Source organism: Bos taurus, chromosome 8, assembly GCF_002263795.3.
Source record: "Bos taurus isolate L1 Dominette 01449 registration number 42190680 breed Hereford chromosome 8, ARS-UCD2.0, whole genome shotgun sequence".
In the NCBI taxonomy this organism is placed as follows: Eukaryota; Metazoa; Chordata; class Mammalia; order Artiodactyla; family Bovidae; genus Bos; species Bos taurus.
This window is the reverse complement of record NC_037335.1, coordinates 103,538,964-103,782,134: the sequence shown is the minus strand read 5'-3', so window position 1 is coordinate 103,782,134 and position 243,171 is coordinate 103,538,964. Positions and strand designations below refer to the sequence as shown.

General features: G+C 49.0%; 3 protein-coding genes and 1 non-coding gene across 6 annotated transcripts; 3 read left to right on the top strand and 1 right to left on the bottom strand.

The window, feature by feature from the left end:
• Positions 1-69,139: 69,139 nt before the first annotated feature.
• Positions 69,140-161,130, top strand: WHRN (whirlin). 2 transcript variants are annotated; one of them, XM_005210575.5, is made up of 13 exons: positions 69,140-70,579; positions 96,481-96,699; positions 104,498-104,623; positions 136,670-136,872; positions 138,007-138,043; positions 139,161-139,373; positions 140,380-140,589; positions 143,628-143,660; positions 155,315-155,386; positions 156,824-157,361; positions 159,190-159,371; positions 159,875-159,997; positions 160,254-161,130. In XM_005210575.5, exons 1-13 carry the CDS (start codon positions 69,962-69,964, stop codon positions 160,434-160,436), a joined length of 2,757 nt encoding a protein of 918 aa, XP_005210632.1. In that variant the 5' UTR covers positions 69,140-69,961; the 3' UTR covers positions 160,437-161,130. The 2 variants fall into 2 exon arrangements, with proteins under 2 accessions (XP_005210632.1, XP_003586488.1); XM_003586440.6 differs by lacking the exon at positions 143,628-143,660.
• On the top strand, positions 111,464-111,597 carry LOC112447922 (small nucleolar RNA SNORA43). Its single transcript, XR_003036187.1, has one exon. It is a non-coding gene; the product is annotated as a small nucleolar RNA SNORA43 (small nucleolar RNA).
• Positions 161,131-166,721: 5,591 nt separating the features above from the next.
• Positions 166,722-225,589, top strand: AKNA (AT-hook transcription factor). 2 transcript variants are annotated; one of them, XM_024996348.2, is made up of 22 exons: positions 166,722-166,754; positions 183,766-184,152; positions 187,636-188,702; positions 190,595-190,669; positions 197,626-197,782; positions 198,514-198,671; positions 201,211-201,270; positions 203,813-203,940; positions 204,399-204,606; positions 206,320-206,474; positions 206,574-206,753; positions 207,591-207,837; positions 209,263-209,369; positions 209,986-210,197; positions 211,672-211,834; positions 215,109-215,285; positions 215,924-216,039; positions 216,700-216,846; positions 219,125-219,220; positions 220,171-220,287; positions 220,565-220,757; positions 224,428-225,589. In XM_024996348.2, the coding sequence occupies exons 2-22, from the start codon at positions 183,879-183,881 to the stop codon at positions 224,687-224,689; spliced, it is 4,299 nt and encodes a 1,432-aa protein (XP_024852116.1). In that variant the 5' UTR covers positions 166,722-166,754; positions 183,766-183,878; the 3' UTR covers positions 224,690-225,589. The 2 variants fall into 2 exon arrangements, with proteins under 2 accessions (XP_024852116.1, XP_024852115.1); XM_024996347.2 differs by lacking the exon at positions 166,722-166,754 and adding an exon at positions 177,648-177,770.
• A 2,141-nt stretch (positions 225,590-227,730) lies between these two features.
• On the bottom strand, positions 227,731-231,201 carry ORM1 (orosomucoid 1). Its single transcript, NM_001040502.2, is given in 6 exon segments — positions 227,731-227,901; positions 229,050-229,153; positions 229,296-229,403; positions 230,178-230,248; positions 230,523-230,665; positions 231,050-231,201. Coding segments are annotated over 6 exon segments (609 nt in total). The 5' UTR covers positions 231,167-231,201; the 3' UTR covers positions 227,731-227,835.
• Positions 231,202-243,171: the final 11,970 nt, after the last annotated feature.

Here is a 243,171-nt window from a genome sequence, read left to right as displayed (position 1 = left end):
AAATCCCAGGGCTGATCTCGTTTAGAATGGACTGGTTGGATCCCCTTGCAGTCCAAGGGACTCTCAAGAGTCTTCTCCAACACCACAGTTCAAAATCATCAATTCTTTGGTGCTCAGCTTTCTTCTGCCTCTTGAGAAACCTGTATGCAGGTCAGGAAGCAACAGTTAGAACTGGACATGGAACAACAGACTGGTTCCAAATAGGAAAAGGAGTACGTCAAGGCTGTATATTGTCACCCTGCTTATTTAACTTATATGCAGAGTACATCATGAGAAATGCTGGGCTGGAAAAAGCACGAGCTGGAATCAAGATTGCCGGGAGAAATATCAATAACCTCAGATATGCAGATGACACCACCCTTATGGCAGAATGTGAAGAGGAACTAAAAAGCCTCTTGATGAAGGTGAAAGAGGAGAGTGAAAAAGTTGGCTTAAAACTCAACATTCAGAAAATGAAGATCATGGCATCTGGTCCCATCACTTCATGGGAAATAGATGGGGAAACAGTGGAAACAGTGTCAGACTTTATTTTTTTTGGACTCCAAAATCACTGCAGATGGTGACTGCAGCCATGAAATTAAAAGACGCTTACTCCTTGGAAGAGAAGTTATGACCTACCTAGATAGCATATTGAAAAGCAAAGACATTACTTTGCCAACAAAGGTTCATCTAGTCAAGGCTATGGTTTTTCCAGTGGTCATGTATGAATGTGAAAGTTGAACTGTGAAGAAGTAGTGTTATTAACCCCATTTTGTTATTGACCAACCAGCAGTTCAGAGAGGTTAAGTAACTTGCCCAAAGGCAACCCCTGTTAACTGTCAGGTAGGGTGTTTGAGGGTTATCCCAGTTGCCACTAATGGTAAAGAATCCACCTGCCAATGCAGGAGATGTAAGAGATGTGGGTTCGATTCTTGGGTGGAGAAGATCCCTTGGAGAAGGAAATGGTAACCCATTCCAGTATTCTTGCCAATAAAATCCCATGAAAAAAGGAGCCTGGTGGGCTACAGTCTATGGGGTCTCAAAGAGTCAGACACGACTGAGGACAAGGGTGTTTGAATCTACCAGGTCTACCAAGTGGAACATCTGACCCATTGTGCCCTTCTATGAGAATCTTATGGGCTGTAGGAAAGACCAGGTGATGCACCAAGAACATAAGACTTATGTCAGAACTTTTAGATAAAAGTATCTCTCTACTTCAGAAGGAGCTGAATTCCTACCTCATAACAGTTTCATGTGATAAGTTTCAGTTCAGTCACTCAGTTGTGTCTGACTCTTTGAGACCCCATGGACTGCAGAACACCAGGCTTCCCTGTCCATCACCAACTCCCAGAGCCTACACAAACTCATATCCATCAAGTCAATGATGCCATCAAACCATCTCATCCTCTGTCATCCCCTTCTCCCGCCTTCAATCTTTCCCAGCATCAGGGTCTTTTCCAATGAGTCAGTTCTTCACATCAGGTGGCCAAAGTATTGGAGCTTCAGCTTCAGCATCAGTCCTTCCAATGAATATTCAGGACTGATCTCCTTTAGGATGAGCTGGTTGGATCTCCTTGCAGTCCAAGGGACTCTCAAGAGTCTTCTCCAGCACCACAGTTCAAAAGCATCAATTCTTCAGTGCTCAGCTTTCTTTATGGTCCAACTCTCACATCCATACATGACTACTGGAAAAAACACAACTTTGACTAGACGGACTTTTGTTGGCAAAGTAATGTCCCTGCTTTTTAATATGCTGTCTAGGTTGGTCATAGCTTTTCTTCCAAGGAGCAAGCGTCTTTTAATTTCATGACTGCAATCACCATCTTCAGTGACTTTGGAGCAGTGATAAGTTTAGAAGGGTAGAATTAAGAGACCTGGAGATATATATCAGTTCAGTTGCTCAGTCGTATGTATATATATCCCAAACAATAATGCAGAAAGGTTCATGCACTCTAATGTCTATAGCAGCATTATTTACCATTGCCACATGTGGAAACAACCTAAATGCCCACCAGCAGATGAATGGATAAAGAAGATGTCTTTTATGTACACAATGAAATACTACTCAGCCATAAAAAAGAATGAAATCTTGCTGTTGGCAGTAACTTGGGTGGACGTGGAAAGCATTGTGCTTTAGTGAAATAAATCAAAGGGGAAAAAACAAATCCTGTATGGTATTGTATGTGGAATCTAGAATATACAACAAACTAGTAAAAGTAACAAAAAAGAAAGAAAAAAACTCTCAGATATAGAGAACAGACTAGTAGTTACCATTAGGGGGAAGGGAAGAAGGAGGGGCAAGGTAGGGGTAGGGAATGAAGAGGCACAAACTACAATGTATAAAATAAATAATTATAAGGATATATTATACCACATAGGGAATATAGCTAATACCTTATAATAACTGTAAATCTAGTATAACCTTTAAACATTGTTGAATCACTCTGTTGTATAACTGAAACTTATATAATATTGTATATGAACTGTATCTCAATTAAAAATTAATATAAATATAAATAAGAGATAATAGTAGCCCCAAAGTGGAAACAACTCCAATGCCCGTCATCTGATGATTGGATAACAGAATATGTCATTTCTTTACAATGAGTATTATTTGGTCATTAAAAGGAATGTGGTAATTGTACATGGTATAGGATGAGTGGACCTTGGTAACATCATGCTAAGTGATAGAAACTAGGCACAGAATACCACATATTGTACAGTTCCATTTATATGAAATGTTCAGATTAGACAAATCTATAGAGATAGTAGTTTGTGGTGTTGCAGATGCAGAAAATTTCCTCTACCCTTTCAGGTTCTTCTGAGAATTAAATTGACATGAGAGAAATTAACAGGAGAAAATCAAACAAAGCTTAATACACATAAAATAGAGAGATACAAAGAAACAGTAATTCACCAAAGTGTTTGAAATCTTCCCTTAAACACTATCTTCAGCTGAAAACAATAGAGAATATTACTAGGAGGGGTTTGGGGCTTTCAAGGAGGAAGGCAATTAACATAAGATGGAAGAGCAAATGTTTGGTGAATAAATGTTTGCTGGGCCATGCAGCGTCAATGGGACGTAGAGTGGACTCCAGTCTCTTAAGAATCTCCCCATCACACTTAGCCCGTATTCTTCGCAGACAACTCTGGGGATAGCTCTACTACTATAACAGGCCTCTGTCTAAATTCTTCAGGCACTTAAGGGAAAGTTCAGAGTTTCCTCCTGTGTCTTTTTTTGGCCTTGACTATTTTCAGTTCAAAATAGTCTGCATGCTAAAGAGACATTTTGGGGTGGCAAGTTTTGCCTCCCTACATTACCACCCTTGAAGCCTCTTTTAAGAAGTTTCACAGTCCAGGACTTCCCTAGCAGTCCAGTGGTTAAGGATCTGCGCTTCCACTGCAGGGAGCGCAGGTTCAATCCCAGGTCTGGGAACTAAGACCCCACATGCCGTGTGCTGTGGCAAAAAAAGAAAAGTTTCGCAGTCCAGAAGCTGAGTTGGTAGAAATTGTTCCATCTCATCAAACCAGTTCCTTTAGTCTTGACACTAGGTCAGTGCAGTTAAGTTCGTTTCATGAGGTAATGATGCAGGTGGGTTATCAAAGTTAGGTTGATAAAGTGTAAGCAATGCATTTCTATGGATACAAAAGAAAAATAAAGATAAATGATAGGAGCAAATTATAAACCTATTGTCTTTGTCCTGAGAAATGCCAGTCAAGAAGACTTCTAGATGTCAGGGTCTAAGCATCTTTTGCAGTTTGAAATCTCACTTATGATGTCATCAGCTGTTCCAGTAAACTGAGTGTCTCACACAGCAACAGGCACGAAGATCATCTAAATATGAGCTGCTGGATATGATTATAATTTTATCACTTTTTGTTTGAAATATTTTTCTCCCTACCTAATCTCCTAGAATTTGGGGGAACTCTTGCTTGCTCCTTGGAAGAAAAGCTATGACCAACCTAGACAGCATATTAAAAAGCAGAGACATTACTTTGCCAGCAAAGGTCTGTCTAGTCAAAGCTATGTTTTTTCCAGTAGTCAGGTATGGAGTGAGAGTTGGACTATAAAGAAAACTGAGCACTGAAGAATTGATGCTTCTGAACTGTGGTGCTGGAGAAGACTCTTGAGAGTCCCTTGGACTGCAAGGAGATCCAACCAGCTCATCCTAAAGGAGATCAGTCCTGAATATTCATTGGAAGGATTGATGCTGAAGCTGAAACTCCAATACTTAGGCTGCCTGATGCGAAGAACTGACTCATTGGAAAAGACCCTCATGCTGGGAAAGGTTGAAGGCAGGAGGAGAAGGGGACGACAGAGGATGAGATGCTTTGATGGCATCATCGACTCGATGGACATGAGTTTGAGTAAACTCTGGGAATTGCTGATGGACAGGAAAGCCTGGCATGCTGCAGTCTATGGGATTGCAAAGAGTCAGACACAACTGAGTGACTGAACTGAACTGAGGGAATATTCTTATTTTCAGGCGATATTGTTATTTGCATAAATTCACTAAGAATCTGTTCTTAGAATACAATTACAAACATTGGTTATATTACCAGGGCTTTTCCTGGAATGTCATATTTGGGAAAGACATGCATAGACTCATATATGACCAGACAGCTTAATGGAAAGAATCCCTTAATGTTCCTCTCAGCTTTTAATTATCTGGTTAATAAATTTAACTTTTTTTTTACTAGCATCTGTAAGACCCATCGGACTCCATAAGGCTTCCCAAACTGTTATTGTTGTTATGCTTAAGGTTAGCTGTTATATTGTATCAACCTTTAAATTTGAATTTTTTACAGGTTCCAACGAGACAGCTTTTTATGGTGAGAACTGTCTAAAAACCTTGCCAGTTTTTCAATTTAAAGGATCCATCTTCTGGCCACTGACAAATAGTATCTTAAGAGGAACACAGTTAAGTTGCAAGAGGCATCTGCACAAGAGAAGGCAAAGGATGCTGTCCTCACAAGGTCCAGAAAGGTCCAAAAACAGTCTTTAAAAGTGAAGACCTGTATTGATCAGTGATAAAGCAAGAAAGGTTCAGACGGCAAAGGCCCCTTAGGGACTGGGACCCCTTATGACAAACTTCCCCGAGAGCTGGCACGGCTTGACGAAGGGACTGCAAGGAATCCCAGTCTATTTGACTGGCTGCCAAACGCACACCAGTGTGTATGCCTTCCAGATGGCAGAGACCAGAGAGAGTCTTCCAACGGGTTTGCAAGCCAAGCTCTCAAAACACAGAGCAAGGCAAAAGGAAAACCTAATCAGACCACTGGGTTTCCTCCTTTTATAACAAAGAACACAAAAGACAGACACAAAGAGAAACAGGGATCATCTCTGGGAAGAAAAGAAGAAACAAACCGAGAGTACTCCATCGAATTTCAAGAGTTGTTGAGTCCAAGGAACCCTACAAATATTTCCTCCTGATGACCTAATTTTAGAAAAGAGAAAAACTCTTGCCATTCTTGTTTCCAGCAGATCCTGATGGCAGAGACCCAGGAGACTGACAGGCTCGGGAAGGATTCTCACCTTCTGCCAGGTTGTGTTAGCTTTCCCAGGATCTCTTCACTGCAGCAGCTTTGGGGTGAATCGTGTCCAGTCGCTAAAACTGCATGCATCCTCACTGCCAACTGTTAAGGAGGAAGAAAATTTCCTCTCCCCTTCTAGATTCTTATGGCTGGTCTAAGAATGCAATTAACATGAGATAAATTAGCAAGAGAAAATCAAGCAAAACTTAATAACATGTGCGCATGGAGAGACCCAGGAACACCAACTCACCAAAATAGCTGAAACTTTCACCTTAAATACCATCTTCAGTTGAAGCAAAAGACAATGTTGTGGGTAGAGGTTTAGGACTTCAAAGGGGGAGGAAGGCAATTGACATAGAGATGGAAAAGCAAATGTTTGGTAAGAAAATGTTTGCTGGGCCATGAAGGGTCAGTGGGACACAGAGTGGACCCTGGTCTTTTAAGAATTTCTCCTGATACCTATGCCATATTATTTGTAGGCCCTCTCTTTAGATTCTTCAGGCAGTTAGGAGGAAGGTCACAATTTCTGAGTCTTTTGGGTCTTCATTATTTTCAGTTCAAAATAATCTGCGTGCTAAAGAGACATTTTGGGGTGGCAAGTTTTGCTCCCCTACAATGACTGACGCGGCTGGGAGAAGATGGAATTAAGAGTGCTGACTGGTGTGGGTTTTCTTTTGGGGATGATGGAAATGTTCTGAAATTAGGTGGGGTGATGGTTGCACACTCTTGTGAATATACTTAAAACACCAAAGTGTGTATTTTAAAAGGGCGAATGGTACAGTATGTGAATTATGTCACAATAAAGTTATGAAAAGAGATGGTAGATGTGAAAATTTGTACAGTTTCTAGTCTATAGAAAGTGCCAGAAAAAACAGAAGCTGTTGTTTTTAGCTGGCTAGGGGTAATTGTTTGAATTACAAATCCGGTTCTCCACTTAACAAAAGCCTTCACATCGGGGGGTTTCTCAAACAGCCAGCTTCCTCAAAGCATCTAAATATCTACAAATTCCAGAATTTTTTTTTCCCTCACAGCATTTCAAAAGTTTATTGTGTAAAAAGAGAAACAGCAGACAATCTGTCTTCTGAAGTGCTCAGCGGGGTTTGGTTTTTCTGGTTATCTGAGTGGGTGTTTGTTGTCAGAACTCGGGTACCCTGAGGAGACGTCCCTCAGTAACTAGGAAATGAGGGTGAAGCAATTGCCCTCCAAAGGGAGCCTCCAAGTCTTGAGCCAGCAGGCCGGAGAAAGATTAGCAAAGTCGTCTGAAGGGTACAGTGTGGGTTCCAGGCCTTGTTTCCCTGATGAGGGAATGTGATAGCCAGTCGAGGAAAAGAATGTGCCCATTCTAAACTTGAGAATTTATATCCCACTAATGTGAAAATTGTGTAAATCTTAATTATGTCGAATGTGTTCATAATGCTGGTCATAGCAAACACCCTCTTCCAACAACACAAGAGAAGACTCTACACATGGACATCACCAGATGGTCAACACTGAAATCAGACTGATTATATTCTTTGCAGCCAAAGATGGAGAAGCTCTATACAGTCAACAAAAACAAGACCAGGAACTGACTGTGGCTCAGATCATGAACTCCTTATTACCAAATTCAGACTTAAATTGAAGAAAGTAGGGAAAACCACTAGACCAGTCAAAACCACTAGACCTAAATCAAATCCCTTATGATTATACAGTGGAAGTGAGAAATAGATTTAAGGGCCTAGATCTGATAGATAGAGTGCCTGATGAACTACGGAATGAGGTTCGTGACATTGTACAGGAGACAGGGATCAAGACCATCCCCATGGAAAAGAAATGCAAAAAAGCAAAATGGCTGTCTGGGGAGGTCTTACAAATAGCTGTGAAAAGAAGGGAAGCAAAAAGCAAAGGAGAAAAGGAAAGACATAAACATCTGAATGCAGATTTCCAAAGAACAGCAAGAAGAGATAAGAAAGCCTTCTTCAATGATCAATGCAAAGAAATAGAGGAAAACAACAGAATGGGAAAGACTAGAGATCTCTTCAAGAAAATTAGAGATACCAAGGGAACATTTCATGCAAAGATGGGCTCGATAAAGGACAGAAATGGTAGGGACCTAACAGAAGCAGAAGATATTAAGAAGAGGTGGCAAGAATACACAGAAGAACTGTACAAAAAAGATCTTCACGACCAAGATAATCACGATGGTGTGATCACTCACTGAGAGCCAGACATCCTGGAATGTGAAGTCAAGTGGGCCTTAGAAAGCACCACTACAACAAAGCTAGTGGAGGTGATGGAATTCCAGTGGAGCTATTCCAAATCCTGAAAGATGATGCTGTGAAAGTGCTGCACTCAATATGCCAGCAAACTTGGAAAACTCAGCAGTGGCCACAGGACTGGAACAGGTCAGTTTTCATTCCAATCCCAAAGAAAGGCAATGCCAAAGAATGCTCTAACTACCGCACAATTGCACTCATCTCACATGCTAGTAAAGTAATGCTCAAAATTCTTCAAGCCAGGCTTCAGCAATACATGAACCATGAACTTCCAGATGTTCAAGCTGGTTTTAGAAAAGGCAGAGGAACCAGAGATCAAATTGCCAACATCCGCTGGATCATGGAAAAAGCAAGAGAGTTCCAGAAAAACGTCTATTTCTGCTTTATTGACTATGCCAAAGCCTTTGACTGTGTGGATCACAAGAAACTGGAAAATTCTGAAAGAGATGGGAATACCAGATGACCTGATCTGCCTCTTGAGAAACCTAAATGCAGGTCAGGAAGCAACAGTTAGAACTGAACATGGAACAACAGACTGGTTCCAAATAGGAAAAGGAGTACGTCAAGGCTGTATATTGTCACCCTGTTTATTTACCTTATATGCAGAGTACATCATGAGAAATGCTGGACTGGAAGAAACACAAGCTGGAACCAAGATTGCCGGGAGAAATATCAATAACCTCAGATATGCAGATGACACCACCCTTATGGCAGAATGTGAAGAGGAACTAAAAAGCCTCTTGATGAAAGTGAAAGTGGAGAGTGAAAAAGTTGGCTTAAAGCTCAACATTCAGAAAATGAAGATCATGGCATCTGGTCCCATCACTTCACGGGAAATAGATGGGGAAACAGTGGAAACAGTGTCAGACTTTATTTTTTGGGGCTCCAAGATCACTGCAAATAGTGATTGCAGCCATGAAATTAAAAGACGCTTACTCCTTGGAAGGAAAGTTATGACCAACCTAGATAGCATATTCAAAAGCAGAGACATTACTTTGCCAACAAAGGTCCGTCTAGTCAAGGCTATGGTTTTTCCTGTGGTCATGTATGGATGTGAGAGTTGGACTGTGAAGAAGGCTGATCACCAAAGAATTGATGCTTTTGAACTGTGGTGTTGGAGAAGACTCTGGAGAGTCCCTTGGACTGCAAGGAGATCCAACCAGTCCATTCTGAAGAAGATCAGCCCTGGGATTTCTTTGGAGGGAATGATGCTGAAGCTGAAACTCCAGTACTTTGGCTACCTCATGCGAAGAGTTGACTCATTGGAAAAGACTCTGATGCTGGGAGGAATTGGGGGCAGGAGGAGAAGGGGATGACAGAGGATGAGATGGCTGGATGGCATCACTGATTTGATGGACGTGAGTCTGGGTAAACCCTGGGAGTTGGTGATGGACAGGGAGGCCTGGCGTGCTGCGACTCATGGGGTAGCGAAGAGTCGGACATGACTGAGTGACTGAACTGAACTGATATTCTTCTACTTCTCTGTACATTCATCCTATTAATTTCTGAGAGTCTGATATTGAAACTCCAACTAAAAATCTTAATTTATCTACATAAAACAAATAATTGTAAAATATAGTGGAACTATATGTACCTTTGTTCTATATTTTCCAAGTCTCCTGTAAATGTGTTGTCATATTTTCACAACTTAAAAAATAAAAATGAAAGTTTAAAAAGAAAAAAGAACGTGCCTATTCTGAGGTGGGGCTGTTCAGACACAAGCCTGAAGCTAGGTAAAGGAATAACGCCGAACTTTCCAGGCCCTGGTTCAACAATGACTAAGGGAAATAGGGTCTCTCAATGGTTGAGCTAAGGAAACTGACCAAGGTTCAAATTCCAGCCCTGTCATTTACTTGCTGGGTGACCTTCAGTAAAATTATTGAACTTCTGTGAGCCTCAGTTTGGTCATATGACATTAATAATAGTATAATAGGGTTATAATGAGGATTCAATTAGTTAATACATGTAATTAATTTAGAATGTACTCACTACTCATAAGAATGTAGCTTTCTGTTCTGATTATACATGAAAGCATGGAAGATACAGTTGTTTAATACTTTTTACATATTCTAGAAAAAGCTGGCTTAAAATTCAACATTCCAAAAACTAAGATCATGGCATCCAGTCCCATCACTTCATGGCAAATAGAAGGGGAAAAGTAAAAACAGTGACATTTTTTTTCTTGGGTTCCAAAATCACTGTAAATGATAACTGCAGTTTCAAGATTAAAATAAGCTCGCTCCTTGGAAGAGAAGTTATGACAAACCTAGACAGCATATTAAAAAGCAGTGACATCACTTTGCCAACAAAGGTCCATGTAGTCAAAGCTACGGTTTTTCCAGTAATCATGTACAGATGTGAGAGTTGGACCATAAAGAAGGCTGAGTGCCAAAGAATTGATGCTTTTGAACTGTGGTGTTGGAGAAGACTCTTGAGAGTCCCTTGGACTGCAAGGAGATCCAACCAGTCCATCCTAAAGGAAATCAGTCCTAAAGATTCATTGGAAGGACTGATGCTGAAGCTGAAGCTCCAATATTTTGGCCACCTGATGCAAAGAACTGACTCATTGGAAAAGACCCTGATGCTAGGAAAGACTGAAGGCAGGAGGAGAAGGGGATGACAGAGGATGAGATGGTTGGATGGCATCATTGACTCAATGGACATGAGTTTGAGCAAACTCAGGGAGATGGTAAAGAGCAGGGAAGCCTGGCACGTTGCAGTCCATGGATTCACAAAGAGTCAGACACGACTTAGTGACTGAACAACAGCAACATATTTAGAAGACATTCAAATGAAGGTAAGTAGTTTCAAATTGATTGTTAAACTTCTTGTAGTTGAGGATTTTTAACAAAGAAACCCGATCTGACTGTCAAGGAGGAGGTAAATAGCCAAGCTTGAGGTGTCAGTGCTAGCTTGTGGTTGAAGGCAGGGGTGTGAAGAGCTTTGGAGGAAAAGAGCACACCTTGAGCGAGAAGAACTCTACAGCAAGAGAGAGCATGGAATATTCCAGAAAGAGCAGCGAGGCTGGAGTGTACGGGCTCAGGGTGGCAGGTAGGGGGTATATAGTGAGGCCAGATCCGTGGGGCCTGGAGGCCTTGCTAAGGACTTGACCTTCATCTTAAAAGCTTTTGTTCCAAGGAGCAAGTGTCTTTTTATTTCATAGCTGTAGACACCATCTGCAGTGATTTGGATAAACGCTTCCTAACCAGCTGGTTGAGACTTCTGATTGAGGAACAATTTCAACTCTACATCACGCCCCCTGTGACTTACCTACTTCTTCCTATAAAAGTCTAAGGTAAAGCCCCTCTGCCGAGATGATTTTCCTGACCCAGAGATCGAACCTGTGTCTCCTGTATTGCCAGGTGGATGCAAACTACAATATACAGAATGAATGAACAACAAGGGCCTGCTGTATAGCATGGGCTTCTGTAGTGGCTCAGACAGTAAAGAATTCAACTGCAATGCAGGAGACTTGGGTTCAGTCTCTGGGTCAGGAAGATCCCCGGGAGAAGGAAATGGCACCCCACTCCAGTATTCTTGCCTGGAGAATTCCTTGGACAGAGGAGCCTGGCGGGCTACAGACCATAGGGTCACAAAGAGCCAGACACGAATGAGCAACTAACACACTGTGGAGCACAGAGAACTAGACTCAATATCCTGTGATTCAACCATAAGGGAAAGAATACAAAAATAGAATGCATATAGTATATAACTGAGTCACTTGCTGTAACAGCAGAGATTGGCACAATAGTGTCAATTACAATAAAAAATATATTATTGTCTCTGTTATCTTAGCCTCAGTTTTCTCATCTGTAAAATGAAAATAACAGTGCTACCCTGCAGGAATTTGAGAGGAATGGGTTCATGCATGAAATGTTAGCCTGCTATTATTACAGAGTATGTTGGAAAAACAGTTTGGTCTTCTCAAAGGAGTGGGAGGCCACTGTTTACTGCTGCTGCTGCTGCTAAGTCGCTTCCGTTGTGTCCAACTCTGTGCGACCCCATAGACGGCAGCCCACTAGGCTCCTCCATCCCCAGGATTCTCCAGGCAAGAATACTGGACTGGGTTGCCATTTCCTTCTCCAATGCATTAAAGTAAAAAGTGAAAGGGAAGTTGCTCAGTCGTGTCCGACTCTTAGCGACCCCATGGACTGCAGCCCACAGGCTCCTCCGTCCATGGGATTTTCCAGGCAAGAGTACTGGAGTGGGGTGCCATTGCCTTCTCCAATGCATTAAAGTAAAAAGTTAAAGGGAAGTTGCTCAGTCGTGTCCGACTCTTAGCGACCCCATGGACTGCAGCCCACAGGCTCCTCTGTCCATGGGATTTTCCAGGCAAGAGTACTGGAGTGGGGTGCCATTGCCTTCTCCGACTGTCTATGAGAAGCATCTAAATCATGCTCAGTGTCTGCCACTCTCTTTGTTCTCTTCTGAACCAAGTGTCCAGAGGCAGAGCCTTGCAAAAAGTTCGCCATGCTTCTGCTTCTGTGTCCCTGCCACTGTGGTGTAGCAGAAGCTCTTGTTGTCCTTCCCAATTCCCCGGGGTCTTTTTTTTTTCTTTCTTAAATTTTTGGCCATACCCTATGGCTTGCAGGACCTTAGTTCCTCTACCAAGTATCAAAGTCATGCCCCTGCATTGGAAGGTGAAAACTTAACCACTGGACTACCAGGGAAGTGCCCCTGTAGCCTTTTAATGGACTCCAGTGCATTTCCAGCTGCCAGTATCTGCTTTTCTCAGCCTAAAGGCTTCCCCCACGCCCCAGAATTGAGGAAGGTTGTTCTTTCCAGGTACAGATCTAGCTGAAAATGACCAGTGGCACTCCCCAAGGAGCAGCCCTCAACAGGTGACACAGAGAGCTGGTGTATAAATAACTCAGTTCCCCTGACTTCAGGTGAAGAAAATCTGAGGCATATATTTTGTGCTAGGTTTTTCTCAGGGAATTAACTCTACTCTTTCCTGGTTTAATGACACGCCACCCCTTTCTTGGGTCCCTTCTGTGTTGGGGGCCAGAGTGAGGCACTCCACCTGTGGCAAAGGTCATGAGGAAGGAGGCTTGACATACGCAAAGGTGGGATCGAGCCTCAGGAGTCCCCCTGGAAATCCTCAAGCATCTACCCCCATAACCAGAGCCTGCCTGCTTTACTACTTTGTGCTCCCACCTACACCTCTGACTTTACGGGGGGCTGTCCCCCACCACCTCTTTCGGAGAAAGAGTTAACTTAGAGCTCCAGTTAATAAAAACTCCTGGGCGTGACAAGAGTGTTTTAACCTACAAACTCCTCTGAAGTTTCTCTAGCCTGCCTGACAGGCTTGTCCGGCCACATGTGATTGCTCACAGCCTCCCAACTGTGAGAGGCATGAGATGCTTTAAACCTTCTAAAAACAGGTTCCTTAGAAAAGTTAGAAAACTATTAGTATAAGTATAGTGGGCTAATTAGAAATTGTATTGGTGAAGGGTTTTTCATGTGTTGAGCCAATGTTTGTTGCTACGTCTCCACATCTCCTGCCCTTACACACATTAATGAATATATAGAAGAAATAAGTATTAACCTTTGATATTAATCACGTTAGACCTTAGGCTAAGTAAATTCTTTCCTTAACTAAAACCCACTACACCCTCACCCTATAGGAATGTAACTTTATTTGGGTGGCGTCTGTTTTAAGAATAATCACCCCTGGAGAAATAAGTGTCCTGGTTGACTGACCACTGTCACAAGGAGAGGGTCATAAATTGTCAGCAGGCCCCCTGGCCAGAAGATGATGTAACACCCCTAAGACCGCTGTATACATTTGTATGAAGCACCTGACTTTGATAAAAGTCAGGACTGCTGACCCCGCGTGACTTTTGCATAACATCTCAGTGTATAAAAGTAGACCATGGAAAATAAAGAATTGGAATCAGTTTCTCAAAATACTGGTCTCCCCATGTCGCTCTCTCTCTCACTCTGGCTGAGTCTCCATCTGGAGCGCGGAACCCGCCGTGCTTACTAATTATGCCTGGGCTTCTAAGATCCGACCAGGGGGGCCTCAGTGTCTCCTCTCCTTTGGGAGAACGGAAGGACGCCTGCGGCCTACGTAAGTGGTGCAAGCTTCTTGTCTTGAAGTTTTATTGGTCTCCCGCGTAAACCAAGCTACTCAGCCTCTTTTCTCCACTGAATTTTCCTACTGAGCTATCCTCATTCTATTACTCTTTATATCTCTAATTAATATCTAACTGAAGCTATTGTATCCTGATCCTCGCCAACGCCATCCCCGCTTCGAACTCCCTGGATCAGCCGGGGCTGGACCCCGGCACTTCTGTACTCTCCTACCACTCTGCCCTGCACCTTCCACATAAACTCTTGTGCTTAAGTGCATGCTTCAGGGTCTGCGTCCCAGAGAACCTGCACTCACCACCAGGCTCAACTGGTTAGACAAGGACTGAACCTTGATCTAGGACAGCCACCCTTGGAGGGCCAGAACTCCACTCTGTGTGTAATTATGATTAAGCGAAGCAAGCTGATTCTTTTTCTCATGGAGCAGAGAAGAAAGAAACTAAAGTAGGAAAAAGGAGACCAACAAAAGATGGGCTGGATCCTGGCACCCGCCCTGGTGTGCTTCCTTGGGCGTGTGTGTGTGTCTGTGTGGTTTTGTTTGTTTATTTTTGGGTTTTTTGCACCATGTGGCTTGTAGGATCTCCAGTTCCCCGACCAGATTTTCAACTGTAGTCCACGGCAGTAAAAGCCCAGAATCCTAACCACAAGGCCACCAGGAAACTCCTTCTGTGCAGTTTTATAACAGCTTCCACCAGTGAGTGAACCTAAGCACAGTTTTAAAAAGTTCAACTCGCAGAGGCTTCAGGGCCAGACAGGCTTGAGTTCAGATCAGGTCTGTGTGGTGTTGTTTAGTTGCCAAGTCGTGTCCAACTCTTTGTGACCCCGTGAACGGCAGCATGCCAGGCTTCTCTGTCCCTCACCATCTCCCAGAGTTTGCCCAAGTTCATGTCCAGGGAATCAGTGATGCCATCCAACCATCTGAGGTCTGTGTGGTCTTTAGCAAATATAGCTTGGCACCTCTGAGTCTCCGCTTCCTCCATTCTAAATGGTAAAAGACAAGCCACCTCATAGGAATTTTAAGGATGAAATATAGGAATATATGTTAGGCAACCTGGGGCATAGTTTGTGATCAGTAAATGTAGCTCTGTCCCATACCTGAGATTATCTACAGGTACCGGCATCTACAAATAGATCCTGTCTTTTGGTCACCATGGCGACCCTAGACAAGCTCATAAATTTCCTCTAATGAAGCTGAGATATTTTCATTTTTCCCTGCTGTGCTTGTCTGTGTCTTGCATAGATTAAAAACTCCCAGAGGAGTCACATTTTAGAGTATGTGGTCTGACCATTTGTAATCCACATCACCTACTCTAATATGGGCAAAAATAATCAAACAGGAAAAATCAAAAAGGTTCAATTCAATCTTCCCTGAGCCCTAAGGTGCCTCTATATATATATTGGGCAGCTTAGGGACCAGCTTAGGGAACTGAGAGGGGAATACTGAGAACAGCTGTTGGTTGACTTTGGGAGGTCAAGAGTAGCCTCCAGTCAGTTGGTGTAATTTGAGAGACCACCAAGTAAGACCTCCTGCTTCACTGACTCTCACTCCACCTTCACTTCAGGTTTGTAATTCATTTTGATTCCTCCTGAGGACTTGATCTTACCAGGTCCTAAGCTAAGCTTGAGAGTCTCAGATAACAATCTGGCCCAGGATCTGCCCTGAGGAACTTAACTGTCAGCAACCTCCTTTTGCTTCTTTGTGAAATGAAGGCATTGGAGGCAGTGATTTTTAAAATCCCTTCTTATGTTGAAATGGTAAGATTTTTCAGAACGTGAAGTCAACTCTATGAGCAAACCCTGAGAAGAAAGGCTTTGCTTGGAGATAAAGATAAGGATGGGAGATGATTGAAATGTCATGGATTTTTGCAAACACTTCACAGTGTTATCAAAACATGAATCCAGCATCTTTCATTCCATGGATCTAAAAGGACTATGATGTAACTGGGGACCTGCCATGTGGATAAGCTGTGTCTACGGTTGAGATTCAGGCTGTCTGGACCAAGACATCTACAGTCACTTCTGCTTTAACACTTGTTTTGAAGATGGAATTTGTTCCAACACAATTGATATGTGTTGAGCATAATGCAAATTTTTATTTCATCCACAAGAAACTTTAGGTGAAAGCAGAAAACTGCCACCTTCTGACCCAAATTCGTGGTGAGGAATAAAAAACAAGTCTAGACTGAAGCAAGGAGGGACTTCATTTGAATGGTTTATTGCAAGGAGAGGATGGGGGCAAGCTACAGTTGTAGCGTGGAGAAACACCCACCATGAGGTCTGAGGTTTAGCAAGAAGCTTTCTTCAGTGTGTATTAGTCACTCAGTTGTGTCCAATTCACTGTGACCCCGGACTCCCGCCAGGCTCCTCTGTCCATGGGATTCTCCAGGCAAGAATACTGGAATGGGTTGCCATTTCCTTTTCCAGGGATCGAACCCTGGTCTCCTGCATTGCAGGCAGATTCTTTACCATCTGAGCCATCAGGGAAGCTCCTCTATGGATCAAAGTAATCAAGGCCAGAAGGAACTGGCTGTGGAGAGAAGGATGAAACAGACAGAGTAACTTGGAGAATGTCAGCAGACTCAGGAGGTTGCTAAGGAGGGCTGGATGCTGGTTCAGGTCCACGGTGGGCCAGGTTCAGGGGCCTCAGGGAAGGAGAGAGCCTTAAACCAAAGTTTGGCTGACAAGAATTTTGTTCTGATTGTGTTAAGTTGCTTGAATCATGTTTAGCTTTTTGCAACCCTATGGAATGTAGCCCGCCAGGCTCCTCTGTCCATGGAATTCTCCAGGCAAGAATACTGGAGTCGGTTGCCATTTCCTCCTCCAGGGGATCTTCCTGACCCAGAAATCTAACTTACTTCTCTTATGTCTCCTGCATTGGCAGGCGGGTTCTTCCACCACTTGGGAAGCCCTTTGTTCTGATTGGGACAAAACAATTCAGCTACTCCTTTACAAGGCCAGGAATGGGAATTTGGAGGGTCTGTGTACGGCCTTGTCTTGGGTTAATAAGGACGGTCATCCAGGACCTTGCGTAACCTCAGTTATGCAAGAAGAATGGCTTTAGGCGTGTTTCCTGAACACAGAAAGGTGAGGGGGTTTCTTTAGCCATCGCTGTTTTCCAGGATGGTAAGACTCCAGTTAAATTCACCATTGTCACTGGATATATGCAAACACGCACACACACACGCAGGTGTTTCAGACAGCCATGGCTTCCTCGCTTCTCTAAGTGTGTTAAGAGGCACACCTACCCCCATCTGGTGTCGTAGCTATCTCAGATTTCAGATAACCCTCTCCCACCACACCACACAGCCCTCCCTGACTTCCACAAGCAAACTTCAGTTCTCTCTCAAGGAAAGATGCCATATTTATCGTGGTACTTATATGTTTCTTAGCTTCCCAGGTGGCTCAGTGGTAAAGAATCCGCCTGCCAATGCAGGAAATGCACGTTCAGTCTCTGGGTTGGGGAGATCCCCTGAAGGAGGAAATGGCAACCCACTCCAGTATTCTTGCCTGGGAAATCCCATGGATGGAGGAGCCTGGTGGGCTATAATCCATGGGTTGAAAAGAGTCAGACACGACCTAGTGAACATACATGTCTGTGTTTCTTAACCATTTAATATGCGCAAGAATATGGCACTATCTTTATTAGGTTCCTACCTTTAAAAAAAAAAAAAAAAAAGAGTCCCTGAAAATATTTTCCAGGGTTGTGCCCTTAGCCATTTTCCCCATTACAACCCCTGTGGTTTGTAATTGCATGGTTGACATAGCACGGTGATTCTCGGGAGCTCATAATATAATCATGTGATAGCAGAGCTGACTGTACTGGCGATGAGGAGCCTCTTTGGAGAGAAAGTACGTGAGCAATGGCCTTGCACCAGCCCAGGATCACTGGTCTCTGCGGTGTGTATTCTGCATGTCTGTGCTCCATGTCTAGCACAGGGCGGTGTGTCCAGCACAGGGCTACCCAGCAGAGGTAGGAAGCAGGGCTTAGATCCAGAGCTTGCTCTGTTTGCCAAACACTCGTGGCTCTGTCTGCTCAAAGGGAGCTCCTGTACTTGCACAGGAAAGAGGAGGACGGGAGTTTTAATTGCATTTGGAATTGGAGTGAGTTAATTAAATGAACAATATTGTGTCTTACACCCCAAAATGAGATTCTACTAATAACCTAAAAAGTCCTTCCAAAGTCTCTAGAAACAGACACTGTGTATTGAATACTCATGGCCCAAGGCCCTGGCCAGGAGCTCTGATTGCCCCGAGCCCCCTCCAGGCTGCTCTGAGGGCTCAAAGGATCCAACATGCCTGCACTTTCAGAGTCTGGTGTGCCGTGCAGAGCTTTGACTCAAAGTGGGTTACTGGGTTGGCTAAAATGTTCATTTAGTTTTTTTCCATAGGCTGTTACAGAAAAGCCCAAATGAGCTTTTTGGCCAACCCAATAAAATGAAGAGTTCCAAAGAATAGCAAGAAGAGATAAGAAAGCCTTCCTCAATGATCAAAGCAAAGAAATAGAGGAAAACAACAGAATGGGGAAAGGCTAGAGATCTCTTCAAGAAAATTAGAGATACCAAGGGAACATTTCATGCAAAGATGGGCTTGATAAAGGACAGAAATGGTATGGACCTAACAGAAGCAGAAGATATTAAGAAGAGGTGGCAAGAATACACAGAAGAACTGTACAAAAAAGATCTTCACAACCAAGATAATCACAATGGTGTGATCACTCACCTAGAGCCAGACATCCTGGAATGTGAAGTCAAGTGGGCCTTAGAAAGCATCACTACGAACAAAGCCAGTGGAGGTGATGGAATTCCAGTTGAGCTATTCCAAATCCTAAAAGATGATGCTGTGAAAGTGCTGCACTCAATATGCCAGCAAATTTGGAAAACTCAGCAGTGGCCACAGGACTGGAACAGGTCAGTTTTCATTCCAATCCCAAAGAAAGGCAATGCCAAAGAATGCTCAAACTACCACACAATTGCACTCATCTCACATGCTAGTAAAGTAATGCTCAAAATTCTCCAAGCCAGGCTTCAGCAATACATGAACCATGAACTTCCAGATGTTCAAGCTGGTTTTAGAAAAGGCAGAGGAACCAGAGATCAAATTGCCAACATCCTCTGGTTCATGGTAAAAGCAAGAGAGTTCCAGAAAAACATCTATTTCTGCTTTATTGATTATGCCAAAGCCTTTGACTGTGTGGATCACAATAAACTGTGGAAAATTCTGAAAGAGATGGGAATACCAGACCACCTGATCTGCCTTTTGAGAAACCTATATGCAGGTCAGGAAGCAATAGTTAGAACTGGACATGGAACAACAGACTAGTTCCAAATAGGAAAAGGAGTATGTCAAGGCTATATATAGTCACCCTGCTTATTTAACTTCTATGCAGAGTAAGTACATCATGAGAAATGCTGGGCTTGAAGAAGCACAAGCTGGAATCAGGATTGCCGGGAGATATATCAATATAACCTCAGATATGCAGATGTTGGTGCTGCTGCTGCTAAGTTGATTCAGTCGTGTCCGACTCTGTGTGACCCCATATACGGCAGCCCACTAGGCTCCTCTGTCCCTGGGATTCTCCAAGCAAGAATACTAGAGTGGGTTGCCATTTCCTTCTCCAATGCATGAAAGTGAAAAGTGAAAGTGAAGTCGCTCAGTTGTGCCTGACTCTTAGCGACCCCATTGACTGCAGCCTACCAGGCTCCTCCATCCATGGGATTTTCCAGGCAAGAGTACTGGAGTGGGGTGCCATTGCCTCTCCATATGCAGATGACACCACCCTTATGGCAGAAAATGAAGAGGAACTAAAAAGCTTCTTGATAAAAGTGAAAGAGGAGAGTGAAAAAGTTGGCTTAAAGCTCAACATTCAGAAAACGAAGATCATGGCATCTGGTCCCATCACTTCATGGGAAATAGATGGGGAAACAGTGGAAACAGTGTCAGACCTTATTTTTTTGGGCTCCAAGATCACTGCAAATGGTGATTGCAGCCATGAAATTAAAAGACTCTTACTCCTTGGAAGGAAAGTTATGACCAACCTAGATAGCATATTCAAAAGCAGAGACATTACTTTGCCAACAAAGGTCCGTCTAGTCAAGGCTATGGTTTTTCCAGTAGTCATGTATGGATGTGAGAATTGGACTGTGAAGAAAGCTGAGCACTGAAGAATTGATGCTTTTGAACTGTGGTGTTGGAGAAGACTCTTGAGAGTCCCTTGGACTGCAAGGAGATCCAACCAGTCCATTCTAAAAGAGATCAGTACTGGGTATTGTTTGGAAGAAATGATGCTAAAGCTGAAACTCCAGTACTTTAGCCACCTCATGCGAAGAGTCGACTCATTGGTTTTCCAATGACTCTGATGCTGGGAGGGATTGGGGGCAGGAGGAGAAGGGGACAACAAATGATGAGATGGCTGGATGGCATCACCGACTCGATGGACATGAGTTTGAGTGAACTCTGGGAGTTGGTGATGGACAGGGAGGCCTGACGGGTTGCAATTCATGGCGTCACAAAGAGTCAGACACGACTGAGCAACTGAATTGAATAAAATGAAAGGTTCTCACCACAACGGTTTAATGGGACCACTATTCAGTAGAAGCTTCCCCCTGATAGCTCAGTGGGTAAAGAATCCTCCTGCAAAGCAGGAGACACAGGAGATGTGGATTCGATTCCTGAGTTGGGAAGATCCCCTGGAGGAGGAAAAGGCTACCCACTCCAGTGTTCTTGCCTGGAGCATTCCATGGACAGAGAAACCTGGCAGACTACAGTCCAAAGGGTAGCAAAGAGTCGGAGATGACTGAGCAACTGAAGATCAAAAACAAAGCTCAATAGAAAAAGGGCAGGGGAAGAAGAGGTAGGTGCTAGCAGAAGCATCTACCAGGGAATGAAAGCTATTTCTGTACTAAGGTAACCACACACCCCAATGTACCCAGGACAGTCTTGGTTAATGTGCCCTGTGCCCCCTTTATTTTCAAAAGGGGGCATCCTTTTGAATATGAGCATCCTGCTCATCCTATTTATATTCTAAAAGTTGAGACTCCTTAATAAATAGTTGGTTAAACAACCTGTGGTATAATAAAAAATATGTATTTGGTCTCTGTCCCTGGTTCCCGACACCATGTTCCTAGGTTCTAAAACCCTCGGAATTTCCTAAGATATAGGAATGTCTTTTATTATTCGTAATGAGCTTATGAGTTTACGCTAATGAGGTTCCTCTTGCTGGGCCCTTAGATAACTTAGGATGGAGACTGGTTCTCAGAGGAACCAACCCTGTGACTACAGGACTGGAATTTTCAGCCTCACTTCATTTCAGGGGAAGGGAGAGGGGCTGCCAGTTGAGTTCAATCACCAATGGACAATGATTTATCAATCATGCCTACACAATGAAACATCCATTAAAACCCAAAACAGGGGGTTTGGGGGATCTTCTCAGTTGGTGAACATATCTATGTGCTAAAAGCGTGGCTCATCCCGTCTCCATGGGGACAAAGGCAACTGCACTCTGGACGCTTCTCCTCTCTTATCCACCTTTTCATCTGTCACTAGTCATTTCAACCTCATCCAAAAAAAGAAAAAGAAGAAGCAATCCTTTTTGACTTGACCCAAAGCTGCCACCTGCTTCGAGTCTCCCTTAATCCCCTCCTTCACCTCCAACTAGAGTAGATCACTTCCTTCTCTGAGCCCTGGTGGTTGACAAGGTTCATACTCCTACTGAAGACCCCGACTGTTCCCTGGCATCAGGAATGTTTTCTGTTAAAACTCATCCAGTAGTACCTTAAATTAAATACACACTTATTATCTCGTTTCATAAGAAGACTCAGAATCTGAGGATCCAGGGCCAGTCGGAGGCCCAGTGAGATCCTTCAGGAGCCCAGTCTCTTCTTGCCTTTTTGTTCCTCCTTCCTAAACTGTAAGTTTTTTTCATTTTCACTCTTGTCGTCTTGAAGTCACAAGATGGTCATAGCAATTAGGCAGAAATCCTCATACCAACCTCCCAAAGCAATTTTAAAAAATTCAATGTGTATTTTTTAATGAAAATATAGTTTATTTATAATGTACAGAAATGTGGATCAGTTTTATACACACACACACACACACACACACACACAGGTCTCTTTGACCAGTACTGGGGCCAAGAATACTCACATAGAGGGATGGGATTTCCAGGGCTGCCTAAGACAAACATGACTCTTCCTAGGGTTGGAAGAGGGATCTCTGCCCTTACAACATCCCAGGGGAAGGGATGGAGGGTGGAGAATGGAGAATGGCTTCTGGGCTTTGAAGCCAGCCAACTCTGACCATCTGTTTCCCCTTGGCCATCACTTCTTCAGTGCCTCTGCATCTCCAAGACCTTGGCCCTTCTTGCAAACACTGCAAGGGACAGGCCCTCTCCCCTAGTCCCAGGAATGCTCAAAGTCCCCCCAAGGAGCTGGAGAGCACTTGATAAGTGTTTTATGAATAAATGACAACAAAAAAGAAGAAAAGGTTTGGTTTTATGAAGCAGAAGGAAGGGAGAATTTGGAAGAAATGTGTTTCATAGACTTAATGAACATTAAAGTCTGTAGAAAAGGAATTCTTTGCTAGAGCCCATGACTGAGTGTCTGGGATTCCATGAGTCCCTGAAACTCTAGGGAATGTTTGAATAAATGTGTATATGAATCTTGGGTATGGAGTGTTCTGTGGTTTATATCGCATCCTGAAAGTTCCTGAAACCCCTCAAAGGCTCAGAAGCTCCACCTCGAATGGCCTGAAACAACTCTTCAATTACCAGAGGGCAAACCAGAAGCTAGCGTCCTATGGTGAATTATAACCTAACTGATCAAGTGCCTAGGGCACTGGATTCCTAGGACTTATCCCTAGATGATTGCCTTCTCCATCTGTTCTATTCTTAGGAAGCCGGAGCAAAGGTGTCATTATTCTACCTCCCAGCCAGCCTGGAAAGTCTCTCCTGCTGACTCACTACCATCCTCCTCTGAACAATGGTCTATGGGCTCCATCACTCATGCTTGCTGACACACTGGCCTGGAAAGAGCCAATTCTAAGTGGTGGTGTGGCTTTATGGAGTACTAGGGGTAGCAGCTTCGGAGAAGGCAATGGCACCCCACTCCAGTACTCTTGCCTGGAAAATCCCACGGATGGAGGAGCCTCGTGGGCTGCACTCCATGGGGTCACTGAGGGTTGGACACCACTGAGCGACTTCACTTTCACTTTTCAGTTTCATGCATTGGAGAAGGAAATGGCAACCCACTCCAGTGTTCTTGCCTGGAGAATCCCAGGGATGGGGGAGCCTGGTGGGCTGCCGTCTATGGGGTCACACAGAGTCGGACATGACTGAAGCGACTTAGCAGCAGCAGCAGCAGCAGCAGCAGGAGTAGCAGCTTAAGAAAGGAGGAGGGATGGAGGTAGAGGGGCATATCCACCATACAGAGCCACCCCACGCTGGAAGAGGAAAGGAAAGTTTACTTATAGATGCTGGTGAGATGCATGTTAAATTCCAAGCAACTTCTGCAGAGCCCAAAGCTTGTGCTTGGGAGTGAGGAACTGAGAGAAGCCCCTCTCTATCCCTGCCTCAGTGGGCAGCTTCCCCTCTCTTATGAGGATGGAGAAAAAGGCTGCTGAGTCTGCACTGGAGGCTGAGTGTGGTAATCAGAGGATAGCATATCTGTGTGCTCAGTTGCTCAGTGCTGTCCAAATCTTTGTGACTCCATGGACTGTAACCCGCCAGGTTCCTCTGTCCATGGGATTATCCTGGCAAGAATACTGAAGTGAGTTGCCATTTCTTCCTCCAGGGGATCTTCCAGACCCAGGGATCAAACCCACATCTCCTGCATCTCCTGCATTGGCAGGTGGATTCTTTAACCTCTGAAACACCTGGGAAGCCCAATCAGGGGATATCACCCCCACCCATAATTCAGCGTGGGAAACCAGGCCCAGGAGAGCTTTCTATGTTTAGCCTCCCTGGTTTGTACCCTGGTTAATCTGTAGACTTGCTGTGTGATCTTTGGAAATTCATTTGGCCTTTCTGGTTCTTATTTGGAAGTTACAGGGTTTCACTACATCAATGGTCTCTACTATTGCTCCCTACACCATCTGATCTCACAAAAGTTACTCTGGGAGGGTTCCCACGAGGGACCTTAAAGGCTGGAAGAAGAGGGCCCCCCCAAAGAGGAAACAGAGGAACGCTGGCCTCTGGACATCTCATACCTATGATTCTGCATCAAGGCTGCCCTTTAGAATCAGACACCTTGATAAATATCAGGTTAGCTCCCAGACCTACTGATTAAGAATCTTGCAGGGAATGGGGACTGGAAGAGGCACTTTCAGAAAGCTCCCCAGGAAATTCTGAAGCAGCAGGTGTAGAGATCCAAGATCTGAGCCAACCCATCATCTTGCTTGATATTTGTGTGTGTGTGTGTGTGTGTGTGTGTGTGTGTGTGTGCGCGCGCACGCGCGCGCTTAGTCGCTCAGTTGTGTTGGACTCTTTGTGACCATTTGGACTGTAGCCCATCAGGCTCTTCAGTCCATGGTATTTTTCGGGCAAGAATACTGGATTTCTTTATTTATTGGCTACACCAGGTCTTAGTTGCAGCATGTGGGATCTCCCATCTTTGTTCAGGCATGTAAATTCTTAGTTGTGGCACATGGGACCTTAGTTCCCTGATCAGGGATTGAACCTGGGCCCTCTGCATTGGGATGGTGGAGTCTTAGCCACTGGGCTACCAGGGAAGTCCCCCATTGCACTGCTAACCACTTCCTTCCCAGCTGCGTACTGCCCACATGGGAGACACCAATTTCAGGAGGCAGCCCCCATTTCAAAGGGAAAGAAAAAGCCTTCTGAAGCCAGGAATCTCTGAAAATATTAGGGTCCAGACCTCAGCGAATCTGAGGGCAGCGAATCTCGGGCAGCCAGCTGCTCGGCTGGGTGGGGCTGGGGGCATTCTGCTCACACACATCTGTTGCACTGCCAATCTCTCTCTGAGAAACATTATTTTCAGAGCCACGAGTCTACTAAGATCCTAAGTGGAAATATCACTATCATTCAGCTGGTGACAGACACAATACCAAGAACAGTGTACTTATCATCACTGGAGAAAAACATTGAATGGGTTTTTGAATAACCACCAAATGGCTCACAGAGTGCATGGGAATTCATTATCAGACTTGGCCCCGCTCCTCTCCCTTGTGCCCTTGGCACCATTCATTTCTGAAATTTGCATTCCTAGATGGAAGATGGGGATGTAGATAGCTGGTGGCTGAGATGGGGTGGGGAAAGGAAGCATTCAGACGTGTGCCGGGTGGTGGCTGCCTAGGGAAAAAACCGATAGTGGCTGGAATTGTTTAGTTACAATGACAGATTCTATGTGGTTTAAGAAAAAAGGAAACTTATTATCATCTACGGAAGAGCCCAGAGTTATATCTGATTCAGTGTCATAAGGAACCTTTCTTTAGCTTCTGGTTCTGCTTTCGTCTTATGGGGGCTTAAGTCCTGGCCAGATCTTCCCATTGTGGTGGCAGAGATGGCCCCAGTGGCTCCAGGCCACCAGCTTATCCACAGCAGGGAAAGAATTCCTCTTTGTCTGAAAGCTGCAGCCAAAGTCTGAGGGTAGAATTTCATTGGCAGGCGTGTCATCTGGATTCCCAGAGCAGAGCAAAGCACAGTAGCCAAGCCTGGAGACAAAAGGCAAGGTCAGCAACCGCCCCCGCCACCCCAAACCATGCGAACTGACAGGATGACAATGGCATTTTAAGGGGAAATTAGGGTGCTGCTGTTGGAAGAAGGGGGACCAGATGCTGGGGAGGAACCCAGGAGCTCTTTCTAGTCACCACGTGCACACTGAATCCACTCAGTCCTGTCCCCACAGCAGGAAGGAAAAGTGCTCGCGCTGCCTATGTTGTTCTCACCTACCATAGGTTTTCCTAGGTGGTTATTTCCTTACCTGCTCGTATGCTTTAAGGTTACAGCCATGATCCTTATCATCTGGACACTAGCATTTTAAAGCCTACTATATCAGATCAGATCAGATCAGATCAGTCGCTCAGTCATGTCCGACTCTGCGACCCCATGAATCTCAGCACGCCAGGCCTCCCTGTCCATCATCAACTCCCCGAGTTCACTCAAACTCACATCCATCGAGTCAGTGATGTCATCCAGCCATCTCATCCTCTGTCGTCCCCTTCTCCTCCCGCCCCCAATCCCTCCCAGCATCAGAGTCTTTTCCAATGAGTCAACTCTTCGCATGAGGTGGCCAAAGTACTGGAGTTTCAGCTTTAGCACCATTCCTTCCAAAGAAATCTCAGGGCTGATCTCCTTCAGAATGGACTGGTTGGATCTCCTTGCAGTCCAAGGGACTCTCAAGAGTCTTCTCCAACACCACAGTTCAAAAGCATCAGTTCTTTGGCGCTCAGCCTTCTTCACAGTCCAACTCTCACATCCATACATGACCACAGGAAAAACCATAGCCTTGACTACACGGACCTCTATTGGCAAAGTAATGTCTCTGCTTTTGAATATGCTATCTAGGTTGGTCATAACTTTCCTTCCAAGGAGTAAGTGTCTTTTAATTTCATGCCTGCAGTCACCATCTGTAGTGATTTTGGAGCCCAGAAAAATAAAGTCTGACACTGTTTCCACTGTTGCCCCATCTATTTCCCATGAAGTGGTGGGACCGGATGCCATGATCTTCGTTTTCTGAATGTTGAGCTTTAAGCCAACTTTTTCACTCTCCACTTTCACTTTCATCAAGAGGCTTTTGAGTTCCTCTTCACTTTCTGCCATAAGGGTGGTGTCATCTGCATATCTGAGGTTATTGGTATTTCTCCTGGCAATCTTGATTCCAGCTTGTGTTTCTTCCAGTCCAGCATTTCTCATGATGTACTCTGCATATAAGGTAAATAAACAGGGTGACAATATACAGCCTTGACGTACTCCTTTTCCTATTTGGAACTAGTCTGCTGTTCCATGTCCAGTTCTAACTGTTGTTTCCTGACCTGATTTAGGTTTCTCAAGAGGTAGGTCAGGTGGTCTGGTATTCCCATCTTTTTCAGAATTTTCCACAGTTTATTGTGATCCACATAGTCAAAGGCTTTGGCATAGTCAATAAAGCAGAAATAGGTGTTTTTCTGGAACTCTCTTGCTTTTTCCATGATCCAGCTGATGCTGGCAATTTGACCTCTGGTTCCTCTGCCTTTTCTAAAACCAGCTTGAACATCAGGAAGTTCACAGTTCACATATTGCTGAAGCCTGGCTTGGAGAATTTTGAGCATTACTTTACTAGCGTGTGAGATGACTGCAATTGTGTGGTAGTCTGAGCATTCTTTGGCATTGCCTTTCTTTGGGGTTGGAATGAAAACTGACCTTTTCCAGTCCTGTGGCCACTGCTGAGTTTTCCAAATTTGCTGGCATATTGAGTGCAGCACTTTCACAGCATCATCTTTCAGGATTTGGAATAGCTCAACTGGAATTCTATCACCTCCACTAGCTTTGTTTGTAGTGGTGCTTTCTAAGGCCCACTTGACTTCACATTCCAGGATGTCTGGCTCTAGGTCAGTGATCACACCATCGTGATTATCTGGGTCATGAAGATCTTGTTTGTACAGTTCTTCTGTGTATTCTTGCCACCTCTTCTTAATATCTTCTGCTTCTGTTAGGTCCATACCATTTCTGTCCTTTATCAAGCCCATCTTTGCATGAAATATTCCCTTGGTATCTCTGATTTTCTTGAAGAGATCTCTAGTCTTTCCCATTCTGTTGTTTTCCTCTATTTCTTTGCATTGATCGCTGAAGAAGGCTTTCTTATCTCTTCTTGCTATTCTTTGGAACTCTGCATTCAGATGTTTATATCTTTCCTTTTCTCCTTTGCTTTTCGCTTCTCTTCTTTTCACAGCTAATTATAAGTCCTCCCCAGACAGCCATCTTGCTTTTTTGCATTTCTTTTCCATGGGGATGGTCTTGATCCCTGTCTCCTGTACAATGTCACGAGCCTCATTCCATAGTTCATCAGGCACTCTATCAGATCTAGGTCCTTAAATCTATTTCTCACTTCCACTGTATAATCATAAGGGATTTGATTTAGGTCATACCTGAATGGTCTAGTGGTTTTCCCTACTTTCTTCAATTTAAGTCTGAATTTGGCAATAAGGAGTTCATGGTCTGAGCCACAGTCAGCTCCTGGTCTTATTTTTGCTGACTGTATAGAGCTTTTCCATCTTTGGCTGCAAAGAATATAATCAATCTGATTTCGGTGTTGACCATCTGGTGATGTTCATGTATAGAGTCTTCTCTTGTGTTGTTGGAAGAGGGTGTTTGCTATGACCAGTGCATTTTCTTGGCAAAACTCTATTAGTCTTTGCCCTGCTTCATTCCGTATTCCAAGGCCAAATTTGCCTGTTACTCCAGGTGTTTCTTGACTTCCTACTTTTGCATTCCAGTCCCCTATAATGAAAAGGACATCTTTTTTGGGTGTTAGTTCTAAAAGGTCTTGTAGGTCTTCATAGAACCGTTCAACTTCAGCTTCTTCAGCGTTACTGGTTGGGGCATAGACTTGGATTACTGTGATATTGAATGGTTTGCCTTGGAAACGAACAGAGATCATTCTGTCGTTTTTGAGATTGCATCCAAGTACTGCATTTCGGACTCTTTTGTTGACCATGATGGCTATTCCATTTCTTCTCAGGGATTCCTGCCCCCAGTAGTAGATATAATGGCCATCTGAGTTAAATTCACCCATTACAGTCCATTTCAGTTCGCTGATTCCTAGAATGTTGACATTCACTCTTGCCATCTCTTGTTTGACCACTTCCAATTTGCCTTGATTCATGGACCTGACATTCCAGGTTCCTATGCAATATTGCTCTTTACAGCATCAGACCTTGCTTCTATCATCAGTCACATCCACAGCTGGGTATTCTTTTTGCTTTGGCTCCATCCCTTCCTTCTTTCTGGAGTTATTTCTCCACTGATCTCCAGTAGCATATTCGGCACCTACTGACCTGGGGAGTTCCTCTTTCAGTATCCTATCATTTTGCCTTTTCATATTGTTCATGGGGTTCTCAAGGCAAGAATACTGAAGTGGTTTGCCATTCTCTTCTCCAGTGGACCACATTCTGTCAGATCTCTCCACCATGACCCGCCCATCTTGGGTTGCCCCACAGGCATGGCTTAGTTTCATTGAGTTAGACAAGGCTGTGGTCCTAGTGTGATTAGATTGACTAGTTTTCTGTGAGTATGGTTTCAGTGTGTTTGCCCTCTGATGCCCTCTTGCAACACCTACCATCTTACTTAGGTTTCTCTTACCTTGGGCGTGAGGTATCTCTTCACGGCTGCTCCAGCAAAGCGCAGCCATTGCTCCTTACCTTGGACGAGGGGTATCTCCTCACCGCCACCCTTCTATATAGTAGGTGCTTATTAAATCTGAGTGGAATGATGTAACTAGCAAAGAAGTGGGATCAGAGAATCCTGAGTTTTGGTCTTGATTTCTGTCCCTAACCTATATGTTAACTTTGAGCAGTGCCTTCTTCCCTTTGGGCCTCTTTCTAATATACCACATGAGGGGTCTGCAAACTTTGTCCATTTAGGGCCAGACAGTAAACACTTTAGGCTTCTAGAGCCGTGGGTCTCTGTCACGATTACTCAGCTCTGCAGCGGCAGCATGAAAGCAGACAGATAATCTGTGAACCAAGTGGGCATTGCTGTGTTTCAATAACATTTTATTTACAAAAACAAGTGGTGCTACAAGGTAGCTAGAATAGTCAAATTCATAGAGTCAGAAATTACACTGATAGATGCCAGGGGCTGGGTGGGGGAGGGGGAGTGTGGGGGATGAGGGGTTAGTATTTAATGGGGACTGAGTTTCAGTTTAGGAAGGTGAAAAATTCAGGAGATGGATGATGGTGAGAGTTGCAGGACCATGTGAATGTACTTTGTACCACTGAACTGTACAGTTAACTACAGTTAAAGCAGTCTGTCTTATATTATGTGACTTAAAAAATGCATGACGGCCCAAATTTGTCAGTGTAGACAGTGTTTGCCACTCCTCTAGTAGATGATCATTCCTTTATCTATTGCTGTGTGACAGGTCACTCTCAGAACTGTAGCAGCCTAAAACCACAGGAAGCAGTTGTTTTACCTGGGAATCTGCAATTTAAGAGACTTGTCAAATATGGCTTATCTCTGCTGCAGGCAATGTCAGCGGGGGAAGCATAACTGAGATGGGATGATCTACTTTCAAGATATTTCACTCACCTGGTGGGCAAGCTTGTGCTCACGATCAGCTGGGAACTCCTCTGGGGCTGCCAGCAAGAGGCTTAATCCTTTTTCCCCCCAGGTTTATTGACATATAATTGACCTATTCAGTTCAGTTCAGTTGAGTCGCTCAGTCGTGTCCGACTCTTTGCGACCCCATGAATCGCAGCACGCCAGGCCTCCCTGTCTATCACCAACTCCCGGAGTTCACTCAGACTCACGTCCATCGAGTCAGTGATGCCATCCAGCCATCTCATCTTCTGTCGTCCCCTTCTCCTAACGCCCCCAATCCCTCCCAGCATCAGAGTCTTTTCCAATGAGTCAACTCTTTGCGTGAGGTGGCCAAAGTACTGGAGTTTCAGCTTTAGCATCATTCCTTCCAAAGAAATCCCAGGGCTGATTTCCTTCAGAATGGACTGGTTGGATCTCCTTGCAGTCCAAGGGACTCTCAAGAGTCTTCTCCAACACCACAGTTCAAAAGCATCAGTTCTTCGGTGCTCAGCTTTCTTCACAGTCCAATTCTCACATCCATACATGACCACAGGAAAAACCATAGCCTTGACTAGACGGACCTTTGTTGACAAAGTAATGTCTCTGCTTTTGAATATGCTATCTAGGTTAGTCATAACTTTTCTTCCAAGGAGTAAGTGTCTTTTAATTTCATGGCTGCAGTCACCATCTGCAGTGATTTATAGCCTTGCATAAATTTAAGGTGTAGAGCATAATGGTTGAGTTATAGATGTCCTGTAGAGAAGGAAATGGCAACCCACTCCAGTATTCTTGCCTGGGAAATACCATGGACAGAGGAGCCTGAAGGGCTATAGTCCATGGGGTCTCAAAGGGTCAGACATGACTTAGAGACTTAACAAAAAAACAACATAGATATCATGAAATGATTACTGCAATAAGATTAATTATTATAACATCTGTCATCTCATACAGATATCTTTTAAAAAAAGAAAAGAAGAGGAAAAAAAAAAAAAAGATACGTCTTTATGTGGACTTTTGCACAGGGCTGCTTGTGCTTCCTCACAGTATGGTAGCTGTGTTCTAAGAGCATTCCAACAGATGAAAAGTGGAAATGGCCAGTGTCTCAAGGTCTGAGTCTAAAAATTGGGACAAGGCAACTTCCACCCTCTGCTATTACTGGTCAAGCAGTCACAGAGCCCACTCAGATCCAAGCAGAGGAGACAAAGTTTCCACCTCGCAATAGAAGGAACATCAAAGAGTTTGCAGCCACATACAGTCTATCACAATGACCTCCAAGGGCTCTGCTAGTTCAGATGTCTCTTGGTTCAAAAACTCAACAGTCTGGCCTTGGATTCCAGGAGCAATTGTCTAATTCCTTAAACTGACCCTGTAAGAGAACCTCAGGTAACCTGTACCTGAATCCCTCAGGTCCCTCGACCTGTCCTACAATTTCTCCCATTCTCCGTGCCCACCACCACCGTGTAGAGCGGCCTGAATGTCACAGTGCCCTCTTACCCAGTCTCTTGGCTCCCATTCTATCCACATATGCTTCCAAAGTCATCCTCCTAAACACCTCTCTTATGCTCCCTAGGCAAAATCGTCAGTGACTTCCCACTGCCAGATTGGCTCCACTTTCTTTCTGACTTTGTTTTTTTTCCTTTTTCTTTCTGACTTTGGAATACTTCTTTCAGGCTGAAAAGGAACATCGTATGAAATGTTTAATTATCTCTCCTATCTCTCTTAAGAGGAACTCAAAAGCCTCTTGATAAAAGTGAAAGTGGAGAGTGAAAAAGTTGGCTTAAAGCTCAGCATTCAGAAAACGAAGATCATGGCATCCGGTCCCACCACTTCATGGGAAATAGATGGGGAAACAGTGGAAACAGTGTCAGACTTTATTTTTCTGGTCTCCAGAATCACTACAGATGGTGACTGCAGCCATGAAATTAAAAGATGCTTACTCCTTGGAAGGAAAGTTATGACCAACCTAGATAGCATATTCAAAAGCAGAGACATTACTTTGCCAACAAAGGTCTGTCTAGTCAAGGCTATGGTTTTTCCTGTGGTCATGTATGGATGTGAGAGTTGGACTGTGAAGAAGGCTGAGCACCGAAGAACTGATGCTTTTGAACTGTGGTATTGGAGAAGACTCTTGAGAGTCCCTTGGACTGCAAGGAGATCCAACCAGTCCATTCTGAAGGAGATCAGCCCTGGGATTTCTTTGGAAGGAATGATGCTAAAGCTGAAACTCCAGTACTTTGGCCACCTCACGCAAAGAGTTGACTCATTGGAAAAGACTCTGATGCTGGGAGGGATTGGGGGCAAGAGGAGAAGGGGATGACAGAGGATGAGATGGCTGGATGGCATCACTGACTCGATGGACGTGAGTCTGAGTGAACTCCGGGAGTTGGTGATGGACAGGGAGGCCTGGCGTGCTGCAATTCATGGGGTCGAAAAGAGTCGGACACGACTGAGCGACTGATCTGATCTAATCTGATCTGATCTCTCTTACAATGAAATGTAACCAAGGCATTTAGGGCCAGCCTCCAAAAGCCCCTTGATGCTTTTCCTAATTCTTAGACTCTCAGTTCAGTTCCGTTCAGTCACTCAGTCGTGTCCGACTCTTTGTGACCCCATGGACTGCAGCACGCCAGGCCTCCCTGTCCATCAGCAACTCCAAGAGTTTACTCAAACTCATGTCCATTGAGTCGATGATGCCATCCAACCAGCTCATCCTCTGTCGTCTCCTTCTCTTCCCGCTTCAATCTTTCCCAGCATCAGGGTCTTTTCAAATGACTCAGTTCTTAGCATCAGGTGGCTTAGACTCTAATTGTATGGCTTTTATTACCTGGTGGGAAGCTTAGGCCAACTTAGATCTTCTCCTATGTGCTTTACTTATCCCTGGACTATATACAGGGATCATAATTTTATTTTTTATTTTATTATTGGAGTATCATTGCTTTATGATGTTGTGTTAGTTTCTGCTGTAAACAAAGTGAATCAGCTGTGTGTATACATATACCCCTTCCCTCTTGACCTCCTTTCCTGCCCCACATCCCACCCCCCCAGGTCATCACAGAGCATGAAACTGAGCTCCCTGTGCTATACAGCAGCTTCCCATAGCTCCTGATTTCACACATGATAGTGTATATGGCAGTGCCGCTCTCCCAGTTCATCCCACCTGCCTTTCCCACCCTGTGTCCACATGTCCCTTCTTGTCTCTATTCCTGCCTTCAAGGACCATAACTTATGGTCCCTCCATGGCTTGATCTCTTGGCTTCCAAGAGAGTGCTTGGAAAGAGCCTGGTGAATGGAAACCAACAGAAATATGAACTTCCACCTCCTTCTCACCCCTCTGTCTTGCTTCCACAGTATGAGCAATCCCAGGAACTAGGACTGCAACTTCCCTGGCTTAGGAGTCTTCCTCTTGTGTCTCTTGATTCTGATGTTAGGCTATTAGCAAAAGCAGCTAATCTTTCCAGGAAAGGCTTATGCATGTAAACAGGGTCCAACTTCAGCTTATCCCAGAGGAAATTGAAGAATTGTCTGCCCCATTAGAAATCAAGTTTCCTTCTTGACTTGGTTTGCTTCCCCAGCTAACTGGATTTTTGCTTCTGGTCTGTGCCTTAACATTTGTACATAACTCTGACCTGGTCCCTTCCCAGCCCAGAACGCTTCAGTGGCAACCCATGTTCCTTGGAATCACATTTAAGCTTCTCGCCCTGATGCCCAGGGAACTTCATAATCTGGCTCTTGCATACTTGCCCAGCTTCACTGCTGTCAAATCTGTCTCCATAAATGAGCATTCCCTTATCCCATTGTATCATGTCACTCTGAAGCACTTGAAATCTCTGAAAAGATCAAACCTCTTCAATGTCCTGGGCCCTTTGTCTGTGCTCTTTCCTCTTCCTGGAATGTCCTCTTTGCTGTGTCTAATTGAGTCTAGGCTCTAATGTCACCACCTCCATGAAGCCTTCCCTCATTCCCTTCCTCCTCTCCCAACTGGGTTAGAATGCCCTTACTCTGCTCCTGTGGAATCTAGTGCTTCTCTTGGCCACAGCAACCATTACACTGGGCTGATGGCACTTAAACAAAAATGTCTGTCCCCCTCTAGACTATGATCTTTTAGAGGGCAGAGATTTGAGCTTTTTTTCTCTTATAACACCAATGCCTGGCACAGAAAATGTTTATTGGATGGATAAATGGCTTGCTCATGACTTTGTAGACAATTTTGAAAAGTAGAATAATAAATCTTAAAAGTCAAATAACACACTGGGGAAAAACAGTTGTTTTGCATATGATAAATAGTTAATATATCTATATTACAAAGATCTTTTATGAACGAATAAGGAAAACTTAACCTCCAAAGAGCATGAGGCTAAAAACATGAACATAAAATAAACACAAATGGCCAATAAACATTTGGGAAAAAAAAGTCCAATAAAGCCTTATACATTAAGCATTATAGCATTTCATATTCCATATTGGTAAATGTGAAAAATGGCAAGACTTGGTTTTAATGAGGCTGAAAGAAAATGAAGACTCTCTTCCACTGCTGGCAGAATATTCCCAAGCTCATTTTTTTTTTTTTTAATGTGCCATGTGTTCAGGCATGTCTGACTCTTTGCAACCCCATGGACTGTAGCCTGCCAGGTTCCTCTGTCCATGGAATTTTCCAGGCAAGAATATTAGAGTAGGTTTATAAAGTCTTTATTAAATTTGTTACAATATTGCTTCTGTTTTATGTTGTAGTTTTTTGGCCTTGGAGGCATGTGGGGTCTTAGCTTCTTGCCCAGGGATCAAACCCATATCCCCTGCATTGGGAGGAGAGAAGTCTTGACCACTGGATAAGCAGCGAAGTCCCTCCTGAGCTCGTATTTTGACAATATGTTCTAAAATCTTCTAAATGTGCAGGCTCTGTTAACCAACTATTCCACTTCTAGAATTTTTATTCCGAGGAATTAAACAGTAATACACACACATCTTCACATAGAGCTCCCATTAGTTTCTCACGACTCTTTGATTGATCACTCTACCTCTAAGAACAGACCAGTACTACAAGCATGGAGCTGATAGTGTCTAACCACTAATTTAGGGACAAGAGCAGAAAAATCCTCTAGTTGGGTAGTGGTTTGATTATTAGTTACTAGCCGGTGGGAAGCCTTTAGTAAGTTGCTGTAATAACACCGATCAGGATTTATACAGGGTCCACAAATTCATCACCTGCTGTTCTTGTTGAAAGACGTCCAACGATTACTTGAAAGATCAGTTTGGGAGGGGAATTCTGGGGTTGGTAACTGGAAAGGAAAGTATTTACTGAGCACCTTCTGCGTGCCAAAAAGTTACTTCTATGACCTCATTTTATCTCTTGATGGGTAGCCAGCATTATCTCTAGTTTACTCATGGAAAAAACTAAAATACAGTGTAAGGAGGAAAATAACAATACATACCAGGTATGCCCCACTCTAAAACCCATCGATTTTCCACTGGAGCATGGTAGATGAGTTCTTTATGACTTAGCACTTGGACGTGCCACTGGTTTTTTAAGCAAAGAAGACCAAACACATTTATTCTGGTTGTTCTTCATTAAACTGCATTGAGTGAAATATTGTACAACACCCACATTCAGTAGCTTCAAATCTTTTATTGGGTACATAATAACAACCTATCATTCAAATGGAAGGAAAATAATCTGATTCTGAGCAGGGCAGAGTGGAATGGGCTCCTGAATGGATTCTCACTCAGGGCAATTTTCTTTCAGTGAGTACTCAATCAGGGTACCCAGACATGTTGGAATAATTGACTTGGAACAGAGTGCCCTGTCCTGGCAGCATGGAAGTTCCTCTAAAAGGAAATGATCCTTTTTTTTTTTTTTACACATTCCATAAAATCGGCAGATAAGCCTCATTGCATTTGCATCACATCGTAAGAAAAGAATGATTATCCTGATAATGCCTCTGTACCTTCCCAGAGCTGCATGTATTGGTGTCTTGGGCCTGGACCGGGCTCTATGACACAGGTTCGGCAGCAACAGGAAAGACCAAAAGTACATCAGACCACTTAGAGGTGACTCACTAGGTCTTGTTAGTTTTATTGTTGTTATTGTTTGGGGGAGATTGGTTCAGTTCTAAACTTTTTAAAAAAAATATGTATTTTTAAAACTTCTATTTGTTTTATCTTTGATTGCACTGTCTTTGCTGCTGCACATGGACTTTTTCCTGGTTGTGGCTTCTCGTTGCAGTGGCTTCCCCTGCTGTGGGGCACAGGCTCTAGGGCGAAGGCTTCAGTACTTGTGGCTCATGGGCTCAGTAGTTGCAGCTCGCCGGCTCTAGAGCACCAGCTCAGTACTTGTGGCTCGTGGCTTGGTTGCTCGGTAGAACGTGGGATCTTCCCAAATCAGAGACTGAACCCATGTCCCCTGCATTGGCAGGCAGATTCATATCCACTGTACCACCAGGGAAGTCCTCAAATTTTTTTTAGAAATTGGATTTGGTTTGTTAGAGATTCAACAAACACATGCAATTCATTTGGTTTTTATTTGTTTGGATTTGTTTTTGCTTGCTTTAAGTTCAAATACCTGCTTTGAAGGTAGGGTGAAATATGAAATTATACAGGGACATGAACACAGCAATATGGCCAAGGAGTATAACTTTAACCATCCATAATAAAAATTAAATTATACACTCATATCAGCTGCTTCATTTTATCCTCTTGTATTCTTGTCTATCATCATTCTACAGATGAGTTTATCGTAAAAAGTAGTTAATTGACTTCTGGTTTGTCCAATATCATATCCAGTGGTTCTCAGTCTTCTTGAGTGAGAAGATTCCTTTGAATACCAGAGTTTGGAGCAGGTCACTTGGCAGGATTATAAGACATACTAAGATAAAGCGGTGGCGGCGGCGGGGGTGGGGGGGGCTTCCCAGGTGGTACTAGTTTTAAAGAACCCCCCTGTCAATGCAGGAGACGAGAGTCACGGGTTTGATCCCTGCATTGGGAAGATCCCCTAGAGGAGGGCATGGCAACCCACTCCAGTGTTCTTGCCTGGTGAATCCCCACAGAGAATCCTGGTGTGCTACAGTCCCTAGCACTCATCACCGCACAGAGTAGGACACGACTGAAGTGACTTAGCATGCACACACGCACACATGCAAGATAAAGGGAGCAGTAATCATGGTACAATGGCAGCCAGAGTCAGAGAACGTTTTAGAGCATCATTAAGGGAGGCAGGTCGGAGAAGGCAATGGCACCCCACTCCAGTACTCTTGCCTGGAAAATCCCATGGATGGAGGAGCCTGGTAGGCTGCTGTCCATGAGGTTGCTAAGAGTTGGACACGACTGAGTGACTTCACTTTGACTTTTCACTTTCATGCATTGGAGAAGGAAATGGCAACCCACTCCAGTATTCTTGCCTGGAGAATCCCAGGGACGGGGGAGCCTGGTGGGCTGCCGTCTATGCGGTCGCACAGAGTCGGACACGGCTGAAGTGACTTAGCAGCAGTAGCAGCAAGGGAGGCAGGTACCATGCTGTATTCTGAAAGGAACCATACCCACAACTAGTCCCCTCACCAAGTAAACTTCTTTAGAGCTCCGACCCCACCCCTCACATATTCTAGCCCAATACAGTAGTCATCGTTCACGCGTGACTACTGAGCGTCTGAAATGTGGTCGTTCTGAACTGAGATGCACTGTCATTGTAAAATATACACATGATGTGAAAATTTAGTATGAAAGAGAGAATGTAAAATATGTCAAAATTAATTTTTTCTATTGACTCCATGTTAAGATAACAATCTGGGAATATTGGGTTAAATAAAAATCATTAAAATTAATTTCATCTGTTTGTCTTAAGGTCTTTTAATGTGGCCACTAGAAAAGTTAAAATTATGTATGCAGTTAGCATTGTCTTTCCATTGGACCAAGCTGCTCTGGAGACCAAGTTCCCTCATGTTCCAGAAAATGTACACCACCACGTCAGAGCCGACTTGGTGTTGCTTCTCACTTTTTAACAGGACAGGGCAAGGAACATAGTTCCTGAAAGCGACACCTGACTGAAGACAGATCCTGGTCAAGGGAAGTGCTCAGAATCTTTACCTGCCAAAAAGGTACAGCCATGAATCAATAGCATAGACCCAGGATATATCATCCCAACCTCTTTCCAGTTTGAAAATCACTCTTTACATGATGAACTTTTTTTTTTTTCCGATTTAGAGGATTTGCATTATTTCCAATTTTGCCCACAGAATGAAAGCTTAATTACACATTTTACATTACGACATTTGTAGTTCATAAAATTTGAATGTACACGAGATGTGTCCTTGGAGGGGTGATGCTTGCCCTGCTCTGCCCTGCCTCTTGTAACTACTCAACATTACATCCAACAGACAGTACGCAATGGTATCTTTTCTTAGTTATTACAAATAGTTTTAATGTAATGATTAAAGCTTTGCATTACACATGCAGAGACAGTCTGGTGTTGAGAAATGCTGAATGAGTCAGGAACCGGGAAGAGGATAGAAGACAGGCAGACATTTTTCTTTAACCCCTAATCTCGTATATAAACAGTACTAGTGTTTTAAGTGGGCTTCCCTGGTGGCTCAGAGGTTAAAGCGTCTGCCTCCAACGCAGACGGGGAGACCCGGGTTCGATCCCTGGGTCGGGAAGATCCCCTGGAGAAGGAAATGGTAACCCACTCCAGTATTCTTACCTGGAGAATCCCATGGACAGAGAAGCCTGGTGGGCTACAGTCCATGGGGTCACAAAGAAAGTGTGAGCTTAGCACCCTTGTTATCAGAGACCACCAGCTAAGGAAGGGACCTCAGAAGTTTTCAGGACTGGACCCACTCTGTGCAGGGGTCTCCTTAGTATACTTCTTGATAGGAGCCATACATTGGAAATCCCCACTTGGAATAGAAAGCTCTCTCCCACTCCAAGAGCTTCTCTGGTGACATGGCAGGTAAAGAATCCGCCTTCCAATGCAGGAGACACAAGAGATACGGATTTGGTCCTTGGATCGAGAAGATCCCCTTGAGAAGGAAATGGCAACCCACTCCAGTAGTCTTGCCTGGAAAATTCCCATGGACAGAGGAGCCTGGCGGGCAGTCCATGGGGTCACAGAGTCGGACACAACTGAGGGCACACACACGCACTCCAGGAACCAGGTGGTTAGAGGTTTCCTTTTTTCTGTTTTGTTTTATTTCTTTTCGTTTTTAATGCTGACTATATAAGCTGCATGCCTACACTGAAAAAAGTGGTCAGGATGTCCACTCTGGTCTGACCTAAATAAGATTTAAGATTTAAAGCAAACTTCCTCCCATAACAAGGATGAATTTCAGGGCAAACTTAGCTACTTATGTTTTTCTATGCCTTATAACCAATTTTACCATCCATTGCCTCATTTTGAAAAAAAGAAAAGGGGAGTGAGAAAACAGAGCTTACTGAGCTGTTGTAAAGACACGAGAGAGGAGAAAAGATTCTCTTGATGCTAAGTGCTGCATACATGCTGGTCTATTTGTCTCGATTCAGAGTGCCTATTTCTTTAAAACAGGCAGGGGCTGCTTTCCAAGTGCCCAGCAAGCTCTTGCTTTCACAAAGATGCATTGGCAATTACTCAGAGTCTGTTCTCTTCTAGGCATTTACAAATTGATTTGTTCCCATGTTTCCAGGTGGAGAAGGTAAGCAGCTGAGTAATGATCCACGGGTGAGGACTAGGAGTCCATGGGGGGGCTTTGTATCTGCAGGAAGAGGCATAGAGTGAGGAGGAGGTGACCCAGAGTCTCAGGGGAGCGCAGAGGCTGTGTGTATGGTGTCTACAGACGTCAAACAGCAGAAACAGAGGATGGGACACAGAGAGCACTGATTTGGGCTAAAACAGACAGAGGGCTGACTTTCAGCTCAGTTACCAGCTGTGTGACCCTGGAGAAGTCATATCATTTCTGAGTCTTACTCTTTCATCTATAAAATGGGAATAATATTATCTACCTTGAGGTATAAAGTAGTGTTTAAGTGTTTAGCATCTGGAGCCAGACTGCAATTTATTAGCTGTATGGCCTTTGTAAACCTGTTTTGTAAAATAGATTTATGAAGGCATGATTGACATAAAATAAACTGCATATGTTCAAAGCATGCAATTTTACGTTTCAACACATGTGAACACGTGTGAAACCATCACCACCACCAAGACAGTGAACATATCCTCCACCTCTGGACGTTCCCTCCTGCCCTACCCACCCTCCCAGTCACCCTCATTCCCAGAAAACCACTGACCTGATTTCTGTCATAAAAGATTGATTTGCATTTTCTCTGTTTACTTTTGGATAGTTTCTACTGCTATTCTTTAAGTTCACTAATTTTGGGTCAGGTTTAATTGATTTTTCTCCCTATTTTACTGCTTTTGCGTGTGTGCGTGCTAAGTCACTTCAGTCATGTCTGACTCTTTGAGACCCTATCAAGAGACCCGACTCTTGAGATTGTAGCCCACCAGGCTCCACTGTCCATGGGATTCTCCAGGCAAGAATACTGGAGTGGGTTGCCATGCCCTCCTCCAGGGAATCTTCCCGACCCAGGGATCAAACTCCCATTTCTTACGTCTCCTGCATTTGCAGATAGGTTATTTACCACTACCTCCCCCTGAGTAGCCCACCTCGTCACTTTTTATTGAATGCCAGACATTGTAAATTTTGCCATGTTGGGTACTGGACATTGTTTTATTAAACAAGCAAATTTGAATCGTGACCATTTTAATTTACTACACTTGAAATCAGAAATGAAAAAATGTATTACTTTTAAACTTTGTACACATTTAGCCCATCCACTTAGCATTTTATCTGGCCAGGTCACAGTCACTTATTTCTATAAAATACTTTGAGCTGTTTTTCTGAGATGTGTTTCAGTTACTTGGCAGCAGTTTCATCCTTTCATGGCTTTACTCTATATTTTATTAAACGTGAACAGAGAAATATTTAGTCTAGTGTTAATTTTCTTTACTAATGAGGCAATCCCCTTTTCAGTCTTCTTGCTGATGCTTCATGTATTATGAGAGTTTTCCGCTCTGGCTGCTCCCAATGCTGTGTGAACGCTCAGCGATATACCCTTTAGTTCTCTCAGGTTTTCTTTCCTCAGTCTTGGTGATTTCCACACACACAGGCAGGTGTCAGTAAATGGGATACTTGTGAGTGACCCCCTGCTGACAGCCAGAGCTCTCTCTGTTCAGCTTTCTTCCCTCTGGTACTCTGCCCTACAAATGCAAGCCACCTTGACTTTCTCAAACTCCCAGGTCTGTATCCTCAACTCAAGGAGCCTACTTGGCTTGACCTGATTCTCCCATCAACACTATAGACTGGAAACTTTCTCCAGGTGGAAAGCTGGAGCGTGGGTGAGACACTTCATTCATTTCCCATCTCTCAGGGATTACTGTCCTTTGTTGAAAGTGAAAGTATTAGTTGCTCTGCTGCTGCTGCTGCTGAGTCGCTTCACTCGTGTCCGACCCTGTGGGACCCCATAGATGGCAGCCCACCAGGCTCCCCTGTCCCTGGGATTCTCCAGGCAAGAACACTGGAGCGGGTTGCCATTTCCTTCTCCAATACATGAAAGTGAAAAGTGAAAGTGAAGTCTCTCAGTCGTGTCCGACTCCTAGCAACCCCATGGACTGCAGCCCACCAGGCTCCTCCGTCCATGGGATTTTCCAGGCAAGAGTACTGGAGTGGGGTGCCATTAGTTGCTCAGTTGTGTCTAACTCTGCGAGCCCATGGACTATAGCCTGCCAGACTCCTCTGTGCATGGAATTCTCCAGGCAAGAACACTGGAGTGGAAAGCCATTCCCTTCTCCAGGGGATCTTCCTGACCCAGGAATCAATCCAGAGTCTCCTGCACTGCAGGTGGATTCTTTACCATCTGAGCCACCAGGGAAGCCCCTTTACTGAGAATGTTGTTTGGTTTCTCAGTTATTCAAGGAGGAAAGTACATCTGATACCTGTTTCTCCAGCTTGGCCGGAAGCAGAAGCCAGGAAAAATTTTTAAACTCGCTAAGACTCCATTTCCTTACCTATAAAATGCAAATAAAAATAGTGGCAATGTCACAGAGCTTTGCAACATTTAATTGTTGCAACAATTAAATGCTTTAATACTTGAATCTAACACCTGTTAATTGCTCAATAAGTGGAAGTTATCATTTTTGTTTTAATTGTTATTGCTGTTGTACTGTTATTATTATCCATGGATGGGTTTCTAGGATCTGTAAACCTCCTGAATTTTCAATTCCAAACACAGTCCTTGACACTTCCAAGGTATTAAATATTTGTACCTTTACTGCTCTATCCCAGACCTCTGCAGTAGATAGCTACTGAGCCTCCTACTTTGGAGCAGGCTAAGAATGACCTTTGAGATCTTTAACAGCCATCATTTCTATGCCTCAGAGATCTAATTGATATTCTCATGGAGCAAATTAGCATTTGCAGCAAACATATTTCACTCCAGATTTATTATGCCCCCTAAGTTAATGTACAAGGGTATTCAGAAGAGCAAACCAGAGTTTAATTCATATGAGTCTGGAGGTCAGTCTCTGAGTTAGCAAGAGGAATTCAGGGCAGGAAAGAAAAAGCTTATTCCAATCCTTCCCAGGCTAGTCGTATGGGCAAATAAGATAGAGAACTCGGCTCTTTAAAAAAGAGAGAAGGACTTCCCTGGTGGTCCACTGGCTGAGCCTCTGTGCTCCTAATGCAGGGGGCCTGGGTTCAATCCCTGATCAGGGAATTATATCCCACATTCTGCAATGAAGATGGAAGATCCCACATGCCACGACTAAGACCCAGCGCAGCTAAATAAATATTTAAAACAAAGGAAAAAAAGAGAAACCTATTTGGGATATGCAGCGGAAATGAAGGAAATAGTGGCTCAGCTCCTCAGTCTCCTTATTTCCAGCTTCTAACCTTCAGACATCTTCCATCAGTGTTGATGCGGGTGCTGTCAAATGCAATATTTATAACTCTTTATGGACCAGACATCTGCCTGCATCCTTCAGGAGGCCTGAGGAAAGCCAGTTCTGAGGCAAGACACAAATGTGTCACCTGAACAAGTAGGATGTATTCTATGACAGCCTCAGACAGCCCTCATTTCAGTCTTCCTGTAAGACTCTTCCCACCTGGTTCAGTCATCAGAAATAGGGTCTGTTCCCCATGTCTCATCCTGCCCTAGTGGTACAGAGACTTATGCTTCAGGGGCTTATAATGCCCCACACAATTTCTTAAGAAGCAGGAGCCCTTGTCCTGCTTTATATTGTTTCAGAAAAGTCATTTTGTCATTAAGAACTAAAATTCTTATGCTCAAATCAGCAGTGACCACTAGTACAATGGTTTTGCATAATGGTACCTGCAGTTCATTAATAAAAAGTCATTTTGCCTATTTTCATCTCTGAAAGCAACATAACCACAAACAGAATTTTCACAATTATCTGTGAAAAAGGGTTAAGTTTGGTCCCAAGGGCTGTTTTAGGGTTGATGGGGTACAAAAGAATCCGTGATGTTCAGGGAGCATGTCTGCACTTAAACTTGGGCCTTCACTGGGAACCTGTTTTGATTCCTTTACTCAACAGTTAGAAAGAAAAGGTCTAAGATAACCTCATAGTCTCAGATGGCTGTAGTTCAATAGGAATATAAAACAAGGACGAAAATTACTGAAACTCACTGTAGAAAATACTTCATGTTAAAAAGTTGGATGGCATAGTGGTTACGATTTTGAACTTTAGAGTCAGACTTGTTTTGACCTTTACTGACTATGTGTCTTTGGGCAAGTCATTTGATTACCTGAGTCATTTTATTCCTCGTTTGTTTTCTGTTTTTTAAAATGGAGAGAGAGCAGTTGTGTGACTTAAACAAGGTAAGTAACGTACTTAGTACATCACTCCAAGTCAGCTATTACTATTCATTGGGTTTGTTTTTTTTTTCCAGTCCAGAGGAAAGGATCTTAGATGGTTCCCCATAAGCAGCAGCAGCTACTTGGTGGCTCCCTGGACCTGGGAGACGCTGGAAGCTGTAGCATTCTACTTCTGCTCCCTGTTGGCCCAAGGTTTCAAAAAACCTCAAATATTTCTGCTCGTCATTGGCCCAAGGGTTCAAAAAAACCTCAAATTATTTTAAAATACTTTAAAAATAATTTTATTTCCTCTATTTTTGGCTGCACTGGGTCTTTGTCGCTACACATGGGCTTTCCTTGCAGTGAGTGGGGGCTACTCTTTGCTCCAGTTTTCAGACTTCTCACCGGTGGTGGCTTCTCTTGGTTGTGGAGCGCAGGCTCTAGGCACTTGGGCCTAGTTGCCCGGCAGCATGTGGAATCTTCCCAGGCCAGGGATCGAACCTGTGTCCCCTGCATTGGCAGGCAGATTCTCATCCACTGAGCCACCAGGGAAGTCTTCCTCCACTGCTTTTCCTAGCTTGTGTTCCTTGACAATCACATAAGCCCCAGGAGTTTGAACTCCCACCCAAGATGCTAAGATTTTGCATTTCTGGACAATGTAGTTTGTCTCAGATGAAATATTCCGCTCTCTGTGGTTGTGAACTTGTTTATAAATGACATCATCCTCTCAGGGATTGAAGCCAAAAACCTTATTGACCTCCTTGGTATTTCCTTTTCTTCGTTTCCTTTACCTTGTATCATCTACCATTCTGCCCATCCCCTCATTCCAATCTTGTACAACCAAGTCTTATCTGCTGTTTCCTGAATTCAACCACAGCCATGACCCCATGTAGATCACTGTCAGCTTTCGCCTGATGGGCTGCAGCAACGCCACTTCACACCCTCCACCTGCCCCTGCTCCACCTCCACCCTGAGCCCCCTGCTTCTGCCTTGTCCGTTGTCAACTCAATCTCTGCTCTGCAGAGAGGATGATTGACATCCAGCTACAACCAGGTTCTGGCATGTTCTGGTCCAAAAGATGTAAGCAGAAGTCTATGGAGTGGCGTTTCTAGAGAATCTGTGATTTTCTTGATCAAAAAGAGATGGCTTCAAGTGGTACACATCACCTTTCTCTCTTCCCTGTTTTTGTCTGACACACAGATTGATGACTGGAGAAGAAGGAATCATCTTGACCCCAGGGGGAATGAATGTTATGAATCAATTTGGTGAAGCAGGAAGCTACGAAAGCCTGTTTTCTTGATGACTTCTTGGAGCAGGAGTGGTAACCTAGGACCATCAAGCTCCAGACTTCCATTCCTACACAAGGAAGATAAATCTCTATTAGGTTAAGTAATTGAATCTTGGTTTCAGTTACTGAAGTCAGATTCAGTCTTAACTGATAGACTCTCCCATCAACTACAGAAGCAGTTTGTAAACTTCAGTAAGTGTACACCCCAAACCAGTGGGGTGCTTGACAGAAATTCACAGTGGGGACTTCGCCCCGATGGACTCTCTCCTAAGTAGATCTGCAGTGGGGCCCAGGGACCAGTATTATATAAAAGAATCCTAGAAGCTCCCAGGAGCTCCTATTATAGATATTCCGTGTAAGAGAATTAGAGGAACACCAAATTCTAAAAATTACAATTGGTTAAGGAAGCATGCAAACTCTGAATTTATGAGGGATTTTGTGAGTTGGCCTCTGCTGCTTCTCCAGTGTCATCTCTGGCCACTCTCACTACCGTTACTTACTATTTGGTGACTTGACTTGTGCTGTTTGCATTTCTATGAAGCTCTTCCCACCTTTCTGGACCTGGATCCTTCCCAGCCCCCAAGATGCAGCTCAGTCATCCTCTCAACCTGGAAAGCTTCCATGAACCCTCAGACTGTGCTTGTTGTCAGTCATTGAGGAGCCCTTGAAAAGTTCTGAATGGAGATACATTTCTAGAAGATGGGGGCAGGGAAGGAGGAACAAAATGTATGTATGGGCAGATCTGCCCACCCACCTGTTCCCACTTCTTTGGTTTGAACAGAGGTGGGAGGATAGGGAAGAATATTTGGGAGGAATTTTTAATTTTTTTGGTTTTAGTTTCAGTTCTCTTTTTATGGGTTTCCCTGGTGGCTCAGATGGGAAAAATCTGCCTGCAATGCAGGAGACCCAGGTTCAGTCCCGGGTTGGGAAGATCTCCTGGAGGAGGGAATGGCTACCCACTCCAGTACTCTTGCCTGGAGAATTCCATGGACAGAGGAGCCTGGCAGGCTATAGTCCATAGAGTCGCAAAGAGTCAGACATGATTGAGCAACTAACCCTTTTACTTTCCTCCTTTTATAATAATTTCTAGAGTCTGGGATCTGAGGCCAGAGTTGAAAGTCCACCCCAGAACTTCATTAATTTTAGTGGGCTGTTTTCCCTTTTCACTTTTCATTTACATTTCAAGAGTTAGCATCAACACCATGCATAATAGAAACAATCAAACAGGCCCCATGGAAACCAGGAACATCTAATTAAATCTCTACATTTTCAGGTCTAGTTCTCAAGGGACAAAAATAACATTGTCTAGTTGGATATTTACGGAGTTCATTCAGTCATTCAACCAAGTGTTCATCCACTTATTCACTTCCTTGCTCTGCACTGGCAAGATTCTCTTGGTTACAAGTAAAAGAAACACAACTCAAGCTGTCTTAAGCCAGAGAAAAGGAATTCATTGGCTCACGTACCTGGAAAGTCCAAGAGTTCAACTGGCTTCCCACACTGGGGACTTAAATTATGTCCCCAAGTGTCTGTCTTCTTCCTCCTCTTTCTCTCCTTTCCTTTTCACCTTCTCCCACCTCTCACCTTCCCCTCCTTTAGTCGGGTCCTCTCCTTACAGAAAGTAAAAGAGGCTCCAGGAGCCCTAAGTAAACATCTTAGCAGCTTAGCAATCCAGGGAAGAGACTGTCTATTGCTCACCCCAGCTGAAAAATCCCAAGGAAAACTCCGATGTGGCTCCTGTTACATGTGCTTGCCTAAAACCAATTTTTGTAGCTGGAGGTTTGGAATAGTCTGATTAGTTTGGCCTGGAACACAGGGCCATGTTGGAGAGTATGAGGGGTCAAGTTCAGCCCCATCTAATCACAAGGAATGTGTACAGTATATTGAAGAGACATAGTAAACAGATCCTACCATTTAACCCTTCCATGCATCCACCCATCCATCTACCCTTCCATCAGCTATCCATCATCTATCTACTTTTCTATCTAACAAGCATTTAGTTAAAGCTTTTTCTGTGCTTGGCACTCTGCAGGCACTCACGTATAGATCACCTAGCATATAGCTAAAAGGCAGGATCAGGGCTTGGTCCAAACTAGGTACTGAATACGTGTTTGAGTGAATTAATAGATGAACCCTCAGTCTTAAGTCTGGGTCAATAGAACAATGAGGATGTCCCTGACAAAAAGTGAGAGTGTGGATAGGAAATGGGGTTCTAGAGTGAAGGGGCTGTGCTGGGCAGATGTCTTGAGTGTCTCATGTTGCCCCAGAGCTGTTGGTGCCACAATTGATCCCCTGGCAGCAAGATAGCCAGGTAAAGATGGGAATTATGTGCCGCTTTGCACTGCCAGTCTCAGAGGCTGGGGACTCAGGCAACTATTCTGAGCCATCAGATGAATAAATATTTAGGAATGAGAGTCATCAGGGAGACGTGATGGCATTTAAACAGTGACACATATACTGGGCTGCTTTGGGGAGGCCTAGTAATGAGCAGGATGGAGAAACTGGGAGAACAAGAGGCCAGCATCCAGGACACTAATCAGCCAGTGACTACATTCCTTGTTCCCTTCCTCTCCCTCAGGGGAATCTCCCAGGGAAAGGAAGGACACCCTAACCCGCTCTCTTTGGGGCTGTTATGTCCACAGCATTTGGATCATGTCACTGGGCCCTCTGTACTTCCACCAGTGACGGGAAATGTCCTGGTCTTCGCTGTAAAAATGTCCACCCCCCACCCCCATGCTTGCCACTCAGCTTTAAATAGACACTAGCTCCATGCAGTCCACAGGCTGAGTCAGGTAGGAGCTCAGAGGTGGTTGAAGGACAGGATTTTTATGAGCATTCTCAACTTACAGTGCATTCATTCATTTGCTCAAGTGTTAATTCACTCATAAATGATCTCCTTTCATTCATTCATTCTACAAACATAGGCAAGCCATGTGGTTAATTACCTGCCCAGATCCCTTCTTACTGTTCTGTGCCCATTCCCTCTCCTTAGCTGTGCGTTCTCTTCCAACAGCAAACATCTGTGGCTTTTTGGGGGAATTTACATCCTGGAAACCCCTAGGGTGACTTTACCAATGACTGTGGAGTGCAGGATTCAGAAAGTCCCAGACTGCTGGCCTCTAATCAGGAAAAGTGAAAGCGGCTCAGTGGTGTCCATATAGTCGTGTCTACTATACAGTCCATGGAATTCTCCAGGTCAGAATACTGGAGGGGTAGCCTTCCCCTTCTCCAGGGGATCTTCCCAACCCAGTGATCGAATCCAGATCTCCCACAGTGCAGGTGGATTCTTTACCAGCTGAACCACAAGGGAAACCTCTAATCAGGAAAACTGAGGTGCAATTTACACTCTAGGGTCCCCCAGAGGATCAGGCTGAAGCTGCCCTCTGAGGGATTTTGTCTGAAATTGCATTTGGGCCCAGAGGGCTGGGACTAGGGTGAGGCAGGTGAGGCAATGGGCTGCAAAATTTACAGGGACATTTATTCCCAGGTTCGTGCACAAACCTCCATGTGTCTTGTACCCTGGGGCCTCACTCGGCTCCCCCAGCCCTGCAGCCTGCTTGCTGGCTTTCCTCCTCTTTCCTATCTCCTTCCCCTACTCTTTTACAGGGTTCTCCTGGCAGTTCTTCCAGAACTACCCACGTGCCCACAAATCTTCATCTCAAGGTCTGTTTATGGGAGATCTGATCGACATCAACTGAGTAAGTGCCTCGTGTCGGAAACTGTCTTGTGAACGCAGAAAGGATTAAGACATATCCTCTATCTTTTGAGAGCTTACAGTCTGGTGGGACTACATAGTTCTGGGCCCTCTCTCTGCAAATAACCATGCTCCCTCATAGCTTGGGCAACAGAGCAGCTACCCAAGTGCTCAACTGACCTGCCGGAACTGCCTTGTTCCTCAAAGCTGCCCAAGACTGCCACTTCGAGGAGAATCCACAACACATGGAAAATTAAGAGGAGTTTTAAAAATAATTGGCTTTGCAGACATTACTTTGCTGACAAAGGTCTGTCTAGTCAAAGCTATGATTTTCCCAGTAGTCATGTATGCATGCGAGAGTTGGACTATAAAAAAAGCTGAGCACCGAAGCATTGACACTTTTGAACTGTGGTTTGGAGGAGACTCTTGAGAGTCCCTTGAACTGCAAGGAGATCCAACCAGTCCATCCTAAAGGAAATCAGTCCTGAATATTCACTGGGAGGACTGATGCTGAAGCTGAAACCCCAATACTTTGGCCACCAGATGTGAAGAACTGACTCGTTGGAAAAAACCCTGATGCTGGGAAAGTTTGAAGACAGGAGAAGGGGGTGACAGAGGATGAGATGGTTTGATGGCATCACCAACTTGATGGACATGAGTTTGAGCAAGCTCCGGCAGTTAGTGATGGACAGGGAGGCCTAGGGTGTGGCAGTCATAGGGTCACGCAGAGATGGACTCGACTGAGCAACAGAACTGAACAGTCAATTGCAGAAGACATCCATGGATTTGCATGCTGTAAAGACAAAGAGATTTGTTCTTAATTATCTTACAGTATTTGCATCTGAGGTTTAGTACAATCTCACCTGCAGGAAAGACATTTGTCCCTTGTCACCACAGGGCCTCGCTGTAGGTGAGGTATGAGGCCAGGGTGCCCTGAAGCATTCCGAAAAGAAATCATGCAGCCCACAGAGGGATTTTACACTTGGAGTATGTCCCAGAGAACTGCTCCTGCAGCACACATGTATGTTAAATAGATTCCCCCTAAATCCATGTCTACCTGGAACCTCAGAACGTGACTTTACATGGAAATAGTTCCTTTAAAAAGTTATTTATTTATGGCTGCACTGGGTCTTCGTTGTTTTGTGCGGGCTTTCTTGAATCGCCATGAGCAGTGGCTGCTCTTCCCTGCAGTGTGCAGGCTGTTCGTTGCGGTGGCTTCTCTTGTGGAGCAGGGGCTCTAGGCACGCACGCGGGCCTTCAGTAGTGGACACATAGTCTGAGCAAGAAACACACACACACACATTTGTGCTGTGACCCAGCAAGTTTCCTGAGGTTAGTTTTTTGGATGGGGCACAATCTAACTTATCTTGATTAATACAGAAGCCATAAAGGCTCACTGTCTTCCAGCTGGAACTATGTCCAGAGGATTGTTGCACCGTGCTGTGGGCAGAGAGCTGCACCCAGAGCCAGACACATCCTCTAGCTGCTTTACAAATACTCCAGAGTCTGGATAGATCTTCCAGTGTTTCAAATTGGGTAAAAAAGAAAAACCTGTGATTTATGTATGTATTTATGCATGTGATTAATATTTTAATTGTATAAATAAAATGGTTTCATAGTTCTATAAAAACAGTTTTATAGATAAGAAAAAGACAAACATCTTTGTAGAAAAATGACCTAAGGTATACATGAAAAAATGCTCAATTTTACCAGTAATTAAAAAACAGCAACCCAACACATAATTTTGTATGTGATGAAGGAGAGATAAATTAGATAAATTAGGATTAATATACACACACTACTATATATAAAATAGGTAACCAACAAGGACTTATTGCATAGCACAGGGAGATATACTGAATATCTTAGAAAGAATCTGAAAGATTCATTTATATGTGTGTACACGTATGTGTGTGTCTGTTTCATCGAATCCCTTTGCTGTACTCTTGAAACTAACGCAGCATTCTAAATTAACTACACTTCAATTTAAAAAAAGAAATCATGTAAAATGAAAAACCGGAAAGTCTTAACCCCTAGTATTCAGAATGTGATCTTATTTGGAAATAAGGTCTTTGCAGTTGCGGGCAGTTAAGTTGAGGTCACAATGGAGCAGGGAGGTTCCTAATCCAATATGATGGGTGTCCTTACAGTAAGATGGCCTTTCAAAGACAGAGGCAGAGGGAGAAAGCCGCTTGATGATGAGGGCAGAGACTGGAGTTAGGCAGTACAGTCAAGGAACACCAGAGATTACCAGCAAACCACCAGAAGCCAGGAAAAGCAGGAAGGGTTCCCCTGCAGTTTTCAGAAGGGGCGTGGTCCTGCCAACACCTTGATTTTGGACATTAGCCTCCAGAACCGTAAGACAATAAGCTTCTGGTATTTTCAGTCACGTGGTTTGTGGTAAGAACAACCCTAGGAAACTAAGAAAACCACTTTTCACTTCTCACACTGGAGAAGAGAAAGTTCCCCAGGGTTTACTAGACTGTTCCCGAGGGGTGAGGAATATGCACTCTTCTGCACTGCTGATGAGAGACTGTGCTTGGGCAGTTTTTTTTGATGAATGAATTGGTAAAGGGTATCAATTTAACAGCCTTAAAATACACATATACCTTTTGATCCAGCAGGTATATTTCTACAAATTTATCTGGAGAACTAAGAAAATAAAAAGATGATTACAGCTACACTGATAATAGGGGAAGTTATAAAATAATCTATATGTACAAAATAAGGTATTGCTTAAATAAATCATAGCCTATTCTTTGCATTCATTAAAATAATATAATATATTGCCCCAGAAAAGGCTTTATAACATATTGTAGGAATGCTAGAGAAATTTAAATGATGAAGTACATATACAGATGATAGTGTTTTCTGTAGGGAAAGACATATATATTTACACACATACATGTGCAAAGAAAAATGACTCCAGGGTTTAGTAAAGTACTTGGCAGTTAGTTAGTGTGGTGCGTGCCAAGTCACTTCAGTCATGTCTGACTCTGTGCGACGCTATGGACTGTAGCCTGCCAGGTTCCTCTGTCCACAGGATTCTCCAGGCGAGAATACTGAACTGGGTTGCCCCTTCCTTCTCCAGGGGATCTTCCCAACCCAGGGATTGAACCCACATCTCTTACATGCCCTGCATTGGCAGGTGGGTTCTTTATCACTAGCGCCACCTGGGAAGCCCTTGGCAATTAGTAGATACCCAATAAACATTTACTGAATAAATTAATGAATCATGAATAAGAGTTATAAACTAAAAAAAAAAAGACTAAAAAAATGAATTATAAACTAAAACTAGTTTTCTGTAGGTGGTGAAACTATGGGTGATCTTTTTTTAAATGCGCTTTTATTGTTTTTAACATATCTATTTTCTCATTTCTACATAATAAGCATGTGTTACATCTATACTAAGAGGAAAAGAAAGAAAAAAAAAACAAACCCTTGGGTGTCTATTTCCATTCTGCTATCAACTTATTTTTTAAAATCATAACTTCCCTCTTCCCTTCACCCTGCCTCTGTTCCCAGCAAGAAGTGAGGGTTGGTTCGATGACCTCCACCCCCTTTGGGTGGTCTGGTGGAGGAGTCGGGTGTGGAAGGCTCTGTAGAAGAGGGAACAGGAATGAAACAGAACTGGGAACAGAAAGATTCCTCAGGAGCTCAGTGAAAGCATGTTGGTGAGGGAACCTGTGACTGTAAACCCTGCTCGGGCCTCAGAGACCAACACGAGGCACGTCAGAGCTGCCCAAACACTGTCAGCTTAACTGGGCCTGAAGCCACATCACACCTGAATCCTGGTTTGTAAAAAGCCAGCAGAGAAGCCAAACAAACAAGAATAGGAACTAAAAGTTATACCAACAGAGGTTGGCTTAGGAGAACCCAAAGGACTGACTCTCGAGAGCTATAGATCTCTGTAAGGCTTACTGCAGCCACTCTGGAAAAACAAACAAACAAAAAAACCCTAGTAGCTCTTCAAATGATTAAACGTGGAGCTTCTATAACACCCAGGAGCTCTACTCCTAAGAGAAATGAAAATGTATATTCACACAAAAACCTGTACATGAATGTGCCAAACAGCACCATTTGTAATAGCCAAAAGGTAGAAACAATCCAAATGTACGTCAACGGCTGTGTGGATAAACAGAACATAGTCTGTCCTTACGATGTGATGACCTAGAGCAGTGGGATGGGCTTGGGGTGAGAGGGAGTTTCCAGAGAGGGGGATAGATGTATACTTGGGGCTGACTCACACTGTCGAATGGCAGAAACCAACACAACATCGTAAAGCAATTATCCTCTAATTAAAAAATAAATATATAAAATGAATAGCCAACAAGGACCTACTGTATAATAGAGCACAGGGAACTCTGCTCAATGTTATTTGGCAGCCTGGATAGGAGGGGTGTTTTGGGGAGAATGGATACAAATATATACATGGCTGAGTCACTTTGCTGCCCTCCTGAAATTATCACAAAATTGTTAATTGACTATACCCCACTATAAAATAAAAAGTTTTAAACAAAATTTTAAAAAGGAATGCAGTACTACTACATGCTATCACATGGAGGAGCCCTGAAAACTTTGTGCTAAGTGAAAGAAGCCAGTCACAAAGTGCCACATGTGGTTTGGTGGTATTTATGTGAACTGTCGAGAATAAGCAAATCTCTAGAGAAAGCAGATTGGTGGTTGCCTAGGGATCAGGGGGATAGTGTACTGGAAGGTCTGAGAGCCAAAGGGCATGGAGCTTCGTTTTAGGGTGATTGAATATGTTCTAAAATTGATTATGGTGATGCTTTCACAATTCTGGGAATATATTCTAAACTATTGAATTGTTTAAATGGGTATATTGTATGGTACATGAATAATACTTTAATAAAGCTGTTGCTAAAGTAAGAAAGAAAAAGAATAAAACCTCTAAGGCTGCCTTTCCCCAAATTAGTTCAGTTCAGTTCAGTCGCTCAGTCGTGTCCGACTCTTTGCAACCCCATGAGCTGCAGCATGCCAGGCCTCCCTGTCCAATACCAACTCCCGGAGCCCACCCAAACTCATGTCCATTGAGTCGGTGATGACATCCAACCATCTCATCTGCAGCCATCCCCTTCTCCCCCTGCCCTCAATCTTTCCCATCATCAGGGTCTTTTCAAATGAGTCAGCTCTTCGCATCAGGTGGCCAAAGTACTGGAGTTTCAGCTTCAACATCAGACCTTCCAGTGAACACCCAGGACTGATCTCCTTTAGGATGGACTGGTTGGATCTCCTTGCAGTCCAAGGGACTCTCAAAAGTCTTCCCCAAACTAGTTCATCAGTTTATCCTTTAGGCAAGTGTGATGACAGCTCCCATTTCTTAAGGACACCCCTGTACCAGGCAAAGGTGTTAATCATGCATGGAGCTGGAGGACAAGAGACATGTTGCCCAGTCACTCCTTTTACCCCAGCCAACAGGCAGCAGGTACGTGAGCGAAGCCACCCTAGTTCCTCCAGCTGCCAGTCCTGCTAATGACAGAGCCCAGCAGAGATCAGTTAAGCAACCATACCAGAAGAACTGCCCAGCTGACCCACAGAAGTATGAGCTAAATAAATGATTGCTGTCTAAGGGTAGTTTGTTATGCAGCAGAAACTAACCGATACACTTTTCATACAGAAGTCCGAGAGTTCCTTCAGAGAATGTATCAAGCTGTGGAGCTGCTGGGTTACAGCTTGGGCATGTCTTCAAGCCTATTAGAGATTGCCAAGTAGTTTTCCACAGTCGTTGCGCCAATTTACACTCCCACCAGCCCTGTAGGTGGTACCTCTTGTACCATCCTCTTGCTAATACTCAATAATGTCAGATATTTTGATTTTTGCCAATCTGATAGGTGTGAAATAATGTCTTATTGTTGTTTTAATCTGCAATTTCCTGCTCACAAATGAGCTGGAACATCTTCCCTGACATTTATTGGTTGGATGGGGTTTCTGCATTTTTCCACCTGTTATGGAAAAGATCCCCACTCATTCCTTAAGACGCTCGAAGAAGTAAGGCTTCAATTCCGGAGTACCCTCTCCAACCAACTCTCTTCCACTCCCTTCTCCCTTAAGATTCAGCTCAGGCACTGTCTCTCTAGGAAGCCTTTCCTGACTTCCAGCCCCTCCGTTTGATCAGGCCCTTCTGTGCCAGGCTCGGCTCCTTGCCTCTAAGCACCCACCTCACTGCTGTGTGACTAACTCCCCTCCTTCAGCAGAGGTCAGAGAACCAGGGAATCAGTGTTCTTTCCAGGACCTGCCCTCTCAGCTCAGCGCGGAGCCCTGGGCGGGCTCTGTCCCAAACAGCTCTCCATGGGGAGGGTTCAAAAGGGCAAATTTGAATGAACCTCACAAACCCTGAGACCATATCTTAACCTTTGTTTGTTGTCTTGATGGTTTATAGAGGGGTTGCAAGTTCATCTCACTTTGACTTAGCAATAATAATACTGCTGAATAAATTAATTGTTATTATGTTTATGGCATTTAATGAAGACTAGCCATGTGAGGGGCACTGTGCTTAGCATATTACACTCATTTTATGACTGAATTCTCAGAGACCACACAAGGAAGACAGGTACAATGTTTATGTCCATTTTATAGGCCCAGAAAATGAGACTCTCAGAGGTCGCTGAATCTGGGTTTAATCCAAGATCAGTCTGACTCTACAGCCTGTGTTTTGCTCTTAGTCATGCAGCCGTATTGCATCTATGAACCTGAGATCAAGACGCACAAAAAAGGGAAGTTAGCCCTGCAAACCTTCCATGAGTTTCCACTGCTCAGCCTTCATCGTCCCCTCGTCTCGTTTAAGCTGAGGGAGGTGGGATTGATCACCCTTAGTTCACTCCCACTGTGAAAAGCGGAGTGATTCAGTCACTCGCCCCTGGTTGCACGCTGAAGTGATGCGGAAGCTAGGACTCGAGACCGGAATCCTGAATCTGGATCTTCAGTGCTTGGGACCTGTCGGCCACTACCTCTTTGCAAATGGTCCAGGTGCAGACCTGGGTGAGGGTCCAGGCACCACAGCACTGGAATCGCCCGGAGCCCGTGAGAAGCTCAGAGCGCCGGGTCCCATCTCAGATCTCCATCTGGGGTCTACATTGTAACAGGAACCTGGGAGATTCCTGTGCCTGTGTGTGAGAAGCCCTGCCCAACCAGGCTGCTTGAATTTGAGTCCCTCCGCCACCCGTCTGAGGGAAGGACCCTGAGCAAGTCATCATACTCTTTCAACTTCGGAGGCCCATCCCTAAACTGGGGAGAGTCAAATACTGTAACGCTTGAAACACAGCAACTTTAAACAATTGTTACTAACCACGGGTATCCGTTTCCCAGGCCTGCTGTAACAGAAGACCGCAATGACAATGACAGATGAGTGGCTTAAGAGGACATAAATGTATTCTTTCCCAGTCTGGAGGCCAGAAGCCCCAAATCAAGCCACTGACTGGGTGGGCTCCTGCTAGATGCTCTGAGAGAGGATCCATTCCATCCCGTCTTCCGGCTCTGGTGGCTGCTGGCGACCCACGGTATCCTTGGCCGCTGGCAGCTTACATTCAGCCTCTGCTTTAGCCCTCATCGGGTCTCCTTTCATGTCCCTGTGAGTCAAGTCTCCCTCTTTTCTCTCTTATTAGGACGCCAGTCATTGGGTTTAGGGCTCGCCTTCAGGTTGATCTCATCTCAGGATCTTTAACTTAATTGTGTGTTAGTTGCTCAGTCGTGTCTGACTCTCTGCAGCCCTGTGGACTGTATAGCCCACCAGGCACCTCTGTCCATGGGATTTTCCAGGCAAGAGTATTGGAGTGGGTGGCCATCTCCTTCTCCAGGGGATCTTCCTGACCCAGGGCTTAAACTTGCGTCTTTTGTGTCTCCTGCTTTGGCAGGTGGATTCTCACACTGGAAAGTGAAAGTGAAGTCGCTTAGTTGTGTCCAACTCTTTGTGATCCCATGGATTGTAACCTATCAGGCTCCTCCGACCGTGGGATTCTCTAGGCGGAAATGCTGGAGTGGGCTGCCATTTCCTTCAAAGACCCTTATTCCAAATAAGGTCGTATTCTGAAGTTCTGGGTACACATGAATTTGTGGATGGGGGACACCATTCAACCCACTGCAGCTTGTTATGTGTAGATGAATTGTCAAAAGAGTCCCAATTGTTCCCATCCATAGACAGGCCTTGTGACTTGCTTTGCCGACAGAATGTGGTGGAAATGTGGTTCCGTTCTCTCTCTCTTGGATTGCTGTTTCCAACATAAGAGTCGGGTCAAGTTAGCTGACTGGAGGATGAGCAGTCCACATGGTGCAGAGAAGAGGCCTCTTGGCTGAGGTCAGTACAGCCAGCCAGACTCTAGCTGATTTGCCAGCTGGCCAGAGATGCATATGCGAGCCTAGCCAAAAGCGGCCAAGCAGGCTCAGATCAGCAGAACACTCAGCCCACCCCCCATGAGTACTTATTATTGTATGCCACTGAAACTTTGTGGTTGTTTGTTATGCAATATTATCGTGGCAATTGATAACTGTTATATGACATCATATAAATTTTACAAGTAAAATAGTATAACAGCAAGTTTCAGTCCAGTAGTTGTAATCTCAATAGATTATTCAAATCTCCCTACTATGCAAATTTCAGGAGAACTAAGACTTTTTCTATTTTATTTTCCACTACATCTCCTCTTCTTGGAATAATGCATGGTACTTAGTATTCGTTGCACGGATGGACAAAATCCAGGCTCTGCCTCTTGAAGGTTTAGATTTCTGGCCTCAGTTTTCTTGTCTATTAAACAGGGATAATGCAGAAAGATGGGAGAGCTGACTTGAGTTTTAAATGAAGAAAGCACCATAACGTACCTGATACAGAGTAAGCTCTAAAGAGAAGGAAGTGTTATTTGGAATGCATGCATGCATTCATGCGTGCTCAGTTGCTCAGTTGTGTCTGACTCCTGTGACTCCATGGACTGTGTCCCACCAGGCTCCTCTGTCCATGGAATTCTCCAGGCAAGAATACTGGAGTGAGTTGCCATTTCCTACTCCAGGGGATGTTTCTGACCCAAGGATACAACTTGAGTCTCCTTTGTCTCCTGCATTGGCAGGCAATTTCTTTACCACTGAGCCACCCAGGAAGCCCATTATTTGGAATAGGGAGGTCTTAATCTTTGGGGGTCATGGACAGCAGAATTTAGAGAAACAAAACATTAATACACACACATGGAAAAATATGTGCACAGTTCCAAGGATTTAACAGATGCACTGAAGCACCAGCCCGAGGTTAACAGACCATAGTTTAGAGGTATTTATAAATTATTTGGCTTCCCTGGTGTCTCAGCTGGTAAAGAATCTGCCTGCAACGCGGAAGACTTGAGTTCAATCCCTGGGTTGGGAAGATCCCCTGGAGAAGCGAAAGGCTACCACTCCAGTATTCTGGCCTGGAGAATTCCATGGACTGTATAGTCCATGGGGTCACAAAGAGTCAGACACGACTGAGTGACTTTCAGAAATTATCGGTTGTCTTTTTTATTATGTCCACTATCAGTTCAGTTCAGTCACTCAGTCGTGTCCAACTCTTTGCGACCCCATAAATTGCAGCACGCCAGGCCTCCCTGTCCCTCACCAACTCCCAGGGTTTACCCAGACTCACGTCCATCGAGTCAGTAATGCCATCCAGCCATCTCATCCTCTGTCGTCCCCTTCTCCTCCTGCCCCCAATTCCTCCCAGCATCAGAGTCTTTTCCAATGAGTCAACTCTTCGCATGAGGTGGCCAAAGTACTGGAGTTTCAGCTTTAGCATCAGTCCTTCCAATGAACACCCAGGACTCATCTCCTTTAGGATGGACTTGTTGGATCTCCTTGCAGTCCAAGGGACTCTCAAGAGTCTTCTCCAACACCACAGTTCAAAAGCATCAATTCTTCGGAGCTCAGCCTTCCTCACAGTCCAACTCTCACATCCATACATGACCACAGGAAAAATCATAGCCTTGACTAAATGGACCTTTGTTGGCAAAGTAATGTCTCTGCTTTTGAATATGCTATCTAGGTTGGTCATAACTTTCCTTCCAAGGAGTACCTAATAAATGCTCCATCAGGAGGTGCTGCTGAATGAGTTAGTATTAAAAATGGATCAACTCTCCTGAAATTTTTTAGTCAACGACCATCTCAGCCCATGAGAAGGTCTTCCAGGCCCATCACCTGTAAGGAATGAGGAATGACCTTGGCTTACTCTAACAAGCAAAAATAATAGCACAAGGCCTTCTCCATGAGACCAGCAGAGCCACCGCCCACCATAGTCTCCCTTGGCCACCCTGCCCAACCTCCTTACAATTCAGTAAAAAACTCCTTCCCTCCAACTCCCAAATCAGGACATGATTCTGAGATGTAACTGCAGTCTCCTTGCTACACTGCCTTTTAATTAGGCATCAAAAAGCCCTGGAGATCATACTGCTCCCTTGTAATGGTGTGTTCCAGAAAATGACTGCCATCGAGTTAAATTAAAGAAAGGTTATTCAACTGATTCGTTAGGCATATCCCAGTGGTGGTGGGATAGCATCACCGACTGTCTGGCTATTACTATCATTTACAGAGTGAGGCATGAACACACGTCCTTCTGAAAGATTATTGATGAGACAAACTAATTCTCATGGAATAGTTAGGAGAGGCTGAGAAATCATGTCTGAAATTGGAAGATAAGGGTTTTCACCAATCAGAGGTAGAGGAAGAAGTAGCTAACATGAATTGAGAGTATACTCTTGTGCGCTGAAATGTGTACCCCCAAATTCATACACTGATGTCTTAACCCCAGGAGGTAACATAACTTCAGAATACGACTATGTTTGGAGACAAGGTCATTGAAAAAGTGAATAAGAGGAGATCTTTAGGGTAATCCTGAATCTAATATGCTTTGTGCCCTTACAAGAAGAGGAAATCAACCTTGAATATTCATTGGAAAGACTAGATGCTAAAGCTGAAGCTCCAATACTTTGGCCACCTGATGTGAAGAGCCAACTCACTGGAGAAGACATTGATGCTGATAAAGACTGAAGGCAAAAGGAGAAGGGGGCGGCAGAGGATGAAACGGTTACAGTTAGATAGCACACCAACTCAATGGACACAAATTTGAGCAAACTCTGGGAGATGGTGAAGGACAGGGAAGCCTGGCGTACTGCAGTTCATGGAGTTGCAAAGAATCTGACATGGCTTCGCAACCGAACAACAGGAAGAGGAAATTTGAATAGAGACATGCCAATAGACACAGAGGGAAGACACTGTGAAGATATAGGGAGAAAATAGCTATCTACAAGCCACGGAGAGAGACCACAGAAGAAGCAATGCTGCTGACACCTTGATTTCAGACGTCTAACCTCTAGAATTGTAAGAAAAGAAAGTTCTGCTGTTTAAGCTGCTCAGCCTGTGGCATTCTGTTATGGCAACCCCAGCAAACTAATATATGTGTCATATGGCAGATGAGTGCCTGGCAAATATGATTACATTGAATCCTCATTGCATTCTTTACTATCGGCATTGAATGGACAAGGAAACAGACCAGAGCGGTTAGTCACTTGCTCAAGGTCTTCTCAGCAGGTGAGAGGCAGAACCAGGATTTGAATCCAGCCCAGTCCGACTTCGCTGCCTGCCACCCACTGCTGCATCAAATTTTGAGATGAGGAGACAAGGCAGTCACTAGCCTGCATGAATTTTAAAAGTCCCTTCCAAGGTAAACAGTCTATGGTTTTGTGCACAGACATATTTTTAGCCAGCTCCACTGTCTATCATGCTCTTGAAAGAGTGCCACCTTTGCTGAGAATTCTTTATGAAGTACAAGTGTTGCTATAAATCTTCCAGAGCTGCTGGAGAAGATACGGGATGCTCCTCTAGGAAGATTCAGAATCCGCACCTGCAAATTGATGGCTCTCTATTGCTTTTAGGATATTGTCAAACTCGCCAAACTTAGCTTTCCCTGTTTGTCATGATTCGCCCTTGCCCACCCTGTCTCCAGCCAAATCTCTGGCCACATGCTTGCTGAACCCAACTATACAGAACTTCCTTGTTGTTTCCTGAACAGTCTGCACTCTTTCCTGCCTCCATGTCTTTTTTCATGCTGTTCCTTCTTAGAGTCTCCTTCGCAGCATGCCTACCTGGTGACCCCTGACTCATTCTCCCAGTGTCGCCCGTCACATCTCCCCTCTTTCAGGAAGCCTTCGTGACTTCACCTGGAAGAATCAGGGCTTCCTCCTCTGGGCACTTGCTACACTTTGCCCATTTTCTTTGTGACGGACACCTCCTAAGGTGACTCCCACAGTGAGTCACGCCCTTTTACGTTCCTCACCCCATCACTGTGCTCAGAAACACTGACTGGCTTTTCTAAGCAACAATATATGGTGAAACTGACAGTGAACCATTCCCTTGATTAGGTTACCTTTTATGACAAAGATAATGGTTTGGCAGTCCTGAGATTACCTGACACTGTAAAAGCCTTGATTTTAGTCTAGGCTCTAGCCTAGTCTTAGTGGACTAGAGACAGAGATTTCTCTGCTAGCTTTGCAGATGTCAGCTGCCCTAGTGGGCCACGTGCAAAGGAGCTGTGACTGACGTCTAGAATCAGAGAGAAATCCCCAGCCAACAGTTAGCAAAAAGGTGGGGCCTTTTGACCCTAGCAAAAAGGCACGGTCACAAAAGATAAACTCTGTCATCAGCTGATTGAGTTTGGAAGTGGATCCTTCCCTAATCAAGCCTTCGAATGAGAACACAGCCCTGACGACACCTTGGTTGCAGTCTTTCGAGATACTGAGCAGAGGAACCAGCTAAACCAGACTCCTGATCCCTGGAAACTATGAGATAATAAATGTGTATTGTTTAAACTCCCAGGTTTGTTATAATTTGCTACATGTTGCTAAGTCACTTCAGTCCTGTCCGACTCTGTGCAACCCCGTAGACGGCAGCCCACCAGGCTCCTCCGTCCCTGAGATTCTCCAGGCAAGAACACTGGAGTGGGTTGCCATTTCCCTCTGCAGTGTATGCATGCATACTAAGTTGCTTCAGTCGAGCAATAGATAATAACTAGGACACTGTTACAACACATGGCCAGTATTATTCTTTATGTATTATTCCCAAGTAGATGGGAGCCATGCAAGCAAGAATTAGAGCTCAGGTCTTTCAGCCCCACTCGGTGCTTGGCACATAGTAGGTACCTGATATATGTTTGTTGAATGAATGAATAAGTGTGATCTTTAAGGATCCACTTTATTTTTAAAACATCACTATAATTCTGGGATGTTGGAATTCCATGTACTGTTACCTTCATAGAAGGTCAATAAGAATATCAAATTTCCAAAGAACAAAGAAGAATGCAGACAGCAAGCATTCTTCTGTAACAGTTACAGATTCTCTGACACAATTTGCCAAGCAGTTGGGCGCACTGGGCCCTGTAAATGTAATAACAATGTCTGTCAAGTGTCTTTGAAGATGGTCAAAGTCAAGGGCAAAAAATCACAGAACTTGCTGAAAGGCAGCTAAGACCATTAGCTGCTATTTGAAACCTGGAGGCAAGGTGACGTTATGAGCCTCAAACCAGTCAGAGGAAGAGTCATCAGTCAGTCATGGAGACAGAATTCTAAATCTAAATCTGCTCAGATCCTCCAGAAAACTCTTCAAGTCTCCCCCTTGTCCTTGTCTCCCCCTCCCTTTCTCTTCTTCTGCCCTAGAAAGAAAAACTCAATTCTTAGAACTAGAAAAGCCGGCTGATCCCTACCTCCAGGCTCCTCATTGTACAGATGGAAAGACTGAGGCACGGAGAGAAAGGATTTGATCAACAACGTACAGAGGGTCCTAAGAACAGTGTTCTGTTTCAGAATTTGCAGAAGACTGTGGAGTTAAAAATAGAAACACAGGAAACAAAAAGTTTCCTTGAGAAACAGTGAGGAACTGAGTCAGTTAACCGGAAATTCAAAGCACCTAGCTTTTAAAAACAAAAAGCTTTAGGAGATCGATACAGGTAAGGCACGCTAAGGAGTTACTTTCTCAAAGCAATTCTTATAGCAGCCCCAAACTGCCCTAGTCCCAGGCACCAAGCTACCTGCTTTACATGCATGAAAAGGCATGGAAAGTTGGAAAGTTGAAAAGGCATCACCAGCCTTCCAACTATTCCTTTTTTTTTTTTAAGCTGTTTTTATAGCTGTTTCTTTATTTTTTAATAAATGAAGAAACTGAGGCTCCTAGAGGTGACCTGATTCCTCCAGGGTTACACAGCAGGAATAACTGAACTCAGCCTGTCTGTAGTACTGATCCTTTGCTGTAATGCCAAAGGAAGCTACAGAGAAGGGGCTGCCAGCTGGGGAGTCTGGTCTGGGACCCTCATGCCAGGGCTCATCACGCTCCGCCTCCAGCCACCTAATAGTACACTTAATGCATGAAACACAACAGCTCTCGACTGCTCCAGGAGGGCAGGAACCATGGTGATCTTGTTCCTACTGGGTCTCCCAGAACAGTTCCCTGGCAGAACAGAGGACGAGCTAAGAACAGTTGTTTGAATGATGAATGATGGACAGAGTGAAGGCATGAACTGGATGTTCCAGTTAACACGAGACGTGTGCATAGAGAAGATGTTTTCGCTGGGGGCTCCTCCAATCTGAACCAAGCTGATGTTTGGAGTGAGTGTCCCTGTGTTAACCAATATATAATCCTCTGATTAAAGAAGCTCTTCCAGACCTCATAGCAATCGGATTACACACAGCACTCCTGATAAGGTCACTTCCACTCTTTTGCCTCTTTCCAGCCGACAGATCAGCTCCCTGCCGTTTATTATTGCCATCACAGTTCTCTGTTTCCCCAAAGCTGTGTGAGAAAAGTGAGTCTCAATTTCATCTATCTTAATACGAGGTACAGTGAGAGTAGGTAGTGAGCTGACATGGTGGGTGGCTAACTGCCCAGACCTTGGAGAAACCACTTCATAGCTCAGACACTCAGTTTTCCTCATCTGTTAAGTGGGGACAATAATATCCGTTTCACAGAATCCGTCATGAGGATTGAAAGAAATGCCTGTAAAGGGCTGAGCTCTCTGGAAGCACTCAGTAAATTTTCCTTTTAGTTACAGATGAGAAAGCCTGGGACAGACGGCTCTAGCTGCCACTGGGACTGTGGACAAGACAATGACCTCCTCTGACCTTGGTTGTCCTATCCATAACCAACGGCGGCAGAGGGAGAGAACTAAGGATGCAGTCAACAGTGATCACTGAGCACCTGCTGTGTGCTTGTCCTTTAGCTGAGCACTGCACACAGAGGTAAACCAGCTCTGGTCCTATTCTTGAGCACCTCCTGTGCGGTAAGAGCTTTACCCAAGATGCATGCCAAGCCTTGTGGGAGTGCCTATTACATGCCAGGCAGGGTGGTAAGTACTTTGCATACCTGAGTTCCATCGATATTCATTGTAACACTGATGCCAGTGTCACTGATCCCATTTTACAGGAAAGGGCACCCAGGCACAAAAGCCCTCCAGTGACTTGCCCAAGGTCACACAGGTAACAACTATCAGAGACGGGCTTTGAACCTGGAGATCAGCGCTGTGCTCTAATGCCTTTCCAGCGCAAACATCACATGATTCTCTGTTACCATGAGACAGACTCTGGAGATTATATCCAGGCTAAGATAAAGACTTATATCTCTTTTCTTTTCCTGATGCTTTGTTCTTTCTCTTTTTCTCACCTCTCTCTTATCTCCTGGCACTTCCACCAACATTGTCTGTATTATCTACCAGTCACAGAGGTGAACGTGTCCCTTTTCTCTGCTGATTTCATACTCACTGCAGGGAAGAGACAGGCTGAGGTCTTGGAGCAGAAGTCATGACTTGGCTTGCTACTCTCCTTTTTTTTACGGATCCCAGAGCTGGGAGAGGCTCCCTAGGATGCCCTGAACTGAATGGCTTTGAATATCTTCCTCCTGTGTCCAGGCTGAGAGCCCCGGGGGTCCTCCAAACCTCTCCATCTCCATCTCTCTGAATGATACTTTTAAAAACTATTTATTTATTTATTTCTGGCTGTATTGGGTCTTCGTTGCTTTGCATGGGCTTTCTCTAGATGCGGCAGGCAAGCAGGGGTTACTTTGCATCGCAGTGCCCAGAATTCTCATTGCATAGCTTCTCCTGTTGCAGAGCACTGGCCCTAGAGTGCAGGCTCAGTAGTTGTGGCACAGAGGTTCAGTTGCTCCGAGGCATGTGGAATCCTCCCGAACCAGAGATCGAACCCATGTCCCCTGCGTTGGCAGGTGGATTCTTATCTGCTGCGCCACCAGGGAAGTCCTCTCAAGGATATCTTTTTATCATCCCCCCACTTATTCTCTCCACCACAAACTGTCAGCTTACCAACCAAGAATCATTAGGATGTGCCTTATTTTTAAACTTCTGACATTCCCAGCCCTACTTTCAAGAAGATGAGGTCTTTATGCCATTCCCATTGGGGGCCTTTTAGCATCTTTGAACCAGACAGGTGACAGGCTGCATGGCACAGTGATTGAGTAAGAACCCTAGAGTCAAATAGCCTGGGTTCAAATCCCAACTCTTTCATTAGCTACCTCTGTAACCTTGGGGATAGATAGCCATGTCCCTACGTCTCAGTTTTCTGTCTTTTTTACAAGGATGATGGTGGTATCTTTTTTTTTTTTTTTTACAGAATAATTGGGAGATTCAGTGAGTTAAAATGTTTACAAGTATTTAAAACAGTGCCTGGCACTCAATAAACATTTGCTCTATTTTTTTATATGTCCCATGGGAAATGCATCTCAAATGAAATGAATCTCTATTGACTTCTAAGGATATGTTTCAGTAGATAAGAGGGAAGGGCGGGGGGAAGCGCCAAATGACTATAAAATAGAAAAAGAATTTAAAAATTGTTATTGAAAAGAGGAGAAACTGACAACGGCAGGCCTCCTTGTGCACTGCGTCACGTTTTCACTTACCGCACAGGATGTGGTATTTACAGCTGTCCTCAGGAGAGACAGGGAAGGCTTAGAAACTTCATTTTGCAATTGAGCAGGGAAGCCATTTGCCATGGGTCACTCAACTAGTAAAGGGACATTATGAAGTTGAAACCACGTTTTCTGCCCAATATTTAGGGTGCAATTTAATATGTTGTCTCTTGGTTAAAACAAACGCATGAGAAATAAACAACCAAAAATTCAGTTCCACACAAACAACTTGTCAGTTGAAGACAAGTCAGTCTTCTTCCCTCTGCCTTTTCAACCACACCAGTGTGTCTGAGTTTCCCGGAACATCCACAGGAGAAGGGCAGTGATTTGCCAGAGTTAGGGAATGACAGTGGACTATACAAAAAGGCGCTTTGGTGAAGACAGCCAAAGGAAGCCTGCAGCGGATACCGGAAAATTTTATTTTCCTTCTGAAGAGGGCAGTATGCAACCAAGGCCAGGTCTGCTCAAGTACTCAGGATTTCCTTCCAGGTCTTCAAGGCCGGAGGCTGGGCAGCCCTCAGGAGCCCAGGCATCTTGGGTTTCCAAGAGCTTATTTCTGAACAACAAACACATCTTCAGACATGAAATAGGATTCTTGAGGTTTGAGCACAGTTACACACTGCCTTGTATCCAAGAGTACACAGGGCAAACTGATACGAAGGAGGTTTTGCAAGATGGATGGAAGAAGACCCAGTGAGTTCTTTTTCCATGTCCTTGAACTTGTCTGCCCCCCCTAATCAGCCTCTATGACTAAGCAATAGCCCAGCATCCCAGATGGGTTTCTGATGTTTGCAGAAGAAGGTGTTGCTTTTCCTACTCAAACGTGTGTGCAACAGTAGTTTCTGCTGCCTAAAGCAAAGTACCTTCTTGCAAATATCCTTTGCACAGAAATAAAATGTGGGGAATGGGGATCTTAGCTCCTGGAATGCATTTATCAAGCCAATCACAGTAATTATAATTAGAACACAAACTAAGTGAAAGCCTAGCATGAAATACATTTGCAGAAAACCTGAACTGCATACAATTAAGCCCTGGTTGGTGGCATTTTGAGGTTTGCCATTAATATATTTTAGGGGTGAGCGAGATTGATTTTTTAAAAACTATCTTTGGCTAGTTATATCAAAGCCTTCAATGAGAAAGAAGAATGCACATTATGAACTGCTCTAACAGAGCTGCCAGATGGATGTCCAAGGTAGCTTAACTGGCTGTTTAGACACCCTGTCTGGCTTCCCTGGTGGCTTGGTGGTAAAGAATCTGCCTGCCAATGCAGGGGACATGGGTTCGATCCCTGGTGTAGGAAGATCCCACATGCGGCAGAGCAATTAAACCTGTGTGCCACAACTACTGAGTCAGAACTCTAGAGCCCATGAGCGGAAACTGCTGAAGACCGCATACCTAGAGCCTGTGATCTGCAACAAGAGAAACCACTGCCCTGAGAAGACTGCGCACCACGACTGGAGAGTAGCCCCTGCCCCGAAGAAGGACTCGCGCAGCAACAAAGACCCAGCACAGCCAGACACAAAAGAAACACATAAATCTTTAAACAGACACCCTTTCACATATGTTCTTTGGGCATTAATTTAATCGAGGCCTGTTTTAGGGAAATGAAGACAATTGGCAATTTGAGGGGGATAATGTATAAAGAAAGCTGAATGCCGAAGAATTGACACTTTTGAACTGTGGTGTTGGAGAAGACTCTTAAGAGTCCCTTGGACTGCAAGGAGATCCAACCAGTCCATCCTAAAGGAGATCAGTCCTGGATGTTCATTGGAAGGACTGATGCTGAAACTCCAATACTATGGACACCTGATGCGAACTGACTCATTGGAAAAGACCCCGATGCTGGGAAAGATTGAAGGCGAGAGGAGAAGGGGACAACAGAGGATGAGGTTGTTGGATGACATCACCAACTCGATGGACATGAGTTTGAGTAAGCTCTGGAAGTTGGTGATGGACAGGGAAGCCTGGCATGCTGCAATCCATGGGTCTTCGAAGAGTCAGACATGACTGAGCGACTGAACTGAACTGAACTGAATATAGCTTCAGTTCCCAGCCTTGGTTTCAGAAATGCTCTAAACCTACAGAGCTGAAAAATCCCTCCATGGTTCCCCGTGGTCCAGAAAAGAAAATCCGTTCCCTTCATTCAGGTGTCAGCTCTTTGACTGATAAAGTCCTGGCCATTTTCTCTTCCCCTAAACCTGGGCTCTCTCAGCCGTTGCAACAACTTATCATTCTGATTTTTAACTTTATTTATGTGGGCTTTCTCCCCTACTAGACGATAACCTCCTTGAGGTAATAGATTTCATCTTTTTAACTAGAGTCTCCAGCACTCAGCACAAGAGTCAGGACAGAATGAGTGCCCTTAGATTATATTTGAGGGAGGGGGTACCTTGGAGAATCTTCCCATTTGTCTTGGGATGGAAAGGAACGGAATAGTTTTTCCCCAACACTCTTAAAACACATTTTTTAAAGTGTTTGAGATAACTGTAGATTCACACACAGTTGTAAGGAATAATACACAGACGTCCCATGCGCCCTTCCCCTAGTGTCCCCTAATGCTGACAAGATCACAGCTCTGATCTTGACACTGATAAAATCCACCCACCTTATTTGGAACTTGAAATATTTTGTGTAAAACTTTAATATTTTATGTTTTATACTTTTATATTTCATATGCCCATGTGTGTGTGTGTTGTCCACTTTATATTTGTGAAAACGTTTTTCCTACCTACTGAATATAGGGCAGGGGTCCAGTCTGATCTAGCCTTGCATTGGAGTTTGACCCCACAGATACCGAATATGCTTGAATAGACAGATCTCTTGCACACAGTAGGTGCTCAACAATCGTCCGTATAAACACATGAACTTGAATGTTAGTGCGTGCAAGAAGGGACCTCAAGGCTTTAAGGTAGAAAACTGAGCCTGAGGCATTTAACATTTTAGGGGCAAGATGTTGGTTATTTTCCCAGAGTTGTGAATTAGCTTACTGGCCAGTTGCTCCAAAGCGATCCAGATGACCATGCCTCGATCGTGGAAGAGAACAGTTTTTGAGGTACACCCTTCCCCCCCGGCCACCTGCTGGAGAAGTGGGGGTAACTCTCATCAACCCTGGAGCTCCTCCCACCCCTAACCCCCACTTTCACCCCTTTCTTCCCTGGGGCTAGACTGTTTCACCCCGTCTCCAGGCAACCGCCAGGCGCGAGGCGGGACGTCATTTCCTGAAGAGCCCGCGCGGGGCGGGGGGGAGGGTAGAGAGGGGGAGGGGCAAGGGGCGGGGCCTAGACTGGGCTGGCGACGGCGACGGCGACGGCGTCGGAACTCACTGGAAGATCGGCCCCGGGCGGCTCAACAGTTCTCAAAGTCCCGGCTCGCGGCCGCGCGGCTCCGTCTGCGCGCGGGCGGTGCAGGGGCGCAGGTGTCCCCGGGCTGTTTGCATCCCGGGGCTGCCTTGGACATGCCTCGCACCCCCTGCCGGACGTCCGCGCGGCTCCACCGGCTGCGATCCTAGAGACTCCGGGTCTAGAGCGCCCCCACCCCAATTTATGACTTCGGGGTCCCCCAGCCCGAGAGGAACAGGCGTCCCGGCTGGGGGAGCCCCGGGTATGGTGTGACGGGGCGGTCGGCTTTGCTGCACCCCTCCTCCCGGCTCTGGCCACTCGTGGTCTCTGTGCCCCTCAGAATGTAGCTGCTCTCTCCTCGTCCCCTCGGACTCCAGCCGCAGTCTCCGCGACCTCCGGGCTCCAGCCGCCAACTCCTTGTCCCTGGGGACCCCGCCGCCGTCTCCGCCTTGCCGGGACTCCAGCCGCTGTCTCCGCGTCCTCTGGACTCCAGTTTCGCGACCCCCTCGGTCTTCGCGCGCCTGGGAATCTAGCATTGGTCTCCGCGATCCCGCCCCGGGATTAAGGCACCGTTTCCGTGCCCTCCAAACCTAGACTCCAGCCTTCTCCAGGTCTTCCCGGATCCAGCCCCTGTCTCGGCAATCCCCCGGCGCCCCCCCACCCCGCCATCCTCAGCTCCCAGACCCAGACTCCAGCCGCGATCTCCGCGCTCCCGGGATCCAGCTGTCGCGCCAGTGCCGGCGAGTGCCGCGGGTGTCCCACCGCGCGCCCCGATTCCGCCCGGGCCTCGGCGGGGAGATGAACGCGCAGCTGGACGGCCTGTCGGTGGGCTCGTCCTCCACCGGCTCGCTGGGCTCGGCGGCTGGGGCGGGCGGCAGCGGGGGCGCGGGGCTGCGACTGCTGTCTGCCAACGTGCGCCAGCTGCACCAGGCGCTGACCGCGCTGCTGAGCGAGGCGGAGCGGGAGCAGTTCACGCACTGCTTGAACGCCTACCACGCGCGCCGCAACGTCTTCGACCTGGTGCGCACCCTGCGCGTGCTGCTGGACAGCCCGGTCAAGCGGCGCCTGCTGCCGATGCTGCGGCTGGTCATCCCGCGCTCCGACCAGCTGCTCTTCGACCAGTATACGGCGGAGGGCCTCTACCTGCCCGCCACCACCCCCTACAGGCAACCCGTCTGGGGCGGCCCCGACGGCGCGGGGCCCGGGGAGGTGCGCCTGGTGAGCCTGCGGCGCGCCAAGGCCCACGAGGGCTTAGGCTTCAGCATCCGCGGGGGCTCGGAGCATGGCGTGGGCATCTATGTGTCGCTGGTGGAGCCGGGCTCTCTGGCCGAGAAGGAGGGGCTGAGAGTCGGGGACCAGATTCTGCGTGTCAACGACAAATCCCTGGCCCGAGTGACCCACGCTGAAGCCGTCAAGGTAGGGCTCTGATTTGGGATTGACTTCGGGGCAGAGTGGCGAAGCACCTCATATTAGTAGTAACTCCATGCTGTGTGTCCTTAGCCAAATCGCTTGACCTTTCTGGGCCCCGTTTTTCTTAAAAGTATTTCCTTAAAACACGAACATCTAGGGTTTTTTGAGCAAATAGATACCAGGCACTTGGGACATAGTGATGGGCGAAAAGACAGGGACCCTGCCTTCATGGGGCATAAAGGTTAGTGTGCGGGAGACAGGCGTTATCAAACGCTCCTGCAAAGGTATGATTCCCACAAAGTGGGAAAAGGATTCTTATGAGCTTTAAAAGAGGTACTGTGTCTGCTCGGCATATGGTTAGTAATCAGTGGGCGAGCTCCCCTTCTGCTGTTGTTATTCTCATTATTCTGGAGGCTTTTGCTCCTGAAAGTTTTGTGAACTCCAGAGTGGTCCAAGGAGGCTGTGCTGGTGAGCCACTGAGGTCTGGCCTGACCTTCTGTTTACGGACCAGGCTGTGTATCCTGGGACAGGTCCCTCAGAACCTCTGGTTCTCCATTTGGACCGTAAGTGTCCCTAGCCTTGATGGGGTGTTTGCCTGAATGCCAAGAATGAATCTCCCACCCCCTGGAGAGTGGTTGTGCTTTTTGTGTCTGTTAATTGAGAAAAATAACCTCATGGCAACTAACTCTTAGGAATTTAACATGCTCTTTAAAGGACTGTGTGTGTTTGCTAATCTCACGCCCAGGGCTGTTGAAAATCAGTTGAAGTATGGGACAGTGTTTGGTTTATGTGTGGATTCAGCGATGCTTTGCAGGTGCATGCCCTGCGCATGCGCGCGAACACACACACACACACACACACACACACACACACACACACACACACACACACACACACACACACACACACACACACACACACCCACCCCCCCCCCACCCACCCACCCACCCACCTTTGTGTCAAGAAGTGAAGAGTTTTGGGGAAAAGGAACAGTGGCACAGTTTGCTTCTGCAAGGAAAATGCTTCCCAGGGGATTGGGCAGGCTTCTGACCCAGCTTCTCACCACCCATCCCTCATCCAAGTCTCTGGTCCCCTCCATGCAGGTGTTTGGACTCCAGTGGAGGGACCGCAGGCTGCTGGGAAACACTCAGGCAGCAGAGGTCCCTGGGCTGTTTCCCGTGTCTGTTAATGACCTGTGACCAGGTGCCTCTAGAGCTCATTTCCTGACTGTTCACCCCGGGCACAACCATCCTCTGACCTTGGCTTCCCTCTGCTTCCTGACCTATCTGCCCCTCAGGGAGGCCCCTGAGGATTTTAGAAACTTCCCTGCTGCTCCCAGAAAAAAGGCTGACGAGTTCACACTGCTTGGGGGTACTGAGGATAAAGCTCCCTCTGGGTTTCCAGCAAACATCCTCCTCTCTGTCTCCTCCCCACCCCCCAACAGTTCATCTCTTCCCATTATCTGACATTCCACGTATTTTAAAAAAAGAAATAGTCCATTAGCCTTTGATCCTGAAAGGTCTGGAGTTCCCAGATGACAAATTTTTACTTGAAAGATATTTGATCCAATGGTCATTTATAAACGTGGATTCAATTTTAGTGGCAGTTTAAAAGGACTCGGGTAGCTTAATCGTCAGGAGGTGATAGACTTGGGAAAGGCCTCAGGAAACCTGGGCGTTAAGAACACCAAGTGCCCCTTCAGTTCCCACCCCAGACTCAGCCACGCCTCTGGCCTCTGAGGCTGGAGACGCTCCAGAGTTTCCGTTCTGCCCTCCCCATCTGTCGATGGCGCCCTGCATCTTCTCCCCAACCTCCCTCCACTACACCAAAGTGCTGCTGCCCCCGGGCACCAGGCCTTCGCTAGTGTGTTTATTCTTGTTGCCTCCGGAGTCAGACCTAAACTCACTGGGCATAGCTTTTGAAGCTCCAGAACTCTCCTTGAGGAAGGGAGGGGTTGATCAGAGCGGAACAGCCCTTGGACAGGTGGGAGCCAGTGGGAGCCAGGCAGTTCCTTGTCCCTGAAACTTTCCCTGCACAGGCTGGGGAACACCATCCTCTTAGGTGACCCGCTTCCTCCCGGCCAACGCCAGACGTGTAACCTGCCTGGAACACACCCCTTTGGACCCTTCAGAAGCAACAGACAAATGAGCAGCTCTGTGTCACCTTAACTCCAGGGACGAGAGGGGGACGGACTTTCCATGGGTGGAATTTAAAACGGAGGAGGCGGAACCTCATCTTGGAGGCCTCAGGAGCCCTAGGCATGCGGGATGGGCGGGGATTTCAGGGACAGTTTAGAACACGTGCAGCTATTGACACATTTCCGCAAAATTCAGGGTGCAGAGTCCCCTTAACTGAAAGTCCCCCAGCTTCTCTAAACTGGGAGGCCCCAGTTTGCTGCCCTTAATCAGGATTTCTGCACTGCCAGCCCCTCTTTAAAAGCTATGGTGTAGGGATTTTTTAACTTCGGGTTTTATTCAAATGGCATCAGTGTTTCTGCTTCTGTCCTTTTCCTGTTCCAGGATACCACATTGCCTTTAGTAGGAGATATGTTTTCCTTTGTCCTCTTCAACTGTATTCATTTATTTTTTGCTTCCTCCCACAGTTTTATTGAAGTGTAACTAACTGGCAAGTAAAAACTGTATATATTTAAGGTGTGTTGTTGCATGCTAAGTTGCTTCAGTCATGTCCTGACTCTTTGCGACCCTATGGACTGTAGCCTGCCCCGCTCCTCTGTCAATGGGATTCTCCAGGCAAGAATACTGGAGTAGGTTATTTAAGGTATACAATGGAATATGGGATATTTGATCACCTTTATATTGCAAAATGATGACCACAATTAAGCTAATTCACATATCCATCACTTTACATGTTATTTTATTTCTGTGGTAAGAACACTTAAGATGTAAACACTTAGAAAATTTTAAGAATACAATTTAGAATTATTATTAATAAATGTGGTCACCTTGCTGTGCATGAGATCCCCAGAAGCTACTCATAACTGGAAGTTTCTACCAATATCTCCCGTTTTCCACCAACCCTAAACCCTGGTAACCACCATCCTCCTCTCTGCTTTCGTGAGCTCAACGTTTTTATATTCCATTTATAATTGAAATCATACAATATTTTTCTGTGTCTGGCTTGTTTTACTTAGTATGTCCTCCATGTTCATCTGTGTTGTCACAAATGGCAAGATTTCCTTTTTTAGTGGCTGAATAATATTCCATTGTGTGTAAATATATGCCACCTTTACCTTCTCTGTTCACTGTCAGTAGACACTTGCCTATTGAGGCAATATGGCTTCAGTCTTAAATCTTTATTTTTCTTCTGCAGGTAGAAAGGGGGAAAAGATCCTCTGAGCTTCTCAAAGGAGAGATTGTGCGCGTGCACACCTGTGTGTGTGTGTGTGTGTGTGTGTGTCAAAAGAAAATTAAATTTTAGAAATCAGGTTACTTAATAGTTTATGAATCAGAGAGGGTCACCTCCTCTCAGTGAACAGAGGAGATTGAATATACAAAGGTTCTTCCACTTCTCTGTCAGACAAATCAAGTATCCACCATTACAGCGAATTTAAGGAGGACTTTATCCTCTGTCTGCTGAAGCTCCCAGCCCTCTCTTGAAGCCTATTTGCTAAATCAGCAGTGACAGGCGCAGATAAGGCAAGCCATTTACTATTTGCAATTATGTTGAAACGTTGGATTTTTGAGAAGTCTATCTTGAACGAACAGGAGCCAAGCCAATACTAACAAAAAAGAAGACCTTTCAAAGATTTTCAGCCAAAAATGCTTGATAAATTGGCCATGAAGTCCCCAGGCCAAGGATGCTGTATTGGACTCTGCGGCACATTTGCTGTGTGACCTTGGGCCAGTCACGGACCCTCTCTGGGTCCTGGGTGGATGAGCCAGGGACTGCCCAAGGTCCCTTCCAGCTCAGACAATCTGTGGTTTGCTTCATATGTACCACCCAGAAGGCATTTAGGAGTCTAATTCGGCGGGGGTTTCTTTGTTTTTTTGGAATTGCTTTCGTTTAAGGCAGAGTAAAGGAAGTTGGCTAAGGATTGGGAGACAAGAATCTTGGCACTCTTGGGTAGCCTGCTACGAAATTAAAAAAATGGTGGGTTACACATTGTGCTGATAGGAACTTGACCGCTCTCCTCAGCCCAGGAACACTAGCCCTTGTGACATTCCAGGGTACATGAGAAAGCGACAGTTAGATTGTGGCACACACAGCACCACCCTGCGAGTATTCAAAATCAAATTCACTCGCCCGCTTGGCTTGCTTTCTGAGTCCCTGATTCATCGGGTAGTAGAAAGGGAGGGGTATCTATGTGTTACTGGGATGTGTGTATGAATGCCTGTGTTTCATCTCGATAAAAATTAAACAGCTTTATTACAGTCTCTGAATTTCCACCCCCCACCACCGCTGGGTACATCCAAGGAGCATATTAGAATTTGAAATGTTCCAGAAGTTTAAAGCAGGGGCTGGCCCTTTCATTTAATTAGAGTTATCCCACCCCCCCTTCCTTTGCATAATAACCCAGGGAGAATCTGCCCACCCTCCCTTCCTTTGCATAATAACCCAGGGAGAATCTGCCCATAATAATATGTTATTGTATTTGGTCCGGCACATTCTCAACGACACATTTGTCATTTTCACATTGTACACGGTTAGCTGAAGCCATGACAAATTATTGCTGCTTCCAACTTGGTGTCTGAAACGCAGCTCCTCCTTCCCTATCTCATTCCTGTCTTCCAGTTTGGAAAACCCTGGCTAATGTGTTCATGGGGACACACAGACTTTCCTTTGGCCCTGCATTCATTCTTGGGTCCTCTGAGTCCTGCCAGCCATGACATGTTGAAAGCTCACTATTAATAAAACCTTTATTGAATAGATGTTTGCTTGCTGGATCCAGAGTGTGATGCAGTACCTTGAGAGAGTCCATTTCTTTAATTTAACCTTATGTATTTATTTGGCTTAAGTAGATCCTGAAGGCTTTAGAAAATGATGGTGCCTTTCAACTGGTTATTTACTGTTCAAATCAAAGAAACATTTTGCATAGTAGAAGAGAACACTTTTTTTTTCAGAATTGTTATTTTTATAGTAGACGATTCCTGCCTCCTGACTTAAGCTGGACAGGAAAGAGATATAGTAATCACTCCAGCGCCAGCTTCTTGTTTCTCTGTCACCCCACCCCCTCCCGACCAACGGCAATGTTTATTACCTGCCACAGATTCATCGTGTGGATGGAGCTGCAAAGATAAGTATGATCCTTTAACCCTCGACCAATTGGATTCTGTCCGTGTTCTTGCCTCCCACCTCTGCCTGCCTCCAGCCACACGGCACACAGCCTGTATGCACCTGTCAAACGCTCGCAGCCCCTCGCCTGCCTGTCTGCTCGTGCTCACCGCACACAAGCTTCTCCGAGCCGTAATCCCCCCGCCGTCCTTCAGAGGGCTTTGCACTGAAGCAGTCATCCATGGGGATTAGGCTCCAACTGGCTTTCCCGCAAGGTTCTTTGATGACCTGGAAGGACAGCGTCTGGTCTCCACCGTTTAGGGACTCCAGACCAGAGGCTCTGATGGGAAGAATGGCATTTCATGGCCAGAGGTAGCTGGAGGCTGCAATACAGATCTTTCAAAGCCAATTCTTTTTCTTTCTGTTTCTTTAAAAACCCCCAAGCAAGAAACTGATGTTAACGTAGAGCTCACAAGGACTTCTAATTGCGCCCCCCAGGGTGGGGGCCACCTTTTCAAGATTCCTGGGCTGCAGACGTTGTCATTTTACTTTTCCAGCAGGGCGGATGGAAAGGGCGCAAAGAGCAGGAAACAGACTCTGCATTCCACTCCCGTGCACTCCTGGCGTCACTGCAGGAGGCAGCCCCCTGGGGCTTGTATTTTAACTTTGCATCACCGGAACTCTGTCGGGAAGAGAAGAGGCTTAGTGTGTGCCTACACTGCTTCATGCTTTCTGCCTCCCAGGGGAGGCAGGGAAGTCGGGAGCCTGGTGCTCAAGGAGGTAAAACTGACTAGGCTGGAGTCACCAATGGGATCAGGACTTCAGTGGCCCTTTTTCCTTACCTCCCTACCCTGGAACTCAGCCCTAGGGTTAAACAGCCATCCGCATAGAAGGCAGTGCCAGCCCCCTGCTGGAAGGCAGGCAAAAGGCACATTTTGTGCCTGACATTCAGGGTGTCTTTCAAAGGCTTCATTCGACCAAGTGGGGAGTCTGATGCTCACACGTCCAGAGAAAGCAGCGTGTTTTAGTCCTCCTGTCTTCAGGCACAGTCTTTTGTCCACAGGCGCTCTGAACAGCACTTACTGCACCCAGGCTGGTACTTGGAAATCAGAGATGAATGTATACAGCCTGTGCCCTCAGGGAGTCATGAGGGAGACTTGGAACTACTCGTAGGCACAGGACACCAAGTGTTTTAAGAGCTGTGATGCCGGCCTGCCTCTGCCTCCCTGCCACCCTCTCCAAAGGCATCGCCCGCTCCCACACTCCCCCGCATCCATCCTCATAACCTGCTTCAGTTTCCTTCAGCACACTTGTCACTACTAGAAGGACATTTTAACTGTTTATCATCTGCTTTCCCCCCTGTGCGTAAGCTCTGTGAGAACCGAAATTTGATCTGCATTGCTCACTCGCATACCCCAATACCTCCACGGTGACCGGTGCAGAGTAGGTGTTTTAATACATAAATAAATATTTGCTGAATGAATGGAATGCTCTTACTACTAATGCCATGCTGGAGAGTTCAGGACACCTTGGTTCTTGAGTGTAATAGCTTAAGAAAGTCTGGGGGTTGCAATGTAGTGGGTGCTGAATAGAAAACTCAAGGAAAGCCATCAACTCTAGTGTCGTGTGCCAGGAAATCAGCTGTGTGGCTGCAGGCAGGTCATGTGACTCTCTGAACCTCAGCTTTGCAACTGTGAAATGGGCATAGCTACCGCAAAAGAGTTGGACATACCTTAGCCACTAAACAACAACAGCAATCTCCCACCTGCCTCCTTCCCAGGGCTGTAGGGATCAAATGACTGAACAAGTGTGAAAACATTGGTAAGTAGGAAACTGTTTCAATGAAAAGTCTTTAAAATAGTGTAGTCTGACTTGGTGGGCAATAGTCTTTCCCATCCTCTACCCTCCCAAGTCTACCCTATGAGACCCCTTTGGTTATTTAATTTGTCATTTTGCTCTTAATTTTAAAATCACATTCCCCAAAGTAGGTTATTTTCACAGCCTGACTGTGTGAGCTTCCAAAATAGAACCATTTATGCATTCTGAAGCAATCAATGAACCAATTTTGGGTGATGAGATATATCTTCTGTATCTTCTGGTTTTTTGTTATTAAAAAGAAAAAAAGAAACACCGTTCTGGCGGGTTTCAAGAAACCTCAGCATTTTAGGTGAAGGGCAAGTTTCTGTTAATCACATGTGTGTTTCAAAGCTGCTTTATCTGAGAATGCATAATTTCTTTTTTTTCCCCTTCTTCTTTTCCAGTCCCTGCCCCTTTGCCTCCTTCCCCTTTGAGAATTTGTGTTCCTGCTGCTAAATTGGCTGTGGCTTTGCTTCAGCTGGCAGCCAGTTTCATAGTTATTTTTCGTCTCTACCTGAGTTTTCATAATATCAGCATCCTCTCAACTTTGAGTGCAAAGCAAATACATCAGCCTCCCATAAACAGGTCCCAAGATGTCCTCTTTACAGGACTTTAAAGATGCAGGCTACAGGGAAGAAGAGAGTACAGTGACATCAAAGGGTGTTTTCAAACACCCAGGAGTTGGGGCCTTAGAAGAGGTGATTCACAAATTAACAAGCCCCCATTGTTTAGTTGCTAATTCGTGTCTGACTTTTTTGCGACCCCATAGACTGTAGCCCCACCGAGCTCCTCTGTCCTTGGAATTCTCCAAGCAAGTATACTGGAGTGAGTTGCCATTTCCTTCTCCAGGGGAGCTTCCCTGGCCAGGGATGGAACCCATATCTTCTGCACTGGCAGACAGATTCTTTACCACTGAGCCACCAGGGAAGCCCAGCAAGCCCCCTAGGTAATTCTTAACCACTCTGAAGTTTGGAAAGCCTGTCTTTCTTTTGGATTCCATCCCTCCTCCCCTCCCTACCCCCATTTATCCACACAAAGATTTGATCAGAGACGTGGATCCACCCTGTCCCCATCTTTAACTATTTCAGAGCACAATCCCAGATGCGCAAGGTCAGCTGATAAATTGGAAAATCAAGGGAAGGGAGGTCTGTACCCAAGAGGCAGCTTTTGGAGATGGACCTGGGTTCATCTGAGAGTGTACTTGGCTGTGACCTTGGGCAGCTAACTCCCTTTGCCTCTCTGTGACTCAGACTCCCCCACCGGTGAGCCCGGCTCACTGCCCTCACGAACAGCTTACTGACACTGTTGCACATCAAAAGTTTGAGAAATAAGGCCATGGAGGTCCCATTGCAAGAAGTGAAATGAAAAATGTTATCGACTGAATTTGCTTGGCTTTGACAGTTTTTTGTTGTGCCTGTTTTGTTTTTTTTTTTAAAGCAAAAATATACTTGGCAGAAAATATTGGAACTTGAGGCTCTCGTGTTCCATTGTAACTGTTTGAATTGCAGGGTCATTTACTAAATGTAATCAATGTTCCCACGTAGACAGAGTTTCTTTAAAAATGTATTTGCTCCTATCTGGATGTCAGCATCTGCGTTTTCATTTTGCAGCAGTCATCAGGCCCAGGTGTTGAGTGGAATTGTGTGTCTCGACCTCCCTTAAAAATGTGGGGAGGCAAGATAGATGCGTGGCCCAGAGGCCAGTGTGTGACACCCCCCCGGTCAGCTGCGTCCCCAGCCTTGTTCCCCAGCATCCTTCCCTGATGGGCTCCCCAGGGGCCCTGATGAGGAGGTGGAGGAGATAAAGCTGTTTGCAGAACCCATTTAAGCAGTTAATACAGGTGAAAGTGGTAATTTGACAACAAGGGCATCCACTCTTAAACAATAAAAAAAAAACCCTCTGCAGTTGATTTGAACCACTTCTGAAATGGTGTTCTAGGCTTCACTAAGAGGTTTCTGATTAATAAGAGAATAGAAAAGTGATCCAGCTATCAGAAACTTTGCTCGTAAGTCCCTGGGGATGGGTTTTCCTTCTTCCATTTCTGTCCTCCCAGACCCAGATAGAGGGTGTGGGGTCCTTTGGTGTGTCTGGACCCAGCATCATCTTTATCCTTTTCTTCTTCTCTCTTCTTCCTCCTTCCTGTTTCTCCTTGGGTTCCCCAGCCCTCTCCCAGATTTTTTTCCCAACTCTCCTGAAGCATCTCCCCCTTCCAAGAGTTCCTCCAAATCCTGAGATTTTTTAAGTCAACGGGGCATGTCAGAATGTCCAGGTCACCCACAGATTCCTTCCTCTTTCTCCCCAAATGTCTGTCTCTTCACCCATCTTCTACCTGTGTCGTCTCTGAACAGGATCTGTTCCTCCCTTTAGTGTATTTATTTTTACTTATGTTTTCAGCTCTTCTGTATTATTGGCCTGGAAGCCCTGGCTTATCTCTGACCCTCTGATGGCACCTCTCTGCTGTTGTTCAGTCGCTCAATCGTGCCCGACTCTTTGCGACCCCATGGACTGCAGCACGCCAGGCTTCCCTGTCCTTCACCATCTCCAGGAGCTTGCTCAAACTCATGTCCACCAAGTCGGTGATGCCATCCAACCATCTCATCCTGTTATCTCCTTCTCCTCCTGCCCTCAGTCTTTCCCAGCCTCAGGGTCTTTTCCAATGAGTTGGCTCTTTGCATCAGGTGGCCAAAGTATTGGAGCTTCAGCTTCAGCATCAGTCCTTCCAATGAATATTCAGGGTTGATTTCCTTTAGGATGGACTAATCTGATCTCCTTGCAGTCTCAAGCATCTTCTCCAACACCACAGTTCGAAAACTTCTCCACGATCCCTGTTGGGGATTGCACCTGCTCGTGGTGAGTTCGACTCTCCGGCCTGACCTCTCTCCAGCAGGTCTCAGACCACTCCCCCCGACCCCTATCACCACTGCCAAACGGCAGAGGCCTCCCTGCTGTCCGCCTGTCTGTCTCCCATCTTGCTCATCTACTCGCCAGTCCATTCCGTGTCCTGGAGGCAAAGTGAACTTTAGAAACTTGGGTCTGCCTAGCGCTTCACAGTGGAGCTGGGAACCTGTGGGGCAGAGGCCGAGCTCCTGACCCTGACGTTCGTGCTGCTCATGAGCCGATCCTTTCTTACCCACAGACAGTCCTTTTCCCCAGCTGTGCCAGAGTGTAGTTCACACTTGGTCAGACAAGCAGCAAGGGTCCGTTTCTCTCCACCCATGGTCTTATGGCCCCTGTGCCTCCCCCTAGCAGACCTGCTGCCCACAGGCAGCTACTCCATCTATGGGAAACCTTCTCTTCTCCCCTCTGCTTCCTCTGGGTGGTGGCCTCCTTTTCTCTCATCATTACAGAGTATGTATTTCCTAGTGTTGCTCTGTGAACAATAATAACCTTTGTACATATAAAATTCATTGACCATCACGACAGCCTTATTAATAGGCACCATGTTTTTCACTTAATTTTGCAAAACTGCCAAGAATTTGTCACTTGCCTGTTGTCACCAAGATGGAAAGTGGCAAAGCCAGGATTTAAGCCCAGGTTTTGTCCATTTGAGGGACTGTGACCATCACCCCAACACCAGAGAGAGGGAGCAGCCTACTGTGCTTGAATCTGGGCTCTGGAGTCAGACATTCTGGGTTCCAAGCTCAACTCTGCCACTTTGGACCTGTAGGGTCTTGAGCAAACTTCTTAACCTTTCTGATTTTCAAATTCCTCTTCCATAAAATTGTGATGGAAAGAGTAGTCAGATGGCAGACAAGTTACTAAGCTTCTGTGTTCCTTCTCTGTTCAATTTCCTCCATATTGACGGCCTTACAGGTAACATATTGAAGCACCGCGCATATCTATTCATTCGAACACTGAATGATTACCCAGTGTGTTGGGGTCTGTTTTCCTGCCAAATGATGTTCTACTTGGTATAAAATATGTAACACAAGATGCTTACAAGCTTGCAGTACCGAGCACACTAATACGTATGGCCACATGGAGGGTCTTCTGTGTGGCTCCAGGAACTCTGCCGGGGCTTCGCATACTGACTTTTCACAGTCCCCAGGGAGAGGAAACAGCATCTGGAATAGGAAGTGATCGGCCGCCTGCATACAGATGGGAGGTGGCAGGCCTAAGATTTGAACCCAGGTCTTTCTGCCTCCAAAGCATTGCTCACAGCCACTGCCCTCGACAGCTTCTATTAATAACTGAGAAGCGGGGTGCATGAGCCGTGGTGCTGGTCAGAGCTGGGTCAGTACATGTACGTCTTTCCCCCAGTTTTTTCCACTTAGCAAGAAAAGCCACAAGGAGCCAGACAACCCAGGCTGTGGCTGCCCTGCCCTTCCCAGGAAGTCTTTACGCGTGTCCTTTGCTGGATGGCAGGCACGGAGGGGGCACGGCCACCTGCCCCTCCTTGTCCCTCCTCGCATCCCTCTCACTATGCCCTGGTCTTTGACAGGATTTTATTTTGTGCATTGTCTGTGGAAATTCCTTAAATAGATAACTGTGACCTCAACTGCACCCCCATTAGGATAAACCCGTAACTTATGAAATCATCTCGCTGACTGGTGGAGGCTTGAATCTGTCTTGCTGTCTGCCCTCTGGGCAGGATGAGGACAGAGTCTGCCGGGCCTTGCGTAGAAGACTGGTGGCTGTCAGCCCCATCACGGACTGGGCGCATCAAAGGCCGTTTTCTTTAGCTCATAGGAAACATGAGGAGCAGAGGAGTCTGTTTGAGCTTTTAAAATACCAATGTGTGTGTGTGTGCACAAGTGTGTGGGTTTTAATGACCTAAGAGAGATAGGTTCCATTTAGAAAACTTAGAAACCCAGAAAAACACAAAGGAAGAAACCCCAAATCTTGATAATCCTCCCTTAAACCATCGCTGTAGACAATTGATTCCTGTCTCTCCAGTCCCCCGTGTGTCTGTGCCTGTAAATTTGCCCTGGGAACCTCCTAGAAAACTGCCATTCTGAACATAGTCACGTAACCTGCCTCTTTCACCAGACAATGTATCACAACTGTTTTTTTTCCCACCTTGATAAATATTTCTTAAAAATGATTTTTAATGCTTGCATAATATATCACAACAAAGAGAGACATGATTTATTTAACCAATTTCTTCTTGTTGGACTGTTTTTTTTTTTAAAGCATTATCTTTATTTCTGCTTTAAACATCCTTGTACATTAATATTGAAGCGCATCTCTAATAATTCTTTGGACTGTCTTTCTAGAGGTGGCATTGGCTCCGGGAATAGGCAGATTTTTCAGGCTTGGTAACTGTTGCCAAAGTGCTCTTGGGGAAGAGTTTGTTTTTTTACAGTCCCTCCTCCAACATTAGCAGTGTATGAGATGCCTCATTTTTCTCCAGCCTTGCCAACACTGGATATCATATTCCTTTTTCATTTTTGCCAATCTGATAGACAAAATGAATCCTACTCTAATTTATATAATATCCTACTCTAATTTATATAATGAAGTTGAACCCCTTTGCATATTTAGTGTTTGTATAGCTGTATATACATATATAGGGGTTTCCAAAGTGGTTCAGTGGTAAAGAATCTGCCTGCCAATGCAGGAGATGTGGGTTCCATCCTTGGGTCGGGAAGATCCCCTTGAGAAGGAAATGGCAACCCACTCCAGTATTCTTTCCTGAAAAATTTTGTGGACAGAGGAGCCTGGTGGGCTACAGTCTGTGGAGTCGCAGAGTCAAATGCTACTGAGCCACTGAGCACACACACGTACATATAAATGGTATATAGAATATATCATATATTAAATGCATATATACATACATAATTGCTATTTGTTTAGTCGCTAAGTCTTGTTGGACTCTTTGTGACCCCATGGACTGTAGTCCGCCAGGCTCCTCTGTCCGTGGGATTTCCCAGGCAAGAATATTGGAGTAGTTGGCCATTTCTTCCTCCAGGGGAATATTCCAGACCCAGGGATTGAACCTGCATCTCCTGCATTGTCAGGAGGATTCTTTACCACTCCCCATCTGTGTATCCACTTGTACACCAAGAAAACGATATTGATAGAAACTGATTTTCCTGATGGATGGATGTGCTCTGCACATTGATTCTGGACAGCAAACAGTCCATTGCAAACCCATCGAGGTGCATCTCATGATTTTATCTATGACTCCTAGAATCTTGTTAGTTCCTCCTTAAAGGAAAAAAAGAAAAGAATAAAGAGACAAAATTTAAGAGAACATTTGTAAAGCAATTCACTTAAATTATAAGAGACTAAAAGCCAGGCTTAGTGGATAATTGAAGAATTGCATTAAAAAGGAATCAATATCTTTCTGGAATTGGCTCTGTCCTCATCTTGTGAGATGTTTTGCAAAGGTAGGGTCACTCTGTCACTATCTTCTTGTAAATTTCTCATGGCATTATCCCCAAAGACAGCACTTTTTTCCCTCTCTTTGATCCTCCGTGTTTTTCCTTTTTGCCCAGCCTTAGCTCACCCAGACATTTAGGAGCAAAGACGCTGGAGAGCAGGGGCTTTGAAATGTCAGGTGTCCGTTCCAGCCTTTGGGATCCTGGCATTCTCAGCACTGGAGCAAAGATTTGCTTCTGTATCTTCACACTGGAGCCTTTGGAGAAGGTCAAACTTATAAAGAAAAGAGAAGGAGGGGGGATGCACAGTTGATTTTGGAAAATCTACTTAGGTTCCAAGGCAAATCTAAACATCATTAAGAAAACTGCAAAGGGGGAAAGAAGATGTCAGCTAGTCATCATTTCTCTACACCTCCCCTGGCCTGTATCTCTATGCATTCACATTTTCCCAATGGTTTAATTACCTTCCTCCTTTCATGTTTGCTTCCTACGTATGTTGTCATGGCGCCTCCTGACCTTTATGTGGAGCTGCGTTTCTGGGAGGTCATTTGGTTGGGCTCACGCAGCTGCTCTGCAGTTCAATTGCTTTTCCCTGGATGCAGCAGCTCAAGGTGGTGAAGTGGCCTCAAAGAGCCAGAACGGATGGGCCATGTCAGGGCTCGTCTTGGTCTCGATCTAGCCCCCAGTGGGCATGCAGACCTCAGGTACATGACAACGAAGCTGACCTTCTTGGAGACCAAGTGAATTCTCACCACGCTGCCACCCAACTGATGTCAACATTCCACAAGAATTTAGACTGACGATGTTTGGACTTCTGTTTGTAAATGACGTGCATTCTTAGACCAAAGTCAGCAGCAGCAAAGGATTTCTGAGAGGTGGAGGGAGATATAGAGGTTGGATGAGAAAGCCCAGTTACTGCCCAAGTGTCTGTGAAAAGTATCTCTGCTTCCAACTGCATGTGGAGGAGATCTAATCGTCGAGATGGCCTTTAGCCTTCATTCATCCGCTTCGCAGTTGTTTTATTGAGCACCTCCTATGTGATTGGTGTGATTGAACATCCTCTTTATTTATTTTAAACTTTTTATTTTGTATCGGGGTACAGCCAGTTAACAACATTGTGATAGTTTCAAGTGACCAGTGAAGGGACTCAGCCAGACAGATGCACGTATCCATTCTCCTCCAAACTCCCTGTTTGTTTATTTTTAAAAATCGAGAGAATCTATTATCTTCATGAAAGAATAATAGAAGATGAATTCCCAGGAGTGAGGTTGGGGATGCAAGAAGTAGAAGTGAGCAAAGAAATGGTTAACACTTTCTTTTAACTCTTTGAATCCCATTTGTGTGCGTGTGTGCACTCAGTCATGTCTGACTCCTTGAGACTCCATGAACTGTAGTCCGCCACGCTCCTCTGTCCAGGGGATTTTCCAGGCAAGAATACTGGAGTGGGTTCCATTCCCTGACCCAGGGATCGAAACCGCGTCTCCTACATTGGCAGGAGGGTTCTTGACTGCTGAGCCACGTGGGAAGCCATGTATCCCATTTACTTATTTGTTAATATATTTGTAATTAATATTACGTCCTGTTTCAAAAATAACTGAGTGAATTAACCTAAAAAGCTTATCGTGAAAGAGGCAGAGAGATCAGAAACAATATTGGAAAGTGTATTGTGTGTGTGTGTGTTAACACACATAGGCATGTGCAAGGTGTTGCCTTTATAGGATTGATATTACATATTCAAATGGAATTCTGAAATTCCTAGTAAAACCAAGGCAAAAAGAGAAATTAATACATTCTTTCAGATTCTATAGAAAACTCACTGGTACCTCAGCAGAGGTAAAAACTCCTCATTGGCACTCAATTTCCAGAGGAAGGAGGTCAATTTCAGGAGGAAGGCAATTTTAGTTGTTTTTTTTCAGTGTCTCTCATTTTACGTGGGATCACCCACAGTCTCCTATCTTTCATATTTACTGGTTTACATATTTACTGATACATCTGGTCACTGATACATTTGGTCACATCTATGACCAAACCAGAATCTCCTGTCTTCTCTGTTGTGAAAGATGTTGATAAAATAATCACTTATATGTAAGGTGAGTATGTTGAGGTAGGGCTTCACCAGTGGCTCAGCAGTAAAGAATCTGCCTGCAGTGCAGGAGATGCAGGAGACCCGGGTTCAATCCCTGGGTCAGGAAGATCCCCTGGGTAGTGCATGGCAACCCACTCCAGTATTCTTGCCTGGAGAATCCCATGGACAGAAGAGTCTAGTGGGCTATAGTCCATAGGGTCGCAAAGAGTCAGACATGACTGAATCGATGGAGCATGCATGCACGTTGAGATATGAATGTTCAGGGACAGGGAGCAGAACATGTAAGTAGCTTGGAGCTCTTGATACTATAAAAAGGCCAGGCGGCAGGGCAGGAGAGGAGGCCGGCTGGGCAGCAGAGTTGGCTGTGCAGGCTGGAGAGGCACTGGGAGGGTTTGGGGCAGGGCAGGGACAGGGCCCACTTCATTTTAAAAGGATGTCCAGATTGCCCTGCAGAGACTAATTTTGGAGGCTGGGAGAGGAGGCTGGAAAGCTGTTGCAGTTAGTGGTCCCTGTAAGAGGTGATAATTAACACAGATAAAACGTGGTGCAGAGGAAGGAGCTCTGAAGACAGAGTGTTAATTAGGGCTTTACTTTCTCATGACATTAAAATATGCCACAGAGAGAGGGAGTCCACGCGCCAGTTTCCGCCCTCCCTCCCAGTGGGGCTGAGCGGAGAGGGTCTTTCCAGTGTCTGTGCTGCGCCTGGGACCAGCTCAGGGTTCCAGAGGCCAAGGTGTCTCATTTACTTGCAACCTGTAAGTCCAAGCCCCCTTTTCAGGCCCTCTCCTTGTCCATCTTATGTGGCTTTGACATATGGTTGGCCTTGTGTTATCTGAACTTACTTAAAAAAAAATTTTATCTGGCTGTGCTGGGTCTTAATTGCAGCAAGCAGAATCTTTTAGTTGTGGAATGTGGGATCTACTTCCCTGACCAGGGATCGAACCTGGGCCCTCTGCACTGGGAGCCTGCAGTCTTAACCACTGGACCACCAGGGAAGTCCCTATTTGAACCCTCTTGAACTACTGGTAAAAGATACATGAGTTTGAAGAATCCAAGATTCAAGTTCAAGCCTTGCCTCTCTTCCTCTTTCTGACCTTACATAAGACACTTGACCACCCAGACAGTCTTTCTTCATAGGTGCAGTGGGAAGAATATAACCCATAGTCATCACTGTAATTTGCTGTGATCAATAATGTTAACCATTGTTTACTGGGCACTTGCTATGCACCATGCCCAGTGCAAGATGTCTTGTGTCCAGTATCTTGTCTGTCCTCCTTTTGTCCACTCAACTCCATGATGGTAGGCATGAATAACCCCATTTAACAAGTGAGAGGCCTTCCCTCGTGGCTCAGCAGTGAAAGAATTTGCCTGTGATGCCAGAGATGCGTGCAGGAGATGTGTGTTCGAACCCTGGTTCAGGAAGGTGCTCTGGAGAAGGAAATGGCAACCCACTCTAGTATTCTTGCCTGGGAAATCCCATGGACAGAGGAGCCCAGCTACAGTACGTGGGGTCACAGAAGAGTTGCACACGACTTAGTGACTAAACAGCAACCACAAAACAGGTGAGAAGGGTGCAGCCCGGAGGGCTTAAGGAACTGGCCCGAAGTCTTGCAGCTAGGACGACGTGGTCCTCTGTCTGGGAATAGTTTTCTAGTGAGCACATCTATGACTTTAAAACTCTTGAGGGGTCTTCCCCCTAAGCCACCTTTTTATTTTGGTGTTTTGCAATACAGTACTTCGTCTCTAGGAGAAATTGGAAGATAGAGCAAAGATTTGCATGCACTAGGAGATTTCTGGATCCTATGGAAGAAGGCACATAGTAGGCTGGATCCCTGCATCAGAGTGAACTCTGCTTCAGGAAGAAATCACTGGAAAGCCCTGACTCAGTCCCATCCGCAGTGCCCATGCTGCTCCTGCTGCTAAGTCGCTTCAGTCGTGTCCGACTCTGTGTGACCCCATAAACGGCAGCCCACCAGGCTCCCCCGTCCCTGGGATTCTCCAGGCAAGAACACTGGAGTGGGTTGCCATTTCCTTCTCCAATGTATGAAAGTGAAAAGTGAAAGTGAAGTTGCTCAGTTGTGTCCGACTCTTAGCGACCCCTTGGACTGCAGCCTACCAGGCTCCTCTGTCCATAGGATTTTTCAGGCAAGAGTACTGGAGTGGGGTGCCATTGTTAGGGGGAATTCATGCCTTTTACAGACTAAGGTGTCATAGTGCTGCCCCCTGCAGGTAGTTAGAGGAACTACACAGAGAGGGACAGGTTTGCATATGAAAAAACACAGTCTCTGGGATTCCACTTTTCTTTGGTGTAGAAAATTGGATGCAAGTATAAATATGTTATCGCAGCATTGTTCGTGCTGGCAAAAACTTAGAAGCAACATAAATTTCCAGCAATAGGGGAGCTGGAATTCAGTGGTGGTGCATCTCAGCCAGGGAATGCCGTGTATTATGGGAAGAGATGATCTTTTTAAGGAAAGATCCTCAAAATACGTTTTTTTAGCTGAAAAAAGATGTCAATGAAATGTTAAGCATGAGTCATCCTATGCAAACCTCAGACAACAATAGTTTTGTGTGTGAACATCCGTGTGTTTGTAAAATATACAGAACAAACCGAGATGGACAGACACCAGAATGTAGCCGTGGTTGCTGTGGATGGTGGGTTGTGACTTCTGCTCTGGGCTCTCCATAGTAATAACAACCCTCACCCTTCTGTACCTCTTACCTATCTTCCAGACACTAAACACTTTATGCATATTAACTAATTTAATCGTCCCCCCGGCCCTGTGAGATAATACTACTATTATCCCATCTCATGCCTGGGAAACTGGAACACAGGCTGGCTAGGTAACTTGCCTGGGGTTGCCGCTGGTGAATGGCAGAGCCAGGAACGGAATCCTTGAAGTCTTGTTTCAGAGCTGTGGCTCTAAAGCACTACCCCTTCTGCTTCTCTGAATTCCACGTGTGTCTGAGACATGCTCACATGAGTGTGAACAAGCATGGGATGGTGATCCAGGGCATTTGGGCCCCAGGCCAGTGCACTGCTCTTTCTGTGGCCTCTTTTAACAGATTCCTGGGGCTGCCTAGCATCTTCAAAGCCCAACGGATATCTTGAATGAATGAGCACATGAATGAAATGAATGAAGGGGTAGTGAGTGGAGGAGAAGGAGCAGGGAGAGGGGATAAAGAAAACAGAATAGGCAGTGTGCCTCAAGGAGCTGCTCTTGCAGTCTTAGAGACAGAATGCATGAAGGTGATACAGAAGCTGTAGTATAGATGGCAACAAAAACATACAAGTGTGCCGGCTGCTCTCGGAAAAGGAAAGTCAGTCACTGTCTAAGAAGGCTTCCTGGAGGTGGTGAGAAAGGGGCTGAGTGTCAGTCAGGGCCGATATGAGGACGTATCAATCAAAAGAGAGGACGTTTCTGAAGAGGAGGCAAGTTGGGAGGGAGAGGCTAGAGTTGCTCGGGTATTGGTGTCCATGCAGATGAGAGTTTTAGAGGTTTTCTAGGGCTTCTGTTTAGAGAAGGAGCTGGCAGGCCCAGGAAAGGAGTTCACGTGCCTTTAGTACCTACTCTGTGCCGCGTACTATGTTGTTCCTCAGTCGCTCTGTACTGTCCCACTCCTTGCAACCCAGTGGACTATAGCCTGCCAGGCTCCTCTGTCCAGGGGATTTCTCAGACAAAAATAATGGAGTGGGTTGCCACTTCCTCCTCCAGGGGATCTTCCCGACCCAGGAATCGAACCCTTGTCTCCTGAATTGCCAGGCGGATTCTTTACTGCTGTGTGGCTATATATACTGTATAGGTAGTTTATATTATCTTGATCATCCTTAAAACAGTGGCATTTTGAATGCAGACACAGGTACAGAGAGCTTAAGTCATTTGCTCTGTGTCACACAGTAAGTCAACAGCAGAGCCAGGATGGGAGCCCAGAGACTCGGAACCCAAAACCCAGCTAGGCAAGGTAGAATCAGGAAGAGCAGGCCAGCACGATCCTTCCCTCTCTTCCCCGTCACTAACCTGGGTCTTAGACCAGCCCTCCCTCCTGAGTTTCTGTTCTGAGTGATCTGTTCCCCAGAAGAGAAGACCTTGCCCTGAAATAAGCTGGATGACTCACCATGATGTGTCCTCACTCAAGACTTTTCCGGAACGCTTCTTTCGCACCTGCCTCTCCAGGCAGTAGTCTCATGGTCTTGTGACCTTATGCTTGCACTTTGGTGCATGTTTTTAAACACGGGAACATGTGTGCACCTGCTTGTTAACACAGTTCCTCCCCACTCCCCAGTCTCTTCGTACTGTAACTATCTCCAGTCTATTTCTCAGTCTTCTGCTGAGCAGAGAATTCTGTCGCCTGGTCTGTGATTTTGGGGTGTTAGAGTCAGCTCTGAAGAGCTGAGTGAGGCAGATGTGCCTCCTGAGAGCATTAATCCAACTAGCCAGTTATTAAGTTTGAAGACATCCACATATAATTTACATTCCCGCAATCATAGCATGCTGCCTGCGTCATCATCTGGTGATGGGTAATGTCTCAGCCGTGCCATCTGCCTGGGCAGATCGAGATTCCTCTGTGATATGACCTGGTGGCATGCTGGCAAACCCCCCGGTGGAGTTTCACCAGTAAACATGTGATAGCAAGCAAGGGAGCAGGGGGCTCTGATGACGGCTCTTGCTTGCAGTGGACTCTTCCCAGATCTCATGGGATTTGTTTAGCCTTAGCTCATTGAATTCTTAAGTACGAGGCACTATGCTAATAGGCTTCTTCTACCTAGAGACTGGGGAAAACAGATCTTAATTTTCCAGGAGGGAAGCAGATGAACAGAGGTTTGGTCACTTGCGTGAGGTGGCACAACTTATAAGCATTTGATTCAAGAGACTGGCTCGTTCTGCCGGCTGCTGCAGCAGGAGAGGGGTGTGGTCGCCAGTCGCCAGCAGGCACTGGTACACTGCTTTTAGGTAGCTTTTGGAGGTTGTCTACCACACACAGGCTGCTGTCTGTGAAGAACAAAGACGCGTGGTTGCGGTCCCATTGGAGGCTGTCTCCCCAGCCATCGGGTCCCTTTGAAGGTCCCTGCTGCTGTGATAATGCCGAGTTGGGGTGCATATCCTGCCACACCTGAGATGCTCCATCTGCCCTTCTGGTGTTTTCTTAAACCCTTTTGGTCCCTCCCAACTGATGTGGAACCTCAGAGCCCCGAGATTCAAGATCTGGTTCAAGGACCTGGTAGCAGCGTCATTTCTCCTAAATATAGCAATAAACCAGAGGACATTCAAATTTAACTTGGGGCAGGACCTTAGCAATCAGAGATTCCCTTCTGCTCATTGCTGCTGCTAAGTCACTTTGGTCGTGCCTGACTCTTTGTGACCGCATGGACTGTAGCCCGCCCGGCTCCTCTGTCCATGGGATTCTCCAGGTAAGAATACTGGAGTGGGTTGCCATGCCCTCCTCCAGGGGATCTTCCTTACCCAGGATGGAACCCGCGTCTCTTCTGTTTCCTGCATTGGCAGGTGGTTTCTTTACCAATAGCGCCACCTAGGAACCTGCTCATTGCCAGCTGGCAAAACTGAGGCCAGCAAGAGGAGGGCATAGCCCTCGACCACGCAGCAGAACACAATGGAGATATGCCTGAGTGTCTGTTTCACAACCAGAGTCCTTTCTAGTTTGCCTTGCTGTATAAGGCTGCTTGCTACTGAGGCATGCCAGTGAGAGAAGCCACCAGTTCTGGGCACCTAACCGGGAACGAGAACCACATTATCCTCCAGATGGCCTGAGCCTCAGGGATCAAGGTGGCAATGGTGAGTGTGTGAGGTAGGCAGGTGGAAGGGCTTTCGGGGCAAGAAAGCGCCAGCCAGCTCTCTTTATGAATTAATCCTTCCATTCAGTCAGTTCATTTGCTCAGTTGTGTCCAACTCTTTGTGACCCCATGGACTGCAGCATGCCAGGCTTCCCTGTCCTTCACCAGCTCCCGGAGTTTGCTCAGACTCATGTCCATCAAATCAGTGATGCCATCCAACCATCTCATCCTCTGTTGTCCCCTTCGCCTCCTGCCAGGGACACCTTTTAAAAATAAGCAAATGGTTGTTTTAAAAAAAAAAAAAAAAGAGAGAGAGAGAGAGATAAGACAGCCAGGAAAAAGCAGAAACTGCACTCCTAGACCTTCCCCTCCTCCCGCCTTCCCTGCATAACACACACAGTTTGGTCAAAGCGCCATGGATGGAGCCCTCCTCACTGCATTCTAATGGCCCCGGCACCAGGACCGTGTTCGCAGAGCCTGTTTAGGTGTGGAAAGTGCTGTCTCAGGAGTCCTGTTTTTCTGCAGTTTTCCCAGAAAAATAAAGCAGCAGTGGATGATGATATTCAAGCTCTCCAAGACCCAGTGAAAGCCCACATGTACCCCCTGCCCCTAAAGAGCCAACATCAGAGGTTCTGGAATGGTCCAGGCTGGAGTGGCCTTCAGATTTTCTGGCCCCACAGGCTGGTGACGGGGAGACCGAGGTGCACAGGGGAAGCCGCTTGCCCAGGGCTGGCTTCCTGTGTCCGGGCTGTACTTCTGTGTCCCTTCCCTTCTCGGGTTGCCAGGGTCCCTTTCTGCAGCACGCTGGGGGCTGGCGGTGCATGGGAGACTCAGTGACCTGCCAGGCCCTCTCCGGTGCCAGCCTTCCCTCTTGTTCTCATCAAAGGCATTAACCTCCTCTCCATTCTCAAGGTTGCTGCTCGCCTATTTATAGAACTGACCAAGAAAATGCCACTATTGCCAGTGATACAGAATACAAATCGTGCACTGTGCGTTGATTTTCATTCTCTCAGACACCTTCTTTTTTTTCCACTCCTTGGATAATGCTTTTCTACACCTGGTTTGCCTTCTCAATGCGGAGTCACTGCTAGGAGAGGGGAGTGGGCTCCGCCACGTGCTGACCCCCCACTGTGTGCAGACGCCCACCCTCTATGTGTTCCGTTTTACCCACAGGATTCTGAGAGGTGGGCATTGTCCGCGCCTCTCCCCCACCAACTTGTGCTGCTTTAAGAGCAGAAGCAGCCGGCCTCAGTGACCCCGGACTCACAAGTGACACAGACGACTTAAATCCAGTTCTGCCCAGATCCACAAGGTCCCGTTCTTTCCACTTGCCTTCCCCTGTCCCAAATTCCAGCGCAGCCTTCCAGATCCGACGAGGAAGGTGGCTGCGGGGTGATGCCTGTGCGTGTTATGGTTCATTTGGAGGCCAAAAATCTGCTTTTTCACCCAGTCAGGGCAAACAGGTTTTTCTGAGGACCTACTCTGGGCCTGGGCTTCCCCAGTGGCTCTGCAGGTAAAGAATCCACCTGCAACATGGGAGTCACAGGAGATTTGAGTTCGATCCCTGGGTCAGGAGGATCCCTTGGAGGAGGACATGCAACCCACTCCAGTATTCTTGCCTGGAGAATCCCATGGACAGGGGAGCCTGGGGGGCTACAGTTCACAGAGTCACAAAGAGTCAGACACGGCTGAAGCGGCTTCGCGGGCAGGCACGCACTCTGGGCCCAGCGAAGCCTTGTCTCTCTTCAGGCCGCAGGTGCCCTGAAGATATGCTCACATTTCTCTCTCCAGGCCCGGCACACAGTAGGCTCTTGGCCAGCCCTTGTGGAATGAGTGAGGGCTCAGACTCACCGTCTGTCCCAGGGAGGAAGCAGAGAAGAGGCAAGCCCATCGAAGCAGCATCAGAGCTTCAGCAACGCCTTCATGGAGGAGGGAGCCAGAGGCGGGGCAGAGGGGTTAGGAAGACCCCTCAAAGGCCACAGTGGCTTCTGCGGATGCTGTGCACTAAATTCCAGCAACAGCTTACTTGGTTTCAGGCTTCCTCCATCCTGCATCTTAAACTTCACAGAAATTTTATTTTCCCAATTGTGCTGTCAGGGGAGTCCCGGGGAATGGGAAAAGAACACTGTAAATCTTTCTTTGCTCATCTTCTCAGAAATGTTTTTTACAAGCAGAATTTTGGAGAGCTGCCATCTGCTCGTTATCGCACTGCCCTGGGACTGGCATTTAATTGTGGGATCGAGGGGCCCTCCCAGCCCGACCTTCCTCCTCTGGAAGAGGTTCAGGTGTCAGAGTGTCCAGGCCTGTGGTCCAGTGTCCTTGTCCGGAAACTCTACCCAAGTAGGGCTCTCCACTGTCTCTGAAAGCCACGCCCTTGACCCCTTTTGTCCATGGAGAGAACTGGGGGTCAGTATTACACAGTGCTCTGCAGGTTCAGAGAGTTAAGTGCCACCCTCCCCTTTTATGCATATTGCTATTTTCTGATATTGAAAGCACTACACCTTCCTTCTGGAACATTTGGAAAATATAGAGAAACAGGAAGAACAAAATAATAACCACCCATAATCCTGCCCCCCAGAGAGAAGGACTGCTGGCATCTTGGCACATTACTCCTCGGTTTCAATTTTTTTTCCCTGTGTAATTTTTCTCTTAACTGAGATCACACTGTGAGACAGGATTTATATCCTCTGACCCCACTTAACATTAAAATCTATCACATTAAAATGCTTTGTAATGATTGTAAGATCTATCACATTAAAATGCTTTGTAATGATTGTAAATGTGATTTTAATACACATGAGCTTACCCATGTGTAGGTACTGTCACTGATACAAAATCCCAGGTTCTGGGGTGTGTTTGCTTGTTAATCCCAGTGCTGAGTGACCACCTCCCAGAATAAAGTGCTTCATGTCAGTAGAGGTGCATCATGGGAAAGCAGTATGGCTGCTCCCAGGGGCAGAGTTTGGGTTCACCTCTCCCTGTGGTCCTTCCATCCCCGGACTAGAAAGTGTCAAGTCAAGGTGGTACCTACACTCAACATTAGTTGCTGTGGGAAAGAAATCCGTTACTAGCTGTGTGGGCAGGTCATTTCTCCTCCTTTACTTCAACTGAGTCATGGAATCCCTCCTCACCAAGATTGGATTCCATAAGGATTTCAGGAGATAAAGCACGTCAGGTACACAGCAGAATGTCTCACACATACAGGCCTTTTATCATTGTTAAGCTACCATTGTTGCTGTTGTTCCATTACTAAGTCATGTGTGACTCTGCAGCTCCATGGACTGTAGCACACCAGGCTTCCCTGTCCTTCACTATCTCCCTGAGCTTGCTCAAACTCATGTCCATTGTGTCAATGATGCCATCCAACCATCTCATCCTCTATTGCCCCCTTCTCCTCTTGCCCTCAATCTTTCCCAGCATCAGGGTCTTTTCCAGTGAATCAACTCTTCACATCAGGTGGCCAAAGTATTGGAGCTTCAGCTTCAGCATCAGTCCTAATGAACATTCAGGGTTGATTTCCTTTAGGGTTGACTGGTTTGATCTCTTTGGTGTCCAAGGGACTCTCAAGCGTCTTCTTCCACATGACAGTTTGAAAGCATCAATTCTTCGGCGCTCAGCCTTCTTTATGGTCCAACTCTTACATCCAAACATGACTACTGGGAAAACCGTAACTCTTGACTATATGCACCTTTGTTAGCAAAGTGATGTCTCTGCTTTTGAACACTCTGTCTAGGTTTGTCATAGCTTTTCTTCCAAGGAGCAAGTGTCTTTTAATTTCATGGCTGCAATTACCATCCACAGTGATTTTGGAGCCCAAGAAAATAAAATCTGCCACTGTTTCCATTTTTTCCCCTTCTATTTGCCATAAAGTGATGGCCATTATTATCAGTATTTTTATCTCTTAACTCTCTATTGGGGTCGTCGAGATCTTCCCTAGTTTCCGTGAGGGCTCGTGGGTTCAGCATATGGCTGTGCTAGTGGCTAAGATTTGTTACAGAGAAAGGGTACACAGCACAGTGAGCGTGGAGAACAGCACACGGGGCTGGACGGCAGGAGACCAGGCGTGGCTCCTGAGTCCTCTCCCTGTGCAGTCACACAGGGTGCGCTTGATTCCGCCGGCACTGAGTCGTGTTGATGTGTGAAATGCCTTCCAGGCACGCTCTACAGACTCACACCAGGGGGCTTTGATCTGGGGGCTGGTCCTGTAGGCGCCTCTGCCTGTACCCACCTTCCAGACCACTACGTTGTTTGCACAAATAGTCCCGGCACGGTGAGCCTCCCATATCAAGTAAGGAATGGGGGGAACATTCAGAGTCCATGTTCCCAGAGGGCAGCCCAGCAGGCCTTTCTAAGGATGCAGTTGTAGGCCTGTTCCATCGACTCTTCAGCAAAGATTTGCTGAGAGGTCCTATTTCTTGTGTTTGGACCACTTCAAGGTGAGGGATGGGGTGGGGTGGGACAGATGTCCTCATTTCCCTAAGACAAAACTGAGGGCTGGGAAAGGGAAGAGATGTAGGGGCTGGCTGCCTCCTCTGTGTGCAGGGTCCTAAGAGGAAGCAAGTTTTGGACAATCTCTCACCATCCCCTTTCCTGCTAACAGGTGTCTCTCTCTCTCTAGGCTCTCAAGGGCTCCAAGAAGCTGGTGCTGTCGGTGTACTCAGCGGGGCGCATCCCCGGTGGCTACGTCACCAACCACATCTACACCTGGGTGGACCCCCAGGGCCGCAGCATCTCCCCACCTTCAGGCCTGCCCCAGCCCCACGGCAGCGCCCTGCGGCAGCATGAGGGTGACCGGAGGAGCACCCTACACCTCCTGCAAGGCGGGGATGAGAAAAAGGTGAGCCTCCTGGCCTTGGCCTCGCAGGGCCTCCTGGAGATGGAGGGCTGGTGGGAGTCGGGGTAGGGGAGCTGGCCACTGAGATGCCATTCTCCTTGCCAAACCCAGAACAGGGAAACTTCTTAGAGCCTGGAAGAAAGGCCTTGGTTTTGTAGGGGCTCTGGTCTTCATCTCCCTCAATTCCCGTGTTGTTATTTGTTCAGTTGCTCAGTCATGTCCAGCTCTTTGTGACTCCATGGACTGCATCACGCCAGGTTTCCCCTGTCCTTCACCATCTCCCGGAGTTTGCTCAAATTCATGTCCTTTGAGTCAGTGATGCCATCCCACTATCTCATCCTCTGTTGTCCCCTTCTCCTCCTGCCTTCAATCTTTCCCAGCATCAGGGTCTTTTCTAATGAGTCAGCTGTTCGCATCAAGTGGCCAAAGTATTGGAGTTTCAGCTTCAGCATCAGTCCTTCCAATGTATATTCAGGGTTGATTTCCTTTAGGGTTGACTGGTTTGATCTCCTTGCAGTCCAAGGGACTCTCAAGAGTCCCGAACCACAATTAGAAAGCATCAGTTCTCCATGGCAGAGTATAGGGGACCCTCTAGGCTTGGGGGGCAGCTCTGTTCTCCCTCTGCTGTCTTCTGTGATATTTTGCCCCTTATGGTTGAAGCCTAGTCTTCATGTAGCCCCGAGAGTGGACAGAGGAAGAGAAGATGCTCAGATGATTTACACTCGCGATGATTTAACTCCTCAGTGCCCCAGATCCAGGCGCATGGCCACATGCAGCTGCCAGGACTCCAAGCCTCACGGGGCACCTTTTGCAGTGTGGGTCTCGGGTTGTAAGGAACGGAAACTGGTCCTGGTCACCTTCCACAAAGTCAGAATTGACTGGCAGTGTGTGGGCAAGCCCAGAACTGAAGCTGAGGAACTCAAGATACAGCCCCCAGGAAGAAAGGGGTCCCCACGGTTTCTGTTCTCTGCATCCTTTCGCTCAAGATTCGTGTATCGGGAAGGGAGCACCTGATTGGCTGGCAGGGAGGTGCCTTTGATTGACAGAAACACCAGTACTGTGGCTGGTGGGGGATGGGTTGTAGCCCAAAGCACCATGGGATGCTGTAACCTGAAGAAGAGGGCAGGGGCCTCAATACCCCCTACAGAGCCTTCCTTCCCCAAGACTATGATTGTTTCTTTAATAAAATTGAGAAAGGACTGAGAGATGGTCCCCCCTGATATTTTAAGGTTAACTCGGGGTGCTGTTTGCCTTGCACCCTTTCGTTGCTCCTGGGACCAAGAAAGTCCTTCCTGTAAGCAGCTCTCTGACGTTTTAAGACCTTGACACAGCTTGGGGCTCTGAGCCAAGCGCCTTCCCTCTGGAGACTCTTTCTTAGCTCTCCTTTCCTGTCGATAAGACCATAACATTTATTTAATGTGTTTTGTGTTCTTTGCTCAAATATCAGTATGCTGGATCCAGCAGAGGTGGCGGGGTCTTCTGCCGGCAGAGAGGCAGCGGGGTAGCCAGTTCGTGTGCACCACCGGCACCTACCTGGGCTTCTTCAAGGGGGCCAGGGCTGGTTGGCGGCAGAAAGGGGCTCATGCCTGCCTCCCGCCAGGCGCTGCTGTTCTCTGGCCATCTCGAGAAAGCGGCACAGCCTGTGGCATTGAGTCGTTTTCAAGGCCAGCCTTCCAGGGCTGGGCAGAGAACTTGTATCTTTTTCTCAAGCCTTCCCTCTGGAGGGCATGATCTTAGGGTAGTAATTATGATCAGGGAAGAGCTCACCATGTGCTGGCTTTTGCTTACAGCATCTTCCCATATCCTTGTGGCTGCTCTGTGGGATAGGTGCCCTTAGCAACATTTTGGAGATGCAAAATCCAAGACTCAGGTGCCGCAGCAACTAGGATCCATTGAGTGAGTCAGCCCATGCTTAGTGAGCACCTATGGTATACCTGGTGCTGTCATGGGAGGTGGGAATGGAGAAATGGCCAGAAGACATGAAGCCCTGCTCTGGGGAAGCTACTGGTGAGTTTGGACGTCACAGGAGGAATGAGACGATGGTCCAGAAATGAGCATATTTGAACAAGATAATTAAGATGGTGAGGCTTGATGGAAGGAAATAAAATCAGGAAGGGTGATGGAGAGTGATGGGGAGGGAGCCCCTGCTTCAGATGAGGTGGGCTGGGAGGGTCTCCCTGAGGAGGTGACTTCTGAGCTGAGACCGAGAGGAAGATGGAGCTGCTGTGTATCATTCTGAGCGTTGAAAATACCAGGCAGCTAGGACACCATGTGCAAAGGCCCTGAAGTGGGAATAAATGTGGCATCTTCAAGGCTTAGAGAAAAGGACCCTGGCACTGGAATTGAGTGGGTGGGAAGGTTGGGAGGATGTAAGGTGCCCTGTGGGTGTCTTGGAGTAACTTATATAGGAATGTAGAAGGCAGAAGGGCTTCCCAGGTGGCGCTAGTGGCCAGTGCAGTAGATGTAAGTGTCACGGGTTTGATCCTTGTGTCAGGAAGATCCCCTGGAGGAGGAAATGGCAATCTACTCCAGCATTCTTGTCGAGAGAAGAGGAGCCTGGCAGACTATAGTCCATAGGGTTGCAAAGAGTCGAACACAACTGAAGTGACTGAGCATGCACGAACGCGAGTGTGCAGAAGGCAGAAGCTGAGACAGTCAGGCTCCAGAGGGAACACAGATAGTCCGGGAGGCAGGAAGTGCCCTGACCCACACGAGAGAAGCTTCTCCATCGTCCCCTTCCTCCTCCTGCTGATACAGTCTGTAGCCCCTGTTTTGCCACTGAGGACGGGCATAGGGGAAATGTCTCCGGAGCCCTCACTTTTGGCTCCTTGGCCCGATTCTCTTCTCTCCAGCCGCCTGGTCTCATCCGGTATTCCAAATAGCCACCCCAGACTCTGGACTTCCCGTGCCAAACTTCAAAAAGCCTAACCTCAACCCTCGTGGGGACACACCTTCTAGGCAAATGAGTTCTCAAGGCAAAAGTGATGTAAAAATCCCCGGTAGTGATACTGTCCTTGAAAGCCGCTCCACTGTCCCAAGCTAGTTCTGATTTTGCAGCCCTTGCTAGTAAGGCTCTTCTCTACACTGGAGTGTGAGAACCATCCCAGAGGCTGCAGGACGGAACAGAAGGGAGGAACACAGGTAACTCCTGCGAGAATCAGGCCTGTCTGCTCCCAAGTCACGGTCACATGCTCAGAGGTGAATAGGGTGCAGAGTTGTTCCTCATTCCAGCTTCCCATTCTGCGCTGGCCTGTAGTCTCTATGGTACAGATGTGGTCTCCGTATAAAAAACCTAGGACAGATCTGCTGTGGGGGTTAGACGGGATCTCGTCAGCATGACAGGAAGAGTAAGACACTGGATCCAGACTGCCTGGCTTCAAATCCTCACCCCACCACTTGCCAGCTGTGTGACCTTGGAGAAGTTACATAACCCCTCTGAGCCTCAACCTCCTCTTCTATAAAATGGAGACAAGGGTAGGGCCTCCTCCCCAGCACTGGTGCTGTGCTTTGGTGCACTCACAGGGCCTGAATCAGGGCCTGGCACAGTGCACATGCTTCAGTTCAGTTCAGTTCAGTCACTCAATCGTATTTGACTCTTTGCAACCCCATGAACCAGAGCACACCAGGCCTCCCTGTCCATCACCAACTCCCGGAGTCCACTCAAACCCATGACCATCAAGTTGGTGATGCCATCCAACCACCTCATCCTCTGTTGCCCCCTTCTCCTCCTGCCCTCAATCTTCCCCAGCATCAGGGTCTTTTCAAATGAGTCAGCTCTTCGCATGAGGTGGCCAAAGTATTGGAGTTTCAGCTTCAACATCAGTCCTTCCAATGAACACCCAGGACTGATCTCCTCTAGGATGGACTGGTTAGATCGCCTTGCAGTCCAAGGGACTCTCAAGAGTCTTCTCCAACACTATAGTTCAAAAGCATCAATTCTTCAGTGCTCAGCTTTCTTCACAGTCCAACTCTCACATCCATACATGACCACTGGAAAAACCATAGCCTTGACTAGTCAGAAGTATTAATTGCATGAGTGACTGTTTTAAAATGCAGGACTCAAATGTCCCCTACTGCCCACCCCTGACCAGGGTCACTGAGCAAGTGGGCAAGTCTCAGTGGCTTCTCAGAGCCACGGGCCCAATCTGGGCTAAGCAGGCAGATCCTCTGAAGCAGCAGCTGTTCCCTCCCCCAAGCTCATCCCTTCAGTAACTGCAGAGACAAGGTGGGACCTGCCCCTTTGGTTTAGGCTGGGAACCAGCTGGGTATGGAAGGTGAGGAGGGTTTGGAACTGGGTCTGAAGTCCGTATAAGGAAATCCTACAGTGCTCCTCCTGTGTTTCTCCTTTATCATCACATTCAGGGTGCTCTGACACCAGATGTGTGCAGGTTTTCTCCACCAAGTAATTCTCTGGAACACCAGCTGGGTGTCTTATAATTTAACTCAATTCTGACACGCTCTTCCTGGAGACAGTGTCCAGTCGCACAGGTTAAAGACTCAGTCCAATGGACACCTCCCCCACTGCCACACTCCAGATGCCAGTTTCAAGTTTAGCTTATCACCTGTGCTTCTGACCAATTGGCATAACTCAGAGGTTCCCATGACCCTGTCTCAGCTTGATTAATTTGCTAAAATGACTCATGGGACTCAGGTAGATAGTTTACTTACTGTTTACCAGTTTATCATAAAGGACATGATAAAGGATAGATGAACATCCAGACGGAAGGGGTGCGTAGGGCAGGGTGTGTAGGAGGGTTTCGGAGCTTCCACACCCCTTCCGGATGTACCACACTCCCCATACCTCCACCTGTCCACTGAGCCGGAAGCTCTCTGAACCCCATACAATTGGGATTTTTATGGAGCCTTCATCATATAGGCATGACCAGTTATTAACTCCATTTCTAGCGCTTCTTCCGTCTCTGGAGAGTGGGGAAGGTGGAGTTTCCAGCAGGTCATTGAAGCAGATGGGGGTGGTGTTGAAAATTCCAAGCTTCTGATCATGGCTGGGTCTTTCTGGTGACCAGATGCCTTCCAGGCACCCAGAGTCGCCTTATGAGAACAAAAGATGCCCCTAGTGGTCTTATCACTTAGGAATCTACAAAGTTTCCGGAGCTTATTGCCAGGAAGGAGGACAAAGACAAAAATATGTATTTCTTAGTATAAATCACAGTATCACCCCTGGTTTCAGAATTCCCGGACTGTGTGACCTTGGGTGAGTCACCTGACCTTGGGTGTGTCACTTAAGCTTCCCTAGCCGTGATTTGGGGGTGATCACAGGAGCCACACGGGGCTGTTTCAAGAATCAATAAATCGTGTGCACAGAGGATGGTGCCTGGGACACAGTAATTCATGGCAGCAACAACCATCATTTATCCATCACTGCCTACGTGCTAGGTACCTTTCATATCTTTTTTTTGCCCCCAAATATTTATGGACGTCATCTCCTGGGGCTGTTCACATTGCTTCCTTGGGGTTCTAAGCGGGGGCTGGAAGAAGGATGGCAGTGCCTGCCCCAGCTAGGCTGTGTGGCTCTCATTTCACTGATGGGGAAACTGAAGATCAGAAAAGCATTGGGCCTTGCCCCAGAGTTGCCCAGGAGTAAAGGGCAGAAGCAGGATGTGAACTCAGTCCTCTGGGAGGCAATGCGGCAAGCTGGTTAAACAGCTGGGCTCTGCCAGCTGCCAGCTCTGTGATCTTGGCCAGGCCATTTCACGTCTCCAGCCTCAGTTTCCTTATCTGGAAACTGGGGATAATAAGAGAAACCACAGAAGAGGAAAGAGAACTAAAGGGGGTAAGGCATGTGAAGTGTTGAGTAGGGATTTAGGAAAGATGCAGTACATTCAGTAACCAATTGCTTTAATGAGTTATTATTTTTATATTCTTATTATTAGCCTGAATGGTCTTCTTTTCACTGTGCCAGGATGCCTCTCACATAGTGAGTGCCCTTTCCCTTAGATGAGTTTTGTTTCCTGCCAAGTGCTGGTGGAGTTGCCAGCAGGTGATTGAAGCAGATACCCTGCTGTGGGTAGGTCTGTTATTATAGTCCTGTGATGAAGACTCCATTTTATTCCCATGTAAAGGATTTACGGGGAAGTGACCGGCAAGCCGTGGGGCTTGTTTCATCTTTAGTATTTGAAGGGGACACAGCCATCTGTGTGCTCCCAGGTTCCTTTCTGCTCTCTCCCCCGACAATCTTCGTGGTCAGTTTGGACTTGAGTCTGTCTTCTCCAGGACCTCCCCCTGACCGGTAGGGGACTGGCTACGTGACCCTGGGCAAGTTACTTCCCCCCTGATCTCCAGAGGGGAGGACTGAAGAATGAAGTGAGATAATAGATGTAAGGGGCGCCTGATGGGTGCAGAGCCCCTGATAACTGTCGGGTGAATGACTTTTCAGAAAGAGATAGCTAGTTGAATGGCTTCCTAACTGACTCCATGACATTTGCCCTCCCCAATGCCTGCTGCAACCTCCGCCTCCCCATCTCCTGTGAGCGGTCACACTGTGCTCTGTTTGGGTCCCTTACATGCCACTGGGTCTTAACTTGTTTCGGGGTGTTTTCTGCCCTTTTTTGGGGTAAGTTTTCAGCTGTTCTGCTTCTCCGGTGGCTCAGACAGTAAAGAATCTGCCTGCAATGAGGGAGACCTCGGTTCTATCCCTGGGTCAGGAAGATCCCCTGGAGAAGGGAATAGCAACCCACTCCAGTATTCCTGCCTGGAGCATCCCATGGACAGCGGAGCCTGGCAGGCTACAGTCCATGGGGTTGCAAAGAGTCGGACATGACTGAGCAACTAGCACTTTCAACTGTTTGGCGACTTCTTTTTGTAATTGGCCAAGCACACCAGTCTCCCTCATGGATACTGAGGCTTCTGCGCTAGCCTCTTGACAAACCCCCCTCAGCCTCCCCCACCACCTGCAGCGCTTCCTGCTCCAGCCACCATGCCTCCCTTCTCCAGTTCTTCGTGAAGGATGTCACTTCTCCAGAAAGCTCCCCCCATCCAACCCCCATCTCCAGGCAGGGCCATTGCTCCTTCTCTGCACCCACATGGCCCCCATGTCACCCCATCCGGCTCTGATCACGCGGCACCCTGAAGGTTTGTTTGCTGGTCTCTCTGCCCCTCAGGACTCGGCGCCCTTGGGGGCAGACCTGTGTCTGGGTCATCTCCACATCCCTGGCCTGGCACTGGGTCTGCACTCGGTGGGCACTCCCCGTGTTTGTGAGATGAAGGGCTGCTGAAATGACACTGCCGTGGCCTGGGAGGACGGGTGGCAGAGCAGGATACCCCCAGGGAGGCAGGAGACCAGGCCCCTGGGAGGCGGGGGACGCTGCGGGTGGCCTGCCTGGTGGTGGGCCCTGATCCTGGACTCAGCCTGGATCCTCAGATCAGAGGACGGGAGGTGGGGGAGCTGGGTGGAGGCCTTGGGCCTGACAGGTACTCCTTGACTGAAGGGTGTGAAGTCAAGGGCGGCCAGTGCGGGCTGAGAGAGTCCGGGCCCCCGTGATGTGAGGGAAACATGAAAACCTGGGGTGTCAATACCAGGGGGTCCCTAGAGGTCGCTTCCTCGGGGCCTTCCCTTTACTTCACTTGTGCCTGTGACCCAGGAAGGGAGAGGGACTTCCCCGCATCACTCAGTGAGTCGGGGGCAGAGCTGGGGCAGAAACCAGAATGTTCCAGGACACCTTGCAAGCCCGAGTAGGTGTGCCCTTCAGAGTACGGGAGGGGGCCCTTCAAGCGGCCGCCCCCTGCACCCCGAAGTTCCCGGTGCCCTCCAGGCCCTCCAATACTGTCTCCTCTCCCCCTGCAGGTGAACCTGGTGCTGGGGGACGGCCGGTCCCTGGGCCTCACCATCCGCGGGGGAGCGGAGTACGGCCTGGGCATTTACGTCACCGGCGTGGACCCAGGCTCCGAAGCAGAGAGCAGCGGGCTCAAGGTGAGAGACCCCTGACTCCAGGGAGAGGGATGGGGCGCTGGGCTGCAGGCCTGGGAGAGAGGGAGGGAAGGTTCCTATGTGTGGAACTCTGGGCCGCTGATTGCAATGGGATGTCCAGCAGAGCAGTCAGCACCCCGCCTCAAGGACCTGTCCCAGCCGGGAGCCCTCCCCTGGCTCCACGACTCTCCTTCACAGCTCACAGCTCAGAACACCTCACCCCCCCACTCCCAGGCCTGGAGTTCTCCTAGTCATCCTCCCACAGGGCACCCTCCCACACGCTGAGGGCAGCGGGCCAGCCTGAGCTCTTTGAGGCTGCTGTTTTATAAACACCGGCGATGGCCCTGATTTTGGGGTTTATTGTGACACCTGGAGAGGGAAGAGGAGAGGCAGCTGTGGGCTGGGATGGGGTCGCATTGGGCAGCTTCAGGGCTGGCATTCGATCCAGGGCAACCAGCAGTTAGCGCTCATCTTGAAGAGGGCCAGCTGCGTGCCCGGGATTTGTCCTTAATGTCACACATATCATCTCTCTGAACATTATCCTGCCTTGTGGTGTGAGATGTTCTTACCCCCATTGTCCAGTTGGGGAAACTGAGGCTGTAGAGGTTAAACAGACTTGTCCAAGGTCATGCAGCCGATGGCGAGCAGAGCAGGGTTTGAGCCCAGCAGCCTTAGCTCCAAAGCCCATGGGCTTAACCGTTACACTGTATCCCCCAGTGAGGAGGGCCAGGAACTGCCCCAGGGCTTTGGGGAGGTACAGTGGGTGAGGCGGAGACTGTGTTACACTGGACCCCAGACACAGATTCCTTAGATAAGTAGCAGCATGCTTTGTGGCTAAATCCTATGGCCAAAGGTGCTGTGGCGGCACTGACCCTGGGTACAGGTGGCATTTGAGCCAAGTCCGGTGGACGAGAGGATAAGGGTGAAGGGGCTGGGCTGCAGGGCTTTCTGGCTGAAGGAGCCATGTGGTTTGACCAGGTGTGACCCGATGGGCCACTAGCCACGTGTGAGGCTGGGGAAGAAGGCAGGAGATGAGCTTGCGTCTTCGTAACAAAGGGCCTGAGTGCTCTACTGACCCGGGGAAGCTGGTTCTCCATGTGGATGAGAAGAAGGGTCACGGCGGGTCAGAGTGGGGGTCAGGAGGCTGCCCGCACCTCCTCCTCCGTGACGTGGCTCAGGGGGATCCCCCTAGGAAACACAACACGATGAGGCAAGCTCTGGGTCTGGAGGCCGGATCCCAGCGTTGCTGCTTTTGTTATCGAAGCCTTGTGACCTTGGAGAATCCCTCCACCTCACTGTTCCCCTTCCCCTTCCTAGATAATGATAATATACAGCATCTCTTTCTCAGAAGAAAATGAAGAATACACTCGATGGCATTAATGATAAAGGTTAAAATTATTGTGTGTCTGTGTTACAGACTGAATGTGTTCCTCCCAAATTCATACCTTGAAACTCTTAACTCCCAAAGTGATGATACTAGGAGGTGAGGTCTTTGGAAGGTGATTAGGTTATAAAGGTGTAGCCCCATGAATGGATTTAGAGTAGCATTGACATACATATGCTGCTGCTGCTAAGTCACTTCAGTCGTGTCCGACTCTGTGCAACCCCATAGACGGCAGCCCACCAGGCTCCCCCGTCCCTGGGATTCTCCAGGCAAGAACACTGGAGTGGGTTGCCATTTCCTTCTCATACCTAAAAAGCAGAGACATTACTTTGTTGACAAAGGTCCATCTTGTCAAAGCTATGGTTTTTCGAGTAGTCATGTATGGATGTGAGAGTTGGACCATAAAGAAAGCTGAGCACCGAAGAATTGATGCCTTTGAACTGTGGTGTTGGAGAAGACTAAACTGAACTGATGTGTAAAACAGATAGCTAGTGGGAAGCTGCTGTATAGCACAGGAAACAGCGTGGTGCTTTGTGATGACCTAGAGGGGTGGGAAGCAGGTGGGTGGGAGGGAGGTTCAAGAGGGAGGGATATATGTATACATATAGTTGATTCATGCTGTTGTACAACAGAAACTAACACAATATTAACAAAGCAATTATTTGTTGTTGTTGTTCAGTTGCTAAGTCGTGTCTGACTCTTCGTGACCCCGTGGTCTGCAGCACGCCAGGCTTCCCTGTCCTTCACTATCTCCCAGAGTTTGCTCAAACTCATGTCCATTGAGTCAGTAATGCCTGCCAACCATCTCACCCTCTGTCACCCCCTTCTTCTCCTGCCCTCAGTCTTTCCCAGCATCAGTGTCTTTTCCAGTGAGTCAGCTCTTCACATCAGGTGGCCAAAGTATTGGAGCTTCAGCTTCAGCATCAGTCCTTCCAATGAGTATTCAGGACTGATTTCCTTTAGGATTGACTGGTTTGATCTCCTTGCAGTCCAGGGGACTCTCAAGAGTCTTCTCTAGCACCACAGTTTGAAAGCACCAATTCTTCAGCACTCAGCCTTCTTTATGGTCCAACTCTCACATCCTTTACATGACTACCATAGCTTTGACTAAACAGACCTTTGTCAGCAAAGTGATGTCTCTGCTTTTGAATAAGCCGTCTAGGTTTGTCATAGCTTTTCTTCCATGGAGCAAGCGTACTTTAGTTTGGTGGTTGCAGTCACCATCTCTGGGCCTTGGTTTCCCAGCTTGGGCCGTGAGCAGTTTAACAGTTGGGCAGGCAGATCTCTGGGACTATCTCTGGCCGGGGAGCACCAGCGGGCGCCCAGGCACAGGACCGTGATCTATTCTCCTTCACCTGGAGGCTCCTGTACCCACAGAGAGGTGCCAAAGTAGGTGACCTGCTGGCAGATCGTTTGGCAGGCAGGCAGGAAGTAGGCATTAATGCGGGAAGCGGGGCTCCCTGGCTGCCTCTCCTTCGATTCCTTCCACGTGGTCAGCGCATGTATACTGAGCACTTCTGCATGCCAGACACTGTACTTGCCCTGTGGCTTCTCAGCTGAGAAAGACAGACACAGTCCCTGCCCTCCGAGAGCTTATTTTCTAGTGGGAAGACAAGGGGGAGGGGGAGTAAGTTTCACGACTGTGTATTTAAATGCAATAAATACCAAGATGTGATAAATGGAACTCTCAGTGTCTGGGGGTAGATATCCAGGAAGACTTCCTGGAGAAACATTTCAGTGGAAATTTGAAAGGAAAAAGATGAATTATGTGAAGGAGGAAGGAGAATTTGGGGCAGAAAGGACACCTAACGCTGAGTCCCTGAAGCAGAAAGAAGTGTTCTAGGATGCAAAGGAAGACTGGTGTTGGCTGAATGCAGAAAGCCAGGCGGGGAGAAGGTGCCAGACCATGCTGAGGAGGCAAATAGCTGGATCACACAGATCATATAATGCACACAGGACTCTGCAGCCGTAAAAAGATGATGCTCGAGATCTTCTGTTATTACTACGGAAGGACGTCCGCAGTGTGTTATTCGATGGAAACCAGGCTGCCAAACCACGTGTCTACAGGATCTCATGCATATTGTATACGTATGCAAAAACATATCCAGAGAACCCTCTACAGCAGCACACACCAAGATGTCAATAGTGGGTATCCTGAGGTGGTAAGATTATGGATGATTTTCATTTAATTCTTTATATCCTTAGACAGTGTCTCAATGGAGCAAATGCTACTTTTATAATCATGGAAGCAGCAACAAGAAAGTGATTTCCATTTTGAAACAAGGCAGAAGAAAAATATTCCATAGAAGAAGTTTTTCATTTACTTTAGTCTGCTTCTCAGTTGCAGGCGATCAGAAGCTTTATTTGCTCCTAAAATGCCCCCCTTCAGTAAAGGCCCTTGCATCTTCCATCCCCACCGTAGTAAAACATTTTATCAGTATATTCCCTGCCACTCTTGGACTTTCCCCTCCCAGGGCCCTCGCATATGCTAACACCTGCCTACACTCACTCAGGCGTCCGGGACTGATTCATTCTGTTTTATTGCCAGTGCACTTTCCACGTAATTAAGCATATTGAAATGGAATAAAGGGGCTTGGCTGTGTGGGTGGTGGAGCCAAGAACAAACTTTATTTGTAAATAGGGCTCCTTGCCACCGTGCAGAGCTTTCCTGGGGTGATAGCGCACCTTGTGCCTGGCTTTCAGCCTCTCCCTTCGCTCCTGAGGGGCCCTGTGAGTCCTGGAACACTGCTGGGAAAAGAGCTCAGAGGAGGAGGCCCTGCACTTGCCAGCCTTCACCCAGGGGCAGCTGCCTGGAACTTGGAACTGTCCCGCCCTCCCGGCAGGGGTGACTCCTGCCTCTGCATTTACCTTTAGGCCTCTCTTATGCCTTTACACCTGCCCCCAGCAAACCCCACCAGAGAAGGGGCCATAAAACCTTGTTTGTTCCTTTAAGGACAGCCAGAGTTGACTGGCATTTAATAATAATAATGCTATTTATTAACCAGTTATTATGAACCAGGCATTGTGCTAAACACTTTAGATACACGCTTATTTAATCCTCCCAGTAGCCCTTTGGTGGGCATTAATAGATGGCATTTAGTAAGTGGACACTTCATAGATGCGTCACTGAGGCTCAGAGAGGCGTAGTACCTTGCTTGGGCTCACACAGGGATCCAGCCCTAGCCCTTCAGGCCCTCTAAAAGCTATGGACTTTGTTCCACCACCTCCCTAGGACCCTGTATTGGTCAAATATCAAAAGAATGCAGAAGGAGGAAACAAAGGCCATTTAGTCTTCTTATGAATCACTGAGTTTCTGAAGCCCAGGGTGCTTGTATCTTATCCTGCCAGGCTCCATGGCCTTCACCCTTGAGGTCATCCCAGGGTGGAAGACCTATTTGGTTTCTGCCAGTGGGAGCCAGGCTTCCATCCTGGATGGGGTTTTTGGGGGGCAGGAACTCTGTTCCCATGAATGCCCCACTCTTGGGGTCACCACTGTGCTGCTTGTGGCCTTGGGGCTGGCCATGGAGCATCTGTTGCTGATTTGGTGTCTCGGTGACTATGGGGATGAACCACTATTTCCAGATCTGTCGTGTGTGCTGTGTGTCAACTGGGTTGGGCTGACCTCTCTGTGGACTGGCTTTTACCAAGGTCTGTTCTGCTGACTGGTCCTCTCTGGCCTGAGCCTGGGATGGCATCCTTCATGGAGCACTCACCCAGGAGCTGGTGATCTCCACTTGTCAGCTCTGACCCTCACTGCAGCTCTGTGAGATAGAAACTTATAATCTCATCATAATTTGGGCTTATTTATAATGGCTTCCGTCTAGTCAAGGCTATGGTTTTTCCAATGGTCATGTATGGATGTGAGAGTTGGACTGTGAAGAAAGCTGAGTGCCGAAGAATTGGTGCTTTTGAACTGTGGTGTTGGAGAAGACTCTTGAGAGTCCCTGGGACTGCAAGGAGATCCAACCAGTCCATTCTGAAGGAGATCAGCCCTGGGATTTGTTTGGAAGGAATGATGCTAAAGCTGAAACTCCAGTACTTTGGCCACCTCATGCGAAGAGTTGACTCATTGGAAAAGACTCTGATGCTAGGAGGGATTGGGGGCAGGAGAAAAAGGGGACGACAGAGGATGAGATGGCTGGATGGCATCACCGACTTGATGGACGTGAATCTGAGTGAACTCCGGGAGTTGGTGATAGACAGGGAGGCCTGGCATGCTGCGATTCATGGGGTCGCAAAGAGTCGGACACGACTGAGCGACTGAACTAAACTGATAATGGCTTCCCAGGTGGCTCATGGGTAAAGAATTCGCCTGCCAATGCAGGAGATGCAGAAGACTCGGATTCGATCCCTGGGTCTGGCAGATCCCCTGGAGGAGGAAATGGCAACCCATTCCAGTGTTCTTGCTTGGAAAATTCCATAGACAGAAGAGGCTGGCGGGCTACAGCCCATGGGGTCACACAGTCAGACGTGACGTTAATGACTGTCTCTCCCCTGAGGCCCCAGCAGCGTGGAGCAGAGACTGCATGCTCTCTACACGCTGTGCAGACAGCGCCTGGCCCACGGTGGATGTCCTGAATGAAGGAGGGCGGCTACAGCTGAGGCAGGCCCCAGGCCAGGTCTTTTTGACTCCAAAGCTCCAATCTTGACCACTGCTTCTTGTTCATCCTGTTCTGAACACAGCACAGAGCTGGACTTCTGTTGAGGAATGAATCCTGCTAAGAGGCCTTAGTGGTTTTTATAACCACCTGGGATGGACCTGAGCAATCAGACCCTTTCCTTTAGAGACACGTGCCTTCATGATGAAAAAGCTGAATAGCGCCATGGCCCACAGTGAGGTTTGCTCATCAAAGGTACCGGTGGACATTCAGGACCACCTTCAGCTCTTCCCTGATGGAGGGTAGGTGGTGGCAGGAACCCATCTATATGCATAGATCTCAGCCTCCAAGCTTCCCATTTCCCACCTGGGGAGACTGAAGACCAGAGGGAGGGGAAGGACTGGCTGAGGATCATGGAGAAGTAGGTCCAGGTGTCTGAATCCCCAGCACAGAGCCCTGGACAGAGCCTCTTCATCATCAGGCAGCTCCTTTGCCTGCTGACTCTGTCTCCGTGAGTCCCTGAAATAGTCCTGCTGGGAGAGAATGAGCCTGGCATACTCTCCAAGGATGCAGTCTGCATATTCTCAGTGGGGAAAAAGGGTGTGGCTGCTACATAATACTTGTTTAGTAAAGATATTTTTAAAGTATTTTTATTTGTGATTTGGTGATGGACAGGGAGACCTGGCGTGCTGCGATTCATGGGGTCGCAAAGAGTTGGACACGACTGAGCGACTGATCTGATCTGATCTGATCTCACGACTGATTTTATAGCAGCCCTAATGAAGATGATAAAAATTACCTCTTCATATTTCTAACAATAAGAAAAACCTTAGGTAATAAAGGTGTGTTAACTGCCCTGCAGATGCCGGGTTTGCCGGCACCACGGGTGCGGCCGCCCCGCTGTGCCCGCGCCGTTGGGGCAGAGAGGAAGCGGCTGTTTCTACGCTCAGTGCTCAGAACCGTGGGCACTAAGAATGGTTTGTAGCCGAACATCAGTGGGCACCGCACGAGGGAGGCCCTTGTTCCCACGTGCACAGAAGGCTGGGGAGGACCGAGGGAGCGGACAGGCACACGGCAAGCTTGGGTCCGGTGGGATTGACCAGGAGAGGGTCTGCTGGAAACGATGGTTCTGTGTGGGAGGACATTTAGGCGTCCTTGAGCACCTGTGACGCACCTCCCTGGCTGGGGGCTGCTGAGCTGGTGTCCTGCGCCACCCGGCCTGTGAACGCCTGATGTAAGGAGTCCCTTGAGGGAAGGCCAGAGGATCCGGTTGATAGCGCTGCTGCAGGAAAACAGGGTTTGGGAGGATTCGATGATTAGATTCAAAAAAAAAAAAAAAAGGGTGTGTTACAAGCAACTCTCTGCCTGTAAATTTTACAACTTAAATGAATGAACCAATTTCTTGAAAGATATAAACCACTAACACTCAAGAAAGAAAAATAGATAACCTGAAAATTCTGTGTGTGTCAAAGAAACTGAAATTGTAGTTAAAAACCATCCAAAAAAAGAAAACGAAAGCCCAGTTGCCTTCACTAATGATCTCTTGCAAATAGTTAAGGAAGAACTATTACACAATCTCTCTCTGAAAATAAAAAGTGAGGGAATACTTCCCAACTCATTTTATGAAACCAGTATAATAGAACAGCAAGAACAAACACATTTCAGGAAAAGAAAATTACAGATCACTATTCTTCACGAACTTAGATGTGAAAACCCCCAACGAAATTTAACAACCCCAACAATCTATTAAAATATATATATACCATGACCAAATGAGTTTTATCCAAGGAATGCAAGGCTAGTTCGACATTTGAAAACTAGTGTTACTGAGAAAAACCATATAATCAGAAAAGGCATTTAACAGTATTCAGTATCCACCATGCCCCTGGAGGAGGGCATGGCAACCCACTCCAGTATTCCTGCCTGGGGAATCCCCATGGACAGAGGAGCCTGGCGGGCTACTGTCCATGAGGTCACAAAGAGTCGGACACAACTGAGTGACTAAGCACAGCACAATATCCATTTATGATTTTTAAAAACTCTAATTAAATTAGGAGTCAAAAGGGACTTCCTTAACCTGATGAAGAGCATCTTCACAAAGCAATAGATAATATATTTAATGGTGAAAACTATACAGTTTCTTCTAAGATTGAAATAAGGCAAAAATATCTTCCCTCACCACTCCTATTCAGTATCATACTAGAAGCTGTAGTCAGTGCAAGAAGTCAATAGAAAGAAAGAAAAGGCATACATATCTGAAAAGAAGAAATAAAACTCTATTTACAGAGACTGCTCGTCTGCATAGAAAATTCCAAAGAATCTACAAAAAAAACTCCAAGAAATAATGAGTTTAGCAAGATGGAGGGACACAAAGTTAGCATACACAGTTCAGTTCAGTTCAGTTCAGTTGCTCAGTCGTGTCCGACTCTTTGTGACCCCATGAATTGCAGCACGCCAGGCTTCCCTGTCCATCACCAATTCCCGGAGTTCACTCAAACTCATGTCCATCCAGTTGGTGATGCCATCCAGCCATCTCATCCTCTGTTGTCCCCTTCTCCTCCTGCCCCCAGTCCCTCCCAGCATCAGAGTCTTTTCCAATGAGTCAACTCTTAGCATGAGGTGGCCAAAGTATTGAAGTTTCAGCTTCAACATCAGTCCTTCCAATGAACACCCAGGACTGATCTCCTCTAGGATGGACTGGTTGGACCTCCTTGCAGTCCAAGGGACTCTCAAGAGTCTTCTACAACACCACAGTTCAAAAGCATCAATTCTTCAGAGCTCAGCTTTCTTCACAGTACAACTCTCACATTCATACATGACTACTGGAAAAACCATAGCCTTGACTAGACGGACCTTTGTTGACAAAGTAATGTCTCTGCTTTTGAATATGCTGTCTAGGTTGGGCGTAACTTTCCTTCCAAGGAGTAAGTGTCTTTTAATTTCATGGCTGCAATCACCATCTACAGTGATTTTGGAGCCCCCCAAAATAAAAGTCTGACACTGTTTCCACAAGTCACCTCCATTTCAATATGCTAGCAATGAACAAGTGAAATTCAGCATCAATTTAAAAAAACACAGTTTAGGGTAGAAATAAATAATAAAATATGTACAGTTATTTGTATGCTGAAAACTCTGAAAAAGACCTAAATAAATGGGTATATACTGTGTTCATGGAATACAAAGACTCAGTATTATTACAAAGCCAGGTCTCCCTAGTTTGATCTTGATTCAACGAATCAATTGAATCTTGATTCAATCCCAATTCCAATCCCAGCAGGAATGTTTATAGATATTTACACACTGACTGTAAATTTTGTACTGGAAAGGCAAAGAAACTAGAGGAGCTCAAATAATCCTGAAGCCGAAGAGCAGTTAGAGGACTTAGTACCCCATGTCAAGACTTGCTATAAAACTGCAATGAACAAGACAGTGCAGTGCTCGTGAAAGGACGGACGTGTAGGCCAGTGGGACGGAGCAGAGCGTTCAGAAACAAAGCCCCCTTTGCATACTGAACCGACGCTTGGCAAAAGTGAAGAGGTAAGTCAATGGAGAAAGGAAGGATGATGGTCCTTTCAACATGGTGCTGGAACAGTTGGACATTTACATGCCAACAAATGAGCCTCAACCTCAACCTCACACCTTCTATGAAAATGAACTCAAAATACACCATAGCCCTAAAGGTAAAATAACACCGCACTGCTGCTACAGGAATGCCTAGGAGGAAATCTGTGGGGCCTCGCATTGGGCAAAGAGTTTGCAGATGAGACACCAAAAGCATGGCCCATAAGGGAAAAAAACTGACAAAATGGGCTTTATGAAAGTTAAAAACGTTGCCCTGCAAAAGACACACTCTTAAGAGAATGAAAAGACACACCACAGAGTTGGAGAAGTCAGTGTTTTCTAATTACATTTCTGACAAAGGACTTGCACTGAGAATGCATAAAGAACTCTCAAAATGGGCAGAAGACCTGGGAAATGGTTCTGTATGGAAAGGTGGTTGTATGTAGTGATGGACGCATGAATCTGGGCACTTGTCAACACCCACAGAACTGTACACAGAGGGATGTTGCTATATATAAAATTTTTAAAAACTCAGCCTGGTTGTTGGAGGATAGAGGGAGTGCAGACTGAGACAAATGAAGACAAAGGAATCTAACTGTATTACAAATGATTCATGTAGCCACACTGAAAGGGAGTGGAGAAGGAGGAAGCTGACCTAAGTGATTTTGAGAAACATCGTTTCAACTGATACTATAAGGCAAAGAAAGACAAGAAGAACTGCCCTCAAACTCTGTATTCCAGTTGGCAAATTTCTTTGCCTCGAAGGGGAATGGATTAGGAATTCTGAAACTACTTCATTTGTACAGCTTGAAAAAATAAATACATTTTAGATAGTGAGAGCCAGGTTGTTACTTTCAAAGAAAGTCACAAGGAAGGAAAGGGTTGGGAATAGAATAAACCCCGTGGTGCTGGACTCATCGGAGATGTCAATATGGACTCATTCACAAAAAAGAAAAAAATCTGTACGTATATACACAAATAGATGCAGAAATCAATTCAGCTGTGTATGTATGCATGAGTTAGTACATATACATATAATTCCTTACTCCATCCGTTGATGGGGGTTGTACCCAATAAAAATGGGAACAGCTAGTACTGAGATCTTAGTTTCTAAATACTATTCTCCAAATAAAAGGAACCACGGCTCTTTGTAGGAATCATTGATTCCAGGTCTAGGGCAGAGGACCCTGGGCTATCTTTTAGGACCAGAAGATAAAGATGTACTACCCAATCAATCAATCAGCCTATCATATGTGTACAGTCAGCCATGGCCAAAGGAGAAGTAAATATCCAGGGATCCATACTAACGTAATTACATAAAGAACAGGATAAATAAATCAATGGGGGAGAAGCAACAACTCCTGCTTAAAGAAACATTGCCATGAAAAAGCATAGAAGGAATAAAGGAAGAGAAAATCACAGTTAGAGCATTATATTACATTGCTATAGGCAAGGAGCACCAAAGGATGCTAAATAGCAGAAACAGGATGTTTTGCATAATTTCAAAGTACCTCTATCCATATATTTTGTAATAATAAAGGGGAAAACTGTTAAGTTCACAGTGGAGAATCCTGGCAGGTATCAAGTTAGCCAAGTGTAATAAGTATTAATAAAAAATCTTAACTTGTTTCTAATTGTAAATGTAACGCTTGCTGGTTGTGAAGGAGTCCGATCATGGGCAGGCAGACTCGGGTGTGCAGTGACCGTCCTTCCCCCCTGCACCTGCCAGCCCAGGATGTGACAGCTGTCAGCAGCTGGCACGTCCTTCCAGACCCCTTTCTCCCTGACCTGCTGTGCACACAGTGACTTGGGGGCCCTTGTTCATTCTGTTCCTTTGATGATCCAACCACCAGCTTTTTAGAAAAGTGCTTCCTTTCTCAGTTCAAAACCTTTCGTCTCTGATTAATAAGATTTGGACTAAGTTGTTGCCACCTCAGAGTGTCATAGAAGGCCCTCCTCAAAAGTCGAAGCACAAAATGTAGCAAAAAAAAAAAAATGTCTTAGCCATCTCCTGATCATTTTTTACTGCTACTATTTAGTATCTACAGTGTTCTCCTGCTGCCAGCTAGAGAGAGCCAAAACAAAGGAGAAAGGGCAGGATGTCTCCTGAGCGTGTCTGTTTTCTCACCTTGAGCGGGGTTTTGGAGAGAGGCTTGCTGGCTGAGTGGCAGGGAGGGTGGGCAGCCGTGTCCCTCCCAGGGCACCCCAGGGCCCTCGGAGTCTTTCTTGTGGTGAGAGCGCGGTGGGCATCAGGCACTGGTGATCTGGGGGCCAGAACGAGGTGTGTGCAATGCAGAGCCTGGATCTATGCCCCCTGTGTGGTCTGCATGGAACTCGTGTTGAATTGAGGGGCGGGGGGGCGGGGGCCGTGGGAGTGGGCTACAGAGGGCAGTGAAGACTCCTGGTGCCCCAGGTGATGAGCTGCTGAGCATCGGTAACAGAAATGGTGACAGCGAGTGTCCACTGAGTGATCATTCCAGGCCTGACCTTGCTAAGTGCTTTTTTTATGTTCCACCTTAATGAATCCCTGAACAATTCTTGACATAGACGCTGTACCATTAATTGAAGATGAACAAACCGAGGCTCAGAGAGGTCATCACTTGCTCACGATCACACAGCAAGGAAGTGGTGAAACTGGGTGGAGATTGGCCCTAAGGCCTCCCCTGTTAGCCACAAGATGTTAAACCCCTGAGCTTATGTGATGGAAAAAAACAAACAGCCTGACGATTCTTGGCGGCTGGGCCCTCAGTCTTCCCTGCTTCTGCTCGGGTTCTCTACCGTCAGCACAGTTGTGACACCTGCTGGGGGTTTCTGCACACTCTGCTTTTGAATTTGGGGCCTGGAGGATTCTCCTGGCTGTTCAGAATATGCTTAAGTAAAAGTGTGGTGGAAGTAGCAGAAGGTATGGCAGTGTGAGGGTAGTGATGATAATGATAGGGGAAAATAATAATGGAAATAAGTTAGGGCAGAGGAGTCGTCTACTATTTCTGATTGACAGTAATACTCATAGGAATCATGAGCATCCGGGGAGAGCTCCCTCTGTGTCAACCAGGGTGCTCAGTGAAGGCTGCTCCTGCTCTGAGTCGTTTGATTCTCCCAGCAACCCTGTGAGGAGGGAGCAGAATCATCCTCATTTTAGAGATGGGCACCCAAGACCCAGAGAGATTAAGCAATATGCCCAAGGTCACACAGCTGGGTAGGTGGAGGAGCTGGGGTTGAAAACTCAGGTGGCTCTGGAGCTTAGTCACAGAAATCCGGTTCTCATCGCTTCCTCCCCTCACAACTCCTCCTCTGGCCAGCTCCAGTGGCTCTTTCAAGACTTAGAAGTTCATCCCCTTGCAAAATGGTTCTCACAATGGGGCATCTTGAGCTTACTGTCCCCTGGAGGTGAGTCATTAGTGTGTCTGGTTGCTCGGTTGTATCTGACTCTTGCTACCCCATGGACTGCTGTCTGCCAGGCTCCTCTGTCCATTGGGTTTCCCAGGCAAGAATACTTGAGTGGGTTGCCATGCCCTCCTCCAGGGGATCTTCCCAACCCAGGGATTGAACCTAGGCCTCCTGCCTTGCAGGCGGATTCTTTACCGACTGAGCCTCCAGGGAAGCCCCACAACTTTGGGTTATTTCTCTGTATATGTGGTGTGTGTGCTCATGTCCACACACTCCCAGTGATATTCCCCAAATCTACATAATGGCAAGAGCACAAAAGCCCTAGTAGTAACTGGCCTCTCCCAGCCCAGTCCTGTCTGGAGCCGGGCGGAGGGAGGCGGGGGAGGGGGTGGTGAGAGTCATCTCGTTCTATCCTCATCTCAGCCCCACGCAGAGGTATTGACTGTCATCATCCGTATTTTGTGGATGAAGAGACTAAGGCGCAGTGAGTTTAAACAGCTTGCCCCAAAGTGTGTTCTTAGCTGGCAGAGAGTTGGCAAGTCAAATGCAGGGCTCTCCAAGGTCACATGTTCACCTCGGCTGCCAACTGGATGAATGTCTCCGATTGGTCACGAGGTTTTTAAAATTGTGTGTTGAGAAGGGCTTTGTCCGTGTTTCTGCGCCTCTGCATTCAGTGCTTTTTCCACTCCCAAGGGCAGCAGATAATCTCCATTGTGTATGCCAGCACCACTAACTTAGTGTGGTTGCAAAAGCGCTTGTGCTGTGTGTTAGCAACTGGGCTGTGCCAGAGACGGGACTTAGCTAAGGCTCTCGCAGTAGCATCTGCTGTGGGCGGAAGGGGGCCCTGGGGCCCGGATGATTGGACATGCGCCACCTCCATGTGAGAGCACTGGCCCAGCTCAACTTTTAAGATGATTTAAATAAGAATTTATGACTAAAGCTGTACTCCGGCAAGAAAGCATTATTTGGAGAAAGCTAATAATGATGCCTACCACTCCTCATACCCACTGTGCCAGGCACTGTGAGTTGTTGGCAGGCAGTATCACATGGTGGTTAAATGCACACATTTTGGAGTCAAAATTACCAGCTGTATCTGCCTGGACTCAGTTTCCCCACCTGTAAAACTGGGAAAGTAGTACCTTTAGGAACTTGTGAGGATGTAGCCAGAGAATCTCTATAGAAACACTTAATACAGATAAAGGTATTCAAAATGTGCTGGCTTTTTAAAAAAGTCTGTCTGGTTTCAGTATAAGACTGTTGAATGTAAATAGCATTGATTCTGTATATGGATGAGAAAATGAGAATCAGAAAGTGGGAGTGATTTGCCCAAGGTTGTATGTCCAGAAGGGGCTGGCCAAGGTCACAGGCCTGGCTCTCAGATCTAATGCCCATCCGTGGGGTTTCCACTGTGGGCCCTGTCTCCTGGGTGAAGAGTCAATCTGGTGTTGCCCCTCCAGGATGGAATAAGCTCAGGCAGTTCCTTCGGTTCCTCGTTGACCTGCCAGCCCTGGCCCCGCACGGCCTGCTCACGAGGAATTATGGCAGAGCAGCCCCTGGTTGCTGGAGGTCTTGACAGTCCCCCGCTCTTTCAGCAAAAGGTGGGATCACACTCTCACATCACTGCCGAGCTCCGCCTTAGAAGACTGGCTGTGCCTCCTTTCCAGAGCCCCTCGCTGGAGCAGGGCCTTCCGTGTCCCTGGGGGCTGCCCCTCCCTGGGGTGGAGTGGCCACCTCTCTCCCTGCCCAGGAGTCCATGAGCCATGAACTTCCGAATTGGCATCTTGCTTCCCTTCCAAGGACTGTGGGAGAGGAGTTGTGCTTTCGATAGATTCCAGGTTCTCTAAAAATAATTTTTTTTAAATAATGATACCTGTACCGCCACCACCTGAGCCCTGGGTCCTATATCGTCAGGACACAATGAGCTAGTGCAAGAAAGTCCAGGACCCGGCACAGGAGAAGCCCTCCCCAAACGATGGCTCTGGTTGTGTGAGTGATCGTCAGTATCCACACGAGTGTGTATGCTGGTGGGCAAGACTGGCCCCTGATGCCATCTGAAACTCTCCGGTAGCTGATGAACCTGCCCTGATGATGAACACCTCTCCGAGGAGCCAGAAGATGGTTTCTTTCCTGGGAATCCCAGCACAGGCTGGGCCCGGTTTAAGCGTCTCCCCACCCCACCCATACTTGCCCCGACCCCTGCCGGCTGGACCACATTCTCAGTCCTTCCGTAGTTGTTCTCTTAGCCGAGTTTGTGAACTGGCCTCTGAGTGGAGGTTCAGTAAATTGCAGTGTTCAAGTTGCTTAGTCCTGCTGCTGCTGCTGCATCACTTCAGTCTTGTCCGACTCTGTGTGACCCCAGAGATGGCAGCCCACCAGACTCCCCCGTCCCTGGGATTCTCCAGGCAAGAACACTGGAGTGGGTTGCCATTTCCTTCTCTGCTGAGGGTTGGCCAGTACTTATTGCTACTCAGGTCTGCCTGACTTTTAAAGGGGCCCCTGCCAGGGTAGTAATTGCTGCCAGGCAGGCTACTGCCAAAAAGAGTAACAGTTTCTACAGGGAGGCCACTTGGAGCAGGAGCCCAGCTGTCATTTACCCCGGTCACAGGAAAAGGTGATAGCATTCATCCAGGCTCCCACGGCCCTGTGAACCATGCTGTCCACAGGAGGGAGTGGGTCAGCAAGGGCTGGCTTTCCTTCTCATCCTTCATCCCAAGTGGCCAAGGGAAGAGCCTGAGACGCTGGGTGGCCACTAACCAGCACAGGGGGTCAGCAGTTGCCTCTGGCTCCACCTGTGGCCATGCCAAGTTCAGCGCCTGCATATTGAAGATGTGTGGGCTTCCCTGGTGACTCAGTGGTAGAGAATCTGCTGCCAATGCAGGAGATGCAGGTTCGCTCCCTGGGTCGGGCAGATCACCTGGAGAAGGAAATGGCAACCCACTCCAGTATTCTTGCCTGGGGAATCCCATGGACAGAGGAGCCTGGCAGGCTACAGTCCATGGGGTCACAAAGAGTCAGACGTCACGTCTTAGCAGCTAAACAACAATCCAGGATGTGCATGGGTTGCTGGATCGAAGGTCAGCCTATTCTCCCTTTTTGCAGGGGAAACAGTGATCAATGAGCATTTCAGCAGCATTTCCCAGCTGTAGGATAGGGCACGCACACTTTGAGAGAGGTCAGTAAACATGGCTGGGCAGTGCTTCCGGCCCTTGACCATGCATATGAATGGTCAGGGACCTTGTCAAATGCAGATAATGATTCCGCAAGTGCTATTAATACCATTATTATGGCTGCATGCTGCTAAGTCACTTCAGTCGTGTCTGACTCTGTGCGACGCCATAGACGGCAGCCAACTAGGCTCCCCCGTCCCTGGGATTCTCCAGGCAAGAACACTGGAGTGGGTTGCCATTTCCTTCTCCAATGTATGAAAGTGAAAAGTGAAAGTGAAGTCGCTCAGTCGTGTCCAACTCTTCAAGACTCCATGGACTGCAGCCTACCAGGCTTCTTGGGTCCATGGGATTTTCCAGGCAAGAGTACTGGAGTGGGGTGCCATCACCTTCTCCGATTATGGCTGCATAACAACTCCCAAACCGAGACATATGCAATAGCCCCGGATTCTCCTCTGCCTTGCTGTGGGTCCACTAAGTCAAGAAGTGGACGGGGCAAAGCAGGGCGGCTTGTCTCGGCTCCATGACCCTTCAGGCTGCAGCTGGAGCTGCTGGGAGGCTCGTTTTGTCTCGTGTCTGGAGACTGACATTGGCTGCTGGCTGGGGCCATCTTCTCACAGGGCTAGCTCAGGCTTCTTCTAAGCATGGCAGCTTAGAAGGGGATTCTGAAGTCATGGGTCCCAGAGAGAGGCAGGTAGAGCTGTATTCTTTTTATGACCCAGTCTCAGGAGGAAAAGGGGACAACAGAGGATGAGATGGTTGGGTGGCATCACTAACTCAATGGACATGAGTTTGAGCAAACTCCAGGAGATAATGATGGACAGGGAAGCATGGTGTGCTGCAGTCCCTGGGGGTCACAAAGAGCCAGAAACACTTAGCGATTGAACAACAACAGAAGGTAGGTTCAAGGGAGGGCGAATAACTTACTTCCTGTTTTCATTTCCTAGGGCTGTGGTAGCGAATGATTGTCATAACTTCAGTGGCTTCATCAGTGATTACTGAAAGTCGCTTAGTCGTGTCTGACTCTTTGTGTCCCCATGGACTATACAGTCCTTGGAAGTCTCCAGGCCAGAATACTGGAGTGGGTAGCTTTTTCCTTCTCCAGGGGATCTTCCCAACCCAGGGCTCGAACCCAGGTCTCCCACATTGCAGGCAGATTCTTTTCCAGCTGAGCCACAGCCACAGCCACAGGGGAAGACCAAGAATACTGGAGTGGGTAGCCTATCCCTTCTCCAGCAGATCTTCCTGACCAGCAGATCTTCCTGACCCAGGAACGGAACCTGGGTCTTCTGCATTGCAGGCAGATTCTTTACCAACTGAGCTATGAGGGAAGCCCTGATCATTTAGCGGCTTAAAACAACTCAAATCAAGGTGTCGACAGGGTCATGCTTCTTCTGAAGGCCCTAGGGGAAAATCTCTCCCTGCCTGTGCCAGCTCCTGGTGTCCCTAGCATTCCTTGGCTTATGGCAGCATTGCTCCAGTGTCTCCCTCCGTGCTCACTTGGTCTTCTTCCCTGCATGTCTCCATCTCTCTTCTTTTCTATGGATACCAGTGATCGGATTTAAGCTTTGTAATAAGGGTTTTTGTCCTTGGTCTCAGATTTGAGGCTCAGAGAGGTTAAATGACAGCCAAGGTCACGCAGCCAGGAAGTGGTGGAGCCAGGACTTGAATCCAGACAGGGCTGGTTCAGAATCCTTGCAGTAACCACTGTACCACCCTGCCTGGGCTGGGACCTCTGAAGGGAGCCATCAGCCCAGGGGAGGAGGGTCAGTGTGGCTGCAGAGAAGAAGTTGCTCCCTAAGCTGAGCCTTCACTAGAGATTTGCTACCGGTGTGCGTGTGTGCCTGACCAGGAAGCAGGGACCAAAAGACATGCGCTTTCAGCCCTTGTGTGGTCTGGCTGGGGTGTTGGCTGTGCGCAGTTATACCAGGCATAGAACTTCAGGGCGGGCCGAGCAGAAGCCAGCACACAGAGGCTTGGGCTGGGGGGCACAGGTCTGCAGAGGAGGACCTGGAGGCTGATCAAGAGGAGAGGCAGGGCGAGGGGGCCTGGGCGGGGAAGGATGCCCTGGCTTTTCCCAGACCGCACTGGTGGCTGACAGACCCAGAGGCACACGTAGGCCCTGGACTGATTGCATTAACTCCTGAATCAAGGAGCTCTTTGCTGTCAAGGCAGACAGAGGGAGGCCAAAGCTTTCAGAGGTTGGGGAGTCCAGCGGCCTGGGTGGGGCTGTGCCCTAGGGCTGTTAACTCACACTGTTTGGGGGACTTTTTTCTTTTTATTTTTTTCCAGCTATTAAAGTAATAGATTCAATCCATAATATACACTCAAAAGAACTCAGACATCCTACCTTCCAAAGACAACCTTTGTTAACATCTTTTTTTTTTACATATAATTTATGTATCATAAAATTTGCCCTTTTAAAGTGTACAAATCAGTGAAGTATATTCGTAAGATTGCACAACTGTCATCACCATCTAATTTCAAAACATGTCTTCACACTCCCCCCACCGGCCCCATTCCTATACCCTTTAAACAGCCACCCCCCATTTCTGCCTCTATAGGTTTGCCTGTTTGGGGCACCTCATAGAATCATAGAATATGAGGCTGTGGTGTCTGGCTCACTTCACTTGGCACAATGCTGTGGCGTGTAGCAGTAAATTCCTTTTTATAGTGAAATATTCTGCTGTGTGGCTATACCACATTTTGTCTGTCCACTTGTGAGTTGATAGACGTGTGGGTCGTCTCCATCTGTTAGCACCTTGATGTAGCTTCTTTCATCCCTTCCTCTGTACGCTTTTACACGATTGATATTATACAATATACACTCTTTTGCATCCCCCATTTTCACTTGTGTTTTTCCACATAATTAAAAACTTCTCATAACTGCAGTTTGTAATAGCTGCATGATAATACTCCATCTTCTGGCTGAATTATAATTTACCTAACCATTCCCTTGAAGTCAATGCATTTAGTTGTTTCCAGTTGAAATAATGTTTTAAAAGGAGCATCAATGGAGAAAAACCTCCGAGGATCCCTCCAGAAAGAGCTTAAATCATCTCTCAGCCCATCAGTGCCAGCAAGCTGCTGAGCCCAGTGGGGGACAGGAATGACTTATCCCGAATTACTAAGAGACAAGGATTGGACTGGCTGGTATAAAAAAGATTCTTCTCCAGGGGGCACAGCAGATCTGCCAAGGGCCCAGGCCTGTTCCTCCCCAAGCCGCTGAATGTTGAGCGAGATGTTAGCGTTATATCATGTCTCCCAGCAAATTTTTACATTTCTTTTTAGAATATTTTTTCTTTAGCCTCAACAATATAGTCTTCACATGCAATCCAGAAGGCACAGGAAATTCCTAAAGAGCTTGAAATTAAAATTGCTTGGAATTCACCACGCAGAGGCAGCTCCTGTGAACATTTTGGCATATTCCTTCCCAGTCTCTTTAACACACTGGAAGACATGTGAGATGGGCAATTTTAAGATATCATTTAAAAACTTGAATTTGGAAGTAAAGCATGTCCACCATAGAAAATGCCGGGAGATCCACACTAAGGGGAAAATTCAAGCGACAGCTGTGGTGTCTGTCCTCCCCGAGTGTTATGCTTACAGGTAGCATGCCCTGGTTCTTTCTGGACAGCCGTGACTGCCGCCAGGTTTGGGGCCACCCGTGTGGTAGGCAAAGGTCCCTATAGTCAAGGCGATGGTTTCTCCAGTGGTCATGTATGGATATGAGAGTTGGACTATAAAGAAGGCTGAGTACCGAAGAATTGATGCTTTTGAACTGTGGTGTTGGAGAAGACTCTTGAGAGTCCCTTGGACTGCAAGGAGATCAAATCAACCAATCCTAAAGGAAATCAGTTCTGAATATTCATTGGAAGGACTGATGCTAAAGCTGAAGCTCCAATACTCTGGGTACCTGGTGCAAAGAGCCATCTCATTAGAAAAGACCCTGATGCTGAGAAAGATTGAAGGCAGGAGGAGAAGCGGGTGACAGAGGAGGAGATGGTTGGATGGTATGACCAACTCAATGGACATGAGTTTGAGCAAGCTCCGGGAGGTGGTGAAGGACAGGGAAGCCTGGTGGGCTACAGTCCATGGGGTCACAAAGAGTCAGACACAACTGAGCGACTGAACAACATCTGGTAGGCAGGATGGTGAGTTCCAAAGAGGTCTACATCCTGATCCCCAGGACCTGTGAGTATGTTAGGTTCCATAACAAAGGGGAGTTAAAATTACAGATGGAATTAGGATTGCTAATCAGCTGACTTTTACATGGGGAGATTTCTAGATTATCCGGGGTGGGGGGGCCCAGTGTAATCACAAGAGGCCCTAAAAGTGGGGGAGAGAATCATATGAGAGAACCAGAAAGATGGCTCTATGAGAAGGATTTGGACCAAAGATACTGGCATCTTGACTGATTTAATTTTATTTTTTGAGTAACAAAAACATCAAAACTTTACCAAAAAAGCATACTCAGAGTATTACTTCTCCCTCATATCCCTTCTGCCCACCCCCGCCCCACCACTCCTTGCAAGACAACTAAATGAGCTAGTTTCTGACCTGTTTCTGTTTCTTTTTGTAAAGAATAAGCAAGGACATGGATACATTCTTTTGCCTTTCTTATAGACAAGGTAGATATTCTTTTTCACTTAATTTATAAAGTTTTAGTATCCTGGAAATCACTACGTCAGTGCACAGAAATCTTTGTCATTTTCTTAGACAGCTGCGTAGGACTCCGTTTCTGTGGCTCTGCTGTACTTTAATTCACCCGCTGTCCTCTGAGCACCCAGGCCGCTTTCAGCATCTTACAGTTGCAAACAACGATGCAATGAGTGCCTCTGCGTGTGTATTTTATCACTTTTGGAAGTGTATCTTCAGGGTAAATTTCTAGAAGTGAGATTTCTGTGTCAGCAGGTGAATACATGCATAGTTTGCTCAATATTGCGAAGTCACGTTCACTGCAGAAGTGGATGCAAGTGCTGCTCCCTTCTGAGTTCCCGGCAGACGCGTCCAAGCACGACCGACAGGCGCCGTCCGATTATTGTTTCCAATCTGACAGGTGAGAGTGTATCTTGATGTAGCTTAATCTGCGGTTTTCTTATTATGAGAGAAACGGAACATCTTTTAGTAGGTTTGTGGGCCATTTTATGTCTTTTTGTAACATAAAAATGGTTTTGTGGTTGTGTCTTTTATTATCCTTCTGTTGTCAAGATTTTGGATTTTTCCCCTAAACTTGACAATTCTTTATATATCAGGACTTGCTAGCCCTTTATCAGTGATAAATATTGCAAATGTTTTCTCCTTGATTGTCATTTTCTTTCAACACTGCTTGCTGCTGCTGCTAAGTCGCTTCAGTTGTGTCCGACTCTGTGCGACCCCATAGACGGCAGCCCACCAGGCTATTTTTCAAGTTTTTGATTATCATTTAGTTTGGTTACCAATTCTTCCTTCTATTGAATCTGAGTTCTCCTTAGAAAAACTTTTTTAGATATAGAGCAGTTAGTTTATCCATTTTTTCTTTGAATACTTGTGAATACATTTTTTTCTTTTTAAATCTCTGATCAACATGTTGGCCCCGAACCGAGTGTGGATCTGATTTATTCTTGTGTGCTGTATATGGTATGGATTCAATCTTCTGTCTTTCCAAATGGCTACGTAGTTATCCCAACGCTATGTATTACAAAGCACATCTTTACCACAGTGATTTGTGGTGGCTTCTCTCTCATATACTGCATTTCTGTGTGTCCTGGGACTTATTTCTAGCCTGTTCCCCTGTATGTCCATCTGTTTTCTGATGGGTCGGTCCCCCGTCGTTCACATAAAGGCTTTAGAACAGGATTTAGTATCTAATACTTCTCCCTGCAGCAGTTCGATCTCAGGGTTTTCATAACTATTCTTGCCATTTGATTTTAATTAAAAACTATTATTAAAAAGTTAATAGATTCATTTTAGAGTGATTTTAGGTTCATAAAAAAATCAAGCAGAAAATATAGAGTTCTCATATATCCCTTCTCCCTTCACCCTTTCCACACACAATTTCCTGTTATTATTAACATCTTTCGTTAGTGTTCATAAATTGCATTTACTGCATTGATGAGCCACATAATTATTAACTAAAATCCATAGTTTATATTAGGTCTCACCATGGGTTTTGTACATTCTATGAGTTTGGACAAATGTTAATGAAATGTACCCACCGTTACAGTATCACATGGGATACTTTCATGCTCTGCATTCTGCCCGCTCAGCCCTCCCTCCTTTGCCAAACCCATGGCAACCACTGATCTCTCCACTGTCTCCATAGTTTCACCTTCTCCCGAACGTCATGCAGCTGGAATCATATAATATGTAGTCTTTGCAGATTGGCTTCCTCCACTTAGCAATATACACTGAGGGTTCCTCTATGTGCGGTTTTATTTTTCCACATGAACCTTTGTGTCAGCTTACCTCACAAAAGCCGGTTGGTCTTTTTAAGGGGATAATGTTAAATTTTCAAATAAGAGAGAATTGACATCTTAATGATGCTGAATCCTTTCCAACAACAGGGCATCTTTTTTTTCCTGTTTGTTGAGTCATTTTGAGTGTACTGTTTTCTTCACATATGTGTTGCACATTTCCTATTAAGTTTCTTCCTAAATATCTTCTCTCTTCTGTCACCGTTTTAAATGGGATTTCATCTCCTGATTGGCCACTCTGTGTGTGAAGGCTGTGCTCTTGAACTTGAGAACTCACTGATTCTTACAGGTCTGTGGAGAAGCCCAAAGCAGATGGGGGAGCTAGCCCAGGCCAGCTTTACCCTGATTTACCAGGAAGCCTCCGACTCCTAACATCTTTCCTCTTCCCATCATCCCAGTTTTCACTCTTCCAAAATGAAGGGCTGGATAGATGTGCACTATTTCCCATAGTGAAACTCCAGCCAAAAGTAATTTGCGGCTTGTGTTTTTACTTCTTTGCCTTCCTTGTGATTGAAAAAATTGGACATTCGTTCCCCGCTGCCGTGCACAGAGCTGGGCTGCAGGTACCCAGCCTCCCTACATAGTCTGGCCTTGTCAAACTAGACCTTTACATAAATGGAAAATGTCTCCTGCCCGTCTGCAGAAGCCGGAAGGGGCAAGGGGACTAGCTTTCCTGTTTGTTTATTTGCTTGTCCATTTATTTGATTGTTTATTCACAAGTTCACTGGTGTTGTCAGGCCTTGGATGGTGCCTCCGGCGTGCCATGCAAGGGGAATGCAGTCCTCTGGTCCGCAGCTCAATGTTCACAGTCCAGTGTGCTCTCAAACTGCGATGAGGACTGTGGAGCTGCTATTGCACAAAGTGCTTTTGGGCGGTGCTGGTTTCCAGTGCCTTTGCGTCATCGGAGTTGAAATGTTGCATAGGCAAATACAAGTCTGGGGCTCAGCCTACCAGTTGGACTGGGTTCAAATCCTGCTCTGGATTCAAATCCTGATGGGTGTCCCTGGGGAAGTGACTTCATTACTCTGAGTTTCATGGCCCTGGTTTAGAACAGGCTGTACCCATGCATGCCTCAAGTGGTGCTTTCTAAGTGTTGAGTCAAATTGTACGAGGTAGCTGGCCTAAGCGAGGTGCTCAGGGGGTTTTGGTAGCTGTTCTTTCTCTTGAGTTTGACCTTTGTCATTGCTCTGATGTGTTTATTTGGAAGCCAGACTCTTCTGTGAGAAGGACTCAGGAGTGACTTCTCTGCCCTTGCTCCGACATGGACTCAGAGTGTGACCTTGGGCATGTCCTTTCCCCTCTCTGGGCCTGTTTTTCCATTGATGACCTGGGGTTAGAGCAGGCCTTCCGTGAGGACCGCTCGTGTTCTGAAGGGGAAGCCCAGGTGACGCAGTGGTAAGGGACCCGCTGCCAGTGCAGGGTATGCAAGGGTTGGAAGATCCCATGGCAGGCTGCAGACCATGGGGTCCCAGAGAGCTGGACACGACTGAGCACAGCGCATCTTACATTTCATTTCGTGTCCTGAAAATAATGAGCAAGGACTGACAATGGATGCACCCGGTGAGAAGGAGGAACCACAGGGAGGTGAGGATGCACCACTGCCAATTCCATCCGTGGCGTCTCGAGCAAGTTCTGCCTTGTGAGAGCCCTAACCCTAACCCTGAACCAGAGAGGGTGTGTGCTGAGCTCACCCAAACCCAGCTCTTACCCCCAGCTTGGTTCCTGCAGGCACCTTCTGAGCATTTACCTTGATCTTTTTTATTAAATACAGACAAGGTTTACTGACTTCTGAACTGTTGGGAAAAACTACTGGTGTCTCATTAAAACTGCATTGCTCACTTGTACTGAAAAAAAAAGAAAACAAGCCCATTAAAGTTTCATACCTGATATGGTAGACCATTAAAGATTCATAATTGCAATAAAACTCTCCAGTGGAATTTGAATTTTCACTGCAGTGATGGTACAATCAGCAGAGTCCTCATTGGAAGCCGCAAAATCCAATAAATTTCAATAAAATCTTGGGAAGGTGGGGAAAAAGGGGCTGAAGTCAGCTTCCTTTGGGGCCCTGGCACAGCGAGGGTTCCACTGCTGTGCGTGTCCGGAGAGGGAAGATTCCCGCCCACCCAGCTCAGCACAGGGGTCGAGTTGTTGGCAGGTCTCTCCCCCGACTCCTTCTGATGCAGGAGCATAGCCCCACTGCCATCCTGCCCTGGGTTCTTTGGGCTCATTTGTTCCCTTCACCAAGCATGAACAGAGCACAGACTGTGTGCATGGCAGGATGCCCCAGGGCTGAGGGTCATATCAGAGGTGGAAGGGTAGGCTGGCTTTTCTTCAAGGAGGAGCCAGTACTGGTCAGAGCAGAGGCTTGGCAGGCTGGCAGAACGTCGGCCAAATGCCAGCTCTTCTCACTTCACTTCCTGACCTCAGTCTCCTCATCTGTAAGATGGGGATATGAGTATGTGCCTCATAGGTGTGGTCAGTCCGTGTGAGTGCTGAAATGGAGGGCAGGGCCAGAGAGGGGGCAGGTGGAAAGGCAGGTGGTGTGGCTTTAAGAGAGTCCGAGGAGGCAGAATCGCAACATTTGGTTGGTGAGTGACCAAGGGGTCCCTTAAGGGTAAGCATGGTTTTCAAGAATGCAGCTAACATTTATTGAGCACTTTGTATCCTGGATACTGTGTTACCTGCTTTGTAGTTGTTTGTTCCATGAATATTCACTGAGCACCTTGCATGTGCCAAGTGCTATCTTAGGTGCTGGGGCTACAGTGGAGAGTGCAGGACTTCATTTTTAATCCTCAGACAATGAGGTAGGCACTGATGCTTAACCCGTTTCCCAGAGAAGGTAACTGAGTCACCGAGAGGGTAGGGAAATCACCCAAGGTCACACAGCTAGGAAGTGGCAGCTGGAATTAGACTCGGAGGACAAGACTCCTGAATCTGTGTTCAATAACCACACAGCAGATGGCATCTCATTTAGACGATGTAACACTCTAGTGAGTGGTGGTCTTATTCTTGTTTTGAGGGAAGAAAGACTTGGAGATGTAACAGTATTTTCCCCAGGTCTCTCAGGGAGTAACAGGGAACCCTTTACCAAGGCTGGCTCACTCCCAAGCCTGAGCACTTTCCGCTGCTCCAAGAGCTTCAGACCCAGGGGAAATGAATTCCTGCTTCCTGGTGGTTGGCTGGCCAAGTTCAGGGAAAATCAGTGTCCTGTCCTTGTTAAAGTCCCTTTGCGCTCTCCACGGAGCGTCCTGAACCCGAGCCTGTCACTCGCTGGGCTGTGGATGATGGAGGAGTCTTTGCTCTGCCTTAAAATGAAGGGCACTCCCGTGGTCCGCCCTCCGCTCCTCCGTCACTGGTGATGAATAGGACGCCCGTGGTGACAAATAAAATAAGCCTCCTTTATTCGTTTATCCTTCCACGTCCTCCCCATCGGCGCCCGTCTGCAAGCTGAGCAATATTAGACACTCGATCACACTCTCCCTTCTCTAGCGGGTCGTGTCCTGACAGCTCTGGGTGGGTGCTGTTTCCTTGGTTAATCAGCCTCAGGGTGTGTGGGCTTGGCTGTTGCCTCGCTCTGCGTCCCCTGGACAGGTCCCTGTGCTGCCTGTCCGGGCAGTCTCCCCATCTGTAGGGGACCCTGGAAGGCCTGACAGTCGTTGCCTGTCTTTACCTTTTGCCTTGATTACCACCCCACCCCTCCAGCCCCCCAGCCCCCAGCTGTCTAACTCAGAACTGGCTTTCATGGGAAGGAGAGGAACATTCCAATGACTGAACATATAGAACTCTTAGCTGGGTTTTTTGTTGCCTGGGGCGGCAGTGAGGGGTTGGGTAGGGGAGTGGCTGGAAGGGTGGGCTTTAGGGGAAGCGCTGGGTGAAGACCTTTAAACACTCCACCTGTACTTCACATCGCACAAACCAAAGGAAAAGGGGAAGCGAGTGGAAGTAAGCCTCAGAGAGTAGGGAGGAGGGGTCTCTGCCATCCCTTCCCCATAAACGTCTCCCGTGTGCCAGACACTGCGCGGGGATACAAGTGCCTCGGGGTTGAGGGAGAATACAAGAGAGGCTGGGCCCAAATGCTGGCTCACTGTTCACATGTGACGGTGACCTTGAGCCAGCTGACATGTCGACCTGTCCCTGTGGTTTGGAAAGAAAGCGAATGAAAAGCTCTGGAAAGCCTCTCTCATGTCAGGCCCTGTGCCAAGTGGTCCCACTTGCTTCTCAGTGACCTGGGGATTGCAAGCAGTCTTGTGGGCCTTGTACAGAGCAGGAGACAGACTCGGGGTGTCCTTGAACTGGCCAGGGCCACACAGCCACTGTGTCCTGGCTGCCTGGCTTTAGGACGACAGTTATCTTTCGGCTGCACCGCGAGAACAAGACTGCAGAGCCTGCTGGCCTGGGGCTGCTGGGGTCAACAGGGAGACGCTGGATTTATTTGAAACTTGCTGGTGAACTTTAAATGGCATTGAACATGCAGATGACTCTTCTGACAGGGCTCGCAGGCCTCGGGAAGCTTTCCAACAAGTAGAAGGAATGAAAGAGAGCTGGACACAGAAATGGGAGTCACTCTGACCAACTCAGATGCTGCGAAGGGCTGTCTCCTTGGTTTGGTGACTCAGATGGTAAAGAATCCGCCTGCAATGTTGGAGACCTAGGATCGATCCCTGGGTTGGGAAGATCCCCTGGAAGAGGGCAAGGCACCCCACTCCAGTATTCTGGCCTAGAGAATTCCATGGACTATTCTATGGGGTTGCAAAGAGTCAGACACGACTGAGCGACTTTCACTCACTGAAGAAGAAAGATAGGAGAAGAGAGGAAAGAGATGGGAAGGACAGGCTCATGTACCCCCATTAAATCGGGGTTTTCAGAGAGGAACTGGAGAAGGCAATGGCAACCCACTCCAGTACTCTTGTCTGGAAAATCCCATGGACGGAGGAGCCTGGTAGGCTGCAGTCCATGGGTTCGCGAAGAGTCGGACACGATTGAGCAACTTCACTTTCACTTTTCACTTTCATGCATTGGAGAAGGAGATGGCAACCCACTCCAGTGTTCTTGCCTGGAGAATCCCAGGGACGGCGGAGCCTGGTGGGCTGCCGTCTATGGGGTCGGCACAGAGTCGGACACACCTGAAGTGACTTAGCAGCAGCAGCAGCAGAAAGTGACTCCTGCTTCAAGTCTGTTCCCTGGTGGATCGCACATGATCCCTATGCTGATGCACAGACTGGGTAGGGATTTATTCAACAGGCATGTGATTAGCACAGCAGACCTTCGATTTGCCAGATATTAATTCTTACAAGGAAGCTGCAGTACCTGTCCACTGGTGATTCACAGGACTGAACAAATGACACGTGCCCGGCCCAGGGCAAGGGAAGGTAACTGAAGTTTGGAAACGATAGCGCTAAATAGGCTCACCCCTGCCCACACCCACAAGCATTGCCTCCAGAGGAGACTGATACCCCCAACCCAGCGCTGCCAGTTTTAGCTAATAAAAACAGATGCCACCGTGTAAATCTGAGTTTTGGTTAAACAGCGAATACTTGATTTAGTGTACTTAAGTCCCGTGCAATATCTGGGACAGTCCTCACTGTAAAGGGCCTGGTATCTGTTTGTGGAATTGGGTTGTTTGCCCCCAGGGCCTAGACCCGTAGGGAGGGGCTTGCTCACAAAGGATGCTCCCACTTATCTGGTCTCTCAGATGTTACTTCCTTTAATTAAACTGCTGAGATGAAATAAAGTATGTGGGAAAGATTAAAATTGATTCCCTTAGCTTAACAAAAGCCAGAGCTATTGAGAGGGATACTTAAGCAAACAGAGCACTTCAGCAGATGAAAAGTACAGCCTGGCTCCAGCTCAGAGCCGTGGGGAAGGGGGAAGCTGGGGGCAGAGGGGAGAGGTGCAGCCGCTAAGCAGGGAAATGTGAGGACCCAGAACAGTGGGCTGGAGGGAGCTGGCATCCCAGTCCGCTCTCAGTAAGGCCCTAGTACCTGCCTGCAAAGGTCTTCTTTAACACAGCTTTGCTTCTCAGCATCAGGAAACACCAACTGGGAGAGAAGCACAGAGGGAAGAGGCAAAACCCACACCTCCTGTGCATAAGCACTTATTTAGCACTTACTGTGTGCCGAGCCTCAAATCAGACATTGGGTCTTCCCTTAAGCTCTTTACAAGGAGACCAACTCAGGCTACCTAAGCTTCCCAGGCAGCGCTAGTGGTAAAGAACCCGCCAGCAGGAGGTGTAAGAGGCACCGGTTCAGTCCCTGGGTTGGGAAGATCCCCTGGAGTAGGAAATGACAGCCCCCACAGTATTCTTGCCTGGAGAGTTCCATAGACAGAGGAGCCCGGCATGCTACACTCCATGGGGTTGTAAAGAGTCGCACATGAGTGAAGTGACTTAGGACACACAAGTTCTCAGGGATTTTTCGACTGGGGAGCTCAAAGATATGGAAAGAGAGAAAATTGTGGATATTGCTGGTGGCATTGAAAACCAATGCTGATGACCGATGACGCTGATGACTGTAGAAATTTGGAGGGCAATCCTGGGCTAGGATTCCCTCCCTATGTGCAAGAAAACTAAGCGACAAAAGTTTAATGGATTTTTGTCCCCTGTTCTTAGTAACAGTGGAAAATGTGCTCCTACATGTAATTTGGAAAGTAATTTCCTGAGAAAAATTTAAATAGGCCTCTAAAAGAGCCTGGTGGGCTGCAGTCCATGGGGTCGGGAAGAGTCCAGCATGACTGAGCGACTTCACTTTCACTTTTCACCTTCATGCATTGGAGAAGGAAATGGCAACCCACTCCAGTGTTCTTGCCTGGAGAATCCCAGGGACGGGGGAGCCTGGTGGGCTGCCGTCTATGGGGTCACACAGAGTCGGACACGACTGAAGTGATGCAGCAGCAGCAGCAGCAGCAGTAATATGCTGGTGTAACCCAAACTCCTCTCGAACCTGACCTATAGTTTTCCTTTTTTTTCTGCCTTCATGCAAGGTAATAGATCTTCTGAGGTTTTGCTGTAGATTTATTCCCAAGAAGCAGGACTGACATAGCATGAAATAAAACCCAAAACAATGAATTTTGAAACCAAGCCACTATTTGAAAGCTTTTTTTTTTTCTCTCCTAAAGTAACAGAAAAGTACCTTAATAAAATGAATGTGTTCTTTTAATCGATTAAAAAAAAAGTTTATTGGGGGATTTGCTTGAGTTCATGTGGCATGAAGGTAGCAAAGCCAGAGTGTCTACCCAAGTCTGATGGTCTTTGAAGCCTTTGACCGTAGGGTTATGCCACCAGCTGGGTTATAGGGGCCATTCAGGTTTTTAAGCTAAGGAAACAGGAAACAGTAAAACCCAGTGCCAGGTCTGGGGCCAGTTTAGAATTTAATGCACGGAGGAGAATGCCAGCCCAGGACCCCAGGAGTGAGCAGGTGGGGCCACAGGTTAGGGAACGGATGTAGGGGGAGGAAGGTGAGACTTCCTGGGGAGAGAAAAAGAGACAGAGAGAGAGAGAGAGAGTGTGTGTGTGTGTGTGTGTGTGTGTGTGTGTTAGTTGCTCAGTCATGTCCGTCTCTTTGCAATCCCATGATGAACTGTAGCTTGCCAAGATTCTCAGTCCATGGAATTCTCTAGGCAAGAATACTGGAGTGGGTTGCCATTGGGGATCTTCCCATCCCAGGGATCAAACCCGGGTCTCCGGCATTGGGGGGACAAAGACAGAGTTGATGATGAGGGTGGGTTTTCAGACCTGGATGGTACAGGCAGGGCTAGGGAGGAACAGCAGAAGCCTGACAGCAGCCCAGTAGCAGACAGCGTTAGGACCTTGGAGCCTGACTTGGATTTCCACCCCGCTGTCCTCTTCACTAGCCTCTGTAACCACAAACTGTTTACTTAACCTGTTTGAGTCTCTGTCTTTTCTCTGGTCAGATGCAGAGCAAATGATCCCTACTTGGCAGAACGTGGAGGATATTAGATAGGGAAAAAATAGATATGTAAAGGGACAAACAAGGTTCTTGGCATACAGTCAGCATCTGGTCAGAAGTGGCTCGAAATCTGGGGCTCCAGGCTGGTGTCATGTGTTGGCCCCCCTGAGCTGCAGCAGAAATGGTCCTGGAGCTAGGATTGGGGGGGACTGGTATCTGACTCTGCACTCATTGGATTAATTTTTATTGAATTCCCACTGTGTTCTGGGCCTTGGAGACAAGGTGTGGAGAGGCTGGCAGGAAAACCCACTCATAGCACAAGGTGGAGCCCGCTGAGCAGCCTGAGAGCAGGAGGAGGTCTGTCTTTCTCGGCTCCGTGTCCCAGCGCAGAGCCTGGCACACAGGAGGTATGCGGGACGTATTGGATGGGGTTGTGGAGGCGAAGGGCCTTCTCTGAACACATCAACACTGGAGCAGAGGGGAGACAGAAAGACTGAATTTATAACCACTTTCTATTCTGAAAACTCCCCGGTTGCAGGTGAGGGGTTAAAGAAAAGACAGGAAACTGGGGACCAGGGTTTTGGTTCTCAGGCTCATCACCACATCTTCTTTTCTTCTCTTTTTCTTCCAAAGTCGTGTTTGGCTCACCCTTTCCAAGTTCTGCTTTTAAAAATGCTGGAAAATGCCCCTAGGGGTGACCATGTGCCATCAGCAGACAGGGATGGAGGGAAGAAGGAAGAGGGGCCAGAAATAACTGGTGTTATAGGGCTGCCCTTCAAGACCACGGTGGGCTGTGACCCTGGGTAGCCCCCTCCGGTCACCCATCAATGAAAGTAAAAAAAGCACCAAACCCTCTGAGTTTGAAAGTGCCCCAGCTGACCCTGAAACAGCTTCCTGGACAACCTTTCTGGTCTTGTCACATATTTATGTTTATTGGAAGGCTAGTTTTTTCTTCTTCTATTTTTTCATCCTTTCATTAAAAAATATGTTCTTCCATTGCCAAATAAAACCACCGTCTTGTCCTAAAAATCCAAGCAATATATTATTCCTTTATCAGTAGGCTAGTTTTCTCATTTACTGATTTCTCTTAAGTAAATTTAAATGATGTTTACACTAAGGCAGTGTAAGAATGCATGCTTAAGGTAACAAACTTAATGATGTAGAAGTGTAAAAGGAAAATTACTGGAACAGTACCTTCACATCTCATCTTCCCCCCAATTCCACTTGCATCCAGGCCTCTGAAATGGGTTTTGTTTTCTAGATAAGGAGACTCTCGGGAACTTCAAAGACCCAGTCCTCAAAGCCCTTGTTCGGTTGAGGGAGGTGGTCCTTTCTAGTGACAGGGTCATGGGCTGAGGATCTGGATTGGATGGTTGGTTCTGCCATTGATTTGCTGTGTGACCCTCAGGCATTCACATAACCTCTTTGAGTCTCTTGCTGTGTGACCCTCAAGCATCCACATAGCCTGTCTGAGCCTTGGTGACATCCTTCCTAGGCTACCCAGGAGGAAAATTGCGATCTGGACTCTGAGCCCCTGGCATGAGTCACTATCCTGCAGACAGCCCAGGTGACTGTGTTATGTTGTGGGCTTGGCAGGTTGGGGACCAGATTCTGGAGGTGAATGGGCGGAGCTTTCTCAACATCCTGCATGACGAGGCAGTCAGGCTGCTCAAGTCATCCCAGCATCTCATCCTGACCGTGAAGGACATCGGGAGGCTGCCCCACGCCCGCACCACCGTGGACCAGACCGAGTGGATCGCCAGTTCCCGGATCGGGGACGCTGCCGCCAGCTGCGCAAGGTGCGGCCATGCCGTGCTCTCACTCTGAGACCCAGGATCCCAGGGCCGTTCCTGAAAGCCAGTAACAGCCCCTTCCACCCCTGCACCACGCTCTGGGCCCCGAGCTGTGGGGACTGCCCCGGTTCCTTGAGCCTGAGGTCCCACCCCAGGCTCCCTCCCGTTTGCGGGGCCTGACCATGGGCACATCCCCTTTGCTCTTCTGGCCTCAGTTTTCCTTGGAAAGCTGAAACGCAGCCTCCAGTTCGCTCGCTCTTTACTTGCTGTTTAGCAAATCTCATAACTTCCTTTTTGGCCCTTAGTTGCTTTGTCTGAAAAGTGGGAATCCTAACTGCGGCCCGCATTCCAGGTGTGTGGATAAGGATCCCACGAGTGAGTTGCGTGAAAGGGTCTTGGGAGTCATGACGTGAGAGATAGTTGCCAGGTGGCTGCAGAGCTGCTAATAATGTAAGGTGTCACCTTTGGCTTTCCATTTGAAATCCCGAACTGACTGGCGTCCCCCAAGCCGAACACACCCAGGGCATCTCTCTCTCCCTTTCTTCATCCCCTCCTTCCTGTCTTCCTTTCCTTCCCAGTACAGTAATTTTTAAAAATTAGTTACCAACATTTAAAAAGACATCAGGTTTCCCATGGGTGGGGAGGGGGGGAACACCTGGATTTCTGGCTGCTTCTTGAAAATCAGGGATTCTGGAAGCTTGAGACCACATTTTTTTTCATGGAAACAGACTGGAAGAGAGCGGCACCTGCAGGCTGTTTCTCAGCATTTCCAGGTGCCCCCGTCCTCACCCCCCCTGGGCTGGCCTGACCCCGAGACCACGTGGCACTTATTATTTAGTCTCTCCTCTGCGTGTTACCTGACTTGGCCCTACAGGGCGTGAAACAACTCAGCAGACCACCTTGCCTGGTTTTAGAAGTGCCATCCACATGGTTGGTCAGGAGTTCAGAAACTGCCCGTCTGTCCAGGGCCTGATATTCCCTTGAGAGGGCCCGGTGAGCGCGGCCCGTGGTTCTCCCAAAGTTTCATTCCTCTCGCTGTAAAGCAGTCATCCCCTGGCCCGTGTAAAGCAGTCATCCCCTGGCCCGTGCCTGTTTGAACTGCTCAGACATCAGGCTGAACGTGCTTGTCTTTCTTCGTAGGTTTCCCGGGGATCTCACAGCAGAAGGGACGAACAAGGTACGTTGCTCTCTGTCTGCGGGCATCTTTGGCTTCTTCACTGGTGCCCGAGTGGGGAGCTCTGGGTCCAGCAGGGTGGGCAGCCGGCCGACTGCCTGCGTAGCCTCCTTCCCACACTCATGGGAATGTTCCAGGCCACCAGGTTCCAGGCATCACCCTGGACCCCGGAGTTGGCGGCACGAACAGCACAAATCAGGTCCCCACCCTCGTGGTGGTCACACCCAGTGAAGGAGACACACATCAAAGTGAAGCAAACCTGCATGCGTATCTCATCAGCAAAGATGTTCAGTGCCTTCCAAGAAAGGCGCCAGGTCTTAGGAGAGAGAACGGCAGATGTTTAGGTGCGGGGAGGGCAGAGGGAGAGGGTGAAGGCTCTCTAAGGTGGCAACACAGTGTCTGGGCTGTAAGCTGAACATGAAGTGGTGGTAGTGAAATCAGAGTCTGGGCAGGAGCTGGAGGGGAGGATGCAGTCAGAGGGCACAACACGTGCCAGGGCCCTGGGGCAGGTGCCACGCATGGCTTGTTGGTGGGATCGTCAGATCCCATAGGACTTAGTGAGCCGGGGAAGAGGTTTAGCTGCTAAGCCAAATGGGGTGCCATTGAAAGGCTTCACCAGGGGGGCAACATGAGATCTATGTTTTCACGAGGTCACCTCAGCAGCTCTGTGTAGGCGACAGGGAGAGGTAGAGGGGACAAGCAGGGAGACCGGGTGGCCTCTTAGACACGGCTGATGGTGGTGGAGGCCATGCTGGGAGGCATGCCGTGTGTGCGGGTCTGAGCCACGTTTCAGAAATAACATTACTGTTATCCCCAATGTACCCAGAGAGAGACAGCAACCTAAACAGTAAAATGGGAACCGTAATAATACTGCTTGATCCTGAATGGTCACGGGGCTCTGGTGAGACAACACGTGTAAAAGTGCCCCGTGAGCCAGAAAAGCACTTTGCAGCTACACGCAACCGAGACCCGGTGCCCTGAGGACATCCGGGAATACCTGCGGCTTTACCCGTGGGCGGAGACCTCAGAGGGACCCACCCCACCTGTCTGCAGGGTGGCACCTGGCTGGGCTTCCAGAGCAGACTGGCACCCCCGGGGCCTCTGTCTCGCTGTCTTTCAGCTGGGGTTTTACAAGGGGCCAGCCGGCTCCCAGGTGACCCTGAGCAGCCTGGGGATCCAGACGCGGGTGCTGCTGGAGGAGCAGGCGCGACACCTGCTGACTGAGCAGGAGCGTGCCACCATGGCCTACTACCTGGAGGAGTACCGCGGCGGCAGCGTGTCGGTGGAGGCCCTAGTCATGGCCCTGTTCGAGCTGCTCAACACCCATGCCAAGGTGACCCGCGCCTCCTCGGGCAAGGCAGGGCTGGAGGGGCCTGGCTTCAGCTCCCCTGGGGTTCTACATCCTTCCCTGCCTCCCTCTGAAGCCCACTCCTTTACTGAGAACCCACAAAGAGTCAGACCCAGCCTGAAGCCTGGGCAGAGACTTGTGACCAAGACAGACCCCACCCCCAGCCCCCACCCCTGAACCCCTCAGACTGTCAAGGGAACAGTCCACGTGCCTTGTGTTTGGGGTCCCAATGTAGCAGCTTTTTAGAGTCGTCTGGATTGCTCTTAAAAAGCAATGCCCAGGCCACACCCCAGGCTGGCTAACTCTGCATGTTTCACAAGCCCCCACGTGACCAAACCATGCTACCCTCTTTGAGAACGCTTCTCTAGTGGAGAAGCCTGTTTGAGGTTCAGAAGCTGCACCAAGAAAGAAGTGATTAAATCCACTGGGAGTGGTTACCTTTGGGAAGACTTAACAGAGGGAAGTCAGTTTTAAAAGAAGGAAGGGGAAGGGACAGGCAAGGCCTTCCTGTTCAGGGTCTTGGAGCCGGACATGAAAGGTGAGATGTTAGGGAAGAAGAAGTGAGCAGGGAGAGGGGTCGATGACGCTGGGCCCAGCATCTAGGGGTTTGGAATTTGTCCTAGGACAGTGGTGAGCCATGGAGAGTTAAGGAGGGGAGGGCAGTGACCAAGTTTGCACGAAGGTTGTTTGGGGTAACAGGGGTTTCCCAGGCGGTGCCAGTGGTAAAGAACCCACCTGCCAATGCAGGAGACCCAAGAGATGTGGGTTCGATCCCTGGGTTGAGAAGATCCCCTGGAGGAGGGCATGGCAACCCACTCCAGTGTTCATGCCTGGAGAATCCCATAGACAGAGGAGCCTAGTAGGCCACAGTCCATTGAGTCGGACGTGACTAAAGCGACTTAGCACGCACGCCTGCATTTGGGGTGGCAGAGGGCCGTCATGCCTGCCGGTGGAGCTCCCTGCTGAGTGCTTGGCTTGTCCCGGCCTCCAGTTCTCGCTCCTCTCCGAGGTGAGAGGCACCATCTCCCCCCAAGACCTGGACCGCTTTGACCACCTGGTGCTGAGACGGGAGATTGAGTCCATGAAGGCGCGGCAGCCTCCGGGTCCTGCAGCCGGGGACACCTACTCCACGGTCTCCTACAGCGACACTGGCTCATCCACAGGCAGCCACGGCACCTCCACCACCGTCAGCTCGGCCAGGGTGAGCAGCCCCTGCCCCTTGCCTGACCTCACAGCCAGCAAGGGAGTTAAGACCCATCTGGGTTCGAATCCAGCCCTGGGAGTCTCTGCTGGGATGTGACTCCTGGCCAGCTCTGGGCCTTCCCTTTCAGAGCCTCGGTTTCTTCGCCTGTGAAAACCTCCTGATTGCTGGGTGCCTCCTGTGTGCCAGGCATGGGCTCTCAGACACAACGAAACAAGACGGATTGACCCTGCCTCAGGGGCTCACAGGCTGAGTGGGATGCAGGCGGGTGGGCTGGGGAAGAAAGGCAGAAAATGCAGGTAACGAGACAAATGGCTTCCTCGGTAGCTCAGACAGTAAAGAATTTCCCTTCAAAGTGGGAAACCTAGGTTCAATCCCCTGGAGAAGGGAATGGCATCCCACTGCAGTATTCTTGCCTGGAGAGTTCCATGGACAGAGTAGCCTGCTGGGCTGTAGTCCATGGGGTCAAAAAGAGTCGGACACGACGGAGCAACTAACATTTTTCTTAACGAGACGAACAGAACCAGTAGTGGGAGGATCCCATGAGACATCACGCTGGTGGTCTCATTGATGGTAATGGTCGTGGTGACCGGGATCTTCCCTGAGAGACCCACTCCTGATTCTCTGGAGCCCCTGAACCCAGCCTGACTTTCTCCCAGACTCGCCAGCCCCCAGAAAGGCATCTGGGCCGCCTCAGGGTGTGGCTGTGCCCCCAGGATGCTCAGAGGCAGATGAACCCTGGGAGGCCTTGGGGAGGAAAGGGCAGGGGAAGTGCCTTATTATCCATCTCAGGACACAGCCAGTTACCAAGACCAATGCCGTGGGAAAAGTCGGAGCTGGAGGTCAGGAGAGCCGGCTTGGCTCCGTCCTCTGCTTCCCTGCCTGTCAGTCATTCAGCCCCTCTCTCCTGTGGAAGGGGAGGAGGAAGTCTAGTTCTTTAACCACTGTTACTCCCAGACACTGAACTGGGAGCTCTTACAGGTGGAATCTCTATTAGACAGTGTTGGTTGTCCTGTTGGAGGAGGAGGAGGTCAGAGGATGCGATGATGTCCACTTGCAGATACAGGTGGTCAGCAGGCACAGGTGCACTCACAGCCACCAGGAGACAGCCCCGCAGCATGCCCACTTTGTGGGCTTCAGCTCCCAGTGTGGCTTTTTTTTTTTTTCTTAAAGCTCTGGGGATCTGAGCTTCTGGGGAAACTTCTATTCCTCTACCTCCTGTCCCTACCATCCAGAGTCACCTTCATCCCCCGAGTCCTCATCCTTCCTGGGGTGGCTAGGAAGCTGCCACCCATTCCTCCAGGCTCTGGACACGGCTGCAGACCACTTCTGGGGCAGGGATGAGGCTGTCCCCGACCTGGGGCTGCATGTTTGGCTCTGATGTGGCACACATGGGTGACGAGCTGGCTTCAGGCTGCGGAGCCCTGGCCTGAGGGTTCATTTCTCTCTGCGTCCAGCTGCACTGAGATTGGCTTAAGTATGTCCATGTGGGGATTCAGGAGCCATAAATCACTGCTCTAAAACTTGGGGGGTTGCATACTGTACTTCTGGGATGATCCCTTTAGAAGTGAGGATGAGAGATCCAGTGGGTGGGATGGGGTGTGTTCTAGCCTGGGAGGTAAGGGGCTTAGGTTTAAGCCCAGCTTCTCTGGGCCTTGGTTTCCCTGTGGGTAGAATGACCTGAGGTCCTTGGTGACTCTGGCCACAGCAGCCCAAGGCCCCGAGGGCAGGCCAGGCTGCAGGATGTGGAGGTGTATCCCCAGGAAGGGCTCACGGCAGGGGTTCCAGCCCCAGCTCAGCGCCTGGGTCTCTCCTGTACTTGGAAGGCACTGTCCCTGACCATCTGAGGCCCCGCTGTGGCAGCTGACCCTGCTTTGTCAAAGACACCTTCCCTCCAGATTGGAACACCCTGGGAAAGGCACAGCTCTAAAAGCTACAGGATGATTTTGAGCAGGAAGTTTGTAGGACAGATGGAAAGGGTCTCCCAGCTTCTGAAATGTGAATAACTATGAGTCTGAGTAAACTCCGGGAGTTGGTGATGGACAGGGAGGCCTGGCGTGCTACAGTCCATGGTGTCGCAAAGAGTTGGACACAACTGAGCGACTGAACTGAACTGATGAGTCTGAGACCCCTGGAGAGCACAGGTGCGTCAGATCAGGACTGACCAAGGTCAGGACGAGCTCTGGGATGTGCAGGCAGGAGAGGCGGTGTGGAAAGGCACCCTACTCCGCAGCGCCTGGCTCTCCCTCCTTGCACTGGGGTAGCAATGCTCCTTTACCCAGCTTGTTGGGAGAGTAAAGGACAAGTAACCTCCCAGACATGCTGCCCACACCTGGAGGGCAGAGGAAGCATCTGTTCTTAGCCCGTTTCCCAGCCTGGCTGAGGTAACCACCCTGTATCCGGGGACTTGCAGGCACTTGAGGCCTTCTGGAAAGCATGGGGCTGAGGTTCTGCCATTCCCTCTCCAAATGTCATCCCACACTAGGCATCTTCCACAGGCACAGCCCTGGGCTCCTGTTCATGGCACTGAAGTTCTCTGCCAACATGGGGCCTGGGCTTCCCTGGAATCTGGGTCTTCTCTGATGGAGGCTTCCAAACAAGACACTCCTTCAGGCTCTGCCTTTCAGCCCCAGATGCGACCTTGGACAAGCCACTTCCCTTTGCTTAGCCTAAGTTTTCCCATCTGCCAAGTGGGAATAATGATCCTAGCTTCACCTGCTGGAGACTCCCAGGGTTGCCCTCAGGGGGCATGGCCATCTCCTGACGGCCCTTCTCAAGGACACTGTCCTTTCTTGTTTTCCTTCCAGGAAGCAGTTAGAATGAAGCCATGCTGACTGTCCCTGTGGGGTCTTCCTCATCCCTCCTTTATTCCTGCCCAAAGCAGTCCACGTGAAGAGAAAAGGAGTTTGGGGAATTTTTGTTTGTTTTGCCTTGTGTGTGTATGTGTGTTTGGGAAGGGGGTTTGCTGTGCCCGCTCCATCTCTTGTGTTTATTTGACGTATTTTTCTTTTTGCCTTTTGCCCACCCTTCCTCCCCAGGAGCGGCTGCTGTGGCTTATAGACCTGATGGAGGTACCGTCCTTCTTGCCGAGTGGGGCTCTGGGGATCCTTCAGCTGGGGCAGAGGCAGGGGGCTGTGGCCCTTCCCCTCAGTCCTTTGTGCCTGCACCCAGCCCAGCGGGGAGACCAGGTTCTTCTTGGTGTTCTCTCTCCTGTTTGCCAGTCCATCAGGGTTTTCAGGCTCTGCAGTGGTTCAAATCCCAGCTCTGCCAGTTCCTTGCTGTGTGACCTCAGGAAATGATTTCACTTCCCTGAGCTCAGTTTTATAAAATGATGATGACAGTTCTGTGCTATGGAGCCATCAAGAGACCTCTTCGCCGTTGCCTGTGCCACACAGCCTGTCTGTCTGGAATGTTCTTCCCACTTCATATGGCATGGCTATCTCTTGTGTGTGCTTCAGCCCTTAGCTCACATGCCTCTTCTTCCAAGCAGACTTCCCTGATCCTCTCAAGAGGGGTGACTTTGAGTCTCTGGACCCTTCAGCCCCCTGGGCTTCCTGCTGTTATGGCTCCTGTGTCATTATATTTTAATAATATTTACCAGCCTGGTCAGTTACCCCCCTCAACCATGGGCTGCTTGAGGGTGCAATTGTGTCTGGAGTCAGCGTTGATTCCCTAGTGCTCTGCATAGAGCCTGGTCCACATTGATAATTTGGGCCTTTCTTAATAATAATGGTAGCTGGCATATGTCAAGAGTCTCCATGGCACGGTGATAATGCTTTCCAAGTATATCTTCTTTGATCCTCTCGGTAACTAGCTGTGGCAAGTACTACCATGATTTCCATTTTACAGAGAAGAGAACTGAGGCTCAGGGAGAAGTGACTTGCTCAAGATTGCTCAGCTAGCGAACGGTAGAGTGTGGATTCCAAGCCAGGCCTGCTTACCTCCGAGCTGGTGCTGTTACCACCGCGCTCTCATTGTGATTCTTCCCTGAAGCTCAACCGGATCCTTGTTAAGCATCATCTATCTATCAATCTATCGATCCATCCATCTATTTCTACTCTTCCTCCTTATCTTCCTTTTGTCCCGTTAGCAAATTTCGATTGAGTGATTGCTACCTGCCGTGCACAGTTGCAGTGCTGGGAATACAGTGGTGAACAACAAAGAAATCCTTTCCATTATGCGGTTTAGAGTGGGGCAGGAGTGGCAGACTAAACCGGATAAAGAACTGAAACACGCAGCATGTTAGGTGGTGAAAAGTGCTAAGGAGAAAATAGGAAACAGGAAAGGGGCGTGGTCAGGAAGTGACAGCTCAGTAGGACTGAAAGAGGTAAGGAAGACGGTCCTGCCCACAGCTGGGGGAAGAGCATTTCCAGCAGAGGGAAGAGCAAGTGCAGAGGCTTTGAGGGGGAGCCCGGAGTGTCTGAGCAAAGTCCAGGAAGCCAGAGACTGGAGCAGTAAGTGAGGGGAAGGGCAGTGGCGGGTTAGTGCTGCCGCCTTGGAGTTTGTGTCTGAGCGAGATGGGAGCTGTTGGGAGGTTGGAACAGGGGCCAACTGGTCTGACTGGTCTGCCTTAGTTGTTGAGAGTGGATGAGCGTGGGTTTGAACCCAAAACAGGTTCATTCCCAGGCAGGTGCTGGGGAGGTTGTGCAGCCCAAGCTGCTAAGAGATATGATAACAGGCTTTGCAGGGGCCAGCTCTTCCTGCTGCCTGGTCAACCCTGGCCTCAGTGTCTCTTAGGAACCCCCTCCCTCCAAACACACACAGCAGGTCTCAGGCTAGACGCCCCACGCTGCCTGCACGCGGAGCCACAGGACAGACACCTCTTCCTGGAAGCCCCTCTGTGTGGGAATGCAGGGCACCAGACCCATCCTGGAAGTAGGAGCCCACACCCTTCCTCTGCCCTGTCCCCACCACGCAGTGGCGCCCTCGGGAAAGCCCCTCACCCACCACCGGCCTGTCTTCCCATCTGTACAACCCAGGTAGGCTCCCAAAGCTCCTCCAACCCTGAGAGTCCTCTCTGTCAAGAGATTCTAGAAAATATTCCAGGGGAGGCACCGCAAGGAATGGCTGCCCTGTGTTCCTGCTACTTTCCTGTTTTTGAACAAGGGTTGCATCATTCCTCCTAAGGAACCTCTTCCTAAGGGGTCAAAATGACATTCACTTATTCCCTGCTAAGTGCCCAGCACTAGCCCACAAAACCACCATGTATGAGTGAGCTTTTGCCGCAGAGATGCTGAGTAACAAACAAGCCCCACAATCTAGATGGACATCAACTCAAAACGTTTCTTGCTCATATGCAAAAATTCTTTCGCCCAGGGAACACACGTGTTTTTCATGTCTCCGTTAAAATGCCCACCCCGTTGCTTTAACCTATTGCTGAGTTTTCTTCGGCACACAGGGAGAGCTGGTGGGGTCCACCGGCAGGGACCTCAGCTTTCTCCTGTCTGCGTCCCCAGTGCCAGCCCAGGGCCTGGGACAGGGTGGAGGCCAAGGAAATGCGAAGCAGAAACTGGAGTGAAACCTCATTCCCTGGTCACTCAGGATCATCGTCTCCCTTTCCAGCCTCCTGAACAGTTACCTCCTCTGTCATAGGAAACTGTCCTCTGCTCTGGCGCTCAGACAGGCAGGGTGGCAGGCAGCTGGCTCTCGTGACCCAGATGCCCCAGACGGATGCGCCAGTTGGAGCCGGTTCCCATTTAGCCCAGAATCCCTGGGTCGTGCTGCACAGGTTATCCATCCCAGGTTCAACACGGCTCATTCTGCAGGCGTTTTCTCTCAAACCAGACACAATCGATCAGAGGAAATCAGATGCAGCCTCCCGCTTCAACAAATTGTGTTTAGTTTCCATTTGTCTAATAGAGTCAGCCCTGGCAGTTTTCTGCTGCCTCCAGACAGTATCATCACCCTCCCATAAAGATGTCGGCCAGGAGAGCTTTGCAAAAGAAGAAAGGGCTGCCTGACATTTCTTGAATTCCTCATCTGGTGCAAACAGGCCTGAGGCAGAGGGGCTTAAATGTATAGGCTCTGGAATCTCACACACTAGGGTTGGCTCTCCCAACTGGTAGCCGTGTCACCTTGGGCAGGTGACTTAAGCTTTTGAAGCCTCAGCTTCTGCAGCTGCACAATTAGCTGATAAGATCAGCCATCTGTGTGTTGCTGTGGAGATCAAGTGAGATCTTGGGTGGGCTTACAGGTGTGGAATACTCAGCATTGGTTCTGCTGATACTCTAAAGGCCAGCAGGGACTTCCCTGGTGGCCCAGGGGCTAAGACTCCAAGCTCCCAATGCAGCAGACCTGGGTTTGCCTCCTGGTCGGGGAACTAAATCCCACATTGCTGCAACTAAGAGTTTGCATGCTGCAAGTCAGATTCCACATGCCTCAACTAAGACCCAGCTCAGCGAAAGAAAAGAAGGAAGGAAGGAAGGAAATTAAGGCTGGCAAAGGGCACTGAAGAGGACTGCGGAGGAAAAGGGGTTGAGAGGCCAAGGCCAAGCTTGTGCCCACCGGGTAGATGTCACTCAGGTCGGGGTGCAGTGGAACTTGCCCTGCTGAGGGCCTTAACTAGAGCCCTTCTCCTCCTGGATTTGCCCTCCAGGCCTCTCATGTGTCTAGAATGGGGCTCTCCAGTCTTGTCAAAGGATGCTTGGGATGCGGTCATTGCCTCTAAAGGCCATTGCCATCTCCCCTGCAATAAGGCTAGAAGGGGGTGTGGGCGTGGCTGGCAGCCCTTGGTAGAGCCAGCCTCTTCCCCTTGGCCTCCATGCCTTCCTGCTCATCTGGGGCCAGAGAAGGATGGAGAAGCTCCAGCCTGTTTCAGATGCCTCCTGCTGCAGAGACCCCTGACTGTCAAAGCACCCCTTCCCAGAAAGAGGGAGCAAGTGATGAGAGGTTGACATCCCACCTACTGCATCGGCCTCTGGTCCAGCCTGGTTGGGTTAGCTCCTCTGCTGGGCAGGCCCCTCCTAGTAGGGGAGCAGGAAGGAGCCCATCTATGGAGCCCAGTCACTCTGTGGCTCCTTATTTACATGATAGCAACTTTAAAAATACTCACAGCCTAGAAGTTGAGAGTTGTGTTTTATTTGGTGGACAGAACTGAGGATATAACATCTCAGAAAACTCAAGAGACTGCTCCGAAGAGGCAAGGGCCAGAGGAGCCAGGATATATAGGAGTTTTTGTAACAAAAATCAGGTAGTCAGACCCACAAGAGATTACTGTTCACTAAAGAAAACCAGGTATCTCAAGGAATTTGATGCTTTTCTGTATATGGGAAGATGCAAGAGTCTGGGCTCACTGAAACCATTCCTTGGCTGTGCACCTCAGCTCTCTGGGACCAGTATCCCATATTTTCTCATCCCGAGTTCCCTCGGGGCCCACAGCTCTAACGTGGTGGCTTGATGGCCACTGCCTCCCTTTGTTTACGGCTACGATCGCAATGTCTTCATTCACACAGAGATGCTGTCTATAGCCCCTCTCCAAGGAAGCTCCCCCGTGCACAGACAGGGACACGGTGAAGCTGGAATTAGTCTTTTCCCTTGAGTGGAACATCCCATTCCCTTCTGAGAGGCCTCAGCAATGCCCTTTACCTCCCCAGAACCATAGATTCACCAGAGGATGTTAATAACCTTCTGGGCGGGTGCAGCTTTCCCTGGGCTGGTGTCTGAAATAAGGACCCTTCCTCCAAGCCGGTGCATTGAGGAGAATCCTCCCCTCTGTGTGGGGACTGGGGGTGTGGGAACTGCTTCCAGAAAACAAAACCAAGTCCATGGAGGTCAGAGCCTGCTGGAACATGGCCAGCCCCCGCGCCCCTCGGAGCTTGCGTTTTTCCAGCTACCCCCTAGGAGAGCTAGACTAAACACTGATTTAGGACTGGTGGAGGGGGGTTCACCTTTTCTGTGCCATGGACCCCTCTGGCAGGCTGGCAAAGCCCTGGGGACCTTTCTCAGAGTAAGAGTTTTAAATATTTAAAAAGAAAACATGTAGAATGACAAAGGAAACGTCATAAAATGCTGTTTTCAAAGATGGGAAGAAACATTGAAAGGTGTGCTTTTTTCTTAGCATGCCCCATAACAAGGTCTGATGGCAGGTCGGTAACAGCTGCAATTATGAGGCCGTGATGAGCATAAATGGGACTTTGCGGCATCTGCAGTGTGATATGAAAGAGCTGTGACAGTGTCCCAGGCGCTGCTGATCGCACAAAGCTGTGTTGCTTCCACTCACAATGGAAGGAGATGCTACATTTCAGTTAGAGGTTAATGAAAATAAAGGATGCAGGGTTTTTCACGGGCGTCTGACTCCTTCCTGAAGCCCTGCTTTCCAATGCCTATCCTGAGGACTTTTCTGGGCCTGACCTGGAGATTCTGCCTCATGCCCTCTGCCCGCTGAATGACATCCTTTTCTTAAGAGCGTTGGGAGGGAGATGCAAAGGGGTAGAAGGAAGCCCGGGCTGTGCTGGGACGAGGGACACCCTCATCTCGGGAGGACTTTGTGCGCTCGTTTCCCTGGGCCCTTTCTGCTTCTGTGCTTCGGTGGCCGAACATGGTAGCAGCAGTGGGCCAGCTGCTCCAGGACCCCGTGCTGGTTCCCACAGCCTCAGCCTGGTCTGCGAGCGCGGGCTCCCAGCCCTCTGTGAGTGCGGGGATTGTTCCTCTCCCCGGTCCTGTCTTCCACCCTTCCCTCCAGCATCCAGACTTCCACCCCAGCCGGTGCTCAGAGAGGCTGGGGGCTGCTCGATCGATGGGTCTCCACCAGCACAGCCAGCCCCCCGGGGTCCATCCCTTGATCCTTTTGGATCCCCAGACCTGTCCCCTTCACTCTGGGCAGCCCCACCACCTGCCAAGAACGCCAGGACTCTCCGGCTCCCCCCGGCTGCGGTCACTCCTGCCCGCCCCCTGCCACCGCCCACACCGTGGCTGGGCCAACAAGCTCCTCTTCTCCAGCTCCGGCAGGGCCACCGCCTCTGGCTTTTCCTCCTCGACCTCCCTTTGTCCTCCTCTTCTTGGTCTTTTCTCCCTGGTCTCCTCCCTTCTCTTGTCCCCTCTGATGCTCACTCCCCCTTCTCTAGTTTGTCTCTCTCCTGTGGCCCTCTTCCGCTCAGCAGCCCCCTGATGCGACCTTCCAGAAGCCCGTGTGACTCCCTGCCTCAGTTTTCCAGAGACAGAGAGAGGAGGGCACTCCCAGTCTCAGGCTTCTGGTGCATTTGGCAGGGGTGGGGGCAGAGGTGATGGGGAGCCTGTTGTCCAGACTTCAGAGTAAAGAAGCCAGAAGAACAAAGAGCTGGAAATAGCACCTTTATGTAAGAGCCCTCCCCTTGTAATGAGAGGGCGGGGTTGCAGAGCCCAGGAATGGGCTGGGGGGGAGGGGAGAAAGAAGGGAGGAGGGGGCGGGGAGCAGAGAGCCTTCTTCTGCTGGGGGTGGTACCTGGGCCACCCAAGGCCTTTTGGGCGTCCGTTTCCAGAACCGTGAGTCCATCTGGCAGAGGCCAGCTCGGTGATGGCACCTCGTGACTTCATATTCGCCCCACAGTGCCCCCAAACCAGACCCTGGAATATCTAGAACCCTGATTGGGCCAACTCAGACAAAAAAATAAAAATAACAAATTCTGTCTGAAAGGGAGATTTCCTGAACCGCCACAGATTTGAGGAGGAAGGGGATGAGGGAGCCACCGCCGCAGGTCCTGAGAGCATCCCGGCTCTTGTGGGAAGTCCTCTCTCTGGATGGCAGACTCAGACCTTGAATAGGGCTCAGCTTTCTGCTCTGTCCTTGCTGTGTGACCTTGGGCAAGTGGCCTTCCGTCTCTGAGCCTCAGTCACCTCAGCTGTAGAACTGATGAAAAAGGGTCCCACCTGGCAGGATTGACTGAGCTGCCAGATCTAAACCCTCAGCTAGTCTCTGGCCTCCGTGGGTGCAGGAGGAGCCCCCCACCCCCATCCACTGAGCAGCTGGGGCTGAGAGGGGGATGGGAAGGAGGCCAAGATGCTCTGGCCGGCTCCTGCGTGAGCTCTGACCTTGATCCTCTTCTCGAAGCCTGTCCCGGAAGCGTTTCTGCTGACGCATCCCCCGGGTTCTTAGCCTGCTGTCTGCAGCTATTTCAGACGCACAAGGAACATGGCTCGGGGACTCGGGGCTCCTGAGCGTCTGGATTCGGCAGATGGAGTCTGGCAGGGCTGGGCTCCAACCCGTCTGCCGTTTGCTCCACTTCAGGCCTTCCTCCCAGGGCTGGATGCCTGTCCACACTCCACCCTCACCCTCCCACCCATCCATCCCTGCCTTCCATCTTGGCTCCAGGATGCCATTAATAACAGGGAATGACTGAGGTCAGGGGCCAGCGATGGCCGTGTTCTCTCTTGTTTCAGAGAGGGTCCTCCTCCTGGAGTCCCTTGGTTCCTACAGCATCTAATTCTGGGGTCCTGCTAAGGTTGCATGGGCTTTGGGGTCACCCTGATGTGGGTTAGAAACCTAATCTGCTGTAGAATAGTCCTGTTGCCTTGGACAAGTCACTGCTTTCTCTGAACTTAAGTGTAAAAATTGTGAGCTGGGACAATCAGAGTGCCTACCTTACAGGGTCATAAGGAGAATCAGTGAGACCATGTAAATAAAATGCCCAGCAGGGGCCTAGCATGCAGTAAGGCCTGCCGCAGTTTGGAGTTCTCCCACGCCCTTTCTAAGTCACAGCCGCCCTGTAGTGCTGGGCAAAGACATGCTGGTGTTATCAGACTCTGGGTTCTTTCCTTGCTCCCTCCCTTTGGCCCTATCACAATGCCAGCTTCCATCAGTGATTCCGAACAAGAGTTTGTGGGCAGCTCCTGTGTGCATGGCCCTCTGGTGGGTCTTGGGAACACGGGGACCTGCTCATCTTTTATCCCCATGAGCTTTCCCCATAAGTCAAGGCTGCCTGTTAAATGCTTGTTGATCAACTAAATGAATGTTCAAAGCTCCTGATACCAGAACAGGACAGAATCCCATATCTTTGGCCCAACCATGGACTGTCACCTAAGCCCCCAGGGTGTCTGCAGGCTGAGTTTGGGGGCAGGTGGCAGTAGCTAGCTGCATTGCAGGTGATGGAGGCCCCTCTCGTCCTCGCTATTGACAGCTCCCAGGTCTCTGACCTCCTGGGGGCCTCCTGCTGAGGCCAAGGCGGTGACTGCCCAGTCTTGGGAAGTCTTTGCATGTAGCCTGCCTTGCCATTCACCTTCACCCTAGATGGCTTGTGTTGCCCAGGCGGACTGATTCCTAGGAGCACTGGACACATTGCGGTTTTGGGGGAGGGGCTTATTGGAGGACCACTGTTTCTTTCCATCGATGTGCTCACCTAGGCCAGGGCACCTGCAGCCATTCAGTTCCTGGGGCAGATTTACAAGATCCCAGGATTCTAGTGTGACAGTCACCTCCCTTCAGATACTGTGCCAGGCTCTGTTTGAGCACTTTTCAAGTGTTAATGCATCCACTCCATGAGGGAGGGACTGCTATTTCCCCGTTTTACAGATGAGGAAAGTGAGGCACAGAGCAGTCCAGTGGGTTGTCCGCTGTCACTCAGCTGTGAGTGGCAGAGCTGGGAGTGATCTCAGAGAAGCCACAACTGGTGCCTCTGAGCAAGGTGGGGAGGAGCAGCCCTCCCCTCCTCAAGGGTGCCCCTGTCCTTGTATCACCGGGGCTGTCAGGAACATCTTCCTGCGAAGCGGTATGTGAGAGATCAGGGTGGGGAGGGCAGGAGATGTCAGGATGTTTGCACAAGCCTCAGCTTTGCGGGTGAAAGGCAGTTGACCTGGCGTGACACTGCCCCAGAGGCGTCACAAGACCAGATGAGGCGTCTTGGGTGAGAAAGGCTCATGGTTGGGAGGACAGAGCATCTTATTGGCCAGTGGGTTCCCATGGTGCCTGCCCAGAATACTCAAGGCTTCAGGAGGCTTATTTGAGACGGGGATCAGTATGGAGTGACCTGGCAGCCTCTGCTCTGGGGGTATGGAGTCAGGGGGCTCCTCCCATCCCCCCACACCTTCACTCTCATTATACCTTCACTTTCATTCAAACCATCATCGCTGCTCTCCATGACCTACTGTAGCAGCCTGGCTCAATTCTCTGTCTACTCAGGCCTCCTCCCCATGACAGACAGAGTTATTGATTAATTCATTCACCCATCGATTCATTCATGGGTTAATTAATTTGCTCAGTAAATATTTATCAAGCAGTTACTATCCTGAATACTGAGGATACAGTAGGGACCAGGTGGTCACAAGTCCTGCCTTTGAGGAGTTATCCTAGTAGGAAGACATACAATGAGCAAATCAATAGTATCCCATCAGGTGGTGATAAATCTTACACAGAAAAATGAAGCAGGGTCAAGGGTTAGACAGAGGTGTGGGGGTGGAGGGGGTGCTGTTTGAAACAGGGCTGGTCAAAGAAAGCCTCACCCAGGTCTAAAATGAAGGAATGAACCAGGAGTGCTCTGCAGGCAGAGCAGTGAGTGCAAAGGCCCTGAGTCAGGAACCACCCCGTCCTGCTGCAAGAGTAGCAAGAAAGGGCCCAGAATTCGTTGTGCCCAGTGAATGCAGTTTGGAATTCCCTCCACTTAAAATGGAAGGAGCCTGGAGGGTTATGAGCTGGCGTGAGACATCATCTGACTTGTGTTTCAAGATTACATCCTGGCTGCTGGGTAAGGAACAGTGATCAGTGCAAAGGAAAAAAATAAAGCAGGGCAGGGGTGAAGGTTGTGATTTTAGGTGGGGTTGTCAGAGTAGATCTTTTTGTGGAGGTGATATTTGAGTAAGGTCTTGAAGGAGGTGAACAAACAGAGCTCGCTTTGTGGATAGTTCTGGGGAAGAATGTTCCAGACAGAAGGGCCAGTATAAAAGCCCTGACATGCCTGCACAGCTCTAGTGTGACTCGAAGGGAAGTGAGCAAAGGGGATCTTCTTAGAAGGGAGACCTGACTACATCTCCATGGCAACCCACTGTCCTCAGGCTTAGGTCTAAGCAGCTCTTGACTGCTGTAGAACCGCTGAAGATTCTCAAGCATCCTCTATCCTCCCAGCTTTATGCACACCCCCCACCCTCTGAAACACCCATCATTCTTTACTTTTCCCAGCTTTAACCCATGCTCCTTCCTCCAGGAAGACTTCCTGGATGACTCTTCCTTAGCTGCATTATATAACTGTGTTTCCTCACCCTGTGCAGCCTCCTCCTGGCTTATTTGTGTCGACCCTGCTCTCTCTAGGGCTTCCCAGGTGGGGCAATGGTAAAGAATCTGCCTGCCAATGCAGGAGATACAAGAGACTCGAGTTTGATCCCTGAATTGGGAAGATCCCCTGGAGTAGGAGACAGCAACCCACTGCAGTATTCTTGCCTGGAAAATCCCATGGACAGAGGAGCCTGGCGAGTTACAGTCCCTGGGGTCACAGAGTCATACACGACTGAGCAGCTGAGTGCGCACACTGTCTCTAAGCTACTGAAGGCAGGGGAGGTGTCTCACTTCCTCTAAGTCCCCAGGCCCTCAGTCAGGAGCACTGAGACTGCCCAGTATTAATCCCTGAACTTGAGACTTGAGCTGGGTGATGGTCAGGGAAGTTTGTTTGCAAGCCTGGGTCCTGTGGGGTGGAGAGAAGTGATTGCAGAGCCCTCAGGAGCCCCCTCAGGAGTTTAAAGAAGAGCTCTGCTCAACCTCCTGGTGTGGGGTGTCTAGCCATGGCCTCACGGCAGCTCAGTGTCACTTGAGGAAGCATTAGGCGTCTGGTAAGTTAGGTAGGAAAGTACTTTGGCCACCTTATGCGAAGAGTTAACTCATTGGAAAAGACTCTGATGCTGGGAGGGATTGGGGGCAGGAGGAGAAGGGGACGACAGAGGATGAGATGGCTGGATGGCATCACCGACTCGATGGACGTGAGTTTGAGTGAACTCCAGGAGTTGGTGATGGACAGGGAGGCCTGGCATGCTGCGATTCATGGGGTTGCAAAGAGTTGGACAAAACTGAGCAACTGAACTGAACTGAAGTTAGGAAAAGAAGGAAGAAATGAGCATCTTTGCAAAATAAGCACCACTGAAACCATAACCCTTCCCCCCTCCCCCAGGATACACCATTAAAACCCTTAAAATTAAAAAAGAGAGAGAAGGACTTCCCTGGTGGTCCAGTGGTTAAGAATCCGCCTTCCAGTGTAGGGGACAAGGGTTCAATCCCTGTTCGGGGAATTAGAATGTCACATGCCTGCCAGGGAGCAACTAAGCCCGCCAGCCACAGCTGGAAGGAAGCCTGGGCACAACAGTGAAAGATCCCGCATGCGCAGCCAAGACCCAATGCAGCCAAAATGAACGAGTAACTGATGAACTAAAAAAAGAACTAGAGACCTTCCCCCTCCGCCCCTCACTTGCCATTTTCACACCTCCCTGGGGTTCTGAAGAGAGAACCCTCGGGTTGAGGAGTTGAGCCTGTTGAGCGTGGGCCGAGCTTCGGGGATTGCTAGTTAAGGCCAGAGCCACCCCGCAACGTTTCCACGTAGTTCTGGGGAGGCCTGGAAAGTCTCCAAGAAATTGAACTCCTTGAAATTGATTTCAAAGTGAAAGGCAGGAAAATCAACATTCATTTTACCATGTAAGTTCCCCCGGAGTGGGGCTTGTCAGGAAACACGGAAGCCCCACGAAGGTGTCTTAGGGCCTGCAGAGTTCTGTGTCCTAGAGAGCAAAGTGGTTTTCCCCTCTCAATGTGTATTTGCTCACCAGGCTTTCTTCTCTGTTCTAGAACACTCTGGACCTGGAGGAGACCGGGGAGGCCGTCCAGGGCAATGCGAACACCCTCTCAGACGTTTCCCTGGTGAGACCCCGCTCTGGGAAGACCCTTTCACTGTGTTTTCCCCCTCCTGGGTCTGCCTGAGGCTCCTGGGGGCTGGCTCCCTGGTAAGACCACAGGGAGAGGACTGAGGCCCTCAGCGAAGAGCTGTTAGCGAGTTCCAGGGATTTGAGGCAGGGCTGTCAGGCTGTTTGACTGTTTGCTGAGTTGGTGTTACTTTTGATACGTTATCTGAACATTATCATAGCAAGGACTGAAGCATGAAGTGTGTGACGAGAGCTCTCCTCAAGGAGGCCCTGTGACTGCGCTGGGAAAGGGGGTGAAACGTGACCTCACGCCCATGCGCACTCAGCAGCAGTCCGGGCAGCCTCGCTTTGTGATCTGACTCACGTGGCTTTCGAATGACCTGGGCTCTGAAGCCAGACTGCCAGGTCCAAATCCCACCCTGTGCCGCTGACTGTGTGACTTTGGGCAAGTTTCTCAACTTCTCTGTGCCTTAGTTTTCCCATCTGTAAAATGGGGTGTAATAATAGTGTGAAAGTGAAGTTGCTCAGTCGTGTCTGACTCTTTGCGACCCCATGGACACCAGGCTCCTCTGTCCATGGGATTTTCTAGGCAAGAGTACTGGAGTGGGTTGCCATTTCCTTCTCCAGGGGATCTTCCTGACCCAGGGATCGAACCCAAGTCTCCCACATTGTAGACAGATGCTTTACCATCTGAGCCACCAGGGAAGTCCAATAATACTGTACCACCCCATAAGCCTGTAACAAAGGGCAAATCAGTTATTCTAAGTAAAGCATTGGAAACAGTGCTTGCATGGCCATTAGAGCCTTGCCAGTGTTGGATGCTGGCATGGGGAGGGGGCATAGTGACGACAGAATCTGCCACTCACCAAGCACCTGCTGGATCTCAGGCCCCTTGCTAGTGCAGCACACGCGCTACTTCTCACCTCCCCACGACTCTGCTGAGTAGGTCGTTTCCTCCATGGCCCCGAGGTGAACTCAGAGAAGTGCTGTGCCCTGCCCAGGGCCACACAGCAGCCTGGCCCACCTCTGTCCACCTTCTACCCATCCTCTCCCATCAGTCCTGTCATATCTCTAGGCTCCTAGATAATCCCCTAAAGAGAAAAGCCAAAGAGAGGCCTTTTCTGTTTTCATCTTTGCATCCCACCTCTAATTAAGTCCCGTTCCCTGTGACAAGCCCTGGCCGATGCCAAGATCTTCAGTTCCCGAAGGTAACGATGCCATCCCCAGAGACAAGATCCCGATGCTTATCAGCTGCTCAGATGCTAGGAGAAGTTTTCCACTCGGGTGTTGCATAATTCAGAGCAGCGTGGCCAGGAGCTGATAGAGCGAGGACGGAATTCCAGCCAGGGTCCGGCGCACTGGGGCGCTCAGGTCTCCCCTCTTAATGGCCGCAATGGGCTCTGACTCCTTCTGCTCCTGTTGGGTCTTTTGGCAGGATGATGTCAAGTCCACCTCCAAGGGGCTGCCTAGCTACAAGCCGCCGCCTCCCCCGCCCCCTCTGATCCAAGGCCACGACCACCTCCTCATCCAGCCGAGGAAGCCGGGCAGAGAGGACCTCCAGCCGCCTTCCTCCGCGTCTTCCCACTCGGGCATCGTCTTCTCGGCTCCGCAGAACCGCAGCCCGCCCGCGGGTACCGCTCCTGTGCCGGAGGCCCCCACAGCACAGAACTCACCCTCCTCCCCCATCTATGCCTCCATCTCCCCGGCCAACCTCGGCTCCAAGAGGCCGCTGGACACCCACCTGGCCCTGGTCAACCAGCACCCCATCGGCCCCTTCCCGCGGGTCCAGTCACCGCCACACCTGAAAAGCCCCCCTGCAGAGGCTGCGTTGGCCGGTGGTGGCCTTCCCCCACCCTCCCCCTCCGGCCACCCAGACCAGGCGGGCACGAACCAGCATTTTGTCATGGTGGAGGTGCACCGCCCGGACAGCGAGCCGGATGTAAATGAAGTGAGGGCGCTGCCCCAGACACGCAGTGAGTACCGCAGGCCCCGGTGGGCGGGCTCGGGAGGCCGCTGCGCCGCCTTAGGGGTTCCCCACTGGGGGATTGATCTGCTCATTGACACAGCTCAGGTGGGGCCAGGTGCTCACCCAGTGGGAAGCCTTTGAACCCAGTCCTCCCCCATTAAGGGTCAGGGGAGCCGGGGAACAGGGCCCCGAGCCTGCTCTGAGGGGCTTTGGAGGCAGAGGCTGGAATGTGAGTCCCAGATCTGCCGTGTCTGACTGGACGGCTGCTGGGCCATCCCATGCGGGCTGGAACAGTTCTGTAACTGTTGCTGTAACAGCAACAGTTCTGCCAGCTGGCTGTGAGGGTGGGATTTCTCCTCTAGGATCCCCAGACCTGGTCACCCTGCACCCACCTACCAGTCTCCCCAGGAAGACTGAGCCTGTTCAGGGCAGGGGTGGCTTTTGTGATCTCTGTCCCACAGAGCTGGGGCCGAGGGACAGGTGCACATTGAAATTGTCACCTCTGGATCCCTGGAGGTCTCCTGGCTCGGGGCTGCAGGGTCACAGTGTAGGGTCCACCTTCCAGACACCTGGGAGGCCGGCCCGGGGCTGCAGCCCGGGGTTTTCAGAGGATGTCCAACTGGGGAGGTGGCAGGAAGGGAGCGCTGGTTTCCACCCCGTAAGCCTGAGCCCACTGCGAGGCCAGGGTCCGTTTTGTTGGATTCTGCTGCCATCTCGTGGCTAATGTGACACGTAGGCCCGCCGTGGCCAAGGAGGGTGGGTGGCCAACCAGGTCAGGGGACATTTGCTGAGCGCCTGTGGTATGCAAGTAAGGGTCGGACTAGGATGCAGAAGGCGGGGTCCCTGCATTCAGTAGCTCGTTGAGGGAAGGCTGCTAAGGCAGGATGTGGTGAGGGAAACCCGAGCTGTCCGATAGATGGCTCTGGACCTGGCACTGAGCCGGACACACGTGATGATGAAGCTGACAGGTGACAGCACTCTCCGTAAGCCAAGGACACTGTTCTTTGGAACGTGCCTGTGTTAGTAACTCACCCAGTTCTCTCAGCAGCTCTGTGAGGCTGGTACTGTTATCACCCCCATTTTCCACGCGAAAGAGACTGAGACGCAGTAATCGTGGAGCCAGGCAGGCTAGCGTAAGCCTGTTCACCCCATATGTCCTGTCTATTAGTGTTTATGGGATAGGCATCATTGCCCCTGGGTTGGAATCAGAACACTGGGGTTCAGAGAGGCTGTGTAACTCACCCAGGATTGCACAGCTGGTCAGAGGGGATTCAGACCCCACTGCCAGACCCCAGAGTGTCTCAAACTCAGGGGCCAAGCCATTACATACCTAGTGGAGTGGATTGGGTTTGACTATTGCACCAGAGGGCATGTTTCCTCCCCTTAGCTTAGGCCAGGTGGGGTCAGCAAGGGCACAGACCAGGTATGGCAGACCTTCCTTCCCCCCGCCCCAGACCTTCCTGTTTTCCCCAAGAAGCTTAGAATTCCATTTTAATGTGAAATCTCCTAATTTGAATGTGTTGGTCCATCATTAAATATTGATAACACTAAGAGTTAAAACAAACAAAAAATCCCATATCTGTGGGCTGGATTTGCCTCTTGACTTTTTCTTTTTTTTTCACCATTTTGCCAGAGGCTGTCAAGGCAGACATCCTGGAAGTGGCAGCCTTGGGGCCAGACCCTATTGGAAGGGCAGGTCTCAACAGGTGGAGGGTGGCAGGGAGTCTCTGCCCAGGGAATCCCCCGCCCAGCCTTCTGGCCTGTCCCTCAGCTACTCCGGGAAGCCCTTACTGACCCCAGCTCTACAAATCCCTCTCCTCCTGTTCCCACCCCAGCCGCCTCCACACTCTCCCAGCTCTCAGATAGCGGGCAGACCCTGAGCGAGGATAGTGGCGTGGATGCCGGCGAGGCCGAGGCCAGCGTCCCTGGCCGAGGCAGACAGACGGCGCCCACCAGGAGCAGGAGTGGCAAGGAGACGCCTCGGAATGAGAGGCCCACCGAGGGGGCCACCAAACCTGTAAGTGAGACGGAAGGTGTGCAGAAGGCAGGCGGGGGGAAGTCTGGTTGGGGGTGAGCAACAGGAAGTCCCGACCAGGGTACAGCTTGACAAGTGACTACAAGGGAGGTGCTGTCCGGATGTGGGTGTCCGGAGAGACCTCTGTGTTCAGAGTCTGAAGGCTGCTGCTGTGCCACTGATGCAGACAGGCCAGGCGCTGAAGGTTGTTCTTATGGATCATTAAACTCCCTTCCAGCGTAGGGTGGAGGTGAGGCAGTCAGGCCAGATTCAAGGCCTGTGGCCACCTCTAGCAGCCTTGGGGAAGCTGCTTACCCTCCAGAGCCTCAGAATTAGACAGCTGGGTGCACCAAGCGCTGTGCTCAGTGCTAGCACACGGCAGGCTCCCAGCAAAGGGCTGGAGTCTGTGCCCTGCTGACCCAAGAGCCTGTCGTGGCCAGGCCAGCCCCCAGGCCAGGCCCACCCATCAAGAAGGCTTCCACTACTTTCCTTCCTCATACCTGCAGCCCGGGCTCTTGGAGCCCACGTCCACCCTCATCCGCGTGAAGAAAAGTGCGGCCACCCTGGGCATTGCCATCGAGGGTGGTGCCAACACCCGCCAGCCCCTGCCTAGGATCGTCACGATTCAGGTACATCCCCAGGGACCTGCTTGACCGTCTCTCTCTACCCCTGAGGGTCCCTCTCTCAGCATCCCCAGGGGTTTGCTATGCCCAGAGGAACCCAGCACCACAGGCAGCCTCCGGCTCATAGCACCTTGGCTCATAGCCTCAGTTTTCCTCATCAGGGCCGTGGACACAGACTGTGGTTCCCCTGTTGGCAGTGGGGGGCAGTCCAGGCCAGCCCTGGGGTGTCCGAGGTTACATGCCCTGTGTCTCACTCCTGCAGCGAGGCGGCTCAGCCCACAACTGTGGGCAGCTCAAGGTGGGGCACGTGATCCTGGAAGTGAACGGGGTGACGCTTCGGGGCAAGGAGCACCGGGAAGCCGCGCGCATCATCGCGGAGGCCTTCAAGACCAAGGAGCGTGACTACATCGACTTTCTGGTCACGGAGTTCAATGTGCTGCTCTAGGGGCCGAGGCCCGAGGGCCTCCCGCCTCTGTCCAGCCCCCGGCCCTGGTCCCTCCTCCCTCCTGGCACTACTGAGCTCCGTCGGGGGCTGGAGCTGCATGGCCAGGGTAGCAGGAAGACATCCCTACCCCCATTCCATACTGGCCCTTTGGACCAGAACCGGGAGAAGAGAGCTGGGCGAGGCAAACAGAAGGTCAAGTCAGGGTCTGATGCAATGCCTGGTATACAGTAGGCGCTCAATACAAGCGTGAACCCTCAGGAAGGGGAGAAAGAAAGGGGAAGGGCGGAGCACCTGTGTCTTCACCTGAAGCCTCCCAAGGCCTGTAACTCTGGGTTGAGTGCTCCCTGGCCAGCTAGGACCTGGCCTATCCCCCGATGCAGGAGTCTTTGTCTGGAATGAAGTCGCAGAAGAATTCGTGGACATGTCCCCCAACCCGGGGGGCCTCTTGCGGGACCTTCAGTGCCACAAATAAGCATCGAGCACCCCCATTCACACACCTGTTTCTCCTAGCTCCTCATCCCCCATGGTATTTATTATTTATTTCCATCCCACACCCCTGGGGATCGCAAGACCCCAGCTTCCCACTGCTCCCCCAGCCTATCCCAGAGGCCTTGCAGGTGACCAGCGACGTCAGTGTATTTATATACAGAGCTTATGACTTTAATTTTTCAATAAAGAGATCTGAACAAGGTTAGGATCCAGCGTGCTCTGTGGCCTGCGTGTGTGGCTGGGCTTGCTGTGGAGAGAGGGGTGGGTAGGACAGATGGAGGCACCCAGACATCACATCTTCCCTGGCCTCCCGTGGCTCAACCTGGGTCACACCAAGCGTGTTGCAGGGGCACTGGAGCCACACTCACGTCTTGGAACACCTTCCCTGAAGGTTATAGATAACATCTTTAGATCAAAATGCACAGGTATATATAGGTTTTAATAATGCTGTACCCCTGAAACGTATATAAGAATATTTAAAATACACAGGTATGTTATGAGACGGAATGCACAGTGGGCATGAATGTTATAAAACACAGAGAGGGGGCTCCCCTGGTGGCTCAGTGGTAAAGAATCTGCCCACCAATGCAGGAAGCAAGGGTTCAATCCCCAGTCTAGGAAGTTGCCACACGCCTCAGAGCAACTGAGCCTGTGAGCAACTATCGAGCCTGAGCTCTAGAGCCCAGGAACCACAACTACGGAGCCCTTGCAGCCTATATAGCCCATGCTCCACAATAAGAGAAACCACCACAGTGAGAGCCTGTGCACGGCCTGAAGAGTAGCCACCGCTGGCCGAAACTAGAGAAAAGCCTGTACAGCAATGAAGACCCAGTGTGACCAAAACTAAATAAATAAATAAAATTATAAACACACGGGCACACACAGAGGTGGCCTATCTTAGGGCGGATCCCAGAAACTGGCTCTGAGACGAGGATGTGTGTGCAGGTGATTCACTGAAGCAGCGTGCAGGGAGGCTGGTAAAGCAGTGGGTGAATCAGAAGCGAAGGTGAGGAACGCAAGCAGGATGTGATTTCAGGCGGAGTCCTGGGAGGACAGCTGCAGCCTGGTCCCACGGGGGACACTGGAGTGTAAGTTCCACTTAGAGTTGTCTCCTCTCAGGGCAAGCAGGCAGGGCCTTCAAGTTGTCGGTCTTTAGACAAGGTCTGGGGAGAGGGAAGAGGCAGTGACTTCCCAGTCACTTCCTACCTGTGCACACGAGGCTGGTGCAGGAGCCAAGGGCAGTGGGTATGAGAAGCAAAAACACATGAAGGGGGCAGAGAGGAGAGGGGCCCCACTACCAGCCCCAGTGCCCACTTCCTCCATCCCCAGGCTTTCTCTGGGGAAAGAAGAGTTTGAAAAGTCCTGCTTTGTCCAGCCGTGTCCAGGAATCTACTAGAAATGAGTTGGGGCTGTTGATTCTACAGACTTTTACTGGATCTTGCTCTTAGCTGCTTGTGTCCCCTCCCCAGCTTAAGGAGTCCGAGGCCAGAGTCCTGGCTTCCGCTTGACCTCTGAAGCAGCCAGTAACCCCCAAAACCCCAGCCCTTCCCATGGGACTCTGTATGCCCCTCCCAATGCTGGTACCCCTGCAAGAAATAACCCTCGCCTGGCTGCAAGAGAGCTTTGTCAGGCCCCAGATCTCCTGGCATCAAATTCCACATCCTGTGTGGTCACAGGCAGGTGATTTCACCTTTCCGAACCCAAGTTCCTAGTCTATGGGTGTGGCAGGCTGAGTAACAGCCCCAGAGATACCCGGATTCCTGTTATGCGTGAATGTTACTTTCTGTGGCAAAGAGAGGTGTGCTTATTTAGGGCATTTAAATGGAGAGGTTATCCTCGATCATCTGGGTGGGCCCCATGTAATCACAAGGGTCCTTGTAAGAGGGAGGCAGAGGGAGATTTGACATAGGAGAGGAAAAGGTGTCGTGATAATGGAAGCAGAGGTTGCAGTGATGCAGTTCAAAGATGGAGGAGGGACCATGAGCCGAGGAACACAGGTGGCCATTTAGAAACTGAAAAAAAGGCAAAGAAACAGATTCTCCCTGAGAGCCTGCCCAAGAAACCTGCCTGCCGACCCCCTGACTTTAGCGAGGTGAGGCTGATTTTGCACTTACGACCTCTCTTTGGAAGAACAAGTTAGTGTCTTTTTTTTTTTTTGGCCAAGCAGCATTGCATTCAGGATCTCACTTCACTGGTCAAACCCACACTCCTTGCAGTGGAAGCATGGAATCTCAACCACTGGATCTCCAGGGAAGACCTACTGTTGTCTTAAACCATGAACTGGTGGTAATTTGTTACAACAGCCACAGGAAATAAATACAATGGGGATACTGCCACTCGCTTCTGATGGAGGCTGGGATGCTGTGTGTGGGCTCAGAGTCTGCCCCAGGGAGATGATTGCAGTCAGAATGATGGTGAAGAAGGAGCCCTCTGACCTTATAAACCACATCTTTTCTAGGCCCAAGTCCTTGTGGATCTGTTCTGAATCCAGAGGTTTTTTTCTGTTACCTACTTGCGGTATGAATTTCAGGCCAGTCAGTCCTGGGTGTTCATTGGAAGGACTGATGCTAAAGCTGAAACTCCAGTACCTTGGCCACCTCATGCGAAGAGTTGACTCATTGGAAAAGACTTTGATGCTGGGAGGGACTGGGGGCAGGAGGAGAAGGGGACGACAGAGGATGAGATGGCTGGATGGCATCACTGACTCGATGGACGTGAGTTTGAGTAAACTCTGGGAGTTGGTGATGGACAGGGAGGCCTGGTGTGCTGTGACTCACGGGGTCACAAAGAGTCGGACACGACTGAGTGACTGAACTGAACTGAACTGATTGGCCTGCTCTACGAACTCCAGGACAGGTCATGACTTCTTGTGTCTTGAACTAGCCATCTCCCCACTCAGTCCAACCCCAGGGGTCTGGGAATTCCTGGCAACTGCTGCCTGCCGTCCCAAATTTGTTCTCTGAAAAAGAACAAGAAAGAGTTTCTGGAACTGTTGGTTCTGAAATTCCTGGGTCTGACTCCGGGACTGTAGGCCATTGGCTGTGAGGGTTCCCCTCCCAGTGGAATTTTAAGCTTAAAAACATACCTTTGTAAATGGGCTTAGAAAGACCAAGTTACTTGCTCAAATTTGCATAGCTAGTGAGTGGTAGAGGAAAAATTTGGACCCACGGCTACCTGAGGTTCACCATGTGAAGCTCCAAGATAATAAGCAGATGTCCTATTGCCTTTGAAAGTGAAGTCGCTCAGTCGTGTCCGACTCTTTGCAACCCCATGGACTGTAGCCTATCAGGCTTCTCCATCCATGGGATTTTCCAGGCAAGAGTGCTGGAGTGGATTGCCATTTCCTTCTCCAGGGAAACTTCCCAACCTAGGGATCGAACCCGGGTCTCCCGCATTGCAGGCAGACACTTTACCGTCTGAGCCACCAAGGAAGCCCTTTGAAGGGACCCAAAATAGTGGGCTAAGGCAGCTTGGATATTGGGAGAGTGAGGGGCCAGAGGTCCATCTGGCCACATACATGTCTGTGGCCCTAATGTCTTTACTCATAGTGTCAGGGCTGGGGGAAGCGGGTAGGTACAGCTAGACAAGTTCAGGATCTGCTGCTAGATGAAGGAGAAGGCAGGAAGAGGGCAAGTTTTTGGTTTGAGACTGGGCCTGCCCAAGCAAGTGCCAAGCTGGCCTTTAAATCACTTGGAGCCCTCTCTGCTTGGGAGAAAGCAGGGCGAGGGCTGGAGTAGCCCTCTGTGAGGATCATAAGGACAGAGAACAAGGCACCTCAGACAGTCCAGAGCTCAGAGTCTGACATTTGGACTCAAATTCTATTTCCACCACTTCCTGGCTTTGTGAGCTTGGGCAAATCACTTAACTTCTCTGAGCCTCGTATTTCTTCTTTTTTTTTCCATCGCCATATTTGTTAATTTTTAAATTGAATGTTGTGTTAGTTTCAGGTATATAGCAAAATGTTTCAGTTATGTAAATACAAACACACACACACACACACCATACATATATATATATCCTTTTTCAGATTCTTTGCACTATAAGTTATTACAAGATTTTGAATATAGTTTAGCAGGTCCTTGCTGTTTATCTATTTACGGTAGTGTGTATCTGTTGTGCTTCCCAGGTGGCACTAATGGTAAAGAATCCACCTGCCAATGCAGGAGACATAAGAAACACAGGTTGGATCCCTGGGTTGGGAAGATCCCCTGGAGAAGGATACAGCAACCCACTCCAGTATTCTTGCCTGGAAAATCCCATGGACAGAGGAACCTGGCAGGCTATATAGTCCATGTGGTCTCAAAGAGTTGGACACAACTGAAGCGATTCAGCACTCACACAATGTGTATCTGTTAACCCCAAACTCCTAATTTATCCCTCTCCTGCTTTCCCCTTTGGTAACCTTTGTTTTCAGTGTCCATGAGTCTATTTCTATTTTGTAAATAAGTCCGTTTATATTTACACATAAATTGGTATTATAATTTTCTCATCTTTAAATTGGGAGTATAATACTAACCTAACTTGTGAGCTATTTTAAGTCAGTAAGTCAAGTCGCTCAGTCGTGTCCTACTCTTTGCGACCCCATGGACTGTAACCCACCAGGCTCCTCCATCCATGGAATTTTCTAGGCAAGAGTACTGGAGTGGGTTGCCATTTCCTTCTCCAGGGAAGCTTCCCAACCTCGGGATCGAACCCGGGTCTCCCGCATTGCGAGCAGATGCTTTACCGTCTGAGCCACCAGGGAATAATTTGTGAGCTATTGTAAGGAGTAGCTAAAATGTTTGTTCCTGGGACAGAGTAAAGCTTCAGTGCATAGAAGCTGTTACTATGATTACCATTAGATATGTGTGTAGGGGGTCACCGAACCTGGGGGACTTGGAGGAACTTTCCACCAAAAGGAAAGAGAACTGTGCTGTAACACAGCTGGATACCAGACCTTGGGCAGATCACTTCCTGTCTCGGGGCCTGTTACAAGCCTTTGCCCCTGTGCAATACGATTGGTCGAGGAGCCCTTTAAATTACTGTCGCTGATTTATTTCTTATAGGCCTGGTGCGATGTTTATTCATTTACTCCCTTCAGAAACCCTGTGAGGTGAAAGTTAAGAATCCCGTTTACCTGAAGTTCAGTGGCAGCGAGCGGCAGAACTGGGGCGAGAACCTAGGCCAGTTTGACACCTTACACTGTCATCCTTCCCGGAGCACTCTAACTGAACAATGGATTATTTCTGTCTCGTTCTCACTGCAGGACTTTAGGCAAGTTTCCATCTCTGCCCAGGCCTGCGTTTGCCTGCTTGTCTAAAAGATGGTTTCGAGTAGAATACACTCGAGGGGTAGTGATAATACCTACTTACCTTATAGGCAAGGATCGGACACTGGAAGAGTTTACAACTGTGCCTGACACATAAGGGCTCTAGAAAAGTTTATTATCGTTACTGTCGTGTTTATTATTCGCTTCCGCCATCAGAGTTTATGGATTCTTCTTCACTGCGGTTCTGTGAAACCCTTCACAAACGTCTTAACTCCAGGCGCCTCAGTCTCCCATCTGCGGCTGGGCGGGTTTCAGAAGAACACGCAATCTCCCAGGATTTGAGATTTTCAGTCCTGGAGCCTGGAGCCTACGTCCAAACCTCTTGCGGCGGGACATAGGCTGCCACCTCTCAGCGATTGGTGGAACATCCAGAAACCCCGCCTCCCGGGGCCGTGCCCGGGCCGTCATAGGTCGGTCTCGAGATTATGCAAAACATCGCCGCTCCGCCCCGCGCCCGGATTGGAGGCCTTTGTTTGCCGCTCAACTCCAGGAAACCACCCGCGCGCCGCAGCAGCCGGCAGGTGAGACCCTGGGAGGGGTTCGCGGTGGGTCTAGGGCGGGTCCTGGCCTCTAGCCGGGTCTCAGTTTCTCCATCCGGGAAATGGGGAGGAACAGTGGACAGCGTCGGTGGGCTCCGATCTACAGGGACCGCGCAGCTTTCGGCCTCTCCCACGTGGAAACCCCTGCGCTCGGGAAGGAGACCGATCGCCGCTCCGGGAATGGGAGGGAGCTCTGGATGGGCTATGGGGTTCGAGTCCAAACCCCGCCGGCCTCGGTTCCACCCTCTGACCTCAGTTTCCACCTCCGCGCAATGGGGGCGTTGGCTTTTTCTCTCCCTCTCTCTTCAACTGGGGCTGGTCACAGGGAGGGGAGGGGTCCCCAGGGAATCTGGGGGTGGATCTTGGCTGGGCTTATGGCTGTGTTTGGGTTGGAGGTGTGGCCCGTGTAGCTGTGGTTACCCAGGAGGTGGGACTTATCTGTCTGTCCTGGGATTTGTGTGATATTCGCTCACCCGGCAACAACCTGCGCAGCGTGACAATCCCGAGCCGCGCGCCCTCCCCGGACAACTAACGCAAGTTTCTTTTCCTCTTTTTGGCAGGGGTAGGGAGGTAGAGCAAGGCCCCGCATGAGGGTGGGCCACTGTGACAGTGGTGGGATCTGGAGCGGACTGCAGGCATAAGGCCAGCCTCTCTTGTTACGAAGGTGGGGACACTGAGGCCCAAAGAGGAGCTGAGACTTGCCCAAGGGCGCGCAGCGGGGCGGACGCAGAGCTAGCTTCTCCCCTGTGTGATGGGTCTGGCACTAGTAGAGCCGGAGCCTTCTTACTGCGCCACCTTGGACAAGGCTCTTCCCTGCTCCTTTCCCTGGCTTTCGTTGAAAGAAATGACATGTTGGCACGGATCATTACCTACATTTGGAAAGTGTCTGCTTCAAAGTTAAGAAAGTTGAAAAGGAACATTGCTGATAACTGGGCTGTTTTGGAGCTGAGAAAAGAAGCCGAGATAGGTTGCAGTGATAAGGGGCATTGTTCCTGTCCTCTAGAACACAAGGAGAAGAAATGACTGAAAGTGAAGCATGAAGGACTGGGGTTAGATACTTAGAGGGACTTCCAAAGAGACATTTCCAGGCACCTCCTTTGGAGTTGGTGGGTTTTATTTTTTTGGCTGTTGTTTTGTTTTGTTTTTTCAAAAAACAGAATTGCTACCTATCCATTTGAGGGGCCCTAGTCTGGCTTACTTACCAATGGGGGATGGACCCTGTGGTCTTTGGAGGATTATTTATTCTCAGGGGTGGTCTCTGTTCTTCAGAAAGAGGGAGAAGATGCCCATGTGAGGCCTTTAGGCAAAGGCCCAAAGTCCAGGGGTTTGCATTTGAAACATGTGATTTGGGTTGTTTCTTGCAAGGGGGTTTCATCAGCTCCCATCAGTCCACAGAGTCCACCAGAAGTGCCAGGGTTTCCAGAGAGACTGGGAATGGTCCTGGCACTGTGGCTGGCATGCTGAGAGGGTATTTTGGAAAGTGGTACACACCAAAGACATTTCAGTGTACCCCCATGAAGTAGGAAAGAAAGAGTATTTTTTTGTTTTTTTCAGCATCCGGCTGAGTCACCAGCTGAATTCCAGGCCTTTTTGTGTTTCCTCAGTCCCGGAGGGAGGTGGGACAGATCTGAAGACTGGGAGTTAGAAGACCTTGGATCGAATCCTCAGCCTGGCTTCAGTTCTGAGTGCCTTAGCTTCCCCCTTTGCAAAATGGGAATGGTAATGACATTTTAAGGCTCAAGTGAGGTGGCATCACAGAAAGTTTGGTTCAGGCTACATTCTAAGTTTGGCGATGGGGACACTGAGGTCCACAGAAAGGAAGGCATAACAACAATAAGACCGTTAATAAAACAGAATGCTGTCTTCCAGCTACTGTGCAAACGGTTTTACTGCATCAAGTAAAGTCTGGGAAGGCAGGAGTTTTTGTGCATCTTGTCCCCAGTCACCCTCTCCGTGCCTAGTACAGAGCTCTACCACGTGGTAGGTACCCTGTATATTGTTGTTGATCAACTAGTGTTCACATTGTTGCCATAAGATGAGTGCTGTTGTTTTACATTTTACAAATGAGAAGTTCGTGATTCAGACAGGTTAAGTCACTCACCTGAGGTCACACAGCTCTTCTTTGGAGTTAGTCTGCTGTTATTTTGGGATGTGGCAGGGGTGTGTCATCTGGTGAGAGCTGATTGAATGAATCTCTTCCTAGTGCTGTGTTCAGTGATACTGTGTTGGTAGCGTGAAATTGACCATAGTAAGGGCATTTATATTATAGAAATTAGTAAAGGCCACGGTTAAGGGCTTTTTCTTTTCCTTTCTGTCTTTCTTTCCTTCCTTCTTTCTTTCTTGACTGAGCCATGGGGCATGCAGGATCTTAATTCCCTGACCAGGAATCAAACCCAGGCCCCCTTCGGTAGAAGCATGGAGTCCCGGTCACTGGACTGCCAGGGAATTCCCATCGCCCCCCACCCCTCCTGCCATGCTGTTTTTAAATAAGAGAGCTGCATGTGAAGTGTATTGGGTCATGAAAGACTGGCCTTTGCATGACAGCCAAAGTTGGCCAAGGCCTGCTCCTCACTACTGTTCCCCTGAAGTGCAGAATTTTGGAAAGTAACTTTTATGAGATGAGGCTGCTAGTCTGTGATGCGAGTGGTGCAATGCAACAGCCCTCTGACTTGGGAACGGGTTGTTACAAGCCTGAATTCCAAGCCAAAATGTCTAGCCTTTAACCTGAAAGTGACAGCAGCCACCAATGACCTTTAAACCGGGAAAGGCTTGGTCAGAGTGATGCTCTAAGAAGATTTACCCAGCAGCATGTGCTGAAGGTATTGGAGGGTGAGCTGGGGGCAGGGCAGCTGGGAAGAAGCTCTGGTTGATCAGAGGAGCCAGGAGAAAGCTAACAGGGTCCCTGGTTTTCTTTTCTTTTTTTTTTAATTATATTTGTTTATTTTTACTTGATTGAGGATGATTGGTTTGATTTCTGCTATACATCAACATGAATTAGCCATAGGGATACATATGTCCCCTCCTTCCTGAACCTTGCTCCCACCTCCCACGCTTTCCCACCCCTCTAGGTGGTTACAGTTTGCGTTTCCTGAGTCATACAGCGGATTTCCATTAGCTATTTATTTTACATATGTATATGCTTCCATGCTACTCTCTCCATTCATCTCACCCTTTTAACAGGGCCCCTGGTTTTCTGAGCGCATGTGCTAAGGCTGGCAAACACTATCCTGTAACTTTTGAAGTGAAACTGGGTCTCCACTTCCCAAACCATGTTTCCTCATAAGCAAGGCCCTGAGGACAGTGTTGCCCTCCATCTGTAGATGAGGCTATAGAATATATGTTTGGAAACATATCAGAACCACCAGATTTGGACCCAGGCCTCTCAGCCCCCGCACTCTCACTTTTTTTTTTTTAATTTTATTTTATTTTTAAACTTTACAATATTGTATTGGTTTTGCCAAATATCGAAATGAATCCGCCACGGGTATACATGTGTTCCCCATCCTGAACCCTCCTCCCTCCTCCCTCCCCATACCATCCCTCTGGGTCATCACATTTTTAACCTCTTGGTCCCTCCTCTGTTCCAGCCTGCAGTCCCATCTTAGTCTGATCTTCCTTGCCAAGTGTCGGCCAAACTCCAGCTAGACCGTAGGGAGAGACTGCCTGCCCCCAGAGGTGGTCCTGGACCACGTCCCTAGATCCTCACCAGCATTTCTCACATCCTCCACTCCAAGCTGAGCCTCTTGTGGGGGAGGGACCAGTGATCAAAGCCAGACTTGGGTGCCTAGCTGTGAGTCTTCTTAGAGTCCTGGGACCACAGCCAAGGACCAAGGAGGGGCCTCAGGGGTCAGGAGGTTACTTTCAGCCCCTCTGCCGTCAAATCAGGGATTCATCTGCAGGGTAACACTTTACTTGTGGGTGCAGATCCACTCTGCTCCTATTGTGCTGTGTGACTTTGGGCAAAGGGTATAACCTCTCTGGGTCTTTTCTTGTCTGTTAAATGCGTGATTATGAAGTTCCAATGAGACGACACATGCCGTGTCCTGAGAGGTTTAGACTAAGGCTGAGGCTGGGATTGCTTCCTTTCCTTTTTGTGATCTTCACATAATCCTACATGTTGCATAATGGCTATGTATTATTTATTCATGAGTAAGCCATGTGAAAAAGCACAGGGTCAGAGTCTAAAAAGAGGAAGAGAGGAGGTGTGGGATGGGGATACCGAAGAATGTCAGAGCTGCGAGGGCCCTGGAAGAGCCCAGCCTTCCCCGCTTTCACGGGCAGGGAAACGGAGCAGGGTTCGGACCAAGGTCACATCAGAATGAAGACCTGCGCAGCTGTGCGCCACTGGCTTGTGTTTGTTTTGCTTTGTTTTTTTACCAAATAGTGAAAGTTCATTTTACTCTTAAAATAGCTGTTATTTTTAGAAAATACACATAAGGAAAAAGAGTAAATTTGCCTTAGTTTTCTACCTAGTAATAATTATTGTAAACATTTTGGAGGAATTCTCTTTTTCTTTTCCTGTTTCCCTCCTTCCCTCCATATTTTAGTGTTTTTCTTTAATGGACTCAAATTAGATATTTATTATTTTCTAATTGGCTTCTTCACTTAACATGTGACGGTTTTTTGCATTACATTATATTCTTCTACAATGTGACTGTTCCTCACTGCATAATATTCCTTTGAGTGGAAATACCATCATTTATCTTTTTAATGATCCCATTATTGGACACCGAGGTTGTTTCCCACCCTTCCACCACCTGCAAAGTGATTAAGATGGTAGTGTCTGGTTTCAGACTACTTGATTCAAACCCAGCTTCCTCTCCTGGGACATGGGCATAATAATTCCTGCCTCCTTGGATTGGTATGAGGATTAAATAATGAGTTTCTAATCCATGGAAGGGCCTTTATGTAATAGGTGCACAATAAAATTTTGCTGTTAGCAATGTGTTCCCACACATGCACATTTTTTTGTTGTTGAACTCTTTCCATGGAAGATAAATTTGAGTGTGTATGTGTGAGTGTGTGAGCATGAGTGTGTTTTCCTCAATATGAGCACACTCTCCTACATAACCGGTGTTTTAGTTGGCTGAGGAAGACCTTTATTCTCCTCCTTAATGATTCAGGGTGAGGACACAGTTTCTAGCTGGGTCAGTGATCCCCAGACCAGGTTTGGGGGCCACAGGGAGAAGAATCCTTGGGAGATAGCAGCATTTCTCTCCACTTGATCAGAAGGGCTGGCTGCTGCCTTTTGTGTAAAGGACTCAGAGCTTGATCTGTGGCTAATATTAGGAGAGCCAGGAAAGTTAAACTCGGTCCTGCAGGGAGCAGGCCATAAAGCCATTTCATAGATATGTCCAAAGTCATTTATTCACGAGTTCTGTGCCAACTAGGCATTGGCCATGGTTTTAGGGTATGTAGTCTCATTGACCAAAGATCCTGTAAAGTCCCATTTTATAGATAAGGAATCTGGAGTTCAGAGAAGTTAAGTGACTTGTCTAAGGTCACACAACTTCCAAGAGAGACCCTGGAAGCCTCTGATTATTCACAAAATCCTTGTGCCCTGAACCCCTGCTCCTCACAGCCTCCCATCAGCTTAGTGTTTCTGCCTGTGTGGGCAAGTGGGATCAAAGAACCCAGGAGATTTCATGACAGAAGGCCACTCTGGTAACCTCAGAGAGAATCCCATTCAGCCTCAGAGATCAGAGCCAAGAGAGGGAAAAGCTTTTGTCCAGCATCACTCAGGCTGAAACTAGGTCTCCTCTTCCCAAGCCATGCTTCCATCATTTCTGGGTCCATTCCTGAAAGTCTCTCCTGCCTCCTCACCCCTGTGGATTTTAACGATAGGTGCAAATTCAGCAATCTGGGCAGGAAAGAGTGGGTGACCTCAGGGTGGGTTTTCATTTCTTCCCCAGGGAAGGAGAGAGATCAAGGAGGCACTGAGGATGAAATAACAGCCATGGTTTCCTTCAGGATGGCTGAGAAGCCTGCGGGTCCCCGGTACCCCATGGGCCTCGGGACATCATGTAAAGGAGCGACTGTCCAGGGCTCATCACATCAGCCAGCAACGCCCGTCTGGATCCTGGGCCATGTCCTGTGCTGTGTCCTGGGAGGCACTGGAAGGCTTGAAAAAAGAGATTCACTTTCCAGCCTGATTAACGTGCCAGGCATTTAGGTGGGGCTTAGAATGATTGTGGAGGCGGGGAGTAGGGAGTGTGGGTGAGAAATAGCCATCAGGACATTAGAGCATTGTGACCCAGGGGCTGAGGGAACAAATGGCCAGGGCTCGCTGAGCTCCTGTGTTGAGAACTGGGTCGTGCAGACACAGCCCTCCAGGCGCGCTTCTGATGAAGGTGCTCAAGCCCTGGCTGCTGCTGCTGCTAAGTCGCTGGCGGTAGGGGCCAAAGGTTTGTGTTTGCTCCTTTGCTTCTGACCCATCTCTGGGCCTCTGTTTCCCTGATGCATATGATGAAATCATATCCTTGTCCTGCCCATTTCCCAAGGTGTTTCTCAAGCATCTAATGCTATGAAGGATGAGAAAGCACTTTAGAAAACCGAAAGGCTTTGTGACGAACCAGAGCCTCCTTATAAAGTCAGAACGTTGACTTAGTGAGTGGCAGTTCGCTGGTTACAAGCTCCCATCCTGATTTTCTGGTGCCTGGATTATTAATGATCTCCACAGTATATACAGTGTGAGCACCAAGCATGGCTGTTAAGACTTGGGTCTTTGCGTATCTGAATCGCCAGCCGCACTCACCAGCTTTGTGACTGTGGGCAAGTTGTGACTCTTGGGGCCTCTGTTTCAGTTCAGTTCAGTTCAGTTCAGTCGCTCAGTTGTGTCCGACTCTTTGCGACCCCATGAATCGCAGCACGCTAGGCCTCCCTGTCCATCACCAACTCCCGGAGTTCACCTAGACTCACATCCATCGAGTCAGTGATGCCATCCAGCCATCTCATCCTCTGTCGTCCCCTTCTCCTCTTGCCCCCAATCCCTCCCAGCATCAGAGTCTTTTCCAATGAGTCAACTCTTCACATGAGGTGGCCAAAGTACTGGAGTTTCAGCTTTAGCATCATTCCTTCCAAAGAAATCCTAGGGCTGATCTCCTTCAGAATGGACTGGTTGGATCTCCTTGCAGTCCAAGGGACTCTCAAGAGTCTTCTCCAACACCACAGTTCAAAAGCAGCAATTCTTCGGTGCTCAGCTTTCTTCACAATACAACTCTCACATCCATACATGACCACAGGAAAAACCATAGCCTTGACTAGACGGACCTTTGTTGGCAAAGTAACGTCTCTGCTTTTGAATATGCTATCTAGGTTGGTCATAACTTTCCTTCCAAGGAGTAAGCGTCTTTTAATTTCATGGCTGCAGTCACCATCTGCATTTTGGAGCCCCCAAAAAATAAAGTCTGACACTGTTTCCACTGTTTCCCCATCTATTTCCCATGAAGTGGTGGGCCCGGATGCCATGATCTTTGTTTTCTGAATGTTGAGTTTTAAGCCAACTTTTTCACTCTCCTCTTTCACCTTCATCAAGAGGCTTGTTAGTTCCTCTTCACTTTCTGCCATAAGGGTGGTGTCATCTGAGTATCTGAGGCCTCTGTTTACCTACCCGTAAACTGGGGATGTCACGTCAGCCTCACTGGGTGGCTGTGAGGGCCACAAACAAGGCTGGGACCACAGGCTAGATTCAGAAGATCAGCCAGCAGGCATCCGCTGCGCTTCTCCTGAGTGTCAGGGTCTGTGCTGGGCGCTGGGTAGTGGTGTGCTTCACAGAGCTCCCAGGTGTCAGGCAGACCGTGCTCAGTCACGTCCGACTCTTTGCAACTCTATGGACTGTAGCCTGCCAGGCTCCTCTGATCATGGGATTTTCCAGGCAAGAATCCTGGAGTGGGTTGCCACTTCGTCCTCCAGAGGATCCTCCTGACCCGGCGTCTCTTATGTCTCCTGCATTGGCAGGCAGATTCTTTACCACCATAGGCGCCTGGGAAGCAGACCCAACGTCTAATTCCAATTGGCAAGTCCGCAAAAAGGGCACATGGTTCTGGGATCTGCAGGGTGACTGCAAGTCACCAGGGAGAAGAAGTGGGGTTGAGTGGAGAGGGGGGGCACTGTACGTTTGTCCCAGGGACACCAAGGAGCCCCCCGTGTTCCCCAAGCACGCTGAGGACAGAGAGGCTGGAGTGCAGCCTAGCTGTGGAGTTTCATCTTCTTTCTCAGAATAGTGGGCAGCTTAGCACAATGTTTTAAGCAGAGAAGGGCTGTGTTTGGACACGTCCGTTTTGCGAAGAGCACTTGGAACAGTGTTTGGAAGGGCCTGGAGAGATCCTTGGGCTTTCCAGGAGATGGCTGTTGCAAGAGGCCACGTAGGGATGCAGTGACGGAATGGATTCCAGTGAGATTTAGGAAATAGAATCACTAGCAGTTGATGATGGTTGGTTATGGGGTGTAAGAGGGAAGTACCCAGCGTGGTGGTCGGTTCTGGCCTGCGCACTTGAGTCAAAGATGGGGGCCAAGCTTCGTACAGAAGGGTGGGTTCGAAAAGTGAGTGTTCGTTGCCATTCCCTTCTCCTGGGGATTTTCTCGACCCAGGATCAAACCCAGGTCTCCCACGTTGCAGGCAGATTCTCTACCATCTGAGTCACCAAGGAAGCCCAGGGCAGGTGCCAGGGTGACCATATAATGAATGGGCTTGGTTGGTTAAGTAGGATTTGGCCTGTAGTTGGAGACGGTGTGCTGGCAGAGGGCATCGCACAAGCAAAGGCAGGGAGAAGGGTTGGTAAGCCCGGGGTGTCAAGGAGATGGAACAGGGCACACAGGGGCTGTCTCCCTTGGGGTTCGGCGCCTGCTTCTAAGTTAGGGGTGGCGGGTTATTTAGGGGCTGCACAGCGTGCCTGGAAGCAGCAGCCACCTGGCGTTTTGATGGCAGTGCTGCCTGAATTAATGGCCAGGGAGGGAGAGAGTGAGTGAGTGACGGGGTGTCAGGGGAGCCCGCCCCTCACACAATGGCCCACATGGTCACCAGAACTGGCAAGGAGGAGCCTTATTAGGGATTGGCTCCGTTCCACCTTTGGCTGAGGCTGCGGGTAGACCCCGCCCCCCAGATGTGAGAAAAAGGCAGGGGAGGGGATGGGGTGATTACTGGGATGAGGGCACCAGGTTCTAGCTTTGCCGGATACAAACTGACCTTGGGAGAATTCATTCATTCCTTCTCGCGTGCATGTTCCAAGCACCGGGGCTCTGCACTTTGCAAATGTTACCTCACTGGATCTTGGCAGCAGTCCTGCAGAGTGGCTATTCTTCTTATCCCTGTTTTATAAATGAAGAAACTGAGGCTTGGAAGGCTGAGGTGAAGGCTCAAAGGTCACAGAGTTCTCAAGAAAGAGGTGGGACTGGGATTTGAAGCCAGGTCCGAACCGTCTGTAAAATGCATTTTTCTGTCCTACCTGGGTAGTTTCCAAACCTTGCTGCTCAGCAGCACTAATCAGAGGGCTTTTTGGACAATACAGAGGCCACAGTGTCTTTTTCAGTTTCCTGAATCAGAATCCCTGGATCCTGGGCAGGGCCAGGGCTAAGGAGCCACAGGCTGCAGGGGACGGACACAGGCCACCCCTCTCCACTTTGGCTCACTCTGCTCTGCACACACACTTGCTGTTCCCAGGGAAAGCCCCACTGGTTCCCACCTTGCCCTCTGCACTCACCCTTCCAGAATACTTTACCTTCAGCCCTTCTTGTGGCTTATTCCTGCCCATCTTTTCCTTCTGGTCCCCTGTTTGAATGTCACCTTCTCACAAAGACCCTCCTGGCCATCCCCAAACTCTTTGCCCCAACACATGACCCTCTGACCCACAGATTGGCTACCAGGGCCACACATTCCAGTCACCTGGGACACTTTAAAATCACTGATACCCAAAGACTGATGCTGTTACTCTGGGTGAACCTAGGCATCCGTGTTACTGAAAGCAGCCTGGGGTATGGATCTTCATCTCATGTCACCCTGTCTGTCTCTCTCCGTGATTGTTTACTGTCTATGTCTAGTGGAGCCAGGGCTTAGCCTGTCTTGTGCCCTGCCAGTGAAGTTCAGTTTGATCAGCAATCAGCCAGTTCTCTACCTCCATGATGCCGGGAAAATATCCCTCTTAATTACAGGCCCAGCTTGGGATGAGGACGGTGGGTGGGATGGCAGGAATCATTGCAGCCTCCCTGAGGTGTTGGAAGCCTCCCTGAGGTATTGGCAGACAGGCCAGAGTATCCTAGCTGGATCCCAACCTGATCTCTGATTCTGATCTCAGTGAACTTGGGCAAACGCTGGTGCCTGGAGTGTCCTTATCAGCACATGATGAGTTCATCCCACAGGCTGCAAAGGGCTGAAAGGGTGCCAAGCAAGCATCTGGCTCCCGTTCCCATCCAATCCCAGCCTAGGCTCCCATTGTACAGATGGGCATTGTGCCCTAGTGAGGGGGCTTTGAACAAGGTCATGATCTGGAGAGTAGGGGCTGTGGAGAAAGCTCTTAGAGGGTTGAGGCTGCTGGAGGCCTCCTTCCAGGCTCAGCATGCTGTGTGACCTTGGCCAACTCTCTGACCTTCCCTGGGCTTTTTTGTCCCCATTGTATACTCTGGTGGAGATGGTCCCAAGCTCTGACACTGGAAGTTTCTTCAAGTCCTTTCCTGAACGGTGCCAACCCGCAGAGGGCCTGCAAGGGGTTAAGCTCCCTCTGTTCCCTCTTACTCTGCACACAGACAAACCCCCTCCTTCTGAGAAACACTTGTAGGAAATCAGGCTGGGCGCTTCCTGCCGAGGCAAGGCGGCCTCAGCCACAGCAGGGGCGGGGAGAGGTGGGGAGCGATGCTTGTCTGTGAGCAGCGGCTGGGGCTGGCAGAGCGGCCTGGAGGCGGGCCAGGGTGCCGTGGAGACAGGGGGCTCCCCAGGTTTGGAACAAAGACCTCATATGCAGGTCCCCTGAGCCTGGGCCAGCAGGATGGTGGTGGAGCCTGAGAGAGGTGAGGGAGCGGAGGAGGACGGGGGAGGTGGGGGGGGTCAGAGGAGCCGCCTTCCCCCTGGATGGGCCAGTCACAGGCTCTCTGGGACAGTCCAGGCATCTGGACCAGCCCAGCCAGGAAGTGGCAGCTGTGGCAGCCGTATTACTTCTCTACGGCTTTCGGGAGCCCAGCCCCCAGGGGCAGGGGTGGATTTGGGGGACATTTCCTCAAGCCTCGGAATCCTGGATCCCAGCCTGAGCTCTGGTTCTGATCTCGGTGAACTTGGGCAAGCGCTGGTCCCTCTCTGTGCCTGGGGAGTTCTTTCTTCTCTGCACATGGCGAGTTCGTCCCATGGGCTGCTAAGGGGCTTCAAACATGAGGCATGGGTGGGGAGCAGCCAGGATGCAGTGGGAGGTGGGGTCCCCACTAAAGAGTGGCCCTTCTGCTGCACAAGGACAAGGAGAGAAGCCAGGGAGGGGCCCCCAGACCCAGCCCAGCCCTTCAGACTGGTGGAGCAAGAGTCCACAGCAGCGAGGGGCATCTCTCCTCTTTCTCCTGGGCCTCTACTGCCGCTGGTGGGCAGGGGGCACATCCAGTGTGGAAAGTGGCTGGGGACCTCAGGGAACTAGTTTCTACACAGCTGGCAGGACATCCCCCCCACCCCCACCTTGATAACAGCAGGTCTGTGCCCTGCCGACTAGCCACGGAGGGCAGCTGAGTACAGGGCTGTGAGCTCAAAAGCCCTGTCTTTTTGGAGAGGCCCAGCCACTTGGTAAAGGGCGGAGGGGGGTTCCTTCCCTTTCTCTTACTGCCCACCGAGTCTGATGGACTTGGTTTCAGAGTCACAAGCCCTGGGTTTCAATCACTGGCCACACTTCCGGGCTGTGAGGTCTTGTGAAAGCTGGCCACCTCCCTCCGGCTCGGTTTCTACATCTGGGAGATGTCAGGGACTGGGTGGGTGTGGTGGGGGGCTGCCTCGGAGAGCCCTGGCTGGCCAGTACAGGGCTTTGGAGGGCAGGGTAGGTGGGCAGAGGTGGGCTGTGCAGCTGAAGTTGGCAGAGGAGAACCTGGGGTTGGAGCCGTGAAGGGAAGGGTCTTCACTTTTGGACTGAGGGGACAGAGAAGCCCCGTGGGGGTGGCTGAGCCCCTCAGGAAGTGGATAGACACCACAAGGGACTCACAGACCCTCAGGAGAACCAGGCGTGAGGTGGCGTGTCGGCAGGGAAAGGAAAGTGAAGTCGCTCAGTCATGCCCAACTCTTTGCGACCCCATGGACTGTAGCCCACCAGGCTCCTCCATCCATGGGATTTTCCAGGCAAGAGTACTGGAGTGGGTTGCCACTGCCTTCTCCAGGGGATCTTCCCAACCCAGGGATCGAACCCGGGACTCCCGCGTTGTAGACAGACGCTTTACCCTCTGAGCAGCAGGGAGGCGGCGCACCAAAGACGCGGGGAGTGGCCGGTGCTGCCTTCTGGGGCTAGCTCCCCCAGGGCTGGCAGGGCCCCCTCAAGGACAGCCCAGCTCCCGAGGAGGCTCAGTGCTCCTGGGGCTCTCCCGAGCTCAGCCCCCCAACCCCACCGCCCCTCGGAAGCTGCCATGTGCCCTCAGAAGGCCGACTAGAACCAGCCTGAGGAGTCAGGGGCCCCTGCCGTAGCCTCAGTCAACTTCTGTTCACCCTTTCAGACCTCTGTACCTCTGCCTGTACCATTCCCTCTGCCTGTAACGCCCTTGCTCGTTCTTCTTCCTCCAAATCCTTTGTCTCTCAGGCCCAGTTTCAGGCTCCCTGCAACAGTAGCCCTTCTGTACCCCTCATCTGAAATTTTGGAATGCTTTTACTCATGTCTATTCCTCGTGTATGGTGTAGCGCTTGGCACACAGTAGATCACAGGGCTGGGTTTTTTTTAAAAAAACTTTTGATGTGGACCATTTTTTAAGTCTTTATTGAATTTGTTACAATATTGCTTCTGTTTTATGTTTTGGTGTTTTGGCCTCGAGCCACACGGGATCTTAGCTCCCCAATCAGGGTCCCAACCCACACCCTAGATAGGTGAAATAAATCCCAACCACTGGACAGCTAGGGAAGTCCCAGGGTTTGTTTGTTTGTTTGTTTGTTTTTTTCAAGTTAATTTGCACCCACTGGGCACTCAATATGTATTAATATCTTTGTTACTATGAAGTAGGACCTCGAGGAGGAGGGGGTTGAGAGTTGTGAGTCTGTGGTCTTCAGAAGCCAGCAAGTCAACCAGGAAACTAAGTTCTTACCTCCCAGCCCACCCTCATAGGGTGCCCCTTCCCACGGTTGAAAGGCAGGTGGCGTTTTCTCCATCTTGGTGAGAAAAGCGAAGCCCAGCTGTTCAAGGTGGAGCAGCTGCACCAAGCCCAGAAGCTTGTCTCTGGACCCCTGCCTGCTTCTCTTTCTCGATTGCCTAGTGAAAAACTGTCCTGGCCCAGCATGAAGTCCGCATGTGATTGGCACTCATGTGTGTTTGTTGACTGACTGGCTGACCGACTGGTCCTGGAGCCTGTGGCTTGCGCAAAAGGCAGGGGCGTTGCTCACGAAAGGCTCACAGGTTTGGGGGCCTGGGGAACATATGCAAAATTTCAGCCAGTGACCGCAGCTGCCTCTGACAGGCGGTTACCCCTGGTCACAGTGAGATTTCTGCCATGACTGAGTCATCCCAGGAGACAGGATGTTCCTCTTTGTGCGACCAAGGCCCCTCTGATTGGGCGGGCTGCTCTGTGGCACGACTAGAAAAAAGCCCTTTAAAGCATCAGAAAGCCCCACATGCCTCCCCCACCCCCTTCCTTGGCAGAAGTTTCAAAAAGAGAAAAGCAGCGGCTTTTAGTACCTCCTACACCTGCCATAGCAGCAGGGTCCGGAAGGCCTGCTGCTGCTGCTAAGTCATTTCAGTTGTGTGTGTGACCACATACATGGCAGCCCACCAGGCTCCTCTGTCCCTGGGATTCTCCAGGCAAGAATACTAGTCAAGGGCAAAGATGGGCCTTGCCTGAAGAGCTGTTTAAAATGCAGATTCCTGGGCCCTGTCCCAGGCTCTGGAATCCAGCTCTCTTTGGGTCAACCTAAGGCTCTGCATTCTTAGAGGATTGTTTTTTTTTTCCCTTGAGTTTTTATTACTATTAGGCAAAACAAGTAAATTGTTTTTTTCTTTTTGTCTTTTATTTTTAATTGGAGTATAATTGCTCTACATTGTTATGTTAGTTTCTGCTATACAGCAAAGTGAATCTGCCTCTTGTATGAGCGCTCAAGTTATCAGGAATTTCCAAGAGGGGTACAGGCCCCCCAAGAGAGTATAAGGAGCAAGGATTAGAACTTCCTTTTCAAATATTTGTTTTCTATTGGATCTTTAAAAAATTCAATTATATATATATATATATATTTTAATGTGTTCATGTGAGAAGTCATGTGGATAATGTTATAAGAAATACATATGTACTAGGTATATGAGCAAATATATTTTTAATGGTGTGTGATTTAAAAAAAAAAAAAATTGGCCCCTCACTGGGCCGAAGTCAATTGTTACAAATTCTTTTTTTTTTTTTACTTTGATTTGAGGATAACTGCTTTACAATGTTGTCTTGGTTTCTGCCACACAACAACGTGAATCAGCTGTAAGTAGACACAGGTCCTGTCCTTCCTGAACCTCCTTCCACCGCCCAGCTCTGTCCCGCCCCTCGGGTTGTCCCGGAGCGCCAGGTTGAGCTCCCTGTGTCACACAGCAGCTTCCCACTGGTGGTCTCGTTTGTACATAGTCATATACATGTGTCAGTGCCACGCTCTCAATCCAGCCGCCCTCTCCTTCCCCCACTGTGCCCGCAAGCGACAGTTGCAATCTTGCTGTCACTAACCAGCTGGGTGGTCTCGGCCATGTCACCAATCCATGCTGAGGTCTAGTTTTCTCATTTGAAAACTAGTTTTCTTTTGACCTCCTTACCTGTTTGGGGTGAGAACAGATTGAGAACAGACAGTAAAGCGTCTTGTCTGGGCCGGCACAGAGAGGGTCCAGCCTGTGTGGTAGGGATCACGCAGAGGCTTACAGGGTGATCTGGGTAACTCGAGGAGGAGGGAAGACAATTGGGTCAGGGGAAGAGGGTGAGGACCCTGAGACCAGAGAGGGAACAGTGTTATTCCCCGTTCCTACGCCAGCCCTTGAGTAGGCGGCAGCCTTTCTTGGGCTGAGCTGATCCCTGGGGAACTCTGTCGAGAAATTGTTGCCTGCTGGCTTTTCTCAACGGTAAAAACCAAGGCTCTGACCAGGACCCGACCACTCATGAGGCTGCAGGGACAAACACAGATAAATCTGTCCTGAGAGGCCTGAAGTTATTCTCATTGTCCCCAGGGTATGGAGGGAAGAGCCAGGACCCTAACTACCCTAACTGCAAGGTGACGTCTCATGACAGCCTTATCCTGACCTGTGCACGGCTTCAGGCAAGGCCCCTTCACGCTCTGGTCCTCTGCAGTTTCCCCATCTGCAGAGTGGGTCCTTTGCAGGAGCCCCTGGGGTGGGACCATGCCACTGCTCTGCCAGCTTTGTGTTTCCAGGACTCAGAGGGAGTGTTTGGGGGGTGTTGGCCATAGCAGGAGGGGAGAGGAGATGGGAGGGAAGAAAAGAGGGAAAAGAAGAGAGGAGAGAAGGCAGGTGGTGAGGAGCCCTTCTGCAGCCATCCTTCCCTTGCCATGGCTCGCTCAGTAGCCAGGCTCTCCTTTCTGGTTCATTCTCCCCAAGCAGCCGGAGTGAAACTTGTAACCACACCTCTGGGTGCTCTCCCAAGTCGGGGATATGCTGCAAATTCCTGAACAGGCCCCAGGAGGCCCCTGGGTCTGGTCATCACGTCTCAGGCCCACACTGTCTGTTCTCAGAGCCCCGCCCCTGCCCGCAAACAGCACCGCCATCAGGAAGCCATGTCCACGTGCCCCTCCTGCCTCCGGGCCTTTGTACTTGATGGTCCTCTGCCTGGAATGCTCTTTTTGTTTTTTCCAATTGAGGTGAAATTCACAACACGAATCTAACCCCTCTCCAGTGAACAATTCAGCAGCATTTAGTATATTTATGAAGTTGTGCAACGACTGCTATCTAGTTTCAAAACATTTTCATCACCCCAAAAGGACACCTATGTCCGCTCAGCAGTCACTCCCCTCTGCCCCAGCTAAGAGCACTAGTCTCTTTCTCTGTGGATTCACCTATTGCGGATCTTCCATATGGACAGAATCATACAGTGTGTGGCCTTTTGTGTTGGGCTTCTTTGACTTAGCATCCTGTTTTGGAGGTTCATCCCTGTAGCATGTGTGAGCGCTTCATTCCTTTTTGTGGCCGGACAATATTCCTCCGTGTGGATGGACCACAACTCGGTGGTCCATTTGCCCATGGATGGACGTCTGGGTTGTTTCTACCTTTTGGCGGTTACAAGCAGTGCTGCTAGGAAAGTGTGTGCACATGTATTCATTTGAGTACCTGTTTTCAATTATCTGGGGTACCGGAATGCTGTTTTCACCATTCCCTCACTCCCGAGGGGGCTCAGGAAGTTTCCCAGAGGACACGTTCTCTACATGGGACCTATATCTTGACCTCCTGGGCCAGCTCTGGACCCCCGGGATCCCTCCCTGGGCTTCCCCATCACTCTCACTTGGATTTGTAATTGTGGTTGTTTGTCTGCTACCTCTGGGCTCTCAGTTCTCACGTGAACAGGGCCTGTGCCCCAGCGCCCACATGGGGACCCTGGCCCACGGTCACGGCACACAGAGAACCCTGCCGTTTGCTGACCTCTGGGCTCCTTATCCTGTATCTCAGGGCATTTTACCAAACTCTTTAGAGAAAGAAGAATTATTACCCCAGTTTTACTCATGAAGGAATCCAAGGTGGAATGATCGGGCCAAGGTCATGCAGCTTCAAAGGGCTGGAGCCAGGACTGAACCAGGGCTTCTGATTGCTGATTCCTGCTCCTGAAGACAGGAGGGAGCTCGAGGACTCATGGTCTCCCTTTGTTTGTGTCCCAACAGGCCACAAGCAGGATGGCTGGTGCTGAGAAGGGCCAGTGGGGACTCTGGTGCCCATAGGGGCAGCTCCACCTCCTGAAGATGAAGGGGCCCAGGTGAAACGCAGGCCAGGCCCAATGGCCAGCTCTGGAACAGAGGTCCACTGGGTCGAGCCGGGCCTGGGGAAGGGGCCCCAGCGGCGGCGCTGGGCCTGGGCTGAAAAGGGAAAGGATGCTGATGAGAGTGGCACACGCAGCTCAGAAGAGGAGGGACCCTTTCCCACTGCGAGCAGCCCCGAGCTCCTGGAGGACTTCCGCCAGGCCCAGCAGTGCCTGCAGCCACTCAAGTGGGGCCAAGACTCACAGCCTGCTGGGTGCCAGGATCCCGAATCTGGAGAGTCTTCAGAAGCGGGTGAGGCTGACTCCCCTACAATGCCACAGTGGTACCCTGAACATCTCACCTTCTAGCAGGAGGGAGGTGGGAAGTGAATGTGGAGTTTCAGAATTTTTTAAATTAAAATCTATGAAGTCTATGCTTAAATTTTTTTTAACTTTTAATTTTATGTTGAAGTATAGCTGATTAAAAATGTTGTGATGTCTTCAGGTGGACAGCAAAGGGACTCAGTCATTCATATACATGTATACTTTGTCCCCCAGACTTCCCTCCCATCCATCTGCCACATAACATTGAGCAGAGTTCCCTGTGCTATATAGTAAGACATTGTTTGTTATCCACTTAATGAAGCCTATAATTTAAATTTTTTTAAAGATTTGAATTATATAAACAATATTGTCCATTGCAGAAAAATCAGAAAATACAAACCAAAATAGAAAAAGACTGAAAATTACTCATTATCCAGATAGCTGCCCTTTTTCATATGTGTGAAAATATATATATATGTAATACGAATATAGAACATTCTACAAGCTGTATTGTGGCTTGCTTTTTTGTAACTTAACAGATATGAGCACTTTCCCAGCTTATCAAATATTCTTCCACAAACCATTTCTAATGTCTGCTTAGGAATTCCATGGTGTGGGTATTCTGTAATTTGTTGAGCCAATCCTCTTACTGCTGCGCACTGGGTAATGTCTAGTTTTTTGCTATTACAAATAATGCAGAGATATGGCATTAGTCTATCTTTGCACACCTGCTTTGATGATAACCTTGATCATTTTAATTGCCTGGTTCAGGGGTTATGCCCATTTTTACAATTTTTTAAAATCCCAGTTAGCAACGAGAATGTTGGCTTCCCTTGTTTTCTAAAATAACCGTTCTCTTTGCATCAAAAACAACTGAGACTAAATTGCTAGCTTGGCTCAGCAAGTCCTTTCTCCTCTCTGAAGCTTGATTTTCCCCATCTGTGAAATGGGAGTAATAACACCATCGAGCTTGATTACGTTGTGCCTACTGCATTTGAGTTTGAGTGAGACACCCCCGTCTTAGGATTCTGCAATCAGGTAGGCCCTCATGGATGTCAGAGAAGCCATCAGGCCAACGGCAGATTGTGCAGTGACCCCAGGTTCCTCAGGCAGGGTCTGTGTAAAATGGGGTTTGCCCACAGCTACCCACTCAGGAGCCGTTTCTGAGCTCTCCTCAGGGAATGGCAAATGGGATCTCTCCTTGAGGTCACGTGGGTGCCCCCTGCTGTGATGTAACAGCCGCTGCCACATCCTGTGTCCTTACTCTGTCCCAGGCACAGGGCTGGGCAGGGCACAAACCGTGCCTCCTTCTTTACTCACCGCCTTCTGCCAGTAGGAGAGACTAGCCTCCAGATAAAGACCGCCACAGTGGTCAACTTCTTATTCATGGCGCCCTGTGAGGGATCAGAAAAGCCAGGAATGAACCCACGGCTGCCTGGTTCCAAAGTCCGACCTCTTCATTCCACCACATGTTCCCCATCAGCAGAGATTAACTTGCCTTCATAGCTGGGACCTTGCTTCCAAGTCCAGAACTGCTCTGAGCCACTGCATGAGCAAGTTACTTAATCTGCTGTAAACAAGAGAGGCTTGCTAAAGGAAATTTTAAGGAGTGGAAAGATATAGAAATGCCAAGGCTAGAGGAAAGAGCATGGGGGAGCAAAGAGTGACATAAGGATTATGGCAAAGGTGCATCTGCCAGAGCAGAGAGTCTGTGCTTGGTGGTACCCAGACTGTATCTCCTGAAACTCGGGATCTGTGCCAGAGGCGGACGTGGGGTCTAGGATAGAGTAAGTGCTCAATAAGCACTGACTTCATGGATGATGCATAGATGGATAGATGGATGTATGGATGGATGGGTGGGTGGATAAGCAGATAGGTGGATAAATAGATGGATGAGTGGATGATTGGGTGAGTGGTTGATAGGTGAGTGGGTAGTGGATATGTGAATGGATGGATGGATAGGTAGATGAGTGGGTAAATGGATGGGTAATGAATGGATAGGTAGGTGAGTGGATGAGGGATGGGTGAGTGGGTGGATAGGTGGATGGATGGATTATTGGAAGGATAGATGGTTGGATTAATGGATGCTGCTACTGCTAAGTCGCTTCAGTCGTGTCTGACTCTGTGCGACCCCATAGACGGCAGCCCACCAGGCTCCCCCATCCCTGGGATTCTTCAGGCAAGAACACTGGACTGGGTTGCTATTTCTTTCTCCAGTGCATGAAAGTGATAAGTGAAAGTGAAGTCGCTCAGTCGTGTCCGACTCTTAGCGACCCCATGGACTGCAGCCTACCAGGCTCCTCTGTCCATGGGATGCTCCAGGCAAGAACATTGGAGTGGGGTGCCATTGCCTTCTCCGGATCAATGGATGAGTGGGTGACAAACGGATGAGTGGGAGGGTGGGTGAGTAGGATGGATGAATGAATATTGAGCACCTACAGTATAATAATTCCAACAACTATCCATTTTGGGGGAGTTTTGCATGCATTATTGTCTTTTATCCCTCCCTTCCTTCTTCTTTCTATTCTGTCAACCAATATTGAGCAGTTCCTCTGCAAATACAATAGTAAATAAAAGCAGAGGGTATCTTCGTCCTCATGGAGCTTACAGTACAGTGGGGGAAGAAAATATTAATGAAGCAATCACATAAATAAATAGAAAGCTGCCACTGTAATAAGTATTTCAACGTAGAGGTATTCAGTCATGTGAAAGCCTATAAAAGGGAGATTTTGACCTAAGTTAGGAAGGTTAGAGAAGACTGCCTTGACGAGGTCAAGGTTGAGCTAATGTGTGAAGGACAAATAGGAGTTAACTAGGCAAACAGAGGGCAAGAGGACCCTAGCAGAGAGGTCAGCGTGTAGAGAGGCCCTGTGGCAGGAGAGGGTGTGGCACGGCTAGGCCAGGGAAAGACTGAGAGGGACCGTGGAAAGAGCTGGAACAGAAGACCTCACGGGGGGTGCAGACAGGGACCTTCAGCCCATGTTAAAGGCTCAGCTCTGTCCTGGGAACAAGAGGAAAATACTGGTGAATTTTCAGGTGGAGGATGCGATGATTAAGTGGCTGCTACAGGGGTCCAGGCAAGAGACTTTAGGGCAGTAGGTGAGTTTGAGAGCACCCTAGGAGGTAACCAGGACCGGAGCAGGTGACAGGTTGGATTGTGGGGTTTAGGGGAAGGGAAATAGCAAAGACACCCTGCAGGTTTCTGCCTTGTGCAGTTGGATGGGGTGATGTTTCCATTTGCTGAGACAGGAAACACTAGGGGGACAACCAGGTTTAAGGATTGAGGCTGGAGGACCTTTGAGACCACCAGAGGAGGTATTAGGTAAGTATTTGGCCGTATGGGGGAATTTACTGGGCTTCTTGCCATCACCCCATATTAGGAAAATGAAAGCCCAGGGGTTGAGATGACCTAGGTAATGGGACTCGGTGAGTCCAGGTCTCGTGTATATGAAGCCATGACGTGTCTTTCCAGAGTCTGAAGAAGAGGATGAGGACAGCCCAGAAAGTTCCAACTTGCCTCTCAGCTGGCTCCCCCAGCAGGATCCTCAATCGGACATGACCAAAGAGGATCCAAGTGAGGCTCTGCAAGGTCCTGAGGTCCAGGAAGCTGGAGAGAGCTCCCCGAGGTTGGGGTATGAGACCTATCTCAGCTCAGGGGGCCATGGGAGCACCAGCCCCACCACTCTGGACTGGGGTCAGCCTGCAGGCTGGGTAGCTTCTAGCAAACAAGCCAGTGGAGACAAACTTCCAGAACATTCTGAGGTCAACCCAACTGCTGACTTCAGTTCACCCAGGTCCTGGAGCAGTGGGACTGTGAGCCTAAATCACCCCAGTGACAACCTGGATTCTACCTGGGAAGGAGAGACTGATGTCCCCCAGCCCACTGCCCTGGCAGAAACTTCACCCCAGAGCCCCAGCCACCACCTCCTCAACCCAAATGACAGAACTGAAGGAAGTGTTGCTCTGGCAACGCCCACGGAATTCCAGGGATCCTCAGCACCACTCGCCCAGAGCCTCCAGTGTCCTGCAGATAGATGGAGGGCAGAAAACAGCAGCCTCTCCTGCCCTCAGCCGGGGGGCCAGTCCTGGAAGCAGACGCGGACATCACCTAAGCCACTCCCTTCCCGATTCACCGGCTCCATCAGCCCTCCCAACCCCTCCCCTAGGCCAGCTCGGCAGGACAGGCCACCCCCCAGGCCGGGAGCCACTCTGGCTGGCCACTCATCTTCTGATGCCCCCAAGTACGGCCGGGGGCGGCTGAACTACCCGCTCCCTGATTTCTCCAAGGTGGGACCCCGGGTGAAGTTCCCCAAAGATGAGAGCTACCACCCCCCCAAGGCCAGGAGCCACAGTAGGCTGCCCGAGGGCCCTGCCAAGCCACTGATCTTCAAGTCTCCTGCCGAGATTGTGCGAGAGGTGCTGCTGAGCAGTGGAGACGTCTGCCCTGGAAAGAACCCACCTCCTACCCACCCCATCACCAGGGTGCCCCAAGAATTTCAGACACCCGAGCAAGCCACCAAGCTTGTCCATCAGCTCCAGGTAAGCCTGACTCACTTCCACACCAAGGCGCCTGCTGGTGTGGGTTGGAGGCTGGATAGGATTGGCACGGGGTTGGGGGGGGGTCTGGGGGATCTGGGGGGCCAACCAGGAGCCCCCTGCTCGTGATGGGAGTGTTGTACCCCCAGCGATGAAGATACTCCCAAGCCTGTTGTTCAAAAAAAAAAAGCAGTGATTGCACTCATGCTGTAAGGATAGGCTGTGTTTGTTTTCAAGTCCTGCTAAGAAAAATTCGAAACATACAAGAGAGAAAATAGCAGTGATGAACCCCCGAAGCCCGATCACACAGCCATATCTACCTTTTTCATCAACGGCCTCACCTCCTCGACCTCTCACCTGCTACTCCTGGGGTATTTTGAAGCAAATTTCAGGCATCAAATCATTTAACCCTCAAATATTTCAGTGTGTATGTCTAACAATAAGTAATCACTCTTGAAGATAATCGTCGGCCTACCTAAAATTTAATGCCAATTCCTTAATATTAACCAATGTCCAGTCAGTATTCAGATCTCCCCCTTTGTCTCATAAATGGCTTATTTCAGTTTGTGCGAATCAGGATCCCAAACACGGCTCAGATAGGTATTGGTTGTTGTGCCTTCAAGTCTCTCACCATCACCTTCTGCCTTTTTGCTTTTTTTTTTTTTTTGATGTGGACCATTTTTAAAGTCTTTATTGGGTTTTTTTCTGGCCGAGAGGTATGTGGGATCTTAACTTCCTAGCCAGCGATCAAATCCAAATCCCCTGCATTTGAAGACAAAAAGTCTTAACCACTGGGATGCCAGGGAAGTCCCTTCTTTGCATTTTCTGCCAAATCTCTTTCTTCAGTGTAATTTATCTGTTAAAGGAACCAGTTCTGTCCTGCAGAGTCTCCCACATTCTGGGGTTTTATGATACACCCTCTGATATCTTTTCATATGTCTCCTTGTCCTCTCTTTGTCCTGTGTTTTGCCCAGTTAGAACTAGAGGTGTTTCCAGGTTGTAGTCATTTGCTTATTTCCCCCTGATCGTAGTTCCATGTGGGTAGGGATTTTTGGAAGAGTCCATCGTAGGTGGTGCCTCAGGAAGTGTAAACCACCTGCTGGTCTCATTTGTGATATTGACTATTGATGGCCATTACCTTGATCCAGGCTTTCACTGAGGGCGACAGAGTGGTAGTACCCTGCCTTTTTTTTTTTTTTTGCTGGAAATCTTCTATAAAATAAAACTTTCCTTCATCAACTATTTGGTTACCAAGGGCTTATTCACATGGGAAAGACAGGAGAAATGCTGGATTCTGTCCTTCTAACGACCAGTTTTCAGAACAATGCATGGGTTCCCTGGCCTTCTTCAAAGGTGACCAGTGACATTTGTTTTTGCTTTTCCTCTGTAAGGACTTGTTTTAAGAAGCACTTCAGTTTTGTTTCTGGCAGGTTGTAACTCTGAGTAAATGCAACTGTGATTTTCAAGTCTTCTATTTTCCTACCAGTGGACCCTTAGATGGTTCATTCAATCAGCCATTCAGAGATATTGACTAAGCACATATTACTTAACTCCTGGGAGTAGAGCCATGGGGAAGACACACGCAGGCAGAGTTCAGATAGATAGGCAAGTAGCTGAGATTCTCTGTGACCGGTTATGCATCGCAGTGAGCTGGCCCTGAGGCCATCGCCGCTGTCAGGGCTATAGACAGGTCGGTGCATGAATGGTCCTGCGGCCTCAGACCCTCCAGAATTTGGCCATGGGGTCTGCACTGCAGGGGTCTGCTGCACTGCCACTACCGAGCCCTTTCCCTCCGAGGCACCCAGAGGCCCCCTTTGGGGAGTGGGTTCCCGGGGTGGGGGGAAATCTCACAGTCAGAGGCCTGGTGTGTGACCTCGTTGCCCCCCTTTCCGCAGGAGGATTATCACAAGCTCCTCACCAAATATGCCGAGGCCGAGAACACCATCGACCAGCTGCGCCTCGGGGCCAAGGTACCGGGCCGGGTAGGGTGGAGGGGTGGAGGGGTGGAGGGGTGGAGGGGTGGAGGGGTGCAGGGGCGGAGGGGTGACGCTTTTCCCTAGCCACTGCCTCCTGCCTCCAGAGACCCTGGGGCTAGGGGACGCAGTCCTTCCTTGTTCTACCGTAGGGTCACTCTGTGACCCTGGGGCGGCAACCTGCCCTCTCCAGGCTGCTGATGAGCTCTGAGTCCTCGAATCCTAGAATCTGGGGTGCCCAGGAATTTCACCAGAAGCTCTCCTTCTAGATAAACTCTGGAGTAAGACCACCTGGGCGCAACTCTTGTCTCCATTACTGACTAGGTCTGTGACCCTAAGGAAGTTACCTGGACTCTCTGAGCCCCAAGGGAGTAGTGCAGAATTTCTGCTCAACCCTGGGGGCTAACACTCCCCTTTGCCTTTCTCCTCCCCTGTCTCCTCACCCACAGCCTCTCCACCCGTTCTGAATGTCTAGTGCAGGAGAGGGGAGTGTGGAGGGGGAAGTCGGTCCCCCCACATCCTGCCCAGTCCTCACCCGGTCTATGGGAGGCTGTGAACACTGCACTTGGGACCTTCCCCTTTTCTGGGGTGAGGCAGGAAGTGGGACTTGTCGCAGTCCCTCCTGGCTTCCTGCTTCCGCCTACGGGCCTCTTGCCTCATCAAGCAGCAGTGGAGGAGGGGTGGGAGCTGGGGTGCAGAGATGCAGACCCTCCCTCTCACTTGCCTCCTCTCTCAGGGCCCCCACCCAGGCTGCCCCCATCCTGCTCCGAGACCCTCTCCCTGCCAGGGAGCTGCTTTCCACCATCTAGCAACTCCTTTTCCACAATGTGTTGCCAAGGCCGCCACGTTGAGAAAGCGGAGGGGCCCTGTTCTAGGAGCAAGACTTCCCCACGTCCCCATATCCTCCTGACACAGGCAGATCCTTTCTGTCCTGGCCTCCTTGGGCACAGCTGTAAAAGGGGGTTAAACACACTTGCTCCTCGGAAGGAAACCTGTGACCAACCTAGACAGCACATTCAATAGCAGAGGCATCATTCTGCCCACAAAAGTCCGTATAGTCAAAGCTATGGTTTTTCCAGTAGTCATGTGTGGATCTGAGAGTTGGACTATAAAGAAAGCTGAGTGCTGAAGAATTGATGCTTTTGAACTGTGGTGTTGGAGAAGACACTTGAGAGTCCCTTGGACTGCTCGGAGATCAAACCGGTCAATCCTAAAGGAAATCAACCCTGAATATTCATTGGAAGGACTGATGCTGAAGCTGAAGTTCCCAATATTTTGGCCACCTGAGGCAAAGAGCCAATTCATTAGAAAAGACCCTGATGCTGAGAAAGATTGAAGGCAAAAGGAGAAGGGGGCAACAGAGGATGAAATGGCTAGATAGCATCACAGACTCAATGGACATGAATTTGAGCAAACTCTGGAAGATAGAGGGCAGGGGAACCTGGAGTGCTGCAGCCCATGGGGTTGCAAAGAGTTGGACACAACTTAGGGACTGAACAACAGCAGGCCTCCTGGGAGCCATTGGGCTGCCCCCTCCCAACCCCCATGTCTTCAGGCTTCTTTCAGCTCTCTGAGTCAGATTCAGGGGCAGAAAGAGAGCTGGAGGACTGTTGAGGGGGCTTGATAAGACATCCCTTCTGGGGAAACCACATTGTCATAGGCTCCTAGAAGGTCCAAGGAGAAACGGTCTGGTCATCAGGTCCCCTGTCTCACAGATTGGAGAATCAGGACCCCAAAAGGGGCAGAGGTTGCCAAAGGTCAAGGTCAAGAACAGAGGCTGGGAATATCTTCTCCCTCCCTCCTTTCCTACCTTCCTCCTTTACTCTTGAAAGGGAATGAGTCTGGGTTTTGGAAGTACTTATCTAAGAATCAGAGAATATTAACAGTATTAAAATGAAGGTGTTCATTGGGTGCCCTTGTGTGCCAGGCACAGAGTAGGCATGAGCAGGGGGACTCAGTGGGATCATAGCCATGTGCATCTCCTGGACATTTCCCCCGACCCAGTGGGGACTCACCATGTGGGGACGCCAGCCTGGCTGGTATCCCAGACCCCAGTGTGTGAAGAGGTAAGGTAGAAGAGGCCAGGAATGGTGCAGCGTTAGCTCACCTGCTTTTGCTTTCTAGAAAAAGTGATTCTTTGGCCTGAGAATTCTCCTCAAGAGAAAGGTGGGTACAGGTCAGCTCGACTCTCCTGGAAGCAAAACAATCCTCTCCCCGCCCTGGGAAACAGTACAGGCAGGACTCACGTCCCAGCGTGCTGAGAAGGACGAGGAGCCTGAGTGGGGAGGGGCCTCACTGGGTCTGCAGAGCTTGGGGAGCTGAGTTTCCAGCCGGGCCTCTCACTGTGTCCAGAGCTCTGTCCAGGCTCAGGAAACCCCAGGATGGCTTCCTGCTCAGAGACCTTGCCAGGGAGGCCAGCTCACAGAGGCAAAAGTGTTACTGCTCCTGCAGGCTGAGCTGCTGAGAGTCCCTTGGACTGCAAGGAGATCCAACCAGTCAATCCTAAAGAAAATCAGTCCTGAATATTCATTGGAAGAACTGATGCTGAAGCTGAAACTCCAATACTTTGACCACCTGATGCAAAGAACTGACTCATTTGAAAAGACCCTCATGCTGGGAAAGACTGAAGGCAGGAGGAGAAGGGGACAGCAGAGGAAAAGATGGTTGAATGGCATCACCAACTCAACGGACTTGAGTTTGAGTAAACTCCAGAAGCTGGCAATGGACAGAGAGGCCTGGTGTGCTGCAGTCCATGGGGTCGCAAAGAATCAAACACGACTGAGCGACTGAACTGAACTGAACTGAACTGAGGTTGAGCTGGCTGAAGTGACCTTCCCAGCAGCCAGCTGAGCCACTCACTCTGCTCAGAGCCCCCAGGGGAAGGCTTGGACCCCAGGCCAGGGATGTGACCCTGGAGACCCAAGCCAGGCACAGCAGTAGAGGAGCAGCGACAGGTGGGGACCAGGGGAAGGAGACTGGCATTTGCTGAGCAGTAAAAGCTGCCAGGCCCCAGGCTAAGCATACTGCCAGGGTCAACTCATTTGATCCTCTTCACAAGAGGAAACTGAGGCTCGGCCAGTTGAAGCGATTTGTGCAAACTTTCCACAGCTGGTAAGAGATTAAAAGTGGGGGATTAAACTCTGCCTGATTCCAGAGTGGGCACTGTTTCTCGCTGTGCCTGGGTGAGCTCTGCTCAGGCCCTGGCAAGGTATGTGGCAGAGGCATAGGGACAAGGTAGAATGAGGATATTACAGTGTAATAACAATAGCAATAAGTGATGCTACGGACTACTGTCCTAAGTCATCTACCACTGGGGAAACTGAGGCACAGAGGTTAAGGGATTCACCCAAGATCACTCACCAAGCAGGTGCCAAACCTGGGGTTTGAGCCCAGTGTTCTGGCTGCAAAGCCCACTCCGAGTCGACTGTCTTTTTAGGCTTACGAGTTTATTTATGTATTTATTTTTTTAGGTTTAACAGAGCCAAACTTGATGATCCTGGTTTCTGCCGCTGAGGTGGCTGACCAGGGAGTCCCAGGGCCTGGCCTGGGGGCACCACTGGATCTGGTCTGGGGTGGAAGCAGGGAGGGAGATAGGGCTGATCAGGAGTCAGTGCCCGGGGACCAGCTTAGGGTCAGAATTTATAGGGGTGCCCTGGCTCAGCCAGTGAAGAATCCACCTGCAATGTGGGAGACCTGGGTTCTATCCCTGGGTTGGGAAGATCCCCTGGAGAAGGAAAAGGCTACCCACTCCAGTATTCTGGCCTGGAGGATTCCATGGACTGTATAGTCCATGGGGTCGCAAAGAGTCAGACAAGACTGAGCAAGTACTTCGTGCATTCACTACCCTGGGGCCATCTCTCTTCAGCTGCTGTCCCCATCTCAGCTGTAGGAGGGTCTGGAGGGGTTGAGACCGGAAGTTACCCCAGAGAGAATCAGGGGGCATGACACAAAACCGTCTTTCCTGAAGTGTGTGTTCTGCAAGCCACCTGGTGGGGGTGGGGGTGGGGATGCAAGGATGGGGGAGGGGCTGGGGGAGGGGGACGGAGGAAGTAGGGAGAAGGGCTAGGGAGGTTTGTGTGTTCTGAGGGGTTGAGGAAACATTTCCTATTCTCTCCACTCCCCGCCCCTTTCATAAAGTCCATTAGCATTTTAAAGGCTGTGTGAAACCCAGCTGTGCTGAGAATAGTTGGTTATTTAACCCGCTGCTTCCCACCCTTGCTGGTCCACCCTTCTCTGCTTAACACCCTTGAGGGAGCCAGTCCAGCCTCAGGGAGCACCATGGGATGCCCTGGTTTAAATGCGGGGTGGCCCTGGGTTAGGTCCTGCCCGCGTCATGAGACAGGTTGGGAGGGGCAGGCCTGAAGCCTCTCAGCGATTGCCCACACTCTCCCCCAGCTCCCTGCTTTCCTGGGCCTCCATACAGGCTGTTGGTCCCTCTGCGGAAACAGAGGTGCTGAGAACTGCTTGTTCCTGTTGCTCCCCCAGGTTGGGGTCTTTGCGGGGGAGCCAGGCCTGAGGATAGGGGATGGGCAGGGTAGGGCAAGGGGGAACATGCAGGAGGGCCAGGCCTTCCCCAGATTTGGGTCACCTTGGGAGGAGAGGGGTGCTGGGGGGCACATCCCCCCAGGCAGGCCTGAGCAGATGGCCAAGGGGATTATTAAAATCCAGCTTTGTTCTCATCAGAGGCTGGGCCTGAAAGAGGGGGGAGGCAGCAGGGGCCAAGCCATGGCTGGGCCATTGTCCCTCACTTTGCAGGAGATTGCTCTGCCATGGCCAGGACGTGAAGAGCAGCTTAAGCAGGCAGAGGCTGCCTGTCCTGTCTATAGGCCTGGGAGCCCACCCTGAACTGTCCACTCCTGACCTTGGGGGAGCAGAGGGTAGTAAGATAAGCTGCCTGATGCCAAGGACTGGGGGCACTGAGGCACCACGGGAGAGTAGCTTTTTTAGGGACCTGCCTCCATGAGGGCCAGATAAATAACAATGGCAATGATGATGGTGGGAGCGATGGTGGTGGAAACAGTTACACCACCGATGACGACAAACACGAGGTGATGGCTGCTGTTCATCGAGCACTCTGGGCACAGACAGGTTAGTCCAACCAGCTGTTGGAGGACTCGAAGCCAGAAGTAGAGCTTCGACATGAACCCAGGCATACAGAGCTCATACACTCAGCCGGGGATCAGCAGACTTCCTGTTTAGAGGGCCAGATAGTGATTATTTTCAGCTCTGTGGGCCGTACATTCTCTGTGGTAACGATTCATTTCTGCCATTATCGCATGAAAGCAACCACAGACAATACATAAAGCAAGCAAGCGTGGCTGTGTTCACTAAAACCATGTTCGTTAAAACAAACCATAGTTTGCCAGGCTCTGCTTTAAACCACTGTATGGCACTCGGGTCTTCAGCCTCAGATGGTCTTCCCTGACTCTCTACCTCTCTCCCACATGCTGGACTGTTACCATATGAAATCCATCCTCAAATGATGGAGAGCTGCCACAACTGAGAAACAATCCCTTCACTTGTTGGTTTATGCATTCATTGAAACAGCTATTAATTGCCTTTATTATCAATGTAATGGTAATTCTTTGAAATGTTTTTATTAAGAAAAATAATAATGATCATATTATTGTAAAATGATTATACTTTACATCTGTTCAGTTCAGTTCAGTTCAGACGCTCAGTCGTGTCCAACTCTTTGCGACCCCATGAATCGCAGCACACCAGGCCTCCCTGTCCATCACAAACTCCCCGAGTTCACTCAGACTCAAGTCCACGAGTCAGTGAAGCCATCCAGCCATCTCATCCTCTGGCATCCCCTTCTCCTCCTGCCTTCAATCCCTCCCAGCATCAGAGTCTTTTCCAATGAGTCAGCTCTTCGCATGAGGTGGCCAAAGTACTGGAGTTTCAGCTTCAGCATCATTCCCTCCAAAGAAATCACAGGGCTGATCTTCTTCAGAATGGACTGGTTGGATCTCCTTGCAGTCCAAGGGACTCTCAAGAGTCTTCTCCAACACCACAGTTCAAAAGCATCAATTCTTCGGTGCTCAGCTTCCTTCACAGTTCAACTCTCACATCCATACATGACCACAGGAAAAACCATAGCCTTGACTAGATGGACCTTGGTTGGCAAAGTAATGTCTCTGCTTTTGAATATGCTATCTAGCTTGGTCATAACTTTCCTTCCAAGGAGTAAGCGTCTTTTAATTTCATGGCTGCAGTCACCATCTGCAGTGATTTTGGAGCCCCCCAAAATAAAGTCTGACACTGTTTCCACTGTTTCCCCATCTATTTCCCATGAAGTGATGGGATGGGACCAGATGCCATGATCTTCGTTTTCTGAACGTTGAGCTTTAAGCCAACTTTTTCACTCTCCTCTTTCACCTTCATCAAGAGGCTTTTTAGTTCCTCTTCACTTTCTGCCATAAGGGTGGTGTCATCTGCATATCTGAGGTTATTGATATTTCTCCCAGTAATCTTGATTCCAGGTTGTGCTTCTTCCAGCCCAGCATTTCTCATGATGTACTCTGCATATAACTTAAATAAGCATAAATCATAACAAAAATTAATAAGATTATTAATATGGAAAACTATAGACTCTGGAGTCAAAGCAGAGTTATAATCTCAGCCCAAGGATTTTTCAGTTGGAGATTTTGAGTAAGTAACTCAGCCTCTCTGAGTCTCAGTTCCCCCTTCTGTAAAATAGGCCTGTGGTCCCTCCCTCTTAGGACTGCCATAAAGAGAGAAGGAAAGGATGCATAAGCCCTTGGCCCAGTATTTGGCCCCCACCCAAAGGCAGTAGTTATTATCCATTTTTAATTTATTTATATTTATTTATTTACTTCTATTATCCATCTTTATTGAGCACCTGAGTGATGGCATAAATGAAGGGGATGCCTTCTGCGTGGTTTGGGCCACCTCTGACTGGGCTCTGCCATGCCTCCCCTCCCTGACAGGTGAACCTGTACTCAGACCCACCCCAGCCCAGCCACAGCATCCACACGGGGACGATGCCCCAGGGGACCAAGGTCTTGTCCTTCACCATCCCGCAGCCCCACTCTGTGAAGTGGTATGTGGGCCCCGCCGAGGGCCCGCAGGCCTCTGAGGCTTCAGGTGAGTCTGGGAGACAAGATGTGTCTGGAGGCTTCTCTGTGGTGACTGCTCTGGGGACACTTGGTCCACCCCAGGGTGGCCCTAGCTTCAGGCTGGGGAAGAGAAGGAGGGAGGTGAGGCCCCTTTCTGGGCCCTGTGACTTGAAGAGGTCAGATGGAGATGTGGAAATGTCTGCTTTGAGCCAGAGCTGCGTGGGTGAAGCCCTAGCTCTCTCTACTTAGCAGCTGGATGGTCTTGGACAATTTGTATGACAAAGTGCATCATCACAGTAGAGCCCATATCGGGCTTGACCCTGCACCAAGCCTTGCCATGCACAGCCTCAGTTAATCACATCAGCCCAGTGAAGTCCCCACTGGTGTTACCACACTGACAGTCAAGGCAGCCAAGGCTTGGCGAGGTGATGGCATGAAGAAGGTCACACCGCTACAGAGGAGGGTCGGGGTTTGAACCTCCATCGTTCTGAGCTGAAGCCCACACTATTGACTGGGAACCCAGAGGTCTGGCTTGGCCTCTAGCTGTGTGGTCCTGGGCAAATTTGCACCTTGTCCTTGTCTATAAATGGGGACAACACTGCCCAGGTCACTTCCTGGGGCTGGCAGAAAGGTGGGGAGATGGTGAGAAGGCTGAGCTGTTACTGGAGGATGGAGGTGGTGGTTTTGAAGTTGAGCACTAGTCTCTCAGCCCAGGAAGGACTGTTCTTGGCCCCAACATGTAGTGACTGCGTATTCCAGGGTCGCCATCAGCTGGAGGAGACCCGAGGCCCTCCTCACCTTCCAGCATGCCCACCCCAGGGTGGCTTCAGGAGGACGCAGGGGGCATTGCCCAGGACCAGCCCTCAGTGGAGCAGGCCCAGGAGCTGGCTTCTCAGGCCAGCCGGTTCCTGACCAAGGTGAGTGGAACCCCAGCTTTGCCCACGGGAGACAGACTTCCTTTGGAGAAAGCAGACCTTCTACCCACTTGGGGGAGGGGCTGTCTGTGTGCCCGGCTCACTCATCACTCCCCTGCAGCAGTTAACTTGGGACTTTCCTGCTGGTTTTAGAGGCCACAGAGCTCCAGCCTCCTCCTTGTCCCCCAGCGCTAGGTTTAACTCCCTTTTTGGCACTGTGTCTCATCAAACTCTGTCTAACTGTGCTTGAAAGTATCTCCTGGTTCACTCCTGGGGGAGACTTTCAGCTTTTTCAGGATTCTGGAAGGTTTATGGAACCTTTACTTTCCGTTTTCCTCTTTGGATCACCCCACTTCTCTAGTTCTTTTCATTATGGAATCCATTCTCAGTTACTTCTCAAGAGGCCTTTTCATTTTCATCGCAATAACTATGAGTTTGTTATTGTTTGTAACTATACGCTTGGCCTTTTTCCAAAAGTACTTTAAAGCGGCTTAGAAAATACCCGCATTATAACCACATTCTGAAAACAGAAGCGAGGAAACTGGGGTAAAGGGGAAGTATGCGTAAAAAAAAAAATAAAATGAACTTAGGGAGAAGTGAACAAACAAAGACCCTGAACACTTCATCAGATTCACGTTTGGCTTTGAACTTCTTAGTAGTCAATGCAAAAAGGGAAACGCAATAGTTTCGTCACCATGTCCAAAAAACAAATTCTTTCAAAGAAACGCTACCATTTTCCTTTCTTTCTTTCTTTCTTGGTAAAAACTTTACTGAAATATAATTCACATAACGTGCAGTTCAGTCATTGAAAGTTCATGCTTCATGGCTTTCAGTCCTTCATAGTTGTGTTGCCATCAACACGATCGATTTTAGAACATCTTCATCATGCACTAAGGAACTCCATATCCATTAGGCAGTCACTTCCCATTCCCCTTCTCCCCAGCCCCAGTCAGCTGCTTATCTACTTTCTGTCTCTTTGAATGCATGCTAAGTCGCTTCAGTTGTGTCTGACTCTTTTCTAGCTTGCCAGGCTCTTCTCTCCATGGGATTCTCCAGGCAAGAACACTGGAGTGGGTTGCCATGCCCTCCTCCAGGGGATCGCCTCCTCTCAGGGGTCGAACCCTTGTCTCCAGCATCTCCTGCATTGGCAGACAGGTTCTTTACCAGGAGCACCACCTGGGCTTCCCTTCTGTCTCTTTGAGTTTACCTGTTGTGGACATTTCGTATAAATGGATTTGCGTACCGTTTGTCCTTTTGTGTCTGGCTTCTTTCACTTAGCACAGTCTTTTCCACACTCACCCATGTTGTAGCAACATGAACTTAATTCCTCTTCATCCCCGCGGTTCTGGGCCCTGTAACTGGAGAGACATTTCTCCTTGTCCTGTGGACTGTAAAGCATCTCAATACCTTTTTTACATTTGATTACACGTCAAAATAGTATTTTAGGTTTATAAAATATCTTATTAAAATTAATTCACCTATGTCTTTTCACATTTTTAGTATGGTTACTGGAACATTTTAAATTACATATGTAGCTTGCATTATGTTTCAGTTTTATATGTTATATAAGTTCTATAATGTAATTATATTAGGAAAAGTTGTATATTTTGGCACTGATCTAGAGCTTTCCTAGAAATCTACAAATAGTCTTTGCCTTTTTTCCTCTAATTAAATTTTTTTTTGGTAACTGTAATAGATACTCATGGTAAAGATCATCACACAGGGCAAAGAATATACTCAGTGAAATTTTCTTTCCCACTCTTGCCCTTCTGCTTTGTACCAAATCTTTAACGAACACACATGTGTTTATAGAAATGGTCACATAAGTATATACACTATGTTGTACCTGGATTTTTTTTAATGTCCCAAATTTGTATATTTCTGAGTAGGCAATAAATTCACTTTGTTCAAAGTTCAGAGAATACATATAGTAGAAAACCTTCCTCCTCTCCCTGTCCTCCCACACCATCCAGTTCTCCTCCCCAGAAGCAGTTAATATTTTAGTTTCTTTCATCCTTCTAGAGATAGTTTATAATATATAAGCAATAGTATTTGCATTTTCCCTTTTTTATTCTCTCTACATTTTATAGCAGATGGCAGCATACATACACACTGGCCTGTACCTTGATTTGATGCTGAAAAGTAGTTCGTGGAGGCATTTATACACAGGAACACACACACACGTGCCTCCCTCCTCAGGATGGCTGCATACTATTTCACGGATAGGCGTCCAGATTGCTTCCTGTCGCCTCACCCCCACCAGGATGCAGCTAATATCCTGCCTCATAGGTTTCATGCACATGAATGAAATAAAATCAAATCCTGGAAGCTCCGCTTAGATTTTCCCCAAGGCTGCCATGGCCAGAGCCAGTGCTGGAGCCTGTTTCTGGCACCTGCCTCTCTGTGCTTGTCAGAAAACCCACATCCCAAGGCGGGACCCAGCTCCCTATGCCAAAGTGTGACTGTGGCTAAGTGTGGGAGTTGGCAGAGCTCACCTGAGCCTGGATTAATGGAGTGTGTTTCTTTCCCCTCCAATGCCCAGGTGGAGTCCTTTATAGAGCTGATACACGCAGGATGGCTGACACCCCAGGACCAACTCAAGGTACTGTCCTCTTCAGAAGCTGCCCGCTGAGCTGCTAGACGACTGCTCTGTGTCCCATAGCACAGTCTCCAAAGCCTTGTTTGCTGCAAGACGGACCGGGGAATCCCAGACACCGTGTCTTCCTTTTGAACAGACAGCCCCGCTTAGCTTTCCATGATAATGATCGCTAGAGCACTTATTATGCAGCGGTGGTGGTGTACCAGGCTCTGTGGCAAGCCCTTGATGTACATTAATTCATTTTATCATCATAAAAACCTGGCGAGGCAGTTACAGTCATCGCCCCCCATAAATGGAATGAACTGAAACCCAGAGAGGTGACTTGAAGACCACACAGCCAGTAGGGTACAGCCCAAATGGAGTTCTGTCTGATTCCCAAGTCCAGGGTCGTAACCACTGCCCTGCCCAGCTCCCCACTGATTATCCTACCTGTCAACAACCAGGATAAGGCATTTCCTTTTTAAATTTTCTTTATTATAAAAGCGATTGCTAAAGCTTGAAAACTGAGGATGGGGAGGCAAAGAGATCCCCTAATCTAACCATTATTGGCTTATTTCCTTCTGGACTCCAGTATTTCTAGGTAACTATGGTCACTCATGGAGAAGGCGATGGCACCCCACTCCAGTACTCTTGCCTGGAAAATCCCATGGACAGAGGAGCCTGGTGGGCTGGAGTCCATGGGTCGCTGAGTCGGACACGACTGAGCAACTTCACTTTCACTTTTCACTTTCCTGCATTGGAGAAGGAGATGGCAACCCACTCCAGTGTTCTTGCCTGGAGAATCCCAGGGACGGGGGAACCTCGTGGGCTGCCGTCTATGGGGTCGCACAGAGTCGGACACAACTGAAGAGACTTAGCGGCAGCAGCAGCAGCATGGTCACTCATAAAATTTAGATTTCTGCTGCATCAGACAGGGTCCCAGGAAGGAGCAGTTGGAGCTCTCAGAGCTGCAGGTGTAGGGATCAGTGAAGGAGCTGTTAGCAGGGGTGTGGGCGGCAGCCTCAGGGGGTCCGGCAAGGGACAGAGAAGCCCAGGGACTCACACCTGCCTGAAGCTGCTCTCTCCCAGGTCTCTCCCCTCCCACCCTCTGACCTCTAACAGATGCCTCCCCTAGAAAGACCCCAGGGGAAGGTACAGCTGGGAGCTCAGCTGAGGCTCAAGGCATAGAGCAGGGTGAGGAGAGGATCGGAGGGGGAGGACTGGGAGGGGCAAACGCAACATCCTTGGTTTGACCGTTTTCACTGTTATTATGTAGCAGTTGCTGTGCTGTTATACGGCTTCCCAGGTGACACTGGTGGTAAAGAACCCACCTGCCCTTGCAGGAGACGCAAGAGACGCGGGCCCATCCCTGGGTGGAGGCGATCCCATGGAGGAGGGCGTAGCAGCCCACTCCAGTATTCCTGCCTGGGCAGTCCCACGGACAGAGGAGACTGGCCTGTTACAGTGCACAGGGTTGCAAAGAACTGGACACAGCTGGAGTGACTCAACAGGCATGCATGCTGCACACATGCTCCAGTTACAAGATATGTCACATGGATAGCATTATCCCATTGAGTAGGCAGTCAAGGACCTTGAAAATCAAAATTATTCTTTTTCTTCCCCCCTCTTCTAATTCCTCCATATCCAGGGAAGTTGGGAGCTGTTGGAAGATCAAGCTAGACTGGGGATGAGTCTCTAGGTTGTCCTTGGCCGACCTCTGTCATCAGCATAGAATGAGTGAGATGAGGATAAGAAGTCAGGGATAATGGTCCCACCTCCCATGGTTCTAGCCAAGAGTTAACTAGCATCACGTTTACTATGGGGGCCTCGTGCAATGGTTGGGACTATGAGCTCTGGAGCTCGAGGGCCTGGGTTCAAATCCTAATTCTACAACTTGCTCACTCACTGTGTAACCGTCACCAACTTTAGTAACCTCTCTGTACCTCAATTTCCTCCTATTTAGATGAAGATGATAAATTACCCCTCTCGTTAGGGTTATGCTGAAGATTAGATGAATAACGCAGCGTCCTTTAGACAAAGCCTCAGTGCTTCGTAAATGTCAATTATTGTTATCAATAGTATGACGGTGATGATAATACATCTGTTGGGTGTATTATCCAACAGGATGTATTGGATTCAGGAGAAGAGTGACTAATATTCCAAAACCCACAGTTTTGAGAATCAAGTATGAGGAACTAAGGCCTCTCAAGAAGTAGGTCTTTATGGCGATACAGCAATAGTATATTTGACACTGTGACCATCATGAAACATCAGGGTTCTTGTGGGTCTACCCAGGGAAGACTGGCACCCTCTGGGGCTCATGCCAAGGCTCTAAGCCGTGCCTCTGTCCTACCAGTCTAAGGGCAGGGAGATCAACCAGGGCAAACAGGTTCCAGAGGCTACCAACCCCAGCCTTCCAGACAACTCAGGAGCCCAGAGGTCTCTGCAGTCCAGGGTGAGTCCCGTAGCCATCCCACGCACCCGCGAGCAGCTCATGCACTGTGTCTGCAAGGACGGAGCCCACAGGGCCTAGGCACTCGAGTCTTACTGGCCTGTCGGGTTTCAGGTCTTCCAGCAGCTAAAGGCTGCCCACGCGGCCCTGGAGGAGGACTACCTGAAGGCCTGCAGGGAATGGCACCTGTCCCAGCAGCTTGCCGGCTCCAAGGGGACACCCAGGAGATTTGATCCTGACAGGTACCTGCTGGGGAGGGAGGCCTGCGAGGACAGATGGGCCAGGCCCCAGGTCCCCGCCCAGAGGGGCACGCTTCATCCTTATAATTCACACACTTGGGGAGCGGCGAGAAATCCCATCCCAATTAGCAGCACGTCCAGATGGGGGATACTCAAAGGCTGAGTTCTGTGTACTTTTAGACTCCCTGCCATGAGAAGTGCCCTTGGAGATAAGAGTGGAATCCCCTCACTAGAGAATGGGGAAACTGAGGCCAGAGGGGAAAGGGATGTACTCAAGGTCCTATACCCAGTTGGTGGCAGAAAGGAACTTGGGCTGAGCCTCCTTATTCCCAGTAGAGTCTGCTTTCATCTTGTTTATTTATAATCTAAATGATGATGTCAGATGGGCCCTCCATGGGCATTTCTGGGGCCTCTACTCTAAAGCACAGCCTTCGAGACCCGCTGATGTTTCCTTGTTCCAGGGAGGTGGAGGCAGAGATATTCCAGCTGGGAATTCGCCTGGATGAGCTGAAGGACCTCATGGACCACAACGAGCAGGAGCCTGGGCAAGTTGGGTCAGACTTGGCTCTGGACAGCCCCCCAGCCACGCCCTCCCCCCACCAGCCAACAGACCTGCCCTCTCCCTTGGAACAAACCCGCACATCGGCCATCCAGACCCTCGGCCCTGAGGTACCTCTTTACTCAACCGTATTAGACTGTTCCTTCATTCACTGGTTTCTCCATTAGTTAGCTTCATGACGTTTGAGAAGTTTGTACCATATGCCGACACTCAAGACACATGGTGGGAATTCAGTAGAAAACAAGCAAAATAACCGGTGGCCTGTGCCCTCATGGGCTCCTCTGGTGGCGCAGATGGAAACGAGTCTGCCTGCAATTCAGGAGACCCGGGTTCAATCCCTGGGTTGGGAGGATCCCCTAGAGGAAGGAACGGCTACCCACCCCAGTACTCTTGCCTGGAGAATTCCATGGACAGAGGAGCCTGGCAGGCTACAGTCCATGGGATAGCAAAGAGTCAGACACAAAGAGTCGGACTGAGCAACTAACACTTTCACCCTCATGGAATATTCTGTAGAGTTAAACTTGTTACTTGAATTTTGATCGGTGCTCTGAAGGAGAATTATGGAGTTCTACACCAAGTAGATAACAAGCTAACATATCTGAGTTCATTAAGGAGTCAGAAAAACTTTCCTGGAGGAAGTCATGTTTAAATGAAATCTGAAAAGGAGTAGGAATTACTAGGTGCAGAAGAGGAAAAAAAAATCTGGCAGAAAAAACAGCCTATGCAAAGGCCCTGTGGTTAGAGAATAGACAGTGAGGCGTGCATTGTCTAAGGGATCCACATCTAAGAGACGTGGCTGGAGAGGCAGGTAGGGGCCCCAGGAATTAGGTATGTGGTCACATCAGGGGGATGGTTTTAAACTGCTGCTTTTTCAGCAGGGGATGATATAAGAGGATTTGCAGGTTGGGCTTCCCTGGTGGCTCAAATGGTAAAGAATCTGCCTGCAATGCAGCAGACTGTCTGCACGGTGGGAGATACAAGTTTGATCCCTGGGTCAGCAAGATCATCTGGAGAAGGGAATGGCTACCCACTCCAGTATTCTTGCCTGGAGAACCCCATGCACAGAGGAGCCTGGCAGGCTACAGTCCATGGGATCACAAAGAGTTGGGCATGACTGAGAGACTAACACTTTCACCTTCAGAGCTGGGGAGGTGGTGGGGCAGATGCAGAGACATGCATGGACTTGAGAGAGGTTTAGAAGGTGCATTGGACTGGAGCTGGAGTGATGGTGAGAGGAAAGGAGCGAATGATGACCTCCAGGCTTCTAGCTTGTAGACGCAGGTGGATCTGGAGACTATTCACAGAGATGGCCACACGAGATAAGAACCATACATGGAAGGGGCTGTGTAGAATTGTCTCTTGCCCACGTCACAGCCCTATGGGAGATGGCCATCTCTGGTGCATTTTCTTGAGGGACTCCCCTGCTCCCACAGTGAAGGTGTTTTGAGTGGCTGCGTGTTCACACTGGAATGAAAATCTGGGTTCAAATCCTGGCACCACCCCTTGCTGCTGTATGGCTTTAGGCAAATCATTTGAGCCTCAAGTACCTGTCTGTAAAATGGGCTGTAATAGCCTGTATACTGGTGGGATTGTTGTCAATTGATATCTGTACAGTGCCTGGCACATAGCACATTCATGGCAGCTGGTTTTGGAGATCAGTGACCCAGTTCTTACTTTTACACACAGGAAAAGAGTAATAGGCCAGTGAATCTAACCTCTTTCTTGCTCTTCAGCACCCAGCGTGAGCCTGGCATAAGGTAGGTCCTTAAAGAGTGGTCTTAGGTATCTGCTGAATCTCTGCCCCTCCTCCTTTCTGGCCCCAGCCCGACGCCACCAGCACTGGCCCCCACCTACTGCCCATGAACTCGGATCTGAGCGCTCCCAGCAACGAGGCAGAGGACGGGCCGCTGGGCCTCCCGGCCCCGCTCAGGCACAAGGAGCTGCGGGTGGAGCAGGATTTCCACGGCCTCCTGGAGCGGTGAGTGCCCACCAGGCCCGAGGCCAGGGCGTCTGGCCCTGTGGTGGGATCTTGCTGGCCTTGTGGGTTGAAGTCACGTTTCTCTGTGTTTTTCTGCAGGTACCTCAGTGTGAAGTCCCTTCCAGAAGCCCTGAGGATGGAGGAGGAGGAGGCAGAGGGCCAGGGCCGCACCCTGGGTTTTGACAGGCCAGATCCAGCTCCAGGAAAAGCAGTGGCCCCAAGGCTCCCCACCAGGCAGCCCCCGGCGCAGGCTGAGAGAAGTCATGGGGTTCCCCTCGAGTAGGTCACTGAGCTTTCCCCGCTGGTCCCACACCAGCTCAGAAACCACAGGGGTAGTAACTGTCCTAGGAGCTAGACAGCCCTTTACAGTTTAGAAACAGCTTTCCCGACCTGTAGCTCAGTGTCTCTACAAACCATGAAATGTACACCATTGATAGCACTTGAAATGATTTCGGGAGGCATGGGATGAGATCTCTCATAGGAGAGATGCAGCATTAAATGGCATTACTCTTATTCTCAGTCTCAGAGATTCCACGTACAACAAGGAGAAAAGTCTCAGGGCTATAAATTCTTCAGGGCCTCTCTTGATCTTCCTTTAAAAAGAGAGAAAGAGAAAGAAAGCCAGCAGGCCTCAGGCCAAGAGCCTTTACTAGGCAACAGGATTTATCTAGACTATGATAATGCTGTTTTCATGTTCCTTGTACTTATTTGCAAAGTTCGCTTCTGTCTGTAACACAAAATACTGGTCTTCTGTTTACGATAGTGACATGGTCTTTTTGAGTAGATGGAAGTTGATGGAAATGGCTGGAACAGGAAAGAGGGAAGGCAAATTCCAGAAGCCTGGGCAAGGGTACTCTGGCACCTCTATTTCCGCACGGTTTCTGCCCTGGCGTATGGGGCGGGTTTGTCAGCACCCTCATTTTACAGTTGAGATAAGTGTGCTTCAGAGAGGGCGGTGCCTTGCCCAGGGTCACACAGCAAGAGGGCGGCAGCATTGGGTGACGATGGAGGGGTGCCTGACTCCAGAGCTCGTGTCCTGCATTGCATGGCTCCCGGGACAGAGCTGCCCAGCCCATGCCAGGGCTCAGGGGCACCATGCCTCTCCTTCCCTGCCAGGGAGACCATGGAACAGATGGCGCCTGTGAAGCCAGCAGATGTCTGTGCATCCGTGACCAGAGACGGGCACCTGCAGGGTCTGGGCAAAGCCGAGGAGGTCCCTCCCGGCCACAGCAGGCCCCCCCATCCTCGGGGCCCCAAGTCCGCAACGTCCCACCAGAGCAGTCTGGCCAGCCTCGAGGGAAGTGGCATCTCTGAGCGCCTCCCACCAAAGTCTCTGCACCAGGCCGGCGGGCCCCCGCTGGAGGTACGCGTGGGTGCGGGGCCTCTGCCTCCATCTCCCCCAGCCTCCTGCCTCCAGGCCTTTGCTCAGAGTGCCTGCTTCTCCCGCCTCTACCGTGGCTCCCCGCACCTCCACCCCTCTACCTGGACCTCCTCTTTGTCCTCTGAGACCTGTAGCTCAGTGCCTGTATCTTTCTGAGGCTGCTTAGCACAGCTGAAGGTGGGGGTGGTATCTTTGACTCCAAGTAGTTTGTGCCATGAGAATGGCACTTTTTAAACTATGACAGGAATCACAAATCACTGTGGAAATATGATTTATGGGATGGATCCTCCCCTAAAAAACCACATATGGGGATTTCCCAGGGGTTAAGACTTCGCCCTCCAATGCAGGGGGCACAAGTTCAATCCCTGCTAGGGGAGCTAAGATCCTACATGCCGTGTAGTAAAAAAAAATAAATAAAAAATAAAAGAGAAGCAATATTGTAACAAATTCAATAAAGACCATATAGTCCACATCCAAAAAAATAAACACATACATTTGCATGTGTACACACACACACACACACACACACACATACACACACCCCTATAGTCCTAATGAGCCCATGGTAAGGAATATGCTCTCGGCCATGAACTCATTGAGGGCAGACACCCGTGTCTCTCTGTTGGTGACCTTTGCCCCTTGCGTTAGACATGGCATGTTGGAGGTGTGCATGGTTGATCAGTTTGGTTTTCCCAATTCATGCTGCTGCTGCTAAGTTGCTTCAGTCGTGTCCCGACTCTGTGCGACCCCATAGACGACAGCCCACCAGGCTCCCCTGTCCCTGGGATTCTCCAGGCAAGAACACTGGAGTGGGTTGCCATTTCCTTCTCCAATGCATGAAAGTGAAAAGTGAAAGTGAAGTTGCTCAGTTGTGTCTGACTCTTAGCAACCCCATGGACTGCAGCCTACCAGGCTCCTCCGTCCATGGGATTTTCCAAGCAAGAGTACTGGAGTGGGGTGCCATTGCCTCCTCCAATCCCAATTTATGGCACCTGGGCATTTCTGCAATCAGGTAGAACACGGCATTCCAGGCCCACCCTGGAAGACGTGTGGATTCGAGAATCCCATTCTCGCAGTGGGACTGCTTTCTCCTCCTCCCCTTTCTATTTCTCAGCTCAGGAACTCTGTGACAGTCTCCCTCCCAAGGGCCCTGGCTCTCACCCCTCAGGGACATGGGGCATGCTCAGGGTCCTCTCGGGGCGTGGAGTCCCTGCTGTTGGCCCGGGGCTTATGCCAGGCCCTGAGTACCTCAGGACCCCGCACGCCCAGGGCCTGGCTATTGGGAGCTGGGCCAGCCTCCCTGTCTGTGAGCCTCTGGAATGTGAGGCCCAGGCCAGCACTGGGGAAGGGTTTCCCAGTGTTCCCCGGGCACATTCCTCAGATTTAAAGGGACACTGTCTCTTTCAGGAGCCCTGGATGGCATCCCCCGAGACAGACAGTGGCTTCGTGGGCTCAGAAACCAGTAGAGTATCGCCCCTCACTCAGACCCCAGAGCACCGGCTCTCCCAGATCAGGTAATGGGGACCCCATCAGTGTTACCCACTTGGGGTAGGCTGAGAATCAAAGTGCCTGTGAACTCAGAACAGGGTCTGGGCATTCTCAGAGCCCCACACTTCATTCCCACCAAGGATGGGTTATTGCCTTCATGTTATGGATAGAGGGAAAGTGACTTGCCCAGGGTCACTCTGCCACGTATTGACAGACTGGGAATTTGTTGAACAAATGGGTGATGAAACGGTGAATGAATAAGATGTGCCGGGAGGGTGTCGTGACAGAGCTGCCAGGTTGAGTGACAGAGTGACAGAGTGACAGAGTGACAGACCCTCCAAAGCCAGAGGAAGGTCCCTGGGACTACCCAGGGCTGCGTGGGAAGGGAAGATTACAAACTTCATTGCTGTTTATATTATCTAAAAACTAAGTTGAGCTTTATGACTTTGTGTACATGAGTAGGCAAGTGTACAGCTCTGCAGTTTATAAAGAAAATGTGTGTGTAATGGAGATGCATCCTCAGAAATGCCATCCTGCCAGGGCTGCCGAGTCCCAAAGGATAGGATGGTCTAGCATGTGGAGGGGCTCAGAGGTTGTGGCCTCATTCTGTGTGACCTCAACGTGTCTCTCTCTCCCCCCCAGCACCCCGGGGACGTTAGTCCGGTCCTTCACTCTGCCTGTACCCCAAGATGCAGCCTCCCACCGCCAGACCAAGGGTCTTCCAGTCCCCAGAAGAACCTCTGAGCCCAGCGGACCCAGAAGCCGAGCCCAGAGGCCCCCATCTGGCCAGGACAGTCCTCTCCAGCAGAGGGCGCCCAGCTTCTGCCTGGAGCGGGCACTGGCGTCTGAGATGGGTGAGTGAATGTATCTGGGTTGGCCAGAACCTGGGGGTGGCTGGATCGCACAGGGTAAGAAAGAGCAATAAGAAAATCTGCATTACCCTTTAGGATGCAAAATATCATACAGGTTCTTTATAGGAAAATTTGAAAAGGGAACAAAAAACAATAATTAGCTAAAAACCATCATTGATGACATTTTAGTCTAGAACCTTTGAGCTGTTTTCTATGCCATTGTGTGTTTATTTGCAAATACTTAAAATGGAAGTGGGATATTATACATGAATGTTTTATAATTTTTTTTCACAAAATACTGTGTTATAAACACTTTCTGTGTCTATAAAATCTGTGATTTCTTTGTTTACTTTAAAAACATGCATGTGACCTTTTTATTGAAATAAAACAAGTATACAGGAAGGAACAGAAACTGATGAATTTTCCCAAGGTGACAGAAAAACTCCGCATGATCAGAACCCCAGCCCCCTCCAAGCCCCTCCTAGACACTCCCACCCTTCTCAAGGGTAACCACTGTTCTCAGATTAGCTTTGCCTCTTTTTGAGGTTCCCATTTAATTTTGAAAAATTAAACTTTAGTTAAAAGTTTAAAGTTTAATTAAGTCACATGCAGTTGTAAGAAATAATACCCAGAGAGCCTACGTGCCCTTCCCCTAGTTTTTCCCAACAATATCTTGCAAAACCATAGAGCAATGTCATAACCAGATTCTAACATGGACTCGGTCAAGACACAGAACATTTCCACCATCCCAGGGTCCCTCCTGTTGTCCGTTTATAAACACATCTAACCCCGCCTTAACTCCTGGTAACCACCAATCTATTGTCCATCTCTGTAATTTTGTCATTTCAGAATGTCATAGAAATGGAATCGTATAATCTTTCAGGATTGGCTTACTTTTCACTCAGCATACTTTTCTGGAGATTCACATAGATTATTCCATAAATCAACAGTCTATTCTTTTTTATATTGTTGAGTAGTCTTCCCAGGGCGCATTGTTTTTAATGCACATGCTGGACGAGTGATTTGTAACTCTGGTCACTCACCCCCGTTGAGAGCCTTAAGTTTTGAATGCTCCGAGAAACATGCAAGCAGGCAAAGCTGTGACTAATTTCAGAGGGAGGTGGAGGCTCCGGGGCTGGTCCTAGGGCAACCTGGTGATGTGCAGAGTCTGAGGGTCTATGTGGAGGAGAAGGGAGCTCTTTGCAGGAGGACAGCCTTGGAGACTGGGATCTGATGCAAAAATGGTGGATGGTAGGGGCAATCTAGTCACAAGGGCCTCCGCAGCTTTGCACCCCAAGCTCCCAGCAAAAACCACATCTTCTTCTTGTTTTGAGGGTCACTGGCCTCCACAGGAGCTTCATCTGTTACCTCAGCCGGGCCCCATCTCTTCACACCCAACATGCTTCCACCCACACAAGTTCACACTTCAAGGGTCCTCTCGGTGTAAACTTACTTTGGTCTCCTTCCGCCTCTCTAGCGGTCCCTGGCTCAGAGTTTAAGGGGCGGAAGCGGATTCCTGAACCAATCCTCCCCAGCGCGACAATCAGCCCACCTCCCACCCCTGCCCCTGTGGCTGCCACTCCACCCCGTGGACCCGCAGAGATCACCTCCACCTTCTTTCTCACCAGGACGGGGCGCGAGTAAGTTGGATGCTTGGGCGCTGAGGATTCAAGTGCATCAGAGAGACAGGAGGGTGATGCCCGAGGGAGGCAGGGGCTCCCTGGGGTCTCCATCCAGTGGTGGCTGTGCTGGGACCCAAGCATCCTGCCTCCCAGTTGATCCTGTGGGTCCTCCTTGGTGCAGACACTGAGGACACTTCTCTAGCCAGTAGGAAATGATCTAGAATTCCACCTTGCTGGTGCTAGAACCCCTCTCCCTGCCTCCCAGCATTTCCCTTCCAAAATGGGGCTACACTTCCCCGGAGTGTGTTTTCTGCAGTTTACGGATTTATTATATGAACCAAAAAGAGAATGTTTTTTCAATTTTTTCTTTTTAATCCAAGTGCAGTTTTTCTACTAAGAAAGATTTTTCCTTGCTTCGCTAAACAGGAAAGGGAAAGGGGGTTAGTCCTCTTCCTGCTCTCCTGAGTGGCGTTTGGCCAGGAGTCAGTCACAGGCCTTTGTCGGGTTGGGGTGTTGGTTTCCAGGCCTGAGCTTAGCAAGTGCACTCCTGCAACCCTCTGTGACATCAGCAGAGGAACGAGAGGCTTGTTGTTGTTCAGTCACTAAGTCGTGTCTGAATCTTTGCCACCCTAAGGACTGCAGCCCGCCAGGCTTCCCTGTCCTCCACTGTCTCCCAGAGTTTGCTCAAACTCACGTCCATTGAGTCAGTGAGAGGCTTATTTACCTACAGCATGCCAGCCCCTGGGAATACAATAGTGGACAAGACAGTCCTTGACCTCGTAAAGCTCACCGTCCTGTAAGATGGACCAAGAAACAAGGTTGCACCCCCAGTGTGATAAGCACAGTGATAGCACAGGCCCGAGGGACCGTGGGAGCACAGAGAAGGGGCATCTGGCCCAGTCAGAGGCTTCAGGGAGGGCTTCCTGGAGGAAGTGGTGTCTCAACTGAGACCAGAAGGCAGAGAGCTGAAAGAGTATCCCATGTGCAAAGGCCGAGGCACCTAAGTTTGTTATAGCCAGATCCTCAAGTATAAGGTGGGCCGTTAAACAATAAAAGCAGAGAGGAAGACGGGGAGACCTGGGGGAGAGCTTAGAGAACCTCTGACACAGCTGGTGAGAAGTTCGGATGATGTCTTTGCTCAGAGGAGGTGCTCACTGAATATTTATGAATGTGGAAAGTCTCATCTAAGGATAATGAGGGAGGCTTTCAGTAAGGAAGCTGCAGGGTTGGATTTACACTGTAGCAAGAATTCTCTGGCCACCATGATTGTGGGTGTGGAGGCCAGGGACGGCTGAGAAGGCTACCACACCCCAGAGAGAGGAGTTGGGGCCGTCAGCGAGAGCAGGGAGTGCATTTGAAAAGGGGTAATTAGGCATTGGGCCAACAGGATTTGGGAGTTAGTTAACCTTCAGGGTGCTCAGGGGAAAAGAAAGGTTTAGAACGACTCAGATTTCTGGCTTGTCAACCAGTTGGATACCGATGCAGAGATGGGGAACTTAGGAGGGGGAGTGAAATTGCAGGGAAAGATGACTTTTAGGTGCCAGCTGGCACTCAGTCACTGAAAGATTAGGTCAGGAAGGCCAAGATTGTGATGGAAACAAGCCGGAGAGGACAAGTGACACCCAAGGGCACGGTCCAAATTCCAGGCCCTCGCTCAGCGGCCTCTGACCTGGACAGGGAGCCAGAGCCGCCCTGGTCTTGCACCGTTGCAGGGCCGTGGTCCTGCCTTTCAGGGGTTAATGGGTGGCTAGAATTCTTACTCTCCTGCAGCCGCCACCCTCATGGTTTGCCTTGGAAACCCCAACAAGCGTTTCCCTGGGAATTGCCAAGGGAACCAGCTGCCTTGGACGCCCAGAGCGCCAGGGCAAAGGCAGAGAGAGGTCTCCACTCCCTCTGGGCACACCCATCTGAGAGCTGATGTCTGCTGCAGGTGGCGCCAGGAGCCACCCCACCACGAGTCCAGGGACCACCAGGCAAGAAATAACCCTGAGGGGAGCCCTCACCCCGGAAGCTGGTCCAAACAGTAGACAGAGAACCTGTATCAGCGTGGAGGAACGCCATGCCGAACCCGGACTCTAAAGCCCCGGGTGTAGGGGGTTGTGTGCCAAGGTGTCTGGGTGGGATTGGCTGCCTCAATGCCAGTGATGCCCTCAGAACAAGACCCTAGAGATTCAGGGACCAATCAAGGAGAAACACAAATAAGATTTACTCCTGAGATGCTAGGGGCTCATGAGGTTCCTTACCAATCACAGGTTGGGCTGTGTTTGGGGGCTTCCCTGAGATGGCAGTCTGCTCACATCCAGTTGGTGATGGGTAGCACCACATGTCTCCTTGTCCCCTCTCCACACACACATCTTTCCTCTGCTCCCTCTTGGAGTCTGGAGGCCAGATCAGTGACAGTCCCTGAGCATCTATGAGGTGTGAGGCTCTCAGGCGTTGTGAGATGGGGTGGTCTGCTTGGCCGCCAGGCGCTCGCCATCTGTGTCAGGAGACAGACAGACAAGCATTTTCTGCCTGGAGCAGAGTGCTGGGCTTGAGCAATTAAGGAAAGGTTTAGGGGAACCCTGTAGGGGGCCCCTAAGCAAGGGCGGGGAGGAAGCAGGCCTGGAGACACAGTCAGGGTCTCTAGAGACAGACATAGAGGAAGGGGAGGGCAGTCCAGGGCCTGAGGCAGATCCGAACTGAAAGTTTTTGTTTTGCTTAGGCCGCACTATGTGGCCTGTGGGATCTTAGGTCCCTGCCCAGGGACTGAACCTCTGCCCCCTGCACTGGGAGTGTGGAATCTTAACCACTCGACTGCCAGGGAAGTCCCAGAATTGAAATTTTAAAGTGCAGCTTTAGCCAATGCCCTCTTTACTCATCAGAGGATGAGATGGTTGGATGGCATCACTGACTCAATGGACAGGAGTTTGAGCAAGCTCCGAGATGGTAAAGGACAGGGAAGCCTGGCGTGCTGCACACAGCTGAGTGACTCTCTCTCCTCTGCATCCTCATCTCAATCTTGAAAATTTGTCACTGGCATTTCAGAATAGCTACTCAGAGGCCCTGCATGCTAGGTTGGGTAAACCTCAAAGAAAGTTCTGCTTTGCTCACCAAATGTGCAGGGACATGAACTCAGAGAGCTGTTTAGATATGCAGCGAGGAAAGCGGACACTCAAGGGAGTTCAAGATCCCCTGACAGCAGAGTCAGACCGTGTTTGCTGGGAAGGGACAGAGACCTGGCACCCAGCGAGCGGCTGCCCTGTGTTCATCGTGCGCCTGTTCTTCGTTCCCGTCTCCACCCCCACCCCAGCCAGGCCATCCGAGAGCTGCAGGATGAGGTCTCCCGGCTCCGTCTGAGGCTGGAGGACAGCCTCCACCAGCACCCTCAGGGCCGCCCCACGCGTTCAGTGTCCAGCTGCGACCGCCCCACCCGGGCCCGGGAGCGGTCAGGGGACTCCTCAGCCGCTTGGAGCTCCCATTACGTCAGGTAGGTGACCCCCACGTTCCTGCCCCCGTGCCTTGGTGAGAGCTGCAGAAGGCAGAGTTAGCTGGTCTCTGGCTGTCCCCTGACATGTGGGCTTGGGCATAGTCATCCCCCTCTCTCACTTACTCATTCACGCTTAGACTTTTTTTTTGCATGTCATATTTGATGCATAAAAGAATAGACTGAACACATGTGTTACTAATAAAGCATGATACAGTGAATGTCCCCAAACTCATCTCCCAAGTGAAGAGCTAGAACATTCGCAGGACACTCACCCTCTCATGCACTCACTCTGCAGCTGCTCACCTATGATGACTTATAAAATCATCTCTAACTTCTGAGTGTCCCTATCGGGGGGTACTAGGTTAAGGTTTTCAAAGGACACTGTCTCATCACTTCTTCCCACGACACTTTGAAGTAATCGCGCCTATATCCCCATTTGACAGATGAGGAAACTGAGGGTCAGAGAGGCTCAGAGCCATCTTCTGTGGGTCTGACTCCAGAGTCTTTGCTTTTGACTTTGATGTTCTCCTCTTTCCTTATGTTATAAGCATTTCTCTGGGTTGGCCTTCTCACTGATCGTCTTTAAAGGCTGCATAAAACCGCATCCAGTGACATCATCGCTCTCTCTCTTTTGCTAGCAAATCCATGGAGAGGTCGTCTGGTGAGCCCGGGGGTGCCGAGCAAGCTGTCCCCGCCGGAAGGCGGCGAGCCAGGTCCTCCTCGGTGCCTCGGGAGGAGCCTCGACTGTCCCTGAGTAAGTGACCACCTGCCAGGACTGACTTTTGGAGGCCACAGTCTGGGCATGTTGGCTCAGGAGTCAGGGGCCACAGCAGCCACCCTCGAGGAAACCCAGGGAAGGTTTTGGGGCATCTTTGTCAGGCAGTCGTAGTGCTCTGAAGTGCCACGTGCTTCCAGTGGCAGCCGCAGTGTGCTGTGCCCCGGCTCTGTGCTGCAGTTTCTGTAAGGGTTAGAGCGTATGTGTCATCTTGCTTCGTCTTCACTGCAGGGTGGGTCGAATCATCCACCTTCTGCAGATCAGGACGCCAAAGCCCGAAAGCACAGGGGACTTGCCTGGAGGAGCATGGCTCTGAAGTCGGTGGCCCCAGCTCACGTCCTCCCAGCTGTGTGGCCTTGCCAGCTTGTGTACCTGCCCTGTGCAGTTAAGGGGCCAGCTAACAGTGCAGTGATCACAGTGTCCACTCCTGGGGCTGCTGCGAGGGTGCGTGACAGGGAGCATGCAAAGCGCTTAGCACAGGGTCAGGGGTCCGGGTGTGTCGGCTGTGATTACTAAGGGGCTGGGGGAAGGGGGGCCGTAGGCTTAAAATCCCAGAGCCTCTGGACTCGTGATCTGCCCAATCGCTTAGCTACGTGTCCCCCATCCCCTCCCCCTCTCATGCCCCTCTTTCCACCCCAGGTTCCGAATCTGAGCCAGCCTCCCCCAGATTGTTCTCTGAGAGGGGCAGGACCACCGAGAACAGTCCGCAGGCCGCTCGGGATGGAACAAAAGGAGTGAGTAGCACCGGACGGCCCAACAGGGTCACCTTCCGAGGCCAATACACAGGTGAGCCAGGAGGGGGCGCTGGAGGTGCACAGTCCCCAGGTGGTGGCTTCCATGTAGTCAGTGGGCCATTGAAATATTGTCTTTTTCTGAGTTCTGTGATACAAAAACATCAGGGAGCATTGTCTCTGTGAATCTGGGTGTGTTTGTCCATGGATTCACTCAGCAAACAGTTTCTGAGACCTCCGCTTTGTCGGGGCCTGTGCTGGGTTCGGAGAAAGTCCACTCAGCTGGTCAGTCATGAAGCGGGTTATGAAGAGCTTGCTGCTTGCGGGACCTGGGTGTAGTGAACACAGAATCACTTCCTCCTGGCCTTCCATTAAGGCTGTGATTCCCCAGGGGGCACCCGGCACACAGCGCGCGGTGACACATAGTAGGATTTCAAAGTGCATTACGTTAAATATAACCTAGCTTCCCAGGTGGCTCAGTGGTCAAGAATCTGCCTGCCAATTCAGGAGACATGGGAGATGTGGGTTTGATCCCTGGGTTGGGAAGATCCCCTGGAGTTCAGTTCAGTTACTTCAGTCGCTCAGTCGTGTCCGACTCTTTGTGACCCCATGGACTGCAGCACACCAGTCCTCCCCGTCCATCACCAACTTCCAGAGTTTACTCAAACTCATGTCCATGGAGTCTGTGATGCCATCCAACCATCTCATCCTCTGTTGCCCCCTTCTCCTGCCTTCAATCTTTCCCAGCATCAGGATCTTTTCAAATGAGTCAGTTCTTCACATCAGGTGGCCAAAGTATTGGAGTTTCAGCTTCAGCATCAGTCCTTCCAATGACTATTCAGGACTGATTTCCTTTAGGATGGACTGGTTGGATCTCCTTGCTGTCTAAGGGACTCTCAAGAGTCTTTTCCAACACCACAGTTCAAAAACATCAATTCTTCGGCGCTCAGCTTTCTTTATAGTCCAACTTTCACATCCATACTTGACCACTGGAAAAACCACAGCTTTGACTAAATGGATCTTTGTTGGCAAAGATCTCTGCTTTTTAATATGCTGTCTAGGTTGGTCATAACTTTCCTTCCAAGGAGCAAGCATCTTTTAATTTCATGGCTGCAGTTCCCATCTGCAGTGATTTTGGAGCCCCCCAAAATAAAGTCTGTCACTGTTTCCACTGTTTCCCCATCTATTTGCCATGAAATGATGGAACCTATTCCCCTGGAGTAGGAAATGGCAATCCATTCCAGTGTTCTTGCCTGAAAAATCCCATGGACAGAGGAGCCTGAGGGGCTACTAGGGTCACAAAGAGTCGGACATGACAAAGCATGCCCACAGGTCGAATATTAAATATGGATGTGGTTCCTACTTTCATGAATCTGACTGCACAGCAGAGAAGGCAGTAACAAATAAGCAATTATAGTAAGCATGTAAATTGCAGTAAGTAAATTACAGACTTGGCTCTCACCCATGTATCGCTGGGCAGGAGGGCGGTTAACCTCAGATCCAGAAGGCTAAGTGATGCAGACAAAGCAGGAAATGAGATACACATCTCCCAACGGAGCAAATAGACACTGAGGTTTAGAAGTCAAAACAACAGCGTGTCCAGGGTCCCCGGTGCAACACACACGGAGTATAAAGTGAAGACCCTGCATGGCAGAGGACAGAGAAAAAAATAATCAGGCATCATCCCCAAGGTCTTATGTGAGACTCAGGGATGGATAAGGCAGGGAATAGTGGAGCTGAGTGCAGACCCAAGAGTCTGTCCGATTTTTTGATAACCTTAAGGACCTGAAATCTGCGGAATGCAGGGCAGAATACATGGATACAGCCCCCCTCGGTCCTCCCAACAAGCCTGTGAAACCCACAGTATGACTCTCCCCATTTCCCAGCCACTTGAATCACAGAGAAAACACCACTGACTCCATGCCCAAGCCATTCTAATCCTAACGAGCAAGCTGGGGTCTGGGGAGTACCATCATGCTTTGTCATTGCTTATCCTGTCTTTCTGCCTGCTTTGCAGTCCTGACTGAGCCTGGGTGTGCTGATTTTTTTCCGTATGTCAAGAACTAGGCAGTTGGTTCCAATAGGATCTGAGATGAAACAGGAGTCTGGAAAGGGCTTACAATAAACAGACAGATAAATGTGTTTTATCTATATATGTATATGTACATGCACACTTATGTATCTACATATTTATGCACACGTTGTGTGTGCATGAAGAAAAGATTGAGAGGGAGACTGTTAAGCCATCTGGAGGAAGAAGAGAGATTTGTATTCTAAATCATCTCCAGTTCTGTATCCATGCACAGCTGATACTGTTCTGGTTTCTTCCCCAGGCCAGGAGTACTATGTTCTGACCCCCAAGACTGTTCCAAGAAGCAGTGTCCCAGTCTCCTGTCCCCACTGCCGACCCCCTAGGATGGAGGATCCAGGTAGGGGGTGGTACCTGGAGAAGCAGCCAGGGCCGTAAGGCTGCAGCTTCTTGCCCCTGGCTGGGGGGCAGGGGTGCAGCTGGGCCGGACATAGACTGCCCTGAGCCCAGTGGCGGGTCAAGATGCAGACGGGAGCAGGACTTTTCTGGACTTCTCAGCTTTCCCAGAGTGCCCTGCCCTCACACCTATTTCTCCAGGTGCTTTGCCTGAAGCCACTCTCCTTCCCCTTGACGTGGAGAAACCATGAACATGATTTCAGAAGTTCCTGATGCGGGGAGGGGTGTGAGCAGCAGGCAGGCTGGCAGCGATGATTATCTTGTCTCCCCTCTGTCTACCTTCCCAAGGGTTTAGGGGAAGAGTAGTCGGGGGAGCAGTGGTCTGAGAACATGGACACCAAGTTCTAGTCCCGGTTCTGCCACTGACATGCTGTGTGACATCAGACAAGTTCCTTAACTTCTCTGAGCCTTGGGCTCCACACCTCTAATGGAAGGTTTGGAGATGGTCTCTGAGGCTCTTTCAAGCAATGATGCTGATAGTGCTGTCGTTTATTAAGCCCTTACTTAGCAACATGATGAGGCTTTTACAAGCATGATCCTCACAACCCTAGGAAGTAGGTTTTGTCCATTTTATTACCATTCCCATGAGTGAAGAAACTGAGGCTCAGAGAGGGCAAGTGACTTGCCGAAGCACACACAGCTCACAAGTGGTAGACCCAGCTAGTTCAGTGGCTTGTTGGATTCAATCAATCAATAAATGAAGACTCTGAGCAGAGGGCCTGGCTCATGAGATGCCTCTTACTGTCATGGTAACCATCAGTATTATTGCCCAGTGGAGGCAGCTTGTCTCCTCTGCAGGGGTCCCTGAGAGGAGCTCAGTGCTGCGGGAGGCCTGTGGCAGGGCCTGGTGACTCAGACATCGTCCTCTCCTGACCTCCCTGCCTCCTCTTCCAGGTGATGCTGTCACCAGGGACCCCCTGGGACCGTCTGGCAGTGAGACCTTGCGATGTCCCCTGTGTAGTCAAGTTGGGTCCCCCTCTGAGGGGGATGGCCCAGACTCAGCCACCTCTGGTAGGACTGATGCTCTGTCTCTTTCCCGCTGCTCCCCTGGATTTGGGTTTGGGGCCCTGGGAGGGGGTTTACCCGGGAAATGACTCAGCAGCAGCAGCAGCAGCAGCTCGCCCAATCTGGGGTGGAGCAAACTGGATGAGAGCTGGCTTCCCAAAGCGAGGCACTCCCTGCGTGGCCAGCCCCCGCTCCAGTGGGGTTGGCGGGGCTGGGGGCCCTCTGTTCTCTGCCAGATCTTCCCAGGTTGTGAGACTGTGTCTCTGTTGTCCCTCCCTGACAGCGCCAGAAAAGGCCGCCACCAGCAGAAATGCTCCTTCAACGTCCAGCCCCAAGCAGAGGAGCAAGCGGGCAGGGTCGCCGCCCCGGCCACCTCCTGGACTGTGGTATCTGGCTGTTGCACCCTCGGCACCAGCCCCTCCTGCCTTTGCCTACATCTCCTCGGTTCCCGTCCTGCCTTATCCATCAGCCACTGTGTAAGAACCTTCCCTTCCAGCCCTCCTTGCCTGTTTGAATCGCTTAATAGTTAGCATTCAGCCCTGAGCTGGGTAGCTGAGAACTCAGCACTGAGTACTCATGTGTTTCTCCCCAACACTTGTGTAGTCACTCAACAAACCTTGAATGCTCCCTGGGTGCCAGGGAGACTGCTTGACCCTGGGGACCCAACAGTGAAGGAGCCCGACAGAGGGCATTGCCCTCATGGGGACTTAGAACCCTAATCATCTCCCATTTCCTTGTGAGTCTTCTTAGCAAGCAACTAATGCCCTCACTTAAAAAAAATAGACTTTATTTTTAGAACAGTTTTAGATTTATAGAGAAAAGGAACAGATAAGACAGAGAGTTCTCATATACACCCCAAACACAGTCTCCTCTAATACGACCATCTTACCTTGATATGGTAACCTTCCCAAGTAGCAGAGTGGTAAAGAACCTGCCTGCCAGTGCAGGAGATGCAAGAGACTTGGATCAATCCCCGGGTTAGGAAGATCCCCTGGAGAAGGAAATGGCAACCCACTCCAGTATTCTTGCCTGGAAAATTCCATGGACAGAGGAGCCTGGTGGGCTACAGTCCATGGGGTCGCAAAGAGTCGGATGCAATGGGGCAGCTGACATACACACACACACACCTTGACATGGTCCGTGTGCGGTCAGTGAACCGTTATTAGTACATGGTTATTAAATGTAGTCCACAGTTTGCTTTGGCATCTTCAGTGTTCTCCGGAAGTCCTTTTTCTGTTCCAGGATCCACTGCCCCAAGGAACCACATGCATTAGTTGTCACATCTCCCAGGCTCCTCCTGGCTGACAGTTTCTCAGACTTTCCTTGCTCCCAATGGTCTTGCCAGTTCAGAGGCACACCAGTCTGGTCCATGGTAGGATGAGCAATCGCTATTTACATGTTACATTCGGATGTAACATCAGTTAAGACAAAAGACCCAGGAGTCGAGGTGAAAAAGGCTTAGGTTTTAGAATCAGAGCTGCACTGGAATCCTGTCTGCCATTTATGATTGCTGTGGCCTTGGTAAAGCTACTTCCTCTCTGAGCCTGTCTCCCTCTCTGTTAAATGGGGTCAGAGTCTCGGTCGCATACAGTTTGTATGAGGATTAGATGAGGCAGGTGGCATGAGATGTCTGTGGGGTTTGTAGTGCATGCTGGCACATGCTCTTTGCTGAATAAATGGCAGCTGTGCCATCGCCGTGGATGCTGCCACCGTTCAGTATTGTTGTCAGTAAGGAGAGAAATGAGGGAAGGTGCTTTCAACAAGACAGGATTGTGCAGGGAATAAAAGCCCAGACCCTGGAATTAGGAGATTTGTCTTCTGCAGACTGTTGTCAGCCTGTTCTATACCGGTTTCCTTCACTTTAAAATAAGTGGGTCAGGGCGGCCAGTAACCATAGTGCTTCTAATACTACTTAAATTGGGACTGATGACACTACATTCCTCCAGCGGCCAGTCAAGCAGGACTGAATATGCTCAGTGGTTGCGGCTGGGAAAGCCTTAGAAAGCTGAGTGGGCCTGTGCAGCCACCTGCTGGCCAGCCGCCTTATAACCTCTGAACTAGAGGCTTTCTAGTCCGGCTTTCTAGTTTCTAGCAAATTTTTCGGTTTAGTGGGGTTTTCTGGTTGTTGCTTGTTCTGTTCTGTAGCATCTTCCCTATGGGGAATTCGGGGTAACTTTCAGGTCAGTCTGGTCATCAAATTATCAGAAGGCAGGGGTGTGTGGGAATCCAGTAGTTACACCAGCTTGTCTGTCCCTAAAGGAGAGAACTGGGTTCAAGAAGCCCATTCATTCATTCGGTTCAGATGATATGTATCAGGATCTCCTGGGAGCTAATTAGCTATGGGTTTAAATCGAGTACTGCCCCAGCCCCCTGATTCTGGGAGAATCCTCAGTAGCTGTTATTTATAGGGCACCAAGGCGATGGCACCCCACTCCAGTACTCTTGCCTGGAAAATCCCATGGACGGAGGAGCCTGGTGGGCTGCAGTCCATGGGGTTGCGAAGAGTTGGACACGACTGAGCGACTTCCCTTTCACTTTTCACTTTCATGCATTGGAGAAGGAAATGGCAACCCACTCCAGTGTTCTTGCCTGGAGAATCCCAGGCTGCTGTCTATGGGGTCGCACAGAGTCGGACACAACTGAAGTGACTTAGCAGCAGCAGACATACAGAGCTTTTTACCTGAGTTTTCCTATTGGCTGTACCCTGGGAGGTAGCTAAGTGTGGTTGTTTTCTGGGGGAAATGGAGCCCTTGAAAGTGAAGTAGCTTGTTCATGGTCATGCGGGTGGCCACGAGGAATGACCAGGATTTGGGGCAGGCTTCTGCATCCCTTAGCTTCTCTGAGCATCACTTCACTCATCTGTAAAATAAGCATAAAAGTGCCTACGAAATAAATGAGATAGTGCTAGTAAAGCACTTATCTCAGAGTCTGGCCTGTGGGTACCAAGGATGAAGATTCCAGTCCTGGGCTAGGCACTGCGTCTAACTGTTGAGCAACAGTCAACTGCCTTCCAAACCAGCGACACCGTTTCACATTCCCACCAGCAGTGTGTGAGGGTTCCAGTCTCTCACGTCCTCTCACAAAACTCACTGCTATCTGTCTTTGGTTTTAGCCAACCCCAGTGGGTGGGGAGTGTGTGAAGTGGCATCTCGTGTAGATTTGATTTGCATTTCCCTGATGGCTAATGATATTGAGCATCTTTTCATGTGCTTGTTGGCCATCTGTTTATCTTGTTTGGAGAGACATCTGTTCAGATCCTAGCATAGCACACTGTGCAATAATGCAAATTAGAAAGTGAAGGATCAGCAGTAAGACTGGAGTTTACCGCATGCCAAGCAACACACCAGCGAATGTCTCCAGCCAAGTCTTCCTAAACCCATTGCTGCTCCATTTAGGCAAAACGCTTCGTTGTCCCCATCTTTCACTTTGTCCCCCTCTACACACTGTATTCCATGTCACAGGTGCCACCGCTTCTTGCTCAGCACTAGTTTCCTTGAACCCTAAACTTGGGCATCTTTGGATGAATGCAGGAGTCACTTCTTGGGGAAATCTGTGCTTCATTTCGTGGCTCCTCTGCCCATTTCCCCCAGGACTTCTAAACAACACCCCCACATTCCCGCAGGACTGGGCTGGGAAGGACGCACATCCACCCCCTGCTCTGGGTGAGAGGTGCCAGACCATCGCACTCCTGCAGAATCCTAATTGTTATTGTCACGCCTCTCTGTCACTCCACACCTCACAAATAGGACTCCACGCATTACCTGCATTACCTCTCTGGTGAAGGAGGCTTGCTCCAGAACCTGGGGTGGTCCTGGTCTCCCTGAGACCAGGCGTCCAGACTAGACGCTCCAGGAAGGCAGCAGGCAGGGTTGTTCATTCACCATGGTAACCACAGGCCCCAGCACACCAGTCGGTACTTAGTATAAGGTCAGTACGTATTTGTTCAATGAATGGATAGATGGCACTGACTGCTTTCGAGCACTGTTCTGGCTTCATCCCTCCAACACATCCCTTGGCGGGGGATATTTTTCCCATTTTGGAGATGAAGAAACCGAGACTCAGAATGTAGGGGCCAAGGACCAAGCCGGGCCTGAGGCGCCCCAAGGCGTCTCCGTGGTCAGGGAACTCACCCATCTCTCCCCGCAGGTACTACGCGCCGCCAGCACCTACCTCAGCCCCCTCAGTCCGAGCAGCCGCCGAGTGGCCCCCCGCAGCCTGCTCCCGGCCGGCCCGGGGATCCCGGCACTCCGTCCAGCTGGACCTGAAGGACCTGGAGGAGCTCAACAAGGCCCTGAGCCGGGCGGTCGAGGCTGCCGAGAGCGTCCGCTCCACCACCCAGCACATGAGCCGCTCGCTGTCGGCCGAGCTGCGCCAGGCCCGCAGCCTGCGGGGCTCCTGCCTCTTCTGACTGCGCTCGAGGCTCAGGGACACGTGGCGGGCAGGGAGCTGGCAGTCGCCCCCCGCCCCAGGCCAGAGGGCGCTGAGCCACTCCCAGAGGCCCCACAGACCCTCACGAGGAAGGCTCCCTCCGCCCCGGGCCCTGCCTTCTCAGCCTCCGTGCTTCCAAAACGGAACAAGTGGCAGTGGGTGACTCAGAGAAGCCACTTCCTAGCCCTGAAGGAGGTTGAGGCTGGGACTGAGGCCACCCTCTGCCCAGACGCCATCTCTGGGAGGCCCCTGGCCTGCACGCGTCCATCTCCAGCTAATAATATGTATTTTATATATGATGGACAGGTTTTTTTTTTTTCTTTAACTGAGGCATTTTTCTGGCCTTGAATCCTTCTTAGGAGGCCAGATAAGAGGGGACGGGGCCAGGGTCTCTGGTGAAAACTTGTCCCCCACCTGTGACCAGCCACTCCAGAGTAGGCGTCTCTGGGAAGAACGTGGCCGGGGACTTTCCTTCTGGTGACTGGTGGTCGGTCTGTGGGGTACTTTGAGGCCATTGGAATATCTTAGAAGCACCCAGCTTCCCCATGGTCAAGCAGCCTTTCCCACAGGCTTGCTGCGATGGAGACACCCCACTGGGGGCCCCGGAAAGTCGTCTACCACGGTCCTGCCTCAGTACCTCATGCCGAGACCCCTGGCTCTCCCCTCGGACTCCTGTGGAACTGGGCCAGTGGCCAGCTTCCTGCCAGCTCCCGGTGTGTGCCCCTGAGGCCAGGCCATCTGCTCCCCAACCCTGTAGCAGCTCAGACCTCAGCTTTTCTGGAATGTGTGTGCATCACTGATATTTGTATATTTGGGGCATTAAAAAAATCTATTTTCGTTATGAGAGCAAATAAATAAAAGTGAATATTGATCTTTAAAATTGTTTTATGTGTATTTTTTGGCCATGCCACGTGGCACGCGGGATCTTAGTTCCCTGACCAGGACTGAACCCGCGCCCCCTGTAGTGGCAGCATGGAGTCCTAACACTGGCTTGCCATGGAAGTCCTACATAGTAATCTTAAGAAATGGAGGTCAAAGAACACCCCAAACATTCGCAAACCCACCCACGTCTGTGGTATATGTCATCCACTTATGGTTTCTAAGGTCACGTTAGGGGACAAAAGACTCAGTGCTGAGCGGAGCCCTCTCCCGGAGGGCAGGTTGGGCGCGCATTTCCAGACTCGACCTGCCTGCCTCTTGGCGCCATCTGTTTCTCCAACGTAAAGTTGGAGAAACAACGCTCAGAACCGTGAAGCTTTCTGCCGGATGGGGCTGCGAGGAGAGGCCATCTGGCCAAGCCTCTCTTGTGAGACATTGTGAGCAAATTGGTGTCTGGGTGAGCACACACCTGGACTCTCTTTCCAGTGCTCCTTTTGACACCAAACAACAGCTGCTATTTACTGAGTGTCTCCTAGATGCCAATCCTTGAGCTAAGTGTGCCCCCATTTTATTGATGAGGAGACCGAGGTTCCATCTACTGGAACTTGCGATGGTCCGACTCCAAAGTCCGTGTTCTTTGTAACTGTTTTATTCTCCCTAAACCTCCATGACATTTTCTCCCTGACTCCTGCTTCCTCTTCCCTTGGCCTTTTCTTCAGTCTTTCCCACCTCTCATCTCACTTGCTTCTCTGGAACCCATTTCGATTTCATTTTTCAGCTGATCCTTCTCAGGAGAGTTGACAATGGCATCTTGCTGAGATGAAGGATTTCTTGTAGGTTCTGAGCCTCCAGGCCCACACCGTCATGGGACGTGGATGGGAAGGTGGAGCCCAAGGTGGGGACCCAGGGCAGTGTCTCCAGCCTCACTGCCCCAGGCACAGCAGGACTGCAGCTTTGGACAAAGGATGCTGGAGTCTTGGGGGTGTGGCTCTTTGGAGGATGCAGGTGTGTGAGCCACAGGACTGGGTTTCAGGAGCGAGGGTTGTGGTCCTCTCACTCCAGATGGCTTAGGACCTGTGTACACAGAACACTTGAATTATTCAGTCCAACTTCTCTGCCACGTGCATCATGCTGCTTCTCTCCTGTGACCACATATCGCAGAACGCTTGGGTCTGGAAGGAGAACAGCCTTCTTTTATATTTTTTTAATGTTTATCTATTTATTTATTTGGCTGCACCGGGGCCTTAGTTGCTACACATGGGATCTTTGTTGTTGCATGTGGGATCAGTTCCCTGACCAGGGATTGAGCCCAGGCCCCCTGCATTGGGAGCATGGAGTCTTAGCCGCTGGACCACCAGGGAAGTCCCAGACACCAGCCTTCCTTGCTCAACTCCTGGCTTCAGACTCAGTCCTCTTTGCACCTCTAAGTGGGTCTGCCTTGGACATGGCTCCATGGCAAGAGCTCCGATCACTGTAAGTTGTCTGGATTTGAGAGACCCTCCTTACCCTTAGGTGTCCTTTCTTCCTTCTGGGTGACAGGCAGGCACTCTGGGGACACCTCGAGGAGACACACAGCCCCTCTGGCCTGGCCCCGAGTCCCCTGAGCCTCCATCCAGCCCCTGCCCTGGCCCAGGCACCTGCCTCTTCCAGGATGCTCAGGAAGACTCCGAGCCGGTCTCCCTGCCTCCTGCTTTGCCCCTCCCAACTCACCTCCCCAGATGGCCAGGGTGACATCTATTAATAAAGTAAGGACCCTGGTGCTTGGCACCACACTCCTGAGTCTTCACCACCCTCTATCTACCTGACCTCCTGCTCATGGTCCTCTGCCTCGATATTCCTTAAACAGATCTTTGGCTTCAGTGGGAACAGCAGGTGCTATCAAGCTCTAATCTTTCTAGAGTGGTTCAGGCGCCCCTTCCAGGTAGCCTTCCCAGACTTCCCCACTAGAAGGAACCTTCCCCGTGCTGGGCTCCCAGGGCACTCAGTGCATATGGCTGTCCATTCTGGCACAGGTGCTGGGGACCACAGCAAGGGCTTTTCCATCCAGGGATCCACTCAGGGCATCTGATCAGCCAGGGCTGACCTCAGTTGACTCAGGCGGGCACATGAATGAATGAATGAACGCTCGAAGGACAACCTGACTGCACCGAAACAAACTTTATTGATGCAACCGAGGGAACTGAGTTACAAACAGTGAGCAGGGGGCTGCGGGTGGGCCCTCGTAGCCCCCAGGATCCTGGCCCAATACTAGGACGCTTCTGTCTCCTTCTTCCTTTCCTCCTCATGCTGCTTCTCCAGCGGCCCACACGCATCCTAGTGGGAGAAGACAGCACATGGCCAGGGAAGGGTGGGCTGGGCTGGGCAGGAGGCAAGGCCGAGTGAGCTCAGGAGACCGACAGGCCAGGCCTGGCAGCGGGCACGGAGCGGGGGTGAGGGGAGGGGTCGGCCAGAAAGAGACTCTGGGTCTTTGGAGGGGAATGAGCTCTGGACTGTGGCACCAGCCCACGCAGGGCTCCGGCTGGGTGACCTTGGACAGGTTATTTTCTCTCTCCACATCTCAGCTTATTCACCACTGAAACAGAGGCTCAGACCCTCAACAACTGGCGTGTCTGAGCACTCATGCCCTGTCTGCCCTTCTGTTATCTCCTGGATTCCTCGCACTGTTTTGAAGATGGTGAGAGGGAGGTTCAGGGCAGCCTGGGGCCTGTCCCCCCAGCCAGCAGATGGGGGAGGTAGGCTGCTGGCCGCAGGAGCAACTCCAGTGCCTGTGTTCATAATCTCTTTTCCGCGGTTCCCAAAAATGGGGGGCGGTGATTTGCGCCACTGGTGGTCATGGGAAATGACCTTCAGTGGCAGGCAGATGGAGATGTTTTGATTTTAATAATCGTGATAGTATTCCACATATATCAAGAAAGGGTAGCCAGCTCATCAGCTCTGTGACTTCAGATAGTGCACAGGACAAGACCGAGTAAAGCCTTTCATTTAACAGATTTAAAGGAAAGCATTAAGAGGACACAGAAAATTCTCAGTTATAGCAAAAATCGGGACAGCGGTCCTAGACTTGCGGTTGGGGTGACTCCAAAACCATAAGACCTATTGCCCGTCACACAGGCATTAGAGGCCTGGGGCGTGGCAAGCAGCAGCTGTAAATGATCATTCCCTGTACATACAGGGAATTCTCTTCTCCGTTTGCCGCAACTTGGCTCTGCTCTTCCCCCACCCCCCCGTTAGGTTTTCCAGTCCCCCCACGGGCTCCAGGCATCCTCTCTGATTTTCCAGTGACTCTTCCCTCCTGGACACTCATCCATCCCCCGGAGGTCCTTCAGGGAAGCTGGTGCTTGATCAGGAGGTCCTGTCTCGCTGTGAAGCCTTGACAGACAGCTCCCCTCTCTAGGCCTCTGAGGCTGCCCAAGGTGGGGCCACCCTCAGGGTGAGCACTACCCCATCCTCCTTGCACTCACCTTCTTCTCGTCAGTGTATATGATTTCTGATTCCTGGATGCCTATGCACTTGATGACATCTAAGAACTCTTTCTTCTGCTCCTGGGTCACCTCCGGCTTGTCAGCTACAAGAGGGAGCAAGGGGCCAGGTGGGGATGTGGGAGGCCTAAGAGGGAGGCCAGGAAGGGCTGGGGTTCTGGGGACCTAGCCCGGGGAGTGGTGGTCCTGGGATGAGGCTTGGGTGGAGTGGGGGTTTGGGACATCTACCATAGAAGGACACCCCCACGTTCTTTGTGCCATTCCAGGAGGCAGCAAGCATGAAGGTCCTGAAGTGCTTGCTGAGCAGCAGGTCAACAAAGTGTTCTCTGTCCGACTCTGAAAAAGAGAAGACTCTGGTGAGACCACAGGAAACCACACGCTTCCCATCTCATGGGCTAGGAACAGGGATGTGCCCAAGGCCATACAGCCAGTCCGGGAAGGCCAGGGGTTCCCTGGGGCCGCTGGTCCCTCGTTCCTGCCGTGTGCCAGGCTCTGCATCGAGTGCCCTCCATGTGCACAATCTCAGGAGCCTCATGTGGACCGTGGTTGTCAAGGCCTTTATCTCCCCATTTTACAGATGAGGAAACCAGACTCAGACAGGAGCCCCGGGGCTGCAAAGTGACATCTGTTCCATTCCACCGGCTCCTACTGGGCACCCTCTTTGCAGTGTTAGTGTTAGTGGGACGTGGGTGAAGCCACTGCCTGCCCCATACAGGCTCCCTCCTTTAGCTCGCAGAAGATACGGAGTAACTGACTTGAGACGTAGGACTGGAGCCAGCCTGGGGTTTAGAGCCTAGTTCTAATTATAAGCTGTGTGACCTCAGGGAAACTCCTTGACATCTCAGTTTCTCTGTTTCCCCATCTGATCACTATGATGTCCTCCTAGGGTTGTTAGTGAGTATGAAGGGGATTAAATGTAAAGCACTTCGAACAGTGCCTGGCACAGAGCAAGAACTTGAAAATGCTGGCAGTTATTACTGATTATTTGCTGTGTGCAGGTACAAGGACCACAGAGATATAAGAAGTCCTCTGGGCCCCCTCCTTGAGGCTGAACAACCCATCATCTCCCCTCTCCACACAGCAGCCCTCCACCTGAAGGCTGGCTCTCACCAACTTTAGACAAGGTCCCATTCTGACGATAGATTTTTATGAAGCTGCAGTTGTAGACGCACTTGTCCTCACTACAGCCGGATAGAAGCGGGGAGAAAAACAGTAAGCGGTCAAAGAGAAGTGCTCGATCGCCCATCGCAGTCAATGAGTCAGATGACAATTAGAGTCAGCATCCCCTCCCTCCCCTCCCCGCCACGCTCCCCACCCCCCCACCCCCCCACCCCACCGCAGTTCCATCCATGGGAAGGCTGAGGCTGAGGCCAGGAGGAAAGTTGGACTCGCTTAAGGATTTTCTGCAGCTGGGAGTGAAACCCAGAGGCTGGGGCTGGGGGTGTGGGCTCTCACATGGTCTGGTACTCTCTGGTGATCAGCTTGTCCTCTGCGTGCCTGGGCTCAAGGTAAAAGAAAGCCGCCTGGATTGCTCTAGCCGACTTATTGTACTCGGGGTTTCGGAAAGCGGAGCCAATATAAAACCACTTGCCAGAGAGCTGGGGAGAAGCCAGGAATTGGTGATGGAGCCAAATCCTTGATAGTTAGCTGGGATGAGACAGCAGATCTCTGTCCCCTTTTTGCAAACAAGGAGACTGGGGCTCCGGATGAGGAGTGATCATACAAGAGCTCACTCAGGGAACCAGGTATCTCCCCAAATGCCCCCCAGCCCCTGGGCAGCCCCTCCCCACCTAGGACAGAGTTGTTCCCTGCTGAGGGACCTTGCAAGGAGACATCTGAGTTTAGAGGCAGAGAAATGTCTCTGGAGCCTGGTCAAAATTTCAGCCCAGGCCCCAGGAGAGAAAAGGGAGGTATCAGGAGGGCAAAGGAAAGCCCAGGGAGGGAAGCAGCTGCCCATGGTGCTCAGGGAGTCAGGCACTTACCAAGTCCATGGTGGCATTGGTAATGGGCGCCACTGTCATCAGGTTGGCACACTCGGGGCTCTGGGCATCCAGCAGGGGAAGGAGGCTCAGGACAGCGAGAGCCCAAAGCAGTGCCATGCTAAGACCAGGAGACACCTGCAGCCAAGCAAGCTGGTGGTTGGAAGATGTCAGTGACTTTTAAAGGAGCTGTGGGCGGGTCCCTAGGACCCAGTTGTGACACAATCCGGCACTCTTGTGAAATGTTTTGCACAAATCCTTCTGTCCTTCCTGCAAAGCCAGCTGTAGGTAAATCTTGCAAGCCTGGGTCTAATTTGAGTCCCTAACCTGGAGGAGTTACCAGGGTCCAAAAGTTTGGACCCGAGTGGTACTAGTTAATGTGTTTAGATAATGATCGAGGGGCCTGTAAACAAAGTCCCCTGTTTTCATTGAATTCCTGTTCTATTAAGCACCAAGACTTAAAGGTAGTCAGTCAGTTCAGTCACTCAATCATGTCTGACTCTGCGACCCCATGGACTGCAGCATGCCAGGCCTCCCTGTCCATCACCAACTTCCGGAGTTTACTCAAACTCATGTCCATTGAGTCGGTGATGCCATCCAACCATCTCATCCTCTGTCGTCCCCTTCTTCTACCTTCAATCTTTCCCAGAATCAGGGTCTTTTCAAATGAGTCTTTGCATTTGGTGGCCAAAGTATTGGAGTTTCAGCTTCAACATCAGTCCTTCTAATGAACACCCAGGACTGATCTCCTTTAGGATGGACTGGTTGGATCTCCTTGCAGTCCAAGGGACTCTTAAGAGTCTTCTCCAACACCACAGTTCAAAAGCATCAATTCTTCAGTGCTCAGCTTCCTTTATAGTCCAACTCTCTTAAAGGAACCACTGTAAATCAAGTGCTGAAGGCAACTTAGAGAGTGTGGTGTATATGGGAATGAGTGGGGGGGGGGATTTAGGGGTAGGAGGTATGGGCAAACATGGGATCAGTCCCAAATGAGTGTGGGGACAGCTGTGAAACAACAAAAGTCCAGAGAGGCCCCAACTCAATCCTGGAGCAGGGACATTTCCAAAAGAAAGGGACCTCTAAGTTGAATGTCTATTTCCAGTATTGAGTGAGTGAGTGAAAGTCGCTCAGTTGTATCCGACTTTTTTCGACTCCGTGGACTATACAGTCCATGGAGTTCTCCAGGCCAGAATACCGGAGTGGGTAGCCATTCCCTTTTCCTGGGGATCTTCCCAACCCACGGATCGAACCCAGGTCTCCCACACTGCAGGCAGATTCTTTACCGTCTGAGCCACCAGGGAAGCAAATGTATTGGGTTGGCCAAAAAGTTCACTCGAGTTTTTCCCTAGGATGTTACAAGGGATGAATGAATATTTTGGCCTATCCAATACTACTTAAACCGCCTCTCAGAGAAGGCGATGGCACCCCACTCCAGTACTCTTGCCTGGAAAATCCCATGGACAGAGGAGCCTGGTAGGCTGCAGTCCAGGGGGTCCCGAAGAGTCGGACACGACTGAGCAACTTCACTTTCACTTTCATGCATTGGAGAAGGAAATGGCAACCCACTCCAGTGTTCTTGCCTGGAGAATCCCAGGGACCGGGGAGCCTGGTGGGCTGCTGTCTATGGAGTCACACAGAGTCGGACACGACTGAAGCGACTTAGCAGCAGCAGCAGCAGCAACATCTAAAACAGGAAATGGTCCCTGTGTTTTCTCCACTCCCTGCTGGTTGATCAGGGAGCTTGCCTTTCTTTTTACCCATATGTTCCCAGTCCTGGAACAGTGCCCAGCAAGGAGCAGACATTCAGTATAAACCATGGAATAAATAATTCCTCTGCTCATTTGCATTTCTATGTGATGGAGTCAAATCTTTATTTGTATAAATAGATTCCAAAAATATTATTATGATAGGCTTACAATTTTGTATTCTTATTCATTTCATATATTTGCATAATTTTTCCTGTGTCAGTGTAGTCAGCGGTTGTAGTTTGAATGGATGAATAGTCTTCCATTCACTTCCTGGATTCTAACTTCCATAAACATGTCCTCTCTTTATACCTAGAGCATTTTATTTTATTTTTTTTCCCAACTTTATTAAGATGCAGTTGCCTATAGCATTTTAGATTGTAATTTTTCCTCTGAAGATATATCAGAGACCATCCAAATTTCTTTCAAGAGAAAGAAAAGCATATGTCTTTAAAAATACAAGACTTTAGTGATATTTAAAAGCTCCCCCCAATAAATAAAAATAAATAGCCCCCAAGCTACAAACAATTCAGGTATCTGTCAAAAGGAAAATGGAAAAACAAACTGTGTTATTTTTATACAATGGAATAACACTTAGCAACAAAAAAAGAATGAACTGCGGATATATACAACAACGTAAATGAATTCCAAAAACATGCTGAACAAAAGAAACCAGACTCAGGTTTCCCTGATGGTCCAGTGGTCGGGAGTCCACCTGCCAATTCAGGGAACATAGGTTCAACCCCTGGTCCAGAAGATCCCACGTGCAGTGGGACAAGTGAGCCCGTGTGCCACAAGTACCGAGCTCACTCTCTAGGGCTTATGCTCTGCAACAGTGAGGAGCCCGCACACCACAGGGAAGAGTAGCCCCTGCTCACTGCAATTGGAGAAAGCCCATGAATAGCAGCAAAGACCCAGTGCAGCCATCTCCCCCCCCCCCAAAAAAAAGAAAGGAGCTAGACTCAACAGCTCAGGGACTGGACTTCCCGGGTGGTCCAGTTGCTAAGACTCCATGCTCCTGATGAGCGGGCCCGGGTTCCATCCCTGGTCAGGGAACTAGATCCTACATGCCTCAGCTAAGAGTTCACCGGCTACGGAAAATCCCGCACACTATAACTAAGATCCCAGCTGCTGCAGCTAACACTCGGTGCAGTCAAATAAATAAACATTAAAAAAAAAAACTCACCCAGCACACAGACAGTGTGACTCCACTTATGTGAAGTTCTAGAACAGTCAAAACTAATGGTAATGGTAGAAATCAGATCAGTGGTTGCCTTGGCAATTTGCCCAGGGACCCGAGAAAACTTTTTGAGGCAGATGACCATGTTCTCTATTTTCATTCTGGTGGTGGTTACACACGTATTGATATGTACATTTGTGAAACTCTTTGAGCTGGAAATTGAAAACGTGTGAATTTTGTTGTATGCTGTGCATGCTAAGTTGCTTCAGTCGTGTTCGATTCTTTGCAACCCCACGGACCTAGCCCACCAGGTTCCTCTGTCTATGCGATTCTCCAGGCAAGAACGCTGGAGTGGGTTGCCATGCCCTCCTCCAGGGGTCCTTCCCCACCCACGGATCAAACCCATGTCTCCAGTGACTCCTGCATTGCAGTGACTCCTGCTTTGCAGGGGGTTTCTTTTACCATAGAGCCACTGGGGAAGCCCTTATTGTATGCCTAGTATACCTCAATTAAGTTGATTAAAAAAAAAAAAAATTCTCCCCCAAAAGAGAGAAAGCAAAACCATGACAAATCAAAAAGCACTAACAACCTTTAATGCTGTACTGATATGGCAATGCAGAAATGAGTCTCTCCCTCCACATCCTTGTCAGAACTAGAATTTCCCTTCTTTTTCTGTTTTTATCAGCTCAGCTAGTGTCTTGAACTTGCATTGCTTTAACTGGAGTCTTGCAAACACGATTGGAGCGCTTCAGGAGGGAACAGTGCAGGTAAGGGAGAGGGTGATACAAGAAAGATCAAGACAGTCTATGTGACTGGAGCCTGTGATAGGGTCAGAGGGATGGAGGCTGATGCTGGGGGTGGTGCTCTTGGTTGGAACCCAAGCTGCAGAGCGTGGAAACCAGGCCGAGGAGTTTGCAGTGTCCTCTGAGGGCACTGGGGAGAAACAGAAAGATTTTAAGTGAGGTGTGTGCGGAGGGGTAATATCAGATTTGCCCTTTAGAGAGAGCCCACTGTCTGCAGTGAGAAGAACAGGGGACGGGGAGGACAAGCACAGGAGAACGAACTTGGCAGAGCAGCTGGGCAGTTGCAGTGGTCCAAGTGTGAGATGATGGAAGTAGACAGTTTCAAGACACTATGTAAGGACATGCTGAATGCCATGTGGGCACACTGCTACCATCAGACAGGGGTCCAGTGAGGTTCTTACCTAGAGCCCAGATCTTTCCAGGTCCCCACATGTCACACACGTGGACACACACACACACACACGTTCATGCAACAACACACAAGCACCTCTGTCACTTGGGATCTGCCGCCTGGTACTGCACAGGGTGACCCATAACCCTAAATGCCTTTTGTCACAGCCAACCATGTTCAGAGCCCAGGGGAACAAGTCTTCCCATGTTCTACTCTCTCCCTGAAACACCAGGTGCTCTTCCCAAACATCCCGAGGTTTTGAAGGTGATGCTACTGCTGACAGGGGAGATAGCAGCAGGATTAGGATGGTCCGTGTGGCTGGAGCATGTGATGGGGTCAGAGTCATGGAGGCTGATGCCTCCATCCCTTCAGACCCACTTCCGAGTCCAGGGAAGATTTGAGTGGACTCAGAGGTAGTGAAACCTAGCAGGACCCTGCAAGGCCCTCCCAGGTAAAATAAAAACCCCTCCATTTCTTGTTGATAGAAAGGAAAAAGGGGGGTGTGGTCGGAAGGCTTATGTCTCCTAGGCCTTCTCTGAGTTCCAAAGAGCAGGCTCAAGCAGTTAATGATTAGGACAACATGGACACAGGACTCCTAGTCCCTCCGGAAGGGATGTAGATAACAACTTGATGTTTATCTTTGAGTTGTTTTGCAGAAACTAAGACCTGTACCCAGGTGGAGGATGGGGACGACATCCTGACCATGAGCACGCAGACCCCAGACTAGTTGGAAGCAGAAAGCTGATGATGGAGATTTCTGAAACAACCCCCTGTTACCTCCCCACCAACCAATCGGAAGAAGATTCACAAGCTGATCACGCATCCTACACCTCTCTCCTTGTCACCCTTCCTGCCTCTAAAAACCCTGTGCCCCGGCCAGCTAACCAGATGGACTTGACACAGGTCTAAGCCTCCATTTTCCGTGTTGGCACCTCCTCGATGAGCTTTCTCTGCTCCAGACTCTGATGTCTCCATTTGACCTCCCTGTGTGTGGGGTGTACGAGCTTGGATCTGACTACAGAAAAAGACAGATTAATTAACTTTCTCATTCCTCCCTCTCTGCATAAAGGCCATACTTTCTTACCACATTAGCCCTTGCTTCCCAATAGTAACGAGAAACCACTGTTTTTTTTTTTTTTTGCAACCCGTGGTTGGGGAGGCCCTCCTGAATTAGAACTGGGCAATATTTGCAACAGTTGCATGTGGTAGCCAAGAAATATTTTGCAATGTGAAATCATTCACGTTCCTCTTAAATTCATGTATAGGTAGATGTAACACACATTAGGCATGGATCTGATTCTTGGCGTCAGCTGCTCAAGGTTGAATGTTAGCATGGTGAATGATTTATAGCTTTACAAACTTTTGAACAAACCTTAACCCATTGATTAAATTTCCCAAATGTTAATTTTAAAGAGTCAGTTTTATTTAAAAGCTTTTGATGTATAATGTTTAGTTATTTAGAACAGTGGTCTGTGGGCCTTCATTTGTTGATGCGCAAAAATGCTAGGGTCGCCCCCTGTGTGGGCAAAGGGTGAACAGGGAGGGCCAGTAAATAGCAGGACATGGTCTTTCTTTTGTCCAGAGCAATTCAGCTCCGGCCTAACCTGCATGCCTCCTGAAGCAAAACCATAGATAGTGAGTGTGATATACAATAAGTGCCCTGCATACGAAGCTGCAAATTGTGAACATGTGTTCCATCAGCATCAGGCGTGAAGTTGCAGCTTGCCCTCCGTCTCCTAAGATCCTTCAGCTCTACCATCTCCCACCTCTTCTCACCCCTCCAGTCAGTAACTCTTGGCTGTTCATGCGACGCCAGCCCCTGTATGCCAGCTGCTGTACTGTATTACTGTACTTTTCAAGGTACTGTGCTGTAAGATTAAAAATGTTTTATTTTTTGTGTTTGTTTTTATGTGTTATTTGTGTGAAAAGTAATATAAACCTACTACAGTACAGTACTATACAGCCAATCGTGTTAGCTGAGTACCTAGGCTCACTTTGTTGGACTTACGAATATACCAGACTTACAAAGGCACTCTCTGGACAGACCTCATTTGTATGTAGGGGACTGACTATAATAAGAAACATATGTTCGATCTCTACCTCCATTTCTGGTAACACAGGTCATAAAAACTCCTGGGATCTCCGAAGTGATACTTGTCTTTTTGTAGACGAACGAGATGTCCCTTGGCTGGGGGTTCCTGGATACCCTCAGAATGGGGACTGACTTTGTGATTAGAGGGTTGAAATTTTCAGCTCCACTCCTTCATCTCTGGGAAGGGAACTGGTGCTGGAGATCGTCTTGGTCACTAATGACGAACAATGATTTAATCAGCCATGCCCAGGTAAGGGTGCTTTCAGTGAAGTCAGAGCAAGGACATGTAGAGGTGCTGGGTAGGTGGCCAATCCAAAGACGGCCTGGAAGTCCTGTGCTCTTTCCCACATACCTTGCCCTGGGCATCACTGCTATCTGACTATTCCTGAATTGTATCCTTTTATACTAAACTGGTAATCTAGTAAGTAAATGGTCTTCTGAATTCTCTGAGCTGTTCTAATAAATGGTCAAACCCAAAGAAGGGGTTATGGGAGTCTGTGATTTAAAGCTGGTGAGTTGGACGCACAGGGGACCCCCTGGACTTGTGACTGCCATTGCATTGGGGACAGTCTTGTGGGTCTGAGCCCTTAACCTGCAGGATCTGATGCTCACCCTGATTAGTGTTGAAACTGAGTCCCCCTAAATCCAAGTTTACCAAGTCCTTACCAAGTTTATGATGAATCTATCTATCCAAACGTTTATTTCCTTTCTTGTTCAACCCGTTTCCCTCATAACTGAGGGGTATCAAAGAAAAGGGGAGATTGAAACTGAGCAGGACCTGCAAGGTCTTTGCACCTTTCTAAGCCTTTCCTTGAGTTCCAAAGAGCAGGCTTAAGCAGTCAGTAAGTGGGACAATATAGACGCAGGACTCCTAGTCCCTCCAGAAGGGATGTAGATAGCAATTTGATGGTTATCTTTAAGTTGTTCTGCAGAAACTAAGACCTGCACCCCGGTGGAGGATGGGGACGACATGCTGACCACAAGCCTGTAGACCCTAGACTGGTTGAAACCAGAAGGTTGATGATCAAGATTTCTGAAACATCCCCCTGTTACCTCACCACCAACAAATCAGAAGAAGGTCCACGAACTGATCTCGCATCCTAAGAGCCTCTCCCCTAACACTTTCTTTTAAAACCCTTGCTGAACGCCGTTGGGGAGGTCTAGTCTTCTGAGCATGAGTTGCCTGTTCCTCTCGCTTGGTGCCTGCAATAAATGCTGGACTTTGCTTCACCACAACCCAGTGTCAGTAGACTGGCTTTGCTGTGCATGTGGCAAGCAGACCCAAGTTTGGTTCCATAAGAGTATCAGAACTGAACTGAATTGTAGGATACCCAGTTGGTGTCTGGGGCTTCCCAAGTGTACAGTGGTAAAGAACACACCTGCCAGTGTGGGGGACACAGAGGACATGGGTTCAATCCCCGGATCAGGAAGATGCCCTGGAGAAGGACATGGCCACCCACTCCAGTATTCTTGCCTGGAGAACCCCACGGACAGAGGAGCCTGGTGGGCTACAGCCCATGGGGTTGCAAAGAGTCGGACATGACTGAGTGACTAAGTACACGCAGTTGGTGTCTGGAAAGTCAGAGAATTGCTTGGTGTGGGAGAAAATCCACACACTTTGTGGCCAGAAGTATGTGAGCAGAGAAGAGAGAAATGAAAATTTCCCTTCCAGGGAGTAAGTGGAGTGCCTCCCCTGGGAAGGAGTGAGTGGTCCTCACCCTTCTCACCCCCAGGCTGCCTCTTGTGGCAGGCGGGGGTGTGTCTCACTCTCCTCTCAAGAGGCCATCCAAGTAGTTTCTCCAAGCACACCCAGCACTCATCCTCACACAGAACAATTTTCTCCACCTTTTTATTAATACATTTCAAGGATGGTTTGGAACCTCCATGAACTGAGGTCTTCAGCAGCCCTCCCCAGCCTGCCCTTCCATCTGTCCCTGGCACAATGTCAAGAGAAGTGTGGCAGGAAAGAGACAGAAGAGCAATCAGAGCAGAGTAGGGTGCTGGTAAAGGAGCTGTCCTGGTTTTCTTGCCGTTCAGTTGCTAAGTCATGTCCGACTCTTTGTGACCCCATGGACTGCAGCCTGCCAGGCTTTCCCAGCCCTCACCATCTCCCGGAGTTTGCCCAAGTTCATGTCCACTGAATCGGTGATGTCATCCAACCATCTTGTCCTCTGTTGCCCACTTCTCCTCCTGCCTTCAGTCCTTTCCAGCTTCAGGGTCTTTCCAGTGAGTTGGTTGTTTGTATCAGGTGGGCAAACTACTGGAGCTTCAGCTTCAGCATCAGTCCTTCCAAAGAGTATACGGGGTTGATTTCCTTTAAGATTGACTGGTTTGATCTTGCTGTCCAAGGTGTTCTCAAGAGTCTTCTCCAGCATCACAGTTTGAAAGCATCAAGTTTTTGGCACTCAGCCTTCTTTATTGTCCAGCTCTCACATTCATACATGACTACTGAAAAGACCATGGCTATATGGACCTTTGTTGGCAAAGGGATGCCTTTGCCTTTTAACACACTTCTAGGTTTGTCATAGCTTTCTTGACAAGAAGCAACCATCTTCTAATTTCACAGCTGCAGTCACCAACCACAGTGATTTCAGAGCCCAGGAAGAGGAAATTCGTCACTGCTTCCAACTTTTCCCCTTCTATTTGCCATGAAGTTATGGGACCAGATATCCTAGTTTCGCCACTTGCTAACTGTGAGACCTTGGGCAAGTTATCTAACTTCTCCTGTCTCAGTTTCCCTAGCTGTAAAGTGGGGATAATAGTAATAAATTCTACTCATTGGATTGTTATGTGCATCAATCTGTTCACATTTAGATGAACTAGATATTAGATGAAACAAACTTGCTTCTAAGGGTTCTCCTATTATAATAATCATCACCATCTGTTTAATGAGAAGTGGGGTGGTGAGGAAGGAAAGACAGACTCCTGCATTATATAAATTCTTCAGTAGATAGCAAGTTACATCCCCCTTCTCAAGATACCAACATGCAAAAATATGTCTCTATTAGATTCACGAAATATCTCCCCACCCCACATTAGATACATGAGAAAACCAGTGACCTGGGCCAGGAAGATGCCCTGAAGAAGAAACTGGCAACTCACTCCAGTACTCTTGCCTGAAAAATCCCATGGACAGAGGAGCCTGCAGGGCTACAGTCCATGGGGTTGCAAAGAGTTGAACACGACTTAGTGACTAACATACACGCAGAGGGCTAAGGTGACATGGTGAAGAGGTGAGGTTTCAATAACCAGGGAGAGGCACCACTCTGAAATGATTCACTGCCTAAGAAAGCCACTTTATATGTATACATTTTATACAAGCCATTTTATACAAGCCAAGGCTGAGCTCTGTGTCTGACAACTATTACGTGACCTGCATGAGCCACCACAAAAATACACCAGCAGAACAAAGAGTCTGAATTAAGAACTTTGAGTCTGGACTGAGGAAATACTCCCCAAATATTTGCCTAAGTCCAGATCCTGTTTTGTGATCTTGGGCAACTTATGTAACCTCTTTGGACTTTAGTTCCCTCGTTGGAAGAGCCAGGGCAATAACACGTGTCTCTGACACAGTGCGTGAGGTGAACACGGGTCACGTTCCACATAGCTCCTGGTTCGCAGAAAGTGTACAAGAAAGTGTAACCGCTGTTATTTTGAAAGGTGTTAATAGGGGTTGAACCATATGAAAACTGTGGACTTTAGAGATCAAAAAAAAAAAAGTTGAATATCATTCCATTTCACCTGGTTCATCCAACTGTTGTATTAATAGGACAATCACCTGGTCTGTGGTTGGCAAGCAGGGAAAGACATGTCACCCCCTTTTTGCTGGGGAAAAATCGAGGCCCAGAGAGAATGATTTGCCCAGGGCCACGTGACAGTCGGGAAGCTGAGACTGGAATCCACCTGCCAGCCTCCCCTCCTTCTCTCCCGTCCCTCTCTCACTTACCCAGCACAAGGCTGCTGGTCATTGTGAAATATGGCTGTCCTTGGCTAAGGCTTGATTCGCTGGGGACAGAGTGAATGCAAGCCTGGGCTTTCCCCTGGGGATGTCCTCCTTAGCTGTGTTGGGAAGAGTTGTCTTCTGTCCCTGACACTTTCTACCTGCCCTTGCTGAGAACAAGCTGGCCCCATTTCACTGGCTTTCCCAGTCAGGTCACAGAGGCCTCCTGGAAGGGAGCCTGTGCCGAGGGCGCTGAGCAGCGTAGCTTTAGCATAACTCCTCTTCTCTTTTCTCTCTGGCCCTTCTTCCTGCCTCTCTCACCCTTTGCATCTTCACGGCTGATGACTCTCCGGAACACAGACTGGGTTGCACCCCTCTGACCTGTCCTCTCAGTTCGGTCAGTTGCCCCTGGACAGCTCCGCTCGAGTGCCCCTTCACAGCACAGACTCCATCTGGCCAACGCAAACCCTGCTCTCCTGTACAAACCTGTGGCTTGTCCTATTCCTAACCCAATACCCCAGGCTTCCCCTGACCCTCCGGTACCACTTTGAATTACTTGTATGCAAGCGTGCTAAGTCGCTTCAGTCATGTCTGACTCTCTGTGACCCTGTGGACTGTAGCCCTCCAGACTCCTCTGTTCACGGGATTCTCCAGGCAAGAATACTGGAGTGGGTTGCCAAGCACTCCTCCAGGGGATCTTCCCGACCCTGGGATCGAGCCTGTGTTTCACGTCTCCTGCGTGGGCAAGCACGTTCCTTACCACTAGGGCCACCTGGGGCTCCTTGCTACTGCCCAGATATGCAGTGCTTCTTTACTTCCAGGCCTTAACTGTTCCCTCTCCTCCCGATGCCTTTCCCTGTCTGACTAACCTCTATTCATTCTCTCTTAGCCTTAGCTTGTGATGATTCATTTTATGTCAATTTAACTGAATCATGGGGTGCCTCTTTGTCAAACATGAAAGTGTATCTAGGATGTGAAAATCTCCAAGCCCTTCCAGACCACAAATCCTGGGCTCCATGGATGGAAGTCTCAGAGTCACCACAGGACAGTGACTCCAGGGGCTCACAGTCTGGGATAGATGCCAGGATGGGGAGGGTAGAGAAGACCCAGCTGTGGACTGATGACCTAGAACCTTACAGCTAGTCTTTAAAACATAAAATCCTAGATATGAGTTCATCTTCTCATGATTTGTTCTTTCTTGTAAATGAGAAGGGCAGAAATATTCTGGTTTCTCCAACATCCCAGGAAAGGAGGAACAAGCTAAAGAAGAAAGGACTCTGAACTGAGTCAGGAGATATGGGTTTCAGGTCTGGCAGGTATAAGTATGTCCCAAATACTGAATGGGACGTGTGTGTGTGTGTGCATGTGTGTGTGTGTGCTCAGTCACTTACTCGTGTCTGACTCTTTGGGACCCCATGGACTGTAGCCAGTCAGGCTCCTCTGTTCATGGAATTTTCCAGGCAAGAATACTGGAACAGGTTGCCATTTCCAACTCCAAGGGATCTTCCTGAGCCAGGGATTGAACCCTTATCTCTTGTGTCTCCTGCATTGGCAGGAGGATTCTTCACCACTAGAGCCACCTGGGAAGTCCTGAATGGGACATACTTACACTAAAAACATACTTACTGTTGATCTGAAATTCAAATTTATCTGTGTGTCCTGTATATTTATTCACTGACTCTGGCTGACTCTATCTGCCAGGTTCTCACTCGCTTCTTCCAAAGCAGGTACTGTGAGGGCTTCTCTCAAGAATCTCACAGGTAAGAATTGTTCACACTGAAGCACTCCTAACAATCACCAAAATATGGAAAGAACCCACAGGTTATCAATGGATGAATGAGTAAACAGAATTTGGTCTATCCTCACAATGAAATACTATGCAGCTGTGAAGAAAAATGCAGTCTTGATCCACGCTATCAGGATGAAACTTGAAAACATTATGTTGCATGACAGCATTCGTTCACAAAAGGTCAG

Bases quoted from the DNA above. Each gene is read 5' to 3' on its own strand.
- WHRN (XM_005210575.5), top strand. From the start codon at position 69,962: ATGAACGCGCAGCTGGACGGCCTGTCGGTGGGCTCGTCCTCCACCGGC. The intron at 70,580-96,480 runs GTAGGGCTCTGA...CTCTCTCTCTAG, and splicing joins CCCACGCTGAAGCCGTCAAG to GCTCTCAAGGGCTCCAAGAA. The intron at 159,372-159,874 runs GTAAGTGAGACG...TCATACCTGCAG, and splicing joins CCGAGGGGGCCACCAAACCT to CCCGGGCTCTTGGAGCCCAC.
- AKNA (XM_024996348.2), top strand. From the start codon at position 183,879: ATGGCCAGCTCTGGAACAGAGGTCCACTGGGTCGAGCCGGGCCTGGGG. The intron at 184,153-187,635 runs GTGAGGCTGACT...GTGTCTTTCCAG, and splicing joins TGGAGAGTCTTCAGAAGCGG to AGTCTGAAGAAGAGGATGAG. The intron at 206,754-207,590 runs GTAGGTCACTGA...CTTCCCTGCCAG, and splicing joins AGTCATGGGGTTCCCCTCGA to GGAGACCATGGAACAGATGG.